Source organism: Mytilus californianus, unplaced genomic scaffold (assembly GCF_021869535.1).
Source record: "Mytilus californianus isolate M0D057914Y unplaced genomic scaffold, xbMytCali1.0.p SCAF_1, whole genome shotgun sequence".
Classification (NCBI taxonomy): Eukaryota; Metazoa; Mollusca; class Bivalvia; order Mytilida; family Mytilidae; genus Mytilus; species Mytilus californianus.
In genome coordinates this window covers 133292165-133514066 of record NW_026262581.1, presented here as the reverse complement: position 1 = coordinate 133514066, position 221902 = coordinate 133292165, and the positions used below count along the sequence as shown (strand labels likewise).

At 32.7% G+C, this 221902-nt stretch overlaps 5 protein-coding genes across 6 annotated transcripts; 2 read left to right on the top strand and 3 right to left on the bottom strand.

Moving 5' to 3' along the window:
- Positions 1-9775: 9775 nt before the first annotated feature.
- On the bottom strand, positions 9776-23898 carry LOC127735193 (mediator of RNA polymerase II transcription subunit 26-like). The gene is made up of 3 exons (XM_052245319.1): positions 23676-23898; positions 12457-12531; positions 9776-11674 (listed from the first exon to the last, which is right to left on the bottom strand). The coding sequence occupies exons 1-3, from the start codon at positions 23736-23738 to the stop codon at positions 9980-9982; spliced, it is 1833 nt and encodes a 610-aa protein (XP_052101279.1). The 5' UTR covers positions 23739-23898; the 3' UTR covers positions 9776-9979.
- Positions 23899-24259: 361 nt separating this feature from the next.
- On the top strand, positions 24260-68911 carry LOC127735109 (protein LTV1 homolog). Of its 2 annotated transcripts, none has more exons than XM_052245205.1 (11): positions 24260-24358; positions 31964-32092; positions 34194-34346; positions 34667-34763; positions 36595-36721; positions 39028-39211; positions 39833-39954; positions 41139-41260; positions 41644-41696; positions 42166-42360; positions 67362-68911. In XM_052245205.1, exons 1-11 carry the CDS (start codon positions 24356-24358, stop codon positions 67470-67472), a joined length of 1296 nt encoding a protein of 431 aa, XP_052101165.1. In that variant the 5' UTR covers positions 24260-24355; the 3' UTR covers positions 67473-68911. The 2 variants fall into 2 exon arrangements, with proteins under 2 accessions (XP_052101165.1, XP_052101160.1); XM_052245200.1 differs by having other exon boundaries at positions 36595-36730.
- Positions 68912-82783: 13872 nt separating this feature from the next.
- On the bottom strand, positions 82784-121009 carry LOC127739080 (vitellogenin-1-like). Its single transcript, XM_052250653.1, has 29 exons — positions 120988-121009; positions 119993-120138; positions 118729-118871; positions 114904-115096; positions 114189-114365; positions 112779-112924; positions 112243-112432; positions 111825-112009; positions 111356-111521; positions 110646-110915; positions 108823-109014; positions 108359-108576; positions 106410-106501; positions 105083-105207; positions 104646-104891; positions 103561-103681; positions 102531-102756; positions 99017-99179; positions 98672-98800; positions 95921-96739; positions 90176-92623; positions 88880-89071; positions 88156-88305; positions 87534-87696; positions 86931-87085; positions 85735-85868; positions 85087-85195; positions 84536-84734; positions 82784-83779 (listed from the first exon to the last, which is right to left on the bottom strand). The coding sequence occupies exons 1-29, from the start codon at positions 121007-121009 to the stop codon at positions 83487-83489; spliced, it is 7812 nt and encodes a 2603-aa protein (XP_052106613.1). The 3' UTR covers positions 82784-83486.
- A 6033-nt stretch (positions 121010-127042) lies between these two features.
- On the bottom strand, positions 127043-188463 carry LOC127735104 (uncharacterized). The gene is made up of 4 exons (XM_052245198.1): positions 188388-188463; positions 132010-132122; positions 129247-129457; positions 127043-127294 (listed from the first exon to the last, which is right to left on the bottom strand). Exons 2-4 carry the CDS (start codon positions 132117-132119, stop codon positions 127112-127114), a joined length of 504 nt encoding a protein of 167 aa, XP_052101158.1. The 5' UTR covers positions 132120-132122; positions 188388-188463; the 3' UTR covers positions 127043-127111.
- A 258-nt stretch (positions 188464-188721) lies between these two features.
- Positions 188722-219132, top strand: LOC127735091 (protein wntless homolog). The gene is made up of 13 exons (XM_052245189.1): positions 188722-188902; positions 192946-193242; positions 193967-194106; positions 195888-196037; positions 196984-197120; positions 198368-198408; positions 198914-199041; positions 213899-213996; positions 214963-215026; positions 215251-215394; positions 216038-216191; positions 216555-216635; positions 217478-219132. Exons 1-13 carry the CDS (start codon positions 188797-188799, stop codon positions 217576-217578), a joined length of 1641 nt encoding a protein of 546 aa, XP_052101149.1. The 5' UTR covers positions 188722-188796; the 3' UTR covers positions 217579-219132.
- Positions 219133-221902: the final 2770 nt, after the last annotated feature.

Below are 221902 nucleotides of genomic sequence, written 5' to 3'. Positions count from 1 at the left end.
TTTTGTACTTGTTTATCCATATTTTACTTATAAATGGACTTAGTTTTTCTTCCAGTTAACATTACATACAGTTAAATTTTTTAAAAACATTTATTAGATTCATAAACTATCCTGGATTTTTACCAAACTTGGACATAAGCTTCTTACAATAAAAAAAATTGTATCGAGAGGAATATTTTTATTAAATTTTTTCCTCATCTCATTTTTGTTGAGCCTGCGATTAACAGCAAAAGTAGGCGAGATACTGGGCTCTGCGGAACCCTTACGAATTTTTTATCCTCAACATTTCTTAAACCCCTTATTTGAATAGACATGTCTCAGAATTTTAACCATATAATACGATTATACAACTCATACTTTGTTTTTTATCCAAATGATGGACTTTGCAATAACTTCATGTTTTGGGTAGGGTATCATTTTGCGAGTAAATCTTGTTAAGACTAGTGTTTCTTAGAACTAGGTGTTCAATTGATCAACTGTCCTCATGAAGCAATAAAGTAAATCACTGGAATTGTATGGTAATGATATTATGTATTATGCTGCACTTGCTTTATATTACCAACCACTGGACGTTAAGCAACCAAAAATCAATCAATCGTACTTACAATGATTATCAGTTGATCATTTTGAAAAGATGAATGCAACTTGGAAAAAATATCCTACAGGAAACACATATTTTAATTGACCAAAATCAGAATCAACTTCTTTGATATACAATAAAAATCAATACAAGTATTATATATATGGTTTATGATTTGGCAATTTTAATAAAAACTGCTGATGAACCCTGCCAGACAGACATGTACAACCTTCTATCATTGGCCAATTTCTTATGAGAAATAAACCTAATCACAAAATACTTCACATGATAATTTCTTTCACATTTTGAGAATTGAAAACTGGAAATTTTTTTTGCTTTTCTTTCACATTTTGAGAATTGAAAACTGGAAATTTTTTTTTATTTTCTTTCACATTATGAGAATTGAAAACAATGGACATTTTTAAAATTTTCTTTCACATTTTGAGAATTGAAAACTGGAATTTTTTTTTGATTTTCTTTCACATTTTGAGAATTGAAAACTGGAATTTTTTTTTAATTTTCTTTCACATTTTGAGAATTGAAAAGTGGACATTTTTTAAAATTTTCTTTCACATTTTGAGAATTGAAAACAGTGGAAAAACTTGAAACCACTTTTTATATAGACCATTTGTTTCATAGAGGAAAAAAAACAACAAATAAAACAGTGCTACAGAATAGCCAATATCCCTCTTTAATATACTACTTGTTCTTAAGCAATATGATAACCAGGCAGAAACTTTTATGATAAGAAATGTAGGTGTGAAAGCACTTACAAAGTGGATTTTCAAAATTATTTACATTTCCAAGGAATACCACTCTGTAAAAAAAATCAATTGCTGCTGATTTTCAAGCTCACCTGACATATTGTTGATGTTAACTGTTGACACAAATTTCAGATGAGTAATGATAATTCTAGAGCTCTTAGCAATATCAATTAAAACAAAGATGCAAGGTATACTTCAATGAGACAGCAATCAAAGGACAAAAATTATTGAAAGATATCTAAACATTATACAGTCATTGGCGTATGTACAACATATCAAGCTTTAGATCTACCTGTTTAAACAAAATTGTGAATACAAATTAGAAAGTCTCAATGCTCTGCTGCCATCAACATCAAATTCTTCCAATAACAAACTTTATAGCTTGCTGTTCGGTATGAGCCAAGGCTCCGTGTTGAAGACCGTACTTTGACCTATAATGGTTTACTTTTATAAATTTTGACTTGGATGGAGAGTTGTCTCATTGGCACACATACCACATCTTATATCTACTTAAGATATAACACAAGAAAACTAATGTGGCACCAACAAGGTTCCTAACACTGTTCAGGCATATGAACATGTGTTGGAGTAACAAGTTTTTTTTAAATGACAATTCTTCCTATTTTTAATCAAATCAGTGGACTAACAAAATTTTGTGAAAAATGGTCATCGAAAGACATCCACTTGTTTCAATAATATTGACATTTTTGTAGATCTTGTATTGCTTACCACATTTGCTGTTTATAGTTTCCACCTATCTATAATGGCTTTTGAAATATGAGGCAAAAAACTAAAATTAGTACAAAATCTTCATTTTAAAGCAATTACTCCTTAAAGAGTCATCCAATGGCTCCGATCATATTGGATTTTTTGTAATCTTTTATAATTATTGCAGATTTCTTCTGGCATTTACAGTTTCTACCTATCTATCATAGTTTTAAAAATAATTGGCAAAAACATAAAATAGCCCAAAATTGTCATTTATGGGGAATAACTCCTTTAAAACAAGGAATTATTTGAATCTGGAATAATTTTGAATTCTGGAAAATTGATGAGAAAAATATGATGAAAACTAACCCAACTAAATAGGGTTAGCCATGCATGCATGGCTAAGGTGGGTTAGTTAGTTCATACTGAAATGATAGTGAAAGTAAAATTAACCTTAGCCATGCACGCATGGCTAACCCTATTTAGTTGGGTTAGTTTTCATCATACATTTCTAATCAATTTTCCAGAATTCAAAATTATTCCAGATTCAAATAATTCCTTGTTTTTAAGGAGTCCTCTGATATTGTTGGCGAAATAAAGGAAGTAGGTATATCTTGACATCCTGAAAATTTTTCCACTTTCAGATTTTCTCTCAGGGGTTTTTAAGATACAAGATAGACATAAATTATTTTGACCCTTATGGTCTATTTTTAGTCATAGTGGCCATGTTTTTTTAACTGTCCAGTTTTAAATTAGAAAAAAAACAAACATTATACTGGAGACCCTAAGGATCATTCACCAAAAGTATGGTTCAATGGTTAAGAGAAGATCTTACGATGGAAGACAACGGACATCAAGTGGTGGCAAAATCTCATTTGGCCTTTTAGGCCAGGTGAGCAAAAATATCAAATATATATATATAACAAGAGGCATGCCTGTGCCTGTATTGCTCACCTGATTAAAAAGTGCAAGTATGCTAATGAGGACCTCTATATGCACACACTCTTTGTGCTGCTGATTATTGTTGTGATTTACTTGTTTAACCTAGCTCTCAATAGTTTTTGAGACAACTGCCAAAACTACAAAAAAAAAACAGAAACTAGAGACTCTAAAGAGCCTGTGTCGCTCGCCTATATTTATGTGCATCATGGCCATCTTCAGTCACGAATGGAAACAATCATTGTACACTAGAATAAAATTCATGACAAAAATCTCTTTTAAAGAGGGTAAAAAATTGTCATTTAAGGGCAAACTCCTATAAAGAGTCTTTTACATATATCAGCAAAATTTGACTTGTTTAATTGTTGGTCTTTTCTTGCTGATCATTTTTGTTATTTAAAGTTTCTATCTTTCTTTTTATAGTTTTTAAGATAATAGGCAAAAATTGGTAAAAATCTGCGTCATTCAAGCATTAAAGAGCAAGAACTTCAATTACGTGTTGAATAACGACTTTGACCACGTGACTTATTTATAGATCTTGTCTTGCTGATCAGTTTTGCTCTTTAGTGTGTAATGTATCTATTATAGTTTTATAGATAATAGGCAAAACACACTAAACATTGGTAAAAATCGTCATTTATGTGCAAGATCTAATAATGAGTCGACTGACGATTTCAAACTGGTAAACTAGTATACATATACTTATTTTTAGATCTTGTCTAGTTGATCATTTATGCTATTAAAAGTTTTAAAGTATATATCTTTCTATTATAGTGAACAAGATAATACACAAAAACACTAAAAATTTAATTAAAGAGCAATAACTCCAATATTGAGTTGACGGAAGAATTTCCTCCAATAGACTTACTTGTTAATCTCGTCTTGCTGATCATTTTTGCTATATCAAGTTTCTCTCTATTATAGTTTTCAAGATATTAGACAAAAATGAAAAAATGGTTAAATTCGTTATTTAAGGGCAATAACTCCTATAAGATGTCGTCTGACAGTTTTGACTTAATGGACAATAGGTAGAGCTCAACATTCTGAACATTTCTGTGGTCAGATTTTTTTTCTATTTATTACGATTTTTAAAATAATAGACAAAACTTTCATTTTACCCCCTATGTTCTATTTTTAGCCATGTTGGCAATCTTGGTTGGCAGACAGGGTCATCAGACACATTCTTTAAAGATACCCAATGATGATTGAGGTCAAGTTTGGTTAAATTTGGCCCATTCTTCTTGATGATTATTTTTGCAGTTAACACACACTTTTAATCTACCTCCTATAGTTTTCAAAATAATAGATTTTTTTTTAGAAAAATAGAAAAAATGTATTTTGCAGGGACAATAACTCAAAAACATGTTGAAATGCTTTCTGAAATGTTCAGGGTTACCAGGTCTTGTGCTGATCATTGAAATCTTCACATTTTTTTTTTACCTAGCTCCTTTATTTTTCATGATAACATTCAAAAAAGGTCCACATAATTATTACCAATTATCAGATATAATTTGTCGTGCTGATCTTTTTTTGCAATTTTACAATTTTAACCTAGCTCCTAATTTTCATAATAACGGCCGACTACTGAATATTGGAAACAAACTGACATTTCCGTTTAAAACTCCAAAATGAGTAGTTCGATTAATCTACAATTTTCAGGGTGGATTCGTCTTGCCACACTGGTCATTTTTTGCACCAATGGCAATGGCAAGGAAATTTAAAAAAAAGTTAAAAATCAACATTTCAGGGGCAATAACTTAAATTCGGGTGTACACATTTTTTCCGCCAATTTGAGGGAAAGATAGAACTTATTATGCAGACCATTTTTCTCCTTGTTATTGTTTTCTCTTTCTTTAGTTTTATGAGATAAATATATTTATTGTTGGTTGCTTAACCCTGAGATTTAGCCAAAACTGTAGTTTGACCCCTTTGTTCTATTTTTAGACTTGGCGACCATGTTGGTTGGTCGACAACCTTGACAATAATAAAAAAATGTATAGGTGATATGCAACAGATGATGCAGACACTTTGGTCCCAATCCATTAAGCAGTTTAAGAGAATGTTTTTAAAGAAAAGTTGACAGACGATGGAAGTCAGACAGAAGCAAAGTCAAAGCAAAACCTTACATGGCCCAATGGGCCAGGTGAATTAAAAATTAATATTTCAGGGACAATAACTCCAACCGGTGTAATTAGATTTTCTCCTTTTTTCAGTGAAGATACATCTTGCTGTGTTGATCATTTTTGCAAATTTCACTTTTAACCTAGCCCCTATAGTCATAAAGATAACTCAAAAACGGAAAATTTGTAAAAACATACATATCTGGCATAGTAACTTCATACAGGCTGTTCAGATTTTTCTGATTTTTTGTAGTTAGGGAGCTGCCATTTGATTTTTATGGGGGGGCTAGGATGAAAAATTTTGTCCTGCATTTTTTTTTAGTTGTAATCTCTATCCTGCCTTTTAATTTTTCACTCTATTCAGTCCTGCCTTTTTTTTTTTTAGTTTATCCTGACTTTTTTTTACATAAATTGTCATCCTGCCTTTTTTTTTTTGCAGTGTCTCGTCTGCCTTTTTTTTAACTCAAAATTCCTGTCCTGCCTATTTTTTTCAAATTTCATCCTAGCCCCCACCCCCCCACCCCCATAAAAATCAAATGGTAGCTCCCTTAGGTAGAGGATTTATGCAATAAACACTTTTAATCTACCTCCTAGAGTTTTCAAATAATAGCAAGATACTGCCCAAAATAATTGGAACTAGAGGCTCTAAAAGCCTGCGTTGTTCACCCATGTCTCTGTTCACCACCACCTATGGACTAGAATATAATTTATGACTAAAATCTTTTTGTTGATCTTGTATTGCTGATCCTTTTCTCAGTATACAGATCTTTCTCCGTCTTCTGTAGTTTTTGCGCAAAACATCAAATAGTGTAATAACTTCTATAAGAAGACAACTGACAATTTCATCTATGTTGATCCTTTTGCAGATCTTGTATTGATGATCATATTCTTTTTATTAAAGTTTCTATCCTGAAAGGACAATAACTTCTATAAAGGAGTTTACTGATAATTTTAGCCATGTAAACTTATTTGTAGATCTTGTGTTAGCTTTTCAAGATGATATGCTAAAATGAAAAAAAGGCCAAATTTGTCATTTTAGGGCAATAACTCTTATTAGAAGTAGTTGGACAGTTTTGATAATAATCAACAGTAGGTAGATCTTATCATTCTTCACATTTTTGCCAAGGTCAGATTTTCTCTATATCGGTCTTCAAGACAAGAGACAAAACATGCATTTTGCCCATATGTTCTATTTCTAGCCATGTTGGCAGGCTTGGTCATCAGACACATTTTTGAAACTATAAACTCTAATGATGATTGTGGTTAAATTTGATAAATTTGGCCGTAGTTTCAGAGAAGATTTTTGTAAAAGATAGGACGAGGGACGAGGACGACGACAGGTGTCAAGTAAGCTCACAATGACCCTTTGGGCAGGCGAGTTAAAAATAAACATTTCAAGGCCAAAAACTTATAAAATGCTCCGCAGGGCGCAGCTTGATACGACCGCAGAGAGCTCTGAATTTGGATTGTGATTAAATATTTGACACAGCATAGGTTTCTGACACAGAATGAATGTGGTCTAAGAACTTAAAAATTTTAAATTGGACATTCACCTGTTATGGTCCAATATCCAAAATCTAAATACATGGTTAGATTCAGCATATCAAAGAACCCTAAGAATTCAATTTTTGATGAAATCAAACAAAGTTTAATTTTGGACCCTTTTGACCTCAATGTGGACAAAGTTGATAACGGGGCCCAAAAATCAAAAATCTAAATACATGGTTAGATTCAGCATATCAAAGAACCCCATATATTCAATTTTTGTTGAAATCAAACAAAGTTTAATTTTGGACCCCGATTTGGACCAACTTGAAAACTGGGCCCATAATCAAAAATCTAAATACATGTTTAGATTCAGCATATCAAAGAACCCTAAAAATTCAATTATTGTCAAAATCAAACTGAGTTTAATTTTGACCCTTTGGACCTTAATGTAGACCAATTTGAAAACGGAACCAAAAATTAAGAATCTAAATACACGGTTAGATTCGGCATATCAAAGAACCCCAATAATTCAATTTTTGATGAAATCAAACAAAGTTTAATTTTTGACCCTTTAGACCTCAATGTGGACCAATTTAAAAACGGGGCCCAAAATCCAAAAACTAAATACATGGTTAGATTCGGCATATTAAAGAACCCCAAGAATTCAAGAATAAAACCCCATTGAAATTGGTCAAGAAATAAGCAATTTATAAGAAGTATCTTCTTTTGCACAATACTGTGCAATTAAATATTTCTTGCTATTGCGCAATACTGTACAATTGACAATTTCTTGCTATTGCGCAATATTGTGCTATTGGATATTTCTTGCTATTGCGCAATACTGTGCAATTGAAGATTTCTTGCTATTGTGCAATACTGTGCAATTGAAAATTTCTTGCTATTGCACAATACTTATTATATAATAATTTACACATCCTGTTTGGTGTGTATCTCCTACCATATCATTATTATTTGCATTTAAATATAAATCAGAAATAACCAACTTAAAATGGAAAATTTTAAAAGAAAAAAAAAAGGAAAAAAAGAAAAAAAAGGAAAAAAAAAGAAATCCCCCCCCCCCCCCAATTTTTTGAACCCCCTTATGATTCATCACCCCCAAACTCAATCCCAGCCTTCCCTTTGTGGTATGGTACCTTGCAGTACAATTTCAGAGAGATCCATACACTTGAACACAAGTTATTGTCTGGAAACTAGAAAAATGTGTTTTTTGGCCCCTTTTTGGCCCCAATTCCTAAATGTGTAGGGAAATTACCCCCAAACTCAAACCCAGCTTTCCCTTTGTGATATGGAACCTTGTAGTACAATTTCAGAAAGATCCATACACTTAAACACAAGTTATTGTCATGAAACTAGAAAAATGCTTGTTTTTTGCCCCTTTTTTGGCCCCTAATTCCTAAAATTTTGAGGCAATTACCCCCCAAAATCAATCCCAGCATTCCTTTTGTGATATGGAACCTTGTGGTACAATGTCAGAGAGATCCATACACTAACACACAAGTTATGTCTGGAAGTTACAAAAATGCTTATTTTTGGCCCCTTTTTGGCCCCCAATTCCTTTACTGTTGGTACCATAACCCCCAAAATCAATCCCAACCTTCCTTTTGTGGTATTGAACCTTGTGGTAAAATTTCATAGAGATCCATTCACTTAAACTAAAGTTAGAGTGCGAAAACCAATGTGTCTTCGGACGACGCCGGACGACGCCAACGTCATACCAATATACGACCACAAAAATTTTTTTGCGGTCGTATAAAAACTCTTTTCAAGCAGTTGCTGAACCATGAAAATAGTCAACAACAATGGACATACATAGTAGACAAACTTCCTTACAAAAGGCATCTGCATACTAGGAATGAAGCATCTAGGTCTTCTATATTTTGAAATATAAAGCTCTATACAAATCGCTTACGCCTTCGCTAGATGGTAATAAGTCTCATTATGAGACTTTCGAAGAATGCAAGACAAAAACCAACAAGAGGCTGTCAGAGTGACAGCAAGTCGTATTTTCCTGCATAAAAATGATATTTGCAAATCTGGACCCCCAAACAGGATCAAGTAAAAATTAAACACACACAACAAAAATAAAATACCACATAACAACTGAGACATCTACCTTCAAAACACACACGACTTAAAAATAATAGTTATAAAGAAATTTTTGACAACTCCTGACTAAAATCAATTGAATAGATACAATCATTGATAGACTACCTATCCATATACTTATAAATTACACCAATTCTGTTCAAAGGGAAATAACTCAAAATAAAAATAAATCCTATAATAAGTATCACTTTTCACTGCTGGAGGTCTACAACTCAACAACGAGAAACTTGACCTTCATTTAGTCACAGGAAACAACGTATCTAAATTTGAAAAGATTTCGTCAAAGCATTTTCATGTTAATGAACAGACACTGTTTGGCAGCCACCCACCCACCGTACATCCCCAAATCAATAACCGATTTTTCCTTCAAAAATCCTGTTAAAAATTATAAACATGTAGAAGACTTTGACGAACTTCATACTTTATACAGAGCTCTGAGAATGTGTTTTTTAGGGATTGATAAAATCTAGAGACTCACTTATAGCATCAACCAGTTGTAGAAGTTTTATAAAAATGCAACAAGTGTTCCTCAAGTTATCACCCAGAAACAACAAATTGCACCTTAAAGCTCTACATTTTCAGTCTAGGTTTTAATTTTTTCAGCAGCTTTGCCCTTGACCTTTCATCCATTGGTCTAAAAATATAAATCTTCAATCTGTACATGACATTTTAAATCAACAAAAGAAAACTTCATTCAGCAGCTGCGCCCTTGATGTTTCGTCTATTTTCTTAATTCTTTATCCTTCAGTGTTTCCCTAAATATTTAAGTAGAAACCACAGTGCATTGTATGCTATGGTTTTATTGATAACTTTCATAATTGATAGATTTTCTACTGGCTTCTTAGATAAACATGATCCATCTAAGTTTAAGCTTCTTAGATAAACATTATCCATTTAAGTTTAAAACAAATTGGATAGTGTTGCATTGCAGACCAACAATACTTAATGAGGAACTCGCTTCTTGAATAACCAGGAATTTGCGATTTGAGCATAGTAGTGATCTTAAAAGAAATGATATAAATGGCAATTAAATACACAATATACATAAATTAGTTATCACAAATATTTTATATAATATGTAAGAACCACAGTGATTTATTTTATAAATCAGACAAAACTTTTTCTTGTACGTAATTACACAAAAATACATACATAAAATTAAATCTAGAACAACTGCATATGAAAGCACTGAAAAATGACTAATTGTTTTGAACTAAATGATTCCTCTTTTGGGATTTGCCCATCCTGGGATTTCAATCATCTAAGAGAACATATGGCAAAATATGTAATGGTTCATCTGAATATGATAAATTTGTAAATAATTGTGTCCAGTCATACCACTCGCCATTTGAATCAAGATTTCCATTCACACTAGTCCATTGTTCATTATGCAGTTTATCAATTATGTCTTCAGAAACAATGCCTCGATCTGGAATATCATAATCACTGTCAACATGTAACACATTATCATAATCAATCGGTGGGAGATTACTTTGAATTTCTTCTAATGAAGGAAGTTTAATGCCTTTAGAGTCTTGATCAGTTTGTTCATGTGATCGAACTTCATCAGAGCGATACACAATATCTCCACCTGAACTATCAATAACATCAACACTAGATTCACCTTTTCCACTTTCCAGAGATTCACTATGGTCATCACATCTAAAAGGAGTCATATCCACTGCTGAACTTGGAGTTACAGATGTTTGTAGAAATTTTTGGACAAGATCTGACTTTGTCTGACTTAAATTTGCATGTGATCTACTTGGTGTGGAAATATCAAGTAAAGAGGGTTCTAACATCCTCTTTTTATTACGTTTTGGTCTTGCACCAGGTGGCAGTGCGGATTCTGGGACGTCACTTTCCTTCACAATTTGATTAGTTTCTATTTGTTTTATTATATCACTGCCAACAGATGCACTCCCACTTCTGGCTTGAAGTTCAGCAATTATTTGTGCAGTTGTTTTCACTTTTGGAGTTTTGTTAGTCTTGTCCATTGAAAAGTCAGTATTTACAGACAAACTTACATTTTTCCTCGAAGGAAAACTTTTATTTAAACTAGCTTCAGATGGACTTCGTGATAATGAGCCATTTGTTTTTTGCGTATTGCTATTTGAACTCGATTTTACAGCACCATTCATTTTTGAATAATCTACACAATTGTCAATTTTTGCTGTTTTGTTCTGAGACTCATCTGAATATTCCTTTCGTGCACGTTTTCTGTTTGCAATATTTGTTTTAGACAATTTTTCATCAATATTTCTGTTTTTTGCTTTTCCATTCAGTTCTGGGGAATGTTTAGAACGATGTGGAAGTTTTTCACTACAAGCACTTGATAAACTTTCTTGAGACATATTTCTAGTCAATCTACATGAGTTTTCAGTTCGAGATGAACTTGGTGGGCGGAGAGGAGTATCTACTGGAGTTGATGGCCTACTGCAAGAAGACACAGGGGAAACTGCTGGCGATCTTGAATCATTTGAAAATGTCATGTTTGGAGAAATTGCAAACTTTGGTGTACTATGTAATCTTGGTGACGATGTTGGTGTGGATCTCAAACTTGGAGAGAGAGTTTGTTTAAAATATTGAGGCATACTAGGAGTGTTTGGTTTGCTCTTAATGGCTGGAGTATTTGGTTTGACTTTTTGTTGCAATGTTGGTGTATTTGGCTTGGATGAAGGAAGTGATGGTGTGTTTGGTTTGCTTCCTGGCAGTCTTTTAACCTGACTAGACTTTACATAGGCTGGTGATAATGATCCCAATGAAGGACTTTGTAAATTAGCAACATTTGGATGAACAAGGCGTTCACCATTATCCCCATTTACAATGGGATTGTCAGAATTAATCAAATGTTGCCAATTTTTCACTAACTTTTTAGCTCTTTTAGCTAATTGTTCATTTTTTGTTTTCTTTCTCAATTCATTTACATATCTCCCAATTCGTGTTTGCTGAAATAGAAAAAAATATTGTCTTAACAGAGAAACATGGACTTGCTGAAAGGTCACCTCTTCTCTTAATTAATGTGAAAATAAATCAAGCACATTTTGAAAATTCTTTGATGTGGAATAATTTAAATCACATTTAAACTGAAGAAATTCATGTCTATACTATAAATGAATAATGAAGTTGTCAACAACTTTTTTTCCCCTCTCATTGTAAGAGATCTAAATGTTCCTAGTTCTTGTGTTCAAAGGTTTTCAGAAATTATAATTTTGATTTGGTCTGCAGTATATGAACCTTTCTCACTCATGTTTTGTTGTTCAGACTTAAATTATGTATAGTGTATTTCCATTGGGTTTTTATTTAGGTTCAGTTGTATTATTCAGGTCCAAGATTTAAGGTCACAAGCATTTGATCAGGTAGGCAGATTTTCACTTTTTTACCATTTCAAATGAATTTAGGTTTAATTTATATACACATTTTTTGTACAATACATATTATGCCTTGGTGATCTAGTGTAAGAGCAAGTAAGGGTCAGCTCAGTCAGAATGCTGTGCCAGAGATGTTGTGTCAAGTCTTAAATAAACTGTAAATTAGCTCAATATAATATTGGTTAGTCATGTCGGTGTAGCTACTAGCTCTATGTAGACTTGTTATAATTCAATATTTAATTTCTGCAGTTGGGACATTAGCCAATCAATCAATCTATATAATACCGTACAGTTTATGTGCATTTATAATACGAGGACATGAAATGTGTGTATACATTTTGTAAACTGACGATTCTTACCTCCAGTGCTTCTCTAGACATAGGATATTTCTCCAATATGGAGATAACAGCCACCACTGTTGCCATGTCAACAACCTGAAACAAAGGAAAGTTTTTTTAATACAGAAATATATCATACAGTAATATAATATACTCCTTTTAAACACATGTGGCCTATTTCATATCAACTATGCACATTCCAAAATATATGGTGTACTCTTGGCTGGAGGGGATTTGACTCGAATACGGTTAGGGCAACAACACATTTAAGGGATTACAGATATCATTAGTGACCTAAATGTACTAATACTACGTATGCCTGTAATACATGTTTGTAAAGGAACCTTTACAAACTTTCACTCAAACTTTAACCTAATGACATTGTCAACCAGTTCATGTATTGATGTTTTCTTTTAACAAAGCATGCACATGCCTTCTATTTATCCATTTGTTAATACATTACATATCATTAAGCCTAGGCATCCTCAGAGTTGCTGGTCAAACATCACTATCAACAATACAGAACACTTCAATAACAACATCCTACTTTATTCTTAAATAGATATGACAAAAAATTCTTGTTTTGCTATATGAAATTCATAAAAAAATATGGCATTAAAAAACGTATATAATAAACTGTTATCACAGTGATATGTCTCGCCTTTTTGTAATTTTGATAATGCAAATGCTGAAATTAAAATAGCAATACTTTAACATGTAAGTTTTGCAAATATTCAAAGTCGATGAACCATGACTGAAAGAACATGGCTAAACAATCTCCATGGAAATGAGATGTGCCAATGCTAATACAACTGCATACCAAATACCATTGACTTATTATAAGTCATTTCCTTTAAACAAACCTAAACACAAACATTAACTTGTAAACTATGTAAAAATTTCAGTCAATGAACCATGATGAGGGGGTGGGGGCTATATAATCTCCATGGAAACAATACTTACAAATGCTTTCAGAAATATTTCTATCTTTAACCATTGGTATGCAATTTTTCTAACTCATCTTAGGATTATTTATAATATTGATATTTGATAAAAAATTATATGAAACTGAAGATGAGTTTCATTTCATTTTCATGATACTACTAAAGAAATTGTATTCAATTGCCCAAAGATGGAGAATTTCTCAATGTTGACATGGTTGATACAAATTCTAATTTCTTTTGATATTTTTAGAAGGGGTATTGATTTTTAATATCTTCTTTTTTTCTTTTAAATGATTTTGACATGATTGGAAATAGAAATCTTCAAATGAAGGTGTAGTATATTTCTTACTGAAGTTTGACTTAATAATTTCCAGAAAGAGGCATTCAAATCAAATTGATTTAAAGTCGGTAAAAAAGCATACAATTCAGTAAAACATAAGCTCTTTAGACCTTTTAAAACTGACTTAATTGTAAATGCACTTTTCTAACAACAAAAATTAAATAACTTATTTTTATCTACATTGGTGATGATTTTACATTGAGAAAAAAAAAATGCCCAGGTTAGATTGCATATTTGTTTATTGTTTCCAGCAAATTAATTTTAATTGTAAGTTAAATGAACCTATATTATTGAATATTAACAGATGATTATAACACTGATTTAACAAGTAAAATAGACCCTGCTTGCATTTTAATACATATTTAGGTCTTTCCGCTTTTCTGTGGAAAGACCTATTGTATTTGTTCTGATTATAAGGTCTTTCCACTTTTCCGTGTTCTGATAATTTTTTTTTTCTCCCTCTAATTTTTTTTCATGCGCAGTATTATTATTTCACAATGTGTTGCTAAGATTTTTGAAATATGATATTGAACAGTTTATATGCTTTTAAAACTGACCCTGTTGAACCGAACACTTTTAATTGTGAGACTTATCTCCCCCAACACTGTTTTTCTTGTGTCCACTACTCCTTCGCAACCATAAAAGATTACGTCAAATCTATTATACCAAATTGCTCGTTATATCTTCAGGATGTTGAGAATAATTTTGACCAAAGCTATCTGGAGACTCCATATGAGAGTTATTCCCCCTTATGCATTTGATATAAGTGATATGCATTTCTAACTGGTAAACCATTAGTGATAGAGACCTAGGGTCTTTTGATTTGAGGTCCTTGGTAAAAAAAGAAAGAAAAGGTCAAGGTCATACCCAAATTTTGATTTGGCTATTTTCACTTTTTTTAAAAAACCGTATAAGATATAGACAACATATTTTTATTAAATTGTTAGTTGCGACATGTCGTAACACATACATTTTGGTTGAAAGGGTAAGCTGACATTAAATGGGAGTTTTCTCCCCTATGATATTTAAAACTACGCGTATGGTGATATAACTCATTAACCAAATATAATAAAGACCTAGGGTCTTTTGATTTGATGTCCTTGGTTAATAACCTTGAAATTGAGGGTCAAGGTCAAAGTTGAATTTGACGTTCTAGATTTTGATCTTTGCTTTAACTTCATATTTATATACGATAAAGCCATGGGACTTTTTGTATTAGGTTGCAAGGCATATGACCTTGAAAATTCCAACCACGTAAACCGGAAGTAGCTATTTTTTGTACTTATTTAATGTAAAAGTATATAGAACCAGATATTTCTGGAATCAGTGTCAAGTAAACTATCAAATAATACCAAAGTGACATTTTTCAGACTGAAAGTAACAAATTATATTCCTTATTTCAAACAAAAGTGCATAGAAACCATATATTTTTTAAATCAGCATACAATTAGCTACCATTTGACACTGGAAATGACATTTTAAACTGGATTTTAATATTTTTGTATCAAAAGATATCGTTTCGGGTGGAAAGACCTTCAATTGAACAATTGGTTTTTAATTATTATTCTTTTTTTTTCTTTCGCCAATTTTGTTCTTGCTTATAATTTTTGTTTCGCAATATTTCTTATATTTTATTGTAGTGTATGCGCTTTTAAATTTCACCCTGCTAAGCCGAACAATTCTCTGTGTAAGAGTTATCTCCCCATTCATTGTTTATCTTGTGTGTGCATCTCAGTATGTCAGTGTTACTCATAAACCGTTAGCCATAATGACCTAAGGTCTTTTAATTTGAGATCCTTGAGTCATAACTTGGAAATTGAGGTCAAGGTAATATTCTAAATTTTTCCCTTTGAGAGTGTGTGCATCTCCTCTCAAACTATGAAAGCTAGATACAAAAGAACTGATGCAAAATGTTTGGGTTGTTGAGAGGAAGAATTGGTATATTTGGTCCAAAGCTATCTGATGATATCTTATAGTTATTGCCCCTAAAATGTTAAAATCTAAGGTAAATCTAATATAACTTCATACTGGTACATGATAAAGCCATGGTGATTTTTGCAAAGGGTTGAGTGACATATGACCTTCAAAATTAAAGAACCTGTGTGAGCACGCTCACATACCCCACACCCCTACATTGTCACTAGATAAACAAAATCTCACCAGATTCCTAAGTTCAAAGACTCATAACTCTACAAAAGTCAACTGATAAAAAAATTTCTTGTGGATATGCACATTTACATATTATGTCCTCATTAACTACAGTTTCATGAAATTCTGTTGTGTGGTTTCAGAGTAGTTGCAATGACAAACTGTTGCAGTAGTATATTGAGGCCAATAAGTTCAAAGGGGCTTAACTCCTAGAAAAATAAAATGCTCCGCAGGGCGCAGCTTGATACGACCGCAGAGGTCGAACCCTGAACAGTTGGGGCAAGTATGGACACAACATTCAAGCTTGATACAGCTTTGCATTTGGATCGTGATTAAATATTTGACACAGCATAGGTTTCTGACACAGAATGAATGTGGTCTAAGAACTTAAAAATTTTAAATTGGACATTCACCTATTATGGTCCAATATCCAAAATCTAAATACATGGTTAGATTCAGCATATCAAAGAACCCCAAGAATTCAATTTTTGATGAAATCAAACAAGTTTTAATTTTGGACCCTTTTGACCTCAATGTTGACAAAGTTGATAACGGGGCCCAAAAATCAAAATACATGGTTAGATTCAGCATATCAAAGAACCCCATATATTCAATTTTTGTTGAAATCAAACAAAGTTTAATTTTGGACCCCGATTTGGACCAACTTGAAAACTGGGCCCATAATCAAAAATCTAAATACATGTTTAGATTCAGCATATCAAAGAACCCTAAGAATTCAATTTTTGTTAAATCAAACTAAGTTAAATTTTGGACCCTTTAAACCTTAATGTAGACCAATTTCAAAACGGAACCAAAAATTAAGAATCTAAATACACGGTTAGATTTGGCATATCAAAGAACCCCAATAATTAAATTTTTGATGAAATCAAACAAAGTTTAATTTTGGACCCTTTGGACCTCAATGTGGACCAATTTAAAAACGGGGCCCAAAATCAAAAAACTTAATACACGGTTAGAATCAGCATATTAAAGAACCGCAAGAATTCAAGAATAAAACCCCATTGAAATTGGTCAAGAAATAAGCAATTTATACGAAGTATCTTCTTTTGCACAATACTGTGCAATTGAATATTTCTTGCTATTGCGCAATACTGTACATTTGACAATTTCTTGCTATTGCGCAATATTGTGCTATTGGATATTTCTTGCTATTGCACAATACTGTGCAATTGAAGATTTCTTGCTATTGCGCAATACTGTGCAATTGAAGATTTCTTGCTATTGTGCAATACTGTGCAATTGAAAATTTCTTGCTATTGCACAATACTTATTATATAATAATTTACACATCCTGTTTGGTGTGTATCTCCTACCATATCATTATTATTTGCTTTTAAATATAAAACAGAAATAACCAACTTAAAATGGAAAATTTTAAAAGAAAAAAAAAGAAACCACCCCCCCCCCCCCCCAAATTTTTTGAACCCCCTTATGATTCATCACCCCCAAACTCAATCCCAGCCTTCCCTTTGTGGTATGGTACCTTGCAGTACAATTTCAGAGAGATCCATACACTTGAACACAACTTATTGTCTGGAAACTAGAAAAATGCTTATTTTTGGCCCTTTTTCCTAAACGTTTTGGGCAATTACCCCCAAACTCAATTCCAGCTTTCCCTTTGTGATATGGAACCTTGTAGTACAATTTCAGAAAGATCCATACACTTACAAGTTATTGTCATGAAACTAGAAAAATGCTTGTTTTTTGCCCCTTTTTTTGAGGAAATTACCCCCAAAATCAATCCCAGAATTCCTTTTGTGATATGGAACCTTGTGGTACAATGTCAGAGAAATCCATACACTAACACACAAGTTATGTCTGGAAGTTACAAAAATGCTTATTTTTGGCCCCTAATTCCTTTACTGTTGGTACCATAACCCCCAAAATCAATCCCAACCTTCCTTTTGTGGTATTGAACCTAGTGGTAAAATTTCATAGAGATCCATTCACTTAAACTAAAGTTAGAGTGCGAAAACCAATGTGTCTTCGGACGACGCCAACGTCATACCAATATAAATTTTTTTGCATTGAATCATAATTTCCTGTCGATATGCACATCTACATAGTATGTCCTTATTAACAACAAAGTTTCATGAAATTCTGTTGTGTGGTTTCAGAGGAGTTGCGATGACAAACTGTTGCAGTAGTATATTGAGGCCAATAAGTTCAAAGGGGCATAACTCCTAGAAAAAAAAATTGAATCATAATTTCCTGTCGATATGCACATCTACATAGTATTTCCTTGTTATCTACAAAGTTTCATGAAATTTTGTTGTGTGGTTTCAGTAGCAAATTATCTCTTAAGTTTAAGTCAAAAGTATATACAAACCATATGTTAATCAGTATGACGAAATCTAGGATTGGATACCAATAGTAACTTTAGGTTAACCGGAAGTAGCTTCTTATCAATTATTTAGAAATGTAATGTGAAAACCCTTCAATTGTTCAGAGTCTCTGAACAATTGGTTTTTAATTTGTTTATTGTCTATTCTATGCAAAAATAAACTGCTTCGCCAAGCACAGCTGGATACGACCGCAGAGGTCCAAACATGAACAGTTGGGAAAAAAATGGACACAATATTCAAGCTTGATACAGGTCTGAATTTGGATTGTAATTAAATAATTGACACATTATAGGTTTCTGACACAGAATAAATGTAGTCAAAGAACTTAAAATTGGTTATATGATTTGAATTTATATTCAATTGAAGATTTCTTGCTTTTGTGCAATACACTTTGCTGTTGCGCAATACTTAGTAAATCTGTTTTCAGACTATATACAAAGAATTAGCAATTGTGACCCCCAATTTTTCTTTGGAAAATTGACAATTTCTTAAATCTTGAAGAAAAAAAATTGATACCCCCCCCTTTTTCCAAAAATAAATATTTGAAGAAATTTTCTTGTTAATTTCTTAAATCTTGAGGATAAAAAATTGTCCCCCCCCACTTTTTCCAAAAAAAAAAAAGTAACATTTGAAGAATATTTTCTTTTTCAATACACTTAAACACAAGTTATTGTCTGAAAACTAGAAAAATGCTTGTTTTAAATCCTTTTTGGCCTCTTATTCCTGAACGGTTTGGACAATTACACCCAAAGTGAATCCCAACCTTCGACTTGTGGTATTGAACCTTGTGGTACAATTTTAGAGCAATCAATATATTTATACACAAGTTATTGTCCTGAAACAAGAAAAATGCTTGTTTTGGGCCCCTAATTCCTAAACAGTTGGGACAATCACCCCCAAAAACAATCCCAACCTTTCTTTTGTGGTATTGAACCTTTTGGTAAAATTTCATAGAGATCCATACACTTAAACGTAAGTTATTGTCCGGAAACCAAATGTCTTCGCACTATGACAACGCAGACGATGACATGATAGCAATATACGACCCCAAAATTTTTTTGCGGTCGTATAAAAATGCATCTTTTTAATCCTTATTTAATCATTCATCTTTGAGACATAATGTACAGAATAATTTTATGTAGTGTAGATCAAAAGTAATTATAGGTTTACTAATGAGGTTAAGTGTATCAAGTTAGGTGTGTAATAAAGTGTGTATTTAATTATGTAACACAAGAGATATTAACCATGGTCAATTGAGATTGGCATTACAGTGGAGTTGATTCCAATAAATACTCCCATCTTTAAAGGAAATTGTTTGAAAAATAATGAAAATAGTCTATCAAACTGTATTGTATCAGTCATCTTAATTACTTGCCTGAGGAAAGAATTAGAATGATAGCATTTCAAATAAATGAGAATGTGTCCATGGGACACAAATGATGACCCCCGCTTGCATATAATGATATAAAGGGACATAACTCAAGAATGGTAAAAGTGATGCTACCCAAATTCATATTTGTGGTAATAAGCATTGTGTGTAAGTTTCATAACATTTAGTTGAGGCAAACTTAAGTTAAAGAATGGAAACGAAAAATTCAGAAATATTTCCATTTGTAAAGGGGCATAACTCTAGAAAGGTAAAAGTGGCACCACCCAAATTCAAACTTGATCTGTGTTTTGTGACAATAAGCATTGTGTATAAGTTTCATAATATTTGGTTGAGGCAAACTAAAGTTAGAGAACGGAAACCAATTTTGGGACGTACAGACCAACAAAGGTAAAACTTGATGCCCCCTCCACTCCGGCAGGGGCATAAGAAGTGTGGGAATCAACTTTGATATCAATACACATCTTGTACCAAATTGTATTCAATAATTTATAATTACACAATTAGATACTGATAAAATACTTGCATAATTTTTATCAACTGATTAAAATTGATATATTACTTTTTCACATTAATTCATAAATAATAATTTATTATAAATTTTGATTTACTAAGGAACTATATGCAAGTGTATAGATAAAATTAAGTAGCTGTGCCACCAATATTTTCTTAATTCAAGGACAAATTATGAAATAACATGTCAAAAGTTGGCAATATATGATTAAAATGGTGTACAAAGTTTCTGCAAGTCAAAAAAACACATTAGTTTCATGATATGTCTTCAACTTAGAATTCTGCACCACATCAAAATCGGGAGTGATCACATAGATCCAGCAAGGCTGAATAAAAAAAAACCTTAAAAATATTATAAAGTGATTGGTGTGTAGTAAATAGATGTATATTGAAGATGGTGGGGTTGGATTGGGATTCAGAAAATAAAAGGGTTTTGCTTTAATCTTCATGTTTGTTTTTAAAAACATATATAGCCATATGCGTTTAAGTGCAATATTGCATTTATTTGACATGAAGTGTTGCAAAACTAACTAGACATCATTGAGATGGGAGCCATCTCTGTGGGCCCTGCTGACCTTGAACTTTGACCTAGGAAGTTGTACAAACATTATGACAAACCCTCTGGTCAGGGCTTCCAAAAAATATTTGAGCCAGCTGGACATTTTATGTCTTATCCCGATTTTAATCCCTTAAGACTTAATAACAAAAGTTAATTATGGACCATGGTAATCAGTTGGCCATCATAGAACCAATGATTGACATTAAAAAACGATATTAAACTTTACTTTGATATAAACTCGATGTTCTGACGTAAAATGTTAAATTGACAGTGCATCATTCGAAGTGTGCAACATCAGCGTACTAATATCTGTCTTAGACTCTTTATTTGTGCAAAATAACGTTGTCAAAAACTTAACTTTCGTTTTTAAAAAGCACATTTCCTAATACCGGATGTTGACTTGACAATGGTAAAACATGGACCAGAGACGGATACGTAAAATCTGTGTACGTTTACAAAGCACGATTGAGTTTAAATAGCTCTTTCCACGTTTTTTCTTCAAGAAAATACTCAAAATGAACGTTAGATAAAGGTATCAATGATAATTTTATCATTTTTGAAGAATTAGGATGCATGATCAAATTTCCCACCTGCGCACTCGTCACGAAAAAGACGTGTACTACTTCAAACAACGCGGTTCTGACGATTTTTCGTTTAAAATCTTTTAAAATTTTTCATCAAATCATATTTATAAACGTATTTCTGACAATTTTAATCTTTCTGACTAAATTAATTAGATGCAAACCGCTTAAATGTAAGAAAATAACTTTGAATAGACCGATCAATGTCCGATACAAAATAGGTTTACCTGTTGCCTGAACAGGTAAATTTCAGCTGTCCGACAACTAATAAACCTTGATTAAAATGATAATGTATGTACTTAATCATCATGTCACTTTTATGACCGAAGATTGTGTGACTGTTTACGGCAAAAGGTCGGGTCAAAAAGATTGAACTTCCAATTTTTTTTTAATTATGTTTAAATGACCGTCTCTTAAGGAAGCCTTGAAAACTAAAAGTAGATGACCGTTTCATGCTTTTCCCAGACGGGCAATGTCCGGTAAATTTATAAATGTCCGGAATATATGACAGTTTTGGAAGTCATGCCTCTGGTGTTGGTTAATATACATGTCAAGTATAAAGTATGAAATTATAACTGTTCTCTAGATATAGAGCGGACACAATTTTTTACCGACGGACAGACTGATCACTATAGGGCGACCTGCCACCAGGCGGGTCCCTAATTAAAACTAGCTGTTTTTCTTTTTTAACTTTCCTTTATAGTTTGTTCTGATGTTGTGCTGTTTCACCACTGTCCCAGGTTAGGGCATTTTCGCTAGCCAAGACTTACCATCCGGTCCCTCTACTCTTCACCCTTGGCAGATTTAGTTTGAATTTGTGTGTACAGCTTTGCACATTCTAGTAAATGATAGAAGTCACGGCCACTCCGACTACATAATTTAAGACCAATGGCAGCACTTAAAACTCTTTTCAGTTAGGTGTAAAAATGGTTGTGTCCAGTGGTTTTGTGAAGCATGATACACAAAAATACTTGGACAATCCAACATTTGCACGAGGAACATACCCAAGAGCTTCAATCAGTTGATAAAAAACTTTTAAAAGTGTCATTAAATATCATCCTATGTTTTGGCTGTAAAGACTTGTTGCACAATTTGCATGTGGCAATTGTTTAATTATATTTTCCAAATTGACACTTGATCATCTTTCAGGCACTTTTTGATTGGATGCAGCCAGTTGCAACTGCGACCAATGGAAATAAAATACCTCTTGGACCTGATATTCTTACTTAATCCACCAAGGGCGAAAAGAGTAAGGGAACCGGATCGTAACCCTTGGCTAGCGAGGATGAGTTTGTGCCCAAATCAGGATCTTGTAATTCAGTGGTTGTCGTTTGTTGTTGTACATCTTATTTTTTGGACTTAATTTGAATTGCCCCCTTAGTACATTGTATCTTCTCTTTTTTAAGCTATACAAGCTTCAAAACCTGTAACAGACTTTGAACTAGCTTTCAGCAATTGCGAGTACTCTCAGATCTGTACTTTGTGTCTTTGCTTTAAATCAATCTGATGAGTTAAGCCCTTTTTGAATTTTCTTTATAGTTTGTTCTTGTGTATTGCTTTTCCTGCACTGTATGGCTACCAGGTTGGGTGCCCGCAAAATTTTGTAATTCCCTGGTTGTTGTTAGTTGCTGTTAAATCATATTTGTTTTTGTTTATTTTGTTCATAAATCAGGACATTAGTTTTCTTGTTTAAATTGTTGATCTTTTGTCATTTAAGGGCCTTTTTTAGCTCAATGTGCAGTGTGGGTTTTGCTCATCCTTGTAGGCTGAACAGTGACCAATAGTTGCTAACTTCTAAGTCTTAGGGTCTCTGGTGGAGAGTTGTCTCAGTGGCAATCATACTTATCTAATAATTTTTTATATAATGAATTTACACACTTTTTAACAGTTTTACTTGTGATGTAAATCTCATCTACCATAACAGCAATCAGAAACAAAGGTAAACTTGGTTGATGAATTGTGGAAGCCATGCACAGGTAACATACTAACATTTCTTTGTTAGGTTAAATGTATGTCAATAAATAAAATACAATGTAGTTTCAGCAAAAAATCATAAAATCTAAAATATGAAATAGAACTACTATACAATACATATAAACTACTTTCAGTTATCATATTTCCCAACAGGGATGAGATATCAGTGAACTATAATCAATATGCATAGATCAAATTAATTAATTTGCTTAATATGTAATTTTGAAATAAGAATAATCTCATCTGGAGAATTTCGTTAAATTAACTGTAATCAATTTTCATATTTTACTTAAGAAAATTAACACATGCATGTTTTGCCAATCATCGGGAAATAGTTTGTTTCAAGCTGGTCGAACACAACATGGGAGCCATGCACAACTTCACCATGGGACAATTTTATATTTCAATTATCCCCGTTAATTTCTTACATTATTTTCCTCATCAAGGCCCTTCAGCAACTTCTCCTTTAATTCGTGCGGACTGCACTGCATTGGGACGCCAAAAAGCCCCCAATTTAAAGGATTTCAGCCAGCTGAACGACTGATGTTGTCCGTCCAGTATGGCGGACTTCCATACATTGCAATTGTACGGATATCTATAGCGCACTGGCATCTGGGAAGTCTCTCTCCAGTGTCGTGACGTAAAGTGACGAACGACTGGACTGAGCAGTGCGCGATTGTAGACCACGTGGTTACGATAATACGATATCAATGACGTAGAACTTCTCATCTAAATCTATACCAAAATATTTTTTTCATTTATTGTTCAGTAGAATGATACTATATTGTTTAATATTTAATGAAAGTTTTGTCAAATATAGAAAATGTACGAAAGTATATAGAAAATTGAGACCGACGAGCGGACTATTTTTTGTCTGATTCAGTCACATAAATATTTGCCAAAAGAGGTCTCTGAGAGCTAAGTTGTGTATTTTAACATTTGATTGGCCAAATGTACCGCATTCTTCAATTGGTTTAGATTTCCATTCGGAAACTTTCACATTAATTATAAACTCAAGAGAAGTTTCAAAGAGTACTTCCGTTGATTTCCAAACACGAGGATCAGAAAATGTAAAACACAACAATATTCCTATCACACAACCAAAAGAATGGTTTGTAACAAACGTTTGAACTGTGAAAAATTGTAACCCCTAATTCAATAATCAAGTACATTTTGTTTAAAAAAAAAACAAGTAGAAATCATAAAAATATGTAAATAAAAGGGCGAACACTTTATTGACGCTGGATAGTTGTTGAATTCTAGTCACATCGGCACCTGGTAAAATCGGCACCCATTATAGTCAATTCGGCACCTAGTCAAATGGACCTGGTTAATTCGACACCCGAAATTAAAATAATGTATAAAATTTGCAAGTAAACAATAATTTGAAGACACCGTTTTTTCCATAATTAATTTAAATATTTTCACTCGATGTGTCCACATATTTTTGTTGTTATCGAGTTATATTTTCTTGATTTGAATGACGTCAAAATAAGGTTCAGAATGGTTGAATAAAATAGGCGGATATGAAAGAAAATGATTAATAAATACTGGGAACAGTATATCTAACGGGAAAGGAATCTGAGACTTTTCAGTTTAAAATTGATAAAATCCCGAACTGTACGAGACTTCAAGAGATTTATGGATTTTGAAAGTGTCTGACTGAAAAACTATCGAAACTGCTCAATAAATTAACCACATAATTCCAAACATTCAACAAATACAATGAATTGGTAGTTTTATCGTAAAGAAGATATACTTTGTCATATAAAATTACCAATTTAAGTGTGATTTATTTGATGTGAAGTGTTTAAAATGGTTTGTGAAAATGCGGTTACTGAGAATGCCATCGGCACCAGTATTTTTATTACCCCGTTTGCATTCTGTACCCTTCTGTGGTGAAATGAATGCGATTATGACAAATTTTAAGTGACAGATTACAAGTTCGACACACTGGCATCACTTATTACTTAGTTTGAATGACATTTATATTAACAAAAATAACATTTCATCATAGCAATAGTATTTTACATATGTCAGTTTCCATATCATGTCTATATTAACTATGACCCGATGATAAAATCGGCTCTGATTAGGTAGTGTTAAGTCCCGTCAATATATATGTTCCTGATTAATAGTGTCAACATGGTCAAGGAACTGAATATTCAAACATAAATAGGTACGTCATATCATAGAAAAATATCTAACGAAATGAACTGTATTCATTGACAAGCTATGCACTGGTGATAAATAATAAAAATTTGGGAAATAAGTGCGACCTGAACCTGGGCCGCAATTCCGAACGTTTTGAAATGGGAAAAATCCGAAGCTGTTTGGAACGCAAATTGTCAAAAAATATAAGGACCTATGAGCTACAGTTCCACAGCTACTTGCGACATGGCATCTTTGTTTATTATTTTATTATAAAAGATCAATTAAAAAGGAAAGAAAACAATGAAAATAATATTAGGTGCTGGTTGAATAACCAAATGCCGTAATGACTTTAAGTAGGTGCTGATTTGACTAGATGCCCGTTTGACCAGGTGCCAATTTGACTTTTTCTATAGATGCGGAATTGACCAGGTGCCGATTTCACTTGTACCTGTTTTTGTTTAGTCCTCATTAAATAAGTACACAGTTTTTAGAAAGAATTCCTCTTGAATGTTAACAGGTTAAACAAAGACATGTATGAAAGTGGGGTCAAAAGGGAAGTTAGTCCTGCTGTCTTTCTTTATCAGATGTTACCACAAATAACATGAATAAGGAGAAACTCCTTGATTATGAAATTTCGATAAAATTGTGACTATTAAAGTTTGGTCGTGTTCAAAAGAAAATAACCTGAACAGTCTTAGTTAACAGATGGATCACAGTATTGTTTATTAATTACATTAGGGTGTTAAAGAATACGACAGAAAAAGAGCATGGCACGAAATACATCTTAAAGTGCAGGTCATCATTAAAATGGGCAGGGTGGAGCGCCCTCCCAAACTATCCTGTTGGAAACAGCAAAACACTTACCATTTATGCTCCCTTCTGGAGCATATGATATTATTATCTTGCTGGATGAATGTCCATCATATACATGATATAGTTCTGTATTGAAGGATCATGCTAGTGGAAGGTTGCATCAGTCAAAGTCTATGTTTAGTTTATACTTTTTTCTTGGCAAAGGATATGTTATATATATATATTCAGATGTGGATCCAGGATTTGAAAAAGAAGCACCCCAAACGTAAAAAGCCTATGCATTAACTATATTTGTAGCTCCATAAGGGGAGCCCAACCCCCTAAATCTGCATCGATTATCATTTTCAGAAATTTGTTTTTTTTATAACAGTTGTTATAAGTGTGAAAGGGGTCTCTTTTCAGGAATAAATAACAAAGGAGACTTTCCAGATTTTGGATGGTTTTATTACCAGAGAATATAAGCTCTGAAATAACAAAATTATAAACTTTAATAATAGTTCAATATAACATAGAATATCTTATGCACATATATCACAGACGATTATATTTCGATTTAAACAATTTCTAATACCATAGTGTTACTATTAACATTAAATACACATTTACTATGGAATGTTCATTCGATTGTGTAGTGAAATGTCTCATGTACTGCAATAAACCGGTTTCAGTGACCGACATTTAAATATAATGCTAATCAGTTTCATTGCGTTTACAACCAAATAGAATTAAATGTATCTTTGAAATTACTTATCGCAAGTACAGGAAAGTTTACAATTAAACTTTACTAGTATTACTTTGATCATAATAAAATAGATAATAAATAATAAGCAGAATTCATCTTTTGTTTCACAACATTCAAAAAATAAATATTCACTATGTTTAAATATCAACATATAAATTCTGTACAACTGATTTGCTAAAAACGAGCAAATCTTCAAAGGAAATAATCCATGACTTTTAACAATTATTTCGATAATTTAAATACTGTAAATTCAGAAATTACTGCGTGCATTTATAATTGCGATTTTGTCATTTTAGAATAAAATGCGATTTTAATTATTGCAATATTGAAAAAATCCTGTTTAATTAATATAAAAAATTTCAAAATGAGAGTTTAAATTATTGCGATTATAACCCTGTCGCTTTTTTTGCAATAATAAAAACATCGCAATAATATCTGAATTTACAGTAGTACAAAAACTACAAATTCATGAAATTATGCTCTTACCACTTGTGGAGCGAGTTCTCTAGTAAATAAGGAATTAGGCACAAAGTTAAAACAAGTTCAATCAGTTTAATTGAGATCTGGAGCTGGCATGTCAGTAACTGCTAGTAGTCCTTTGTTAATTTATGTATCCTTGTCATTTTGCTTAGTTTCTTTTGTTACTTATTCTGACATCAGACTCTGACTTCTTTTAAACTGAGTTTTACTGTGCGTATTGCTGTGTGTTTGTTTATTCTACATTGGCTAGAGGTATAGGGGGAGGGTTGAGATCTCACAAAACATGTTTAACCCTGCCGCATTTTTATACGACCGCAAAAAAATTTTGTGGTCGTATATTGGTATGACGTTGGCGTCGTCGTCGTCGTCGTCGTCCGGCGTCGTCGTCCGAATACACATTGGTTTTCGCACTCTAACTTTAGTTTAAGTGAATGGATCTTTTTGAAATTTGACCATAAGATTAAATACCACAAAAGGAAGGTTGGGATTGATTTTGGGGGTTATGGTACCAACAGTTAAGGAATTAGGGGCCAAAAAGGGGCCAAAAATAAGCATTTTCTAGTTTCCAGACAATAACTGTGGAACCGTGTATGGATCTCTCTGAAATTATACTACAAGTTTCCATACCACAAAGGGATGGTTAGGATTTGCTTTGGGGGGTTATGGCTCAAACCGTTTAGGAATTAGGGGCAAAAAAGGGGGAAAAACAAGGTTGTCCTGGTTAATGGACAAATACTTTAGTACAAAACATAATTTAAAGCAGTGTAAGGGAGATAAATCAAATACATCATTGAAATTATCTCCCTTACACTGCTTTTAAATTATGTATAAAAGTAATGGTTAATGAACAATAAAGATAATTTAAAACAGTGTAAGGGAGGTAATCCAAATACAACGTTTTGGTTACTTCCCTTACACTGCTTTTAAATTATGTTTAAAGAAATGCATATTTATAAAGGAAGACCAGTAAAAATATCTGCAAATGTTGCATCATTTTTTTTTACAAAAAAATCCATATGAAAGATTTGACACTATATTTTTAATTCTATTATAAAATAGATTAAGATAGCACTATGGTAAATTTAAATGGGTAATTATGGTTGCCAACTCCATTGGAAATTTGAATTGAGGTTATGACCATATCTTGAGGGAAAGAAATTTTGGGGGGAAAAAAAGGGGGGGGGGGATAAAAAGAAATTGTGGGGGGTCAATTTTTTCTCATTTCAGATTTCAGCAATTAAAAAGAATTATTCTTCAAATATCATTTTTTTTTCAAATATCAAATATTGAAAAATTTCAAGAAGTAATCTTTAATTGCACAGTATGGCACATTAGATTTGTAAAATCTTTGATCACATTTATTTATTTGTTATGCCGAATCTAACAGTGTATTTAGATTTTTAATTTTGGGTCCAGTTTTCAAATTGGTCTACATTAAGGTCCAAAGGGTCCAAAATTAAACTTTGTTTGATTTTAGCAAAAATTGAATATATGAGGTTCTTTGATATGCTGAATCTAAACATGTATTTAGATTTTTGATTTTTGGCCCAGTTTTCAAGTTGGTCCAAATTGGGGTCCAAAATTAAACTTTGTTTGATTTCAACAAAAATTGAATATATGGGGTTCTTTGATATGCTGAATCTAACCATGTATTTAGATTTTTTATTTGTGTACCCCGTTATCAAATTGGTTCATATTGAGGTCAAAAGGGTCCAAAATTAAACTTTGTTTGATTTCATCTAAAATTGAATTATTGGGGTTCTTTGATATTCCAAATCTAACCATGTATTTAGATTTTTAATTTTGGGTCCTGTTTTTTGAATTGGTCTACATTAAGGTCCAAAGGGTCCAAAATTAAACTTAGTTTGATTTTAACAAAAATTGAATTCTTGGGGTTCTTTGATATGCTGAATCTAAACATGTGTTTAGATTTTTGATTATGGGCCCAGTTTTCAAGTTGGTCCAAGATAGGGTCCAGTATTTAAACTTTGTTTGATTTCAACAAAAATTGAATATATGGGGTTCTTTGATATGCTGAATCTAAACATGTATTTAGATTTTTGATTATGGGCCCAGTTTTCAAGTTGGTCCAAATTGGGGTCCAAAATTAAACTTTGTTTGATTTCAACAAAAATTGAATATATTTGGTTCTTTGATATGCTGAATCTAACCATGTATTTAGATTTTTTATTTGTGGGCCCCGCTATCAAATTGGTTCATATTGAGGTCAAAAGGGTCCAAAATTAAACTTTGTTTGATTTCATCAAAAATTGAATTATTGGGGTTCTTTGATATGCCAAATCTAACCGTATTTTTAGATTTTTAATTTGGGTCCCGTTTTTTAAATTGGTCTTCATTGAGGTCCAAAGGGTCCAAAATTAAACTTAGTTTGATTTTAACAAAAATTGAATTCTTGGGGTTCTTTGATATGCTGAATCTAAACATGTGTTTAGAATTTTGATTATGGGCCCAGTTTTCAAGTTGGTCCAAGTTGGGGTCCAAAATTAAACTTTTTTTGATTTCAACAAAAATTGAATATATTGGGTTCTTTGATATGCTGAATCTAACCATGAATTTAGATTTTTTATTTGTGGGCCCCGCTATCAAATTGGTTCATATTGAGGTCAAAAGGGTCCAAAATTAAACTTTGTTTGATTTCATCAAAAATTGAATTATTGGGGTTCTTTGATATGCCAAATCTAACCGTGTTTTTAGATTTTTGATTTGGGTCCCGTTTTTTAAATTGGTCTTCATTGAGGTCCAAAGGGTCCAAAATTAAACTTAGTTTGATTTTAACAAAAATTGAATTCTTGGGGTTCTTTGATATGCTGAATCTAAACATGTGTTTAAAATTTTGATTGTGGGCCCAGTTTTCAAGTTGGTCCAAGTTGGGGTCCAAAATTAAACTTTTTTTGATTTCAACAAAAATTGAATATATGGGGTTCTTTGATATGCTGAATCTAACCATGTATTTTGATTTTAGACATTGGACCATAATAGGTAAATTAAAAAAATTCAAGTTCTTAGACCACATTCTTTCTGTGTCAGAAACCTATGCTGTGTCAAATATTTAATAACAATCCAAATTCAGAGCTGTATCAAGCTTGAATGTTGTGTCCATACTTGCCCCAACTGTTCAGGGTTTGACCTCTGCGGTCGTATCAAGCTGCGCCCCAGCGAAGCATTTTATTGCACCTGTCCTAAGTCAGGAGCCTCTGGCCTTTGTTAGTCTTGTATGTTTTTTAATATTAGTTCATTTATATGTTTTGGAGTTTAGTGTGACATCCATTTTCATTAAACTAGTACACATTTGATTTTCCGGGTGCGGATTTTCTCGCTGTGTTGAAGACCCATTGGTGGCCTTGTGCTGTTTTCTGCTCTTTGGTCGGGTTGTTGTCTCTTTGACATATTCCCCATTTCCATTTTCAATTTTATCTACATCAGAGTCCTGAAGACCAAAATACAATGATAAGAACGGACTTTTAAGTAAATAATTAAAATACTAAACACATGACAATTGTTTGCAATTTGTCCATATAAAAATAGCATTACACAAATATGTATCTCGAATATTCTTTTCACAATATACTCTGACTTATTATACATGCTGACATTTTCTATATGCAGTATTCGTAAAATACTGGTTATATCTAAACATTACGCTATGAACAGTGGCAAATATTACATTACTTGATAAAGATATGAACTAGCTTCTTTACCAAAATAAGCTCATTCAAATCTTTTCTTCCAGTGTTATAAACTTGCAATCTGAAGAGTATTTACTCAAAAGTAAGAAAATTAACCAAATCTATTAATTCACGTCAAAATGTTAATAAAGAAGAATGTGAAATTTACGTTGTCAGTAAAGTGGTCGTGTCTAGAAAACTATGAAGCTGAATCTAATAATATAATCTGTAAATATTGGTTTCTAAGTAATACAATCTGGACAAAAAAAATGGACGTCTTTCTCTGACCAGTGTCCAAGTAATTTCTACCCAAGGAGCACAAAGGAAAAAAACAACTTAACCGCCAATAACTAAGAACCAATAAGAATTTGATAAAAAGATTTTTTATTATAAATGAAATAATTTCTAAAGTACAAATTACATAATTTATAAAGCATAAAAAATCACTCTGCTAAATAAGTAGTAATATTTACTGTCCTCTAGTCTAACCTCACAGAACCTGGCATCTTGATGCTAATGTTTAACTATGTGCATTGGATTTCATATATGTTGGCTACTAAATAAATCAATCAATCAAAATATTTGGAAAGAACTAATTATTGTGTGTTGAGACATGTATCTTAGTATTTAAGTACATGTCTTAGGTGACCTTTAGCATAAAAACAACCTATTGATTGTGCATGGTCTTAAGAATGTGACATTCTAATTGTATTTTTAAAAACAATATCAATCATACATATGTATTTTTTCCCAAAATAAGAAGACATATTTTCTCTTATATTTAACAATATAGCTAACAAGCAGACAATATAGTTTGTGAACATTCATCTTTTCATTTCAGCCTAATAAAAAGAAGAAATTCATAGATAAGAAAAATTCTGTGACCTTTCACCTTGTCCACAGAAGTCAGAGAGATCCATTGCAAGCAAGTGAAGATGCCTCTTCCAGAGTCCTGTTGACTAATGATAAAGTAAGTTTTATTATTTCTAGTGCCAACTAGAAAAGTTTGTGTTTTTTACAAAAACAACCAACAAGCAAATTAATAGGTAGCTGATCGTCTAGAATTATGATTTATAACCATACATCTTTCATCAGTATTGTTGCACAAATCTGTAGACTTGTATGCTATATATTCTATGATTTTTGTGTTTAACAATGGTTTCACATCTAGAGCATCAAGAGCAGGAACTATATTGCAATCACCTTGTCCAGTAGATATTTTTGTGTCACTTTTCTTAGATATTTTTGTACAGAATGATTTCATAATTTGTCATTAGCTTGAAAGTTAGGAGTTGTAATTTGTGTGCACTTTTTGAACGGATCAGACACCTTCCTGTTTGCCGATTCTTTTATTTTTTCAATACGTTGAATATTAAAGCATAAAAATTTTCGTCATACATCTCCCCATTTCTACAGAACATTATGACCATATTTGACCAGTACAGTGAATTACGAGAGAGGGTATGCCTAAAAATATTTGCATTTATTATTAAGCCTTACAACAAAGCATAAACTCTGAACTCTTTCCATTAAAAGGGATAATTAATTGTACAGTTTAGTATGGTATGCTCTATAGAAAGTAGAGGATAGGGATATATAAGTGCTGTGAATATCAGGTTTATCTTTAATGTTAATACTGTAACATGTTTTAAAGATTCAATCTTTAACAAAATTTGTGTAAAAAAAATATAGAACTGTCCATTTGTCATTGCTTTCTCGTTTTGTTGATAGTGCCTACATTTCATGCTATTTCCCCTCGATTTGAAATGAAAGCTAAGTCTTATCAAAGCCTCAGATGAGGTTGATTAACAGTAAGATCAGAAATTAGAAGTAATTTTTGGGGAGTTATTTGTGCTGACTTGGTAGAACCTTCTTGTCTTGTCTTGTAAGATCTACTTTTATTTTTTGAGTGAAGGACTTCAAGGTTAAATCTGATTGATATTTCTGATATATTTAATTTTCAGAGATATTGAAGTATTTTTGGGAGAAATATTATATGTAACACATTTATATTTGTCACTTGGTTAGTAGTCTCATTTATTATACGACCGCAAAAAAATTTTGGGGTCGTATATTGGTATCATGTCGTCGTCGTCTGAAGACATTTGGTTTCCGGACAATAACTTTAGTTTCAGTGTATGGATCTCTATGAAATTTAAGCAAAAGGTTCAATACCACAAAAGGAAGGTTGGGATTGTTTTTGAGGGTGATGGTCCCAACCGTTGAGGAATTAGGGGCCAAAAAAGGGGCCCAAAACAAGCATTTTTCTAGTTGCAGGACAATAACTTGTGTATAAGTATTTTGATTGCTCTGAAATTGTACCACAAGGTTCAATACCACAAGTAGCAGGTTGGGATTCATTTTGGGGGTAAATGCCCAAACCATTCAGGAATTAGGAGCCAAAAAGGGTCTAAAACGAGCATTTTTTTAGTTTTCAGACAATAATTTGTTTTTAAGTGTATTGATGTCTCTTAAATTGAACCACATTTTACAAATATAAAATTTCTACAAATGTAATTTATTTTGGAAGGTAAGGGGGGAGGGGGTAAACAAAAAATTTTTGGAGGGGACAATTTTTTTTCCTCAAGATTTTAAAAGAATTTAAAAAGAAAATTTCTTCAAATTTTTTTTTTTAGAAAAATTGGGGGTCACAATTTATTTTGCTAATTCTTTGTATATAGTCTGAAAACATATTTACTAAGTAAGTCTTTAACTACATTTATTATGTGTCAGAAACCTATAATGCGTCAAATATTTAGTTACAATCCAAATTCAGACCTGTATCAAGCTTGAATATCGTGTCCATTTTTGCCCCAACTGTTCAGGGTTGGACCTCTGCATTATCCAGCTGCGCTCGGCGAAGCAGTTTATTTTAGATTCTTTTCAAACTTAGATGAAGGTTTATCAACAATCTTATACTGTAAGAAAAATTAAAATTTAGGAATTCGTTTTTGAGAGATGGGAGCTCGAGGTACTACATCTAAGACTTTGATGTATACAAAGGGATATGTAAGTTTTTGAAATTTTCTTTATACAAAATGCTTTATACTGATTTTTTTGACAATTACCAGGTAAGGAAAGAGAAACAGATAGAAGACCAGGTCAAGTATGGTATTTTTTTTGAAGATGAGTATGACTACCTACAACATTTGAAGGATACAAATGAAGGATATGAACTTGAACCTGTTGTTGATAAATTCAGACTCGCGTCAAAAGCTACTGAGGTAAGTTCAGACAGAAGTCAACATTTTTAAGTATGATTTGTTGATAAGTTTGCATGCTGATGTATTAATCACAGCAAATAAGAATAACAGTCACCAATGTCAGACACCAGACCTGTTATTCAGATAGCAATTGTACATTAAAATGAAAATTTTCAACAGGGAGTCACATAGCACATAGGAAATTCTTGTTCCTCCTTTTTCTAAAAGTGAATTTAGTTAGTGTTCATGGCAGTTGATTTGATCTATACAGCTCAGAATGACAAGGTAAAGTAAATAATTTAGACATTGTGAATAGTTATAAAATATTACAATGTCTTTAGTTTCAGCAGAAAGCAAGAATACAGTTGCCATCGTCTGTTTTCCCAACAGAAGTAGAAACTGAAGTAGGATTATTAAACAAGGCAGTACCTATAACAGGTGAGTTTAAAATATAAATGGCTATTTAGAATAAAACTGCACTTAAGCAACATCAGTTTTAACAACCTGTTAGCTAGTTTTATCACATATTACAAAAAATATTGTGTCTTCAAATGTTATAATCTTTCACCGAACATCTAAATAAAGTTTGAATACTAGTCGACCAAACTTACAGTCAGTATAACAGTGTAATTAATTATTTTTAGAAATGTCATTTCCCATTCTTGTGTTTTTATGCCCCACCTACGATAGTAGTAGGGGCATTATGTTTTCTGGTCTGTGTGTCCATTCGTTTGTCCGTCTGTTCGTCAGTCAGTCTGTCTGTCTGTCCCGCTTCAGGTTAAAGTTTTTGGTCAAGGTAGTTTTTGATGAGTTGAAGTCCAATCAACTTGAAACTTAGTACACATGTTCCCTATGATGTGATCTTTCTAATTTTAATGCAAAATTAGTGTTTTGACCCCAATTTCGCAGTCCACTGAACATAGAAAATGATAGTGCAAGTGGGGCATCCGTGTACTATGGACACATTCTTGTTTTATTATTAATTAAGTCATACCCTAATTTAGTTAGACTACTTTAACAGAATAAAGTGGACTTTTGTTTTTAATGAAATGATTGATACTTTTCCTGACCGGTTGATTATTTTTTTTATGAACAACGTGTGGTTTGTTTAATCTAAGTTCTTCATTGGTAAAAAAAATTTTATGATGTCAAATTTTCTTGCTTTCTTCTGAATTTCCTATGGTGACGTAACAAAAAAGGCGACCTTGTCTGATGACGTCACCTATAAAGAATAGATTTTTTTGCAGATCATTGAAAAGAAAGACAAAGTTTGTCAACATATACATGTATTCTAAAAATGTTTACAGAAATGGATTCCACCACTGAAACCTTTGCAATATAATATTTCTCCACTATAGACAGTTAAATTTTAAATCTTTTAAAAGCTTTGCAAGCTTCACGTTTAAAATATAAAATTTAATGTCTGTATCGAAGAAATATTGTATCACACTAGATGCCATGGTAGAATCTATATGAAAAAAAACCCAGCTATTTCTAGACTTCCTTTGTAATGTGATTGCTGGCAGAAATTACTGGTTAATCATTATCAGATGAGTTTATTTGGTTAAGTCAATTTATGATAAAAAACAAACCTACAGTTCAAATAAAGATTGTCGTACCTATTGATGTAACAGAAATTTGAAGTTATACACCCTCAGGGTGTTTTTATTTTGCGAAACTTGTAAAAGGCTTGGTATAGGCATTGTATCTTTATTTAAATTCAGGGGTTTCTGTGAAAACATTGCCTTTGGCAACAGACTGTGATATTATCAGAACAGCTGATATAATCTGTTATTTTTCATTTTTGCATACATTTTTCAAAGAATATTATGAAATTATTGCATTTGCAGGGCATTTGCCATAAAATTTGTTGAAACATGTACGTATTAGATGTAAGCTTCTGATATCTGAGGGGTGTTAGCCCTGAAGATATGAGACGATTACATCTGATTTACATAGAAGTAATAAATACATTTTTTTAGCTTTTCTCTTGTTCAAAAAAGAGCAATTAGTTTTGATAAAAGTGTCATCTCAAATTTTCAAGATGCAGTAACACTTTCAGAAGATGTTTTTTTTTGCTATGGATTTGGAAAGAATCTTAATTGCATCTATTTTTCTGTCATTAGATTGATACCATATACCTCCTTTATGTGGCAATATATGAATCGCTGTACTATCTTGTCCTTTTCTTGTTTAATTGCCCAAACCTGAATTTTTTGCTAATCACTACTATGTAAATGTACTTATTGATATGCTTCTTGTATTTAAGGTCCACAGCCTAACTGGGATCCAGATATTGTTGAGGCATTGGATGATGACTTTGATTTGAAGGACCCAGACAATATTTTAGAAGATGACTTTATATTGAAAGCTAATGCCCCAGTTGATGGAACAGAGTTTAATGAGTAAGAATAATTTTCTTACATTTTATTTTATCATTAACCTGCACAAAACTGTTTTTTAGATTTTGAGTAATAAGTTATTAATTGTTGAACATTGAGCAGCACTATTCAAGCCCAATACAAACTATCAATATAACAGTTCATAGCATCAAACAGTAGGTGGACTAGGAGAACAGATATAATTTATTGCTACTGGAGTGTGATGATTCCATAATTTAGTAACGGAAGGAGTAGGGAGGTACTTCTTATAACCCCAGACACCCACAATATAAAATTTGTAAAAAAACAACTGTGCACCAATTATTATTTAAGGTATCCTTGAACCCCTACCCTGTTCATGGAACAGAACCAAGAATGATTTAACATAGGGATGCATAACACAAAAGCAAATGACTCTGTTGTTTTGTCATAAGGACAAAATTGTTTACCATGAAATGTAAGGTAAAAAACTGCTATACATGCTATAATCACAAGCAAATTAAACCAACAATTGAATGAACTAATACTAATGGTAATATGTTATAAAAGTGATCAGAGTTATTTCCTGCAATATGTGAACATGCAATGTCAAATCATGAATTTTATTGGTTTTATGGCGAACCACTAGTGGAAGGTCAATGATATTTGATATGCAGTTGTATTAGCATTGGCACATCTCATTTCCATTGAGATTATTTGGCCCAGCCCCCTCATTCATGGTCTATTGACTTTGAAACTTTTGCTTAGTTTTCATGTATTAATTTGTGATTAGGTCAGTTTAAGGGGAACTGTTAGTGGTAGGTCAATGATAATTGGTATGCAGTTGTATAAGTATTAGCACATCTCATTTGCATGGAGAATATTTGGTCCTTACCCCTCAGTCATGGTCTATTGACTTTGAAACTTTTGCTTAGTCAGGGCTCGACATTACTGTTTGTCCGATTGTCCGGGACAAGTGGACACAGGCGTCGGGCAAGTAGATTCATCATACTACTTGTCCGATGGGAAAAATCGATGTCAGATGTAAAAAAGATCAAATTCAAGACTTATACATTACCAAAAAATTGAATGATTGTTTTATTGATCATTCAAAATGAAAGAAATATTCTTTGATTGAACCAGAGACATATAATATGTCTCTCATTGAACGTATTTGAACATGCTGGCAGCGGATGACCAGGGGAATATAAGTAAGGGGGAAAGACACCAATGGTAATGCTTCTTCTTAGTATAAGCCTCCTGGAATTAAGAGCACCTCCATATGGAGTTTTACCTTAACTTTAAATTTTTAAATTAAAGTATGTTTCATTTGATTTTGCTTTTATGCAAAACAATACATTAAAAAAAAGGTTTTATTTGATAAGATCTATGTATAAAAATAATAAGTTTAAAAAGATGTAAAAATTAACTAAAATCTAAAAAGACAGATTTTCTCAGTGAAATGTTTTATGTACTTCATTATCATTTATCAATGTATATAAAAATCAAAATAAAATTATAAAAGCTTGTTTTGCCATCATCAATAAATTATAAAGGTTTAATTATATACAAGGTGGCCAGGTGTATTTACATCCTTGGTTTAACCCATACCACTACTACAGAATGAATAGGTCCATAGGAGAACCTAGTGATTTGGGAAGTGATAATGGTTTAATGATCAACACATCATAGTGACATTGAGTAAATCTTGCAAATAATCTTTCAGTCTGAAATATATAAATGAATTTTGATGTGGTATTCTTTAATTGTACTTACAAACAAATTCATATAACATAACAAAATGCTCCCTTTATTAAATACAATCAAAGCTTAAGTGTTATTAGTGCATATCATCAATATGTAAGATTTTCAATTATGAATTCGGACAAGTGAGTTAAGAGTTCGGACAAGTTAATTTTCTTGCAACTTGTCCGAAGGGACAAGTTAGAAAAAATTATAATGTAGAGGCCTGTTAGTTTACATGTATGAGTTTGTGATTAGGTCTGTTTAAGATGAACCACTAATGTTAAGTCAATGATATTCGGTATGCAAATGTATTGGCATTTGCAAGATTCATTTCCATGGAGTTATATAACCCCACCCTCAATTATGGTTCATTGACTTTGAAACTTTTACATAGTTTACAAGTTAATGTTTGTGTTTAGGTTTGTTGAAAGGGAACGACTTATGGAAAGTCAATAGTATTTGGTATGCAGTTGTATTAGCATTGGCACATCTCATTTCCATGTTAGAGTATTGCTATTTTAATTTCAACATTTGCATTATCAAAATAACAAATAGGCAAGACATATCTCTGTGTTAACAGTTTATTTATGTTACAGCCAGGACTCTGGAGAAGATGAAGAGTTTGGATCTAATTTTGGTTCAGATGATTTCTCAGATAACGAAGATGGACACATGTTTATGGATGAAGAAACAAAGACACAATTTACTAATTATTCTATATCCTCCTCTGTCATGAGAAGAAATGAAGGCCTTACCCTTCTGGATGATCGATTTGAAAAGGCAAGTATACTACTTCTGTATTTAAACTTTTGGTGGAAAAGTAAGCTACTGAGGAATTACTATTTCATGAAGCTTTCAGTTTTAATTGATTAGCATATTTGAATTATTTCCCATTTAATATGAGTATCTTTGATATAAAAAAAAATCTAGCTTGTGATATGTTCTCAATTTTTGATTGTGAAAACAATAAAGTTTTCATATTGAAATTAAGGGGAAAACCTTTTAATAGAATCGTTGGACCTTTCTTGGAAATTTTCTAATAAATTTTCTCTGTCAATACTTTTCTAGGTCAGCTGCTCGGTTTATGAAATATTCTCATGATTCAAAAACCATTGTCAGTGTTTATCAAAGACCTTTAAAAGATTATATCATGGAAATTGAATTTGAGATTGTTGCTATGAACTAGTATTTGTTATTTTAGTTAAATGAGCAGTATGAAGATACAGAGATGGGGCTTTAGATCATGAACTATTATTTATTACTTTAGTTACATGAGCAGTATGAGGATACAGAGATGGGGGCTTTAGATCATGAACTATTATTTATTATTTTAGTTATATGAGCAGTATGAGGATACAGAGATGGGGGCTTTAGATCATGAACTATTATTTATTATTTTAGTTATATGAGCAGTATGAGGATACAGAGATTGGTGCTTTAGATCATGAAGACATTGATGGCTGTAAAGACAGTAAAGTATTAGACTCCATCCTAGAAGAGTTTGAAAAAGAACAGGAGGAAAAGTAATTCATTCAATAACACTTTTAACTTTTAGAAACATAGAATCATGCAAATCATAATCTCTGTAACAAGTCATGTATTCCTTCTTTTGACCTTCTTTTTACATGTTAGAATTTATTTCAAACTATCTGTTAAAGAGTTCAGAAAGTAATAATTACAATGATTAAGTCAGTGAAGTGGTCATAAAGGAAGTCATGTGACTCAAGAATGTTTACAATGCACACCAGTGGTCATGTGACTTAAAAATGTTCACAATGCACACCGGTGGTCATGTGACTTAAGAATGTTCACAATGCCACCAGTGGTCATGTGACTTAAGAATGTTCACAATGCACATTTAACTTTTCCCTGAATCTTTATACCGACTTAGGATTCTTCTTAGGCAATGCCTTAAAGATAAGATCAATAAGTATTGTATTAATAATCAATATCTTGTATTCAAAAGTAAAAATTTGGGAATTACAATTTGATAAAATATTTGTAACAGCCTTGTAATTTCTACTGCATTTTTAACAATCCAACATTCTTTTCTTCTCAAAACATCTCATTTGAAAATCCAGAGATATCCTTTTCCAACTGTAAATTGGTGGTTTTTCAAATGCATGCATCTTATAAACAATCATATGAACCTATCTTTATTTCTAACAATTGATGCATTGTATATTTGTTATTGGAAAAATGATTCATCCACAAAAAATAATTTGATTAGTTTATACCCAACACATAGCAAATTTCAAAATTTTACAACAACCTCACCATAAATTTGGAATCAAAACAAAACAAATTTCAAAATTCAAGAAAAAATGTTCTTTAGTAGATTTTTTTAAAAGAATATTTTATAAATATATGATTTAAATTTTGATATGAATTTTATATGATTATGTGGACTAAGTCAATTTTACTGTGATAATATTCATTGATCTAGTTCTTGGATAACATAGCCTGTGTGTTCACTTTATGTAGGGAGCTGATTTTCTTGGATAATGTTACCTGTGGGTTCAGCTTATTTTATTGAATTACAATAGTAGATGGAATGTACAAACTTAAATTCTCATTGAAACACTAATACTTTGAATGTAAGTAGATATCTGCAAACCTCTCTACAACAAAAATACAGGATATCACATTTTAATATTGACACTGTTAACTATGACATTAAGTTAATCCACAGTATTTTTTTTTACAGAAAATTTACAGAGATTGAGAATTGTAATAATGATGTTGATGTAGAATCAGGAGACGACTGTGATATTGTAGAAATGATCATCCAAGCACCTAAAGAAAAATGGGATTGTGAATCTATTTTAAGTAGGTTTTAGAAAAGAATTTGTATAACTATGATTTGGAATTAATTAGGTTGCTCACACCTGTATTTGTTCTTAAGAAAACCAAAGAAATTAAAAGAAATTGGTTTAACTTCAATATTGATGTGTTATTAAGAAAAACTTAGGTGTCTCGTGTGTTCAGAATGTTCTTACAATGAAGTTCTTTTTTTTAATAGATTAAACATAAACTGTCAAAGATCTGCAAATATTACTTTAGTATCCCATAGTATCATTGTAGATTAAGTCTGATTTGCGTACTATTGAAATTTACAGATTTAAATGTTTGAAGGATTATTTAAAATATTTATACAAATATATTTTGATAATATATTGTAATGCTCTGTAACGAATGTTTTTCACTTTCAGGTACATATTCAAATTTATACAATCATCCAAAGTTAATTACAGAGCCACACACAGTAAGTATAATGAAGGTTTGACCACACAAAATATTGTGTGGTTTTTTTAATTTTCCTTTATTGATATTGTGAACAAGTTTTTATGCCCCCTGCTGTAGCTGATGAGGGATTAAGTTTTACCCTTGTACGTCCCTACGTCCCAAAATTAGTTTCCATTCTTTTACTTTAGTTTGCCCCATTCAAATGTTATGAAACTAATACACGATGCTTATTATCAGATCAAGTTTGATTTTGGGTAGCGTCACTTTACCACTCTTGAACTATATCCATTTATAAATTGAAAAATTCCTAAATTTGCCTTTTCCACACTCTAACTTTAGTTTGCCTCAACCAAATGTTATAACACTTGCACACAATGCTTATTACCACTAAACACATATCAAGAACGATTTTGGGTGGTGTCACTTTGGACGTTCTTGAGTGATTGAAAAAAAATTAAAAAGAGAAGTTTATCTAATTTTTATTTCAGAAAAAGAAGATACAATTAACATCAAAATTACAGATTCCTAAAGATTCATTTGACAAGCCAGGAATGACAAGAAAACAACTTGAAAAAGAAATTCATGAGAATCAAAAAGCTGATTGTGCAAGTACATATAGACCTAAAGATGAATCAATAGAAGAAAAACGATCCAGGAAACAAGCTGTCAAACAAGAAAGAAGGGTAATTATCAATTGGAAAACACATATGTATGGTAATCTATTGGTTACACATGTGTATGCAAATCTATTATCTGTTGGCAACACATGCGATGCTAATCTATTATCTATTGGTTACACATGTGTATGCTAATCTATTATCTATTGGTTACACATGTGTATGCTAATCTATTATCTGTTGGCAACACATATGTGCATTGTCATAAATTACATCTACATGAAGCAATAATTGTTATAAATCAGACTTGAATACCAATACTGTAATTTTATTCCTTATTTTTTCGAAAATAATATCTCCTGTCCAGGACAAGTTCCCAATGCTGTATATCATTTTAGCTAATTGAACCTTAGCCACATCATAAGGCAACCAATTAGAACTGATATTTCATAAGTAATAATTTCAAGATGGCGTGATAATTGAATGAAACTAATACTTGTGATGAGAAGCAACAAATAACTGATTAACTCACATATACAGTTTAATGCATGTAATGAGGAATGATCAATATTTTTTATTTAAGTAGATTTAGAAATATTCTAGCATTAAAAACATGTAAATCTGATGTGCAAAACCAAAATACTTTATGTAAACACAAAGTTAATAATATTGAATACAATATAAAAGGATTAACTCTACAACAGTGTATATATGATGAATTTTGTTCGCTGATTTTCAGTGAAGAAGTTTGAACTTCTAAGGAACCTCTGATGTACACTAAAATATTTTTTTTATCAATTAACTTGTTTGTAGTTGAAGAGTAGATAGCTGTGTACTAGCTGGATAAAAAACTCTATAAATGATAGCTCTTTTGACCAGCATTGAAATTCTCTTTTTCAAAAGAATTTTTACTAAGAAAAGAATATTTTTTAAGATTTGTTTCTTTTCTTTTAGATGGTCATAAATGTCATAATTGAGTAGAACCGGTATAGAAATACCTGTCAAATCATCTGTTGTGTCACTTAGTATCTGTTGTCAGTCAGTGTTGAAATTATTTTGAACTATCAGCTTCCATTTACCTCTACAATCAGAACACCTGTGAAAACCAAACAAAACTTTCAAGTCCAGAGGGTGTTAGGTTTAGACAGGTTTCACTGTGCATTAGGAATGCATTTGATTTTAAAGCCTATTTGATCCTAAATAAAATCTTTGCAGAATTGTATAAATGATGAATCCTGTGTTCTCAGATCAGTTAAGTGAAGATTTCTGAACATTCTAAGGAACCTCTGATATTCAGAAACCATTTTGATAATATTTGTAGAATTTGTTCTGATTGAATATCATAAAACATTAGTATGTACTTATGGTTTGGGAATTTTTACTCTGAAATATTTTTACATGTTCTTTTATGTTTCTGTATTTTTATTAAAAGAGCAAATTTAATTTCAGAGCAAACTGAAATGTCAAATTGTGTCTTAATTTCTCAATGCAGACTAGATTCATATCTAGTTAAATTTAGTTACACATGAGCAGGAAAAAGGTAGCTGCATTACAACAAAATACATATACTTATACAACTATGAAACGCCAACCGTTATTGTAAATGGTTTGGCAGATATTATACAAATATCAATTAAAGTCAAAGTAATAAAACTGTTTTGAAGTCCAAACTTTGGATAATCAAGAAATAAGATTTGTTTAAATAAATAAAAGCAGCTTTATTAAAAGCTAATATCATTAACAATAGTTATTAATAAATCAATTAAATAGAATTGCAGTGTGTGCCAAAATACCTGAATAAATAATTCTGGGTCACTGTCTGAAACTCAGCTGTTCGCCAGCGGCTATAATTTGAAACTGACTATACTTTTCTCTAAACGTTGAAAGATCCAGTTAATCAATACACCTAAAAATAGTACGCGTGTACACAATTGTGAAAGTAAACCAAAATGGCCTTTAACTTGACAAGTATGATTTTGGATAATTCTAACATTATAAAAGGATAACTATGGATAAAATAGGATGCATTAATAACTTCTGAATAAGGTAATTATGTTGTAACTATAGAAAATCATTCCGCATAACAAGCAAGTGTACAAAAGTGAAAATATGTATGACCTAGTTTCGCGGAAAATATACACCGGGAAATACAAATGAAAAGCAATGAATGAAGGTTATTATTAAAAGAATACTGTAAATAATCGTGGCACAACACTGCTCCTCTCAAAGAAAAAAAGAATTCTGTCCCTAGAATTGACATGAAATAAAATGAATATATATTCAAATTTCAACATAAGAAGCATACATATATAACAGTAAAACAATATACATGTATATATCACAATAAGTCTCATTCATTTTAAAAAGTTCAATATAATTAAAAAGTTCTTTCTATTTTCTTGATTCAATGACACAAACAGAACTTCTGATCTTCTTAGAGGATTTGGGTTGAGTCTCGGTTAATCTATTTTGGAGTTTTCTCACTTCTTCTTTAAGATCTGTCTTCCTCTTTTCCAGTCTCTCTATAAAATTCCCAAATCGAAGGCACTCAAATGTATGCTTTTCTTCTAAGTCTTTAAGTTGATTTTCATGTGTTGATTTCATTTCTACCAATTTATTCTCTAATTCCAAAATTTGTTCATCTTTGGGGTCAATATTTACTTCCACAATTTCAATCTCCTCTTCTTCTTGTATAAATATTTTGTCATTTATACATGTTGATTCAATTTCTGTAATGTCTTCACCCTCAATCACCACATAAGGATTAATACTTTTCATACAAATATGTTCTTTGTTAACATGAGGTTTTTTAAGATCCTTTAAATGTCTTTGCCATTTAGCATGGGAAATTGTTTTAAAGTTACAGGTTTTGCATACAAATGGGACTCGGTCAACCGAAGCATGTTTAATTATAAAATGTTGAATTGTGTTTTTCGTATTTCCTCGAAAAGGACACTTCGAACATTGAAACAGTACCATAATTCTGTAAGAATAAAATTAATCAATACTTAATACTTTATAAAATTAACAAGTCTAAAATATTATTTTTATACAGGAATAAATAAATACATGTATAAAATGTGTATGTTTACTCTTAACATAACATTTATTCTAATTGATTGAGTTTTCTATTAACCCAGTCTGGTATTTCACCTACATACGGTTTTAATTTATCTATATGAACAACTTCATTTCTAGATTTAAAACAGATTTCATAGACCACTGTGCTCAAAACTTTTGAAATAAAATAGGGACCAAGCCATGGGGATTTAAATTTTTGTTTTATAGTTTTGTCAAATTTATATACAAGATCTCCCTTTTTATATATATGTTTTGTCAGTCTAGTGTCATGATTCTTTTTAAGTCGTTCTGCATTGGTCTTGAGATGTTTCCTGGCAATATGATACATATCTTGTAATCTATCTTGAAGATCTAGAGCATACTCATTTTGCCCTTCATATTTCTGGTCTGGCAGTGGATATATCAATTTTATTGGAATACTTATTTCTCGACCTAGCATTAAAAAATTAGGTGAGAAGCCTGTAGCAGGATGTGGTGTACTACGATAAGCTGCCAGTAGTAGATTGATGTTTACATCCCAGTCTGTAGCATTCTTGTTGATGAAACTTTTTATCATTCCTGCCAGGGTACGATTAAACCTCTCAATAAGCCCATTTGAGGCAGGATGGTAAGGTGTTGTCCGGGTCTTTGTTATTTCTAATATGCTACAGACAGCGTTAAACAATTCACTCTGGAAATTGCTGCCTTGGTCACTGTGCAGTTCTAGTGGTATTCCAAATCTCGTTATAAATTCCATTACAAACTTATGTGCCACAATATCAGCCTTTTGATGTGGCAAAGGATAAACTTCCATCCAACGGGTGAAATTATCTCCTATTACCAATAAATATTTATTTCTCCTCTGTGTTTGTGGTAAAGGTCCAATTACATCAATACTAACTCTGTCTAAAGGGTAACCCACTATTTGAAACAAATTGTGTCTCATTTTCTCTTGTTAAGTCCGAAAAATTGGAATTAACACTATATAAGGGAGCTCTTGGGGACCCTCCCCCTCTATTATTTAAAAACATTGGAAGTGGTAATTGTCTGTGTCTTAAATTCATATTTAATATACCAGACTGAATTAATACTTAATTTCAGTTACCTTTAATGTTATTAAAATATTTTTAGAAAAATACACTTTGTGTTTCAGTAACTCTTAGTGTTCAATTATTTTATATGGAATTATACACCTTGAGTTTCAATAACTCTTGGTGCTCAATAATTTATATGGAAAATACACCTTGAATTTCAATAACTCTTGGTGTTCTATAGTTTATAAGGAAAAAATACACCTTGAATTTCAATAACTCTTGGAGCTCAATAATTTATAAGGAAAAAATACACCTTGAATTTCAATAACTCTTGGTGTTCTATAGTTTATAAGGAAAAAATACACCTTGAATTTCAATAACTCTTGGAGCTCAATAATTTATAAGGAAAAAATACACCTTGAATTTCAATAACTCTTGGTGCTCAATAGTTTATAAGGAAAAAATACACCTTGAATTTCAATAACTCTTGGTGCTCAATAGTTTATAAGGAAAAAATACACCTTGAATTTCAATAACTCTTGGTGCTCAATAATTTATAAGGAAAAAATACACCTTGAATTTCAATAACTCTTGGTGTTCAATAATTTATATGGAAAAATACACCTTGAATTTCAATAATTCTTGGTGTTCAATATTTTATATGGAAAAATACACCTTGAATTTCAATAACTCTTGGTGTTCAATATTTTATATGGAAAAATACACCTTGAATTTCAACAACTCTTGGTGTTCAATAATTTATATGGAAAAATGCACCTTGAATTTCAATAATTCTTGGTGTTCAGTATTTTATATGGAAAAATACACCTTGAATTTCAATAACTCTTGGTGTTCAATAATTTTATATGAAAACCACACTTTGAGTTTCAATATAAGCTGATTTGTATGTTGTTTTTTTTTTTTTTTTATGTATTACTTTTTTCCTTCCTTTTTTTTTTTTTTTTAAATGATGTTTTTACCGCTGCCACCAATTGAAACGCCAACCGTTATTGTAAATGGTTTGGCAGATATTATACAAATATCAATTAAAGTCAAAGTAATAAAACTGTTTTGAAGTCCAAACTTTGGATAATCAAGAAATAAGATTTGTTTAAATAAATAAAAGCAGCTTTATTAAAAGCTAATATCATTAACAATAGTTATTAATAAATCAATTAAATAGAATTGCAGTGTGTGCCAAAATACCTGAATAAATAATTCTGGGTCACTGTCTGAAACTCAGCTGTTCACCAGCGGCTATAATTTGAAACTGACTATACTTTTCTCTAAACGTTTGAAAGATCCAGTTAATCAATACACCTAAAAATAGTACGCGTGTACACAATTGTGAAAGTAAACCAAAATGGCCTTTAACTTGACAAGTATGATTTTGGATAATTCTAACATTATAAAAGGATAACTATGGATAAAATAGGATGCATTAATAACTTCTGAATAAGGTAATTATGTTGTAACTATAGAAAATCATTCCGCATAACAAGCAAGTGTACAAAAGTGAAAATATGTATGACCTAGTTTCGCGGAAAATATACACCGGGAAATACAAATGAAAAGCAATGAATGAAGGTTATTATTAAAAGAATACTGTAAATAATCGTGGCACAACAAACTATATCAGGGTTGGTGTTGATTACCCTTTGTTGTCTTTTGATCCTCTCTCCTTCCAATTATAAAAAATGGCAAGGTACAATCGCTCTGCTGGTTAATGATCAGTTTCTCAGTTATTGTACTAAAACTTCAGAGTTAACACTAGATCTAGGACTCCTCTTACCAATAAAAATGTATAAACAAACAGTGGTTTAGGCATCTCTTTTCTTTTTGCACGAATACGTGTGGTACCAAATGAAATTTGATTCAGAAACACATGTTGACTCAGACAAATGAAAGTTCATTCTATAGTGTATATATGATGAATTTTATGTTCTCTGATTAGTACAGTGAAGATTTATGAACATTCTAAGGAACCTCTGATGTACACTATAGCAGACCATTACGTGCATATGCTCATTTGATTATGTAACTAAATTCTTCAAAAATGCTAAAAATATCATTGAAACCTTTATCTTACATTCATTTTGAAGTATTATCTTTATAAGAAATAACGTGGAAAGAACTACTTAAACTTAATTCTGCTTTGTAAACATTCACAGATTTTAAGTATCCACCTCTGGTCCTTGTTTTCCCATTGTCAAGTAAACATCCGGTATTAGGAAAATGTGCTTTTTAAAGAAGAAAGTTTAAGTTATTGCCAGCATGATTATATCAAAAGTTGGGAGTTTAATATAATTTTTATGTCGATCATTGTTATGATGCCCAAATGATTACCATGATTGCCTATTGTTAATAAGTTTAAAGGGATTAAAATCAGGATAAGTAAAAAATGTCAGGCTGGCTCAAATATTTTTGGAAGCTCTGGATTGGAATCAAACTTGGTTATATGATCACAAATAATAAGAACATCTCTTTGGATATGAGATTAACATGTTCAAGGTCAAGGTCACAAATACAAAAAAATAGACCTTAATTATTTTTTTTTTTTAATTTTGTAGCTTAATAACTCATGAAAAGCAAATATTTTGAATTGAAACTAAAGAATTTTATAAAAGTACATTTAAATACATTTTATTTTAGAGCCTATTCGACCATAATTCAAATCTTTTCACCATTGTATAAATGATGAATCCTGTGTTCTCAGATCAGTTAAGTGAAGATTTCTGAACATTCTAAGGAACCTCTGATATACAGAGAGCATTTTGACAATTTTTGCAATGTTTTTCTTATTGAATTTCATAAAAAAACTTTTTCCATGCACTTTTTGTTAGGGGATTTTTACTCTCAATTTTTAATAACCTCTCCTTTATGCTTCTGTAATTGTATGAAATGAGCAAATGTAATTTCATAGCAATTGTTTCATATTATGTATGGATTTCTCAGTGCACAGCAAATTTATATCTAAGTTTAACTTAGTTACACATGAGAGATCTAGGTATAAGGATAGCTGCTTGACAGTAAATTACATATATTTTTAGTGGACGATGTTGAAAACCCTGTAAAGACATTTGAACTAATCTCCTTCTGATTAAAAATAATGGCAAGGTACAATCCCTCTGGTTGTTAATGATCAGTTTATCATTTACTATTCAAAAACTTGACAGTTTATTCTTGATCTAGAAATGTATAAACAAACATTGGTTTAGGCATCTCTTCTCTTTTTGTATTCTATTCTATAGTGTATATATGATGAATTTTATGTTCTCTGATTAGTACAGTGAAGATTTATGAACATTCTAAGGAACCTCTGATGTACACTATAGCAGATCATTACATGCATATGCCCATGTATTAGAAAAACAAAGAGTCATTTTTAAGGCAGTTAATGAACAGATTTATGAAATTATTCATCTTTTGTGTGCTGTATACTGAAAACATGGATATTTTTGAGTTGTAAGTTTCATGATTACAATAAATAATCATGTGTGCAAGGTTAAATTCATGCTTTGAATAATAAGTTCAGCCTTCACATCATTATTGTTGCTTTTACAAACTAATCATGTAAAGGATTTTTTGCTCATTTTACCATGAGATAAGTGAAATTACCCCTCGCAAATATTCCAACATTTACACTACATGTTCTGGATTTTTCTACATCAGTATACTTGATGTTTTGATGACAGTTTTTTTTTCTTCCAAATTTTTGATTTCATAATAATAAGGTAAACTTTCCAACAAAAGACCATAGAAAACTCCAATAGGGTAACAGAAAACTCCAATAGGATAACAGAAAACTCCAATAGGGTAACAGAAAACTCCAATAGGATAACAGAAACTCCAATAGGGTAACAGAAAACTCCAAAAGGGTAACAGAAAACTCCAATAGGGTAACAGAAAACTCCAATAGGATAACAGAAAACTCCAATAGGATAACAGAAAACTCCAATAGGGTAACAGAAAACAGGATAACAGAAAACTCCAATAGGGTAACTCCGATAGGGTAACAGAACTCCAATAGGATAACAGAAAACTCCAATAGGGTAACAGAAAACTCCAATAGGGTAACAGAAAACTCCAATAGGGTAACACTTAAAACTGGATGTAAACTTTCCAACAAAAGACCATAGAAAACTCCAATAGGATAACACTTAAAACTGGATGTAAACTTTCCAACAAAAGACCATAGAAAACTTCAATAGGATAACAGAAAACTCCAATAGGGTAACAGAAAACTCCAATAGGGTAACAGAAAACTCCAATAGGATAACAGAAAACTCCAATAGGATAACACTTAAAATTGGATGTAAACTTTCCAACAAAAGACCCTAGAAAACTCCAATAGGGTAACACTTAAAATTGGATCTAAACTTTCCAACAAAAGACCATAGAAAACTCCAATAGGGTAACACTTAAAATTGGATGTAAACTTTCCAACAAAAGACCATAGAAAACTCCAATAGGGTAACAGAAAACTCCAATAGGGTAACACTTAAAATTGGATGCAAACTTTCCAACAAAAGACCATAGAAAACTCCAATAGGGTAACACTTAAAATTGGATGTAAACTTTCCAACAAAAGACCATAGAAAACTCCAATAGGGTAACACTTAAAATTTGATGTAAACTTTCTAACAAAAGACCCTAGAAAACTCCAATAGGATAACACTTAAAATTGGATGTAAACTTTCCAACAAAAGACCATAGAAAACTCCAATAGAGTAACACTTAAAATTGGATGTAAACTTTCCAACAAAAGACCATAGAAAACTCCAAGAGGGTAACACTTAAAATTGGACGAAAACTTTCCAACAAAAGACCATAGAAAACTCCAATAGGATAACACTTAAAATTGGATGTAAACTTTCCAACAAAAGACCATAGAAAACTCCAATAGGGTAACAGAAAACTCAAATAGGGTAACACTTAAAATTGGATGTAAACTTTCCAACAAAAGACCCTAGAAAACTCCAATAGGATAACACTTAAAATTGGATGTAAACTTTCCAACAAAAGACCATAGAAAACTCCAATAGGGTAACACTTAAAATTGGGTGTAAACTTTCCAACAAAAGACCCTAGAAAACTCCAATAGGGTAACACTTAAAATTGGATGTAAACTTTCCAACAAAAGACCCTAGAAAACTCCAAGAGGGTAACACTTAAAATTGGATGTAAACTTTCCAACAAAAGACCCTAGAAAACTCCAATAGGATAACACTTAAAATTGGATGTAAACTTTCCAACAAAAGACCCTAGAAAACTCCAATAGGGTAACACTTAAAATTGGATGTAAACTTTCCAACAAAAGACCATAGAAAACTCCAATAGGATAACACTTAAAATTGGATGTAAACTTTCCAACAAAAGACCACAGAAAACTCCAATAGGGTAACACTTAAAATTGGACGTAAACTTTCCAACAAAAGACCATAGAAAACTCCAATAGGATAACACTTAAAATTGGATGTAAACTTTCCAACAAAAGACCCTAGAAAACTCCAATAGGGTAACACTTAAAATTGGATGTAAACTTTCCAACAAAAGACCACAGAAAACTCCAATAGGGTAACACTTAAAATTGGATGTAAACTTTCCAACATCAGACCACAGAAAACTCCAATAGGATAACACTTAAAATTGGATGTAAACTTTCCAACAAAAGACCATAGAAAACTCCAATAGGATAACACTTAAAATTGGACGTAAACTTTCCAACAAAAGACCACAGAAAACTCCAATAGGGTAACACTTAAAATTGGATGTAAACTTTCCAACATCAGACCACAGAAAACTCCAATAGGATAACACTTAAAATTGGATGTAAACTTTCCAACAAAAGACCATAGAAAACTCCAATAGGATAACACTTAAAATTAGACGTAAACTTTCCAACAAAAGACCATAGAAAACTCCAATAGGGTAACACTTAAAATTGGATGTAAACTTTCCAACAAAAGACCATAGAAAACTCCAATAGGATAACACTTAAAATTGGATGTAAACTTTCCAACAAAAGACCCTAGAAAACTCCAATAGGGTAACACTTAAAATTGGATGTAAACTTTCCAACAAAAGGCCATAGAAAACTCCAATAGGGTAACACTTAAAATTGGATGTAAACTTTCCAACAAAAGACTATAGAAAACTCCAATAGGATAACACTTAAAATTGGATGTAAACTTTCCAACAAAAGACCATAGAAAACTCCAATAGGGTAACAGAAAACTCCAATAGGATAACACTTAAAATTGGATGTAAACTTTCCAACAAAAGACCCTAGAAAACTCCAATAGGATAACACTTAAAATTGGATGTAAACTTTCCAACAAAAGACCATAGAAAACTCCAATAGGGTAACACTTAAAATTGGATGTAAACTTTCCAACAAAAGACCATAGAAAACTCCAATAGGGTAACACTTAAAATTGGATGTAAACTTTCCAACAAAAGACCATAGAAAACTCCAATAGGGTAACACTTAAAATTGGATGTAAACTTTCCAACAAAAGACTATAGAAAACTCCAATAGGATAACACTTAAAATTGGATGTAAACTTTCCAACAAAAGACCATAGAAAACTCCAATAGGGTAACACTTAAAATTGGATGTAAACTTTCCAACAAAAGACCATAGAAAACTCCAATAGGATAACACTTAAAATTGGATGTAAACTTTCCAACAAAAGACTATAGAAAACTCCAATAGGATAACACTTAAAATTGGATGTAAACTTTCCAAGAAAAGACCATAGAAAACTCCAATAGGGTAACACTTAAAATTGGATGTAAACTTTCCAACAAAAGCCCATAGAAAACTCCAATAGGATAACACTTAAAATTGGATGTAAACTTTCCAACAAAAGACCATAGAAAACTCCAATAGGGTAACACTTAAAATTTGATGTAAACTTTCCAACAAAAGACCATAGAAAACTCCAATAGGATAGCACTTAAAATTGGATGTAAACTTTCCAACAAAAGACCCTAGAAAACTCCAATAGGGTAACACTTAAAATTGGATGTAAACTTTCCAAGAAAAGACCATAGAAAACTCCAATAGGATAACACTTAAAATTGGATGTAAACTTTCCAAGAAAAGACCATAGAAAACTTCAATAGGATAACACTTAAAATTGGATGTAAACTTTCCAAGAAAAGACCATAGAAAACTCCAATAGGATAACACTTAAAATTGGATGAAAACTTTCCAACAAAAGACCATAGAAAACTCCAATAGGGTAAAACTTAAAATTGGATGTAAACTTTCCAAGAAAAGACCATAGAAAACTCCAATAGGATAACACTTAAAATTGGATGTAAACTTTCCATCAAAAGACCATAGAAAACTCCAATAGGATAACACTAAAAATTGGATGTAAACTTTCCAACAAAAGACTATAGAAAACTCCAATAGGATAACACTTAAAATTGGATGTAAACTTTCCAACAAAAGACCATAGAAAACTCCAATAGGGTAACACTTAAAATTGGATGTAAACTTTCCAACAAAAGACCATAGAAAACTCCAATAGGATAACACTTAAAATTGGATGTAAACTTTCCAACAAAAGACTATAGAAAACTCCAATAGGATAACACTTAAAATTGGATGTAAACTTTCCAAGAAAAGACCATAGAAAACTCCAATAGGGTAACACTTAAAATTGGATGTAAACTTTCAAACAAAAGACCATAGAAAACTCCAATAGGATAACACTTAAAATTGGATGTAAACTTTCCAACAAAAGACCATAGAAAACTCCAATAGGGTAACACTTAAAATTGGATGTAAACTTTCCAACAAAAGACCATAGAAAACTCCAATAGGATAACACTTAAAATTGGATGTAAACTTTCCAACAAAAGACCCTAGAAAACTCCAATAGGGTAACACTTAAAATTGGATGTAAACTTTCCAACAAAAGACCCTAGAAAACTCCAATAGGGTAACACTTAAAATTGGATGTAAACTTTCCAAGAAAAGACCATAGAAAACTCCAATAGGATAACACTTAAAATTGGATGTAAACTTTCCAAGAAAAGACCATAGAAAACTCCAATAGGGTAACACTTAAAATTGGATGTAAACTTTCCAAGAAAAGACCATAGAAAACTCCAATAGGATAACACTTAAAATTGGATGTAAACTTTCCAACAAAAGACCATAGAAAACTCCAATAGGGTAACACTTAAAATTGGATGTAAACTTTCCAAGAAAAGACCATAGAAAACTCCAATAGGATAACACTTAAAATTGGATGTAAACTTTCCAACAAAAGACCATAGAAAACTCCAATAGGGTAACACTTAAAATTGGATGTAAACTTTCCAACAAAAGACCATAGAAAACTCCAATAGGATAACACTTAAAATTGGATGTAAACTTTCCAACAAAAGACTATAGAAAACTCCAATAGGATAACACTTAAAATTGGATGTAAACTTTCCAACAAAAGACCATAGAAAACTCCAATAGGATAACACTTAAAATTGGATGTAAACTTTCCAACAAAAGACCATAGAAAACTCCAATAGGGTAACACTTAAAATTGGACGTAAACTTTCCAACAAAAGACCCTAGAAAACTCCAATAGGATAACACTTAAAATTGGATGTAAACTTTCCAACAAAAGACCATAGAAAACTTCAATAGGGTAACACTTAAAATTGGACGTAAACTTTCCAACAAAAGACCATAGAAAACTCCAATAGGATAACACTTAAAATTGGATGTAAACTTTCCAACAAAAGACCATAGAAAATCCAATAGGATAACACTTAAAATTGGATGTAAACTTTCCAACAAAAGACCATAGAAAACTCCAATAGGGTAACACTTAAAATTGGATGTAAACTTTCCAACAAAAGACCATAGAAAACTCCAATAGGGTAACACTTAAGATTGGATGTAAACTTTCCAACAAAAGACCATAGAAAACTCCAATAGGGTAACAGAAAACTCCAATAGGGTAACACTTAAAACTGGATGTAAACTTTCCAACAAAAGATCATAGAAAACTCCAATAGGGTAACACTTAAAATTGGATGTAAACTTTCCAACAAAAGACCCTAGAAAACTCCAATAGGGTAACACTTAAAATTGGATGTAAACTTTCCAACAAAAGACCCTAGAAAACTCCAATAGGGTAACACTTAAAATTGGATGTAAACTTTCCAACAAAAGACCATAGAAAACTCCAATAGGGTAACACCTAAAATTGGATGTAAACTTTCCAACAAAAGACCCTAGAAAACTCCAATAGGGTAACACTTAAAATTGGATGTAAACTTTCCAACAAAAGACCATAGAAAACTCCAATAGGATAACACTTAAAATTGGATGTAAACTTTCCAACAAAAGACCATAGAAAACTCCAATAGGGTAACAGAAAACTCCAATAGGATAACAGTTAAAATTGGATGTAAACTTTCCAACAAAAGACCATAGAAAACTCCAATAGGATAACACTTAAAATTGGATGTAAACTTTCCAACAAAAGACCATAGAAAACTCCAATAGGATAACACTTAAAATTGGATGTAAACTTTCCAACAAAAGACCCTAGAAAACTCCAATAGGGTAACACTTAAAATTGGATGTAAACTTTCCAACAAAAGACCATAGAAAACTCCAATAGGATAACACTTAAAATTGGATGTAAACTTTCCAACAAAAGACCATAGAAAACTCCAATAGGATAACACTTAAAATTGGATGTAAACTTTCCAACAAAAGACCCTAGAAAACTCCAATAGGGTAACACTTAAAATTGGATGTAAACTTTCCAACAAAAGACCCTAGAAAACTCCAATAGGGTAACACTTAAAATTGGATGTAAACTTTCCAACAAAAGACCCTAGAAAACTCCAATAGGGTAACACTTAAAATTGGATGTAAACTTTCCAACAAAAGACCATAGAAAACTCCAATAGGATAACACTTAAAATTGGATGTAAACTTTCCAACAAAAGACCCTAGAAAACTCCAATAGGGTAACACTTAAAATTGGATGTAAACTTTCCAACAAAAGACCCTAGAAAACTCCAATAGGGTAACACTTAAAATTGGATGTAAACTTTCCAACAAAAGACCATAGAAAACTCCAATAGGATAACACTTAAAATTGGATGTAAACTTTCCAACAAAAGACCCTAGAAAACTCCAATAGGGTAACACTTAAAATTGGATGTAAACTTTCCAACAAAAGACCATAGAAAACTCCAATAGGATAACACTTAAAATTGGATGTAAACTTTCCAACAAAAGACCATAGAAAACTCCAATAGGATAACACTTAAAATTGGATGTAAACTTTCCAACAAAAGACCCTAGAAAACTCCAATAGGATAACACTTAAAATTGGATGTAAACTTTCCAACAAAAGACCATAGAAAACTCCAATAGGGTAACACTTAAAATTGGATGTAAACTTTCCAACAAAAGACCATAGAAAACTCCAATAGGGTAATACTTAAGATTGGATGTAAACTTTCCAACAAAAGACCATAGAAAACTCCAATAGGGTAACAGAAAACTCCAATAGGGTAACACTTAAAACTGGATGTAAACTTTCCAACAAAAGATCATAGAAAACTCCAATAGGGTAACACTTAAAATTGGATGTAAACTTTCCAACAAAAGACCCTAGAAAACTCCAATAGGGTAACACTTAAAATTGGATGTAAACTTTCCAACAAAAGACCCTAGAAAACTCCAATAGGGTAACACTTAAAATTGGATGTAAACTTTCCAACAAAAGACCATAGAAAACTCCAATAGGGTAACACTTAAAATTGGATGTAAACTTTCCAACAAAAGACCATAGAAAACTCCAATAGGGTAACACTTAAAATTGGATGTAAACTTTCCAACAAAAGACCCTAGAAAACTCCAATAGGGTAACACTTAAAATTGGATGTAAACTTTCCAACAAAAGACCCTAGAAAACTCCAATATGATAACACTTAAAATTGGATGTAAACTTTCCAACAAAAGACCCTAGAAAACTCCAATAGGATAACACTTAAAATTGGATGTAAACTTTCCAACAAAAGACCATAGAAAACTCCAATAGGATAACACTTAAAATTGGATGTAAACTTTCCAACAAAAGACCCTAGAAAACTCCAATAGGGTAACACTTAAAATTGGATGTAAACTTTCCAACAAAAGACCATAGAAAACTCCAATAGGATAACACTTAAAATTGGATGTAAACTTTCAAACAAAAGACCCTAGAAAACTCCAATAGGGTAACACTTAAAATTGGATGTAAACTTTCCAACAAAAGACCCTAGAAAACTCCAATAGGGTAACACTTAAAATTGGATGTAAACTTTCCAACAAAAGACCCTAGAAAACTCCAATAGGGTAACACTTAAAATTGGATGTAAACTTTCCAACAAAAGACCCTAGAAAACTCCAATAGGGTAACACTTAAAATTGGATGTAAACTTTCCAACAAAAGACCATAGAAAACTCCAATAGGGTAACAGAAAACTCCAATAGGGTAACACTTAAAATTGGATGTAAACTTTCCAACAAAAGACCATAGAAAACTGCAATAGGGTAACACTTAGAATTGAATGTAAACTTTCCAACAAAAGACCCTAGAAAACTCCAATAGGATAACACTTAAAATTGGATGTAAACTTTCCAACAAAAGACCATAGAAAACTCCAATAGGGTAACACTTAAAATTGGATGTAAACTTTCCAACAAAAGACCATAGAAAACTCCAATAGGGTAACACTTAAAATTGGATGTAAACTTTCCAACAAAAGACCATAGAAAACTCCAATAGGATAACACTTAAAATTGGATGTAAACTTTCCAAGAAAAGACCATAGAAAACTCCAATAGGGTAACACTTAAAATTGGATGTAAACTTTCCAACAAAAGACCATAGAAAACTCCAATAGGATAACACTTAAAATTGGATGTAAACTTTCCAACAAAAGACCCTAGAAAACTCCAATAGGGTAACACTTAAAATTGGATGTAAACTTTCCAACAAAAGACCCTAGAAAACTCCAATAGGGTAACACTTAAAATTGGATGTAAACTTTCCAACAAAAGACCATAGAAAACTCCAATAGGATAACACTTAAAATTGGATGTAAACCCAACAAAAGACCCTAGAAAACTCCAATAGGGTAACACTTAAAATTGGATGTAAACTTTCCAACAAAAGACCCTAGAAAACTCCAATAGGGTAACACTTAAAATTGGATGTAAACTTTCCAACAAAAGACCCTAGAAAACTCCAATAGGGTAACACTTAAAATTGGATGTAAACTTTCCAACAAAAGACCATAGAAAACTCCAATAGGATAACACTTAAAATTGGATGTAAACTTTCCAACAAAAGACCATAGAAAACTCCAATAGGATAACACTTAAAATTGGATGTAAACTTTCCAACAAAAGACCATAGAAAACTCCAATAGGATAACACTTAAAATTGGATGTAAACTTTCCAACAAAAGACCATAGAAAACTCCAATAGGGTAACACTTAAAATTGGATGTAAACTTTCCAACAAAAGACCATAGAAAACTCCAATAGGGTAACACTTAAGATTGGATGTAAACTTTCCAACAAAAGACCATAGAAAACTCCAATAGGGTAACAGAAAACTCCAATAGGGTAACACTTAAAACTGGATGTAAACTTTCCAACAAAAGATCATAGAAAACTCCAATAGGGTAACACTTAAAATTGGATGTAAACTTTCCAACAAAAGACCATAGAAAACTCCAATAGGGTAACACTTAAAATTGGATGTAAACTTTCCAACAAAAGACTATAGAAAACTCCAATAGGATAACACTTAAAATTGGATGTAAACTTTCCAACAAAAGACCATAGAAAACTCCAATAGGGTAACACTTAAAATTGGATGTAAACTTTCCAACAAAAGACCATAGAAAACTCCAATAGGATAACACTTAAAATTGGATGTAAACTTTCCAACAAAAGACCATAGAAAACTCCAATAGGGTAACACTTAAAATTGGATGTAAACTTTCCAACAAAAGACCATAGAAAACTCCAATAGGGTAACACTTAAAATTGGATGTAAACTTTCCAACAAAAGACCATAGAAAACTCCAATAGGGTAACACTTAAAATTGGATGTAAACTTTCCAACAAAAGACCATAGAAAACTCCAATAGGGTAACACTTAAAATTGGATGTAAACTTTCCAACAAAAGACCATAGAAAACTCCAATAGGATAACACTTAAAATTGGATGTAAACTTTCCAACAAAAGACCCTAGAAAACTCCAATAGGGTAACACTTAAAATTTGATGTAAACTTTCCAACAAAAGACCCTAGAAAACTCCAATAGGATAACACTTAAAATTGGATGTAAACTTTCCAACAAAAGACCATAGAAAACTCCAATAGGATAACACTTAAAATTGGATGTAAACTTTCCAACAAAAGACCCTAGAAAACTCCAATAGGATAACACTTAAAATTGGATGTAAACTTTCCAACAAAAGACCCTAGAAAACTCCAATAGGATAACACTTAAAATTGGATGTAAACTTTCCAACAAAAGACCCTAGAAAACTCCAATAGGATAACACTTAAAATTGGATGTAAACTTTCCAACAAAAGACCACAGAAAACTCCAATAGGGTAACACTTAAAATTGGATGTAAACTTTCCAACAAAAGACCCTAGAAAACTCCAATAGGGTAACACTTAAAATTGGATGTAAACTTTCCAACAAAAGACCACAGAAAACTCCAATAGGATAACACTTAAAATTGGATGTAAACTTTCCAACAAAAGACCCTAGAAAACTCCAATAGGATAACACTTAAAATTGGATGTAAACTTTCCAACAAAAGACTATAGAAAACTCCAATAGGATAACACTTAAAATTGGATGTAAACTTTCCAACAAAAGACCACAGAAAACTCCAATAGGGTAACACTTAAAATTGGATGTAAACTTTCCAACAAAAGACCATAGAAAACTCCAATAGGGTAACACTTAAAATTGGATGTAAACTTTCCAACAAAAGACCATAGAAAACTCCAATAGGATAACACTTAAAATTGGATGTAAACTTTCCAACAAAAGACTATAGAAAACTCCAATAGGGTAACACTTAAAATTGGATGTAAACTTTCCAACAAAAGACTATAGAAAACTCCAATAGGATAACACTTAAAATTGGATGTAAACTTTCCAACAAAAGACCACAGAAAACTCCAATAGGGTAACACTTAAAATTGGATGTAAACTTTCCAACAAAAGACCCTAGAAAACTCCAATAGGGTAACACTTAAAACTGGATGTAAACTTTCCAACAAAAGATCATAGAAAACTCCAATAGGGTAACACTTAAAATTGGATGTAAACTTTCCAACAAAAGACCCTAGAAAACTCCAATAGGGTAACACTTAAAATTGGATGTAAACTTTCCAACAAAAGACCCTAGAAAACTCCAATAGGGTAACACTTAAAATTGGATGTAAACTTTCCAACAAAAGATCCTAGAAAACTCCAATAGGGTAACACTTAAAATTGGATGTAAACTTTCCAACAAAAGACCATAGAAAACTCCAATATGGTAACAGAAAACTCCAATAGGGTAACACTTAAAATTGGATGTAAACTTTCCAACAAAAGACCATAGAAAACTCCAATAGGGTAACACTTAGAATTGGATGTAAACTTTCCAACAAAAGACCCTAGAAAACTCCAATAGGATAACACTTAAAATTGGATGTAAACTTTCCAACAAAAGACCATAGAAAACTCCAATAGGGTAACACTTAAAATTGGATGTAAACTTTCCAACAAAAGACCATAGAAAACTCCAATAGGGTAACACTTAAAATTGGATGTAAACTTTCCAACAAAAGACCATAGAAAACTCCAATAGGATAACACTTAAAATTGGATGTAAACTTTCCAAGAAAAGACCATAGAAAACTCCAATAGGGTAACACTTAAAATTGGATGTAAACTTTCCAACAAAAGACCATAGAAAACTCCAATAGGATAACACTTAAAATTGGATGTAAACTTTCCAACAAAAGACCCTAGAAAACTCCAATAGGGTAACACTTAAAATTGGATGTAAACTTTCCAACAAAAGACCCTAGAAAACTCCAATAGGGTAACACTTAAAATTGGATGTAAACTTTCCAACAAAAGACCATAGAAAACTCCAATAGGATAACACTTAAAATTGGATGTAAACTTTCCAACAAAAGACCATAGAAAACTCCAATAGGGTAACAGAAAACTCCAATAGGGTAACAAAAAACTCCAATAGGGTAACAGAAAACTCTAATAAGGTAACACTTAAAACTGGATGTAAACTTTCCAACAAAAGACCATAGAAAACTCCAATAGGATAACACTTAAAACTGGATGTAAAGTTGCCAACAAAAGACCATAGAAAACTCCAATAGGATAACAGAAAACTCCAATAGGGTAACAGAAAACTCCAATAGGGTAACAGAAAACTCCAATAGGATAGCAGAAAACTCCAATAGGATAACACTTAAAATTGGATGTAAACTTTCCAACAAAAGACCCTAGAAAACTCCAATAGGGTAACACTTAAAATTGGATGTAAACTTTCCAACAAAAGACCATAGAAAACTCCAATAGGATAACACTTAAAATTGGATGTAAACTTTCCAACAAAAGACCACAGAAAACTCCAATAGGGTAACACTTAAAATTGGATGTAAACTTTCCAACAAAAGACCATAGAAAACTCCAATAGGGTAACACTTAAAATTGGATGTAAACTTTCCAACAAAAGACCACAGAAAACTCCAATAGGGTAACACTTAAAATTGGATGTAAACTTTCCAACAAAAGACCATAGAAACTCCAATAGGGTAACACTTAAAACTGGATGTAAACTTTCCAACAAAAGACCATAGAAAACTCCAATAGGGTAACACTTAAAATTGGATGTAAACTTTCCAACAAAAGACCACAGAAAACTCCAATAGGATAACACTTAAAATTGGATGTAAACTTTCCAACAAAAGACCCTAGAAAACTCCAATAGGATAACACTTAAAATTGGATGTAAACTTTCCAACAAAAGACCACAGAAAACTCCAATAGGGTAACACTTAAAATTGGATGTAAACTTTCCAACAAAAGACCATAGAAAACTCCAATAGGGTAACACTTAAAATTGGATGTAAACTTTCCAACAAAAGACCACAGAAAACTCCAATAGGATAACACTTAAAATTGGATGTAAACTTTCCAACAAAAGACCCTAGAAAACTCCAATAGGATAACACTTAAAATTGGATGTAAACTTTCAAACAAAAGACTATAGAAAACTCCAATAGGATAACACTTAAAATTGGATGTAAACTTTCCAACAAAAGACCACAGAAAACTCCAATAGGGTAACACTTAAAATTGGATGTAAACTTTCCAACAAAAGACCCTAGAAAACTCCAATAGGGTAACACTTAAAATTGGATGTAAACTTTCCAACAAAAGACCATAGAAAACTCCAATAGGATAACACTTAAAATTGGATGTAAACTTTCCAACAAAAGACTATAGAAAACTCCAATAGGGTAACACTTAAAATTGGATGTAAACTTTCCAACAAAAGACTATAGAAAACTCCAATAGGATAACACTTAAAATTGGATGTAAACTTTCCAACAAAAGACCACAGAAAACTCCAATAGGGTAACACTTAAAATTGGATGTAAACTTTCCAACAAAAGACCATAGAAAACTCCAATAGGGTAACACTTAAAATTGGATGTAAACTTTCCAACAAAAGACCATAGAAAACTCCAATAGGGTAACACTTAAAATTGGATGTAAACTTTCCAACAAAAGACCATAGAAAACTCCAATAGGGTAACACTTAAAATTGGATGTAAACTTTCCAACAAAAGACCCTAGAAAACTCCAATAGGATAACACTTAAAATTGGATGTAAACTTTCCAACAAAAGACCATAGAAAACTCCAATAGGATATTCTTAAAATTGGATGTAAACTTTCCTACAAAAGACCATAGAAAACTCCAATAGGGTAACACTTAAAATTGGATGTAAACTTTCCTACAAAAGACCATAGAAAACTCCTATAGGGTAACAGAAAACTCCAATAGAGTAACACTTAAAATTGGATGTAAACTTTCCAACAAAAGACCATAGAAAACTCCAATAGGATAACACTTAAAATTGGATGTAAACTTTCCAACAAAAGACCATAGAAAACTCCAATAGGGTAACAGAAAACTCCAATAGGGTAACAGAAAACTCTAATAGGGTAACACTTAAAACTGGATATAAACTTTCCAACAAAAGACCATAGAAAACTCCAATAGGATAACACTTAAAACTGGATGTAAAGTTGCCAACAAAAGACCATAGAAAACTCCAATAGGATAACAGAAAACTCCAATAGGGTAACAGAAAACTCCAATAGGGTATCAGAAAACTCCAATAGGATAGCAGAAAACTCCAATAGGATAACACTTAAAATTGGATGTAAACTTTCCAACAAAAGACCCTAGAAAACTCCAATAGGGTATAACTTAAAATTGGATGTAAACTTTCCAACAAAAGACCATAGAAAACTCCAATAGGGTAACAGAAAACTCCAATAGGGTAACACTTAAAATTGGATGTAAACTTTCCAACAAAAGACCATAGAAAACTCCAATAGGATAACACTTAAAATTGGATGTAAACTTTCCAACAAAAGACCATAGAAAACTCCAATAGGATAACACTTAAAATTGGATGTAAACTTTCCAACAAAAGACCATAGAAAACTCCAATAGGGTAACACTTAAAATTGGATGTAAACTTTCCAACAAAAGACCATAGAAAACTCCAATAGGGTAACACTTAAAATTGGATGTAAACTTTCCAACAAAAGACTATAGAAAACTCCAATAGGATAACACTTAAAATTGGATGTAAACTTTCCAACAAAAGACCATAGAAAACTCCAATAGGGTAACACTTAAAATTGGATGTAAACTTTCCAACAAAAGACCATAGAAAACTCCAATAGGGTAACACTTAAAATTGGATGTAAACTTTCCAACAAAAGACCATAGAAAACTCCAATAGGATAACACTTAAAATTGGATGTAAACTTTCCAACAAAAGACCATAGAAAACTCCAATAGGGTAACACTTAAAATTGGATGTAAACTTTCCAACAAAAGACCATAGAAAACTCCAATAGGATAACACTTAAAATTGGATGTAAACTTTCCAACAAAAGACCCTAGAAAACTCCAATAGGGTAACACTTAAAATTGGATGTAAACTTTCCAACAAAAGACCCTAGAAAACTCCAATAGGATAACACTTAAAATTGGATGTAAACTTTCCAACAAAAGACCATAGAAAACTCCAATAGGATAACACTTAAAATTGGATGTAAACTTTCCAACAAAAGACCATAGAAAACTCCAATAGGGTAACAGAAAACTCCAATAGGGTAACAGAAAACTCCAATAGGGTAACAGAAAACTCTAATAGGGTAACACTTAAAACTGGATGTAAACTTTCCAACAAAAGACCCTAGAAAACTCCAATAGGGTAACACTTAAAATTGGATGTAAACTTTCCAACAAAAGACCATAGAAAACTCCAATAGGGTAACACTTAAAATTGGATGTAAACTTTCCAAGAAAAGACCATAGAAAACTCCAATAGGGTAACACTTAAAATTGGATGTAAACTTTCCAACAAAAGACCATAGAAAACTCCAATAGGGTAACACTTAAAATTGGATGTAAACTTTCCAACAAAAGACCATAGAAAACTCCAATAGGGTAACACTTAAAATTGGATGTAAACTTTCCAACAAAAGACCCTAGAAAACTCCAATAGGATAACACTTAAAATTGGATGTAAACTTTCCAACAAAAGACCATAGAAAACTCCAATAGGGTAACACTTAAAATTGGATGTAAACTTTCCAACAAAAGACCATAGAAAACTCCAATAGGATAACACTTAAAATTGGATGTAAACTTTCCAACAAAAGACCATAGAAAACTCCAATAAAAAGACCATAGAAAACTCCAATAGGATAACACTTAAAATTGGATGTAAACTTTCCAACAAAAGACCATAGAAAACTCCAATAGGGTAACACTTAAAATTGGATGTAAACTTTCCAACAAAAGACCATAGAAAACTCCAATAGGGTAACACTTAAAATTGGATGTAAACTTTCCAACAAAAGACCATAGAAAACTCCAATAGGATTACACTTAAAATTGGATGTAAACTTTCCAACAAAAGACCATAGAAAACTCCAATAGGATAACACTTAAAAATGGATGTAAACTTTCCAAGAAAAGACCATAGAAAACTCCAATAGGGTAACACTTAAAAATGGATGTAAATTTTCCAAGAAAAGACCATAGAAAACTCCAATAGGGTAACACTTAAAATTGGATGTAAACTTTCCAACAAAAGACCATAGAAAACTCCAATAGGGTAACACTTAAAATTGGATGTAAACTTTCCAACAAAAGACCATAGAAAACTCCAATAGGGTAACACTTAAAATTGGATGTAAACTTTCCAACAAAAGACCCTAGAAAACTCCAATAGGATAACACTTAAAATTGGATGTAAACTTTCCAACAAAAGACCATAGAAAACTCCAATAGGGTAACACTTAAAATTGGATGTAAACTTTCCAACAAAAGACCATAGAAAACTCCAATAGGATAACACTTAAAATTGGATGTAAACTTTCCAACAAAAGACCATAGAAAACTCCAATAAAAAGACCATAGAAAACTCCAATAGGATAACACTTAAAATTGGATGTAAACTTTCCAACAAAAGACCATAGAAAACTCCAATAGGGTAACACTTAAAATTGGATGTAAACTTTCCAACAAAAGACCATAGAAAACTCCAATAGGGTAACACTTAAAATTGGATGTAAACTTTCCAACAAAAGACCATAGAAAACTCCAATAGGATTACACTTAAAATTGGATGTAAACTTTCCAACAAAAGACCATAGAAAACTCCAATAGGATAACACTTAAAAATGGATGTAAACTTTCCAAGAAAAGACCATAGAAAACTCCAATAGGGTAACACTTAAAAATGGATGTAAATTTTCCAAGAAAAGACCATAGAAAACTCCAATAGGGTAACACTTAAAATTGGATGTAAACTTTCCAAGAAAAGACCATAGAAAACTCCAATAGGGTAACACTTAAAATTGGATGTTTGATTTAAGGTATCAATAGTATGCACATGTTATAAAATGCTAAATATGTATTGTATAAATGATGAATCCTGTGTTCTCAGATCAGTATAATGAAGATTTCTGAACATTCTAAGGAACCTCTGATATACACTTCTTAGATAAAATTCTTTGCACTGATGTCACTAAGGTTATTACAAGAGTAATAAGGTTTTTAAAGTTTTTAGTGTATTGGTACAAGTTCAATGTCCTTTTATAGTTAACACTGACAACTTGTGACAAACCTACAGTTATTAAGAGAATTATTGTTCATAAATTTAACTGATTATATAGTGACATGTGCCTTTTCAATTATTGATAAATCAAAGAGATTTTCAAATTGCAAGATAAATTCATTCCTTTTAAATCTGCACCTGGTGAATAAATCTTCAACCTTTCTGATGGGCTGAAACTTTTTATCAGATACTAGTTTACAGGAATGAATTCATATTGGAACTGAGAGTGTCTATAAAGTGTTAGAACATCTGTATTTCTTTCTAGCCATAATATTTGTTGGAATATGAAGAAAAAAGCATTGAACGATCAACAATTTATAAAAACATTATAAATAAAATAAATAAATGGGAGAAAAAAGATACTATTATAAATCAATGTAAAGAGATCTTTTAAATTGAAAATCTTGCTAGATATAATTAATGAAAAAAATATTCAACAAATGATTCTGTTTCAGGAAAGAAGACAGGAAAAGAAACAGAATAAAGAAATGTTTAAATCAGAGATGAAAAGACAAGAAAAGGAAGTGTTAAATGTTCAGAACAATCTACAAGGCATGAAATTGTGATTTATGAAAACATTGATACTGACTTATTGACATGCTATCAAATTTGAAAAGTCATGAAAAAAAACTACATAGAAAGAGATAAGCTTGTCATATGCTTGTGCTTTCCATTTGATTAGAGAGACGAAGAGAGAAAAAGTTATATGTAGTATTCATTACAGCTCTTCTATAAAAGCATGCAAAGCAAACCTTTGATCAACTTGCTTGCTATGTTTGCTTGGATGTTTGCAAACAATAGGTAGGCTGAGTTTTAGTCTGTTTTATATATACTGGGATTTGATTGGACAATAAAAATTGACATGCAATGAAGTTAATGTTTATTGTCCAATCAAATTCCATTATATAGTAAACAGACTGAAACAGACTACCTACCTTTTGTTTACAAACATCCAAACAAACATAGCAAGCAAATTGATCAAAGGTTTGCTTTGCATGCTTTTATAGAAGAGCTGTAAATGTGAAAAATAGTGAACTGGTAGCCCTGAGTTTTAAGATGTTCAATAGAGAATGCTCACTGAAGATATTTTTGTTAAAAACTGCCCCCACTATTTTATGTAGTCAGTTTTGGACTGTCAGAACTGATTTACATATTTTTGGAAGATATTAGTATTTCTAACATTGTCCAGAATAAACAAACATCCAAAGTATATATTATTTTAAAGATCATCATATCATGAAAAGTTATTTCACATTCTTTGATAAAGACTTATGCAAATTATTTATCATGAAAAAAATGCCAGTTTAAAGAATGAAAAGATGATTTTTTTATTCCCTTTTTGGGGTCTAGGTAATTCCCTTGATTTTTTGCTATTTTAATAGAGACTGTAAGAAAGTGGTAGTACTTGGTACATGTGACATCAGGCCTGCCGCAGCATTACTCACAATTCAGCTCTTATTACCAAATCGGTTTACATTTGGTGTAAAGGGGTATAACGTCATTTGTATTTTTTTCAGTGGCAAAATTTATAAATTTTTTCAGTTAGGAAATTGTGATAAGATTAGCATTACACTAATAAATATCATATATCAAGAGGTATAAATTTTTAACTGTGTACATTTTTTCCTTTTTGTAATGTTATGAATTTTTTTATATTTGTTGCAAAAGGCACATAAATTGATTTTTAGATTTGCAGTTTGAATTTAGACATCAGCAATCATCAGTCAAAGAAATACGTGACACAATTTTTCTGATAAAAAAATGATTTAGTAAAAAAATATTGTTTTAGACAAATTGCTGAATATAAAGTCATGTTAGACCAGCCTAGCAACCTTTGTGTCTTCTTGTAATGAAAGGTAAATAAAACAGTTGCTTTAACAGTGAATGTGTGTACATTTATAATTGAGGTATTTTAAAAACAAACTTTAACCTTTGTTATGCGAGATATTTTGTTACATTGTGTTATTCTTGTTGCTGTATTTATTAATAAAAGAAAATATGGTTACATATGTTTTAATTTTAAAACAGAAAATAATATTGCCCAACACAAAAATATACATTTAGTTATAGTAATGATGGAAAGGTATAAGTTTACAAAAGCAAGACAAGTCATACTGATAACAGCAAATATAACCTCCAAATGATAAAGAGATAAATATCAAGGAATACATACAGGAGTAAATATGTTTTAACCAGGTAAAGCTTATCCTTGTCACATTTTTATACGACCGCAAACAAATTTTTGTGGTCGTATATTGGTTTGACGTTGGCGTCGTCCGAAGACACATTGGTTTTGGCACTCTAACTTTAGTTTAACTGAATGGATCTCAATGAAATTTTACCACAAGGTTCAATACCACAAAAGGAAGGTTGGGATTGATTTTGGGGGTTATGGTACCAAAAGCAAAGGAATTAGGGGCCAAAAATAAGCATTTTTGTAACTTCCAGACATAACTTGTGTGTTAGTGTATGGATCTCTCTGAAATTGTACTGCAAGGTACCATACCACAAAGGGAAGGCTGGGATTGAGTTTGGGGGTGTTGAATCATAAGGGGGTTCAAAAAATTTGGGGGGGGAATTTTTTTTTTTTTCCTTTTTTTTCTTTTTTTCCTTTTTTTTTCTTTTAAAATTTTCCATTTTAAGTTGGTTATTTCTGATTTATATTTAAAAGCAAATAATAATGATATGGTAGGAGATACACACCAAACAGGATGTGTAAATTATTATATAATAAGTATTGTGCAATAGCAAGAAATTTTCAATTGCACAGTATTGCACAATAGCAAGAAATCTTCAATTGCACAGTATTGCGCAATAGCAAGAAATCTTCAATTGCACAGTATTGCGCAATAGCAAGAAATATCCAATAGCACAATATTGCGCAATAGCAAGAAATATTTAATTGCACAGTATTGTGCAAAAGAAGATACTTCGTATAAATTGCTTATTTCTTGACCAATTTCAATGGGGTTTTATTCTTGAATTCTTGGGGTTCTTTAATATGCTGAATCTAACCGTGTATTTAGTTTTTGGATTTTGGGCCCCGTTTTTAAATTGGTCCACATTGAGGTCCAAAGGGTCCAAAATTAAACTTTGTTTGATTTCATCAAAAATTGAATTATTGGGGTTCTTTGATATGCCGAATCTAACCGTGTATTTAGATTCTTAATTTTTGGTTCCGTTTTCAAATTGGTCTACATTAAGGTCCAAAGGGTCCAAAATTAAACTTAGTTTGATTTTAACAAAAATTGAATTCTTAGGGTTCTTTGATATGCTGAATCTAAACATGTATTTAGATTTTTTGTTTCCCTTCTCTAACTTCAGTTTGCCTCAACCAAATGTTATGAAACTTATACACAATGCTTATTACCACAAAACACAGATTAAGTTTGAATTTTGGTTACGTCACTTTTACTGTTCTAGAGTAATGCCCCTTTATAAGTGGAAAAATTGCTGAATTTTTCGTTTCCGTTCTTTAACTTTAGTTTGCCGCAACCAAATGTTATGAAACTTATACACAATGCTTATAACCACAAAACACAGATGAAGTTCGAATTTTGGTGGCGTAACTTTTGCTGTTCTAGAGTTATGCCCCTCTACAAATGGAAAAATTGCTCAATTTTTCGTTTCCGTTCTCTTATAGATATAGGAAGATGTGGTATGAGTGCCAATGAGACAACTCTCCATCCAAGTTACAATTTATAAAAGTAAACCATTATAGGTCTTACTTTAGTTTGCTCAACCAAATGTTATGAAATGTATACACAATGCTTATTATCACAAAACTCAGATCAAGTTCAAATTTGGGTAGCGTCACTTTTACAGTTCTTGAGTTATATCCCTTTATAACATTATATGCAATCGGGGGCATCATCTGTGTCCCATGGACACATTCCCCATTTTTTATTATAAATACGGTAATACCTCCAGTTATCTTCCTTGCATAACTCTTCAGTTTCTCTCGGCGTCCGCCATTAAAGCATATGCGTTGATTTCCCCGTACGTTTATTTGGATAATAAGAATTTGAATCGTAAGATAGAGAAACAGGAAGATAAGTTTAAGAAGTGTGTAAGGTGTCCTGACAAGATGAACACTCTGGATGACCACGATGAATGTTACAAACATCGTATTTGTAACGAGTCATTCCCATGCAAAATTTGCAAAAATTGGTCAAAGGAGCATCCAAGTTTGATCATGAAAATGATTGAAAAAAGTGTTCAGAAGACAATTAAATTGAATAAACTGTATCAACCCGCCCGTGTAGACGGATTGACAGATTTCAAAGACATAAGTCCACCTGTGGAGGGGGCAGTCAGAGCTTCAAATGACGACACTGTCACTGAAAATACGCCGGACAACAGCACTTGTATGGTCGATATTTCGGCCATTGTACAAGAACAGGTACAATTACAAATACAAAACTTATTAAAAAAGAAATTGATTGATTTCAATGCTGATGTTCTTGAAGATTAACCTCCTGGAAAGCCTAGTTCTGCTACTGCCCAAAACCAAAGGCCACATTTTGACAAATTCAAAAGCTATGACGATCAGATGTCTTCAATGACGAATTTTGATCAAGATCAGGTTTCTTATCTTGATCCAGAAGAAAAGATTGATGATGGGTCTTCATCGCCACGATCTAGTCAAATGTTTACATGCACCTTAATCGAGGTACCTCAAGGGGCACCTGGTGCTTCTGATCCAATTGAGTGGGTTTCATTTATTTATAAAATGGCAACAGTTCTCAATATAGAACCTGAATCTTTAGAGGCTTAAGATCAGGAACGTCCTTCTTTTGTTTCGGCAAGATTAAAACCTGACAAGAACGATAAAAAATCAGCAATTAAATAACTTTTGGAAGGTACAATTATTGAAATGGTAACATCTGTAGAAAAGGAAGTTATCTCTGGTCATTTGAAAAACCGAGCTGCTCGTGGCAGGGATGATAAGGCTTTCATGGTTAAGAAAGATGATGTTAATGCTTTCTGTAGTCCTAAGTTAGATGGCAATATTGAGGAAGGGGTAGCTATTGGTCATAAAGGCAATTCTGTTAAATCTGGAGTTAATATTCCACCTTTTCACAGAGAATTAGATAATGATTTTCGTCGTATTGATAATTCTGCCAGGGCACTTTTTAGAGCAGTTTCATATGGTACTATGATTTCTGCCTTTTTGGATGAGGCAACTTGTGAGGATGCTAGGATTGAAGGACGTAAAGCATTAATTAATTGCTTTAGAAGTATGGCTGATATAACAGGCAGAATTATGGCAAATTCAGTATTAAGTAGAAGGAAACTTTTTCTGAAAAATGTTAACTTCATTAGTAAGTCTACAGAAAAGAAGTTGTTGAAATTGCCCGTTTTTGGCAGTCAACTTTTTAATGGACAATACTTTGACACACTGCATAGATCAGCAGTGAATTTACGGGATGCTAGAGAGACCCAGAATGTTTATAATAATGCTGGTAGTTAAAGCAAGAACTTTAACAAGTCTAGAGATGATCGCACTCCTGCAAATGACTATAACAGAAAGAGGAAAGGTGACTATTCTGACAATTCTGATCGTGGAGCTAAAGTTGCCAGAACAAACACTTTTTCCAACAAAGATAATTTTCGTGCAGGAAATTTTTCAAGGAAAGAAATTTTTGGAAAGCAGCTGGGAGTCCAAAAGGTTTCCCAGCTCCAAGGAAGTAAGTTCAAAGAACCTTTTACAAACTGTAAATATAAGTCCTCAGGTAGGGGCACGTTTGCTAATGTTTCACTGGAAGTGGACAAAGATCACAGGAGATCAATGGGTTTTAGAAACTTTACTAGAAGGACTAAAACTGGAGTTTTTGAGTCATCCATGTCTTAACATAAAAGAGACAAGTGTTCCAAGATATGGTATTCACAAGTCGGTTATTTTAACATAAATACGTGTTTTATTAGAAAAAAATGTTATAGAACATGTTCCTGTTGGGCAAGAAAATGTGGGTTATTACAGCACAGTTTTCGTAGTTCCGAAACGACAAGGAGGTCTGCGACCGATTCTCAATCTGAAACCTCTAGACCAATTAGTAGTGCCTCATCATTTCAAAATGGAAACTCTCCGTTCAATTATGAAAGCTTTAAAAAAGGGAGACTATGCAGTAACTTTGGATTTAGCAGATGCATATTTTCATATTCCAATTCACACAGATTTCAAACAATTCCTTAGATTCCGATTTCTAGGTCACAGCTGCCAATTTCGAGCAATGCCTTTAGGGCTCAAATCTGCCCCAAGAGTGTTCACAGAGATCATGGCTGTATTGGCAGCATACCTAAGAAAGTTAATGATTCAGGTATTCATGTATCTAGACGATTGGCTGATCAGCAATTCAGACAGAACAGCTCTTGTAAAGCAAATGCATTTTGTACTCAGTCTAGTTCAAGATTTGGGACTTCTGGTAAATCAGAAAGAGTCAAACTTAATACCAACCCAACATATAGAATACTTGGGAGCCCTTTTCAATCTAGAGAAAGGGATAGTAACACCAACAGAGACAAGATTTCAAAGTATTTTGGAAATAATACATGCATTATTAAGCAGTCAACAGATTCAAGCAGTAGTAATTTTAAAATTACTAGGTCTGATGGCTTCATGCATTTACCTAATACCCATGGGCAGATTACATATGAGGCCAATCCAACTTTATTTGTTAGCAATATGGAGGCCAAACATCCAGCCATTGAATCAGTTCATTCCTGTACGAATGAGCTTGACAGTACATTTAAAATGGTGGACACATCGGACAACTATTTTCAAAGGAATGCCTTTTCAGGAGCCCACAATTCAGTTGACTTTGATCACAGATGCTTCAGAACTAGGATGGGGAGCTCATTTAGAAACTTGGCAGACATCAGGAATATGGCCAAAGTCTTACCAACTAAAACATATAAATTGGTTGGAATTGAAGGCTGTACAGTTAGCCCTTCAAGAAGCCGTACAGATAGTGAAAGACAAGAATATTTTGATAAGGTCGGGCAATACAACAGTGATAAGTTATATCAACAAGCAGGGCGGAACCCATCCGCCAGAACTGTGTTACCTAACTTGGGACCTTTACCAATGGTGTATTCAGAACAATGTAACTATCCGTGCAGTTCACATTCCGGGAAAGATAAATCTACTAGCAGATGCTCTTTCGAGGGGGAAAAATCTTTTCAAGATGACAGAGTGGACACTCAAAACTATGATAGTAAATATGATATTTCAGAAACTGGGAACTCCAAGTATAGATCTGTTTGCAACAGCTCAAAACAAAAAGTTGGCAGTTTATTGCTCTCCGGTCCCAGACAAAGCAGCATTTCAAGTAGATGCTCTAACTGTAAATTGGAGCGGCATGTATGCATATGAATTTCCTCCTCCAATCCTTGTTCCTCGGATAGTACAAAAGATTCGAGAAGAAAGACAGTTGTTCTTCTAATAGCACCAATGTGGTCAAGACAATCTTGGTATCCTCAGATGTTGGATCTACTGATAGATATTCCAATAAAACTACTAGTACCTCTTTTGCCAGATCTGCTTTCACAAATTCACAATCGAATACAAATATTTCATCAGAGTCCAGAAACATTGAATCTTGTGGCATGGAAATTATCAAATTGCGCCATAAGTCAAAAGGATTTTCTGAAAAAACTGCAGAAATTATGGCAAATGTCAGAAAAACATCTACTCAAACAGTGTATGATGCAAGACTCAGAATATATGACAGTTGATGCAAAGAACACAATATCAATTCCACTTCTTCAACTATACCAGAAGTAGCAGAATTTTTGTTATATTTTTCTACTGTAAGAAAATGCAAACCACAGACTATAACAGGTTACAAGTCAGCCATAGCATTGATTCATAATAATGGATTAGAAATTTCAAACAGTTCTGAGTTATCTTCATTTATTAAAGGATTATTTAATATGAATCCACCAATTCGTCAATTGACCCCAAATTGGAAATTACCTTTAGTTTTATTGATGCTAACAAAACATCCTTTTGAACCTTTAGATTCAGTTGAATTAAAGTTTTTAACATTCAAAACAGCTTTTCTAGTAGCTATTGCATCAAGCAGTTAGTGAAATTCATAGCTTATCATTAGACGATGGACTTTTTAGATTTGAAAAAAAAATGGAATTAAACTATTACCAAATATGCAGTTTCTTGCAAAAACACAGACTTTGAATAGGCCTTGGGAGCCATTATTCATTCCTTCATTTAATTTAGTTCTTATGCAACTGATTCTGAGGATTTGAAACTATGCCCTTGCCGTACATTAAGGATTCACATAAATAGAACAAAATCTATAAGGAAATCAAACAGACTGTGTGTTTCTTATCAGAAAAACCAACATAAAGAAGCTTCAAAAGATTCTATTGCAAGATGGATTGTTAATACAGTGCGATATGCATATGAACATTCAGATAAAGACACTTTAAAAACAGTAAGAGCACATGATACAAGAAGACTCTCTACTTCATGGGCTTTATTTTGTGGTGTATCAGCTGAAGAAATTTTAAAAGCAGCTCACTGCTCACATCTGAAACTACTTTCACTTCATTCTATCTGAAGCATGTTCCAGACCACTAGTCCATTTTTGCCAAGTCAGCAATTTTGGATTCTTACAAGAAAGGAAGACAGAAATAGGTGAATATAATTTTTTATTCCTTATTTAATTCCTATCCCACCAGCTTTAGTAGGGCTGCAAATTCTTTTGCAATTAGTTAAGGAGGCAGGTCAGTGGAAATATTGAAGTGAACTAGGATTTTTGTGGGTATAATCCTTGTTCACGAAATATTTACACTTACCTGCCTCACCCGCCCTCCTCCCCTCTCGAGGAATTACTTAATATTGGTCTCGAGAAACTGAAGAGTTATGCAAGAGAAGTATTACCTAATTTATAATAAAAAAAAACTCGACGAACGTATGGGGAAGTAGAGGGAAATTGCAATTAGTTAAGGAGGCAGGTAAGTGTAAATATTTCATGAACAAGGATTTTACCCACAAAAATCCTGGTTTAAAAGACCCCAACATGACAAATGTAAAAACACTAATGACCTGATTTATGTAAAAACTATAAGAACAAAAAACAGCTTTATACCTCATTTTGATAGTTCATTGTTATTGTTAAGTTTTTGAACTTTCTCAGATACTTTTACTAATTATAATTTCCAATGGTTCGATAGTATAGTGGGAAATTACTGTAATAAAGGTACTAGTGAATACTATTAATACGGGTACTTCTACATGTATATGTATCTAATATCACGTGATATTGAGATTAAGCGGGAATATTTTCCCTTGTTTGTCACTTCTAGCCAAACATCAGACTGGACAACAGAGAAATAAAGTTCAATATTATTTATAATAAAATACCATTTTACATTCTATATTGTGTTATTAGACGGGTATTTTATTTGCCTGCATACTAACTTCATATGTATTCAAATTTATTTCACGAAAGCGAGACATAGCGATCCTAGATTCTGGCGGCAGCGGCGTTAACATTTAGGTTCAGTCTGTGGTTTAAGTTTTTCAGTCATCAATAACTTTGTCATACCTTCATGGAATTTGATGAAATTTGGAAAGAAGCTTGTTTATGACCAAAATACAGTATCCAAAGCAAAATTTTGAAAATATTTATTTTCATTTTTTCCGTATTTTACCGATAAATGAACTTAGTTTTTTTTTTTTTTTACATTTAACAAATAGATATAGTCTGGGGTTAAAGTTTGTTACACATCAAATACTTTTCAAACCTTCATAGAATTTTTTGAAACTTTTTTATTGATTAAGAGATAATGTCTGAAGCACACTTGAAAATATATTTTAATTTTCAGTATTTTTCTGATAGATGGACTTATTTTACAGTTAACATTTACTGACAGTCTGGCATTAAATTTTTTTGACATGATAAGTTTGTTAACCTTCATGGATTGTTATGGAACTTGAACAGAAGCTAATCTTCAAAACCAAGAAATAGCATCTAAAGAGAAAGTTTGAATCTTTTTTAACATTCTGTATTTTACTGATAAATTGACTGACTTTTAATTCAACATTACACTTTTACACTGACAGCAGAAATCGTAGGCGAGACACAGGGTTCCGCATAACCCCTTACAAATTTTTATGTTCATAAATTATGAAATTATGAATTATATTTTGTATTGATAAATTCAAATACTGTGTTATATAAATAAGTTCGGTGTCCACCAGTCTTGTTGGGCTTTTGGCTATATGTATAGATTCTAGTATTTTATTGATATGCCCTAAGAATAGTTTAGTAGAGTTGATACTTAGTAATTATACAACTATATTTTGTGTACATTAGGTGTGTAAGGTGTAAATGTCTCTCTGTTAGGGTTCATCTAATTCTGATATCATTTGCATACTTTATAAGTGACTTCCAAGTTTTATGGTTTGGTTCATTTCTCAGATTTGGCCGTTTTAACTTTTTTGAATCATGTGTCACTGAGGAGTCTTTTGTAGACGAAACAAGTGTCATAAACTATGATAGTTAATATACAAAAAGCAATAGGTCAACTATATTTAGTGTATGGAATGATTTTTAGGGTTCATCAATTTCGAAATTTCTTGTCTAAACCTACAATACGAACCTTTTCCTTTTTCAAAATTTTGAAAGATAGAAATAACACGGGAAAAACCACATAAAGAATCATTTTACCTTCTGATTTTTGAAACAAATAACAACAATGAAGTCACAATGGTCGTGTTGAATCCGATGGAAAATCTCATTTTTTTAGCTCACCGGGGCCCGAAAGGCCCCATGTGAGCTTATGTCATCACTTGGCGTCCGTCGTTGTCCGTCGTCGTCGTCGTCTGTCGTCGTCTGTCGTCGTCGTCGTCTGTTGTCGTCTGTCGTCTGTCGTCGTAAACTATTTCAAAAATCTTCTCTGAAACTACTGGGCCAAATACCTTCAAACTTTAACTAAATGTTCCTTAGGGTATCTAGTTTATAAATTGTATCCGAAGTTTTGATCCATCAACAAACATGGCCGCCATGGCTACGAATAGAACATAGGGGTCAAATGCAGTTTTTGGCTTATATCTCAAAAACTAAAGCTTTAGAGCAAATCTGACATGGGATAAAATTGTTCAATTGGTCAAGATCTATCAGCTCTGAAATTTTCAGACGAATCAAACAACCCATTGTTGGGTTGCTGCCACCGAATTGGTAGTTTTAACAAAATTTTGCAGTTTTTTTGTTATTATTTTGAATATCATTATTGATATAGATAAACTGTAAGCAGCAATAATGTTCAGCAAAGTAAGATCTACAAAAAAGTTAATATGACCAAAATTGTCAATTGACCCCTTAAGGAGTTATTGCCCTTTAAAGACAATTTTACACAATTTGTTCATCAAGTTTGCTAACATTTAAAAATCTTCTCCTCTGAAACTACTGGACCAAATACCTTCAAACTTTAACTAAATGTTCCTTAGGGTATCTAGTTTATAAATTGTATCCGAACTTTGTATCCATCGACAAACATGGCCGCCATGGCTAAAAATAGAACATAGGGGTCAAATGCAGTTTTTGGCTTATATCTCAAAAACTAAATCTTTTAGAGCAAATGTGACATGGGGTAAAATTGTTTAATTGGTCAAGATCTATTGGCCCTGAAATTATCAGACGAATCGAACAACCCATTGTTGGGTTGCTGCCACCGAATTGGTAGTTTTATCAAAATTTTGCAGGTGTTATTATTTTGAATATTATTATAGATATATATAAACTGTAAGCAGCAATAATGTTCAGCAAAGTAAGATCTACAAAAAAGTTAATATGACCAAAATTGTCAATTGACCCCTTAAGGAGTTATTGCCCTTTAAAGACAATTTTACACAATTTGTTAAACAAGTTTGCTAACATTTAAAAATCTTCTCCTCTGAAATACAGGTGAGCGATTCAGGCTCTTGAGAGCCCCTTGTTTTATCTTTTTATGCCCTGCCACCAAGTAAAGTTAATAGATATTTCAATGGGTAATAATTTTGCATTATTAAATGACTTCATGTTTTGCCTAACACAGAAATATACATTTTGTCATAGAAACGATGAAAAGACTTTGCTAGACAAAATCAAGTCATACTGATAACAGCAAATATAATCTTTAAATGATAAAGAGATAAATATCAAAGGGATACACACTAGATTGAAATTGTGAAACTACCTACCCTAGGGGGTGTGAATCCGATGTGGATATTAAAAATTTTAAAAGATCTGTCAGAATACATAAGTTTAAACGTCTCCTCTTGTAATAGTATTATAACATTTGACTTTTCCTCCTTTTACACTAGTATTTTCCACCCCAAACAAAAAGACAAATTGAACTAATATGCCCTACTTTGATTCATAAAAAGAATGACCAACGTAGATACAAGTATCTTGTCTTAGGGAGGGATAAAGTCGTCTATATTGGACGCATCTGTATAAACTCGCAATATGATAGATATCAGGATTAAATTTTGTAAGCCAAACGCACTTTTCGTCTACAAAAGACTCATCACTGAAGCTCTAATAAAAAAAAGTTAAAAAGGCCGAACAAAAATACGAAGCTGAAGAGCATTGAGAACCCAAAATTCCTAAAAGTTTAACCAAATAGAGCTAAGGTAATCTATTCCTGAGGTAGAAAAACTTTAGTATTTCGAAAATTCAAAGTTTTGTAAACCGTTAATATCAATATATATAGAAAATGGTGGGTTAAACCTGGTTTTATAGATAAACTCAATCTCCCACTTGAATGACAGTTGTTTATAGTTCCGTTATATTGACAAAATTAGGTGAGCAACCCAAACAGACATAATAGGTTAATGTGACAATAATTGGGATCCAGCAGCAAAACGAGCTTTTACAGAATTATATACAAATTACCTCGGATCAGCCCTCGGATCAGCCCGCTTTATATAGAACAGTATCTGATTACCCGTGCGGAGCACACAAGATCAACCACGGGGGATTCGTGTTTCTCACTCTTCTTCAGTTTTCTATGTTGTGTATTGTAGACTATTTTTTTTTTGTGCTTTGCCTGGTATATTTTATTTTTTTGCAATGACGTTGTCAGTTAGTCTCGACTTATGAGTTTAAATATCCCTTCGGTATCTTCTGCATCTCTCTTTACGAAAGTAGAAATACCAGAATCTCCCTTGTGCAGAATCAATCTACAAGGAAAACACCACTACAATGGAAGCAGGTACAGACTATCTGACTCTACAGCTAATAATATTTACTTACTAAGGACCACTGGACAAAAAAAAACATCCAGGAAAGATTTATCGAAGGCTATTCATTCATGTATCAAACGATTTCAACTACCGAATACTCTACTGGCGATCATGCTTAACATAGACACTAATTCCTGTCTCTGCGATGGTGATGGTAATCGCCGAACAGCTTGTACTATTTCCAACCACAGAAAACAACATGATTTATCTAAGGATAACAACACTACTAAAATTTTATAAATAAAGAAATTATAAAGAAACTAAGGGTTCACCTCCCTCAGGCAAAGTTGACAATTGATGGATTTGGCTATTTCTTTAGGTCCTTTTTGGTCCTATAGCTCTTCGATTGTTTTTGCTCTTGTACATCTTTGGCTTTCAAATATTCGACTTAGGGGCGATCCTAATGAAGGTTGATCAATGAAAGTGCTTCGGACACATGAAATGTATGAAGAGACCACAGTGAGATGTGGGAGGACAATACAAATTTCACCTGTGAGAAATATTTCAATGTTCATCAACACAATAGATATGTGGAGAAAAACTGAAAAGTGACCAAAACCTTTATCTTGAATACATGGAAAGAACCTGCTAAAGAAAACATCAATAAGTAAACAGTTACTACTATGAATTAATCTGGTACAGCATTTCCAAAAAATCCAAATTCTCAAAACACCTCCCGGAAAATTCATGGCTACGAAACTCAGCTTGTAAATTTCATTCATTGGGCAAATGTCTACGACAACCGGGAACAAGAAGACATTTTTTTTTTAGATTTCGAAAAGGCATTTGACACGGTGAAACATGAACTACTGAAAAGCAAACCCCTGAAACACCATGAATATGATTGACTCATTTCAGTCCTACAGGTCACAATGCGAAGTTCGAAATGGAATTGAATTTGGCGATTTGGGTTGTTATAACGACATTCGGGACTTATTCGAGCCGAGCATGGTATGTGACTGTCGTCAAATATATTAACCTGACAACTTAGAAAACGGTCAGAAAAGAACACGATTCAACTACAGTTACGAGCAAGGGATTATGACTTCAAATATACAAGCTAGAACCTCTGGAAGATAATCTCTGAAAATACAAACTGATTTTATTTTGCAAAGGCATATACCATCTAGCTAAAATACCAACTATTCTTTAAGGACCACAAAGAACATGCATAGCCATCACTTTTTCAGAATTCCAACCAAGACGGACACTTGGAAATAAATCTTCCTACCAAATACGATTAAAAATTGAAATATTATTCCTCCGGATATTACCAACTAAATGCAATTCACGGAATAACCAGCTAGCTTGACATCATATACTCTCAAGATCAAGACCACGAATGCATATGGTGTTAGCACGAATGTTTGACCAAATGTATCATAAAATAGGTATGTACCCTAACACATCTTATAAAATATCTCGAATTAAATTTATGGACACAAGTCTTCCAAGTGCTCACGAAACTACTCAAATCATTATACCATCACGACTGCTGTATCGAGTGATCAAGCCATAAAGGTTGTCACCTTTTATTTTAATGTAGTGAACAAAATTAATTTATATTCAAAGCTGTGCAAAACTTTATTATGCTCGATTTACATCCACAATCTAATAATTCTATACACTCCTCCCATTTAAAGAAATATTGCCCCTTTCTTTAATAACACTTTTCTGAACACCTTCACCCCTTCCCTTTGCTGTTTTATATATAACATTTAAAATGAACTATTGTATTCATTGGCTGTATTTTGTTACATACATATTCGTTTACTATTCAGCATGTGAACATAGTTTCGTAATTTTATTTTTGAATTTAGGAAGACGGATGTATATAAGAGCACCGCTATTGCTTCCTTATACCAATTATTGAAATACTTGTATATTTCGTATTTATTTACTCTTATAGCTATACATAACGATTTCTTTAATAACACATGTTTACACTAGTGACTCTATCAGGTTTGTCTGATGCAAATTACTTAGCCTTTCACAGGTTAAGTACAAACTGCCAACACTAAGTAAAAACTTAATATTATTTGTTAAATATTATTTATTTCAATGCCTATTTTCACAGGTGTAGTATTGACTCATATGTATGATGTTAATAGGTAACCTTGTTTGTCTGTTTATTTGTATGACCATGGTAATATCTGTCCTTAGATTTTCTTTCCTCATCCTCGTAGTTATTTAATATTTTCAGAAGTAAATATAACTATACTTTATAGTCACACAAAGGGATAACTTTCATCATATTGCAGGCGGTCCAACCAATGAATAAAGTTTTGCTTGCTTTTTGTAAACTATTTCTCTTCCCTGACATTAATTCGATCAATTTTGTTGTTTAATACACGTCTCATTAAGGTACTTTGGATGAATTATTATTCGTTGGATACCAATTTTCCTGGATTTTGTTGGTACAAGTAAACCACGAATTTGAATGTTCAATGAAGTACAAATTTGCTATTGGGTTGAATGTAGAATTAGACAAAACAACGCAGTCAAATATCCACGAAAATGCAAGATTTCCTCAATCCATGAGTATTGGTACCCACGAAAATAAATGAATCCACAGTTTACGTCACATCACTTTTCAATTACATGTACAAAAAACAATAGACCAAATGCTGCATGCTTTATTTGCTGAAAGCTATATACAATAGAAACCCATATAAAGCATGTTATCCTGAGGATACTTGTTTAAAACTTACTGGTTTACATCGACTGACTCTAAAATCATTGAAAATATCAGTACTATTATAGTAAGAGGTAACAGTAAATACAATCATGATACTACTCCAAAAAATGGAAAGCAGATCATCGGAATATAAACGATGCTTTATAAAAAATTTGACAGTAAATTGGAAAAAGAAACCATAAAAAAATAAAACAAAAATTAATCCAAAAAAATAAGCAAACAAATATATATATATATATACAACTTGTATAAGCAGAAAAAAACAATACTCTAATGAGGATTTGTGATGTAAAAAGATACAAAACACCTCTTATTTAATGCCCTATTTATATCGCTCAAAATGAATGTCATAAATACTATAACTAATCAGATCAATTCATGTTCAGTTCAGAAACATTATGATACTTTATATAGAACCATATGTAACATTTTGCACCACCATAATTTACTTGCAAATAAATGACAAGTGAACAACCTGGTAGGTAAAAAGCAATGAAGAAGCAAAATAATAAAAGAAAAACTTTTATAAACAAAGTACATACAAATCACTGGGTTTCAAGCTTAGCAGAACAGAAAAAATCGTAAAGAGTCCTTGGGTCGTTTAAAAAGTAGGTTTCCATTTGATGATTAATTTCTAGAACAGCTGTAAGGTTCCTTAACATCAGTTACAAATCGGTTCTGTTGAGGCACAGAGATAGATTCAATCTCGGGTAGAGGACGATGATGGCTATGAGTGAGAAGAATCTGGGCGTTTCTATTTTCTTGATCTAAACACTTCATTGATACACGTTTTCCTCTTGGTCTGATTTCCTTACAAGCTGGTTTACATTCCTTTACAGGTTCAGCTGAGAAACAAACCTGACTTTTACCATTTTGTTGCCGTGTTTTTACAAGTTGCCTTTGGACGGGTTTACATGCATCTGAAATTCAATGTAAAATATATTAGAACATAGTAAAAGCAAAAATGTAAAACTACAACTAAGACTGGTCTCTTTTCGGCATTCTATAAATTAAAGTTAATCGGGATAACATTTTTCCCTTTTCAAGCAGGTAATATTTAAATCCTTTGAAGTATTTATTCTAAATTTCTGCATGGGGAATACTCTTAAGTTGTTCAATACAACACGTTATCTTAAAGTTTACATCTAACTTCCATTTCTTTTGACATTAATGCTTTTGCACCCCTGTGATAATTGCAGGAAATTAAAATGTGGTTTAATCTACGAAAATTTTTTTTGAATTCTATGACATGTATTGATAAAAAAAATTGTACCAATTTAGAATTCATCTCAAAATTGCATTGCTGTTTTCAAATGTTAACAGTTTCTTTTATTATAGATTAAGTATCCTAAACACCCTACCAGGAGACTGTGGCTATTATAGATTAAGTATCCTAAACACCCTACCAGGAGACTGTGGCTATTATAGATTAAGTATCCTAAACACCCTAAGAGGAGACTGTGGCTATTATAGATTAAGTATCCTAAACACCCAACCAGGAGACTGTGGCTATTATAGATTAAGTATCCTAAACACCCTACCAGGAGACTGTGGCTATTATAGATTAAGTATCCTAAACACCCTACCAGGAGACTGTGGCTGTTATAGATTAAGTATCCTAAACACCCTACCAGGAGACTGTGGCTATTATAGATTAAGTATCCTATACACCCTACCAGGAGACTGTGGCTGTTCTTTACTGCATTGGTCTTTGATCGGTTGAACATTGCACTTATCATCAGGTAATATATTATCTGCTAACAAACAGCTAGGTGACCTCTGTTGTAGTCTTTGTGGATTTTCCCGGTCATTTTGTTGGATGCCATCGTAATTGCCACAGATTCCACAGAGTCTGGAATACTGGAATGGAGATGCCTGAAAAACGTACAGTGCTGTGGTTAACTTGCGTTTTTAGGTTGCATTCTTTTTAATACCAAAAAAAAAACAGGTTGAAAAAAAATATGTTTATATATATATATTAAGTTAAGTTAGTTTGAACAATAAGATAGAATTTCTAAGGTATAAAAAACACCGCTAAGTGATTTTCTTTCGAAACACAGATATACTGGGTGAAGTCGCAATGAAAATTCATTTCCATCATATATGTTAGGAGTAAATTGGCTGTCTTTTTTCATTGCTGATTTCAAACAATAAATTGTGGAGTAACATGTTATACTTTAAAACTTGTTTGATAAGGCTATAATGTAATCCTTCCAGAACCTTTTACCTGAACTTTGATTTGATCTTGTAACACCATGACTCGGATTCCTTCTTGAGGTAAAGAAATCTTCACATCTTCTCCTTCTTGGGTAACTTTAACTACATCCTGCTTCCTTCTAAAAGAAACGTATTTCTTATGAACAGTTGTGTTTAACCTATCTTGGCAATGATAAAAAAAAAAATGATTTATCTGATTTATAAAGTAGAAGTGTAAGGTGTACTAGTTTAATATTTAGCTTTGGCTTTTTTCATAGAAAACATATGGCTATACCATGTAAATAACTTATTAATGCAAAGTATTTTTAACCTTTCGATGCATCCAATCTCGTCTCACTTGGAGCTCATACGATTCCATCAATTGGTGTTTACCTTGATTTGTAGCTTATCAGTTAAAAATAAAATTCAGCACCAAGCGTTGATATTGGCCCTTTTTTCATAATTTTCTTCAAGCATTATTTTATTACTATCACTTTTCAGAATTATTTGAAAGATAACACTTATGCTTGCTCATAACTCTTCTCGTGTCCCTACAAAAAGTATTAGAAGAAATTAAATTTCCGCAGCCTAAAAGATAAAAGAACCACCGTATAATTACGAGAGTCCCTTTCTATAATGATTACACTTAGTGTCATAGTTTGGTTACAATGATACTTACGGTTTTCCATTTTGTGCTTGAACTATTACTGATTTATCCTGTGATAATGGCTGCTGCTGACCATTAACTTTGACACTAATGCTGACGTCTTTTACAACTTCCACTCTTGATTCCCCAGCAATCACAGTTACAACCTAAATAAAGAAAAACAACTGCATATGAATGTTAGAGTACTTAATGATATCAAATAAGAATAATTGTAAAACAATAATTCCGGTTTAGCTGAAACAAAGCAAAGGAGTACCGACTGTGATTGTATTCAAATACGGTGCCAACCCATCAATTTATGAAGAAGAACTCATTCTATTGAAGTTGAATTGTCTAACTGTATTCTATCTGTCGACAATTTGAGATGCACAAGCCTGAAATTACATTGAATTCAAACTATCGTGTGTTTGTGGGGGGAGGGGGTGTTATCATTTTCAGCTGATTGGTGTTGATTGGTTTTACGAAATTTACGAAGTTTGTCATCTATCTACTTATTACCTTATACGGATTATCTCTGTTTTTAACATAAGTACTACACAGACAACAGTAGTTCATATCTCATAAATCGATTAAGAAGACAGGTCAATGTAAAAAAAAATTTAAAAAAATGAGGAAATCGCATGAACTTCAAAGGAATCGAGAACGGGTGCGTCGACATGGTAAGCGTCTCCTGCTATGAATGCATCACCAGTCATACATGAGTGTTATAGATAAAAAAAAAGGCTGACCTTTCAGAGTACATGCGTACATAAAAATATTTTTATACCGATTTCAGTAGTGTTCATGCTACTCAATTTTTAATTAGTTTTCTTAGTATTATCGAATCTTGTTGTCTATTGTTCGTGATTTTCTCTAGCCCTAGCGTATCTTCCTACTTATTTAAGTTTTTATTTAATGGTGTGATATTTAGTTGATGAAATGATTTGAGTTACTCAAAAAATCTTTTTGTTTAGCGTTATGGACACATTAAGAATAATTAATATATAGCAGCACGCTAGATAAGTTTGCCACAAATATCAGCAAACCAAAACTTTTTGATCATTTATGATGCCTTTAAATATACTCTCTGTGTCTCAGCTTCATTAACGTTGGAACTCGAAAGTACCTGATGAGTTGTCGTACGTATTAACATAGGCGCATAATACGTTTATATGTGTCTTCCATCGGTTTTATTTGTGAGTCTTTACTTTATACTTTTATATCATTACCCTCTTCTGTCGATTCTCACTCCTGGCTTTTACCACATATTTAGCAGCTGGAGAGCAGTCCATGGCCAGAATAACGTCACAAGACCTTGTCGCAGGTAATTCCATAACATGCTCATCCATTGTTCTAACTGACCCCTGGCGGAGTTCACATTCACCTTCAATTGTATATCAATACGTTTGTGAAGCATTTAATTCTTCTAACCCGAGGTATAGCTTGTTCGCATCTTTGAGTTTGAATATCCCTTTGGTATCTTCCGACTCTCTTTTTGAAGCAGTAAAGTTTGTTTGAAGGGGCATTACATTAAACTTCGATTTTGACTGTATAACTTGAATTTTTTTTCGTTTCATGAATTAGTTTAACGTAACTTTGAATATTACTCACTATAAGTAGTCAGCTTGGTTTAATATTGTGAAAAATAAGCTCATCATTCAAGTTGAACGTAAAATGGGCTAAAAGTCTAATATTTATTACGAAATATCTTCATTTGAATATATGTACAATTTTACCATTAGAAGTGTTCCAATGGGCAATAATTGATGAAATATCAGTAATATTCATCAAAGGTTTTCGTTCCTTAATATTCTTTTTAGTCGTTATCTTACCTGGCAGTTTCTGAGATGCACCAAATAATGGCACTTTTTGAGGTACACTCTTGGGCAGTTTGATGCTATCTGCTCTGTAGAACATTTCCATAAAGACCATCCAAGGAAGATAAACACCATGAAATTTGTCCGTTTCATATGGTGTGAACAGAGATATGTCCATCTAGCAAAGAAATGAAGAACGAAGCAAGTGAGATAATAAAATTTGGATGTTTATATAATAGAATTCATTTTCATATTTCATATTTTCATTTAAAGTTGGCAGTTGTTTTATCATAAGACTGGCGATACCATTCTTAATATGAACTCTAGAGACTTTGTTGGAGAACGTTCTGTTATTGTTGTTGTTGAGTTGCTGTCTCATCAACATCTTTAACTTATATTTAACTTTGAAAATCCAATCTTTCAGTGAATTTGTCAGATTTTATATATGCTTAGAATATGGCTAGTGCTGATATCTTGATTGGAATTTACAAGTGACCTTGCTTTATGTGGATTTCAAAAAAGTTTGCGATTAGTAGGGATTAGCAATCAACTTATCCAAATTTTTTGTTTTTTATATGTTTTTTGGAATATCTCTATTTCATACTTTTTCGGAAGAGATAGATGTAAAATTACTTACCTGTTTATTATTTCTGTGCAGATCAAACATAAACTCAATTTGATCCGCGGTTTCCTTTGGCATATAAAATTCACCATATTTATACAAAGCGAATTTCATATATTCTTGGAAGCGCCAATACATCATACGATAAAATGGCTCGAAGTCGGTCTAGAAATGAACAAAAAAATATTTGTTGTTCTTAAATGAATCATGAGATCTAATACTTTCATTTTTGATTACAATAAAACAACGGAAAAACTAAACGTATCATTTACAAAACTGTAAAACAATAGTCTTCAACTGTAAGGAACAGCTATAATAGGGATTTCCTTTTCAAGGTGAACTTATTTTCGAATGTTATTATATATTTCGTAGAAACTCACAACTGTGTAAGCAAATGATTGTCTGATCTCACTCCTGCCGATAGAGACTTATTTCTATCTTGTAAACTGTTGTTTAATGGACCAATGATTTTCCACTAGAATCTTGCCTCCCCTCTTATAATTTCAAGTCTTACCATTGAGATGATATATGCTTTTATAATCCTTGTGGACTTGATTTAAAAAGCAAATTTAATTCGATTTAATTCATATGCTAATTCGACCTTTTCTGTTAACATGGTGGTTTAAATTTTCTTTCCAAGAGTCTATAATTTGGTTACTAGTTTCAGTCCTTAATTACTATTACAGCATACTACTACAACTATATATTATGATATCTTCCCGAATAACTACCGACTTACCATGACATATTTCACATTAAAATGATAATGTCGGAACATGTTTAGTTCCCGTTTAAGGTCTCTGTATGCCTGCTCTGATTTAGCTGTTGGATTGTCCTTTTCTTCCAGATATCTTCGTACTAAATCGTCTTTTTGTGGAGATGTCTGCCTAGCTTCCCATTGCAATTGGGCCATTGACTTAGCAGCTACACCCTATTAAAAAAAGTTGAAAATTTTACTGAAATTAGTTTACATTCCTTGTAAGCTTATACGACTGCTTGTGTGTACATGTTTGTGTGGTTGTTCTGGGTCACATTGATTTTTGTGCTGTGAGGTTTTGTTCCTCCAGCTTTTGGTCTATGAATGTACCTTAAAAAGGCCAACCCCTCTAAAAAATTATAAAAATAAATTAAAAACGCTTTAGATTTTTTTTTCATTTTGTGCGCATATGGTATGTTTTTTTATAGATACACACATAGATTGTTACATAGGAATTTACAAATTAATTTTTTTGCAGAGAGCTGAAAGACTTAATGATGATACCATAAACGAGTGCTTCTATTAGATCCAATCTGGAGAATGCCATGTTGTAATGTTTTTTTTAAATACTTAACCTAAACAACAACTATAAAAGGAACAGAATATCCATTTCAAAACAAATGACCTAAGTTTAAAAATATATAGTGTCCTTTCGATTTAAGTGAAAATATAAGACCTATGACTGAAAATCGAATTTTCACGAGTAAAACTGTACAAAACAAAAGGTAAGATTAAAAAGATGGTAACTTGTGTGGGATTAAATAGTAAAACAAAATGTAGACGCTATCAGCAAGTTTTCTCTTTAACTTGTCAAATCTCTTCCCCTATAAATGAAAACGAGATACTTTGGTGATAACAAATTTATAAATGAAACTTTAAAACACTTTGCTAAAACAACAATCAAACCTTTTTAAAAACTACTTAAATTTAGTTTGAATATAATTATATTTCCTGCTCCAAATTACATTTGTTTGTCATTCCATGTTATACATAATACATGTATACGTCAGTTAGAGGGCATCGTATGGCTTATTTTCACAGTAACTATGAGTCCATTTGCAGGGATTTTCTAAGTTTGTGTAGTGTGATAGTGTAAGAACATCCGATCAAAGCAGATGATAATACCTAATAAAATTATATAATCTCATGCTGATAATTGATCTTGTATGAGAAATACACTTCATATTTTATACATACGCTTATTCAAATTCACTATATCATAATTTAAAAGGAAATGTTGCTGTTGTTAAGATGTTAATAATGCTTTCGTCAACATACCTGTAAGGTTATATGCTTATGAAGAAGGCCTTTGTATCCAAATGTGATGTCCATGTTCAGAAACATCTGATTATCTGCTGACTGTTTCGGCATCTCCTGCAGTTCTCTGTATTGTTCATTACTCTCATATGCTTCTTCGGAGCTTTGTACACTTTCTTTCAAAGCATGTTGATGACGCATCTGTTGTTTGAGTTCATCTTTTAGTACCTTCAATTCGCTTGATTGTCTACGTTGCAAGCTTTTCTCGTCTGATGAATCGACACCTTGACCAATCTTCAGCTGGAGCGTTTTTTGAATTTCATTGATTTGACGGAGTTGATTTTCTGGTATCCTTATCTGCGAATGAGCAGACACAACAGCAACAGCTTCCTTTGTTAATCTGATCGATTCTTTAATTAATTGTGATTTCTTTTTATTTGAAATTTGAGATATTTGCTGTTTTATCTGTTTCAACTTTTGCTGTATTTCTTTAATCAGGTGCTCTACCTCAGAGGGAACATCAACTCGTTGTTGTTCGTTTGAACGAGGACTTGACCATTTTGAACTATCAGATTGTGTGATTGGCTGCATTTCCTCAGACGTCGAAGATGATTGTTGTTTCCTCGATGATAAACCTATCCTAACTTGTCTGTCAATGGAAACCTTTATTTCACGAAGTTCTTGGTGTTGCCTCTGTAAAATGCGCTTAAGCTGTTGTTTTTCTGAAGATGATATACGTTGTGTGTCCCTTTCTATAGCTTGTAAGATTTTATCTTGTTTTTGGACCATTTCACTTACATGCTCCAAATAATGCGGTTGCCATGGTTGTTTAGGTTGTTTAGAAATTGTGTCTACGATTTGTTTTGCTTTCTGAATAATTTCATTGGAAATATCAGCAATGTGTTGACCTCCCTTACTAGGGCCCAGCTGTTTTACTAATTCTTCAACGGATTGTTGTTCGAGTTGAATTTCACCCATCAATTTCGAAACTGTGAATACTGCTTGTGGAACACTCCTCTGTGCTGACTTCTCTATTCTCTTTGTCAATCTATTTAACACATCCATATTGATAAGTTTATCGCCTTGTATTCTGTCTCGCAGACTCTTCTCTTGGTTATTCTGTATTATATTCTGAACCTTATCTAACAGTTGTATTTGCGACTGACTTATTGTTTTCACTTGGTCCACAGCAGGACTATAATGTTTGACTTGGTCTGCTTTCTGGGCCACCTCATTAGATATTTCTTCAAGTTTGTTTACAACGTTTCTGGCTTCTTTCTCATCCAATCTTGCCAATTTCGGGAGGGATAAGCCAATGTGAATTTGTCTCAAACGTAATTTGCTAAGTTCTGTCACAATTTGTATATCATTTTGTGAATTGGATTTTTGCATTTGATAAATATCTTTTTCCAGTTTTCTCATTTGATCAACTAGAGAAATAGCGCGACTCTGATCTTGAAGTCTGTCTATAAGTTCTTTCAATTGAGGCTTACCTACAATTGATTCTACACTATCATTCTCGCTACTTTCCATTGATTTGTCACTGGACTGGTCTAAAGGATTTTGAGTGGCTTGCTTAATAGCTTCTGCTATCTGCTGATGTTGAATCAAAACACTGAGTAACACAAGAGCCTGTTCTTGGTTTTCTTTTACATTGTGCTGGGTAACAATCTGGTGTAATAAATGATCTGTCATCTGTAAGACCTGTCGAAGTGCTTGTTTTGGTACCTTCTTTGGTGAACCTGATACTTTTCCCATTATTTTTGCCTGTTCCTGTTTTACTGCTTGAAATTCTTTCATTACTAATGGTTTAGGATTCTTTGAACCACTTTGCTCTTTTTGTGACTGTTTTTGAAGTAATTTTTGAACCTCCTGTCCAGAGCCCTGTACCTTAAGATTAAGTGCTTGTCTTTGTTGTTTGTCTAAATGACTTTGCAAACTTTTCTTGATCATCATCAGACGTTTCTGGTTTTCCTGTTGCCTTAGGACAATACTCTTCAAAAGTATGTCTTTCTTTGAATTGTCTGGTATTTTTTCTAATTGCTTTGATGCTTCGTCGTTAATAGACGATAGTTTTTCTATCAAATTGTTCGATTTTTGTAATTTACTGGACGAATCCAATACATTATGTCTCTGCTTCACAAAGCTTTGAAGCTGTTGTGAAACTTGTTTTTGGTTTTCTTCCAGTTTAATCAACTGCTGCATTTTTGGGTCGGAAGACCTCTTATTTTCCTGCACTACTTCTTCGACAAGATCTCTCTGACAATGCTTAGGGTTTGACAGCAAGTCAAATAGATTATCTTTTCCCCGCACTGACTCTAATTTCAACATTTGATCCATAGCTTCCTCGCCGTGCCTTTGCAAAAATCTCTGGATAAGTCTTTGGTTTTCTCTCTGATATGATGGGCTCAACAGATCCGAAGGTTCTATTTCCATATCTGGATATTCAAATGTCCCCTTGACTTCGACCTGTAATACGAAAATATTCTAAGCTTACCCATATATTACTGAAATGATAACTGTATACATTCATGTACTCTTTTTTTTAAACATTAAATCGTGGAAGACGAGATTTGGCAATAACTTTTCTGTGTCATTTGATGATTCAGTTATATCTGCATTTTATTGTATTGTTGATAATTCTTGCTGTTAATAATTTCTGTTTAATTATTATTCATTTCAAGGTAATAGACAAAAACGCTAAATTGATAAGTTTCAGGGACAATGATAACAAGAATGTGTCCATAGTACACGGATGCCCCACTCGCATTATCATTTTCTATGTTCAGTGGACCGTTAATTTGGGGGTCAAAACTCTAATTTGGCAATAACATTAGAAAGATCATATCATTGGGAACATGTGTACTAAGTTTCAAGTTGATTGGACTTCAACTTCATCAAAAACTACCTTGACCAAAAACTTTAACCTGAAGCGGGACAGACGGGCGGACGAACGGACGGACGAAAGGACGCACAGACCGAAACACATGATGCCCCTCTACTATCGTAGATGGGGCACAAAAAAGAGGCTGCTGATACCAAGAGGTCAATTGATGATTTCAGTCATTAATCTTTGTAAAGCTGATCTTATATTGCTGATCATTTTGCTGTTTACAGTTTACTTTAACATTTCAAAAAGATTGGAAGATACCAGGGCGAGGGGAGAAGTAAGAGAGACAGGAAGGCTTACATTGGCAAACATATGTCACAATGAGAAAGGTGTATATTAAAATTTATCATTGAAGAAGACCATCTATTTTCACATTCTACAATTATTGTCTTTCTCTAACGGCAAAGAATTAAATAATTTATAGAAATATTTACATCTTCATTTTTTTTTTTTTGCCGTTGTGATTTCATATTGTTTATTCATTGATTACTATCTCGACACTGATGATATTGCACTGTGAATATTTACTAAATATATATATATTATGGGCTATATTGCTTACAAATAAAGTCATTTTGATTATTATCATAAAACTATATACTAAAATGCTTCATAAAGTAACCTCTATTTTCTAAAAACATTGTTCTCTAGTTTTCATGCTTTTTTCACATTTCTCGATCGTGTGTTAAAAATATTTAAATCTCTAAGAGAACAGGGATGGGTACGATTAATGACAAATGTAATCGAAAAACGATGTAATTACTTTTGATAAAGTAATCGATTGCAATCGATTACTCTATCAAAAGTAATTACATCATTTTTCGATTACTGTCAATTACATAATACAAAGTTAAAAAAAAAATAATAAAGAAAGTTAAACACAATTACGTTGCTCAATTTCTTTATAGTGGAAATTTTGAACTTTACAAAAACAGCATTAACAGCATTGTTTCCAAATGTTAAGTTGACAGTTGTTTTCTAGATGGAAGCTATTACCGATGATCTAAAATATATAAAAATGCAGGAGTGAGTGATGATCAAGTTCTTGCAATGCCATTGACCATTGCATCAATCTCTTCTTTATATTTTAAATCATTTTCTCAATATTTTGCAAACTTTTGCTGTCATACTGACTTGATTTTTTCTTTAACTCATTATAATAAGCATAATGTGATTAAAGTAATAAAAAATTGAATTGATTTATTAACAGGTATATTTGAGTATAGTAATTTACAATGTTGGAAGTTTCCTCTGAAAAAAAACCCCCATACAAAGGTAGAATAGTTATGCCAGTTAATTTTAAAGATGGAAATGTAGAATTTATAGTTCCATGCATGAAATTATCCTTTTGCTTGGATAACCCCCTAAATATTGAAATAAGCAATGGAGTAAAATGTATAACCTAGGGCAATATACTGTAAATCTCTCACTTAATTAGACATAATTGTAATCAAAACAAAGTCTGCATCTCATTGATAAGAAGTTTTCGATTGTCTGATTAGTAAAGACAAGAAAGTTTTTGAGAATTCATAATTCAAAATTCAAAATTCAAAACAATATACTTTTTTAGTGTCAAAATGGGATAGTTGTATCTATTACTGAACAAGAATTTCAATGTCAAAAGGATTTTGTATACTTTCTTAATTTCTATATCATAACGTTATGACGAATCAACAGTTTATCTATTCAAAGCTAAAACACCAACTCTTATTTAAAATTATGCTTTATATAAAGGAATTTTAACACCAATAAGCTAACTATTTCAATGTAGTATAGAACTTAACTTAGTACTATTTTCTTATTTTTAATCTATTTTCTTATTTTTGATATAAAAGGTCTTCAATTATTGTCAAGCATAGAAAGTCATTTGTTTCAAAAGCTGGAAATTCAGTAAAATTTGTAAGGAGATCTGGTTGATGATAATGCAGCTTGAGACAACAGATCTGAATAAGGCATTTGACAAACTCTTAAGTCATATCTATTCATTCTGTTCTATCTGTACTATAAAATGATGAATGCATGCAGAGGTCTATTTTCATTTAAACTAGGTTATATATTGTATCACTATTTTGCTAAAGAAATCGAAATGTAATCGAAAAGTATTTTTGCTGTAATCGATTGAATTACGATTACATGTAATCGAAAATGTTGTCGATTACAGATTACTGTTGATTACTTGAATACATGTAAGCAATTACAATCGATTACGATTACGTTTACCCCATTCATACTAGAGAAAAGTTTGTTCTTGGCAAATGATTGGTCGAAATTCAATGATGACGTCAAATTTTCTTGGTCATGAAAAAAGGCGACCATGCCTGATGACATCACATATAAAGAACACAACTTTCTGCGAATCTTTGAAAAGAAAGGACAAAGTTCGTTTAGATTTCGCCAAAAAATTATTTAGAGAAACAGATTCCACCACTATATCTCGTGTATTGCGATATTTCTCCACTCTCAACAGTTAATTTTAAATTGTTTAAAAAGCTCGGCTAGACTCGCTCTTTAAATATTAAAATTTAAGTGTCTTGAGTGCAGAAATATTGTAAACTCATTTGCTGCAGTGGTAGAATCTATATTTTTGTAATATAAACAATAATCATTTTGTACTGAATCTAACTCATTGTGCCTACATATTTTTCTTATCAAAAGAACTGAAACACAGCAAAAACTGGCACAGGTCGACGATCATACGTCGATTAATAATATAAGTATATCAATACATTATGTAACAGTTTTTTTGTTGTGGTATCCTAAAATCTCGACATGTTCCACTTTTCGTTGACACTTACTCATTTTAACCAAAAAAATAGATTAAAAATGTTATATATAACTGCATGAGGATGAAAGCACACTGTTTATGGGGTACTTACATTGTATGAATGTTGTTCTATCTCTGGGAAAGCAGTACGTAAATAATGGAAATTAAAACTATGTTGTCTTTTTGTTGGATTTCGTTGATAGTATCCTTCAAACTGTGCCCATCGTTCTGGTTTACTTCCAACGCCAACCCATCGAACACCAAATCCATACCATGCTGGAGAACTGCTGGAAGACTGATGTCGACGTTCTTGTCTTGACAATTCGATACCTGAACGTTGTTGTGATTTTTGTTGGGGATCACTACTACTTTCTTGTGATTGTTGTTGGGGATCACTACTACTTTCTTGTGATTGTTGTTGGGGATCACTACTACTTTCTTGTGATTGTTGTTGGGGATCACTACTGCTTTGTTGTGATTGTTGCTTGGAGTCACTAATACTTTGTTGAGATCGTTGTTGTTGGGATCTGCTGTTAATTTGTAGTGATTGTTGCTGTGTATTCTGACGAGGTTGTGATGATATTGACTCTTCACTCTCTGTATTTGCACCAAAAATATAACTCTTGAGGTTTGACCAAATTCCATTTGGTGGATTATTTTTATCTTGTTCCTGGCTAGTTTGACCCGCTTGACTTTCTTCAGAACTTGTGTCCGTTCTTCTGTCTATCGATGGATCTGATAATTTAGTTAAATATTTGAATTGAAATTCTGCGAATTCCGGCGGGTTAACTCCTGGTTTAAAGGACATAAACATCTGATTTCTTCCACAAAATGGATAAAAGGGCAATCGTGGGAAGAAATTTCTAGTAACTCTTTGTCCTTTCATCTCGTATGTGAAGCCTAGTTCATACTTTCCATAATGGTAGTCAAACTAAAACATAAATTGCATGATTTCAATTGGATAAATATTTCGGAATATACTTTTGTATGAGAGTGCATGCAAGTGCAAAGGGACACCAATCAAACAGCAAAGAAATGGTATCGTAAAAGTTAGCTATTAATAGTACATAAAAAAGGACAACAGCAATAAAAAATATGAACAGACCACAAGAATATATTTCCATGCATTTAAAATTAAATTTCTATTTCCTCAGCAATTTCCTTAATTATATTCTGTTTTAACCATAGTACTGTTTTGTACTTGCAACATTACAATTTGTTGTGTGTTACTACCTTAGATAAAGCCGACGAACAGAGGCACTAGTCGACTTAAAAAAGCTATATTATAAACAGCCTAGTTAGCAGAATGGTCTATGTCTAAACACATGACATATTTACCACAGACCATTGAATAATCTAAGGTTATGTAAGGCCGATTCCTCTAATTGCACATACTTCGCCTTACATTCAGCCCAACAATGTTAACTCAGTATTTTTTGTTCTTCCCTAGGCGGAATTTGAACCCATGCTTCTATAACATTGTGACAGTACATCATGAACTCATTTGTGCAAATACTATTATATAGTTAAAGATCTTTTGTGAGCATTCTAACATATTCCACGCCCTCACATTTTACTGGGCAAACAAGATATCACCAGATTCCTAAGTTCAAAGACTCAGAACTCCTGCAAAAGTCAACTGATAAAAATTTCTTTAGGCCAAACATCTAATTTCAAGAGGACATAACTCTTATAAAAAGAATGAATCATAATTTCTTGTCGATAAGTATATCTACATAGTATGTCCTAATTATCTACAAAGTTTCATTACATTCTTTTGTGTGGATTCAGAGGAGTTGCGATGACAAACTGATGCAGTAGTATATTTTGGCCAAAACGCTAAGTTAAAAGGGACATAACTTCTAGACAATTACAAGAGGTGTTGCCGCGATGTCATGGAAGCATGTAATCAAATCCCGCTGAGAAAGAAAACATCTTTGCGATTGGGGTGAATTTTAAAAAGAAGTATGATATACATGTATATCCGACCTGACTTGAAATTTCGTTTTAATTTCAATAGAAAACAGGATTTAACAGTGAAATTTGATTTCATATTAACACTAAGCATATTATGTTTTATAACGAAAATCATTATACATAATAAAACATATTGATTCTCGTTAAATAAGTGAATAATTATAAAATTTATATATGTCTTTCACGTTCACATTCACAAGTTTTAATGGAAAAACGTAAAAAGATACCACGATGACAATCAGTATTTAAAACTCGGGAGTGGAAAGACATCACCTTATCAAACTAAAAGACAAACATACAAACAATAGTCCGTTAAAAGTCTGCAAAAAACAAATGATTATCTTCCTAAAATGGAACTCGAGGTGAAAGTATTTGCTCAATAAGGGTAAGCAGTTGCAAAGGTTTTGGTCTTTAACTAGATAACTCTAAATCAGAGCTTTTACTGTATTTATCATCATGACGCCCATTCATAAACCATTCCAACCACTATTTAGCAAGACTGCCATTTTTCTTTCTGATTGTGGTATTTTAGTTATGCAAAAAAGGAAAACAAGACAACTTCAGGTCGACAAAGATATTTTCCGCCATAGGTACATCTTTGCCGAACGCACCTTTTGGACAAACATAGGATTAATTGTTTTATGTTTACTATGCGATCATCGACGTCCGCATATTAAATTATCTAAATGCTAGGACTTTCGAATTGTAACCATCAGTAACTAACCCTTTTCATATTTAACTTTCATTAACCCTAATATCATTTCTTTTTAATTTTATGAAACAGACTAGTTTTGAAACACATGCATGTAGAATACGCACAAGGACGTTTTGCATACTAGTATTACTTGTTTATGTAAAGCATTTCACAATTTCTTTCAATACTCACTGGCATAACTTCTGCGTCGTTCATTTTATCCACATATTTAAGGTCTGCATATGGAACTTTACTTGTGCCAATGTAATGACTCTCTACAAAGAACGTAGGACTAATCTCGCTATGGAAGAAATTCTCTTTCTGAAATACAGGTATGACATATGTATCATTTTCATCTCAAGAATTACTTTTAATATTTATAAATCTCTTTTAAATTATTTATTGCTTTGTATCACGTGTATTAGGGCTAAAATTGTCACTTAAATATAATTCTCAAAACAATACATTCATTTCTTTACATTTACAGTCATGAACATAGTTTTCTGATATATTAATTACATTTTGTAAAATAATTACCATATTCTTCATGTCCATCTTTGTGAAAAAGTCTCCTGTGTTAGGATTTAATGATACGGAGAAGGACAATGGTGAGGCCGACTGGAATTGTGATGTTATTGTAGCACCGCTCTTGAAATAGTAAAAATCAGCCTCTACAACTCCTCTCATTTGGAATGCCATGCTAATGAAGAAATACAAATAATATATATGTATATCTTGAAAGTTGCAGTCGAACGAATATTCTTTACTATCATTATTGTTATTGGTACTATGCTAAGTAGCATCATTGTTAATATTATTCTGATTACTATCATTTTGATTCAAATTGTGATAATCATTATTATTGTTAAATAGGAGGGACGCCATGGTTGCGAAGTTGAAAATTTGGTCAATGAATATATAGGTTCAAACAACATGTATTTTAGTTTCATGTTATCTATTTTGTACCAAAAATATAAATCCGTAAAATATAAACATCCACACGCGTTAAAATAAATAGTTGAGACGTGTACACGTGATAGAATGTGACAGGGATTATGTTACTATTGAAAAATGGAAAGTTGACTAAGGGAAAATGAAATCTTCGAGGTTTTTTTTGTTGGAGATTCAAGTTTGAATTTGTCCATCTGTGTCAATTTCAAAACCTAGATCCGGAATGAAGCCGACCTACTCGACTCGGTGGGATTCTAAATGTCAAATTCAATGAGAGTACTCGCAGAAATGTCGGTTATAGAGTGACAGGAAATCATCAACCTTTCTGAAGGTGTGATCTACTTTTTTCATTGGTGCCTTTTCTATTGGTTAATGAGAAGTTTTTTGAGTGATTTCGTCTTCATGAAAATACTAAAGTAGTCGACCAGTAGGTTCAAACAACTAGTACCCGACTGTTTGTTGAAATATTAATCCACCAAACTCGACAGGTATGTTGGTGATCAATATAAGTACAGCGTTTTGATAATATCGTCTTCGGTGCTTCTGTTCTTAGAATCAATGTGGTTTGTCACGAAGTAAGATTTTTTCAAGAACTAAAACAAGAAATATGTAAATATTTCCACTTTCTGTTGCAAAGGCATTGTTAAATGAGAAGATGTTGTAGATCTAAATAATTAGTAGTGTAGCTAGTTTGATGATTATGGCTGAAGATTTTGGAGTAGATATTTAGAATTTTTAAATCCACATGTGTTTGACATCTCTGGTTGAGTTTATCTTACCGCAATATGTTTGAAGACCATCTTTTTCAGTAAAAAAAATGGTAGTAAGAAACTTAAAAAGACATTAAGAGGAACACCTAGACGAGTCTGTTATATATCGATCTTTGTAGGGATTTTTGTCAATTTTGGGTATCCGAAATAATTGGACGTAGATTTTCGTCGTCTTTTTAATGATAAATACAAACAATTATAAGAGAGAAGAACATAAGAACTGACTTTCGATTTATTTTTTAAAATCTACTCTTGTATGATAGTGAATGATATGCATAAACGAGATTTCGCTAGGCAGTCCAATTAATAATTTGTGTGGGTAAAAGGTTATTGCAAGAGGCTTTGTCTTCTAGAACAACACATTTGTTGGATAGAAGGATAAAGTACCTACAGCATCGTGAAAGGTAGAAAACCATGTGCTCAGAGCACATTGTAGTTTCTGGATGCCCTTCTGAACTCATGATCGAACATCTTTTGTGATAAAGTATCAAGTGTTGGTTGGTTTTTCTGATGCTTAATCCCTTTGTAAACATAGTATGTAACATCATCTATCAGTAACCCGATGTCATATCTTCTATTGATTGGCGAGATAATTCGATATTAAGGGCTAAAAACTAAGATGTTCATTTCTTATGATGCCAATCGTTGGTTACAACATGCCCAGTAGGAATTTGTAATGGGACGGGTCACGAGAAAACCAATTTTGGACTGAAAGACCATTTTGATCTGAACAGCCTATAAAAAACTGAAAAATGGGTTAAGTCATGGTCAGTCCTTGATCAATTTTCAGACTTATCCAATGTCCACTGTGGTGAATTCAGCATTATTCAGACAATTCGCTTGCAGTTGATTAAGTCTATGTTCAGACTGTTCAGTAGTTGTTATTTACCTGTCCTAACCAACAACATATTGAATTGTCTGAAATACTACATTGACTGCAAGCCGAGTATCTAAACAGTACTGAATTTTAATCTAGAAAATATCTGACGTATTACTTAAACTCTAAAGTATATATCAGATTCTTACTTTTTAGATGATGTTAAGATCAAAATGAGCGTTTAAGACTAAAGATCATAAACTATTGGATGACAAAGATCAATCAGAATAAAGATCTCTAATGCGATTTTGTATTAAACATCTTGAATGTAGGCATAAAAAAAGGCATGTGTAATTTCATCTTAAAGTCAAGTTACAGTAAATGGGTTATGTCACAGAACTCGGTAAAATTTTACATACAACTTTGGCTTGTTGAACTATAACTGAAAATCGAAAAAATATGCATTTATCTCTTTAATCATCTGAAATATTACTGATTGAATTCGTTCAAAATAGTTGAAAATTTTATAGAAAGTACATAAATTCGGCGAAAAACTTCTTAAATTTGTCTTAAAATCATCAAATCTCTAATTTCTAAAAGGTAAAATAACAAATTTTTCTTGATAAACTATATGTTGTTGATGCAAAAATTTCCGTTTTAATGATATAAAATAATCATATGGTCACCGACTTCGTTTTTTGTCTCATAATCAATCTGTTATCTAGTTGGTAGTGAAAAACGTAAAAAATTAACGTTTTACGATGACAGGGTGGAATAGCCTGTGATTAGCAATATCCTTTATTATTGTTTGTGAACAGAGGACAACAGACCATCTATAGACACATTGTGAACGGCAGATGTGTATTTGCGTTGGCTCTGACTATTGCAGCGTACAGAAGTGTGAAATAATATTACAACACAAAATTCCCACACCAGCTTTGTATTCGTTGCATCATAAGACATAAGACATACATAAGATATAAAGCTTTATTTAGAGTCGGTATGTGCAAATACAAGTATAAAACATAAGCTCTGAAGAGCTTTTAAAACCGACAGAGCAACAAATAAAACAAAACATACATATCAAGTCATGCACACATAAATTAAACATATACAGCAAGAGTTCATATCAGTATATAAACATCAATAATGAATACTATATCCCATAACTCGCTAATCCATACATTTTTTCTTTGTAGAGGGTATGGTGTGCTCCAAACTGGGTCATTTGTTGAGAGAATATTTTTCAGTTTAATACTGATTTTCATATAAACAATGAAATAGTCAGGCTAGTTGGTGAAACGTTTAAAGAAAACTGTATTGTTGATGTAGTTTAAGATATCAGTGTGTCCTTTATATAAAAAAGTAATGTATACAGCTTCAGTTCATCATTCCTGGAAGGATCCTTCAAAAAGAACAACCACAACATTTACATAAAATTGATACGAATGAATGTTAATTGGGCAATAATTAACAGTTAAAAATTGGTTTACTCATGAAAATGATAACTTACCTTGGATCGATGTCGAATCTGGCTTCTGATTGTTGAGCACTTCCTTTTAGTGTTTGTCCTAAGGACCATTTACCATTTACTTTTGAAGTTGCAGAACTTTTAACTTTGAAATGAATGGGGAATCCTATCTCGGTAAACCAACTGTATTGGCCATCGATATGCACAGCTGATTTATAAAAATCAACATCAAAACCATTTTGGGGGTCACTCTTGTCTGAAGCCAATCCTAAAAGAATGAAATATATGCTGAAACACCATAGAAACTATAACAAAAAGGAAATACTGAATAAAAAGGAAAAAACATAAACAGGTAATATTTGAAAGCTTTAAAACATCTAATGAGGACAAATTCCAGCTATGAACGTATATATACAGCTCTTTATAATTCCTGTTTATAAAATCAATTTGTGAAATATCTAAGACAATTGTCCTCATGTATAACGGAGTATGAAAAAATTAAGGTTTCAACTCCCTCAGGCAAAGTTGACCTTAGATGGATTTGGCTATTTCTTAGGTCCTTTTTGATCGTAAAGCTCTTCAACGGTTCTTATACATCCTTGGCTTTCAAATGTTTTGCATTGAGCGTTCCTGTTGAAGGTAAATCCAGAAAAGCGCTTCGGACGCATGAAATTTATAACGTATTGTTTTCATTTTTTACAGCACTGGGTCTATACCTCAACTGGTGGACTATCAGTCTCCGAGGGTATCATCAGCTCAGTAGTCAGTACTTCGGCACTGACATGATTTATAACAAACCTTTCTAAAATTGTCAGTTTATAAATTTTGAAATTATTTAGAAACTAAGGTTTCAACTCCCTCAGGCAAAGTTGACCTTAAATGGATTTGGCTATTTTTTAGCTCCTTTTTGGTCGTATAGCTCTTCAACCGTTTCGGTTCTTATACATCCTTGGCTTTCAAATATTTGGCATTGAGCGTTTCTGATGAAGGTAAATCCAGAAAATCGCTTCGGACGCATGAAATTTATAACGTGTTGTTTTCATTTTTTATGTAGCAGAGTGGAATATCTTACCTTTTTGAATGACATTTTGTAGCATGGATTCTTCCAAATCAAAATACCTAATTTCATTGTTAAAGAGTTTGAAATAGATATGTCCCTTTAAGTTTGGCGGTCGTCTCTGTTCTACTTTTAACTAAAATAAAAATCTTGAGTGTCAATCAATCAACATACTTAAATTAGAAGAATTTCGATTATTTAACGAATCCATATGTGAACGCATCATGGATATCAATGATGAAGAAGTTATAATAACCTAATTATATATAATATAAACTGTTGTTATATGTGATATCCTTTCTTACTTTGTTTTCCATAATTGAACTACATGCCTTGGTCATTCATAATATCAGTAAGATATTTTCCTCTTATATTTATTAAGGATTTCTCCGATGAACGAAGTGACAAAAATTACACAAATAAATATAGTCCAGCTGATTGCTTATAATTGTTAAAATAATTGTCTGAAAGAATCACTTATCGTAAAGTCAAAGGAAAGGTACTTATTTCAATTAAAGCTGTAGTTAGTATTTTATCGTTCTAACGTGGTAAAAGAAAGTTTACTGTTTAATAGTGACTTAACGTACATGCTTTTCATTTATGATTTTTTCTAGCAATCAGTTTTGTATCTGAAGTGAAACGGTTACGCTACTATATGTTAGACCATGGAAATAAAATGAAATATAATACTTCCATAGTTAGACCACTGACCTATCAAAAACAACGAAACTTGTTTGTATTGCAAACAAACTTATCAATATCCAATAGTGATTATTGTGATTATCTAAACATGTACGAGACAACTAGAATACAAAGTTCGTATTGTTATGATAATGTTTGTAACGATTTTTCTTTGTAATGAAAAACAGAAGTATGGTGTAAATATTTATGTCAAAAAATCTCTACACGCATTTTGCAAAGGAAAAGCGCTTTTGTTGCTGTTCTTTCTTTCAAAATCACAGTAAGCCTTTCAGCAAGGAGCATGAGATCAAACTTCACTACAAGTTTAATGGCAAAACATTTAGACATCTACGGGGAACATCATATATGCATATTTTTTGTCGAATTCAAGTGTCACAACTAAAACAGAGAATACGTACTTTTCTATGTATATCTCTAACACTTTCTGGGATTTGGTCAGATGGTTGCCTGCTTTCCTGGGATTGTTGTTTACTTTGATAAGACTGCTTCTCTGGTGAAGGAACGGACTGTTTTCCACTTTTCTTTGACTGGCTTGAACTTTGTGACTTAAGTAATTCAAAAACAGATTGACTTCTAGCTAGCTTACTGTAAGGACCAAGTAGTTTACTAATCATTTTCTGGAGACCTTCAGTATTAAATCCAACCTAAAAATATAGAACAAATTATTTAAAACAAAACGGTTTCATCAATATGGGTATTTCTTTTCAAATGTCATTCAACAGTCTGTTCCATTGTGAAGAATGTTTTTGATTGAAGTACAAACATTAAAGTACAGATAAAGAATAGCTCTTGTTACTTCCAGCAAATATTTATGGAAAAAAATAGAATAAGTTACCTCCATAATGTTTGTAGAATAACCCAGGATATGCATGTTTCCATGAATTGCACCACTGCGAGGGATAAATTCTTGGGGAGAGGATACGTAACCAAACTCCAAAGCACCACCTAATTTAGTATCATCTAAAACATTTACAATAAGGAATTAGATCAAATCAAGAATATGTTTAGTGAACTATATTTCTAGACACTCAAGCATTTTGTATAGTGATTAAGATTATAACACAATGTTGACTGCTGTACCCCTATTTTTGACATTTTTACCTACTATGCCTGTTTGTTTTATTCACACATCGTTGTCAATATAATGGAATTTTATTCGACTGTCATACAAGTGAGAGGTTTAGCTAGCTATAAAACCAGGTTTAATCCACCATTTTCTACATAAGAAAATGCCTGTACCAAGTCAGGGATATGACAGTTGTTATCCATTCGTTTGAGTTTTTTATTTTGCCATTTGATTACGGACTTTCCGTTTTGAACTTCGGTATTTTTGTAATTTTACTTTTTTGTATCATAGTAATCATTAGTAAAATGTGTGTTTTTATTATTTGACGAGTGGGTAAGTATCCAAATGTATATGATATACTAAATAACAATTATAAAATAAGTGAGCAAAAACACGAGTGAAGTTTACAGAAATATTTTGACTGACCAACAAGTAAAATATTGCTTTTTCCTGAATTATGAAATCACGAGGTAAATGATCCCTATAGGGTGTTTTTATATGAATACATTATACAACAACTCAATTACTATTTGAATGTGCTGTCAAAAGATTAACATTGAGTTTCTGTTCTTGCATTCTATAAGCATTTATTAAATTTGATTCATCTAATAATGTACTGCATAAGTATCAAATTTCCAAAACTTAATGGGATTATGAAATAGATTAAACGTTCGATACTAATTGGCCAATCGTACAAAAATCAAAATCCTCGGATAACAAAAGTAAACAGAGGGTCCCTTTTAATAGAGAAAAGGAATTTTTAAAGAGTTCCTTAAAAATAAAATATATTCGAAAGGTGGTATTGATGTTGATATTTTCTATATATTTGAACATTGTGATATTCCCTTGTGACATAGGGGCTTCTTCGATACTATTTTAGTCTCAATATCAAACCAATTCATAAAGCCACAGTTTATTTGTATGCCAGTCGATCACTAGATGTGCCGTATCGTTTATAATCAGGTACTATTTGAATTCAGGACAACAAACCGTTTGAAAAAAGATAATGACATAAAAACTTTCATCAGTATAAAAGCTACACATGGTTAGCAAAGAAGAGGAAATTTCATCAATACAATACTTTGTTATTGCTTACCATTGAATGACGAAAGGTGGAAAAATCGAGAGTAGTGCCAACTGGGGCTAAATTTCTTGGCAAATCGCAAAGCAAACGTGGCATTCTTTGCCCTGCAAATAAGATTAACTCAGTGTTTACTTGTCAATTATGTACGTTCAACATATTTTGCCATCGTCATTTCGGTTATGCAGTAAGCATTCTTTTTTAGTTTAAACATATTTTTTACATCTAAGCAAAATGAATGAGACACATATTAATCATTCTTATGAAGTTTCCTCCATAATACATATATAGATATATAACAATATTAGGAGCATCCAAGTAAAACGAACAAATCTATTGGATATTATACGAACTAAAGATTTAAAAAGAAAAGAAAAAGAAAGCAAAGATTCAGAAATCATATTATTCTGTGATGATGACTTAGATTTTAATGATTATGTCGACGATGATGATGGTCCATGCCAGTATCAATAACACTTAATGAAAATACAAGAAATCTATTTGACCTTTAAATAAAATTTTAAACATATATGAAAATGATGAGATTTCGTTGATTCAAAAGTTCTAAGTCTCCACCAATAATCTTTTAACATATTAAATAAATTGTTCGAAAAGCCAATTAAGACTCTTAAGTTAACTTTCTCTACATGTAGTGCATTTTGGATGTACGGAAAAGAAATGGTGACCACCCTCAATATCGAGATTCTTTTACACATGTTTGAATGACATTTTACAATAGGAAAGAAATGATCGTTTCATAATTGGTTAAATACATATATACGTCGGAAAAATGTATTTATCCATAAAGGTGTCACAAAAAATATATGTATACATGCATGTGTAACATAATAAGTAACCAATAGCACCGACATTTGAAACGTAAAACAGTAATTTTCATGACTTGGTTGCATTTTGTTGATAAAAGCTTTATCATACAGCTGCTTACAACTGTTCGTTTTGAGAACATACAAATTCTAACAAAGAAAAAAGTCTTTTTTAAATAAAATAACACTAAATGTAAAAAAAACGCCAAATGTTGAACATAAAATACCGACATAAAATTCTTTATTTGAGGTGTCTACAACATCTTGTATTATTCACGATGTCAAAAAAATACTAGTAAGTCATGGTATCTATAAAAAAGTTACTGAAACACAGAAGATTAAAGTTGGCCTGCTTCTCAAAATTTATTGCGTTTCATAATTCATGTTTAAGATGTTTCTGAATGATTCTATAGTGGCCACTATTGTCACCTTCTATAGCAACTATACTAGTACATATGAAAGTTAAACGGGGTGGCTTTGTCTAAAGTTTACTTTAAAAGACAGCATCAGTATATTTGAAGATAGGATTAAAAGTTCCAACCCTCCACGTTTTCCTATCCTGTTTACATTTTTTAAGAACGTTGGTTCGAATGGGGGAAAAATCGTTCTACTCAGGTAAGATTATCATTTACTCCTTATTTGGATTCTTTATTGCGTGTTAAAAATGTCCCCCTGAAATGTAACATTCTCCGATATTGTCCACAAGAAATTGCTACAGAGTGATCACTTGATTTGTAGTAAATAAATCGGCTTTGGTATTGTTATAATTGGCTTTGGTATTGATATATATTAGGATATGCCGAATCATGGATGTATTATATTGACATGACGAACCATGTTCATTCCATTAATGACATTAATACGGTACCAATTTTACAGTATTATATTCGCATTTCGACAATTAATTTATCTTCAGCGATACTCGAGGTCATAAAATTTGAAAATACAAAACCTAAAATAAACGTTGAAGGGCAGATACTATTAAAAAGGACTAAAAGAATATCCTAAACCGGGTAAGAAATCAGAGTTTTGTATATGCGTGGGATACATTCCTATATTTCAAATTATATCCTTAGTTTAATATCAGTAAATTTAAGATGATGAAAGATAATTTGATAAATGCGTTTTGAATAAACATACCAAGACATAAGACAAGGATGGGTTGAGTTGGACAATTGTTCCAAGTGTGTGTACACGAATGTACCAACATGAGGATTGGGTTCTCTGTACAATGATTGAGCAATCAGTTCAAGTGTTGGCCTAGATGGACTGATACCAGCTATTAACAAATACGATGCAATTCTCACTTCTTCAACCTCTTGATGGTCGAAGAAATACGGCAATAGCAAAACCCTAACCTGAAAAGGAATAACAGTAAATCAATCGCCAATAAATACCCATGCACATTATGCAACAAAGTGCGTTTCTCTCACTTCATTCATAATCAATTATGAAAGTAATCATTTTTGTTTCTAATTTAGTCAGGATATTGTCAAATTACATTAGATTATAAAAGTTCCGTTTAGGTAAAGTCGATATATCCCTTTTAACGTTTTACTGATATTTCCAATAATAAAAAATCTACTGTATTGTAATCAACTTACAGCTTCCGGTGAGTAAGCAGTTATTTTCCTTAAGCTGTAAATAGCTTGTGCACGTATAATTTGTGATTTTGATTTGTCTTCTAAAATAGATTTACTGTCAGAAATAAAATCAGGATATCCGGCGTTTCCAATAGTTTTTAAAGCCAGAATAAGGTCCTCAGGGTTCTGCGATTTCATCAATAATCTCACTTCCTACAAATGAAAACAAATAATAACTTGTATGATAACATACAAATTTCTCAGATTATTTTTCATTGTTTCCTAAAAATAATCCCCAATTAGAAGCAAAAGAGCAATTTTTAATTTTGTTGTACTGATGATTCAAAATGAGAGGCGAAAGATACAAAAGGGACATTCACACTCATAAGTCGAAAATAAACTGACAACGCCATGGCTAAAAAAGAAAAAGACAAACAGACAAACAATAGTACACAAAACACAACATAGAAAACTAAAGATTGAGCAAAACGAACCCCACCAAAAACTGGGGTGATCTCAGGTGCTCCGGAAGGGTAAGCAAATCCTGCTCAACATGTGGAACCCGTCGTGTTGCTCATAATAGTACAAACCCGGTAATAAGTCTAAATCGGTAAGTCACATTCGGGGAAAAGGGGACGGGATTGTAGTTATGACATTTGGAACATATCCGCTATCATCTGTGAAATGGATATTCCATCAACAGTTCAACAAACCAAAAGTCACATAAATGAAACCGACATTTTTCAGGATGTATGTTGCGTTTTAAACTTACTTTGAAATGCGAAACTTAATGGAGATATTTCTGTGGGACAACAACATATTATTTGTCTAGAAACATTTGGGTATTTAAAAATAGATGTCCATGAGTATTCACGTTAAGTTTTTAAATTCTAATTTGTATCAATGATCCCATTGCTTTAACTCATTCGGACAAGGTATCGGTGTCTGCATAAAAGAAGAAGGTTTACTTCAATGAAACAGCAACTCAACGATATAAAAAGCATATCTTGTGGTCCACATACGGTCTTCTACAATAGACAAATACCAAGCATACAATACGTCAACCACTAGATTCCCCAGAGTCTCTTAAATCATTATATTTGATATGTCTTTGCTGTGATATACTATCAATTCTAAAACCAATAAAACGTGGTTACATAGATGAACGGCTGAATATATTACTAGTACTGTGAGACAATATCGTCATACTAGAGACCTGTTTATTACTGTATTTGACAAATCCCCATTAATAAGAGTTTGCATAACGTCAAGCTAAAATTGGAATGGGAGAGTTAAATTCGATAATTTGCCTTGAAAGTGTTTTCAAGCTATCTGAGCATTAAAAACCTTGCAATCATTCTTTAAGGGCGCGGTTAAATTCTACCGATTACCTACGTTCACTTTTTTTCTATGTGACAGTTCCAATTTCCCAACCTTTATCCAAGTCGCCTAACTTACTAATTCATTGGGGTTTTTTTTTTCTCGTCCCGAATGTGCATGACATTTTTTTCACTAGAAACATCATCAATTATACGAGTTTTGAACTGACTTGGGTATACAATTCATATTTAAATGTACCAAGATAAATGTATCTTATATATATGATTTGAAATCAGCAAAATTCAAAAGCCCCATCAAAGTCATAACTGTTACAATGATTACCACACATACGAAATTTACTACGACAATATACCCAAACTGTTTATCGGTATAAGCAATAAACCCAAACTGTTTATCGGTATAAGTAACATATCCAAACCATTTATCGGTATAAGCTGATACGGATATACGGACGTTTACTACGATGTTTTTCGGTATAATTATATTTAAATTGCATGCATTACCTTTAAAATTTCCATTTTCAGTTTAGAGAAGACTGCAGAAGTTTGTTCCAGTTGATCTTGGACATCTGTGAGCTTAGATTGAAACTGAGAACGTACGTATTTCCTATTCTCCACATCCCGAAGTGCCTTTATCTGTTTTTCCTTCTGTAACAATTTTTTGTTCAGCTTGTCCTTTTCAACTCTAATCCTATCAGCAAAAGCGCCCAGACACATGTATGTGGATTGACGTAGGGGTTCTGTGTTCCAGACATATTTGTCACGCACCATTTCCTAGGGATAGAAAATGTTTTCAATTCATCAATTGGGATTAAAATAAGTATATCCCGCCGTACACCGACAATATATTACAACCTAGGAAAAAACACTCATAATTTAAAAAAAAGTAATAAGAAAGATAAAAAAAATCATGTATTTACATGTTTTTTGTCTTTTCTGTTGGTTGTCTTTTTTTGTTTTTTTTTTCTTTTGTGTGTGTGAAGAATCTTACAAAAATCATTCTAGGGAATAAATCAAATAATATTTGATAGTCGTCATTCTTAAATTGCGTCAGTCACTATACATTCAATTGTTAAAAGTAACTGTGCCTTCTTTTTTTAAAGATAATTTCATTGAAATAACGAAATTCAAACTTGAAAACATTATAAAATTACTCTATAATAATTAGATAGTTCAGTAAATTACATGAAAAGTTTGATTATATTGACACCTACCAACAGATATTTGGCAATATTGATATCGGGATAGGCCGTGACAGTGAAGGCATTGATGGCGACTGACATTCTTTCTGGTCGGGTTTTAGCCTTTCTGATGTAGTCAGACAAAACCTCAAAAGCTGCTGGCGTTCCAGTCATTGGTAAAATATCTAATAAAATTTCTCTGTAAAAGAATGAGCATATGTTGTTTTTTTTCTGTCTAAAATAAATCTAATAATTTAAATATGAAGATATGAAAAGGAGATCATTTATAAAAGCTATTATAGTTCTGTAAATTAGACCCGAAAATGGAAAAAAAAAGAATTAACATATGTTTTTTTTCTCTTTTCTCTCTGAAATGAATCTTATAATTTCAATACCAAGATATAAAAGGAGGTCATACATAAAAGCTTCAACAGTTCTGAGTAACACAACCCAGTTATTAGTTCCATGTTACCTTACCATTACAGTGTCCTATTCTACTTACCTCTTATAGTATTTGTCGGCATTAGCTGACTTATCAGTACCTTCTCCATATTCCTCCCAAACAGACCGTAAAATATCTGCGTCAGCTCGCCTTATTTCATCGGCCAACGTAAAAGTCACTGACGTCGCCTGTTGTTCGACTTCATCTTTTGAGTAAGCAACAATCATGTCCAGATACTTTGAAATCTGAATATAAAGTCATGTTATAGAGCTTGCCACAACTTTGGAAATTATAGATGACATCAATTTCAATATATGAAACTTATGGCGTACCATTTTTCCAGCTCAGCAGTGAATTACAAATAACTAAAAATCTTGACTTTAGCAACACGCTGGTGATTCTACAAAATTTACTTGCTTTAAGTAACTATAAAAATGATGGAACATAGAAATATACATGAATACAAAGTAAGACTAACTAATTGTTTGACTTCTGATGGTGTTCGTTTTGGTTTTTGATCTAAATATGGCTGCATAGTCAGTGGTTTCTCTGCCTGGTCCGGCATATCATCTACATCAGCTTGAAGTCCATTGGTATAAATCTGTGGATTACGTGGGCCGGCGATTGGATTTTGGATTTCTTCTTGGTTGATCAACACCAGTGTCTGACTATAATATTAGTAATGTAAAACACTCTGTAATGTTCGGTGTAGTAAAGTACTTGAACTTTAACCTTGTAAAATATTCTGTAAAATATTTTTCGAAACAAAATCTACAACCAATTTATATGCAACAATCTATTTTTTTCAGATTTGTTATGCAAATAGATGAATTGCATAATATTCTATAGCTTATGTGAACATAGCAAAATAATTGACATTTTCGTATGGATATTTAAAATAGCAAGGCCAAATTGTTACATCCGGACGTTTATAAAAGCAAGACTGAATATATATCAGGTTGTTAAAATGCTGTGAAAGAACAACTAAGAAGTTAAATTGCACAGATATCTTACTTTATATAAGTAGCAACATTTCCACCTTCGGCTGAATACGGTGTAAATACATGCTGGCTTTCTGCTATAGCACTTTGGATGAGGAACCTCCGTTTGTCTCCTTTCAGTACGTATCTGATCTGGGATGCTGATTTGAATGGTTCAGTCTTTTGAAAAAAAATCCCAATCATTTTATATGATAAAAAATTAGTGGCATTTTTGGTTTTTAGACACTTTTCCGAATGCATCATCAGAAAAACAAACAAAAAAATCAAAATAAAGACAGGCTCATATACAAACATTGAAAGTAGCATAACAATCAGAGAACACTAAAACTAAAGCTATGGGCTAAACATCCTACAACAAACACCGGAAAAATCTCTTGCGCCGTAATCAAAACCATATTGCTTTGCATCAAATACCACTCGAATAGCCTCGTAGTGAAATGAAATTGAGAATGGAAACGGGGAAAGCAAGCCAAAAATGAATCAAATTCGATAAGTTTCAATGTGAAAAAAACGTGAAGTAGTGAAAACAAAATAATGTCAAAAATTATGTCTTTTTCAAGTGCAACTGATAACGATACGATTGAACATTATGGATGTTGAGTAAATTGTTTGAAGTGATAATTCCAGATTAAGCTGAACATAATCATGACAGTTTATGTGACAATAATAAGATTTGAACATTAAGAGAAGAATTCTTCTATTCGCAATCTCTAATGTACAAATATCAAAATTTACAATTCTTGTATAAATATCAAGATTTAGAAACCTTACTGTATGTCTACGGATGATGGACACTCTATACAAATAAGACTGTACCACCATAACTATTTTTAATGAAGAAGAAGCTTGTGTGACATGGAATCGGTAAGTGTAAATATTTGAACATTCTATCAAAATAGCAAGCATTGAAAGGTATTGCTAAAAGTTTAAATCATACCTGTCACACTTAAAAAAACAAAGTTCATGAAACTGTTTACACCTTGGCTTTTTGGTGAATTGTTATTTCATTAGCAGTAAAACCATACCTCTTTTAATATTTTAGAATTGGCATTAAATTTCAATGCATTGGGTTAGATTTAGTGTATAAATAACGTTCCGTAATTCATTATTAACATTTCCATTATCTTAAAGCATCAACCATAAATATGTCGTTCCATTTTTATTAACATTTACAATAGAGTTTTTATATATAATAATTCAAACATTTTTAATAAAGATATTCATATCTCTCAATATTCAACAAAACCTATTAATTAATTAATTCATCTAAACATAGATTTGTTATATATATCCTGAGCGATCAATTACATATACATATCAAATCCCTTTTAAATTGTTCCCATTTCTAGGCATTAAAGCACATACTCTTTTATTTGGACACTTTGAACATGTCATAGCATCAAACATATATCTATATACATACCCTTTCATTTTCACACTGTGCACATTTCATTGCATTGAAATAAGACCTGGTATATACAGGACGATCCAGACAACGTTTATAGTTCTTGACTTTAGTCAGGTACATGTAATGTTGGCCATCATTGGGGATATCTGTTTCAAGATTGTATGTTGTTTCACAGTCACCAACAACACTTGGCTGAAAAAGGTGATACATTGAAGCAAATAACACTAAACAAAGTCTTACATCTCTGTAATGATACAGACAAGAAATTTCAAATGATTGATTGATTGATTTTTTTTTTGGGTGCTTAACGTCGCTTTCAGCATTATTGGCTTTATCAGTTTATATTGGAGGAGAAAGCTGGAGTGCCCGGAGACCGATCTTCAGCAGGAAAACTGGCTATCCCGATCAATTAAGATTGGAGTCTAACGAACTTACAACCTCAGTTTTGACAATTTTCAAATCAATGATATTCTCATTATGCTCATAAATTTGAAGTGCGTCAAGTCTTATCTTAACGAATATGAAAATGTCAAAAAAGGACACTCGAATGTTGCATATACATCAAATGGTTCTGAAGATCTTGTTACACAATCATAAAGCTGTACTGACACAAATGATAGTAAATTTGTGTGCCCCCTTCAGAAAAAAACAATTAAAAAAAGTATGCAAAAATCGGTGCTTGAATTTACATGATCATTTTAAATGAACAGAAAGATAGAATGGTACAAACCTCCATGACAGTATAGAAGTCTGTTGGGGAAAATCTATTACGATTAAGTTCCACCAAACGGTCTTTACTGCTGACTGACATCCTCTCCTCGAGATTCATTTCTAGTAAACTCAGTATACCTTTCTTTACATTTATGGACCAAGCATTGTCATCACTCTCACCCTTAATCTCTTGTACATGTCCTTTAATGTACCTGGTGTTTGAATAAGCATTAAAGTTGATGTATTAAAGCATATACATACATAAATACGCATTTTTACTTGTGTGTGTGTGTGAGGGAGAGAGAGAGAGAGAGGGCGGAGATATGAATGTCTTCAGAAACCGTTTTATATGTTTATTACTCGGCTTAGTCTCTGGAATATCGTTTCGATTTAACTCGTATCGTGCAAAAGCTCTTTGCTTTGCTTTGAAATTTTAATTTGTGCGGATTTAAATACAACCTTGCCACCGTGGAACAAAATTAAATAAAAAACCACTGGGAATTTTGTCATATATATATATATTTCTCTAATTCTTCGTCAATTTATCCCTTTCTGCACCCATTGTATAAACAAAATTTAATCAACGTGTGGTTCGTTTGATCTCAGTTCTTCATTGGTTTAAAATCCGATTATGACGTCGAATTTTCTTGCTTTCCTCTGAATTTCCTATTGTGACGGCATGAAAAAAGGCGACCATGCCTGATGACGTCACATAGAAAGAACACATCTTTTTGCAGATCATTCGAAAAGAAGGAATAAATTTGCCTGCGTATTGTTTGAAAATCATTAGAGAAACAGATTCCACCACCAAATCTCGTGTAATATGATATTTATCCACTCTCGACAGTTAAATTTTAAATATTTAAAACGCTCGGCGAGCCTCGCGTTTTATATTTAAAAATTTAACTGTCTCGAGTGGATAAATTTCGTATCACACTCGATGCAGTGGTAGAATCTATATATATTTATATATATATATATTAATAACATTTGTTGTTCGACCTGTTAGTCAAATGCGTTTTGTTAAAATATACTTTTTCACTGTTTTGGTCTTTTGGAAAATGTTGTTTGTGCTGTATTTAGACCCCTCTAACAAGAAATTTGTTTTGCATGCACACGTATAAAAATTGCGGTTTTTATCCAACGCAATCATAGGTTTGAACGTTGTTTTCAATTTAGACTTGTTTATATTTTTTCATTTCCATTCTCAATTTTATTTGGGCTTGTATTATATTTGTCTTCGGGTTTATATGATCCGTTCATCCTATTTTGACTCCTCAAAATTCAAGAGTCTATCCTAAATTGAGGTAAATTGTATGGTTTTCCAAATACCGTTTCGATTCCTAACATCACTGAAGAGACATTAATTGTCGAAATCCGGATATGGTGTACAAAAACCTTTGCACCTTTTGTATGCGGTATACCATCTTTTCCGCAAGTTTATTGTTTTCTGTTTAGTATTAAATTTATAATTAAGGTCCATTTATTACATCGGTGATCCGTTTATTTGGCAATCCCCAATGGCAGTCAGCAGGGTTCAAGAACATTTGTTGTTCGACCTGTTAGTCAAATGCGTTTTGTTAAAATATACTTTTTCGCTTTTTTGGTCTTTTGGAAAATGTTGTTTGTGCTGTATTTAGACCCCTCTAACAAGAAATTTGTTTTTCATGCACACGTATAGAAATTGCGGTTTTTATCCAACGCAATCATAGGTTTGAACGTTGTTTTCAATTTAGACTTGTATATATATATATATATTGGTACCAATGCAAGCCAGACCTCCCCCTCAGTCGACATTTGAGATCCCCTGGCCACACTAAGGCAGATCTCAATCGACTGACCATTACAATCATTGACCACAACACTGCTTGGTCTAGGAAGGATAGACTCACTCGGGAAAGATTTTGGATAAGAAAATTAAAAACTTTGGCACCAAATGGGATAAATGAAAAGATGTAGTTCGAATTCGCGCAGTGCTTTACATTTGGGTTATATTACTTATTACTACAGTCTCTGTTTCCATTTCTTTACCTTACTCAACTCTAATTTTTTTTTGTAATTATATCAGTTTTAACTGCTTGGTTCTATTCATTTTGGAGGGATGTAAAAGTACCCAGTCACGTTCAACTATTTAACCTTAGTCGAAATTTATTATTTTTTATTTTTATCTGCTATTTATTTGGGATGTTTAAATACGCAGCCTCTGTTGTAATTACTCTACCGTTGTCAAATTTGAAATATTTACAAACTTAGATCGGTCAGTGCTGTTTATTTGGAATGTTTATTCACGCAATCGTTCTTGTAACATCGTAACTGTCGTCACCTTTTAAATTTTAGAATTGTGCCAGTTCATATAGCACATTGCTATTTTATTTGAAGCATATCTTTGCAGTTTCTGTTGTAAATTGCTCTATAACCTATGTTTGTTTGTTTTTTAGAATTGTACAAGCGTCTAAACTATGATGATCGGTTTAACTGTTATATTGTATAAATTTCAAGATTGTTATAGTTTAATCAAAGTAGATTGATATGATTCATTTGACATCCATAATCATAATCATACTGATGAAGGATATCTGTTATCCGAAATATTTATAAATAATTACATTTATAGTTTTCTTGTTTTGTTATTGGTGTTGTTTTGTACACTTTTCAGGCGTTTATATAATTTATTTATTTTGTACATGTATCGTTACTCGTAACGATCCAGCGCCCTCGTGGGAAAGATCGTTGACTATTATTCAGACGTTTTATATATAGGTTTGAACGTTGTTTTCAATTTAGACTTGTTTATATTTTTTCGTTTGGGCTTGTATTATATTTGCCTTCGGGTTTATATGATCCGTTCATCCTATTTTGACTCTTTCAAAATTCAAGAGTCTATCCTAAATTGAGGTAAATTATATGGCCTTCCAAATACCGTTTCGATTCCTAACATCACTAAAGAGACATTAATTGTCGAAATCCGGATATGGTGTACAAATTTTTGCACCTCATGTTTGCGGTATACCATCTTATCCGCAAGTTTATTGTTTTCTGTTTGGTAATAAATTATTAATAAGATCAATTTTGTTACATCTTGTGATCCGTTTATTTGGCAATCGCCAATGGCAGTCCGCAGGGTTTAAGAACATCAGTTGTTCGACCTGCTAGGCAAATGCGTTTTGTTAAAATATACTTTTTCACTCATTTTGGTCTTTTGGAAAATGTTGTTTGTGCTGTATTTAGACCCCTCTACCAAGAAATTTGTTTTTCATGCACACGTATAAAAATTGCGGTTTTTATTCAACGCAATCATAGGTTTGAACGGTTCGAGTAAATACTACTAAATGAACCCGAATCTATGGTCTGCGATCACATTAGACTGCCCTGGATTTTGAAGTTTTCATAAAAGAAGAATGTGTTATAAGGTAATTCGTTTGAAATCTTGAATTAGAAATTCAAAAAGTGTCATAAATCTATTAAATGAAATACCTCAAGTATTAACAGAACATTTGTCGGTCAGTATCAGCATGTTTCTTTTTTTTATTTTGTCTTTCCTATTTTCTTTTAACCTTCAAATTTCTTGTATTTAAGGACTAAAGTAAAAACTGTAGAATAAAAAGCTACATGTTCAGATCAGGTCTCGGATTATCTATATATTAAGCAACAGCCTTGCCAAAGAGCAATGTTTCTAGAACATATTTGGTGTAAGGGGTTAGAATAAGTAATTCATTTATGACTTCCTGAAACGGAATAAGCATACAGAAATAGCTGTTGACGAACTTGATCTTATGGGGTTCCAAATTACATCTGGTAATTTTGGCGATTTTCATAAGTTTTAGTATCTTATCCAACTACTTACTTGAACGTCATAGATTTAATAAGATAGTCCATCATCCATGTAGCTTCTGGACCACTGAGTTCTTCATAAACAGAGAGTTGTTCCCTTGTAGGGTTCTCGTTTTCAACCAAGCCGTTTAGTTTATAAAGATAAACTTTATCCATCTAAAAAACATACACAATATGTATAACGGGGTATTTTATTTAGGGATTTCGAGATTTGTTTTATAGTAAACATTCAGTGTTTGGGTGTATAGTTAATCCACTTCCACCATTCAGTAAACATATATATGATTTTATATTGTTATTGCTGAGTTGTAAGAGATCAGTCTGTGAATGAGTAAAATATAGACATTATATCGCTGTAAAGTTAATTGATTGTACCAAGAAAGACCATGTATCAACATAATTAGATGGAATTGAAAACAATTGGAATTACGTGAACTCCTGGTGTGAGACAGCATGCGCCAACAGAATAAACATATCTTGCTCTGCATGCATAACCCTTCATATGATTCTTGTCATATTTAGTAATAAGTGTCAAAAACCAGTATATATGATAAAACCATAATAATGTCATATGGACCATAGTGGATGTATGGGATAAAGGTATAAAGTAACTAGTGAGTCCAGAATTAGTACCCTATATCCAATAATGACTTACAGTTGGAATATCAATACACAAAGCCCAACAAATATGATGAAAACTTAAAAAATAATCAAACATTTTAATAATATCTATTTCCGTGTATTGATTTTTGGTAGAAATGTGGTTCTTAAACAAGAAGTTTTTTTTTTACCTAGAAGTCGAAGCTGGTATATGACTTTTTTACCATTGTTATAAAAGAAACACTTGGATCAATTTTAAGTTGAACATTTAAATGGATGCTTCTGTTATTTAGGTATTCAATAAACGTTCTTTTTGTAGAATAATTTTTTTTGCTAATAAATAGGTTTCACGTCTTGTGTATATCAATTTTGAAACAAATAAATGCGTCTACGTCCATCTAAATAAAAACAAGGAGATGCGGTATGATTGCCAATGAGATAACAATTCGAATTAGGAGCTAATTTTTTTTTTCTAAAGAAACAGCCAAATATATTGCTTATCTAATGATAGAAACTCATCGGCCAAATTTCGCCCTGACATTTAATTTCTGTCCTTTTCATATACTTTGATGTTTTTAATATTTCAATTGTCTTTCCTATTGAAGTTACTTGTATAGCTTCATAATTGGCACATCAAAATTAGTTTCAGATTTATTGATCATGAATAATCAACCTACCTTCATAGTGACTCTGGAGACTGTTTGGAACTGGAAACGGACATCCGACTTGACTTTCAGCCCAGAATACAACTTGCTACCTCCCGGCATTCCAGTTGCCAACTGAGCTTCATATTCGTAGACATATTCTCTGTTTGGTGAAAATGCTGAAAATTTTACAATTAAAAAGAGCGAATAAAAAGTAAAAAAATGAAAATAACACTGTATTAATTTCGTGCGTCCGAAGTGCTTTTCTGGATTTACCTTCATCACGAACTGTCAAACTTAACTTTTGAAGTCCAAGGATGTACAAGACGTGAAGAGCAATATGACAAAAAGGGGCATAAGAAAATAGAAAAAATTCATCTAAGGTCAACTTTGCCTGAGATAGCTGAAACCTTAGTTTCTTGAAAATTTCTTGATTTATCGACGGAGAATATACAGAATGTATGTGAAAAACAATGTTCGTACCGAAGAACATGCTGCCGAGTTGATGAAACGGTGGGCGACTACCAGGCCACTAGCAGTTGTATCGACCCTGGGGTAATAAATGAACATAGCTCTTTATTTATTTTGTACGCGCAAAGCGTTTTCTGGGTATACCTTCATCATGAACGCTCAAACTATACTTTTTAAACCTAAGGATGTATAAGACCTAAACACGTCAAGCGCTGTATGACCAAAAGGAACCTACACATAGCGAAATTTGTCTCAGTAAGGTCAACTTTCTCTGAGGAGTTGGAACCTCAGTTTTTAATAATTTCTTAATCTTTCAAAGAGAATTTACGAAAAGTTTGTTAAAAATACATGTCTGTACCGAAGCATTGGCTACTGAGTTGATGATATCCTTGGGGACTAACAGTCCACCTACAAAATGAAACGTTAGTGACAGGATAATACTCGGGTCTAAAATGTCCAGAAAAAATATACAAGTATAATGTTATAATATAAATTGATTTCCTAACCTACCCATATAGCAAAGTTCATAAACTGCTGTATTGTAAGTCGAAGTATACCTTTAAAGTCTGCATGATACATTGCACGCCTATTCAATGAGAGTACAAAAGTTGTCTGGTACCAGAAATTATTCATGAAAAACCATGCACTCCGATTTTTACACCTGATTGTATCGAGTACATCACATCAAAGTCGTAGGGTATGCAGAACTCCTCTGACTCAACAGACATTAGGAGTGCCAAAAGTCAGGAAAGACACTAAATTATTATATATTTATTTGGCGTAAAAACTTATCACGAATGCAAAAATTGTTGGCCTCAATTCTCAAAGTCTCAAAATTGTGATTGATTTTATGTAAGTTTCACTAATCACCAATTTTAACAATGGACAAACACAAAAAAATTACATTAATAATTAACAATGCGAATCAAGCCCTGTGAGATTATTATTCAGATTTTGATAAAAATGTAAATTTTAGAATATTTTTGTTACATAACCGATAAACGATAGCATAGTTCTCTATGTGGGAGTTCTTATTTTTAGTTATATATTAAACCATTATCTATAAGATGATGCAGCGAGTACTTTCATTGTACCGAACTTTCACTCATCAAGGCATTTGGTAGATGACAATGGATTTGATTTGACCATTTTTCGTTTTTGGAATTTTTTTATTCGGACATTATTCATTGCATAATTTTTATTAACTCTCAAATATGTAATTGAAAATTAAAAATATCGAAATAATAGCATACCTTTATCTACGCTCCTTTGTGAATCTGAAAAGAAAAGAATGATTATTTTACTGCAATAATGACTTCACAGTTACATACTCTTTGCATCCTAGCACAACTTAAAAACATATGCTATTTTCGAAAATAAGATGAAAGTTTATTTGATATGCTATGTTACCCAAAATGATTGATTAATTAGTGGTTGCTTTACACCACATCAGATGTTTCCAAATAAATGTAATAAGTAATTTCAAATGCTCGTGTATTCATAGGTTTCTCTATATTCAACCAAGGATGTTTATAGTTTTTACTAATTATCATTAAAATCCTAGATTCATCTAAAACATTATGAAGCAATTTTTTTGTAATAACTTTCAGCGATATAATTTTTTTTTTCGTATAATAATCAAAATTAAGTATGATAACAGAACAAACTTACTTGTTAGTCCAAAGGCTAAAACGAAGAAAAACTTCCAGTCCATTTCGTCCGTTAAATGGTCCGTTTGATCTTATCTCTTATATTTATATGCCTCACCATCGTGTGAAATATTCATTTCACATGCGTTGTTTGCAATTCTTGTCACAACATTTCATGAGTGTTGCTAAAAACTTTTCCCGGTAAATATCATATAGTTTTGAACAAGGACATATTTGCGTCATCATAATTCAAGGACATTGTTCTTACAAACGGGTTTTAAGGAATAAACTTGACATAAAACCTTAGAAAAAATTGGACAGAAAGTTATAAATTTCATATCCAAATGTCCCTACATGTTAATAGACAAATGTACATTTAAGCCTCAATACTATTGTGAAAATTCAGGGTATTAAAACAAAATCAAATTATTGTATTGCATGTATCATTTTATGCCACAGAGAATTTATAAGGATATTTTGTGCTAGTCCTATTTTTCTCAGAATTTTGTTTATTCAAGACATTGATTCGTTTTGATATATTTGACAATTTTTATTGATGGAAAGAGTGCAGTTTCCTTTTCACACATGTTTATTCAATATTTGTTATCGTAGTATTATGTTCTCTGCAACTATGTATATGATATATGAGAATAAAGATCTATCATTCATTTATGAAATACTTTATCAATTATTAATTCCTATGTATTATATAGATATTTTTTTCATAACACAGTGGTTTATCGTGTTGTTATCAACAATGGAGAAGGTATCTTTCGGCTAAATGCATGGAAATCTAAGCTTTCTTCTTTACCATGGTTTGATTTGGATAAGCACAAACTTGTATCACTGTGATTTCATTTGGATAAGCAATTATATTTTTATAACTATTTTGATTTACATAGGCGCATAAAATTGTATCACTGTGTTTTATATAAGCACATTCTTGTCTCCTTGTGTTTTGATTTAGATAAGCATAAACTTGTGTCACTGTGTTTTATATAAGCACATTCTTGTCTCACTGTGTTTTGATTTAGATAAGCATAAACTTGTGTCACTGTGTTTTGATTTGGATAAGCACACTTTTGTTTCACCTCGGATCGATTCGGATACTTCTATTCTTGAAACACCATGCATTGATTTGGATAAGCACGTGTTTGTTTCTCTGAGTTTAATTTGGATAATAACATACTTGTCCAACGGTCCTAAAGTTCTAAAGATACATTCAGACGTCAGAGCAATCTGACTAGTATCGCCATGGTTTGATTAAGATAAGTACTTTCTTGTATCACCGTGGTTTGGTTTGCATACACACATGCTTGTATCACTTTGGTTGTATTTGGATATGTACATACTTGTATTACTGTGGTTTAATTTGGGTAAGCACATACTTGTATCAACATGGTTTTATCTGAATAATAAAATTGAGAATGGAAATGGGGAATATGTCAAAGAGACAACAACCCGACCAAAGAGCAGACAACAGCCGAAGGCCACCAATGGGTCTTCAACGCAGCGAGAAAATCCCGCACCCGGAGGTGGTCCTCAGCTGGCCCCTAAATAAAATTGTGTACTACATTGTAGTTCAGTGAAAATGGCACCAACTTCTATCACCATGGTTGATTTGAATAAGCATATACTTCTATCACTATGGTTTGATTTGGATAAGCACATACTAGTATCAACATTGTATGATTTGGATAAGCACATACTTGTATCACCATGGTTTGATTTGAATTAGCACATACTTGTATTAACATGGTTTGATTTGGATAAGCACATACTAGTATCACCATTGTATTATTTGGATAAGCACATACTTGTATAACCATGGTTTGATTTGAATCAGCACATACTTGTATCAACATGGTTTGATTTGGATAAGCACATACTAGTATCACCATTGTATGATTTGGATAAGCACATACTTGTATCACTATGGTTTGATTAGAATAACCACATAAACAAATATTGCAAAATCATTCTAGGTAGGAAAGTTTTTTTTATCATATTGTATTGTTGTGTTTCTGTCTTACCCATCGTCCCAAGTATCTCCTTTATTCATATAGGAATTATGCCGCTGGTTTCAGTTTTGGTTTTTTTTGCAATTTATTGTGCTCATTCTTTAGTGTGAATCGTTTTAACTTTATTTTTTTGTTTGTCCCACTTCGACTCATAGTTCACCACCTTCTCATAAATTCTTTATTTTAAGAATCTTTTGGTTGTTAAGTGGAGACGGTCTTCAGACGTTTTTCATGTTTAGGATCCTAATATTTTGGTCACAAGTGTACCTGATTGTATACCGTATGATTGTTGCTTATTGTTTACATCCTTGTCCGTAGGTTTTTGGTGAATTTGCAGTCATACCACATTCTTGTTTTATACTGATGACTATTATTCCAAAAAGTGAAAATGGCAAGCAGTATTTGAAATACACATTAAATATAAATGAGCAATGTCTAGTCAATTGCATTATTTAGAATTTGTTAATGTATGACAAATGTTGTGCCTTTACTGCAAATGAATATCATAGAATAAGTATTTAGGGGGAAATACCATGAGGGTAATCAAAGATCATAAGTTGAAGAAAGACACACAGCCCTTTGGTCAAAATGAAAAAAAATCGGAACAGAGAAACATACAACTGACCACTACATGCACGTTATCCAGAAAACCAAATTCGCCATCACGAACCCAAACAAAACCCAGTGGTGAACTTTGGTGCACAGGAAGGGCATCAAGAGCTGCTCCATTACTAACACCTGTACACAGATTATGTACAATAGTAAATTACATAACGTCTTAAAGGGGCATTAGCTACGAGATATAAAAAAAATTTTAAATGATTTTGTTTGTTCTATCATTAATGAAAGTGAAATAGTGAAATAATAATTCGCTTTTAGCAGCCAGTTTAGTTCATTTTTGTCAAAATAAGTTAAGAAACTTCGCTGATGAATTATTCACTTGCAAGTGAATAATTCGACCTCATTGAATCTGTATTCATGTGACTTTCAATTTAACCCATTAGCTAGAGATTGGTTACGTATGTATTAGTCGTGTTCATCCATTAAAAGGAAAAGAATGTCAACATTGAAAATGAAACAAAGGTGAACCATTTCGTTGGCTGATTCGATCCACAAAAAATCATTTTTATACTGGTAAAAACGATGAATAACTTATTATTTTAACCTATAACATGAAATCAAACAGACCTAGAAAAGTCCAATTGCACGAGGTTGCTATCTATTTATATTTATGTTTATATCAGGTTGTGTGACCGTCGGCAGTCTTCGGAGGTTACTCGAAGGTTAATTAGATGGCGTATAGACTAAAATACACACGAAATGTTGATATATATTATCGAGTCCATGCATTGTTAATTGTTAATTTCAGATTTATTGTGATTTGGATATACGTTTTAGTACGTTATAAATCAAATATGAGAATTTGAGTCAAATTGGTGAGCGTGAATTTGACAGCTAATGCCCCTTTAAGAGGCATAGTAAAGTGTTTTGTTTCGAGTTGACTATATTTTCAAAATGGTTGACAAAAATTTTTCATTTGTTGTTTTTATTTATAGGTCTTATGATTTCAATAGTCTTACCTGAAAACGAAAAGATATATAGTAAATGTAAATGAGACAATATAACGAGTAATTCTTTCGGGGTTTACAGGAATGGCCTTTACGATATTTCATATAACGAGTAATTCTTTCGGAGTTTACAAGAATGGCCTTTACTATATTTCATATTATGGTAAATATCAACACATTATAGCGAAACTAGGAAGATGAAGGTATAAAACTAATACATCAATGAACTTTTGGTTTCTTAGCAACAACACCAAAGGTTTTAAGACAATAATACGTTCCAAAAAGTTCACAAAAATATATACTTAGAATTTTTAAGTCATGGTGAAATCTTTTATCAGTAAAAGAGTCTGTCTACTAGAATTTAAAAACAGCACAAATTTTCTCCAACATTTATTTCTATACTGTTCCCAGGGGATGACACTTGATTCTTTACTCTCTATATAAAGACTGAAATGGTTTTCTGTATAGTAATCACGTTTCAGAGGATAATAAAATAATATCAGTTTCCAATTACAATAATTGAAGTTCTAGCTTTCACAAAGACGACAAAAGTCTGACAACGACGTAGAATTCCTTAACTGAACTAAAAACGAGACAGAGACACTTGTGGTAGATGAACAAAATTAAAGATACAATGAAAACGTACATTCAAATCAAACCAGACAGGACGTTCACTATTTTTTTATAGAGATTTGATAGAAATTCCTAGTCAATAACCAATGTAAATATCATTATTATTATACCTTTTTATCTTACTGTCGATTTTCTATATACTTGTCCATCATTTCATTTCTTGTTTTATTTGGCAACTATATCTTCCTTTTTGAACATTATTCATATTTTACAGTTTTGAAAGAATCCACACTGTGTAAGATAACTGTTGTAACATTTGAAATTGACCTGCCAGCTTACCTACGGAGAAGTTGGGATAGACTCAGTAACCAATAAAGTAAAAACATAATCCACACAGTGGAGTTGAAAACAAAAAAGTCCGCATAACGTTTTAAATCATTTTGAAATATTTTTCCGAGACGACATCCTTTTGGTTTTGATGCTCTCCAAAGTCACATATTTTTGATCATTTTTGGCTTTCCAAGTGTTCTCAAGCGTGTTTGGTGTAGGTTATTACAGAAACACGTGTTGTGGAGGGAAATGGGTGGTGATTTCTTAAATTGTCTGCACGGGTAGGTGTGCTTGATATTCATTTACTGCTTTGTTTTTTTTTCAATTTTGATTTTTTTTTTAATTTGATGTGCTAATTAGGAATATCGAACTTGAGGGTGCAGGTGAAGATTGTGTTCAGTGAGATGCAATAAAAAATAACAATTACATTGCTACTTTATAGGTCATTTGAGATGAATGAATAAAGGGTATTTTCTTTTCTATAATTTAAACATTATTACAATTACAGTCTTTAATATCAATTTAATGTGTGGTAAAGACTTAATCATTAAACTCGAAGCAGAGTCCCTGAAGAGCTCGCTTGAATTCTTGTATCTTCTTTTCCAGTTTCGATATTCTGTCAAGAACAGCATACAGATCTTGGATTTTATCCTGGATAGTTTTTCCCTGCTTCTCATAGATTTTAAATATGTGTTGTTCGATGAGAGTGCATGACCTGCTTGTCTGAAAAATAAGAAGAAAAAAACTTTGTTTTCAAATTTGCGTTAAAACAGCAGCTTTAAAAATACAGAAAATAAAAAACAACACATGCTACACTAAAACTTATTTTTATACTTTGATAGTCATTGTTGATTTTGATAGGTAGGTTTACAGAGGTCTTGAACTGCCTAAATGTTTGACATGCTAAACACATTTTGTTCAATCAGACATTTGCAATACATACATATATTAATATATTTCCATATTAAAGTCGAATTCATAAAATAATTACAAAACCAAACCAAGGTGAAGTTAACAAAAATTAGTTTAAATTCTAAATTTTAACACGTGTTACGATGCTGAACTGCTTCTTTATAACAACCCCACTGTTCCTACCATAAAAAAATTTCATGTTACTGGGAGTGAGTATTATGTAATCAACAATAACAGTCACATTTGGGGAAAAGTTTTAAACGACATGCAACAACATTTTTCATTAAAGAAACGGACTATTAGAAAAAAAAACACAAAAAATAAATAGGAATAAAAATGCAGTGTGTTTGAATCAAATCAAATCAAATACTGTATTGTCATATTAAGAAGATATGTAAGCGAACCGGTACTTATCAGATACGGATCCAGGATTTTAAAAAAGGGGACTGGGACCCCCAAACTAAAACGTTTGGAGTATGAAATTGTAAAGTCTAGGCATTAACCATATATATAGCCCCTGCCCCTCCTAAATCCACCTCTGCTGAAACAAAAACAAAATCCACAAGGCGTTTAGACGTCATTACAAAGTTTTGACCCTTTAATGACATCTTTGTTTTCCGTTTTTGCCATGATGTTTGCCTTCAACTTTAAAATTTTGATAGTCCCTTCAGCCTCCTTTTTATCCGTGGTGATACGCTAATAGTAAATAGAAGCTATTTTAGCAAATTTCAAATTTTGAAATAGATTGAATTTCTTAAACGGGAGGTCGGTGTCAAAGATGTTTAAATGTGCACCAACGAACCTCCAATTAGATCACGATCGAACCATGATAGATACTACGTTTGTTGATATGTATAGAACTGTCATTCTATTTTCATAATAATGTATATTTTAAATTACATGCAAAGTACATCAGTTCGGTATACTATTATCTGCATAAAACCTGTCCTTGCAATCCATTTTCAGTTTTATTTTCTATGCAACATTTTTGTGGGTGATCCTAAATGACATTGTTTTGAATTACGAAATCAAGAGTACAATACACAAACGATTCAAATCGAATGCATTTAAATTTTACAAATTCTACAATTAAGTGTTTTTGCTTTTCCCATATATATCGTAATAGTTCTATCATCAACTAAATACTTCCACCTTTTTTACGATATTTTGTATTTCATAAGTTTAAGGGTATCAAGGTGAAATGTGATCTTAAAAATGTATATCGAAAGTCGTTTTCGGTGTCCGCCTTCATCCACATCATTTGGACTCTGATCGACAGTTGTTTTTTTTTTAAATTATTGGTTAATTGTTTCGAACGCATCAAGATTATCAAGTGTTATTTCATTTACTACACTGTGTCGTTTCCAATGATGGTGGACTGTTAACCCCGAGTATATCATTAGCCCTGCTGTCTTTTTTCACTGGCAGAATTTATGATAAATATTCTTTGAATTTTCCGTTGATCAATTTATTAATTATTAATAAACTAAGGTTCCGATTCGCTCAGACAAAGTTTGGACCTTAGATGGTTTAGGTTATTCTTTTATGGTCCTCTTTGGTCATATAGCTCCTCAAGTAATTACACAGCCTAAGTTTCAATATTTTTCAAGTAGCGTTCACGTTGAAGCTAAATCCAGAAAGAGGCTTCCGACTCATTAAATTTATATGGTGTTATTTTCATTGTCGCTGTCACAGGCTATAAAATACGGAAAACAATTTATACGCAGGCAATATAAATGGGGAGTACAATAAACTACAATTACCTGTAACTCGCACGTCTTTTTGAAGTCCTCGATAATTTCCGAGTCCCTTTTTCTTTTAGCATTTAATGAATTAATCAATTCATCTGCAGAATGTGTTATTTCCTCTCGCGAAAACTCACAAGGAACCAGATCCTTTAGTGACGTCATTGCTTTATGTGCTGCGGCCAGTGATGCTAGATTCGAGGAATTTGAACAAATATTTTCCAACTCTCTACAACATAAAAATATAATTTATTTATTATGTTGTAACAATATATATAATTTTTAGTTCTAACTGAATCATAAATCTTTGTGGGATGTCAGGAATCTTAAATGTTGTCAAATTGTGAAAGTTTAAGACGTGAATAAGTTATATTTCATGCCAAGGACTACAGAAATCCTTGTTCGTGCTTAAAAAAATAAATATATAAAATGGCATAGTATTATAATTCAACTTGAGTAGCATTTATCTCCTCCTTCAAGCACCAAACCCTTGTTCATAATTTGTTCATTCTGAAAAGTTTATACAAATTATCATAGTCTCGTGGGATCATCATGTTAGTTTGGTTGATATTGATTCGGTTGGTTTAGTTTTGGTTCTTAATGCTATCATTTACATTATACACATATGGAGACGTGGAATGGTTGCCAATGAGACAACTTTCCACGAGAGACCATAGGACAAGGACTTATAATATAAATAAATCTAAGATCATACATTTTAGAATCAAGCTGTTTTACAAACTAAATTTAATTTTTCTATTGGTGGTAAGGTTATAGAATGTGTAAAAAGTTATCAATACTTAGGCTTGCTACTGACTGAATTTTTATATTATCAGTTAATGGCTAAAGCAGTAGCAAAGTCAGCCAGTAGAGCATTAGGATTGTTAATTGTGAAGAGTAAAACACATGTTGGTTTCCAGCACAATTTTTTTTCAAAACTGTACGATACAATGGTATGGTCGGTTATTAGTTAAGGTGCAGGTATTTGGGGAACCAAGGATTTTTCCTGCATAAATTCAGTTCAAAATAGGGCCATGAGATTTTTCATGGGAGTTGGCAAATACACACCAAATGCTGTCATAGCTGGTGACATGGGTTCGAAACCACCATGCGTTAAACAATGGTCAAGTGTCTTGAGACATTGGGCAAGGTGTTCCATAATGGACCCACACAGGATAAATTTTTAAATTTTTAAATGGTCCATACGAAAGTGCAATACTAGAATTAAGAATTGGAGCTTTAGAGTTATAGAGATGTTAAAATCGTATAATTATGAGCAATATTGTAATTTTGAATTAAATGTATTGAACAAAAATAGTATTAAACAAATTGAGGAAGATGTATTTAATAAGTTTAAGTCAAACTGGTGTACAAGAGTTGCTGCGTATGCAGAGGGAAGTAAATTGAGGACTTACAAATTGTTTAAAAATAATTATTGTACTGAAAATTATTTGAAAAATATTCTGTCAATTAAACACAGAAGTGGTTTTGCAAGATTTAGATGTGGGGTAGCTCTACTACAAATAGAAACTGGAAGGTATGAAAGAAAAGAAGTCCATGAGAGGACATGTTTTAACTGTAGCTCTACTATTGAAGATGAACCTCGTGTCATTTTAAAATGCCCATTGTATGTAGATTTAAGACAAATCATGATACATGAAGCTATACATTTTAATGAACGTTTTAACCTATTATCAGATAGCGAAAAATTTATATTTTTATTTAATAACGACAATGTTGCTGCTATAGTTGCCAAAACCTGCAACAATATTTTATTGAGAAGAAACAGTATTTTATTGAGAAGAAACAGTATTTTATTGAGAAGAAACAGTATTTTATTGAGAAGAAACAGTATTTTATTTCGCTAGTTCTTAAATTTTAAATGTAAATGTGTAAAAATATGTTTATATGTATATATTGTGTCTTAAAAGTCTCTCATAAATTTTTTTAAGATTGGTGCATACATTGCAAATGTTTTAAATGTTTTATGTTTATTTCTGTGAATCTTATTCTATGTTTGTATGGGGTGAGACTATAATAAAATATTGAATCTGAATCTGAATTGTAAAGCACCCTTCAATAATGAGCAAAACACTTACCGTATACTAAGTTACAAGAGGCCTGGCATGAAAATATGTTGAACAATTTTTGGTAAAGTAAGTTTCCACAGTCTAATGAGATAATTCTGAATTATTTAAAACAAAACTACATCAAAGGAACGGTAATTATAAGCAAATTTTCTATCAAATGGAATAAAGACGGATCTTTGCTGAGTTTAGCCATAAACTGTGATTTATAACAACACAGAAAACACGTAGGAGCGCAGTTCCTGTAAGAATATCTAGCATATTTACCTTCTTCATCACACAGAAGACGGTTTTATTGAGTTGCAGCAAATAAATTTGCAATCAGATTTTTTTGTCGACGGACACATTGTCTAAATACAAAAACTTCTGTTTAATAAGGTTGCGTGGAATTGTAGTGACGAGAGTCGAACATTCATAACTGTGTAACATTGATTGCTTGTAGTCTGTTAAAATAAATTAAATCAAACATTGTATACCCGAAAAGTTCGTTTTATCCAAGGTAAGTATTAGGCCTCTTGTTACACGAAAAATCAGATGTATTATTTATTACAATTCATCGAGTTACTGAGCTTGATATCAATGTTACTGTCTATTCCGTGACCAATTAAGTTTTCAACACGTGCATAGTTTGAAGTTTTTTCTTGAGTATTATCGTCTATATAGTCCCTGTTTGTATACAGAAAGCGAAACATACTCTGTTTGGTTTTGTGAATCATCAGCTTGGTCATTGTTTACATTAAGAACTTCCTTCTGGACATCATCATGTTTCCCGCAGGGATATTCTTTGGTGTTATTTGCTTCCATAGTCTGAAATGAAATATATGTTTAATCTGCAAGGTGAGGGTGAAGTGGTATAGTAGGGTGCCCAGTCAACAAATTTGATCGATTTGGGTTAACGGAATAACACACGGCTATATTTTATATCATCGGAAAGAGGAGAACAAGCCTCGTCGAAATATTGATGTCGTCGTTGTCTACAGTGGTCACGATTTTCTTAAATTTGGGTCAAAGTTCAAATCTAAAATTCCAAGGAAAACGTAGAGTCACGTTTAGAAAGCTGGCCACCCCTACATATTTGCGTTTATAGCAAAATAAATTCAAATAATTCAAAGGATTATAACTATAGTTTATATATTTAGGACTAATTTGATCATTTTATTGCCAAATATGGTTTGAGATTGACATTTGTATTTATAGGGTGCACACTTATAATTTTCTTTCAGCTGTTAAATAATAGTGACCTTGACCTTTTATATAATGATTAAAACAAAACTACATCAAAAAGGATGTTTTTTTTGTCTTCATGTTAGTTGTTTTTGTGCTTCATGCCGATTTGAAAAGTCAAGCCATTTCAAACTGTTTTTCAGCAGATTTTTCTTATGCTGTGTTGTTATACCATTGTCCAGGTCAGGGGAGGGTTGAAGGATCACAAACATGTTTAAACCCTCTAAATTCTGAATATGTCTGTCCAAAATCAGGAGCCTGCAATTAAGTGGTTGTCGTTGGTTGCTGTCTGTTGTATCTGGGTTTTTTTTGTTGCACGAACGGTGGTATATTTTAGTTGTCGTTCCCACCTAGTGGGATTTAGGTCGAAAACATCATACAAGACTTTTGATGTGCCATATTCCGGGTGTGAAACAAAACCGACCGATTTGATTCTTATACTACAATTATAACAAAATATTTATTCAATAAAAAGTTTAAAGTTTTGAAAAACAGACACAAAACAGATTTCTCCGAACAAAGTGACAATCTATAAAGTTAGCTGGCTATTCACAACAAATACATCAACCACACAACAAGCAAAAAAGACAAATGTTTTGAGTGACCGCTGTCCTTGTTAATAACCTAATAGTGTAAGCAACAAAATGATTAATGAATGAATGAATATTTTATTTGCAAAAGCATACATAACATGCTATGGCAATAAATAGACAAGTATATACAATGTTACAAAACGACATATAATTAATTCACAATACATGATCTTATTTTCCATGCATGTTTCAGATAACTACACAGTTTAATTGTAATTGATTTAGATTTTGCTTGAAGCAAATGAAAAATTTTAAAAGTATTTGGCCAAGAACAATAATATTTTGGCAAATATTCTAGTCTCACAGTTCTGTAGGCTGGACATACAAGTACGAAGTGGTACTCATTTTCAACACAACCCATATTGCAGCATTCACATAGACGCATATGTCTAGGGATATTTTTATATCTACCTAATTCCAAGTTCAATTTCAAAGTACCACTTCTCAATTTTGTAAGTAAATTACTATTAATAAAAAAAAATCCAAATAATTCTCAATTACAAAGTCTGTTTTGAGGTGTTTATAAATACACAGTTTTTCACAATCATGTAATGATGCATACCAAGTTAGTAAATACTGGTTCTTTATACGAGTTTTTATAACATCTAGCTGTATATTTATACAATTCTGTGCAGTCCAAACATAGTTTATACCAAGATTAAACAATAAATCACGAACACTAGACGCCCAGTTCTTTTTACCATTGTTTGCATCTTCTAATAAAAGTTGATAAACATCATAAACAATAGGTGGCTTATTTACCATTATATGAAGCCAATATTTCAAAATAATTTGCTTTCTTGAGATAAACATAGGCAAATGACCTAGTTCACCACATAAAAAACGTAAAAGAACATTTTTACCTAGTTTTAAAACAAATCTACAGAAACGGTTGTGTATTTGCTCTACACCATTTGCACGGTGAAAACCCCATATTTCAGATGCATTGTTTAATACGGAACCAACCATACTATCAAAAAGTAGACATTGTTGACTTGCGGATAAGAACACATGTTTTAAAGAGTTGAGAAGTGATGAAAGCGCTCTCGATCCCTGTTGGGATAATCTTTTTTTTGGGTATGTAAGAATTGTCCATTATTATGAAGTAGCATACCCAAATACACGTAAGAGTCCACTATTTGCAGTTCTTTACCGTCATACACGAAAGTATAGTTAGCTGGCTGCCATCCATTTCTAAAAACCACAATTTTGGTTTTGTCTGTATTTACCTCGATATTCCATTTTTTACAATAGATTGATAGATTATCTAATAACTTTTGTAACATTTCGGGAGACTTACTTAAAAAAAACAGTGTCACCCGCAAAAAGAATTAGGTATAATAGAAAACCATTTAGTTGTACAACGTCATCACTAGCATTTACGGACATGTCTTCGATTATATCATTGATGAAGAACAAAAATAATAATGGAGACAATGGGTCCCCTTGTTTCACACCGAGTAAATTGTTAATTGCGTCCGAAAGTAAACCTCCAGATCTTACTCGTAGACGGACAGACGAATAAATAGATTTTATCATATTAACAAATTTGCTACTGACACCATTTTGTAGAAGTTTGTATATTAAGATCCTTCTGCTGAGTTTATCAAATGTTTTACGGAAATCTACAAAGGTACAAAACAGTTTGGCACGAGATAATCCGTGTTTAATCAATACCAAAATGTTGACTTAATTTGTGTTTTTAATTGCTGGTTTCTTCAAAACGATTTTTATTTCACGCATGCAATTTGGCACACACATGCACTGTGTCTTATTGCTTAAATCAGAGTAAAAGATATTGTGATGATACACGTAATAATTTTGCTTTCGATGAAAATAGGGTAAATTTCGGGTAAAATTTTACTCTTACTAAAATGCTGAAATACTTATATCAAAATCTCTTAAATACTTTCCGATTTCGTTATATGATATATTTAATATATAAACTATATTATAGCTACTGTTTTAACTACCAACAAAGAACGCAATAATTTTATTTTTCATGTTAAAGATTCCCCGTACAATACGGTATCTGGTGGTACCCTGTAAAAACACGAAATTTAGAAAATCGTGACCACGGGAACTTACGACGACAATCATGATTGTAAAATATAATGATTTTCTAATAATGTGTAAAAAAATCAGCCGTGTGTTATCCGTTAACTTAAACTCGTTAACTAGAGGACTTTTTGGACATTGGGTACCCTACTAGTAGATCAATGATTTAAACTGGAGCTCGGATAAGAAAATAGTTTTTTAACTTGGTAAGCAAAACAGGACATGTCCTAGAGCTTTTTGAAATAACAAGACTTCGTATATGACTCGTAATTGCTGTCCTGCTAATTTGACATATGCGAGGTCTCAAAGTATACAAACCGAATAGGTGCACGATCTCTTAGTAGCGTGTTCGCCTGGAGTGTGAGAGGTTGTGGATCCTATCCCCGACTGGGTCATACCAAAGACTTTAAATCTGGTAGTTGTCGTCAAGTACTAAGGCTGGTCGGGTCGGATTCAGAACTAATAATGTGTATAAATTTGGTGTTATGTCTTCCTACAAGCTATAAATTACCACGTTTAATATCCGACTTCGCGTATCGGTCTCGGTGGCGGATCCAGGCGAGATTTCAAGAAGGTTGGAACCCCTTCCCCTCTTTTTGTTTGGCAACTAATGCATTTGTATGGGTACATTTGGTTAGAAACCCCCCTTTTTATATGACTTGCATGTGTTGGAATCCCCTTTTAAAAATGGCTGGATCCGCGCCTGGGTCTTATAAAAGGCAGTATATATAGGGTCTATACCGCTGCTGGTGTACTATTAGCTTGGCTTTCAAATATTCGGCTTTGAGCGTTCCTGACGAAGAAAAATCCAGAAAATCGCTTAGTATACGCAAATGTTCCTAAGTTGTCAATTTTGTTAAATTTTTACACCAGTAATTTTAGATTCAGAATGTGTTCTCGATTTATATATGTTTTTTTTTAAATTCCAATCAATAGGTATTTTGGTGGGCATTTGTGTAAATGGTGGGAAACCAATATTTTTTACATAGAGAATATTATATATTTAAATATTTGATAACATCCCACTACAAGAAGATGCCGCTCAAAATTTGTGATGTATTTACAAAAAGTTAGTTTTTACCTAAGTATTTTCCCAAAATAATGAGCCGAAAATAATTAATGCACAAAATTGTGCAAAAGTTCAGTGGCCTCCTACCTATACTTTTGGATTTTTTTTTGCGCTTACTCAAATTGCTGACTGACAGACAGACGCATGGACAAAGGGAAAACGGGGCCCTAATAATAAGCTCTGGTATTTGATACATTCATTATAGAGTCCTGCAAATGACATGAACCATATTTTTTCATTTATATCCCCCAGAAAAATGTGGTGCACAGCTTATTTTTTCGTCATGTGTTCATGCAAGCTTCATTCCACACCCGAGATGAACTTTTAAAGCTTCAGTCTACACCCGAAATAATCTTTTAAATAGTCTTTCGTACACAATCATGGTTGATGATAAAAGATATGTTATTGGATTTATATTTTGTTGTCTTTAAACTGTTGCTTTTACTAATAGTGGAGCAAGTTTCAAATTTGAAAAAATAAAAAGCAAATACACAATTTTATAATTTCCCCCAGAACGACTGAGACACCAAGATATGCTACATCGGAAGTTTGATTTAAATTCTATATTTCAGAACTTCAAGTAACCCGAATAATGTCGGTCGATATATTTCGCCGATCTCCGACTAATCTCCGATTGCTACATTAACCTTGATAGGATATAGGCCGCTAGAGGGCGCAGAATTATTCGAGTTAAACTTCAAGTAACATTTTGAATCAAAGTACTGAAGTACTGAACATCGGATGACCGCAAGTTCTTGTGGCTGGTCAAAAGCACTTGTCACAGAAAAAAATCACATCTCTATACCTGAAACTGAGGTTAATGTACAGAGATATATATTTTTTCTGAGACAAGTTCGTGCGTGGATGATGAATAAATGACAGGAAATTCAACCTCACCGTAATAACTATTATATTGTGGTGATACAAATCAGTATACACTAGTTTGTTGTTATATATTATATTAATATAACAGTTACATGTATATATAATTTTCATCCATTTGTATATCATTCTATTCTACTATTCTAACAATAGTGCAGTGCAAGTGCATGCAGTGGCGGATCCAGAACTTTTTATAAGGGGGGGGGGGGGGGGGGGGGGCGCTGACTGACCGAAGGGGTGGGGCCGCTTCAGTCATGCTTCAGTGATTCCCTATATAATCAACCAAATTTTTCCCACGAAAGGGGGCCCGGGACCCCCAGGGCCCCTGGATCCGCCTATGGCATGGTGGACACTCTTCTGTAAACATTCGATTTTCTAAAACATTGGATATGAGTAGGAGTTCATATTTTCCCGCAAAAACAATTATAGAGTTACCGGTCCTTGTCGGGATTGTCGCAAAACGTTCTTGAAATATTCTTCCGCATTCTCTTAACACAATTTTTCGGTACGTGTGCATAGATATTATCAATGATTTTTTACTTATATATATATATATATCTAACGACAAAACATTTTCATATTATTAATTTATGTTCTAAACAAAAATATTTTTATATCGCCGATTTGACTAAAATTCTCATATTTAATTGTATTACATAGTAAAACGTGTATCCAAGTAACAAAAAGTTTTAAAAAAAAAACAATTAACAATGCATGGACTCGTTATACAGTATCAACATTTCGTGCGTAATTTAGACAACTGAGACCTACTACATATGTACCGAATTAGACTTATAACTTAAGTACCTACACGAGCAACACGACGGGTGCCACATGTGGAGCAGTATCTGCTTACCCTTCTGGAGCACCTGAGACGACCCCCGGTTATTTGTGGGATTCGTGTTGCGCAGCCCTTAGTTTTCTATGATGTGTTTTGTGTACTGTTGTTTGTCTTTTCGTCGTTTTTCGTTTTTTGCCAAGGCATTGTCAGTTTTTTTTCGACCTGAGAGTTTGATTGTCACACTTTGGTATCTTACGTCTCTCTTTTTAAGACTAGACGACATCTAATTTAACTGTCGAGATTCCCTTCGAAGACTGCAGATGGTCATATGGCCCGATATAAACACAAATATAAATAGGAAAACAAGTACTTGCAATCGTACAATGACGATGTTCTATGTCTGTTTGATTTCGTGTCACAGATGCAAAAGAATATAAATATTACCTGTATATGAATTATTTTTGTGTGTCAAAGCGGTATACGAAATGACATTTTGTGTCTTCTTTGTTTCTCCCTTGTTTCACTTTTCAATTTTTTACATTCTTTTCGTTACTGAACACAGATTTACGTGCATCGTGATTTTCAAATGCACATCCATCAATCTAATAAAATATTGATCTCTGATTTCTTTATGCTCTTCGACGAGTAAACGAGTTACGATAGATCTGAAATTTAATCAGATTGCACATGCATAACCCTTCTTCAGATAAGCCTAAGGGTAAAATTAAAGGTTGCATGAATACGGATTCGAGTGAGGTTGAATTATTGTTGACTTGCAACCCAGCTATACATCATCGATGTTTTTTTTTTCTCTCATCTACTTTGACAAAATTGAACCAAACTGACTTCTAATATCGAAATATCATTTCAATATTTCACTTTAATCAATGTTTGAATCCCCCAAAAATCCAAAATTTTAATGTTTTGTCTAAATTGTAGCTAAATGCCCCTGTAAAGACAGTTGATTTAGGATAAATTGTTTGAAAAACACAATCTTGAAGAAACATTGAACTCCTTCAACTTCAAATTAGTTGAAAGTATCGGAAACCACATACCAAAAAGATGATTTAACAATATACGACGGTAACGTACAGTATAGACCCTTGTGGTAGGGAGGTCGCCAATGCGATTATCGTAACGTAATGATTTCCTTGCGACGGCAAAAATATCGGATTTTACCCAAGTTCCATTGCTTCGAAAAAGGTGAAAAATATATTGTATGAGCAAAAAATTGATATGTAATTAAAGTTCAGACATTTATCTTTCTAAATATATAAGTTTTATGGGTATTGCAGTGATTTGGTTCGAAAAAAAAAGTTTGAAGTGGAGTTGTTTTGAAAAAAATGGCCGCCGGAAAAACTATGTGTCAAAGGTACAACTGATTTTGAAATTCATTCCGCAAGCTGTTACTCGTCAGATTTTCTTCATTGATGGCTTAAAATTTTGGAAATATATTCAAGTTTTATGATCCGGTTGTCAGTCATACTTAGCGGTCGATTTTCAGTATAGATATGAAAAATCTTTGAAATAGATGTGAAAAAAAATCGTTTACGACTTTGTAAACACCACTGACACTCGGATTCATAAATTCCAGAACTTTCTCCTTCCAGACGTATCCAAAAAATCCAGATATGTTGGCAATACAACTGTTAATATATTTCTGTTGACTGTTTAGGTCTATACATAACTGAGGGTGGTAAAGGGTTATTTTCGTGCAACGTGATCGCCGTTTTTTATTTCACGTTCAACGTGTTTTTACTTTTTTATTTGACGTTCAGTCGTGCAAGACAGGTGCCTCGTTCAACGTGTTCTGCTTATTTAATTTTACGTGCATCGTGATTTTCAAATGCTTATTTTGCGTGCTCGGTATTTTTCAAATAAAATTCAAACACTTGGCAGGGATCGTCAAGAAAAAAATGGATTCAATTTTGTTTTTTTGATAAAGCGGAAAGGCCTATGATGTTGTTCCTTATCGATTTTGGAGCTTCCAAGATATATGTACTGGTTTGGCCTAACACATTGCTCATTAAGTATTAAGTAACTACATCACACTGACATTTTATTGTCTAAACAAATTTGTAACGGGCCATACATATTCATTTTTGTCGTATTCTTTCGATTTGATTCAGTTTGCGATAAGTTCAAAATCGTTGTACCATATACTATAGTCCTCTGGTATGAATATGTTGATGGATTGCTGTATTGCCATATATGTCTCTAGTTCATGATTGTAATGTTAGAAAACATAAAAAAAAAGGACTAATGAGACCTGCATGGTATGAATTACTAGGGAAAGCTGTAGGATTAGGGATATATTACAATCAACTTGTGCTTCTGTTCGTCAATCCAACAAATATTTCCGTTAGATTTTTCTAAGAAACAACTTTACATAATGACTTCATACTAAGTTCAAATCTGATATGTTTTTAACATGTGAACACTTTTCGGATCTCCTAGATACATGCTTCCTCATTGGCGATTCTTTGAATTTTTTGGTAAAATGAAAAGAATGACTTTAAATAGGATCGACATCTTAACAGTGATGAGCTTTAACGTGTTTGCACCTCCCATCATCTGTCAGTTCAAACTTCCTATTTCTGATACTTTTAACCACGAGTCGTGGTAGCTGGTGGCATGGATAACATGACAACGTGTTTATTCTTGTTAATAAAGACAATGAAATAGATCAAGAATACACTTTCGTGTCTGCGGGATATTTGCATTTTAAAAGTTAAGAAGATCGTTATATACTTTTTTAAAAGCCGTAAACCATTTATATTATAAATGTGTATACCAAATCGGGAATATCAAGTAAAACAGAGAGTTTGTATATACAAGAAGACAGTGACTCAGTCACAAAAGGTTCACATCAAAGTCTTTATTTTTCGTGCAACGTTCATGACAGAAATTATTTCACGTTCAACGTGAAATTATGTCTCATTTCACGTTTTTTTCCGTGCAAGCAGCCCCCCCCCCCCCCCTTTACCACCCTCATAACTGCAAACAACCAGACCTCTAAGTCCAAAGTTTTTTTTTACAAAGTTTGAGATATTGTAGTTTTCTTAGTATTGATTTTACAAAGGACTATAGTGGCTTAAATCAAAGCATAAAAGAGTCTTATTGCAATAATGCATATAGATCGCTTGCAGTTCCTAACCCATTTGTTATATTTGGCCTGAAAAATAGCCCAAAATATGCCTTCGCAAGAAAAACGGCCAAATTTTTTAAATCTAAATGGTCATAACTTTTGAACCGCTTGACCGATTCTCAAAATTTTGGCACCAATGAATTTCCTTTTTTGTGCTCTTTCATAATAATGTAATTTTTTGCACTTTCTCTATACTTCATATTTTGGCTGACCTCCTTTCTTGTGGATAGACAAAACAACAAAAACGAACATGGAAGTTAACTGTTAAATAAAAAAAACATCGGCACTTAAAGTTAACCAGCGAGAGACGTTAACCACCGAGGGTCGGTTTTTAGACACGCCCAGTGCAACTATGCACGCCTACTTTTGGTGCTCTTTAGTATGAAGATAAGAAAAGTATACAGAGTTGAGGGACTGTCGACAATGTTTTATATTGTTCTTGGTTTACAGACGTTACCCGTAAATAAACTGGACCCCTGTTGTGTTTATTTATCGCTGCACTGAGCCTCCTGCACTACGATGGAATGGCGGACCAGTTTAAACATGGTAAACAGATAAACAGCTGATTAAAGTAACTTGTAAGAAGAAATGAGTTAACTATTGTTTATATTAGAGACGAGAATGTCTCGTGTTTTGTTCTGCTCAGAAAAGCAGGAACCTTGGAGTTTATGGTTAGATTGTAATTCTTTCTTGAATCAAAACTGGGTAAATTTGATATAGGTAACAAACACTCCCCCTTTTTAAAAAATAACTCGAGAACCACACATCGGCCATCGCGCTCGCTGCACAAAGTAACAATAGTCAATAAGAAATAATTATTGTTACTTTCAAGAATCATTAATTGTCAAAATGTAACCCCCCCCCCCCCCCCCCGGACATCAAAGGAAGTTAAATGTATTGTTATCCCAAATTAGTTCAAATTATTATCATAATGACGTCTTGAAACCCTATTTTATGTGTTTTTTTTGGCTTTGAAGTATTCCTACTGCAGAAAAAAAACCATAACATAACCTTTTAAGCAGTCATAATTATTTGAACTACCCCTGAATATATTGCAGACAGGCTCTGATCTAAAAAATGTTTTAAGAGCAATCTTTGAAATGATTTTTTAGGTAATTTTATTATTATGTAATTAATATTAACATAGTTATAAACTTTCAAATTTATTGACCAATATGACCAACTCCTATGCTCTTTCCCATAAATGTCACAATATCATTATATTACAGTAAAATCCGATAGTTTGATGACATTCGTCATTGTTTATGCCTATTGACCTCAGGTCAGCCTAAACTGTAATTTATTCATTAATAAAAACCTAAGACATTAACCACCTGCAATGTGATTGCATCAAAATGACACCTAAGGCATATCATACTAATTGTGCAGGATGTGCCACCAAAATAATTACTGTCTTGTAAAATTAGATGATGATAGTTATAGCTACATGTAGTAATTATAATAACTGATGATAGATTTAAATCTGAGTAAAAGGTTGATTTATATGTGCTCATTCATGTTTTAATTAAAATATAAATTGAATCTTTTCTTTTATAATATTAAGATATTAAAATCACAATTATTTATTTGTAAACTAAAAATATTTTTTGTCCTTTTAAGAACATGACTGTACACAAACATTATACACAAATAATTTTAATAATTCTGTCATGTTTTTTTTTTATGTAGCCCCAGAATGGTCAGAACAGTGGCAAAAGACTAATCCAGATTACCAAAAAATAGAAATTGTTCAGCTACCATTCATGCCATAAGCATGATAAGAAAAATTTTGCAGTTTCCAGAATTTGAGGTAGAGTATAGTCAGGAATAGTTTAAATATGCAGATGTTTAGTTTGCAATAAACAATTATGTCCTTGATAGAAAAGTAGAGGAAACAAAAGAGTATGAAAATAGTTGAAAAAAGTAATCAATATTACCTAGTCATAAATAATGTAAATAGAAAAGAGAAAGGCAATGGTTACGACTTGGTTTTATTAATAGCTTTATCATTTGTCCATAATTTGGAATGAATCTTGACATTTTCATGTCACAATTTGATCTAAATGCATCCTCCTTTATAAAATAATATTATTTTCAGTCTACTGAAACAGGTATTTTTTTTGTTATTTTGAAAAAAAAACAATGAAACAATCATTGAACAATTTTACCTAGCCTGTAAAGCTGATAGCTTGTTGATTTATAAAATTGATTAACTCATGGGTTAACAGGTAGTAAAATTTTATACTACAATCCTGGTACCTGATGCAGCCTTCAAAATCTGAAGGTTAGTTTCAACCCAGTCCTGATAAATTTATCAATGAAAACTAATCAACAGACCAAATAAAAATTCACTGGGTAAAATGATAATATTTTAAGTAATAATACAATATTCATTCATACCATTTGTTGCTTAAAATAGTTTTGTTACTTATCATACATATATGATTTACTCCTAATACTCTAACAGTATTGTATGGTAACCACCGACGGTAAGTATGGACAAATACTGTATATAGAGTGTGTATAGGAGTACTGTATTGTATGGTAACCACCGACGGTAGGTATGGACAAATACTGTATAAAGACTGTGTATAGGAGTACTGTATTGTATGGTAACCACCGACGGTAGGTATGGACAACTACTGTATATAGACTGTGTATAGGAGTACTGTATTGTATGGTAACCACCGACAGTAGGTATGGATAAATACTGTATATAGACTGTGTATAGGAGAACTGTATTGTATGGTAACCATCGACAGTAAGCATGGACAAATACTGTATATAGAATGTGTATAGTACTGTATTGTATGGTAACCACCGATGGTAGGTATGCACAAATACTGTATATAGACTGTGTATAGAAGTACTGTATTGTATGGTAACCACCAACGGTAGGTATGGACAAATGCTGTATATAGACTGTGTGTAAGAGTACTGTATTGTATGGTAACCATGAACGGTAGGTATGGACAAATACTGTATATAGACTGTGTGTAGGTGTACTGTATTGTATGGTAACCACCGACTGTAGGTATGGACAAATACTGTATATAGACTGTGTATAGGAGTACTGTATTGTATGTTAACCACCGACGGTAGGTATAGAAAAATACTGTATATAGACTGTATAGGAGTCTTGTATTTTATGTTAACCACTGACGGTAGGTATGGAAAAATACTTATATAGACTGTGTATAGGAGTACTGTATTGTATGGTAACCACCGACTGTAAGTATGGACAAATACTGTATATAGACTGTGTAAAGGAGTACTGTATTGTATGGTAACCACCGACGGTAGGTATAGACAATTACTGTATATAGACTGTGTATAGGAGTACTATATTGTATGGTAACCACCGACGGTAGGTATGGACAAATACTGTATATATAGACTGTGTATAGGAGTACTGTATTGTATGGTAACCACGGGCGGTAAGTATGGACAAATACTGTATATAGACTGTGTGTAGGAGTACTGTATTGTATGGTAACCATCGACGGTAAGTATGGACAAATACTGTATATAGACTGTGTATAGGAGAACTGTATTGTATGGTAACCACCAACGGTAGGTATGGACAAATGCTGTATATAGACTGTGTGTAAGAGTACTGTATTGTATGGTAACCACTGATGGTAGGTATGGACAAATACTGTATATAGACTGTGTATAGAAGTACTGTATTGTATGGTAACCACCAACGGTAGGTATGGACAAATGCTGTATATAGACTGTGTGTAAGAGTACTGTATTGTATGGTAACCATCAACGGTAGGTATGGACAAATACTGTATATAGACTGTGTGTAGGTGTACTGTATTGTATGGTAACCACCGACTGTAGGTATGGACAAATACTGTATATAGACTGTGTATAGGAGTACTGTATTGTATGTTAACCACCGACGGTAGGTATAGAAAAATACTGTATATAGACTGTATAGGAGTCTTGTATTTTATGTTAACCACTGACGGTAGGTATGGAAAAATACTTATATAGACTCTGTATAGGAGTACTGTATTGTATGGTAACCACCGACTGTAAGTATGGACAAATACTGTATATAGACTGTGTAAAGGAATACTGTATTGTATGGTAACCACCGACGGTAGGTATAGACAATTACTGTATATAGACTGTGTATAGGAGTACTATATTGTATGGTAACCACCGACGGTAGGTATGGACAAATACTGTATATATAGACTGTGTATAGGAGTACTGTATTGTATGGTAACCACGGGCGGTAAGTATGGACAAATACTGTATATAGACTGTGTGTAGGAGTACTGTATTGTATGGTAACCATCGACGGTAAGTATGGACAAATACTGTATATAGACTGTGTATAGGAGAACTGTATTGTATGGTAACCACCGACGGTAAGTATGGACAAATACTGTATATAGACTGTGTATAGAGTATAGAACTGTATTGTATGGTAACCACCGACGGTATATAACTATGGACAAATACTGTATATATACTGTGTATAGGAGTACTAAATTGTATGGTAACCACCGACGGTAAGTATGGACAAATACTGTATATAGACTGTGTATAGGAGTACTGTATTGTATGGTAACCACCGACGGTAAGTATGGACAAATACTGTAGACTGTGTAAAGGAGTACTGTATTGTATGGTAACCACTGACGGTAGGTATAGACAAATACTGTATATAGACTGTGTATAGGAGTACTGTATTGTATGTTTACCACCGACAGTAGGTATAGACAAATACTGTATATAGACTGTGTATAGGAGTACTGTATTGTATGGTAACCACCGACGGTAAGTATGGACAAATACTGTATATAGACTGTGTATAGGAGTACTGTATTGTATGGTAACCACCGACGGTAAGTATGGACAAATACTGTATATAGACTGTGTATAGGAGTACTGTATTGTATGGTAACCACCGACGGTAAGTATGGACAAATACTGTATATAGACTGTGTATAGGAGTACTGTATTGTATGGTAACCACCGACGGTAGGTATAGACAAATACTGTATATAGACTGTGTATAGGAGTACTGTATTGTATGGTAACCACCGACGGTAAGTATGGACAAATACTGTATATAGACTGTGTATAGGAGTACTGTATTGTATGGTAACCACCGACGGTAAGTATGGACAAATACTGTATATAGACTGTGTATAGGAGTACTGTATTGTATGGTAACCACCGACGGTAAGTATGGACAAATACTGTATATAGACTGTGTATAGGAGTACTGTATTGTATGGTAACCACCGACGGTAGGTATGGACAAATACTGTATATATAGACTATGTATAGGAGTACTGTATTGTATGGTAACCACCGACGGTAGGTATGGACAAATACTGTATATAGACTGTGTATAGGAGTACTGTATTGTATGTTAACCACCGACGGTAGGTATGGACAAATACTGTATATAGACTGTGTATATGAGTCTTGTATTTTATGTTGACCACCGACGGTAGGTATGGACAAATATTGTATATAGACTGTGTATAGGAGTACTGTATTGTATGGTAACCACTGACGGTAAGTATGGACAAATACTGTATATAGACTGAATAAAGGAGTACTGTATTGTATGGTAACCACCGACGGTAGGTATAGACAAATACTGTATATAGACTGTGTATAGGAGTACTATATTGTATGGTAACCACCGACGGTAGGTATGGACAAATACTGTATATAGACTGTGTATAGGAGTACTGTATTGTATGGTAACCACCGACGGTAAGTATGGACAAATACTGTATATAGACTGTGTATAGGAGTACTGTATTGTATGTTAACCACCGACGGTAGGTATGGACAAATACTGTATATAGACTGTGTATATGAGTCTTGAATTTTATGTTGACCACCGACGGTAGGTATGGACAAATACTGTATATAGACTGTGTATAGGAGTACTGTATTGTATGGTAACCACCGACGGTAGGTATAGACAAATACTGTATATAGACTGTGTATAGGAGTACTGTATTGTATGGTAACCACCGACAGTAGGTATAGACAAATACTGTATATAGACTGTGTATAGGAGTACTGTATTGTATGGTAACCACCGACGGTAAGTATGGACAATACTGTATATAGACTGAATAAAGGAGTACTGTATTGTATGGTAACCACCGACGGTAGGTATAGACAAATACTGTATATAGACTGTGTATAGGAGTACTATATTGTATGGTAACCACCGACGGTAGGTATGGACAAATACTGTATATAGACTGTGTATAGGAGTACTGTATTGTATGGTAACCACCGACGGTAAGTATGGACAAATACTGTATATAGACTGTGTATAGGAGTACTGTATTGTATGTTAACCACCGACGGTAGGTATGGACAAATACTGTATATAGACTGTGTATATGAGTCTTGAATTTTATGTTGACCACCGACGGTAGGTATGGACAAATACTGTATATAGACTGTGTATAGGAGTACTGTATTGTATGGTAACCACCGACGGTAGGTATAGACAAATACTGTATATAGACTGTGTATAGGAGTACTGTATTGTATGGTAACCACCGACAGTAGGTATAGACAAATACTGTATATAGACTGTGTATAGGAGTACTGTATTGTATGGTAACCACCGACGGTAAGTATAGACAAATACTGTTGATATACGGTATATAGGAGTACTATATTGTATGTTAACCACCGACGGTAGGTATAGAAAAATACTGTTGATAGATAGTGCATATGAGTACTATATTGTATGTTAACCACCGACGGTAGTTATAGACATATACTGCTGATAGACTGTGTAATGGAGCACTGTATTGTATGTTAACCACCAACGGTAGGTATAGACAAATACTGTTGATATACGGTATATAGGAGTACTGTATTGTATGTTAACTACCGATGGTAGGTATAGACATATACTGTTGATAGACGGTATATAGGAGTACTGTATTGTATGTTAACCACCGACGGTAGGTATAGACATATATTGTTGATAGACGGTATATAAGAGTACTATATGGTATGTTAACCATCGACGGTAGATATAGAAAAATACTGTTGATAGACTGTGTAATGGAGCACTGTATTGTATGTTAACCACCGAAGGTAGGTATAGACAAATACTGTTGATATACGGTATAAAGGAGTACTATATTGTATGTTTACCACCGACGGTAGGTATAGATAAATACTGCTGATAGACTGTGTAATGGAGCACTGTATTGTATGTTAACCACCGACGGTAGGTATGGACAAATACTGTATATATAGACTATGTATAGGAGTACTGTATTGTATGGTAACCACCGACGGTAGGTATGGACAAATACTGTATATATAGACTGTGTATAGGAGTACTGTATTGTATGGTAACCACCGGCGGTAAGTATAGACAAAAACTGTATATAGACTGTGTATAGGAGTACTGTATTGTATGGTAACCACCGACAGTAGGTATAGACAAATACTGTATATAGACTGTGTATAGGAGTACTGTATTGTATGGTAACCACCGACGGTAAGTATGGACAAATACTGTATATAGACTGTGTAAAGTAGTACTGTATTGTTTGGTAACCACCGACGGTAGGTATAGACAAATACTGTATATAGACTGTGTATAGGAGTACTGTATTGTATGGTAACCACCGACAGTAGGTATAGACAAATACTGTATATAGACTGTGTATAGGAGTACTGTATTGTATGGTAACCACCGACGGTAGGTATGGACAAATACTGTATATAGACTGTGTATATGAGTCTTGTATTTTATGTTGACCACCGACGGTAGGTATGGACAAATATTGTATATAGACTGTGTATAGGAGTACTGTATTGTATGGTAACCACCGACGGTAAGTATGGACAAATACTGTATATAGACTGAATAAAGGAGTACTGTATTGTATGGTAACCACCGACGGTAGGTATAGACAAATACTGTATATAGACTGTGTATAGGAGTACTATATTGTATGGTAACCACCGACGGTAGGTATGGACAAATACTGTATATAGACTGTGTATAGGAATACTGTATTGTATGGTAACCACCGACGGTAAGTATGGACAAATACTGTATATAGACTGTGTATAGGAGTACTGTATTGTATGTTAACCACCGACGGTAGGTATGGACAAATACTGTATATAGACTGTGTATATGAGTCTTGAATTTTATGTTGACCACCGACGGTAGGTATGGACAAATACTGTATATAGACTGTGTATAGGAGTACTGTATTGTATGGTAACCACCGACGGTAGGTATAGACAAATACTGTATATAGACTGTGTATAGGAGTACTGTATTGTATGGTAACCACCGACAGTAGGTATAGACAAATACTGTATATAGACTGTGTATAGGAGTACTGTATTGTATGGTAACCACCGACGGTAAGTATGGACAAATACTGTATATAGACTGTGTATAGGAGTACTGTATTGTATGGTAACCACCGACGGTAAGTATGGACAAATACTGTATATAGACTGAATAAAGGAGTACTGTATTGTATGGTAACCACCGACGGTAGGTATGGACAAATACTGTATATAGACTGTGTATAGGAGTACTGTATTGTATGTTAACCACCGACGGTAGGTATGGACAAATACTGTATATAGACTGTGTATATGAGTCTTGTATTTTATGTTGACCACCGACGGTAGGTATGGACAAATATTGTATATAGACTGTGTATAGGAGTACTGTATTGTATGGTAACCACCGACGGTAAGTATGGACAAATACTGTATATAGACTGAATAAAGGAGTACTGTATTGTATGGTAACCACCGACGGTAGGTATAGACAAATACTGTATATAAACTGTGTATAGGAGTACTATATTGTATGGTAACCACCGACGGTAGGTATGGACAAATACTGTATATATAGACTGTGTATAGGAGTACTGTATTGTATGGTAACCACCGACGGTAAGTATGGACAAATACTGTATATAGACTGTGTATAGGAGTACTATATTGTATGGTAACCACCGACGGTAAGTATGGACAAATACTGTATATAGACTGTGTATAGGAGTAAACTGTATTGTATGTTAACCACCGACGGTAGGTATGGACAAATACTGTATATAGACTGTGTATATGAGTCTTGTATTTTATGTTGACCACCGACGGTAGGTATGGACAAATACTGTATATAGACTGTGTATAGGAGTACTGTATTGTATGGTAACCACCGACGGTAAGTATGGACAAATACTGTATATAGACTGTGTAAAGGAGTACTGTATTGTATGGTAACCACCGACGGTAGGTATAGACAAATACTGTATATTGACTGTGTATAGTACTGTATTGTATGGTAACCACCGACGGTAAGTATGGACAAATACTGTATATAGACTGTGTATAGGAATACTGTATTGTATGTTAACCACCGACGGTAGGTATGGACAAATACTGTATATAGACTTTGTAAAGGAGTCTTGTATTTTATGGTAACCACCGACGGTAGGTATAGACAAATACTGTATGTAGACTTTGTATAGGAGTACTTTATTGTATGGTAACCACCGACGGTAGGTATAGACAAATACTGTGTAGGATTTATTTATTTAAATGAAAAGTGTTGCACATGAATTGTATTACTGCATTGAAATTTTATGTAATCTGTACATTTCGTTTTTTTCCCTTCAAATGATGGAATGGTCCTATTTGTCCTTAAATGGCAAATAAAACTTACTGTTCTTGGCTTTTATGTTTGATATATTTTTGAATATTCTTCACGTGGAGATCTGATCTTGTCTATTGAATTTTGTCATTTTCCTTATTACATGTATGTTAATTGCAGCAACTGAATTGGACTTATTTATTAAACGTGATAATATTTCTGTTGTAGGTAATCAAGATTTAGTGTTTCCATACAAGTGTCAAAGATTGAACGACAAAAACATCTAAAACTTTACAGGACAGAGTAGACTTTTTTCACTATGCTTCATTTTGATTTTATGTCTAAATAATGATACATTTTAAAAAACCAATAAAATATGGAATAAAAAAGATTGTTATCTTATAAAATGGAGTGAGGAAATAAGGGGTGATTGAAAACATAAGAATATATTGCTATCATATATGCAGATCAGCAGTACATGCATGTGCTATAGATGTACATAAATAAGGGGCCAATAAATTCAAGTTGCCTGTTAAAAAAGACTTTATTAATGTTATGCAAGATACCATCAAATATCACTAGGTGTTAATCAAATAATATTGTAAATAAGAGGGTTGTCCAAAATATTTCCAACAGTTGTTTGATAAACACTACCTTAATCAAATTACACTGTTATAAAGCAGTTTAGGTCAGTCTTAAGAAGCAAATATAATTTAGAAAAGTGCAAGCTGTTGATAAAAACTACAAATATCAGCCTTATTGCAAAGGGAACTGCCAGTCATAAGAGAGGGGCGAAAGATACCAGAGGGACAGTCAAACTCATAGATCAAAAATAAACTGACAACGCCATGGCTATCAAAGAAAAAGACAAACAGACAAATAATAGTACACAAGACACAACATAGAAAACTAAAGACTAAGCAACACGAAAATGTGGGTGGAGATTACCATTTAGCACAAATGAGTTTCGGGACAAAAGAAATTATTTTCGGCACAAACCGATTATACCCTTTCAAAAACTATGTGTAGTCCCTTTTATAAAAGTGGCAGATGTTTTTTTTGGCCTATTTATACATGAGTATCTATGACAACTAACTGCTGCTCCTAGTAAAGTTAGTCTTTGGTTTTTGAAAGATTAGATCTGTTGTTACAATTCTTTTCTAAGGCACCGGCCTCATAAACAGGAAGTAGCCAGATTAGTAACAGTACTAATACAATACTGTAAAAATAAGGAGATGTGATATGATTGCCAATGAGACACCTATCCACTCAAGTTCAAATGAAGTGGATGTAAGCAGTTATATGCAACCATACAGCCTTCAACAATGAGCAAAAACATACCATATAGAACCTTGTAAAGGCTAGTATGATTTACATCTGCAATAATCACTGAACAATCAGAGACAAGTTTGGGCCTAAATTAGTATGTCCTAACTCCCAATCAAATTGATCGAAGAGAGAGGCGAAAGATAACAAAGGCTCATTCAAACTCATAAGTCAATAATAAACTGACAAAACCACGGCAAAAAAGAAAAAGATTAAAAGTCAATCAACAGTATGCAAAACACAACAAAGAACACTAAAGACTGAGCAAAACGAACTTCACCAAAAACTGGTGTGACCAATTGACTAATTGATCTCAGCCTTACATTATTTAGCAGACCCTTTATTATACCAAACCAAACAAAGTTCCTAAGGGTACAATGTTTTTGACCCATCAGTCTGTCTGTCCTGTTCTCGTTATCTCAACTCCTCTGAAACCACATAACAGAATTTATAAATCTTTGTAGATAATATCGACAGGAAACTATTAGTTATGAGAAATTTGGCCTTAATATACTCTTACAACAGTTTGTCATCACAACTTTCTGAAAGTACACAACAGAGTTTCATGAAATTTTTAAGATAGTTAGGACATGCTACGTCGATGTGCATATCGACAGAAAATTATGATTAAATTTGTATGCCCTACACACGATAGTAGATTGGCATTACGTTTTCCGGTCTATGCTTCCTCCGCTCGTTCGCCCGTCTGTCCCGCATCAGGTTAAATTATTTGGTCAAGGTAATTTTTGATGAAGTTGAAGTCCAATCAACTTGAAACTTAGTACATATGTTTCCTATGATATGTTCTTTCTAATTTTAATGCCAAATTAGAGTTTTTACCCCAATGTCATGGTCAACTGAACATAAAAAATGATAGTGCGAGTGGGGAAACGTGTACTGTGGACACATTCTTGTTTTTGTCGAGCCTGCGACATTCGTCGCAGAAAGCTCGACATAATGATAGTGATCCGGCTGCGGCGGCGGCGTTAGTTCACCTCTTAAAAGCTTTATATCTTAGAAGGTGAAAGACCTGAATGATACATACTTTGTATATAGATGCCTTAGGTTAGGAAGTTTCCGTCTGTCACATGTTCATTGTCCTTGACCTCATTTTCATGGTTCAGTGACTACTTGAAAAAAAGTTAAGATTTTTTGTAATGTTAATTTCTCTCTTTTTATGATTAATTGGGTAACTATATTTAGTATGTGCGTACCTTGCAAGGTCCTCATGCCCATCAAACAGTTTTCACTGGACCTCGATATCATTTCATGGATCAGTGAAAAAGGTTAAGTTTTGGTTGTCAAGTCTATATTTCAGATACTATAAGCAGTAGGTCTAGTATTTTTGGTGTACGGAAGGATTGTCAGGTGTACATGTCCAACTGGCAGGTTTCATCTGAGCTTGACCTCATTTTCATGGTTCAGTGGTTATAGTTAAGTTTTTGTGTTTTGGTCTGTTTTTGTTATACTGTATGCAATATGTCTACATATTTCATGTATGGAATGATTGTAAGGTGTACATTTCCAACTGACAGGTATCATCTGACCTTGACCCCGTTTCCTTGGTTCAGTGATCAAAGTTAAGTTTTTGAGTATTGTTCTTTTTTCTAATATTATATGCAATAGTTCAACTATATTTGGTGTATGGAAATATCTTATGATGTACATGTCAGTCTCGCAAGTTTTATTTGACCTTGACCTCATTTTCACGATTCATTGCTCAGTGTTAAGTTTTTGTGTTTTGGTCTGTTTTGGGTACATAAACTATAAGCAATAGGTCAACTATATCTGTTGTATGGAAGAATTGTAAGCTGTACATGTCTGCCTGGCATGGTTTATCTGACCATGACTTCATTTTGATGGTTCATTTGTCAATGTTTAGTTTTCTTGGTTTAGTCTGTTTCTTAGAAAATACAAGCAATAGGTCAACTATATTTAGTGTATTGAATGATTGTAAGGTGTATATGTATTTCTCGTTTTGGTCATATGACCTTGACCTCATTTTCTTGGACATGATCCAATAAAATGAGGTCAAGGTCAAGGTCATATGATCCGCCACTGTCATGTTAAGTTTATAGTTGTAGTAAAGCTTTATATTTAGAACTATCAACATAAAATCAATAGTTAGTAAAGAAGGCGAGACTTTTCAGCGTGCATGTGCACTCTTGTTTGGAATTAGGAATTATGCCTTTGAACTTTGTGCATATCCACAAGAAATATGTATCAGTTGGCTTTTGAAGGAGTTATGCGTCTTTGAACTAAATAATCTGTTGAGATTTTGCTTGCTAAGTGACAATGTCGGGCTGTGGGGTATGTGAGCCTGCTCACAAAGGTTCTTTAATTAGACACAATCAATGCATTGTCTGTGCTTCCAAGATACAGTCTGTATGCATTGTCTTTTGTTGTAAGTTAAATTAAGTTTATGTATTGTTCGTGGTTCTTAGTCTATTACATTTTTTATATGCTTTGACTATGATTCTAAGATAAAGTTTCTGTTGTCGGTATATCTTAGATTCATACACTGTCTATGGATCCGATATAAAGTATGTATGCATTGTAAGTTGTTCTAAGTTGAAGATACAGTCTGTATGTTTTGCTTGTTACTGCAAGATAAAGTGTGTGCATTGCCTGTGGTTCTTAATACAGTCTGTATGCATTTTTTGTATGCTTTTTCTATGGGTCTAATTTTTACATACAGTCTGTATACATACTAATAAAATTGAGAATACTGTATCTCTGACTCATATACAGTGTCAAAATAACCTCTGGTTCTAAGATGCATTTTGTATGATTGCCTGAATGCTTAGTATATATTGGTTTCGATATATGGTCTGTATGTATTGTATGGATCTTATATATATATTATCTATACGTATATATTTTCTGTATACGTATTTTCCATGTTTAGATGATGCAATGAAAATAAGAAGATATGTGGTATGATTGCCAATGAGAAAACTATCCACCTAAGACAAACGAACGTGAATCAACAATGAGTAACCCATACACATGTACTAATATAGACTGTAGTACTTCTATGCAATGATGTAGAATGTTATTAAATAAAATTGAGAATGGAAATGGGGAATGTGTCAAAGAGACAACAACCCGACCATAGAACAGACAACAGCAGAAGGTCACCAACAGGTCTTCAATGCAGCGAGAAATTCCCGCACCCGGAGGCGTCCTTCAGCTGGCCCCTAAACAAATATATATACTAGTTCAGTGATAATGAACGCCATACTAAACTCCAAATTGTACACAAGAAACTAAAATTAAAAATAATACAAGACTGACAAAGGCTAGAGGCTCCTGACTTGGGACAGGCGCAAAAATGCGGCGGGGTTAAACATGTTTATGAGATCTCAACCCTCCCCCTATACCTCTAGCCAATGTAGAAAAGTAAACGCATAACAATACGCACATTAAAATTCAGTTCAAGAGAAGTCCGAGTCTGATGTCAGAAGATGTAACCAAAGAAAATAAACAAAATGACAATAATACATAATAACAACAGATTACTAGCAGTTAACTGACATGCCAGCTCCAGACTTCAATTAAACTGATTGAAAGATTATGTCTTCATCATATGAATATCAGGCACAATCCTTCCCGTTAGGGGTTTAGTATCATACCATCATAACATATATGAGAAGAACATAACCCGTGTCATGCCAACAACTGGTTTTTAAATACATGTGTTTAGTGCCGATGCAAAGACCCTATAAGTGAATCAATATTAACGCCAAAATATGCAATCTTTAATGACCTGACAACAGTATCGTAACTATATCCCTTCTTAATAAGTCTATTTAAAGGTTTTGTTAGCTTCAGAGGTGAATACTGACATTTTTGTGCTTTATAAAGAATATTTCCATAAAAAATTGGATGTGAAATACCTGAACGTATAAGAAGTCTGCATGTTGAGCTATACTTACGAATGATGTCCTTATACCGATGATAAAATTTAGTAAATGTTTTGACTAGTTTGTGATATCGAAAACCCTGGTGTAATAATTTTTCAGTAATACATAAATTTCTCTCGTTAAAATCTAAAACATTGTTACATACACGAGCGAATCGTACAAGTTGAGATATATAAACACCGTAAGATGGTGACAAGGGAACGTCACCATCTAAAAATGGATAATTAACGATAGGAAATGAAAAATCATCTCTTTTATCATATATTTTAGTATTAAGATTTCCGTTAATGATATAGATATCAAGATCGAGGAAAGGGCAGTGGTCATTGTTAGTATTAGCTTTATTTAAAGTAAGTTCAACAGGATAAATTTCTTTAGTATACATACTGAAGTCGTCATTATTGAGAGCCAAAATATCATCCAAATATCTAAAAGTATTATTAAATTTGTGTATCAGATGTTGTTTCGATCGGTCTTTGCTGATTTTTGTCATAAATTGTAACTCATAGCAATACAAAAAAAGGTCCGCAATAAGTGGTGCACAGTTAGTCCCCATTGGAATTCCGATAACCTGACGATATACGGAATCTCCAAAGCGAACAAAAATGTTATCTAGTAAAAATTCAAGGGCATATATAGTATCAAAGCATGTCCAATTGACATAGTTTTTTTGTTTATTGCTACTAAAAAATGACCTAAAAGAGTTTGAACATATATATTCACATTCTGACTTTTTAAATGCCCATTTAATTAGGTGTGTGAATTTTTTCTTAATGAGAATGTGAGGCAATGTGGTATATAGGGTAGAAAAATCAAAACTTTGAACAGATTCAAAATCACTCAAAAACCCATTCCTGACTAGATGTGACGAAAAACGAAAACCAACAGCCCGAGTAATGCTGAAACAATAAACGTAAAACCAATATCAAAGACAGCAACCAACAGCAACCACTGAATTAAAGACTACTTACTGACTTGGGAAAGGTACACACATAATGTGGCGAGTACAACGTTTCCATGATCACGAAAATCATATCAACAGTCGATAATGTGTGTGTGGCTAAAAAATGAAACAACAGATGAAAGTATAATGTAACCCATCACCAGGGGTTAACATGCAATGCACAAACAGTATTTTTCTATACCTACCGTCGGTGGTTAACATACCACATAGTACTCTTATATACCGTCTACCAACAGTATATGTCTATACCTACCGTCGGTGGTTAACATACAATATAGTACTCATATGCACTATCTATCAACAGTATTTTTCTATACCTACCGTCGGTGGTTAACATACCACATAGTACTCTTATATACCGTCTACCTACAGTATATGTCTATACCTACCGTCGGTGGTTAACATACAATATAGTACTCATATGCACTATCTATCAACAGTATTTTTCTATACCTACCGTCGGTGGTTAACATACAATATAGTACTCCTATATACCGTATATCAACAGTATTTGTCTATACCTACCGTCGGTGGTTAACATACAATACAGTGCTCCATTACACAGTCTATCAACAGTATTTTTCTATACCTACCGTCGGTGGTTAACATACCATATAGTACTCTTATATACCGTCTACCAACAGTATATGTCTATACCTACCGTCGGTGGTTAACATACAATATAGTACTCATATGCACTATCTATCAACAGTATTTTTCTATACCTACCGTCGGTGGTTAACATACCACATAGTACTCTTATATACCGTCTACCTACAGTATATGTCTATACCTACCGTCGGTGGTTAACATACAATATAGTACTCATATGCACTATCTATCAACAGTATTTTTCTATACCTACCGTCGGTGGTTAACATACCACATAGTACTCTTATATACCGTCTACCAACAGTATATGTCTATACCTACCGTCGGTGGTTAACATACAATAAAGTACTCATATGCACTATCTATCAACAGTATTTTTCTATACCTACCGTCGGTGGTTAACATACCACATAGTACTCTTATATACCGTCTACCAACAGTATATGTCTATACCTACCGTCGGTGGTTAACATACAATATAGTACTCATATGCACTATCTATCAACAGTATTTTTCTATACCTACCGTCGGTGGTTAAGATACCACATAGTACTCTTATATACCGTCTACCAACAGTATATGTCTATACCTACCGTCGGTGGTTAACATACAATACAGTGCTCCATTACACAGTCTATCAACAGTATTTTTCTATACCTACCGTCGGTGGTTAACATACCACATAGTACTCTTATATACCGTCTACCAACAGTATATGTCTATACCTACCGTCGGTGGTTAACATACAATATAGTACTCATATGCACTATCTATCAACAGTATTTTTCTATACCTACCGTCGGTGGTTAACATACCACATAGTACTCTTATATACCGTCTACCTACAGTATATGTCTATACCTACCGTCGGTGGTTAACATACAATATAGTACTCATATGCACTATCTATCAACAGTATTTTTCTATACCTACCGTCGGTGGTTAACATACCACATAGTACTCTTATATACCGTCTACCAACAGTATATGTCTATACCTACCGTCGGTGGTTAACATACAATATAGTACTCATATGCACTATCTATCAACAGTATTTTTCTATACCTACCGTCGGTGGTTAACATACCACATAGTACTCTTATATACCGTCTACCAACAGTATATGTCTATACCTACCGTCGGTGGTAAACATACAATAAAGTACTCATATGCACTATCTATCAACAGTATTTTTCTATACCTACCGTCGGTGGTTAACATACCACATAGTACTCTTATATACCGTCTACCAACAGTATATGTCTATACCTACCGTCGGTGGTTAACATACAATATAGTACTCATATGCACTATCTATCAACAGTATTTTTCTATACCTACCGTCGGTGGTTAACATACAATATAGTACTCTTATATACCGTATATCAACAGTATTTGTCTATACCTACCGTCGGTGGTTAACATACAATATAGTACTCATATGCACTATCTATCAACAGTATTTTTCTATACCTACCGTCGGTGGTTAACATACCACATAGTACTCTTATATACCGTCTACCAACAGTATATGTCTATACCTACCGTCGGTAGTTAACATACAATATAGTACTCATATGCACTATCTATCAACAGTATTTTTCTATACCTACCGTCGGTGGTTAACATACAATATAGTACTCCTATATACCGTATATCAACAGTATTTGTCTATACCTACCGTCGGTGGTTAACATACAATATAGTACTCATATGCACTATCTATCAACAGTATTTTTCTATACCTACCGTTATGGTTAACATACAATATAGTACTCCTATATACGGTATATCAACAGTATTTGTCTATACCTACCGTCGGTGGTTAACATACAATATAGTACTCCTATATACCGTATATCAACAGTATTTGTCTATACCTACCGTCGGTGGTTAACATACAATACAGTGCTCCATTACACAGTCTATCAACAGTATTTTTCTATACCTACCGTCGGTGGTTAACATACCACATAGTACTCTTATATACCGTCTACCAACAGTATATGTCTATACCTACCGTCGGTGGTTAACATACAATATAGTACTCATATGCACTATCTATCAACAGTATTTTTCTATACCTACCGTCGGTGGTTAACATACAATATAGTACTCCTATATACCGTATATCAACAGTATTTGTCTATACCTACCGTCGGTGGTTAACATACAATATAGTACTCATATGCACTATCTATCAACAGTATTTTTCTATACTTACCGTCGGTGGTTAACATACAATATAGTACTCCTATATACCGTATATCAACAGTATTTGTCTATACCTACCGTCGGTGGTTAACATACAATACAGTGCTCCATTACACAGTCTATCAACAGTATTTTTCTATACCTACCGTCGGTGGTTAACATACCATATAGTACTCTTATATACCGTCTACCAACAGTATATGTCTATACCTACCGTCGGTGGTTAACATACAATATAGTACTCATATGCACTATCTATCAACAGTATTTTTCTATACCTACCGTCGGTGGTTAACATACCATATAGTACTCCTATATACCGTATATCAACAGTATATGTCTATACCTACCGTCGGTGGTTAACATGCAATATAGTACTCATATGCACTATCTATCAACAGTATTTTTCTATACCTACCGTCGGTGGTTAACATACCACATAGTACTCTTATATACCGTCTACCAACAGTATATGTCTATACCTACCGTCGGTGGTTAACATACAATATAGTACTCATATGCACTATCTATCAACAGTATTTTTCTATACCTACCGTCGGTGGTTAACATACCACATAGTACTCTTATATACCGTCTACCAACAGTATATGTCTATACCTACCGTCGGTGGTTAACATACAATATAGTACTCATATGCACTATCTATCAACAGTATTTTTCTATACCTACCGTCGGTGGTTAACATACCACATAGTACTCTTATATACCGTCTACCAACAGTATATGTCTATACCTACCGTCGGTGGTTAACATACAATATAGTACTCATATGCACTATCTATCAACAGTATTTTTCTATACCTACCGTCGGTGGTTAACATACCACATAGTACTCTTATATACCGTCTACCAACAGTATATGTCTATACCTACCGTCGGTGGTTAACATACAATATAGTACTCATATGCACTATCTATCAACAGTATTTTTCTATACCTACCGTCGGTGGTTAACATACCACATAGTAGTACTCTTATATACCGTCTACCAACAGTATATGTCTATACCTACCGTCGGTGGTTAACATACAATACAGTGCTCCATTACACAGTCTATCAACAGTATTTTTCTATACCTACCGTCGGTGGTTAACATACCACATAGTACTCTTATATACCGTCTACCAACAGTATATGTCTATACCTACCGTCGGTGGTTAACATACAATATAGTACTCATATGCACTATCTATCAACAGTATTTTTCTATACCTACCGTCGGTGGTTAACATACAATATAGTACTCCTATATACCGTATATCAACAGTATTTGTCTATACCTACCGTCGGTGGTTAACATACAATACAGTGCTCCATTACACAGTCTATCAACAGTATTTTTCTATACCTACCGTCGGTGGTTAACATACCATATAGTACTCTTATATACCGTCTACCAACAGTATATGTCTATACCTACCGTCGGTGGTTAACATACAATATAGTACTCATATGCACTATCTATCAACAGTATTTTTCTATACCTACCGTCGGTGGTTAACATACCACATAGTACTCTTATATACCGTCTACCTACAGTATATGTCTATACCTACCGTCGGTGGTTAACATACAATATAGTACTCATATGCACTATCTATCAACAGTATTTTTCTATACCTACCGTCGGTGGTTAACATACCACATAGTACTCTTATATACCGTCTACCAACAGTATATGTCTATACCTACCGTCGGTGGTTAACATACAATAAAGTACTCATATGCACTATCTATCAACAGTATTTTTCTATACCTACCGTCGGTGGTTAACATACCACATAGTACTCTTATATACCGTCTACCAACAGTATATGTCTATACCTACCGTCGGTGGTTAACATACAATATAGTACTCATATGCACTATCTATCAACAGTATTTTTCTATACCTACCGTCGGTGGTTAAGATACCACATAGTACTCTTATATACCGTCTACCAACAGTATATGTCTATACCTACCGTCGGTGGTTAACATACAATACAGTGCTCCATTACACAGTCTATCAACAGTATTTTTCTATACCTACCGTCGGTGGTTAACATACCACATAGTACTCTTATATACCGTCTACCAACAGTATATGTCTATACCTACCGTCGGTGGTTAACATACAATATAGTACTCATATGCACTATCTATCAACAGTATTTTTCTATACCTACCGTCGGTGGTTAACATACCACATAGTACTCTTATATACCGTCTACCTACAGTATATGTCTATACCTACCGTCGGTGGTTGACATACAATATAGTACTCATATGCACTATCTATCAACAGTATTTTTCTATACCTACCGTCGGTGGTTAACATACCACATAGTACTCTTATATACCGTCTACCAACAGTATATGTCTATACCTACCGTCGGTGGTTAACATACAATATAGTACTCATATGCACTATCTATCAACAGTATTTTTCTATACCTACCGTCGGTGGTTAACATACCACATAGTACTCTTATATACCGTCTACCAACAGTATATGTCTATACCTACCGTCGGTGGTTAACATACAATAAAGTACTCATATGCACTATCTATCAACAGTATTTTTCTATACCTACCGTCGGTGGTTAACATACCACATAGTACTCTTATATACCGTCTACCAACAGTATATGTCTATACCTACCGTCGGTGGTTAACATACAATATAGTACTCATATGCACTATCTATCAACAGTATTTTTCTATACCTACCGTCGGTGGTTAACATACAATATAGTACTCTTATATACCGTATATCAACCGTATTTGTCTATACCTACCGTCGGTGGTTAACATACAATATAGTACTCATATGCACTATCTATCAACAGTATTTTTCTATACCTACCGTCGGTGGTTAACATACCACATAGTACTCTTATATACCGTCTACCAACAGTATATGTCTATACCTACCGTCGGTAGTTAACATACAATATAGTACTCATATGCACTATCTATCAACAGTATTTTTCTATACCTACCGTCGGTGGTTAACATACAATATAGTACTCCTATATACCGTATATCAACAGTATTTGTCTATACCTACCGTCGGTGGTTAACATACAATATAGTACTCATATGCACTATCTATCAACAGTATTTTTCTATACCTACCGTTATGGTTAACATACAATATAGTACTCCTATATACGGTATATCAACAGTATTTGTCTATACCTACCGTCGGTGGTTAACATACAATATAGTACTCCTATATACCGTATATCAACAGTATTTGTCTATACCTACCGTCGGTGGTTAACATACAATACAGTGCTCCATTACACAGTCTATCAACAGTATTTTTCTATACCTACCGTCGGTGGTTAACATACCACATAGTACTCTTATATACCGTCTACCAACAGTATATGTCTATACCTACCGTCGGTGGTTAACATACAATATAGTACTCATATGCACTATCTATCAACAGTATTTTTCTATACCTACCGTCGGTGGTTAACATACAATATAGTACTCCTATATACCGTATATCAACAGTATTTGTCTATACCTACCGTCGGTGGTTAACATACAATATAGTACTCATATGCACTATCTATCAACAGTATTTTTCTATACTTACCGTCGGTGGTTAACATACAATATAGTACTCCTATATACCGTATATCAACAGTATTTGTCTATACCTACCGTCGGTGGTTAACATACAATACAGTGCTCCATTACACAGTCTATCAACAGTATTTTTCTATACCTACCGTCGGTGGTTAACATACCATATAGTACTCTTATATACCGTCTACCAACAGTATATGTCTATACCTACCGTCGGTGGTTAACATACAATATAGTACTCATATGCACTATCTATCAACAGTATTTTTCTATACCTACCGTCGGTGGTTAACATACCATATAGTACTCCTATATACCGTATATCAACAGTATATGTCTATACCTACCGTCGGTGGTTAACATACAATATAGTACTCATATGCACTATCTATCAACAGTATTTTTCTATACCTACCGTCGGTGGTTAACATACCACATAGTACTCTTATATACCGTCTACCAACAGTATATGTCTATACCTACCGTCGGTGGTTAACATACAATATAGTACTCATATGCACTATCTATCAACAGTATTTTTCTATACCTACCGTCGGTGGTTAACATACCACATAGTACTCTTATATACCGTCTACCAACAGTATTTTTCTATACCTACCGTCGGTGGTTAACATACCACATAGTACTCTTATATACCGTCTACCAACAGTATATGTCTATACCTACCGTCGGTGGTTAACATACAATATAGTACTCATATGCACTATCTATCAACAGTATTTTTCTATACCTACCGTCGGTGGTTAACATACCACATAGTAGTACTCTTATATACCGTCTACCAACAGTATATGTCTATACCTACCGTCGGTGGTTAACATACAATACAGTGCTCCATTACACAGTCTATCAACAGTATTTTTCTATACCTACCGTCGGTGGTTAACATACCACATAGTACTCTTATATACCGTCTACCAACAGTATATGTCTATACCTACCGTCGGTGGTTAACATACAATATAGTACTCATATGCACTATCTATCAACAGTATTTTTCTATACCTACCGTCGGTGGTTAACATACCACATAGTACTCTTATATACCGTCTACCTACAGTATATGTCTATACCTACCGTCGGTGGTTAACATACAATTTAGTACTCATATGCACTATCTATCAACAGTATTTTTCTATACCTACCGTCGGTGGTTAACATACCACATAGTACTCTTATATACCGTCTACCAACAGTATATGTCTATACCTACCGTCGGTGGTTAACATACAATATAGTACTCATATGCACTATCTATCAACAGTATTTTTCTATACCTACCGTCGGTGGTTAACATACCACATAGTACTCTTATATACCGTCTACCAACAGTATATGTCTATACCTACCGTCGGTGGTTAACATACAATAAAGTACTCATATGCACTATCTATCAACAGTATTTTTCTATACCTACCGTCGGTGGTTAACATACCACATAGTACTCTTATATACCGTCTACCAACAGTATATGTCTATACCTACCGTCGGTGGTTAACATACAATATAGTACTCATATGCACTATCTATCAACAGTATTTTTCTATACCTACCGTCGGTGGTTAACATACCACATAGTACTCTTATATACCGTCTACCAACAGTATATGTCTATACCTACCGTCGGTGGTTAACATACAATATAGTACTCATATGCACTATCTATCAACAGTATTTTTCTATACCTACCGTCGGTGGTTAACATACAATATAGTACTCTTATATACCGTATATCAACAGTATTTGTCTATACCTACCGTCGGTGGTTAACATACAATATAGTACTCATATGCACTATCTATCAACAGTATTTTTCTATACCTACCGTCGGTGGTTAACATACAATATAGTACTCCTATATACCGTATATCAACAGTATTTGTCTATACCTACCGTCGGTGGTTAACATACAATACAGTGCTCCATTACACAGTCTATCAACAGTATTTTTCTATACCTACCGTCGGTGGTTAACATACAATATAGTACTCTTATATACCGTCTACCAACAGTATATGTCTATACCTACCGTCGGTGGTTAACATACAATATAGTACTCATATGCACTATCTATCAACAATATTTTTCTATACCTACCGTCGGTGGTTAACATACCATATAGTACTCCTATATACCGTATATCAACAGTATATGTCTATACCTACCGTCGGTGGTTAACATACAATATAGTACTCATATGCACTATCTATCAACAGTATTTTTCTATACCTACCGTCGGTGGTTAACATACCACATAGTACTCTTATATACCGTCTACCAACAGTATATGTCTATACCTACCGTCGGTGGTTAACATACAATATAGTACTCATATGCACTATCTATCAACAGTATTTTTCTATACCTACCGTCGGTGGTTAACATACAATATAGTACTCCTATATACCGTATATCAACAGTATTTGTCTATACCTACCGTCGGTGGTTAACATACAATATAGTACTCATATGCACTATCTATCAACAGTATTTTTCTATACCTACCGTCGGTGGTTAACATACAATATAGTACTCCTATATACCGTATATCAACAGTATTTGTCTATACCTACCGTCGGTGGTTAACATACAATACAGTGCTCCATTACACAGTCTATCAACAGTATTTTTCTATACCTACCGTCGGTGGTTAACATACCATATAGTACTCTTATATACCGTCTACCAACAGTATATGTCTATACCTACCGTCGGTGGTTAACATACAATATAGTACTCATATGCACTATCTATCAACAGTATTTTTCTATACCTACCGTCGGTGGTTAACATACCATATAGTACTCCTATATACCGTATATCAACAGTATATGTCTATACCTACCGTCGGTGGTTAACATACAATATAGTACTCATATGCACTATCTATCAACAGTATTTTTCTATACCTACCGTCGGTGGTTAACATACCACATAGTACTCTTATATACCGTCTACCAACAGTATATGTCTATACCTACCGTCGGTGGTTAACATACAATATAGTACTCATATGCACTATCTATCAACAGTATTTTTCTATACCTACCGTCGGTGGTTAACATACCACATAGTACTCTTATATACCGTCTACCTACAGTATATGTCTATACCTACCGTCGGTGGTTAACATACAATATAGTACTCATATGCACTATCTATCAACAGTATTTTTCTATACCTACCGTCGGTGGTTAACATACCACATAGTACTCTTATATACCGTCTACCAACAGTATATGTCTATACCTACCGTCGGTGGTTAACATACAATATAGTACTCATATGCACTATCTATCAACAGTATTTTTCTATACCTACCGTCGGTGGTTAACATACCACATAGTACTCTTATATACCGTCTACCAACAGTATATGTCTATACCTACCGTCGGTGGTTAACATACAATATAGTACTCATATGCACTATCTATCAACAGTATTTTTCTATACCTACCGTCGGTGGTTAACATACCACATAGTACTCTTATATACCGTCTACCAACAGTATATGTCTATACCTACCGTCGGTGGTTAACATACAATATAGTACTCATATGCACTATCTATCAACAGTATTTTTCTATACCTACCGTCGGTGGTTAACATACAATATAGTACTCCTATATACCGTATATCAACAGTATTTGTCTATACCTACCGTCGGTGGTTAACATACAATATAGTACTCATATGCACTATCTATCAACAGTATTTTTCTATACCTACCGTCGGTGGTTAACATACAATATAGTACTCCTATATACCGTATATCAACAGTATTTGTCTATACCTACCGTCGGTGGTTAACATACAATACAGTGCTCCATTACACAGTCTATCAACAGTATTTTTCTATACCTACCGTCGGTGGTTAACATACCATATAGTACTCTTATATACCGTCTACCAACAGTATATGTCTATACCTACCGTCGGTGGTTAACATACAATATAGTACTCATATGCACTATCTATCAACAGTATTTTTCTATACCTACCGTCGGTGGTTAACATACCATATAGTACTCCTATATACCGTATATCAACAGTATATGTCTATACCTACCGTCGGTGGTTAACATACAATATAGTACTCATATGCACTATCTATCAACAGTATTTTTCTATACCTACCGTCGGTGGTTAACATACCACATAGTACTCTTATATACCGTCTACCAACAGTATATGTCTATACCTACCGTCGGTGGTTAACATACAATATAGTACTCATATGCACTATCTATCAACAGTATTTTTCTATACCTACCGTCGGTGGTTAACATACCACATAGTACTCTTATATACCGTCTACCTACAGTATATGTCTATACCTACCGTCGGTGGTTAACATACAATATAGTACTCATATGCACTATCTATCAACAGTATTTTTCTATACCTACCGTCGGTGGTTAACATACCACATAGTACTCTTATATACCGTCTACCAACAGTATATGTCTATACCTACCGTCGGTGGTTAACATACAATATAGTACTCATATGCACTATCTATCAACAGTATTTTTCTATACCTACCGTCGGTGGTTAACATACCACATAGTACTCTTATATACCGTCTACCAACAGTATATGTCTATACCTACCGTCGGTGGTTAACATACAATATAGTACTCATATGCACTATCTATCAACAGTATTTTTCTATACCTACCGTCGGTGGTTAACATACCACATAGTACTCTTATATACCGTCTACCAACAGTATATGTCTATACCTACCGTCGGTGGTTAACATACAATATAGTACTCATATGCACTATCTATCAACAGTATTTTTCTATACCTACCGTCGGTGGTTAACATACCACATAGTACTCTTATATACCGTCTACCAACAGTATATGTCTATACCTACCGTCGGTGGTTAACATACAATATAGTACTCATATGCACTATCTATCAACAGTATTTTTCTATACCTACCGTCGGTGGTTAACATACAATATAGTACTCTTATATACCGTATATCAACAGTATTTGTCTATACCTACCGTCGGTGGTTAACATACAATATAGTACTCATATGCACTATCTATCAACAGTATTTTTCTATACCTACCGTCGGTGGTTAACATACCACATAGTACTCTTATATACCGTCTACCAACAGTATATGTCTATACCTACCGTCGGTGGTTAACATACAATATAGTACTCATATGCACTATCTATCAACAGTATTTTTCTATACCTACCGTCGGTGGTTAACATACAATATAGTACTCCTATATACCGTATATCAACAGTATTTGTCTATACCTACCGTCGGTGGTTAACATACAATATAGTACTCCTATATACCGTATATCAACAGTATTTGTCTATACCTACCGTCGGTGGTTAACATACAATACAGTGCTCCATTACACAGTCTATCAACAGTATTTTTCTATACCTACCGTCGGTGGTTAACATACCACATAGTACTCTTATATACCGTCTACCAACAGTATATGTCTATACCTACCGTCGGTGGTTAACATACAATATAGTACTCATATGCACTATCTATCAACAGTATTTTTCTATACCTACCGTCGGTGGTTAACATACCACATAGTACTCTTATATACCGTCTACCTACAGTATATGTCTATACCTACCGTCGGTGGTTAACATACAATATAGTACTCATATGCACTATCTATCAACAGTATTTTTCTATACCTACCGTCGGTGGTTAACATACCACATAGTACTCTTATATACCGTCTACCAACAGTATATGTCTATACCTACCGTCGGTGGTTAACATACAATATAGTACTCATATGCACTATCTATCAACAGTATTTTTCTATACCTACCGTCGGTGGTTAACATACCACATAGTACTCTTATATACCGTCTACCAACAGTATATGTCTATACCTACCGTCGGTGGTTAACATACAATATAGTACTCATATGCACTATCTATCAACAGTATTTTTCTATACCTACCGTCGGTGGTTAACATACCACATAGTACTCTTATATACCGTCTACCAACAGTATATGTCTATACCTACCGTCGGTGGTTAACATACAATATAGTACTCATATGCACTATCTATCAACAGTATTTTTCTATACCTACCGTCGGTGGTTAACATACAATATAGTACTCTTATATACCGTATATCAACAGTATTTGTCTATACCCACCGTCGGTGGTTAACATACAATATAGTACTCATATGCACTATCTATCAACAGTATTTTTCTATACCTACCGTCGGTGGTTAACATACCACATAGTACTCTTATATACCGTCTACCAACAGTATATGTCTATACCTACCGTCGGTAGTTAACATACAATATAGTACTCATATGCACTATCTATCAACAGTATTTTTCTATACCTACCGTCGGTGGTTAACATACAATATAGTACTCCTATATACCGTATATCAACAGTATTTGTCTATACCTACCGTCGGTGGTTAACATATAATATAGTAGTCATATGCACTATCTATCAACAGTATTTTTCTATACCTACCGTTATGGTTAACATACAATATAGTACTCCTATATACGGTATATCAACAGTATTTGTCTATACCTACCGTCGGTGGTTAACATACAATATAGTACTCCTATATACCGTATATCAACAGTATTTGTCTATACCTACCGTCGGTGGTTAACATACAATACAGTGCTCCATTACACAGTCTATCAACAGTATTTTTCTATACCTACCGTCGGTGGTTAACATACCACATAGTACTCTTATATACCGTCTACCAACAGTATATGTCTATACCTACCGTCGGTGGTTAACATACAATATAGTACTCATATGCACTATCTATCAACAGTATTTTTCTATACCTACCGTCGGTGGTTAACATACAATATAGTACTCCTATATACCGTATATCAACAGTATTTGTCTATACCTACCGTCGGTGGTTAACATACAATACAGTGCTCCATTACACAGTCTATCAACAGTATTTTTCTATACCTACCGTCGGTGGTTAACATACCATATAGTACTCTTATATACCGTCTACCAACAGTATATGTCTATACCTACCGTCGGTGGTTAACATACAATATAGTACTCATATGCACTATCTATCAACAGTATTTTTCTATACCTACCGTCGGTGGTTAACATACCATATAGTACTCCTATATACCGTATATCAACAGTATATGTCTATACCTACCGTCGGTGGTTAACATACAATATAGTACTCATATGCACTATCTATCAACAGTATTTTTCTATACCTACCGTCGGTGGTTAACATACCACATAGTACTCTTATATACCGTCTACCAACAGTATATGTCTATACCTACCGTCGGTGGTTAACATACAATATAGTACTCATATGCACTATCTATCAACAGTATTTTTCTATACCTACCGTCGGTGGTTAACATACAATATAGTACTCCTATATACCGTATATCAACAGTATTTGTCTATACCTACCGTCGGTGGTTAACATACAATATAGTACTCATATGCACTATCTATCAACAGTATTTTTCTATACCTACCGTCGGTGGTTAACATACAATATAGTACTCCTATATACCGTATATCAACAGTATTTGTCTATACCTACCGTCGGTGGTTAACATACAATACAGTGCTCCATTACACAGTCTATCAACAGTATTTTTCTATACCTACCGTCGGTGGTTAACATACCATATAGTACTCTTATATACCGTCTACCAACAGTATATGTCTATACCTACCGTCGGTGGTTAACATACAATATAGTACTCATATGCACTATCTATCAACAGTATTTTTCTATACCTACCGTCGGTGGTTAACATACCATATAGTACTCCTATATACCGTATATCAACAGTATATGTCTATACCTACCGTCGGTGGTTAACATACAATATAGTACTCATATGCACTATCTATCAACAGTATTTTTCTATACCTACCGTCGGTGGTTAACATACCACATAGTACTCTTATATACCGTCTACCAACAGTATATGTCTATACCTACCGTCGGTGGTTAACATACAATATAGTACTCATATGCACTATCTATCAACAGTATTTTTCTATACCTACCGTCGGTGGTTAACATACCACATAGTACTCTTATATACCGTCTACCTACAGTATATGTCTATACCTACCGTCGGTGGTTAACATACAATATAGTACTCATATGCACTATCTATCAACAGTATTTTTCTATACCTACCGTCGGTGGTTAACATACCACATAGTACTCTTATATACCGTCTACCAACAGTATATGTCTATACCTACCGTCGGTGGTTAACATACAATATAGTACTCATATGCACTATCTATCAACAGTATTTTTCTATACCTACCGTCGGTGGTTAACATACCACATAGTACTCTTATATACCGTCTACCAACAGTATATGTCTATACCTACCGTCGGTGGTTAACATACAATATAGTACTCATATGCACTATCTATCAACAGTATTTTTCTATACCTACCGTCGGTGGTTAACATACCACATAGTACTCTTATATACCGTCTACCAACAGTATATGTCTATACCTACCGTCGGTGGTTAACATACAATATAGTACTCATATGCACTATCTATCAACAGTATTTTTCTATACCTACCGTCGGTGGTTAACATACCACATAGTACTCTTATATACCGTCTACCAACAGTATATGTCTATACCTACCGTCGGTGGTTAACATACAATATAGTACTCATATGCACTATCTATCAACAGTATTTTTCTATACCTACCGTCGGTGGTTAACATACAATATAGTACTCTTATATACCGTATATCAACAGTATTTGTCTATACCTACCGTCGGTGGTTAACATACAATATAGTACTCATATGCACTATCTATCAACAGTATTTTTCTATACCTACCGTCGGTGGTTAACATACAATATAGTACTCCTATATACCGTATATCAACAGTATTTGTCTATACCTACCGTCGGTGGTTAACATACAATACAGTGCTCCATTACACAGTCTATCAACAGTATTTTTCTATACCTACCGTCGGTGGTTAACATACCATATAGTACTCTTATATACCGTCTACCAACAGTATATGTCTATACCTACCGTCGGTGGTTAACATACAATATAGTACTCATATGCACTATCTATCAACAATATTTTTCTATACCTACCGTCGGTGGTTAACATACCATATAGTACTCCTATATACCGTATATCAACAGTATATGTCTATACCTACCGTCGGTGGTTAACATACAATATAGTACTCATATGCACTATCTATCAACAGTATTTTTCTATACCTACCGTCGGTGGTTAACATACCACATAGTACTCTTATATACCGTCTACCAACAGTATATGTCTATACCTACCGTCGGTGGTTAACATACAATATAGTACTCATATGCACTATCTATCAACAGTATTTTTCTATACCTACCGTCGGTGGTTAACATACAATATAGTACTCCTATATACCGTATATCAACAGTATTTGTCTATACCTACCGTCGGTGGTTAACATACAATATAGTACTCATATGCACTATCTATCAACAGTATTTTTCTATACCTACCGTCGGTGGTTAACATACAATATAGTACTCCTATATACCGTATATCAACAGTATTTGTCTATACCTACCGTCGGTGGTTAACATACAATACAGTGCTCCATTACACAGTCTATCAACAGTATTTTTCTATACCTACCGTCGGTGGTTAACATACCATATAGTACTCTTATATACCGTCTACCAACAGTATATGTCTATACCTACCGTCGGTGGTTAACATACAATATAGTACTCATATGCACTATCTATCAACAGTATTTTTCTATACCTACCGTCGGTGGTTAACATACCATATAGTACTCCTATATACCGTATATCAACAGTATATGTCTATACCTACCGTCGGTGGTTAACATACAATATAGTACTCATATGCACTATCTATCAACAGTATTTTTCTATACCTACCGTCGGTGGTTAACATACCACATAGTACTCTTATATACCGTCTACCAACAGTATATGTCTATACCTACCGTCGGTGGTTAACATACAATATAGTACTCATATGCACTATCTATCAACAGTATTTTTCTATACCTACCGTCGGTGGTTAACATACCACATAGTACTCTTATATACCGTCTACCTACAGTATATGTCTATACCTACCGTCGGTGGTTAACATACAATATAGTACTCATATGCACTATCTATCAACAGTATTTTTCTATACCTACCGTCGGTGGTTAACATACCACATAGTACTCTTATATACCGTCTACCAACAGTATATGTCTATACCTACCGTCGGTGGTTAACATACAATATAGTACTCATATGCACTATCTATCAACAGTATTTTTCTATACCTACCGTCGGTGGTTAACATACCACATAGTACTCTTATATACCGTCTACCAACAGTATATGTCTATACCTACCGTCGGTGGTTAACATACAATATAGTACTCATATGCACTATCTATCAACAGTATTTTTCTATACCTACCGTCGGTGGTTAACATACCACATAGTACTCTTATATACCGTCTACCAACAGTATATGTCTATACCTACCGTCGGTGGTTAACATACAATATAGTACTCATATGCACTATCTATCAACAGTATTTTTCTATACCTACCGTCGGTGGTTAACATACCACATAGTACTCTTATATACCGTCTACCAACAGTATATGTCTATACCTACCGTCGGTGGTTAACATACAATATAGTACTCATATGCACTATCTATCAACAGTATTTTTCTATACCTACCGTCGGTGGTTAACATACAATATAGTACTCTTATATACCGTATATCAACAGTATTTGTCTATACCTACCGTCGGTGGTTAACATACAATATAGTACTCATATGCACTATCTATCAACAGTATTTTTCTATACCTACCGTCGGTGGTTAACATACCACATAGTACTCTTATATACCGTCTACCAACAGTATATGTCTATACCTACCGTCGGTGGTTAACATACAATATAGTACTCATATGCACTATCTATCAACAGTATTTTTCTATACCTACCGTCGGTGGTTAACATACAATATAGTACTCCTATATACCGTATATCAACAGTATTTGTCTATACCTACCGTCGGTGGTTAACATACAATATAGTACTCCTATATACCGTATATCAACAGTATTTGTCTATACCTACCGTCGGTGGTTAACATACAATACAGTGCTCCATTACACAGTCTATCAACAGTATTTTTCTATACCTACCGTCGGTGGTTAACATACCACATAGTACTCTTATATACCGTCTACCAACAGTATATGTCTATACCTACCGTCGGTGGTTAACATACAATATAGTACTCATATGCACTATCTATCAACAGTATTTTTCTATACCTACCGTCGGTGGTTAACATACCACATAGTACTCTTATATACCGTCTACCTACAGTATATGTCTATACCTACCGTCGGTGGTTAACATACAATATAGTACTCATATGCACTATCTATCAACAGTATTTTTCTATACCTACCGTCGGTGGTTAACATACCACATAGTACTCTTATATACCGTCTACCAACAGTATATGTCTATACCTACCGTCGGTGGTTAACATACAATATAGTACTCATATGCACTATCTATCAACAGTATTTTTCTATACCTACCGTCGGTGGTTAACATACCACATAGTACTCTTATATACCGTCTACCAACAGTATATGTCTATACCTACCGTCGGTGGTTAACATACAATATAGTACTCATATGCACTATCTATCAACAGTATTTTTCTATACCTACCGTCGGTGGTTAACATACCACATAGTACTCTTATATACCGTCTACCAACAGTATATGTCTATACCTACCGTCGGTGGTTAACATACAATATAGTACTCATATGCACTATCTATCAACAGTATTTTTCTATACCTACCGTCGGTGGTTAACATACAATATAGTACTCCTATATACCGTATATCAACAGTATTTGTCTATACCTACCGTCGGTGGTTAACATATAATATAGTAGTCATATGCACTATCTATCAACAGTATTTTTCTATACCTACCGTTATGGTTAACATACAATATAGTACTCCTATATACGGTATATCAACAGTATTTGTCTATACCTACCGTCGGTGGTTAACATACAATATAGTACTCCTATATACCGTATATCAACAGTATTTGTCTATACCTACCGTCGGTGGTTAACATACAATACAGTGCTCCATTACACAGTCTATCAACAGTATTTTTCTATACCTACCGTCGGTGGTTAACATACCACATAGTACTCTTATATACCGTCTACCAACAGTATATGTCTATACCTACCGTCGGTGGTTAACATACAATATAGTACTCATATGCACTATCTATCAACAGTATTTTTCTATACCTACCGTCGGTGGTTAACATACAATATAGTACTCCTATATACCGTATATCAACAGTATTTGTCTATACCTACCGTCGGTGGTTAACATACAATACAGTGCTCCATTACACAGTCTATCAACAGTATTTTTCTATACCTACCGTCGGTGGTTAACATACCATATAGTACTCTTATATACCGTCTACCAACAGTATATGTCTATACCTACCGTCGGTGGTTAACATACAATATAGTACTCATATGCACTATCTATCAACAGTATTTTTCTATACCTACCGTCGGTGGTTAACATACCATATAGTACTCCTATATACCGTATATCAACAGTATATGTCTATACCTACCGTCGGTGGTTAACATACAATATAGTACTCATATGCACTATCTATCAACAGTATTTTTCTATACCTACCGTCGGTGGTTAACATACCACATAGTACTCTTATATACCGTCTACCAACAGTATATGTCTATACCTACCGTCGGTGGTTAACATACAATATAGTACTCATATGCACTATCTATCAACAGTATTTTTCTATACCTACCGTCGGTGGTTAACATACAATATAGTACTCCTATATACCGTATATCAACAGTATTTGTCTATACCTACCGTCGGTGGTTAACATACAATATAGTACTCATATGCACTATCTATCAACAGTATTTTTCTATACCTACCGTCGGTGGTTAACATACAATATAGTACTCCTATATACCGTATATCAACAGTATTTGTCTATACCTACCGTCGGTGGTTAACATACAATACAGTGCTCCATTACACAGTCTATCAACAGTATTTTTCTATACCTACCGTCGGTGGTTAACATACCATATAGTACTCTTATATACCGTCTACCAACAGTATATGTCTATACCTACCGTCGGTGGTTAACATACAATATAGTACTCATATGCACTATCTATCAACAGTATTTTTCTATACCTACCGTCGGTGGTTAACATACCATATAGTACTCCTATATACCGTATATCAACAGTATATGTCTATACCTACCGTCGGTGGTTAACATACAATATAGTACTCATATGCACTATCTATCAACAGTATTTTTCTATACCTACCGTCGGTGGTTAACATACCACATAGTACTCTTATATACCGTCTACCAACAGTATATGTCTATACCTACCGTCGGTGGTTAACATACAATATAGTACTCATATGCACTATCTATCAACAGTATTTTTCTATACCTACCGTCGGTGGTTAACATACCACATAGTACTCTTATATACCGTCTACCTACAGTATATGTCTATACCTACCGTCGGTGGTTAACATACAATATAGTACTCATATGCACTATCTATCAACAGTATTTTTCTATACCTACCGTCGGTGGTTAACATACCACATAGTACTCTTATATACCGTCTACCAACAGTATATGTCTATACCTACCGTCGGTGGTTAACATACAATATAGTACTCATATGCACTATCTATCAACAGTATTTTTCTATACCTACCGTCGGTGGTTAACATACCACATAGTTCTCTTATATACCGTCTACCAACAGTATATGTCTATACCTATCGTCGGTGGTTAACATACAATATAGTACTCATATGCACTATCTATCAACAGTATTTTTCTATACCTACCGTCGGTGGTTAACATACCACATAGTACTCTTATATACCGTCTACCAACAGTATATGTCTATACCTACCGTCGGTGGTTAACATACAATATAGTACTCATATGCACTATCTATCAACAGTATTTTTCTATACCTACCGTCGGTGGTTAACATACCACATAGTACTCTTATATACCGTCTACCAACAGTATATGTCTATACCTACCGTCGGTGGTTAACATACAATATAGTACTCATATGCACTATCTATCAACAGTATTTTTCTATACCTACCGTCGGTGGTTAACATACAATATAGTACTCTTATATACCGTATATCAACATTATTTGTCTATACCTACCGTCGGTGGTTAACATACAATATAGTACTCATATGCACTATCTATCAACAGTATTTTTCTATACCTACCGTCGGTGGTTAACATACCACATAGTACTCTTATATACCGTCTACCAACAGTATATGTCTATACCTACCGTCGGTGGTTAACATACAATATAGTACTCATATGCACTATCTATCAACAGTATTTTTCTATACCTACCGTCGGTGGTTAACATACAATATAGTACTCCTATATACCGTATATCAACAGTATTTGTCTATACCTACCGTCGGTGGTTAACATACAATATAGTACTCCTATATACCGTATATCAACAGTATTTGTCTATACCTACCGTCGGTGGTTAACATACAATACAGTGCTCCATTACACAGTCTATCAACAGTATTTTTCTATACCTACCGTCGGTGGTTAACATACCACATAGTACTCTTATATACCGTCTACCAACAGTATATGTCTATACCTACCGTCGGTGGTTAACATACAATATAGTACTCATATGCACTATCTATCAACAGTATTTTTCTATACCTACCGTCGGTGGTTAACATACCACATAGTACTCTTATATACCGTCTACCTACAGTATATGTCTATACCTACCGTCGGTGGTTAACATACAATATAGTACTCATATGCACTATCTATCAACAGTATTTTTCTATACCTACCGTCGGTGGTTAACATACCACATAGTACTCTTATATACCGTCTACCAACAGTATATGTCTATACCTACCGTCGGTGGTTAACATACAATATAGTACTCATATGCACTATCTATCAACAGTATTTTTCTATACCTACCGTCGGTGGTTAACATACCACATAGTACTCTTATATACCGTCTACCAACAGTATATGTCTATACCTACCGTCGGTGGTTAACATACAATATAGTACTCATATGCACTATCTATCAACAGTATTTTTCTATACCTACCGTCGGTGGTTAACATACCACATAGTACTCTTATATACCGTCTACCAACAGTATATGTCTATACCTACCGTCGGTGGTTAACATACAATATAGTACTCATATGCACTATCTATCAACAGTATTTTTCTATACCTACCGTCGGTGGTTAACATACAATATAGTACTCCTATATACCGTATATCAACAGTATTTGTCTATACCTACCGTCGGTGGTTAACATATAATATAGTAGTCATATGCACTATCTATCAACAGTATTTTTCTATACCTACCGTTATGGTTAACATACAATATAGTACTCCTATATACGGTATATCAACAGTATTTGTCTATACCTACCGTCGGTGGTTAACATACAATATAGTACTCCTATATACCGTATATCAACAGTATTTGTCTATACCTACCGTCGGTGGTTAACATACAATACAGTGCTCCATTACACAGTCTATCAACAGTATTTTTCTATACCTACCGTCGGTGGTTAACATACCACATAGTACTCTTATATACCGTCTACCAACAGTATATGTCTATACCTACCGTCGGTGGTTAACATACAATATAGTACTCATATGCACTATCTATCAACAGTATTTTTCTATACCTACCGTCGGTGGTTAACATACAATATAGTACTCCTATATACCGTATATCAACAGTATTTGTCTATACCTACCGTCGGTGGTTAACATACAATACAGTGCTCCATTACACAGTCTATCAACAGTATTTTTCTATACCTACCGTCGGTGGTTAACATACCATATAGTACTCTTATATACCGTCTACCAACAGTATATGTCTATACCTACCGTCGGTGGTTAACATACAATATAGTACTCATATGCACTATCTATCAACAGTATTTTTCTATACCTACCGTCGGTGGTTAACATACCATATAGTACTCCTATATACCGTATATCAACAGTATATGTCTATACCTACCGTCGGTGGTTAACATACAATATAGTACTCATATGCACTATCTATCAACAGTATTTTTCTATACCTACCGTCGGTGGTTAACATACCACATAGTACTCTTATATACCGTCTACCAACAGTATATGTCTATACCTACCGTCGGTGGTTAACATACAATATAGTACTCATATGCACTATCTATCAACAGTATTTTTCTATACCTACCGTCGGTGGTTAACATACAATATAGTACTCCTATATACCGTATATCAACAGTATTTGTCTATACCTACCGTCGGTGGTTAACATACAATATAGTACTCATATGCACTATCTATCAACAGTATTTTTCTATACCTACCGTCGGTGGTTAACATACAATATAGTACTCCTATATACCGTATATCAACAGTATTTGTCTATACCTACCGTCGGTGGTTAACATACAATACAGTGCTCCATTACACAGTCTATCAACAGTATTTTTCTATACCTACCGTCGGTGGTTAACATACCATATAGTACTCTTATATACCGTCTACCAACAGTATATGTCTATACCTACCGTCGGTGGTTAACATACAATATAGTACTCATATGCACTATCTATCAACAGTATTTTTCTATACCTACCGTCGGTGGTTAACATACCATATAGTACTCCTATATACCGTATATCAACAGTATATGTCTATACCTACCGTCGGTGGTTAACATACAATATAGTACTCATATGCACTATCTATCAACAGTATTTTTCTATACCTACCGTCGGTGGTTAACATACCACATAGTACTCTTATATACCGTCTACCAACAGTATATGTCTATACCTACCGTCGGTGGTTAACATACAATATAGTACTCATATGCACTATCTATCAACAGTATTTTTCTATACCTACCGTCGGTGGTTAACATACCACATAGTACTCTTATATACCGTCTACCTACAGTATATGTCTATACCTACCGTCGGTGGTTAACATACAATATAGTACTCATATGCACTATCTATCAACAGTATTTTTCTATACCTACCGTCGGTGGTTAACATACCACATAGTACTCTTATATACCGTCTACCAACAGTATATGTCTATACCTACCGTCGGTGGTTAACATACAATATAGTACTCATATGCACTATCTATCAACAGTATTTTTCTATACCTACCGTCGGTGGTTAACATACCACATAGTTCTCTTATATACCGTCTACCAACAGTATATGTCTATACCTATCGTCGGTGGTTAACATACAATATAGTACTCATATGCACTATCTATCAACAGTATTTTTCTATACCTACCGTCGGTGGTTAACATACCACATAGTACTCTTATATACCGTCTACCAACAGTATATGTCTATACCTACCGTCGGTGGTTAACATACAATATAGTACTCATATGCACTATCTATCAACAGTATTTTTCTATACCTACCGTCGGTGGTTAACATACCACATAGTACTCTTATATACCGTCTACCAACAGTATATGTCTATACCTACCGTCGGTGGTTAACATACAATATAGTACTCATATGCACTATCTATCAACAGTATTTTTCTATACCTACCGTCGGTGGTTAACATACAATATAGTACTCTTATATACCGTATATCAACATTATTTGTCTATACCTACCGTCGGTGGTTAACATACAATATAGTACTCATATGCACTATCTATCAACAGTATTTTTCTATACCTACCGTCGGTGGTTAACATACCACATAGTACTCTTATATACCGTCTACCAACAGTATATGTCTATACCTACCGTCGGTGGTTAACATACAATATAGTACTCATATGCACTATCTATCAACAGTATTTTTCTATACCTACCGTCGGTGGTTAACATACAATATAGTACTCCTATATACCGTATATCAACAGTATTTGTCTATACCTACCGTCGGTGGTTAACATACAATATAGTACTCCTATATACCGTATATCAACAGTATTTGTCTATACCTACCGTCGGTGGTTAACATACAATACAGTGCTCCATTACACAGTCTATCAACAGTATTTTTCTATACCTACCGTCGGTGGTTAACATACCACATAGTACTCTTATATACCGTCTACCAACAGTATATGTCTATACCTACCGTCGGTGGTTAACATACAATATAGTACTCATATGCACTATCTATCAACAGTATTTTTCTATACCTACCGTCGGTGGTTAACATACCACATAGTACTCTTATATACCGTCTACCTACAGTATATGTCTATACCTACCGTCGGTGGTTAACATACAATATAGTACTCATATGCACTATCTATCAACAGTATTTTTCTATACCTACCGTCGGTGGTTAACATACCACATAGTACTCTTATATACCGTCTACCAACAGTATATGTCTATACCTACCGTCGGTGGTTAACATACAATATAGTACTCATATGCACTATCTATCAACAGTATTTTTCTATACCTACCGTCGGTGGTTAACATACCACATAGTACTCTTATATACCGTCTACCAACAGTATATGTCTATACCTACCGTCGGTGGTTAACATACAATATAGTACTCATATGCACTATCTATCAACAGTATTTTTCTATACCTACCGTCGGTGGTTAACATACCACATAGTACTCTTATATACCGTCTACCAACAGTATATGTCTATACCTACCGTCGGTGGTTAACATACAATATAGTACTCATATGCACTATCTATCAACAGTATTTTTCTATACCTACCGTCGGTGGTTAACATACAATATAGTACTCTTATATACCGTATATCAACAGTATTTGTCTATACCCACCGTCGGTGGTTAACATACAATATAGTACTCATATGCACTATCTATCAACAGTATTTTTCTATACCTACCGTCGGTGGTTAACATACCACATAGTACTCTTATATACCGTCTACCAACAGTATATGTCTATACCTACCGTCGGTAGTTAACATACAATATAGTACTCATATGCACTATCTATCAACAGTATTTTTCTATACCTACCGTCGGTGGTTAACATACAATATAGTACTCCTATATACCGTATATCAACAGTATTTGTCTATACCTACCGTCGGTGGTTAACATATAATATAGTAGTCATATGCACTATCTATCAACAGTATTTTTCTATACCTACCGTTATGGTTAACATACAATATAGTACTCCTATATACGGTATATCAACAGTATTTGTCTATACCTACCGTCGGTGGTTAACATACAATATAGTACTCCTATATACCGTATATCAACAGTATTTGTCTATACCTACCGTCGGTGGTTAACATACAATACAGTGCTCCATTACACAGTCTATCAACAGTATTTTTCTATACCTACCGTCGGTGGTTAACATACCACATAGTACTCTTATATACCGTCTACCAACAGTATATGTCTATACCTACCGTCGGTGGTTAACATACAATATAGTACTCATATGCACTATCTATCAACAGTATTTTTCTATACCTACCGTCGGTGGTTAACATACAATATAGTACTCCTATATACCGTATATCAACAGTATTTGTCTATACCTACCGTCGGTGGTTAACATACAATACAGTGCTCCATTACACAGTCTATCAACAGTATTTTTCTATACCTACCGTCGGTGGTTAACATACCATATAGTACTCTTATATACCGTCTACCAACAGTATATGTCTATACCTACCGTCGGTGGTTAACATACAATATAGTACTCATATGCACTATCTATCAACAGTATTTTTCTATACCTACCGTCGGTGGTTAACATACCATATAGTACTCCTATATACCGTATATCAACAGTATATGTCTATACCTACCGTCGGTGGTTAACATACAATATAGTACTCATATGCACTATCTATCAACAGTATTTTTCTATACCTACCGTCGGTGGTTAACATACCACATAGTACTCTTATATACCGTCTACCAACAGTATATGTCTATACCTACCGTCGGTGGTTAACATACAATATAGTACTCATATGCACTATCTATCAACAGTATTTTTCTATACCTACCGTCGGTGGTTAACATACAATATAGTACTCCTATATACCGTATATCAACAGTATTTGTCTATACCTACCGTCGGTGGTTAACATACAATATAGTACTCATATGCACTATCTATCAACAGTATTTTTCTATACCTACCGTCGGTGGTTAACATACAATATAGTACTCCTATATACCGTATATCAACAGTATTTGTCTATACCTACCGTCGGTGGTTAACATACAATACAGTGCTCCATTACACAGTCTATCAACAGTATTTTTCTATACCTACCGTCGGTGGTTAACATACCATATAGTACTCTTATATACCGTCTACCAACAGTATATGTCTATACCTACCGTCGGTGGTTAACATACAATATAGTACTCATATGCACTATCTATCAACAGTATTTTTCTATACCTACCGTCGGTGGTTAACATACCATATAGTACTCCTATATACCGTATATCAACAGTATATGTCTATACCTACCGTCGGTGGTTAACATACAATATAGTACTCATATGCACTATCTATCAACAGTATTTTTCTATACCTACCGTCGGTGGTTAACATACCACATAGTACTCTTATATACCGTCTACCAACAGTATATGTCTATACCTACCGTCGGTGGTTAACATACAATATAGTACTCATATGCACTATCTATCAACAGTATTTTTCTATACCTACCGTCGGTGGTTAACATACCACATAGTACTCTTATATACCGTCTACCTACAGTATATGTCTATACCTACCGTCGGTGGTTAACATACAATATAGTACTCATATGCACTATCTATCAACAGTATTTTTCTATACCTACCGTCGGTGGTTAACATACCACATAGTACTCTTATATACCGTCTACCAACAGTATATGTCTATACCTACCGTCGGTGGTTAACATACAATATAGTACTCATATGCACTATCTATCAACAGTATTTTTCTATACCTACCGTCGGTGGTTAACATACCACATAGTACTCTTATATACCGTCTACCAACAGTATATGTCTATACCTACCGTCGGTGGTTAACATACAATATAGTACTCATATGCACTATCTATCAACAGTATTTTTCTATACCTACCGTCGGTGGTTAACATACCACATAGTACTCTTATATACCGTCTACCAACAGTATATGTCTATACCTACCGTCGGTGGTTAACATACAATATAGTACTCATATGCACTATCTATCAACAGTATTTTTCTATACCTACCGTCGGTGGTTAACATACCACATAGTACTCTTATATACCGTCTACCAACAGTATATGTCTATACCTACCGTCGGTGGTTAACATACAATATAGTACTCATATGCACTATCTATCAACAGTATTTTTCTATACCTACCGTCGGTGGTTAACATACAATATAGTACTCTTATATACCGTATATCAACAGTATTTGTCTATACCTACCGTCGGTGGTTAACATACAATATAGTACTCATATGCACTATCTATCAACAGTATTTTTCTATACCTACCGTCGGTGGTTAACAAGCTTTAGTAACCATGTAACCTCAAGTTTCCAAAATATTCTTTAGAAACTCCAAATAAAAAAATAATGGTGCTTTGAAATACCCAAGATATATGTTTATGACCTAGAAATGTTTTACTGCAATGAAATGTAGGATCAATTACCTACAACTGTCAAATTCAAGGGAATATTTTTTTTCGACCTATTTTCGTATGCAACCGGAGTACTATGATTTGGTGGTATTACACCTAAATCCCTATGTTTTCTGGACTCTAAGGAGCGCATTAATCCCTAATTTTAGATACAAACTCATAGACAAGTAACTTTTAGCTCAAAATAGTTTATATATATATTTATTTTTCTTTCGCCAAAAGTTCATTTCTGGAATTTATTTGGTTAGTTAAAGTAAACAATGACACCAAAAGCACTATTTTTTGTCAGAGTAGGGCTACTTTTACATACGTTCTAAATTTTAGGGAGTGAAATGGTTGTATCTGTTTATGCTTACCGTCGGATATGATACAATACAATAAAGTACTCCAATATGCAGTCTATAAACAGTCTGTTAAATCTGGCATTAACTACCCCTTGCTTATATATATTCGAAATTTAATTCACGTAGAAGCACCTACTTAAAATAATACCGATAATTTAATTTTAAACTCAACAATTCTAATTCCTTTTGCATCGAAAAGTATTAACATTACAAATATAATTTTACGATATTCATAAAACAGTTTCATTTGTTTTAGTTTCTTAATTCTATTCAAATCCATGAGATGTCTTATTTTAGGTTACTGTTACCTAACGCTGAAATGCAGGTTTCCATCTGTAAACGGTAAAGTCCAAATTAAAGTTAGAATACTCGGGATTTTTAAATTTGCTGGTAAAAATATTTCCAAAGGGGATATCCTTTTGGCTGTACGGGATGTATACATACGTGTCCAAATTAAAGTAAAATAATCGGCATTTTCAAATTTGCTGGTAAAATTATTTCCAAAGGGGGGTGTCCTTTTTGCTGTACAGGATGTATACATACGTATCCACGTTAAATAAGGGATACGTCTAATCGTTAGCTTCGAGTAGAGAGAGTGCAATGAAATCCGCAATTAGAGAACCCTATCAATAAATCGTTGAGGTATCCGGAGGTCGCCTCTGGCAAGACTAAAGTTCTTGTCAATCCAAAAAAGGGGGACGATATCCAAACAAACTATTAGCAAGTAGCAGTCCAAATTTCCGTATTTATCTCACTTCACTCCGATTGACCGATTACAGGAACATTATATCCCTATTGTATTAATTGTTTAGTTCTCTCCCCGAACTTGGCTGAAATATTTGCCGCTGGACTGATGGCAAACAACAATCAATCAATTTCCTGAGGTGCTTTTAAATCTAAATATCATATTATTTTTAATCTAACCAATTAAGTGTGATCGGTAAATTATGTGCGTATATCAATTGCGCCAATTTTGAAAATATCGAAATATCATAGTTTATTTTTCATTTGCGCCAATTATCAATTTTTTATTTGCGCCAAATTAATTCAAACAGTTTAGATCTGATACATTTTAGATAATTACATTCACTTAGGTTAACCAAACGCAGCAGTTCAATGAGTACATGTCTATGTTATAGATACATGTTAATAGATACATGTTAAGCTCATTGATTTAATTATAAAACACTTCTGTTACCCGAACATTTACTTTAATTTATGGATGTCATAAAGAAAATCCAGGCATTAATTTAATATATGTAAACATGATAATCAGATCTCTCAACGTGGCAGCAACCGTAACATAACATGAAAAGGGAAAAGAATGACTTTTTTTAATAAAAAGTATATGATATATTGTAGAGAAGATATCACAAGGGAAGACTTGTAAATATGCTTTGATGTCAAACTGTTACTATCTTATTTTATAAATTGCTTTTTTAAGTGTGATGTATACAGTTTTAGAACTTTTGCAATAAATTTATCCTGCTCAAAATTCCACTTCCTCCTCCCCGTCACGGGTTAACAAGGGGCAGATGGCAGAAGGCCAGTAGGGATATTTTTGTTATTTTATCAATAAATTCTATACATCTTCTATGTCTCATGACTTGTGTTTACCTGTTAATTGGTGCAAATGAAGAAAAACAAATGGCAGAAAGAAAAAAAAATAGGCGCAAATGAAGTGCAGAGTGGACGCGGTTATCAAATATCAAACAAATTTAGATCATTTTTGAAAATGTAATTAAAAAAAATATTTTTTCTTAAAACATAAATATATTTATTGTTTAAAAATTCCGCTGATATGTCAACAGTTGCATAAGCATTTATTATGTATTTTGATTTTCGTTGCAAACGACTCATGCAATTGAAAGTTGATTACTGATAAACAGTATTGTAGTATTAGCTTTCGTACATTATAAAATCGTTAACTGTATGATCCTGTATGAACCCACTTCATTTCTTTATATTAATCGTGTATAAATGTTTCACATATAGGTCTTATTTGAACATAAAACAGTATGGAAACAATGAGTACATAGTATAACCAAATATGCATGCAAAAAGCACGACTTATCATGCAAAATATGTTAAGTGTCTACTGTTACTGTATTGTACATAGCTCAATTCAATTCAATTCAATTCAATTTCAATTTCAATTTCATTTTTGTTTTTTCAATTTTCATCAAAAACATGATTTCTAATAATTAAAATGAACTAATGTGCTCTGACGATAACACATAGTAATTGCAACTATTTCCGGCATTTACACTCATGTTTTTATTTACATCGATGTCAATCATCCAGTAAAGATGAATATTCATTACTACCCTCGGTGGTTAACGTCCCTCGCTGGTTAACTTTAAGTGCCGATTTAAAAAAAAGGCCAGGCGACGGCGGAAAAAGTCTTTGACTTAAAAAGATTGTTGCACTGGTTAACTTCAAGGTATCCATGTACTAACCTACAGAGACTAAACACCGGGCTCAGTTTCGAATTTATTACATTTCCTTTTTTAAGTGTCGCTATGAGTCCGCTATCAGTGTATCACAGTGGCAGTCTGGGGACAATCTAAATCAGTGACAGTGTACTATCTACTAACCAATTGAATATAAATATAATATGAATAAAATATTATGTCCAATCAACTAAACAAATGTTGAATGTAAGAAAAGAAGGAAAAACATTACCTTATTTATAGGGAACTGGGAATCTTCTGCTTATATTTCAGTCACTGTAAAATTCGTATTCTCCGCCATATGCAACTTTATACGGGATAGCTTATTTTTAGGAATAGGTAAAATTATTTCGTAAACTTATATTTTCCTATATTTTTGTCCACAAACTTTGTATATTCATTTTATAACGAATTTGATTTTTTGTATCCTCCGATGTAGAAACAATTTATCTTATAAATTATCGAAATACAACGGGAATTTGGGCGAAGGTTGGCCTACATATTTCAGTACACCCCTAAAAATGGAAGCGTCTGACATAAACAGACCAGATGGCGCTGTTGTCCTTTCTTCAGACAGAAGAGCTGGCGAAAGCAATAAAGCACGTTTTATGCGTTATTAAGACTGATTATTCATCGAAGACATGGCTGGGGTTGTTTTGGAGAACTTGAGTTGGAAGAAACTCATCATTCTCAGCTTAATATTGCTAATGTTACTTGTAACCTTTTTCTTAATTGGTGGTTTGCAAGGTAAGTCTCACAATCTTTTTCACTCGGATAATTTGGGTACAAACTTTTTCATGTTTGTTACAAAATGCAGTATACTTATTTCGGTCTTTTTTGCCACACAATGTAACATTCAGTTATTTTTATTGCACATGCCCAAAAATGAGTACGGTTTCAAAATGGTTTAATTGTTTGTTTAAAATAATAATAATTAGTTTGTACCAAGTTACCCTGTGGCTGTGTAATTTAAATTTCTTTGAATTAGTCATCTTTTCTTCTGTAACTTTTTTATTGGTATTTTTTTGTTGAAAAGTGGGAGTGCAAACAAAGTCTCTTTCAACCAGCATTAATGAATAGATGTACTATGTATATTGTTTGCCATCATTGAAATATTGTAGATTAGAAAATGTTATTTCTGTTCTTCTGATCATCTTTCAATAGTTATATGATTGATGTTCTTCTTCTTTAAGTGCCGCCATGCACCAATTGTAAGGATTGAGCAAATTGTGTTTAATGTGGTGTAGGGTATTCATTGTATGTTAATGGAAGTAGCCCAACAACTAAAATCATTGTTCGGTCATCAACAATGCACAAATGTGCACAAATGTCTATACAAGCACTTATTTGCCCCATCAGACTGAGTTGAGGTAAATAGTAAATAAATTTAACAGACATCTCCTGTATCACCAAAATTCATCAAGGACGGAAAATATATCAGATATGATAAAGACAACCCTAAACAAAGTTCAGACAGACACATTATCATATTGCCAAAATTCTGTATTTTATGAGTATTGCCAAGCTGGAAATTCTTGGAAAACATGGGTTTTATTGGGTAATATGAAATAGTGGCCTGAATTTTTAAGAGGATTCAGTGATCAATTGCAAATGCAAGGCATACAAGATATATATACTTGAATAAGACATAGTTTGTAAATTTATTAGTTCATTTGTTGGAGACTATTTTTATAAAGTGTCTTAATTTGAGAAAGTATTGGTCCAGAAACTTTAAGACAAGCATGCACACCTAGACAAAAGTTTTCTCAGTGAGTTTTATAGAACATGCACACATAGACAAAAGTTTTCTTAGCGAGTTTTATAGATAATCTTCCTATAAACTCATTAAATTTTTAATGTCAAAAATCATAAAGCAAAATAATTCATCTTTTATTTAAATATTTATAATATAACTATATAATTACAGGAACATATATATTGACAGGACTTGACACTACCTAATTATTGCCAATTTAAATTATTTTATCGTTGGTTCATAGTTAATAAATGACACATTACGGAAAGGGACATGTGTAAAATACGTACTTGCAATTATCTTAATAATTTCTGATAATATCAATAAAATGTCATTCAAACTAAGTAATAAGTGATGCCAGTGTATCGAACTTGTAATCTGTCACTTCAAATTTGTCATAGTCGCATAAATTTCATCACAGAAGGGTACAGAAAGCAAACGGGGTAATAAAAAAATGGCGCCAATGGCATTCCCAGTAACCGTGAATTTCACAAACCATTATAAAACACTTCACATAATTTAAATCACACTTACATTGTTTGTATATTGGTCATTTTATATGACAAAATATATCTACTTTACGATAAAACTTATCAATTCATTGTATTTGTTGAACGTTTGGAATTATGTGGTTAATTTATTGAGCAGTTCAATCAGACGCTTCCAAAATCCATAAATCTCGCGTTCGAGATTTTATCAATTTTATACTGAAAAGCCTATCAGATTCATTTCCCGTTAGACATACTGTTCCCAGATAATTATAATAAGGAAAATGAATATTCAACATTTTTTTCATATTTACTTGAACATCTGTGGTCACTAATTAATTAATAAGGAATTATTCAGATTATAACACTGATTTGTTGATATTACTACATGTATATACAAATGTAGTTAGCCTTTTCTTCTCTACAAATCAAATCAAATTAAATATTTATAATTCCACTCAAGGTCCCACAGGGGGTATTCAGGCAACAATTATAATTGTTCTAATAAATGTATTTGTGTGGATGACATTTGCCCTTATGGGTGTTTATTAAGCAATGAGATTGTATAGCAATTAGATTTTACAATTCACCATAACATTACATTAAAATGATTTCTATCAAACTTTTGCTTCCAAAAATGTGCAAAACTTAATTGTATTCTGCCTTGTGTACAAAAACAGAATTAAAAAAGTCATAATGCCTAGTACATGTATTACCCATTTCTATTGCCTAGCCCATCAAAACCGGTGTTTTGCCAACCCTGTATAATCATGTGGCACAGACAAACTTAAGTACTCGATCAAGCCACAGTTCTAGGATTTGAGGTAATCATGGTAATAGTGACCACAGCACAACAGCCCACTAACAAACAAAGGCAAACAACAAATGGTCCTGTCCAGTTTGCCTGACTTGGTTCAATCACAAAATCAAAATGTAGTGGGGTTGAAATAAACCAGTTTTCATGAAAATACTCACAAACAAACAGTGATCTGGAAGGATTTTTTCTTTATGGGCCCAGGGCCCCCCAAAAATAAATTCAATGGACCATTTTTAGAATTAATGGGCCATGTTGTCAAATGAGTGGGCCATTCGTTTACGATAAAAAAAATTAAAAAAAGTGTATATTTCACTGTACTGACAAGTATGATTCTAATTAATATCATGGATATTGTTCCTGTGATTTTGTAATTTCAATTTCAATGAATATACAATAACTTCTTCCAAACCGGGCAATATTTACAATAACCTTTATTTACAATGTTAAAACTGGTACTGTTCCCTTGTTCATGTTCATGTTTTTTTTACATTAAATTTGGGTCTTCGTCGATACCATACTTATTCCAAACGTTCTGAATTAGAGGATGTTTCCGGCATTTCCTCTGCACTTGTATTATTATTACTTCATCACGATGACAAGAATAACAGTAGAGAGCAACGTTAATTGATAAGACACAACAACAATTCGCTGAAGGCATGTTTACAAAACGTCAAAACGAGCCAAAGACCAAAAAAATTGACAAGGACAGTTAAGCCCCTTTTATGGAGACAAATACTATGCTATTCATAAAAAGGTTTTTGGATTTTTCAATCAAAATAATAGCAAGCTTACTTAAAAGATTATAATTAGAGAAGAATTCTCGCCTGTACTAGCCAATTTTCACAAATTTAAAGTTGTTTATAAAAAATTATATCATGAATGATGGTTAATTACGTTTTTTGGGTAATCAATCATACTGCATTTTGCTATTATTACCATAGGAAAACACCTGAGACGTCCCAAAAATATATAGGTGCTCCTCTCATTGGAGTAAACACTTCACAGCTGTTAGCCTGGCATCCTGACCCAATCTAATACTTCGTCGATAGGTCTGTCAAGCAGTTGGCCAGGATCTTAGGCTACACAGCTGTTTACTCACACATGGCGGCACGAAATACGATCGGAAATCCATTTGACGATATCTCAACGTTTCAAAACGAAGTGAAAAATATCATGCGCCACGCGGGCGCTTACATTTGTCACTCTATGCGCCATTTCTGGTCGATAAGCGCAATTGGCGCAGGGCGCACGTCCTTCCCGATCACTGAACAAACCCTGTTTCCCCTTCTAGATCATGTCTTACAACTAAAACACACAGTGCAGCTACCAACATGATGCCATGTGTACTAACTTGAACAAGCGCATACAACTACAAGTTGTTTACATCTAAGCATTTGGTCTGGTGGATAGTTGTCTCATCGACAATCATACCTGTGATACCACATCTTCTTGTTTTTACATAATTTGGAAAGCAGGGGCAAAATGTGCTCGCTACTACAGGATACTAGCAAAGTTAGGAACAGAAGTAGATACTGTTGCCCAAGAAAAACAAAACCATAAGAAACAACTAAGTTTAACCCTTGTTGAATATGCTCATATGTAGATCCAAGTGAGTGATACAGACTCTTCAGAAAGCCTACAGTTACAATGTAAATAAGCCTTTTGCTTAAAAAAATTTGGAAAACACTGCATGCATGTAAATAACATCATTTTATGCTGTAACTTGTAGCTCCTCAACCTAACAATGTGAATATTATCATTGGTACAAAATGCTATGCCCCAGGCAGGTATGTTAGCAGAGAGAAGTGGCATATACCTAGGGGAAATAATAGTTGTGAGAAGTTGGATAGTTTAAGGCCTGACGATGCTAAAATCGTTAGTAAAGGGATAACTGATAAACAGATTGTTTTTGCATTCTGGATTCCTGGACCTAGAGATGGACATGAGCTGAAGATGCATCCCCGGTTTCAGTACATGATGTCTGTATTGCAGCTTGACATTATATATCAACCACAAAATCCTGTTGGTAAGTGGATTATATTGTGTTGACTGACTATTAAGTATTTGTTAAACTTTGTTTAGACTCATAAGAAAAGTGTTGGAATATTGGTCTTTAGGCTAATACTTTAGGAAAATATTTTGTTGCAGACTGGATTGACCAATTGTTAAAGAATTTGGGTCAAGATTATGATTAAACATGAACATCATATACATGTACATGTATCTTGATGTGTTTGTGCTTTGTCTAAGAGACACAGATATTATTTAATAAAAATTAGCATTGTCATACAAGGGAAAACATATAAACTATTTTCATAGGGTGCAGGGCATGTAATTTTGATCTGTAACTTTTATTTCTTTTCATTTTGGAGCCCTGCCCATTATATTAAATGGCCCTACCTTCATGACCTTCTTTTAAAACATTTTTAGCAGATTTACTTCAGGTTTGTCAGCAAATTTGAACAATTAAATGGACTCACTTGTGTCTACATCTATATCCCAATTGCACCTTAAATTGTGTAGTTATTTAATGTTTGAAAAGAACTGAATATCCAGAGAAAGTTATGTGCAAAAAAAGGGATTTTTGTACCTGAAGAAGCAGCATCACAAAGGGTTTGTAAAATTGTAGATTTAAACTCACTTTATATGCCGAAAATTTGTTGTTATACCAGGACATCTATATCATCAGTCACCACTGCATAGTTCACTTAAAATATATTATGTATAAATTATTTCTAGAATGTTTTTAGGACCAAATCCAGTAATGCTGTTGGATTTTAGACTTGGTTATAGGAATGAAGGAGATAGAGAGGGTGATTGGAAATTATTGGCAGAATCTGCCGAGGATAGAAAACTTGTCTGTACCATCGCTTATAATGAGAAAAATGAGGTATAAACTACATTAATGTACAGGTTAGCTTAAATTATGATGAATCAATGAAATAACTATAAGTAAATAGACACCTAAAATTTCATAGTCAAGGGGGGATTTAGGGGGTTGCCGGGGGCCCCCTTATTGAGCTTTATTTATGGTTAATCCAGACTTTTTACTGCTTCCACTACAAATTTTGTCTAATTTGGGGCCCGCAGGCCCCCTTTTTCAAAATCCTGGATCTGCATCTGATAGTCAATTCTAGTGTTTGGAAAAGATGCTACAATGTAAGTAGAATTACATGAAGTTCACTTAATGTTGATTTTGACTTTGACTCAGGGAATATAAACCCTAAGCAGGGAATGTTCTATTATATCCCTTGTCTTAGACCCGAATAACATATCACATGAAATGTTAGTGACTTATAGAATACAGAGAGAGAATAGAGGATTATAAATCATGTTGTCAGTAGCTATTGGGATGGATTAATTTTTAGCTTCATGTTTTGGGATCTATGAAGCCTGTCAAATGCCCTGTCTTTTTTTTTTCAAGAAAATATTAAAAAGGAATTTTAATTAGGACTTAAATTAATACAATGAAAATTGGAAAAAATAAGTCTTCAGTTTAAAGTTGAGTATTTTTATACAACCGCAAAAAAATTTTGGGGTCGTATATTGCTATCACGTCGGCGTCGTCGTCATCCAAAGACATTTGGTTTCAGGACAATAACTTGAGTTTAAGTGTATGGATCTCAATGAAATTTAAGCAAAAGGTTCAATACCACAAAAGGAAGGTTGGGATTGTTTTTGGGAGTGATGGTCCCAACCGTTTAGGAATTGGGGGCCAAAAAGGGGCCCAAAACAAAATTTTTCTAGTTTCAGGACCATTATTTGTGTATAAGTATTTTGATTGCTCTGAAATTGTACCACAAGGTTCAATACCACAAGTAGAAGGTTGTGATTCATTTTGGGGGTAATTGCCCAAACCATCAGGAATTAGGGGCCAAAAAGGGTCTAAAACAAGCATTTTTCTGGTTTTCAGACAATAACTTGTGTTTAAGTGTATTGATGTCTCTTAAATTGTACCACATTTTACAAAAAGAAAATTTCTTCAAATGTTATTTTTTTTGGAAAGGGGGGGGGGGGGCAATTTTTTTTTCCACAAGATTTAAGAAATTTAAAAGAAACTTTCTTCAAATATTTTTTTGGAAAAGGGGAGTTACTATCTTTTTTTTTTTTAAGGGGGGACAACTTTTTTTCCTCAAGATTTAAGAAATTGTCAATTTTCCAAAGAAAAATTTGGGGTCACAATTTATTTAGCTAATTCTTTGGATATAGTCTGAAAACAGATTTACTAAGTATTGCGCAACAGCACAGTGTATTGCACAAAAGCAAGAAATCTTCAATTGAATATAAATTCAAATCATATAACCAATTTTAAGTTCTTTGACTACATTTATTCTGTGTCAGAAACCTATAATGTGTCAAATATTTAATTCCAATCCAAATTCAGAACTGTATCAAGCTTGAATATTGTGTCCATTTTTGCCCCAACTGTTCAGGGTTGGAACTCTGCGGTCGTATTTAGCTGCGCTCGGTGAAGCAGTTTATTATAATTTATTTACCAAGAACAACATACTAACCAAAGTTTATGGCATAAGGCTATAGGAATATTTTCATTTAAAATTTATAACATATAAAAGATTTGTCTTCTACAAAAACACACCATTATAAAGTTTTAGGTTTTATATTGCCATTTTTTCATCAATTGCTTTAATGATAGAACAATTTATTTTTCAGACAGAACCAGGGTCTCAGTATGACTGTGAACTACTTCATGCCTTTGAGATCTCCAGTTTACACCATGATTACTATCTATTGAACCTACGACTCCCTCCCAGTCCTGAGAAAAATATAGATATTGGTCAGATTGATGATATCTCTCTTGTGGTTAGTATATGTTTTGATCACCTATCATCTGTTGTGGGATGACTGTTACATTATATTTCTCTCCCCCCTCAAATCTACTATCACCTATCATCTGTTGTGGGATGACTGTTACATTATATTTCTCTCCTCCCCTCAATATCTACTCTACTTTTAAACATCTTATATACTGCTGATTCAGCTTATTTCAAGAGTTCCAGGTTTAAGTGGATATAGTAGTCTCACTCATTACACAGAGGGTTTCAGATACATGTTCTCTATTTCTTGGTATAAAACAATATACAGGTATATGCATGCAATTTGTTCGGATACTTATTTTGCCAGGTTATTGGTATAATGAGAAAAATAACAAGTCTTTTCTTGCATTTAGCTGCAGTAAACTACCTGCAACTCATTTCACAAACAAAATTATGAGAAAAAATACTTGTAAGTCATGAACAATTTTTATAATAAGAATTTTTGTAAAAAGAGCCCCTGATTCCAAGTAAGCTAAATTTACAGTAATTTATAAAGGCAAAATTGTCAATGTTGTATGTTTTGAAAAAAAATATCATTCCTAAAGCACCCTCTGCTATATAGTGTTCTGAAAAATGCACAGAATAATTTTATATTCATGTAGCTAAAGTAATAGAATTATTTTATATTCATGTAGCTAAAGTAATAGAATAATTTTATATTCATGTAGCTAAAGTAATAGAATAATTTTATATTCTTGTAGCTTAAGTAATTCAAATTCAATTCGTGAGTTGTCTGTCTGTTCAATATCAGTTTTGGTTCTATAAAGTTTACCATAAAATTGTGGTCTCATCAACTTGAAACTGAGTACTGGTACGCATATTCATTATGAACTTTTATAAATTAATTCCAAATTAGGGTTATAACCCTGGTGCCCTATAGACACATATTCTTGACTTACTTGTATATAGATAATTCTGTTTCTTTGTTGTAGACAATTCATCAGAATGGAGGGTTTACTATAATATGGTTCTCCATTAAGACTTTCCTGTTTCCATGTGTTCTGATTGTGTTAGTCTGGTTCTGGAGAAGGATACAACAGATGTGTAGACCTCCAAATTTACTAGAAAGGTTAGTTCTCAACAATGACCTCATATTAGTAAAAGCTAGACTGAAAATTCTGCAAAATCAAGTTCACAAAATCATTTTGATAGTTTACAGTGAGATATTTGAATGTTTTATGACATACATGTAGTTTTGTATACAGAAAGATTTTAGAGCATGAATCCCTTGCAATCTCTATCATTCACCATGAAATTTATGCCAACAGCGATTTTTAGCTGATTAATAATGTCTTTGTTGTAGTATCAAGAACAGTAGGACATGTTATGCGGTATGGGGTTGCTCATTGTTGAAGTCCATACAGTGACCTATAGTTGTTAACTTCTACATCATTTGGTCTCTGGTGAAGAGTTGTCTCATTGGCAAACATACCACATCCTCTTATTTTTATATAAAACACTAAACCTATCATTCTAATTTGGCATTTAAGAAAATGCAGAAAGTCAGAATTGTTGATTAGAGTAACATTATAATGTCAAGAAAGGCATTAAAGCTATCATTTTGATTTGCTCTCAGAATAGTTCTGTCTGACAAGTAATTTTCAGAAGATTAACATTCTACTTACTATTGTTATACATAGTGTCCCATAATGTATATTGATAACACTCAGTCATATTCTTATACTGTTAAATTGAAGACATTTTTATTTATGCCCCCACTGTAGCGGAGGGGGCTTTAAGTTTTACCCTTGTCCGTCTGTACGTCCGTCCATACTTCCCAAAATTGGTTTCCGTTCTCTAACTTGAGTTTGCCTCAACCAAATTTTATGAAACTTATACGCAATGCATATTACCACAAAACACAGATCAAGATTGAAATTTGGTGGCGTCACTTTTAATGTTCTAGAGTTATGCCCCTTTACAAATGGAAAAATTGCTTAATTTTTCGTTTCCGTTCTCTAACTTTAGTTTGCCTCAACCAAATGTTATGAAACTTAAACACAATGCTTATTACCACAAAACACAGATCAAGCTTGAATTTTAGTGGCGTCACTTTTACCGTTCTAGAGTTATGCCCCTTCAAAATCGAAAAAATTGCTGAATTTTTCATTTCCGTTCTCTTACTTTAGTTTGCCTCAACCAAAAATATGAAACTTATACACAATGCTTATTACTACAAAACTCAGATCAAGTACAATTTGGGTAACGTCACGTTTACTGTTCTTGAGTTATGTCCCTTTATAATGTTTTATGCAAGCAGGGGCATCATCTGTGCCCCATGGACACATTCCCCATTTATTTATTTTTTATTTTCAGAACACTGTTTGCTTTGGGAATAACAATGTCAATATTAAACTGTAAGTTACTCATTTTTATGGCAAACATTTATTGATTAAGAAATAACAAATTCATAATGAAGAGTAAAAAGTGTTTGTTTCCTATACTTATGAATTGAAATGTTTTCAACATTATATATTTTACATTCTCTGTTAATGTGTCTGATAGTATTACAGACAGGTGTTTTTTACAGTTTACATGCATAAACAGAAACTATAGATTTCCTTGCACTGTCAAAAAGAAGCTTGTCATCTTTCAAATGTATTTCTAATATTCTTTAATTTATGTAGCAGAGAAAATCTAAGTTGCCCTTTTAAAGCATTACAACACATAAAAATTGTACTCTAAAATTATAAGAGATCATCTATATATTTAAATATACCGGTTATATGTGTGCCTGTCTGTCTGGCATAGTGACTTTGATAGTCGACTTTTATAAAGGATTATATCTCATGTAAGTCATAAACATATATATTTCTCTGTATATGACATAAGGGTTTAGATATGCCAGTGCTTATTTTTCAGTACCCATTGAATGGTTGACATTTTGGTTGAATATTCCCTTCATGCTGCTGTTGAATGACATCAGACAGGGGGCTTTCTATGCCATGTTGTTGTCATTCTGGATTATATTTACTGGAGAACATATTATGGTAAATTCTTTTAATAATATCTTTGAATAATAAATGATGCTATTATTGTTAAATTTTAAACATGCAAACATCATTTATGATGTAGTTATAAGTAATAAGTTAAAACCAAAAAAATAATTGCTATAAACAACACACATAAACCTATAAATACATCATATTCACACAAAAAGTGTAAATACATTCAATTTACACAAACCTGTAAATACATCCAATTCACACAAACCTGTAAATACATCCAATTCAAACAAACCTATAAATACATCCAATTCACACAATAAAGTAAATACATCCAATTTACACAAACCTGTAATACATCCAATCACACAAAAAGTAAATACATCCAATTCACACAAAAAGTAAATACATCCAATTCACACAAAAATGTAAATACATCCAATTCACACAAACCTGTAAATACATCCAATTCACACAAAAATGTAAATACATCCAATTCACACAAATCTGTAAATACATCCAATTCATACAAACCTGAAAATACATCCAATTCACACAAACCTATAAATACATCCAATTCATACAAAAATGTAAATACATCCAATTCACACAAAAATGTAAATACATCTAATTAACACAAACCTGTAAATACATCCAATTCACACAAAAATGTAAATACATCCAATTCACACAAACATGTTAATATATCCAATTCATACAAAAATGTAAATACATCCAATTCACACAAAAAAGTAAATACATCCAATTCACACAAAAATGTAAATACATCAAATTCACACAAACCTGAAAATACATCCAATTCACACAAACCTATAAATACATCAAATTCACACAAAAAATGTAAATACATCCAATTCATACAAAAATGTAAATACATCCATTTCACACAAAAATGTAAATACATCCAATTCACACAAAAAAGTAAATACATCCAATTCACACAAAAATGTAAATACATCAAATTCAGACAAACCTGTAAATACATCCAATTCACACAAACCTGAAAATTCATCCAATTCACACAAACCTAGAAATACATCCAATTCAAACAAACCTGTAAATACATCAAATTCATTCAAACCTATAAATACATTAAATTCACACAAACATGTAAATCCATCCAATTCAAACAAACATAAAAATACATCCAATTCACACAAAAATGTAAATACATCCAATTCACACAAACCTGTAAATCCATCCAATTCACACAAAAATCTAAATACATCCAATTCACACAAAAATCTAAATACATCCAATTCACACAAACCTGTAAATACATCCAATTCACACAAACCTGAAAATACATCCAATTCAAACAAACCTATAAATACATCCAATTCATACAAAAATGTAAATACATCCAATTCACACACACCTGTAAATATATCCAATTCATACAAAAATGTAAATACACCCAATTCACACTAAAAAGTAAAAACATCCAATTCACACAAAAATGTAAATACATCCAATTCACACAAACCCCGAAAATACATCCAATTCACACAAACCTATTAATACATCCAATTCACACAAAAGTGTAAATACATCCAATTCACACAAACCTCTAAATACATACAATTCACACAAACCCCGAAAATACATCCAATTCACACAAATCCCGAAAATACATCCAATTCACACAAACCTATTAATACATCCATTTCACACAAAAATGTAAATACATCCAATTCACACAAAAATGTAAATACATCCAATTCACACAAACCTGAAAATACATCAAATTCACACAAACCTAGAAATACATCCAATTCAAACAAACCTGTAAATACATCAAATTCATTCAAACCTATAAATACATCCAATTCACATAAAAATGTAAATACATCCAATTCACACAAAAATGTAAATACATCCAATTCACACAAACCTGAAAATACATCCAGTTCACACAAACCTGTAAATACATCCAATTCATTCAAACCTATAAATACATCCAATTCACATAAAAATGTAAATACATCCAGTTCACACAAAAATGTAAATACATCCAATTCACACAAACCTGTAAATACATCCAATTCAAACAAACCTATAAATACATCCAATTCACACAATAAAGTAAATACATCCAATTTACACAAACCTGTAATACATCCAATTCACACAAAAAGTAAATACATCCAATTCACACAAAAAGTAAATACATCCAATTCACACAAAAAAGTAAATACATCCAATTCACACAAACCTGTAAATACATCCAATTCACACAAACCTGTAAATACATCCAATTCATACAAACCTGAAAATACATCCAATTCACACAAACCTATAAATACATCCAATTCACACAAAAATGTAAATACATCTAATTAACACAAACCTGTAAATACATCCAATTCACACAAAAATGTAAATACATCCAATTCACACAAACATGTTAATATATCCAATTCATACAAAAATGTAAATACATCCAATTCACACAAACCTGAAAATACATCCAATTCATACAAACCTATATATACATCAAATTCACACAAAAGAATGTAAATACATCCAATTCATACAAAAATGTAAATACATCCATTTCACACAAAAATGTAAATACATCCAATTCACACAAAAAAGTAAATACATCCAATTCACACAAAAATGTAAATACATAAAAATTTAGACAAACCTGTAAATACACCCAATTCACACAAACCTGTAATACATCCAATTCACACAAAAAGTAAATACATCCAATTCACACAAAAAGTAAATACATCCAATTCACACAAAAATGTAAATACATCCAATTCACACAAACCTGTAAATACATCCAATTCACACAAAAATGTAAATACATCCAATTCACACAAACCTGTAAATACATCCAATTCATACAAACCTGAAAATACATCCAATTCACACAAACCTATAAATTATAAATACATCCAATTCATACAAAAATGTAAATACATCCAATTCACACAAAAATGTAAATACATCTAATTAACACAAACCTGTAAATACATCCAATTCACACAAAAATGTAAATACATCCAATTCACACAAACATGTTAATACATCCAATTCATACAAAAATGTAAATACATCCAATTCACACAAACCTGAAAATACATCCAATTCATACAAACCTATAAATACATCAAATTCACACAAAAAATGTAAATACATCCAATTCATACAAAAATGTAAATACATCCATTTCACACAAAAATGTAAATACATCCAATTCACACAAAAATGTAAATACATCAAATTCAGACAAACCTGTAAATACATCCAATTCACACACACCTGAAACTACATCCAATTCACACAAACCTAGAAATACATCCAATTCAAACAAACCTGTAAATACATCAAATTAATTCAAACCTATAAATACATTAAATTCACACAAAAATGTATATACATCAATTCACACAAACATGTAAATCCATCCAATTCAAACAAACATAAAAATACATCCAATTCACACAAAAATGTAAATACATCCAATTCACACAAACCTGTAAATCCATCCAATTCACACAAAAATCTAAATACATCCAATTCACACACACCTGTAAATACATCCAATTCACACAAACCTGTAAATACATCCAATTCACACAAACCTGAAAATACATCCAATTCAAACAAACCTATAAATACATCCAATTCATACAAAAATGTAAATACATCCAATTCACACACACCTGTAAATACATCCAATTCACACAAACCTGAAAATACATCCAATTCACACAAACCTGAAAATACATCCAATTCAAACAAACCTATAAATACATCCAATTCATACAAAAATGTAAATACATCCAATTCACACAAAAAAGTAAATACATCCAATTCACACAAAAATGTAAATACATCCAATTCACACAAACCTGTAAATACATCCATTTCACACAAAAATGTAAATACATCCAATTCACACAAACCTGTAAATACATCCAATTCATACAAACCTGAAAATACATCCAATTCACACAAACCTATAAATACATCAAATTCATACAAAAATGTAAATACATCCAATTCACACAAAAATGTAAATACATCTAATTAACACAAACCTGTAAATACATCCAATTCACACAAAAATGTAAATACATCCAATTCACACAAACATGTTAATATATCCAATTCATACAAAAATGTAAATACATCCTATTCACACAAAAAAGTAAATACATCCAATTCACACAAAAATGTAAATACATCCAATTCACACAAACCTGAAAATACATCCAATTCATACAAACCTATAAATACATCAAATTCACACAAAAAATGTAAATACATCCAATTCATACAAAAATGTAAATACATCCATTTCACACAAAAATGTAAATACATCCAATTCACACAAAAAAGTAAATACATCCAATTCACACAAAAATGTAAATACATCAAATTCAGACAAACCTGTAAATACATCCAATTCACACAAACCTGAAAATTCATCCAATTCACACAAACCTAGAAATACATCCAATTCAAACAAACCTGTAAATACATCAAATTCATTCAAACCTATAAATACATTAAATTCACACAAACATGTAAATCCATCCAATTCAAACAAACATAAAAATACATCCAATTCACACAAAAATGTAAATACATCCAATTCACACAAACCTGTAAATCCATCCAATTCACACAAAAATCTAAATACATCCAATTCACACAAAAATCTAAATACATCCAATTCACACAAACCTGTAAATACATCCAATTCACACAAACCTGAAAATACATCCAATTCAAACAAACCTATAAATACATCCAATTCATACAAAAATGTAAATACATCCAATTCACACACACCTGTAAATATATCCAATTCATACAAAAATGTAAATACACCCAATTCACACTAAAAAGTAAAAACATCCAATTCACACAAAAATGTAAATACATCCAATTCACACAAACCCCGAAAATACATCCAATTCACACAAACCTATTAATACATCCAATTCACACAAACCTATAAATACATCCAATTCACACAAAAGTGTAAATACATCCAATTCACACAAACCTCTAAATACATCCAATTCACACAAACCTATAAATACATCCAATTCACACAAACCTATTAATACATCCAATTCACACAAAAAAGTAAATACATCCAATTCACACAAACCTGTAAATACATCCAATTCACACAAAAATGTAAATACATCCAATTCACACAAACCCCGAAAATACATCCAATTCACACAAACCCCGAAAATACATCCAATTCACACAAACCTATTAATACATCCATTTCACACAAAAATGTAAATACATCCAATTCACACAAAAATGTAAATACATCCAATTTACACAAACCTGAAAATACATCAAATTCACACAAACCCAGAAATGCATCCAATTCAAACAAACCTGTAAATACATCCAATTCATTCAAACCTATAAATACATCCAATTCACATAAAAATGTAAATACATCCAATTCACACAAAAATGTAAATACATCCAATTCACACAAACCTGTAAATACATCCAGTTCACACAAACCTGTAAATACATCCAATTCATTCAAACCTATAAATACATCCAATTCACATAAAAATGTAAATACATCCAGTTCACACAAAAATGTAAATACATCCAATTCACACAAACCTGTAAATACATCCAATTCAAACAAACCTATAAATACATCCAATTCACACAATAAAGTAAATACATCCAATTTACACAAACCTGTAATACATCCAATTCACACAAAAAGTAAATGCATCCAATTCACACAAAAAGTAAATACATCCAATTCACACAAAAATGTAAATACATCCAATTCACACAAACCTGTAAATACATCCAATTCATACAAACCTGAAAATACATCCAATTCACACAAACCTATAAATACATCCAATTCATACAAAAATGTAAATACATCCAATTCACACAAAAATGTAAATACATCTAATTAACACAAACCTGTAAATACATCCAATTCACACAAAAATGTAAATACATCCAATTCACACAAACATGGTAATATATCCAATTCATACAAAAATGTAAATACATCCAATTCACACAAACCTGAAAATACATCCAATTCACACAAACCTGTAAATACATCCAATTCACACAAACCTGAAAATACATCCAATTCAAACAAACCTATAAATACATCCAATTCATACAAAAATGTAAATACATCCAATTCACACACACCTGTAAATATATCCAATTCATACAAAAATGTAAATACACCCAATTCACACTAAAAAGTAAAAACATCCAATTCACACAAAAATGTAAATACATCCAATTCACACAAACCCCGAAAATACATCCAATTCACACAAACCTATTAATACATCCAATTCACACAAACCTATAAATACATCCAATTCACACAAAAGTGTAAATACATCCAATTCACACAAACCTCTAAATACATCCAATTCACACAAACCTATAAATACATCCAATTCACACAAACCTATTAATACATCCAATTCACACAAAAAAGTAAATACATCCAATTCACACAAACCTGTAAATACATCCAATTCACACAAAAATGTAAATACATCCAATTCACACAAACCCCGAAAATACATCCAATTCACACAAACCCCGAAAATACATCCAATTCACACAAACCTATTAATACATCCATTTCACACAAAAATGTAAATACATCCAATTCACACAAAAATGTAAATACATCCAATTTACACAAACCTGAAAATACATCAAATTCACACAAACCCAGAAATGCATCCAATTCAAACAAACCTGTAAATACATCCAATTCATTCAAACCTATAAATACATCCAATTCACATAAAAATGTAAATACATCCAATTCACACAAAAATGTAAATACATCCAATTCACACAAACCTGTAAATACATCCAGTTCACACAAACCTGTAAATACATCCAATTCATTCAAACCTATAAATACATCCAATTCACATAAAAATGTAAATACATCCAGTTCACACAAAAATGTAAATACATCCAATTCACACAAACCTGTAAATACATCCAATTCAAACAAACCTATAAATACATCCAATTCACACAATAAAGTAAATACATCCAATTTACACAAACCTGTAATACATCCAATTCACACAAAAAGTAAATGCATCCAATTCACACAAAAAGTAAATACATCCAATTCACACAAAAATGTAAATACATCCAATTCACACAAACCTGTAAATACATCCAATTCATACAAACCTGAAAATACATCCAATTCACACAAACCTATAAATACATCCAATTCATACAAAAATGTAAATACATCCAATTCACACAAAAATGTAAATACATCTAATTAACACAAACCTGTAAATACATCCAATTCACACAAAAATGTAAATACATCCAATTCACACAAACATGGTAATATATCCAATTCATACAAAAATGTAAATACATCCAATTCACACAAACCTGAAAATACATCCAATTCATACAAACCTATAAATACATCAAATTCACACAAAAGAATGTAAATACATCCAATTCATACAAAAATGTAAATACATCCATTTCACACAAAAATGTAAATACATCCAATTCACACAAAAAAGTAAATACATCCAATTCGCACAAAAATGTAAATACATAAAAATTCAGACAAACCTGTAAATACACCCAATTCACACAAACCTGTAATACATCCAATTCACACAAAAAGTAAATACATCCAATTCACACAAAAAGTAAATACATCCAATTCACACAAAAATGTAAATATAAATACATCCAATTCACACAAACCTGTAAATACATCCAATTCACACAAACCTGTAAATACATCCAATTCATACAAACCTGAAAATACATCCAATTCACACAAACCTATAAATTATAAATACATCCAATTCATACAAAAATGTAAATACATCCAATTCACACAAAAATGTAAATACATCTAATTAACACAAACCTGTAAATACATCCAATTCACACAAAAATGTAAATACATCCAATTCACACAAACATGTTAATATATCCAATTCATACAAAAATGGAAATACATCCAATTCACACAAACCTGAAAATACATCCAATTCATACAAACCTATAAATACATCAAATTCACACAAAAAATGTAAATACATCCAATTCATACAAAAATGTAAATACATCCAATTCACACAAAAATGTAAATACATCCAATTCACACAAAAATGTAAATACATCAAATTCAGACAAACCTGTAAATACATCCAATTCACACAAACCTGAAAATACATCCAATTCACACAAACCTAGAAATACATCCAATTCAAACAAACCTGTAAATACATCAAATTCATTCAAACCTATAAATACATTAAATTCACACAAAAATGTATATACATCAATTCACACAAACATGTAAATCCATCCAATTCAAACAAACATAAAAATACATCCAATTCACACAAAAAATGTAAATACATCCAATTCACACAAACCTGTAAATCCATCCAATTCACACAAAAATCTAAATACATCCAATTCACACAAACCTGTAAATACATCCAATTCACACAAACCTGTAAATACATCCAATTCACACAAACCTGAAAATACATCCAATTCAAACAAACCTATAAATACATCCAATTCATACAAAAATGTAAATACATCCAATTCACACACACCTGTAAATACATCCAATTCACACAAACCTGTAAATACATCCAATTCACACAAACCTGAAAATACATCCAATTCAAACAAACCTATAAATACATCCAATTCATACAAAAATGTAAATACATCCAATTCACACAAAAAAGTAAATACATCCAATTCACACAAAAATGTAAATACATCCAATTCACACAAACCTGTAAATACATCCATTTCACACAAAAATGTAAATACATCCAATTCACACAAACCTGTAAATACATCCAATTCATACAAACCTGAAAATACATCCAATTCACACAAACCTATAAATACATCCAATTCATACAAAAATGTAAATACATCCAATTCACACAAAAATGTAAATACATCTAATTAACACAAACCTGTAAATACATCCAATTCACACAAAAATGTAAATACATCCAATTCACACAAACATGTTAATATATCCAATTCATACAAAAATGTAAATACATCCTATTCACACAAAAAAGTAAATACATCCAATTCACACAAAAATGTAAATACATCCAATTCACACAAACCTGAAAATACATCCAATTCATACAAACCTATAAATACATCAAATTCACACAAAAAATGTAAATACATCCAATTCATACAAAAATGTAAATACATCCATTTCACACAAAAATGTAAATACATCCAATTCACACAAAAATGTAAATACATCAAATTCAGACAAACCTGTAAATACATCCAATTCACACAAACCTGAAAGTTCATCCAATTCACACAAACCTAGAAATACATCCAATTCAAACAAACCTGTAAATACATCAAATTCATTCAAACCTATAAATACATTAAATTCACACAAACATGTAAATCCATCCAATTCAAACAAACATAAAAATACATCCAATTCACACAAAAATGTAAATACATCCAATTCACACAAACCTGTAAATCCATCCAATTCACACAAAAATCTAAATACATCCAATTCACACAAAAATCTAAATACATCCAATTCACACAAACCTGTTAATACATCCAATTCACACAAACCTGAAAATACATCCAATTCAAACAAACCTATAAATACATCCAATTCATACAAAAATGTAAATACATCCAATTCACACACACCTGTAAATATATCCAATTCATACAAAAATGTAAATACACCCAATTCACACTAAAAAGTAAAAACATCCAATTCACACAAAAATGTAAATACATCCAATTCACACAAACCCCGAAAATACATCCAATTCACACAAACCTATTAATACATCCAATTCACACAAACCTATAAATACATCCAATTCACACAAAAGTGTAAATACATCCTATTCACACAAACCTCTAAATACATCCAATTCACACAAACCTATAAATACATCCAATTCACACAAACCTATTAATACATCCAATTCACACAAAAGTGTAAATACATCCAATTCACACAAACCTGTAAATACATCCAATTCACACAAAAATGTAAATACATCCAATTCACACAAACCCCGAAAATACATCCAATTCACACAAACCCCGAAAATACATCCAATTCACACAAACCTATTAATACATCCATTTCACACAAAAATGTAAATACATCCAATTCACACAAAAATGTAAATACATCCAATTCACACAAACCTGAAAATACATCAAATTCACACAAACCCAGAAATACATCCAATTCAAACAAACCTGTAAATACATCCAATTCATTCAAACCTATAAATACATCCAATTCACATAAAAATGTAAATACATCCAATTCACACAAAAATGTAAATACATCCAATTCACACAAACCTGTAAATACATCCAGTTCAAACAAACCTGTAAATACATCCAATTCATTCAAACCTATAAATACATCCAATTCACATAAAAATGTAAATACATCCAGTTCACACAAAAATGTAAATACATCCAATTCACACAAACCTGTAAATACATCCAATTCAAACAAACCTATAAATACATCCAATTCACACAATAAAGTAAATACATCCAATTTACACAAACCTGTAATACATCCAATTCACACAAAAAGTAAATACATCCAATTCACACAAAAAGTAAATACATCCAATTCACACAAAAATGTAAATACATCCAATTCACACAAACCTGTAAATACATCCAATTCACACAAACCTGTAAATACATCCAATTCATACAAACCTGAAAATACATCCAATTCACACAAACCTATAAATACATCCAATTCACACAAAAATGTAAATACATCTAATTAACACAAACCTGTAAATACATCCAATTCACACAAAAATGTAAATACATCTAATTCACACAAACATGTTAATATATCCAATTCATACAAAAATGTAAATACATCCAATTCACACAAACCTGTAAATACATCCAATTCATACAAACCTATAAATACATCAAATTCACACAAAAGCATGTAAATACATCCAATTCATACAAAAATGTAAATACATCCATTTCACACAAAAATGTAAATACATCCAATTCACACAAAAAAGTAAATACATCCAATTCACACAAAAATGTAAATACATAAAAATTCAGACAAACCTGTAAATACACCCAATTCACACAAACCTGTAATACATCCAATTCACACAAAAAGTAAATACATCCAATTCACACAAAAAGTAAATACATCCAATTCACACAAAAATGTAAATACATCCAATTCACACAAACCTGTAAATACATCCAATTCACACAAAAATGTAAAAACATCCAATTCACACAAACCTGTAAATACATCCAATTCATACAAACCTGAAAATACATCCAATTCACACAAACCTATAAATTATAAATACATCCAATTCATACAAAAATGTAAATACATCCAATTCACACAAAAATGTAAATACATCTAATTAACACAAACCTGTAAATACATCCAATTCACACAAAAATGTAAATACATCCAATTCACACAAACATGTTAATATATCCAATTCATACAAAAATGTAAATACATCCAATTCACACAAACCTGAAAATACATCCAATTCATACAAACCTATAAATACATCAAATTCACACAAAAAATGTAAATACATCCAATTCATACAAAAATGTAAATACATCCATTTCACACAAAAATGTAAATACATCCAATTCACACAAAAATGTAAATACATCAAATTCAGACAAACCTGTAAATACATCCAATTCACACAAACCTGAAAATACATCCAATTCACACAAACCTAGAAATACATCCAATTCAAACAAACCTGTAAATACATCAAATTCATTCAAACCTATAAATACATTAAATTCACACAAAAATGTATATACATCAATTCACACAAACATGTAAATCCATCCAATTCAAACAAACATAAAAATACATCCAATTCACACAAACCTGTAAATACATCCAATTCACACAAACCCGTAAATCCATCCAATTCACACAAAAATCTAAATACATCCAATTCACACAAACCTGTAAATACATCCAATTCACACAAACCTGTAAATACATCCAATTCACACAAACCTGAAAATACATCCAATTCAAACAAACCTATAAATACATCCAATTCATACTAAAATGTAAATACATCCAATTCACACACACCTGTAAATACATCCAATTCACACAAACCTGTAAATACATCCAATTCACACAAACCTGAAAATATATCCAATTCAAACAAACCTATAAATACATCCAATTCATACAAAAATGTAAATACATCCAATTCACACAAAAAAGTAAATACATCCAATTCAAACAAAAATGTAAATACATCAAATTCAGACAAACCTGTAAATACATCCAATTCACACAAACCTGAAAATTCATCCAATTCACACAAACCTAGAAATACATCCAATTCAAACAAACCTGTAAATACATCAAATTCATTCAAACCTATAAATACATTAAATTCACACAAACATGTAAATCCATCCAATTCAAACAAACATAAAAATACATCCAATTCACACAAAAATGTAAATACATCCAATTCACACAAACCTGTAAATCCATCCAATTCACACAAAAATCTAAATACATCCAATTCACACAAACCTGTAAATACATCCAATTCACACAAACCTGAAAATACATCCAATTCAAACAAACCTATAAATACATCCAATTCATACAAAAATGTAAATACATCCAATTCACACACACCTGTAAATATATCCAATTCATAGAAAAATGTAAATACACCCAATTCACACTAAAAAGTAAAAACATCCAATTCACACAAAAATGTAAATACATCCAATTCACACACACCTGTAAAGATATCCAATTCATACAAAAATGTAATTACACCCAATTCACACTAAAAAGTAAAAACATCCAATTCACACAAACCCCGAAAATACATCCAATTCACACAAACCTATTAATACATCCAATTCACACAAAAATGTGTATACATCCAATTCACACAAACCCAGAAAATACATCCAACTCGCACAAACCTATTAATACATCCAATTCACACAAACCTGTAAATACATCCAATTCATACAAAAATGTAAATACATCCAATTCACACAAACCTGTAAATACATCCAATTCACACAAAAATATAAATACATCCAATTCACACAAAAGTTTAAATTCATCCAATTCACACAAACCTCTAAATACATCCAATTCACACAAACCTATTAATACATCCAATTCACACAAACGTGTAAATACATCCAATTCACACAAACCTGTAAATACATCCAATTCACACAAAAATGTAAATACATCCAATTCACACAAACCCCGAAAATACATCCAATTCACACAAACCTATTAATACATCCATTTCACACAAAAATGTAAATGCATCCAAATTCACAAAAAAATGTAAATACATCCAATTCACACAAACCTATAAATACATCCAATTCACACAAACCTATTAATACATCCAATTCACACAAACCTATTAATACATCCAATTCACACAAAAATGTAAATACATCCAATTCACACAAACCCCGAAAATACATCCAATTCACACAAACCTATTAATACATCCATTTCACACAAAAATGTAAATACATCCAAATTCACACAAAAATGTAAATACATCCAATTCACACAAACCTGAAAATGCATCAAATTCACATAAACCTAGAAATACATCCAATTCAAACAAACCTGTAAATACATCCAATTCATTCAAACCTATAAATACATCCAATTCACATAAAAATGTAAATACATCCAATTCACACAAAAATGTAAATACATCCAATTCACACAAACCTGTAAATACATCCAGTTCATACAAACCTGTAAATACATCCAATTCATTCAGACCTATAAATACATCCAATTCACATAAAAATGTAAATACATCCAATTCACACAAAAATGTAAATACATCCAATTCACACAAATCTGTAAATACATCCTATTCACACAAACCTGTTAATACATCCAGTTCACACAAAAATGTAAATACATCCAATTCATACAAATCTGTAAATACATCCAATTCACAGAAACCTAGAAATACATCCAATTCACACAAACCTAAAAATACATCCAATTCACACAAAAATGTAAATACATCCAATTCATACATACCTGTAAACACATCCAATTCATACAAAAATGTAAAGAATCCAATTCACACAAAAATGTAAATACATCCAATTCACACAAACCTAGAAATACATCCAATTCACACAAAAATGTAAATACATCCAATACACATAAACCTGAAAATACATCCAATTCACACAAAAATGTAAATACATCCAATTCACACAAACCTGTATATACATCCAATTCACACAAACCTATAAATACATCCAATACACACAAACCTGTAAATACATCCAATTCACACAAACCTATAAATACATCCAATTCAAACAAACCTGAAAATACATCCAATTCACACAAACCTATAAAAACATCCAATTCAGACAAACCTGTAAATACAATACATCCACTTCACACAAACCTATAAATACATCCAATACACACAAACCAGTAAATACATCCATTTCACACAAACCTGTAAATACATCCAATACACATAAACATATATTTGTCTCATTGGAAATCATACCACATCTTCTTATTTTTATATATACATACATCCCAGAACTTAATTTTACACTATTTTCTCTTGTTATATTCAATTTTTGCATTAATGAATATTTCAGTCATGCTTCAGAAAAATTCATAAACTGTATAAATAAATGGAGATCAAATACAAATCAATATTAATTAGATGAGGAATAGTTCAGTCATTACACTAACATTCTATTTTAGGATCAGACCGAGAGAAACCGACTGAAGTTGTATTGGAAACATTTAACGGCTGTTATAGTTGGTTGTGTGTGCTTGTTTGTGTTTGAGATGTGTGAAAGGTACATATTTGATAATGACTTAATAGGGCCCACATTGTCTAAAACTCAGGAAATTGTAAACATTTTTTTGTAAGTACCAATTCTTGTACAGTATGCTTCGGATTGAAAAGAAATTTTACAGTCAATTACCATCATTGTCATTTGTTTTTGAGCAATTTTTTATAATACCTGTTCAATTCAAGATAGCTTGGTTGTCTTTGTTTGTCTGTTAGTTTATCTGTCCCTCATCTGTCCAAAACACAACAACTCTCAGAAGCCATTAAACAGAAAGCTTACATACTTGGTTGGAATATCTGTCATCACTTTCTCTTGACCATACTGTACTGTCAAGTTGTGTTGACATTTTTTACTGGAGTTATTGGACTTTGACCTTTTTTTTTTTCAATATCCTACCTCAATGACACCCTGTGAAAGCAACTCCTCTAACACTGTTTGACATAATTGATAAGATTGTTTGCCATCATATGTAGTTTACAATTGTATCATCATTTTGATTTTGCCATTTTTACGGGAGAAATGATAATTTTAACTATGGCTTTACAATAATACTGCTCAATCCCCACAGAAGGGACAAGAAATCATTTCTATGCCTTGATATTTCAATGGTCCACGTAACTTTAACTAGAAAGTTGCAAGAAAATGTGTTTTTTCATCTTCCATGAAAAAAATTGAGGAGCATAAAATATCCTTTTATCTTCTTTCTTTTTTATCTTCTTTCTTTTCTTCATATTTCGCATTACATAGATAAAGAAAGTATTCTGAAAGTTTTTTCCTTGTTAAGAGTAATTGGCAAAAAAGTTGTACAATGAAATATTTAATACAATATTACAGTGTGTTAATTTGAGCAATTTTTTAAGTTAATTAGAAACAGAAGTATTGTTTGCTCAGATTACTCGGTCAACAACAAAGAACAACATGATATCTCTAAATAATAATACACAAGTCTTCATTGTGTTTATTTTACAGAGGAATGCAGTTAAAGAATCCATTCTACAGTATTTGGTCGAGTGAAATAGGATCAAAACTGGCTGTATCCTTTTTCTGTTTAATATCAAATATCATTGAGAATTTTGATAGACATGTACTGTAATTTGAAAAGCTGTTTTATGCCAATGCCATTTTATACAATAAAAATCTTTTAATGTTAATTATCTGTCCCAAAGATCTATCTCTTCCTCGGTTCTTATATTTTATAAATGTCTATAAAGTGTAGAAATTATAAATAGCAAAGCTATTTTCCTTAACAGATGGTAGTTGGCTTTCATTATATTAGCTGCCGTCGCTGCCACAGCCTACTTCCTGTTCTTGTGTGTCATGATTTACCGTGTCTTCCGAAACATCAGTGCTAAAAAATCAACCCTACCAAGCATGAGTCATATGAGGAAAAAGTATTATATGGTAAGGCAATATAAAGAAGAAGTTTTCATAAAACTAAGCATATGTTACTTTAACTCTTTATCATTTTGTATAAATTTGCGTTCTTCAAAAAATCATGAAAATTTTTTAATCTACTGTAACTTTATTAATACTTATTAACTATGACTTTCTAGGAAAATTAGTTTCTCATGATTTATTTAGAATATTTTTGCATAAAAGTTTGCATATTTGATCACATGATCAGTGGAAAACAGCAACATTTTGTTGAAATTGAGAAAATCAGTCCCTATAAATAAATTGCATTCACAGTACTGGGAAAATATTTTGTGAATTGTGCAACAATGAATGAATTGAAACAAAAAAGTACAGATGGTTTGACAGTTCTTTAAATATCAAAGCTGTAATTTGTTTCATAATTTATATATTTATTTACTAATTATCTATGGTTTTGAAATGAGAGGAAGTTTTTTGGCTAAAATCTCATCAAAGGACGATAGTTGAGAGACCATAGATAATCTTTTAGATGAAGTCATCACGTTTTCACTCTACTCGACTGACTAAACCCATTTTAACAGTAGCTTGACATGGAAAATTATCACACAAAAAAAATCTTAAGTAAAATCTAAGGAAATAGTGATAATGACACTTACTTTTGTTTTTACAGGGCCTGATCTTTCGATTTAAGTTTCTGATGCTGCTGACATTATTCTGTGCTGCATTGACTGTTATTTTCTTTATCATCAGTCAGTTAAGTGAAGGACAGTGGAAATGGGGAGATGAAAATCTTAAGCTGGAATACTCAAGTGCATTCTTTACAGGTAAGTAAGATTAAATCAACTTATAAAATGTTTCTGCTCATCCATAAAAAGGTTTGAAAGTAAGTCATGCTTTTTCTTTTCACAATAGTTTATAAAGGCAAATTAAATATATTATCTAGAAGGTAAGAGAATATAATGAAAGTTTTTTAAAGTTTTTCGGAGATCTTTTATGCAATTGGATTTTTGATGGGTACACCAATGTAAAAGGAAAAGACAAATGATTTATATTTAACAATTGTTTGGATCTTGTTATTAAAAAAATATTTATAATTATGTAAGAATACGTTTTTTTAGATAAACATACAATGTATATGATTATGTAAGAATTAACTTTGTTGATAGACTAATTGATTTATTTATTAGGTGTGTATGGTCTGTGGAATGTTTACATCTTTGGACTGCTGTCGCTGTATGCTCCCTCTCACAAGACTGCTTCTGGTGCTAGTAAGTACAATGATGAAAATAAAATGCCTATCTGCAATATTATAATATTAAATAAATTTTACATTAAGAATTTACATGTCAGACTACTTTATATGTTATATATTTATTAATTATACATAATTTTTTCATGCTTTTGGCATTTTCTAGACAATTTTTTCATCAGATGAAAGAAAAGAGAATTATATTCGGCACACCTCTTAATTTGATAAATAATTTACAACCCACTATTTTAATTTCAATAAAATGTAGTCACTTATGTCGATCTTGGTAATTAAAACCAGAAGAGAAAGTCCAGATATTTTATTTATTACAAAGCCCCCATCATTATCTACATTTCTATTCATGGCATCATTCCCGTACCATCCTGTTTTGCCTTGCTAGGCCAATGAGTACAGAAGTAAGTGATGCAAGTAGATGATTAAAAATATATTTTTCAGTTATTTTCCTGTGTGTTTATTTCATCATTAGTTTATATTAGTATTGGCATATAAAACATTTTTTCCCCTGAAATAAAGAACTTAATTTCACATATATCTCTGCCATCATTAACCGATCTATAGCTAAGGCTAGATATGATCACCAAGTTCTGTTCATAAAGATACAATAAGATATAATGATAAATGATAGATGGAGTCACTTTCTCCCTTTTTATTTATAAGAATATATCATTGAAATAAGTACTAGGTTAGTTGTCACACAGAGACAATTGACAAATCTTTTGTACAGAGATATAAAGAGGTCTCTGAATCAATGCATTGGAATCATATATTAAGTTTGATATGGAATTCATGTTCTTCAATCTCACATTAATTGACATGATTTGATTAATGTGTATATTTCAGATGCTGATACTGACAGCCAAGAAGAAGAAGTACAGTTAACAAATGTGCCATCAGAAATGTCTGCTCTCCAGTCATTTGCTACAAAGGCTGATCAGGATTAAACATGGGCAGATTATGTATGGTATATAATGGAAAATAGATCTGATTCACAGATAATACTTATTGATGCAATAGTTACATTTTGAATAAATTAGATATTATTTCTAAGTGAGATCCCCGAAGTTAATGTTCTCACATAATTATCATTATATTATATATGACATTTTGACATTAATTTTTTTTCATTAGTGTTGTGATTTTTAGTTTTATAATGTTTACATTTTTTTGAAGCTTCATATATATTTACTATAGGATGTTCATCTCTAAATGTATAGGGTATTTAAATGTACATAAATATAGGTTGAAAGAAGACATATCTGAATATTTTTATTGGTTTATATTTTTTTTTTAAATGATAGTAAAATTCACTCAGCGTAAATGCTTTTAACTTGTAGATAGAATGTTGCCTCTTGTAGTTTACCAATTTCGTGACTGTTTTGTGATTTTCTAATCTTTCTTGTACTATAAAAAGGAGGTGCTACTTTTACATATTTTGATGTAGAATTTATAAATCTATACTAGATCATCAGTTTTTTATTGTGCCAGATTGTGTTGTATTTTAGGCCCAAACTGAATTGTGAAGGGCTGTGAATGTTTTTTTTTTTCTTTGTGTTTCCATACATCCTAAAACTAGTATCAGTTCAAAATGCCAAGATAGCCTTTTATACAATGCTAGAAACTGCTACTGACAGGTCTAGTTTGACTTTGACAGATTTCAAATTTGTTTTAGAGTGACATCCCTCAATAATGTGGAAAATAACTGATTTAAGGTTTGAGAATGCTTCAAGAGAGCATTTTTAATTGAAATTTAGGCTCAATGTTAGAAACCATTAAAATCAGGTGGAGTTGGTACATTTCAGAATAATGGTTCTAAAGTCTAGATATTTCATTGGTTTGTTGGGATGTTGCAAGTATTACTCTTTTCATTGTAAAAGATAACATCTCAGCTATATGATTTTGTATGATTTTGACAAAAGAAAGAAAATAATTTTCAAAAAATAATACTACGCAAGATTTGTTATTTAAATGGCAAAAAGTTAATAAGGTTTGAAACAAGTAAATTTGTAATTTTAAAGGCCTGGTGATATTTATGCTTTGGTTGTGTTAAAAGTAAATATCTTGACTATAGATAGGATAATGTGTCATATTGTTTTATTATAATGATAGACACAGGTTTTTTTTTAAAAGAAAGTGATTTTACTAAGTTTATTTTTATAGATTTGTGTATATAAGGCTGCTGGACAGTCCTCTCACCATCAGAGAACCACTTGTTAATTAAATATATAGCAAAAAATCAAACCATTTTCATGGTGTCCATAGATAATGTATAATTGTGTATTTTTAATGAAATGCAAACTTTATGGTTATCAATTTTAATATATATATATATATAACTATGATTTTTATTTTTATTATTCATGAACTTAAGTGGCAATCTACTTCAATGAATTTAATTATTTAAAAAAAAAAGATTGTAAAGAAATTGATTTATTGCTTAAGAAATCCATTTTGTTAGGTAGTTTTTACCAATTTATTTGCAATAAATGTTTACTGTATTCAGTTGTTATTTCACAACATTTTGTAAGCCTATCATTGAAAGTCCATTTGTTACATCCTTAGAATGTTTCCATCATATGATATAACTATAATACATGAAAAAAAGAATAATATTCATAAGAAAATATTGTCAAAGTACACGAGAAACAGAAGGCTGAAAAAAAATTGTAAGATCAACCCTCTGAAATTTTTCTTCTGATATTCTCTTTTAAGATGAATTCTTGTCAACTCAAAAGTTTGAATTAACACATCTGGTATATATAACTCCAAATTTTTCCGTCAGTTTTATCTGTTGAATTACCTCCCCTAGTTCATATAATTTATGCTTGACACAGGAAATCCTAGTCCAAGTTTATTCTAAATGGGATGCTAACAGAGGTTATTGTGAATTTCGAAGTTTTAATTTTTCCAGAGATATAGAAAGTTTTATTTTACTAATAATTATGTAGTATGACTTTGACTAGCTTGATTAGTTAGGTGACAGAAATTCCTGCCACATTATTTTGTCAGGATAGCGTTCTTAAGGGATTTAAGTATTGTGTCTATTTTTCAACTTCGTCTTTTTAATATTTCCCCATCTTCAGCCCTAAATGAGAGTCTTTGATTAAGGGGACAGTAGTTTGCTGATGTTTAAATCTTGTAAATCAATTCGGAAGAGACAAATGAATGTAACAAAGACTTAGGGAATCGTGAGACAAATGAATGTAACAAAGACTTAGGGAATCGTGAGACAAATGAATGTAACAAAGACTTAGGGAATCGTGAGACAAATGAATGTAACAAAGACTTAGGGAATCGTGAGACAAATGAATGTAACAAAGACTTAGGGAATCGTGAGACAAATGAATGTAACAAAGACTTAGGCAATCGTGAGACAAATGAATGTAACAAAGACTAAGGCAATCGTATTAACTCAATAGAAGGGAGACTGAGTGTTTCTACAGGGTATGCATTTGTACATTGGACAGTGGTTCACCCTATCCCAATTTTATCTTGGGATGGGCCATCTGCTCAATAACACTGTTCCAATACTAAAGAAAAACAGGAAAACATGTAACATGAAATAAATATATTATTGTAAAATGCAGATACTCCAGTTTTAAAGCCCCATCTACAAGAAATAAACCAAGATGGTTTACTGGGACATGTATACAAATGGAAAAAAATGAATGACATAAAATGTTGTTTTTGGGAAGCATTTATATTTTGAGCAGGAAAATGCAGGTAAAGTATTTACAGTCTGACTGAAGTTGACTAGATGTCCAAACGAAGTAACGCCCATGTGGATATATCAATCAAGCAGTCCAGCACTAGCCTCGGTGGCTAAGTTTATTTTTTTTTATAAATCTGCTGTACACCATATCCAAAACAATTGTTATACAGTGTTACTGATGTAAACAAGATTCCCATTCATACAGTAAGTATATTTCCCAACTTTAGCAAACCAATATTTTTGGCGACGTTTGTGCTCCATGTTCCTGAAAGTTGTCTATTTTTTCTGAAAAATTTCCCTTACGATGTCATTATTGTCATGTCCCAATCAAATCATGAACTCTTATTTCTGCTTTTTCTTAAAGCCTGGATTCTCACGAATTAAACTGAAGTCCACAACTACAGATATGAGAATTTCATTATGCCAGACGGTGATCTGAGAGATATTTTTAGCTCACCTGACCTGAAAGGTCAAGTGAGCTTTTCTCATCACTTGGCGTCCGTCGTCCGTCGTCCGTAAACTTTTACAAAAATCTTCTCCTCTGAAACTACTGGGCCAAGTTTGAATTTGACCAAACTTGGCCACAATCATCATTGGGGTATCTAGTTTAAAAAATGTGTCCGGTGACCCAGCCAACCAACCAAGATGGCCGCCATGGCTAAAAATAGAACATAGGGGTAAAATGTAGATTTTGGCTTATATCTCTGAAAACAAAGCATTTAGAGCAAATCTGACGTAAAGTAAAATTGTTTATCAGGTCAAGATCTATCTGCCCTGAAATTTTCAGATGAATCGGACAACCCGTTGTTGGGTTGCTGCCCCTGAATTGGTAATTTTAAGGAAATTTTGCCGTTTTTAGCTCACCTGACCTGAAAGGTCAAGTGAGCTTTTCTCATCACTTTGCGTCCGTCGTCCGTCGTCCGTCGTCCGTAAACTTTTACAAAAATCTTCTCCTCTGAAACTACTGGGCCAAATGCACCCAAACTTAAACACAATCATCATTCAAGTATCTAGTTTAAAAAATGTGTCCGATGACCCCGCCAACCTACCAAGATGGCCGCCATGGCTAAAAATAGAACATAGGGGTAAAATGTAGATTTTGGCTTATATCTCTGAAACCAAAGCATTTAGAGCAAATCTGACATGGGGTAAAATTGTTTATCAGGTCAAGATCTATCTGCCCTGAAATTTTCAGATGAATCGGACAAACTGTTGTTGGGTTGCTGCCCCTGAATTGGTAATTTTAAGGAAATTTTGCCGTTTTTGGTTATTATCTTGAATATTATTATAGATAGAGATAAACTGTAAACAGCAATAATGTTCAGCAAAGTAAGATCTACAAATAAGACAAATGACCAAAATGGTCAGTTGACTCCTTAAGGAGTAATTGCCCTTTATAGTCAATTTTTAACCATTTTTCATAAATTTTTGTAATCTTTTACAAAAATCTTCTCCTCTGAAACTACTTGGCCAAATTTAACCAAACTTGGCCATAATCATCATTGGGGTATCTAGTTTAAAAAATGTGTCCGGTGACCTGGCCAACCAACCAAGAT

Bases quoted from the DNA above. Each gene is read 5' to 3' on its own strand.
- LOC127739080 (XM_052250653.1), bottom strand. From the start codon at position 121,009: ATGTATCATGCAGACTTTAAAG. The intron at 114,366-114,903 runs GTTTGTACCATT...CACCTTTTTCAG, and splicing joins ACTTCTATACTGTCATGGAG to CCAAGTGTTGTTGGTGACTG. The intron at 84,735-85,086 runs GTAAAAGGTTCT...TACGTTTTTCAG, and splicing joins AAGATCAAATCAAAGTTCAG to GCATCTCCATTCCAGTATTC.
- LOC127735109 (XM_052245200.1), top strand. The intron at 34,764-36,594 runs GTGAGTTTAAAA...CTTGTATTTAAG, and splicing joins CAAGGCAGTACCTATAACAG to GTCCACAGCCTAACTGGGAT. The intron at 36,731-39,027 runs GTAAGAATAATT...TTTATGTTACAG, and splicing joins GATGGAACAGAGTTTAATGA to CCAGGACTCTGGAGAAGATG.
- LOC127735193 (XM_052245319.1), bottom strand. From the start codon at position 23,738: ATGCAGTGCAGTCCGCACGAATTAAAGGAGAAGTTGCTGAAGGGCCTT. The intron at 12,532-23,675 runs GTAAGAAATTAA...CCTTTGTTTCAG, and splicing joins GCCTTGATGAGGAAAATAAT to GTTGTTGACATGGCAACAGT. The intron at 11,675-12,456 runs GTAAGAATCGTC...TTTCTATTTCAG, and splicing joins TGTCTAGAGAAGCACTGGAG to CAAACACGAATTGGGAGATA.
- LOC127735104 (XM_052245198.1), bottom strand. From the start codon at position 132,119: ATGGAAGCAAATAACACCAAAGAATATCCCTGCGGGAAACATGATGAT. The intron at 129,458-132,009 runs GTATGTTTCGCT...TTTATGTTGTAG, and splicing joins GATTCACAAAACCAAACAGA to AGAGTTGGAAAATATTTGTT. The intron at 127,295-129,246 runs GTAATTGTAGTT...CTTATTTTTCAG, and splicing joins AAAAGACGTGCGAGTTACAG to ACAAGCAGGTCATGCACTCT.
- LOC127735091 (XM_052245189.1), top strand. From the start codon at position 188,797: ATGGCTGGGGTTGTTTTGGAGAACTTGAGTTGGAAGAAACTCATCATT. The intron at 196,038-196,983 runs GTTAGTATATGT...TCTTTGTTGTAG, and splicing joins TTGATGATATCTCTCTTGTG to ACAATTCATCAGAATGGAGG. The intron at 215,027-215,250 runs GTATCCTTTTTC...AACAGATGGTAG, and splicing joins AAATAGGATCAAAACTGGCT to TTGGCTTTCATTATATTAGC.